Here is a 288358-nt window from a genome sequence, read left to right on the forward strand (position 1 = left end):
AACGACTTCAAAATTAGCCTCTTCGAGGGGGAAACCTCCTTTACATTTCACAAATGAATAATTCTTGGATGGTTTAAATTACAAAACCTCATTTCTATATATAGGAGTCTAAGGGTTCACAATATAATCAGAGCCGACATAACAATAATAATGTAAGGGCACAACAATAACAATAGTGGGGTTCTATGGGCACACTAATAGCAATATGGGGACAATATGGGTACACTAATAACAATTAGAGAGCTACGCTACCAATACTAATGAGAGAATACACTAGCATTATAGGGACCTAACACTTATACTCAAATTAAACAATTTAACATTAGTTAGGATGTGTACCTCTTTTTAAATTTAAAAGATTTTGATTGGTTTACATATTATGACATGGAAATTACGTGAAAGTTTTATGGAAACTTTTAGGCTAAAATTTCCTCTAATGACTTGTGATTGTCTCTTGATGCATGACATGATGTGCATTAGCATTGTAATGTGAGTCCTATGCTGCAGAGAGCTCAACATTGATATGCTAATGTTTTGTATGGCTGAGTGAAGTATGGTATCTGTGAGAGGAGATGTTGCTGTGTATATTTGAGTCAAGTATTGACACTGCTGAGCAAGTAGGGTTAGTAAATTTGTGTGCACACTATTGCTTGTGTCGTGTATGGTTATATGCTTCTAAGATTTGTCATTATTGTGTCAAAGTATTGTATGAGTAAGCCAAACATTATGGATCAAACCTTCATAAACTCGCTTAATAAACTAGCAACAACCATCAACAAATCTTTTTCTAAGGGTATACTCACTTTGCTACAAGAAGAGCAGTCACAAAAAGAGCATGAGTTGGGACACAAAATATTTAAACTTGGGAAAAATTTGAAACACATGAGGGTCATGGTGAAATATATTTTTAAAATAGAAGAACTAGACACACTCCTTTTTGAGATATACCAGTTAAAAGGAAAGAAGTTGATGTGGGCTTTGAAACCCACCATGCTAGCTTTAATACAACCCGAGTTTTTGGAGTACGCTTGTGAAGGGGTCACACTTATAGTTTCCTCTTTTCTTAGTAGCATCATGATGCTGACCTCCCCTATTGCTCCTTACAATGATAATGTTATGAAGACAGTCTTCAAGCTGATGGTAGAAAACTTATAAGACTTGAATAACTCTGTAGGTGCTATGTTTGGGAAGAAGCTTCAGGTTTTGGAAATTATGGCCATGACTAGGACATATGAAATCATGTTTGATCTTGAGTGTGAAGACTTGATTGTAAAAATGTTCTAATGTTTTTTAAACATTAGGATACATCATCCCGTCTTAGACAAAACACACATGCAGTCCATCTTGTCATCATGTATGAGAGGACATGATGCCATTTGTCGGGAGTTGCATTCTCAATTGTTATTCGTTTGGAGGAGAAAACAGTTGGTCTCACCCACTGCTTATGAGCTAGTTGAAAGGTTGGTTGAGCATAACATAAGATGATGGTAGAAACATTACAAGGCTTGGATAACTATATGGGTCCTACATTTGGGAAGAAGCTTTAAGTTTTGGAAATTATGGCCATGACTAGGACATATGAAATCATGTTTGATCTTGAGTGTGAAGACTTGATTCTGCAATTGTTCTAATGTTTTTTCAGCATTACGAGACATCATCCCGTCTCAATCAAAACACACATGCAATCCATCTTATCTTCATGTATGAGAGGACGTGATGCCATTTGTCGGGAGTTGTAGTCTCGATTGTTATCTGTTTGGAGGAGAAAATAGTTGGTCTCACTAGCTGCTTATGAGCTAGCTAAAAGGTTGGTTGAGCATAACATGAATCTGCTGAGGAGGTAGTTGACCAGGGAGGAGAAACTAAGAATTGGGGGGACATGTAGCAGGAACGAGTTAAGGAGAAAGGGTCTTTGCTTCATGTGAAAGGAACCTTAGGGACTTGCCCACTCATGCTTGAGTGACACATAGGGTATGATAGGGGTAGATCAGGGGAAAACTCATTCCGACCTTCCAGATGAGGATTCTTCTGAAGAGTATCAATAGGCACATGGGGATGATGGTAGCGACCGTGATATACATAACTATTATATATTTGATGGGAAAAAAATTATTCCCATGCAAGGAGCAAACCAAGGAGATGAGCTATCGGTGGCGATCCATCATGGTGAGCGCATAAAGGATCTTGCGTAGGCCCATAGAGATGTCGAGAACAACCCAGATCCACATCCATGCTGGATGAGTAAGCACATGCAACAAACAATAGAGCACAATATGAGTGATGGGCCATTGTTGGAGAGTCAGTTCATGGCTTATATTGAGCATGTGATGGAGGAGGATGAGAAATAGTCCTTGGGGCTAACCATTGATGAGGGGCATACAAATGTGCATGCTTCCAGTAGGGAGGTAGTATTTCCAGACATTGGTCATTAAGAGGTGTTGGGACCTGACATGACAATTTTGCAGGTGACGAGTAGATCCTTAGAGCATGAAGTTTTCGGTCAGATGAGGGGGGCCCTTTTTGGGATAGTGATGCATCCATATTTGGGTCTACCTATTGATGAGGTGTAGGTATATGTAGTGGCATCTAGCAAAGTTGCAGTATTTCCAGGTAGCATCCCTCTCCGGGAGTACATAGACAGAGCGTGTAACACAGGTTTCCCACTTATAGGGAGAGAGGTAGGGATTCCTAGACATATCTGGTTGATTGGTTGGGAAGAGATACATGAGTTGAGCATGGTACACCACAATGTACTCATACCCTATATAGGTGCTCATGCATCTGATCCTTCCCAAAGGATGGATAGGCGGGAGATCATGAGCTAGTATCCTATTGATGGTGTGTCATTCTTAGTAAGGAGTGTGGTACAACAGGGGCCCTTAGAGATAGGGTGCACTACATGGGCCAAATGGAAACAAAGCATAGGTTGGTCGTCCATCAAAATTCCATCACAACATCATCATAGTGTGGTTGATCTTGGTTTATGCCAGATGTTGGATTGGAGAGAGGTGATGAGTTGGTACGCGGTTGATGGAGCAACATTCATAGTTGGAGCTATATCACAACAGGATCCATGGAGCATTGATACTTTTTCTTAGTGGCATTGGGATCCAGGAGGATTTGTTGATGATAGGTTCAGTTAGAGATTGGTCAGGGATCTGAGCATTGAGGGGTCCATTCATGGTGGGTTGACATAGAGAAATAGCATCATCCAGTGGTTTTTATGGGATCTAGACATTGGGTCTTAGTTGCATTGGGCCACCAAACTAGTCCACAGTTTTGGATTTCTTGAGGGAAGAAATCTTAGGGTGGGAGGATTTGTCATGTTCCTTTTTTTGGTTTCCCTTACAACATGGTTAGGATGGAATTCCAGGGTTGGAAGCATCTAGGTCATAGGAGTTGGTTTCCTCTATCAACAATCTTAGGGGGTTTTGGAGGGGTTTCTACAAGGTCCGATGGCATTCTCTTGGTATATTCCATCCACATAGTTTTCCTTTTGTTCCAGTGCATTCTGTCAATTTTAAAAAAATAGAGTTATTAATGGTCCTGATTCAATTAATTACACTTAAGGTGGAATTCTAGGAGGAATAATTGACATAAAACCTTAGTGTAATAGATCATTGGAACCAGAACAAGAAGATCTATTGGATGGGGTGGTTAGAAATGAGTTTCAGTGGCCTGAGGAGGCTGCTGGCCAATTTACCATTTTCCCACATTAAAAACATATTTTAATTGAATTAAAAAGAGGGAAATGTGCTTAATGATTAAAATAATAATAAAATATGAGGTTCTAGAGGGATCCATTAGATATATAAAAGAGGAGGAGGAGGCCATTAGAGGACATATTGGATTTGATATTTTTCTTGTATGAGAGGTTTGAGAACACATTTCTCTACTTCATTGGTAGCCCCAAGATGAAAACTCTCGTGTGATTTAGTAAGATTGGGTGAGTACCCATGTCCCCTTGTTGAATTCATCCATAATTCACAAGAGATATTATAAGTGGCATTTCAGTTCAGTTTTGAAGGGCCAACATTGCATCGGAGCATATTTCTTGAGGCTAGTTTCCCATCTCATCTATTTTGTTGTATCAGCATGTAAACCCTAGTTTTCTATTATAATAAAAGTCATGATTATTTTTTCTCATCATATTATTTAATTTCATGCACTCTATTTGTTATATTTTACATCGTAGTCTTCTGTAAATTGAATGGTAATTTTATGGAGAAATTTTGGTTGAGTTAGATTTATGCAAAATTAGCCAAATATCCCATTTGGGATATTACACCCCACACTCCCAACATAAAATATTATCTTTATTAGAGTTATATCCCTCTTGTTGGATGTAGAATATCATTTGAAGAGTCTTACAAGAATGTACCTCAAAGGGGAACATTACCTCATCTAAGTCTAGTTACAAAAAATGGATATTAATCCTTCAACAAGCTTAAACAAATGCTTGTTAGAACACAATAGAAGCTTAAATCTCCCTTTCAAGTGAAGAGAAGCCTATTAAAAGAAGTCACAAGGAGGAAACTCTCCCTAAATGATCTCTTCTAAAAAAATCAACCTTGAGAAAACCAAATATAACAATGATGAGGGCTAAAGACCTTTAAAGTGTTGGTTAATGATAAATGCAAGTGGGTTTGCAAACTGCTTGCAAATTGTGTCAATAAATATACCTTAAAAAATAGTGAGGTATACCTCAAGGGGAAAACCAAATAACTCTACCCAAGGGGCCTAAATTTTGGCCACATATTTTAGAAATTTCATGTTCAAATTGAGGTACAATCTGCCCACAAAAGATGAAGGAAAGGTCACCCTTAGGAGATCCTTGATGCCTGCAAATTTTGAAATCCCTAAATACTGTCAGAGATGTCCCTTTTGATGCTCATTGTTTTCCTTGATGAAACTTCAAATATCAGCCCCAAAAGGTTAGTTTGAAGCCCTCAAATTTTGCCACAAAACAAAGAATTTTTAGCTTATTGGTTAATTAATAGAAAACCAAAGTTTAGTATGAAACACGGGCATTAAACCCAAAAAATATTAAGTTAACTTAGATAGGATAAACATTGTTTCTAATCCCTACTCTAAGGGAACAAGCAAATTGGTTCCTCTTAGAGCTAGGATGGCCACTGTTGAAATAATGGTCTAGTCTTGAGTTTAATACTTTGATTTTCAATAGAAAAGCCAAACAAGTTAGCAAAGTTTTGTTTAGAAATTTATTTTATTGAAGAGAGCCAAATAGGGGCCAATGGAGCCATCTCGAATATTCCTCTAAGATCAAAATATCGTAGCCCTTTGGAAGTGGTTCGAATGAATACTCCTAGTCTGGTTGTATATTGGGGCTAACCTGCAATTGCACACCAAAACTTCTACACATACTTGTTAACAATAGTTAGATACTTTGCAAGAGAATAAGATCATGGTAAGCTTTTCACAAGTACCCACACTAATTAGATCAAATGCAAAAGTTCGCTAAATGAAAAGTAAACACTTACTAATCACTTCCATGTGATAACAATATGCCTCCAGGGATCTAAGCATACATGATATGAAGAAAAATAAAACATCAACATGTTACATTCATCACCAAGCAAGAAAAAACTCCTTCTGACCTACAAAGTCTTTGATATTATTTAGAGAGAAAAAAGTACAAATTCCAACAACATTTTCCCAAGCACAGACTTTCAACCCATCTCATTCATATAGCCGAATGGGTCTCTTTATACAAAAGTAGGAGAATATCCCAAGAAAAATTAATGTAACAAGTGGTAAGGCAGGTGAGAATCCCAAAGACAAGTTGAATTCCAAGTGGAGAAAGGAATGACTGTACATGCTGATAAGTGACACCAAAAAGCTCTGGATATGAGTGACTAGGTAGCACATATTTCCTTCTATCTATGCATATAGGATTGTTTCTTCCTAAGTAGGAATTAAATCAAGTGAAGGGGAGACAAAATCCCACAAAAAATTGTCTGCTAACTCAACTAAATTCCACCTCAAGACTGATTTTTGACTGCTATAGAAGACCACAAATCTAGGCTTGGGTGTGAACTCTTGGAGGAATGCTACCATTGAAGTGCTAACTGAGGTGTAGGTGGCTGCCATGCATCGAGAGGAGTAGAGTTTTAGGGGGAGGAACACTCCAAAAATATTTGAGCAGAATGATCTCAAATTGATCCATCAAATCTATGCTGATTGACTAGAGTTTTTGTCTTGCTGACAAGGCAACTCGACCCTCTAACTAAAAGTGAACTTAGCCCCTTTTAGGCCCACCATTTGGGTGATGAGATGACTTCCTAATCAACCATTCAGATAAAATATTACTTGGGTTTGATATTCCACCTCATTTCCTTCGTCCCTTTTGAATTTTGAGAGCATATTTAATATGTCTCTATATTTGTTTTTTATTTTATTTTTTGCCACTTAATGCCACTAAACTTAGGGAAAATGGATTTTGAGGGAGGATCTTTGATTTTTTAACCCTCAAAGTGGACCTAAGAATAATTTTTGGATGGAGAGCATGATTTTTAAGTACTTAGACACCCCCAACATATTCTACTGTCACTTATGTATAATTTTACATGGAAATTAATTAAAAATCATGTCCTGCAGGAATTTTTAATAATTTAAAAATCCTATAAAAACCTAATAAAATTTCATGACGATTTATATATGTCCTATCAATGTAATATACATCGAATCTAAATATTAGGATAGACCAAAGGCCCAATCATCAAGCCATACTCTAGCTTTGGAGGTGTGTAAGTGAAAAAACTCAACTAGTTATTCATCTTTTAAAAGCGAGAATAATTAGCTCAGTGAAAAAGAACACTCTAGAGTGTACTCAATTGATGATTGAGTCCCAAGTTTCCTAAGACTATTGCAAAAATTCATCATATTAGCGAAATTTAATACAATTCCCCGCAGGGTTGCAAAATTTGAGAGACAGAAATGTAGAGAGAGGAGAGAGAAATGGTCCACAGGTGCCTATTGGTTTTTGGACTTTTGAAGAATTTGATGAGTGCCATATACATTGGGCCATGGGCTATTCAAGTTCTTCTTGGTATAACCTAGCAGATAACACTCCCCAATATGCATCTATATAAGCTGTCATAGTCAATGTATTCCCTTTCAAATACCATAATCCAAAATATGCTATTCCTTTAAGGTATATGAATATCCTCTTCACTACTACAACATGCTATTCTTTTGGTGTTTCTTGAGATCTTTCCACTTGACCAACTACCTGAATTACATCCGATATTGAAGCTGTCACATAAAATAGACTATCATTCATTAATCTATATAATCTTTAGCTTGCCTCCATGGATTCATCATCCTTTCTCAATTTACAATCGCTCATCATGGGAGTACTAACTAGTTTACATTCTTCCATTTGTAACCTCTTTAGCATTTCTCTAATGTACTTGGTTTGAGAAATGAATATACCATCATCATCTTGAGATATTTGGAGTCCCAAGAGAAAAGTCAACTCACCATGTAAGGACATCTCAAACTCATTTTGCATATCATTGGAAATTTTTTTACTCAATATACCATCATCAATTCCAAATATGATACCATCCATATGTACTTCAATGATGGTCAACCTGTCTCGTTCAATCTTTATATATAGGTTTCTATCGAAACTTCTTCTTTTGAATCCTTGTTGTTATAAATACCTATCAAGATGTGCATACCATGCTTTAGGAGCTTGCTTGAGACTGTACAAATATTTCTTTAACCTATGCACATAATATTTCTTTTCTGGAAGAAGAAATTATTTTGTCTGTTCTATGCAGAATTCTTCTTCTAGTTCTCCATTTAGAAATAATGAATTTATTTCCATCTCGTATACCTTAATCTTTCTCGAGTAAGCATAGGCCAAGAATATCTTAATTTCTTCCATCCGACAATAAGTGAAAATGTTTCTTCGAAATATATCCCTTCAACTTGCATATATCCTTTACATAGCAATATTTCTTTGTTCTTGGTCACTTGTCCATCTTCATTCAGCTTGTTCCTGAAGAACCAGCTTGTCCCAATGACATTTTTGTCCCTAAGTCTTGGAACTAATTCCCATTTTTCATTATTTTCAATCTGATCCAATTCTTATTCCATGGCTTTGATCCATTGTTCGTCATGGTTGGCTTCTTCAAATTTACTAAGCTCAACTGTGGATAACAAATCAAGATGTCCTTGTCCCGACATGCTATTTGTTGGGTTCTTCTGGTTCCTATTCTTGCATTCATATCATCGATGAATTATTCTAATTGTTGTAGTGTTTTTGGAGTAAAAGTGTACCAAAAGACAACCCCTTAGTAGTGGATTGTTCCCTGCAAAGGATCACAGTGAAAATTGGTGCTGTTAGTGGACAAACTTAAATAAACACAACATTTTAAATAGTGGAAACAATGTGTACTAAACATAAACTAAACAAATAGGAACATAAACAAAACAATGCTCAAATGGAGTAAACACATCAATAATATATGGAAAAATATCCCTTTATTGATTGTTGGTGGTAGAGGTTGAATACAATAGATGAATCTTAGACACTTGAAGAGAATTCTTTGAGATATGGAGCTCAAAAATCCTCAACAATGAGTTTCTTTCCTCAATCTCTTTGCAAGTTTCTCCTCTCTCTCAAAGAAGTGTGAAGACTCTCCAATGGTGGATTCCTCTTTTCTCACTAAGATGATGGGTTGCTTAGAAGCAATATGACCAACATGCTAGTGCTCTTCACTTATTTGGCTTCAATAATGCAATGGTGGTTTGCTCAAACAACAATTTGACCAGCATAACAATATCTCATATTTTGGTTCTCCCATGGCCTGTTTATATGGAAAATGTTTGAATCCTTCTTCCCTCTCTTGGTACATGTATGATAAAGACACATGAGTAGGAAAATATGATTCCATTGACGGCTGCATATCTCCAAGGTGACTCAAATTCAGCTGTAGTGGGTTGAAATCATGTCAGAGAATCGACCCCAAGTGTGTAAAGTGGTCCTAGATCGCTGAGTCATCATTTTCTGTAACCGCGCTGCTTTTGGAGGTTATTCCGCACGTGCGTTTATCAAATAAATAGACACATGACCTTAATTGTTTTTCCTTTATAAACTTTGGACTTTAGGAGAACTTTGATTTTTTAAACTTTATAATGTATTCGACTAAAAAATGTCCACTTGTGCATTCTGTTGGACACTTTTAGTTGTTGGAAATAATACTGAGAGGGGGGTGAATCAGTATTATCATATCAATGCCTTTATTTCCCAAACATATTTATATACGCTACTTCAGTGAAGTGAACTAGCGTGTACACGCAACTGTGATTAAAGAAACCAGCGTATATCCCGAGAACTTGTGATTTAAACAATTTATCATGTGTTAATCTTAAACCAGTACATCAATAACTTATTAGATAGTGTGGTAAAAGTAGAATAAAGAATCACACATAAGAAATACACATGAACACCAAGATTTAAGGTGGAAACCCAATTTTGGTGAAAACCACCTGCTGTTGTCATCTCTGTCTTCTTTTAATAATAAGAAAATCTATTTACAATCTTGTACTGGTGCAGATTCATACCAGTACACAGGCACCCACCCGCAGAAGGCTACAACCTTCTCTCGTTTTCCAGCTTCTATTGGAAGGGAGCTGCAACCCCCTAGCTCTTGTACTAGCCAATATGTTTACTAGTACGTAGGCACCGACCTACAGAAGGCTACGACCTTCATTCTTCTTCCAGGGACCACGTTTCATGAATTTTCAGACTGGATACTCCTGGATCACAACACCAAAATATGAAGGCCATGTTTCATCCAATTATCATACTGGACCCATCAAAAACTTTTTAAACTTAAACTGCATCAACCAACATTCAGTTAATCTGAACAATCAGATCACTGACACCAGAAAACTGTGTTGAACCCAGAAACTTGTGTCATCATTCAAAACCAGCTGTAACCTCAAAAATCATGCATTAGAGTGTATATGCTACTTGGCTAAACCCAAAGTGCGTGTATACGCTACTTTCGTTAATAAAAACTACTGCAAACATAAACTTTTGAATCAAGTCTGCACTAACCAACAATATACTGAATATCTACTATCAACTTACAGATCTTTACACAAGCAGGGACAGAGATCACTTCTTCTCACTTATGCAATCAATCAATCAATGCCAGCCTCCTTATGCATTTAGTTTTACATTCAGATCTAAGAAGACTTCATTGACAGACAACAGTAAAACAACAGAATTTGATCAGATAGATCAGTCAGATCTGAAAAAGAAGCTTTTCTTTTGTATATGCTACTTGAAAGAACAGAACTTGCGTGTATATGCTCCTTGGCTAAGATGAACCTGTGTACAGATCTACAAATATTGACTCAGAACTTTGCTGCAAATCCAGACTTCAGGCAAACCCAGATCATGATAGATAACGAATAAAATAGGCGCAAACATCATATCTAGTCTCAACCAATATCAGATCATTCAAGAATAATTCATTTCAGGTCTCATGATCCTGATCCAATATTGAACTCAAGGTGCACATGAATATTTCAGATCTAGTCCCAAACATAACCCCACAACATAAAATATACTTCAGATAAAAGTATTCCTTAGAATCTTATTGCTTGCACACATGGCCTTATGATCTTCTCCTCTTTATATAGCTTTGGGCCCTTTGTTAATACCTTGGACCAAAACCACTTAGGACCAATACCTTGGACCAAATACCTTGGAACAAATACCTAGGGTCAATACCACAAACCAAATACTTTGGACCAATACCTTGGACCAAAACCTTGATTTTCCATCCATACGCGCTTTTCCTTATATGAAAGTGCATGTATACATATACACTCTTTTTGATCTGTGTTCCCACGTGTATACGCTACTTTGACAAAGTGAACCAGCATATACCTCTCTTTCTTCAATCTCTGGAGTCTGATCTATAATCCTTTGTTGTTAACCTGTTGCACTATGAATTGTCATCTATGTGAGTTGCCATCAAGGAAAACACCTGTATCATAATGCCAACAATCTCCCCCTTTGGACTTGATGGAAATAACAACACCAAGACGCAACAACAACACCAAGACACTCTCCCCCTTTGACATCAAGGGCAAAGGGTGGACCAAGATATTCTCCCCTTTTGATATACATTATGCTATCCATGCTCCCCCTGAGTACATGTTGAATTCTCTGATTAAGCTCCCCCTTTGTACATGCTAAGATGCACTAAACCGTCCATGCAAGGTCCATGCTCCCCCTGAGCATATGCAGAGTCTGCAAAAAAATATTTTTCAAAAGAATAACATGACTCTATAACTCAACTAAGTGAGTATGACCTTCCTATCACCAATGACTCATACATACATCAATCTCCCAACCAAGTGGGGATACACCAAATTTGAATCATCCACCCAACCAAGTGGGGATATACCAATTGTTTATACATGACAGAAATACAATAAATATTACATCATCCATCCCATGCAAAGTGGGGATACAAATTACATCATTTGTCCAATAGGACTCATTCAAATGTATGAGAAGTCATATCACACCCTAGACTTTTACATTACTTAAGAAACAAATGGTATAAATATCTGAAGCCATAGCTAGACTCAACAACCATAATGCCAACAATGCAAAATGCTAGTGAAGGCTAATGCTCCCCCTAAACCTGTGCAACCTGTGAATTTTTAATAAGTCATTAATAAAGGCATCTTTGTCAGTCAGATAAAAATTAATGAACAAAGCATATCGTTAGACTGTAATCATCAACATCAGACAGAGCACCCATATTAGAGTTTGACCCACTGTTTTTCCTATCAGAAAAACATATACGCTTCTTTAACCACCGAAACCTGCGTGTATATGCGAATATAATTCATGAAACATGCGTATAATAACCTTCTTCTGAAAAACATGATTTAACAGCAGGATGATGCAACAACTACTCCCAGCTTTTGTCTGAGATATTCAAATGTTTCTCTGGGCAGTGGTTTAGTGAATATATCAACAACCTGTTCTTTGCAGGGAACATACTCCAATTTGACCATTTGTTCAAGCACTTGTTCTCATAGAAAATTGTACTTGATGGGTATATGCTTGGTCTTGGAGTGCGTGACTGGATTCTTTGAAATACTGATAGCACTTGTATTATCACATAGAATGGAGATGGGTGGAGTACATGTGATTTGAATGTCTTGCAAAGTTTTCATCATCCAAAGTAGTTGTGTGCAACAAGATGCAACAACCACATATTCTGCTTCAGCTGTAGATAAAGCAATTGAACTTTGTTTCTTGCTGAACCAAGACACTAACCTGGGACCCATATAGAATGCACCACCACTAGTGATTTTTCTATCATCAACACTTCTTGCCCAATCTCCATTTGTATATGCATGAAGAGTAAGATCTGCATCTCTAGGATACCATAGTCCAAAGTCCTGAGTTCCTTGAAGATATTTGAAAATTATTTTGATTGCCTAAAGGTGTGATTCCTTTGTATTTGCTTGGAATCTTCCAACTACTCCTACTGCATGCATGATGTCAGGTCGGGTACTTGTTAGATAAAGCAGACTGCCAATCATGGATCTGTAAGTTGGTTGATGTATTGCTGTTGATTCATCATTTGAGCTAAGACTGCATCCTGTTACCATTGGGGTACATATAGGTTTAGAATCTTCCATTCCGTACCTTCTCAAGATTTGTTTGAGAAATTTGGTTTGTGAAAGAAAAACACCATCTTTAGTTTGTTGAACTTGTAGACCAAGAAAACGGGTAAGTTCACCAAGCAAGGACATTTCAAATTCTTGCTACATTACTGAAGCAAAATTCTGACTCATGGATTCTTCATTGCTACCAAAAATGATATCATCAACATAAACAATAATAATTATCAAATTATCAGTTTCAATCTTTGTATATAGATTGCTATCTGCAGAACCTTTTGTAAAACCTTGTTGGTGTAGATATTTGTCAAGGAGGTAATACTAGGCCCTTGGAGCCTATTTTCGACCATAGGGAACCTTTTTGAGTCTTCATACAAGTTTTGCATCATTTCCAAGAATGAATCCTTCTGGCTATTCAATATAAACTTCTTCTTCTAAATCTCCATTAAGGAAGGATGATTTTACATCCATTTGGTATACTTTGAATTTCTGAAAGCTGGAAAGAGCCAGAAACATCCTTATGGCTTCAAGTCTGGCATCAGGTGCAAAAGTTTCTTCAAAATCTATACCTTATTGTTAAGCACACCCTTTACAAACAAGTATGGCCTTGTTTCTAATGACTTCTCCATTTTCATTCAGCTTGTTCTTGAATATCCATTTAGTTCCTATAATATTTTTATCATGAGGTATAGGAACTAATTCCCAAGTATCATTCTTTTCAATTTGTTCAAGTTCTTCATCCATGGCCTTGACCCAACATTCATCTTTGCATGCTTCATTTACATTTTTAGGTTCGGTGGAGGATAGTAGAGCTAGATAGCTTGAGGTCCCTGTAATAGTTCTTCTTGTCTGTACCCCTGCCTCCTTTTCCCCTAAAATTTGAGTTTCTGGATGATTTTTTTGAACATACTTGGATGGAGTCTTTTCTTCTACCATTATATCTTCTTCTGGTGCTTCATTGGTTTCTTCTTCAATATAATTTGATTTTATGTGGGAAAGTAATCCCCATCGTCCTAATTGTCATAATCTTCTGTTGATTTTATCTATTTTGGATTTCTGCATGCTTCATCCACTACAACATCAATGCTTTCAACAATTTTCCCAAGTCTTTTATTATAACATTTATATCCTTTACTTTTGGAAGAATAGCCAAGAAGAATACCTTCATCTTCTTTAGGTTCAAACATACCAAGTTTTTCATCAGTCCTTTTGATAAAACATTTGCTTCCAAAAACTTTAGAGTATTTTACAGTAGGAGTCTTACCATGCCAAAGTTAATGTGGAGTTTGAGTGCTATTTACCCGAACATTTGCTTTGTTGAGAATAGTCATGGTAGCGAATGCAGCTTCAACCCAGAAGGTTGCAGGAGTTCCAGATTCATCTAGCATAGCTTGAGCCATTTGTTGAACTGTTCTGTTCATCCTTTCTACGACACCATTTTGTTGAGGAGTTCTTGTGGTGGAGAATTGCCTTTTTATTCCATGTTGTTCACAAAAGTCAAAGAATTCATCCGATATAAATTCCCCACCTCTATCAGATCTGAGGCATTTGATTTTTCGATCTGATTCATTTTGAACCAAAGCTTTGAAGGCTTGGAACTTTTCAAATGCTTCATCTTTATGCTTTAGAAGACCTATCCAAAACATTTTGGAAAAATCATCAATGAACAAAATAAAGTATTATTCTCCACGAGGTGACTTTTTCCTTGTTGGTCCACATAAATCAGTATGGACAAGTTCAAGAGGCTTACTATCTGACCCTTCTTTTTCCATGAAGTGAACTCTGGTTTGCGTACTGATTTGACATGGTTTTCATATTGTATTTTCTGGGATGCTAATATCCAGAAGATCACGAACAACCTTGAGTCTGCATTCTTTTCTTATTTGAGAAAAGCTTAGATGTCCCAATCTTCTATGCCACAACCAGTTTTCATCATTTTTGCTTAGATAGCATTGTTGTTGTCCTCCTTTGAGTATGTATAAGTTTTGTGGAGTTCTTGTACCTTTGATCACGGTCTCTCCTGTATCAATCTCACGAACAACACATCCGTTTGATCGAAACACCACTTCATTTCAGTGATCACACCTTTTACTGAAACTCAACAGGTTATGCTTTAAACCATCTACATACATAACATTTCCAGCTTTAACCTTTTCTTTCAAGAAAATAGAACCTTTACCTTTTATGATAGCTAGAGTGTCATTTCCAAATGAGACATTCTTTTCCTTTTCTAAGGCATTATATGAGTGAAGTTTCTCTTTGTCACTTGTCATGTGTTTGGAGCATCCATTGTCGATGTACCACTGATTTTCTTGTCCTTCTATATACAAGGCAATACCACATCTTTTTGTTTGAGATTCTTTCCTTCTCCATATCTTGGGATTTAATGGTGTTTGCTTCTTTTGAGGTGTTTGCCAAAATTTGCTCCTGCATTTAGATTCTTCATGACCAAAGTTGTTACGGATTGAACATCCTATTTCATTTTCAATAGGAGAAAAGTTATTATAGGAACTTTTCTTGATCCTTGTTATATTCCTTTGATTCCGTGCTTCTCTAATCATGATGGTTTTGTAAGCAACACATTGAGCAGCTTTGTGCCCAAAATTATGACATGAAAAAGATTTCCCATTAAAGAAGTTTCTACGACTATCGAATCTATTTACCTGTTGATTGTAGTTTATATTGATATCCATCTTTGGATCAAATTGAGTATGATTTTCCTGAGGTTGATTGTGGCTTCTATTGATATTCATCCTTGGAGCAAATCGAGTATGATTTACCTGGTGATTAGCTTTATGCCTTTGCTGACGATTGTCATACTGTTCACTGGTCTTTGCTGCATCAAGATAGATTTTGGTGGAGGTTGACAACTTCTGTGATTGAGATGTTTCTTCAGTATATCCAAGACTTGTCTTTATTAGAGGAAAACGATGAACTTTGATAATTTCATTTAAAGTTTTTGATCCTTTAGCAAATATAATATTGAGAGATTTTGTTTTCTCAAGATATTTTCTTGGACCCACAATTTCACATTCTAGTTTTTCATTGTGTTTTTCGTTTTCAACAAGTTGGTATGTCAAGGTATCTATGATCATATTCTTTTCTTCTAAACAGATTTTGAGTTTAGAGATTTCTTCATGAAAGTTTTCCTCTTCTAAAGCACCCCAAAAATCATCATCGTCATAAGCCATGAGAAGTATATAATCATCACTATTAGATAAACCATCACTATCCTCTTCTAAACTATCCCAAAAATTATTGCTATCATAAGCCATGAGAAGTTTGTAATCTTGTCCAGTTTCATCTTCATCACTATTAGATAAACCATCGCTATCTTCATGAGTATAATAACTCCTTCTATTCACAACTTGTTTCCTATTCCCTTTTGCATATTTATGTTTATGAGGACATCTGGCAGTATAATGACCGACTTTGCCACAAGCAAAGCATTTGAAAGGTAGCTTACCTCTGAACCTTCCAGAACCCTGTTGAAGCTTCTTGACAAAATTTACATCATCTTCTTCTTCTGAAATGTGTCTTGATTCATTGTGTTCTTCCTTTTCTTTTCCTTTTCCTGAAGCTTTAAATGCGGCTTCTCTCATATCTGATGGACCTCCTTTTCTCATCTCAAAAGCAGTTAGGATTTCGTGAAGCTGTGTCATAGTGATATTCTGCAGATCCTGTTTTTCTTCTATGGTAGACACTTTTGATTCAAATTTAGTAGAAAAGGATCTCAAAATTTTCTCAAATAAGTTAAATTCCTTTATTTCTTCACTCAGATTCTTCATACAATTAACAACCTCATCTATACATAAGAAGTAACTAGCTATACTCTCATCACTATGCATCATAAGAGTTTCATACTGAATTCTAAGAGTTTGAAGCTTGGCACATTTTACCTGAGAGTCTCCTTCGTAGCTCTGAACGATTTTGTCCCATATCTCTTTCGCTGATTTGAGCTGCATGACTTTGACAAACTCTGATTGTGACAAACTTCCCAATAAAGTATTGACATCTTTGGCATTGGTTTCATATTGCTTTTTACCTACCGTGTCTATAGGAATTGCTGTTGGAAATGTATATCCTCCTTCCAAAATTTCCCAGACATCTCTTCCAAGAGATTGTAGATAGGCTTTGGTTCTTATTTTCCAATAAACAAAGTTGCTCCCATCGAAGATTGGTAGTCTGATGGATCCCATGCTTTCGTGATTATTCGTCTTGATGGATCTCCCTTCAAATGATCAAACTTCTTCTGAAGGACCTGCTCCGATACCAATTGTTGGAAATAATACTGAGAGGGGGGTGAATCAGTATTATCAGATCAATACCTTTATTTCCCAAACAGATTTATATACGCTACTTCAATGAAGTGAACTAGCATGTACATGCAACTATGATTAAAGAAACCAGTGTATATCCAGAGAACTTGCGATTTAGACAATTTATCATGTGTTGATCTTAAACCAGTACATCAATAACTTATTAGACAATGCAGTAAAAGAAGAATAAAGCATCACACATAAGCAACACACATGAAAACCAAGATTTAAGGTGGAAACCTAATGTGGGTGAAAACCACCTGCTGCTATCGTCTCTGTCTTCTTTTAATAATAAGAAAATATGTTTACAATATTGTACTGGTGCAGACTCATACCAGTACGTAGGCACCCACCTACAGAAGGCTACAACCTTCTCTCGTTTTCCAGCTTCTACTGGAAGGGAGCTATAACCCCCTAGCTCTTGTACTAGCCAATATGTTTACTAGTACGTAGGCGTCGACCTACAGAAGGCTACAACCTTATTTCTTATTCCAGGGACCACGTTTCATGAATTTTCAGACTGGATACTCTTGGATCACAACACCAAAATCCAAAGGCCACGTTTCATCCAATTTTCATACTGGACCCATAAAAAACTATTTAAACTTAAACTGCATCAACCAACATTCAGTTAATCTGAACAATCAGATCACTGACACCAGAACACTGTGCTGAACCCATAACCCTACATCATCATTCAGAACCAGCTGTAACCTCAAAAATCATGCATTAGAGTGTATACACTACTTGGATGAACCCAAACTATGTGTATACGCTACTTCCGTTAATCAAACCTGCGTATACCTTCAAAACTACTGCAAACATAAACTTTTGAATCAAGTCTGTACTAACCCGTAATATACTGAATATCTACTGTCAACTTACAGAGCTTTACATAGGCAAGGACAAAGATCACTTCTTCTCACTTATACAATCAATCAATCAAATTCCAGCCTCCTTATGCATTCAGTTTTGCATTCAGATCTAAGAAGAATTCATTGACAGACAACAATAAAACAACAGAATTTGATCAGATAGATCAGTTAGATCTGAGAAAGAAGCTTTTCTTTTGTATACGCTACTTGAAAGAACAGTACCTGCGTGTATACAACCCTTGGCTGAGATGAACCTGCGTATAGATCTACAAATATTGACTCAAAACTTTTCTGCAATTCCAGGCTTCAGATAAACCCAGATCATGATAGATAACACATAAAACAGGTGCAAAACATCATATCTAGTCTCAACCAATATCAGATCATTCAAGAATAAGTCATTTCAGGTCTCATGATCCTGATCCAATATTGAACTCAAGGTGCACATGAATTTTGCAAATCTAGTCCCAAACATAACCCTGCAACATAAAATGTACTTCAGATAGAAGTATTCCTTAGAATCTTATTGCTTGCACACATGGCCTTATGATCTTCTCCTCTTTATATAGCTTTAGGCCCTTTGTCAATACCTTGGACCAAAACCACTTAGGACCAATACCACAGACCAAATACCTTGGACCAATACCTTGGACCAAAACCTTGATTTTCCATCCCATATGCACTTTTCCTTCTGTTAAAGTGCAGGTATACCTATACGCTCTTTTTGATCTGTGTTCTCGCGCGTATACCCTACTTTGATAAGTGAACCAGCGTATACCTCTCTTTCTTCAATCTCTGGAGTTTGATCTATAATCCTTTGTTGTTAACATGTTGCATTGTGAATTATCATCTGTGTGAGTTGCCATCAAGGACAACACCTGTATCATATTGCCAACATTAGTGTCTTATGGATTGTACTAATAGGTGTATGATTTTTTGGTGTTAACAATTTCCCCCTAATGTATGAGGTTAGGAGAAACCATATAGATGAAATACATCACATTTTATTTTCTGATGGAGAGTCTGATTGACTTTTTGAGAGAGAAGATAGCTTGTTGCAGAGATGAGTAGAGAAAAACCCCTTGATTGAGTATCAATGGTAACCATGCTATGGTGAAAACCTACAATAGAAAATGTGTCTATACGAGGCGAGCATGTCCCATGCTCGTTATGATGGCTAATTAGACTTGATTACATTATGGGAAAATGCCAATTGTGGTCTAGTCAACATTGGGGTTGTGGACATGTTGATATCTGATGATGATAATTGTTGACACCCTTAAGTGCGTTTTCTGGTCCAATATGCGTAATATGGTTCCCTTATGCATAGCCAAGGTGAAGGACTGTTGACTTGGGTGTTGTGATATGCATAGGTCTTTGGAAGCAGGTAGCTCCCTCGTATCATAATGTAAGAATTGTTAAATGAGGTGCTTAGTAATGCGGGGGTCTTCGACTAAATGCATGAAACTGCAACAGTAACTAAGTACAACACCACCTTGACATGAATGCTTGAGTTGGTGTCGAATGTCAAGGGGACATCAATGGGCAATAATGGTTTCCATTGTGCCACCCGGGGATATCCCCTTTGATGGGGGGGAGTATCCAAGGTACTACCTCTTTCCTAGAATACATTTGTTGAAGTTGACAGGAAAAGGGGCATTAACCGCCCGACATGGTGAGTCAGGAAATCAATGTGAGATATGAACATGTTGTAATAACTTGGGTCAAATAGGTATGATAATGAGGGTTTTCGATATAGGAGGATATGGATAGCTATCCTGAGGTTGGAGCTTGATGTGCCAATGGCGGCGGTCAAAACATGTTTACTGATGGTGATGGTCCTGGAGTCAATGGGAGTTCTAGGATGGGTGTGAGCAGGTTTTGACAGGCGTGCAAAAATGTAATGTGTTTTGTTGGTGAGATGTAAGATGCAACCAAAGGTGACTAGAGACTGCTGCCAGGCATGCAAAAATGTAAATTTTTTTGCTGGTGAGATGTAAGATGCGACCAAAGGTGACTAGAGACTATTGCCAGGCGTAGGTCGTGAATTGTAAACACAAAATGTGGATGAGAGATTTTTTTTGTTTGAAAAACTATTTGTACACTTGCCAAAAGAATATGAGGGTGGTTTGGATGTACATCCATGGAGACGGGTGCCCCATGATGACAGTGACTTGCATAGAGGTGTGGTGTATCAGCTGAGGGTGGGGTCCCCCATTGGTTGGTGTCCGTGTTAGGTTGGTGAGGCAAGTGATGTGACACAAATGGGCTATGCAATATAGATGAATGGTAGGCCAAATGTAGGATGTCAGAGTGCATCCGTTCAGTACTCGTGATGGCCCGAGAAATGGGACGTATGGAAAATGAGTTTAGCATAATGAGGCTAAACTTCAAGATATGTACATGAGATGGTTCTTGGGCTGGAGTGATGGGGTTATGGATCCTCTTAGTGAAGAAGGGTCTACTAAGATGAAGGGAGCCATGAAGGGGGGTTCTATCGACTAGCGTGAATGTTTATCATATGTGATAGGACCCTATACCAATAGGCGTCATATATCATGATTGACTTGATGAGCTATGTAATGTGTTCATGCCTTTTCTTGTTGCAAAGGTTTTCCATATTTTCAAAAAATAAAAAAATTTAAAAAATGTAAAGAGGGTATACCCTAAAATAAAAATCAAAGGGTAAAAAGAATAAAAGATGGTCAAAAAATGAAAGAAAATGAACCCCAAACAAAAGATAGACCAGGAAAGTGTGCAAGTCTAAATGCCACTACTTTTTCACTTTGTGTAATAAAAAATTGTGTGCAGCTTGTCACTTATGCCACAATTCATGAATAGTCAAACTGTTTAAACTTGGCTAATTCATTTTCAATTTCATGTTGTAGAAATAGAGAATAAATATCTGACCAAACAGTGTAATCTTGGCAGATAAGTAGATAGGTAGAGTAAATAAAAAGGAGCTCAACAGTTTAATCTGAGCCCTTGGATGTAATAAGTGCAGACTTAGATAGGCTTTGCCATGTAAAAGAAAAGGAAAATTTGATAAGGGTTTGCCAGTCTAAGTGCACCCTAATAAAGAAGAAAAAATGCTAGGTTAAAGTAGGTAGGGTAGGTAGATGATGTTGCAGAATTATATGTGATGAATGATGACTCTAAGTATGTTAATATTTTACTTTCATCACAAGGCCAAGGCATACAGTACATTGAAAACATCTCAAGCAAGGCAAAGTCAGAATAATTAACTCCCCTTCTTATTTTCCCTAATTATTCACTAATTTCCCCTAAGTACTAAGGTATTTGCTAAATTGGAGGGGCTCAGAGCATTTCTCTAACTTCCGGAGGGACCGAACCCTCAGCCCAAGAATTTAAAAGCCTAAGTACTTAAAACCATTCATAAATCAATCATTCACCTTCATAAGTCTTTTCCTAAGTAAAATCTTATTTTACTTAGGAAAATTACATAATTTCTCATAAAAACCCTTTTTCACTTAAGCCTAAGTTAAATACACAAATCAACTGTTTTATACTTAGCACTTTTCATTTAAATGTCATATTAATTTTTAACTTATATTACATAAATTCCTAATAATGTTTACCCTTTCCCGTATTATATAAATATAAAAAACCCTGAATTTCTATATATCCCGCCCTTGGTTAATAATAGCCGTAATACGTCCTAACCAGGATTAATTAGTTAATCCGTAACTAATTAACAGCCCATAAATCCCCTGCGCATCAATATGGGATTAATTAACCCTTATGGTTAACTAATAACCTTCCCCGACCTATCCCGCCACTCCCGGTACCTTTAAATTAACCTTTAATCATATTGGGCCTGCCCTGTTAAACTCCCTCATATCGCACCTTCCATCAACTGTCCGATCAGGTCCTCCAGATCTAACGACCTTTATGAATATCACGCGACGCTTTGTGACCGTGCGTTAGCGCGTGATCACAAAGTGGTTTTTGCACAGTGAGTCGCCACACATCTAAAGATCTACGGAATCGCTGGCTCTCAGCTTATTACCGCCTGTCCCCAAAATTGGTATGATATGAAACCACTTATCACCTTCCCGCATACGAAAAAAAGGTCATATCACTCCCCACTGACGTCATCCGTCCAGAAACCAAAAAACCCCGCCAACCCTTGACTTTGTAAATAAGACAAACAAGTTAGGTTCGCTGCTTTGTACTCTAAACCTGCGCACCCATGCAAAAGAATGTCGAGGTCAACAGTTCGAAGTTATCAGCCACCACCCTGCTCAAAAAACTCTCAGTCGACACAGCCAAGAGCATTTTAGCCACTACCAGTACCTGTTATTTCACTGTTCATTCCCCGAACACAGGTATTTATCCAATTCCCAAAAAAACCTGCAAGTTCTATTTTTCCATTTAAAATTGATGGAAAAGGACCAAATTTATAATAATTCAGTTATTAAGTCCCCCATAGCCTATGTGTTCCCTATTTCACAAAAAAAAAACCTAAATTCCATTTCTGAATCCACAAGAACCAGATATGGAAACCCCGGTGGACTTGAATGTTGTACCCATAAATGCTCCTCATCAAGATTTAGACTATCTACCTCTTGCGGATAAAGACTTCTAGATAAAAGATTTAGCCACTGATAAAAATCACCTCAAAATATTTTTCCAAAGTAGAGATAACTACGTGAATGGCTCTGATGTCCTAGGACTGTGGGAATCTAACCTTCCCATGTATTTTCTCCCCTCAATCCATGTTTTCCCTGATATAAATCATCAATGCCAGGCCAATTATGACCCTAACTGCAGAGAAGTTATGTCTCCAAGCTAAATAGTCCTCTTCCCAATAACTGCTGAATCCATCAATGAAATGTTGCAATTTCACCACAGTCAAGCTCTCACTCCCATTTCCATTGGATATTTACTTGAGAAATCAACTAAACTATCCCAATCAGAACTTAATCACATTTGTCAGACTTTCATGTTACAGAAACATCAACCTAAGGGCCCATCTCCTTATCTGCAAACTTTCTTCATAGAAATGGGAAGACTCATTATTGATATGATATCTTTAATTATGGGATTCAACACTAGTGAGTTTTTTGATGAGATAACCCTACTGTTGTTGTCAATTTTTACTCCTGGACAACCCCCTGCTGTTAGGTATGATTATGCCTCCTATATTGCTAATAAGATTCATGACTAGTTCTTGAGACTAGAAAATGAAGGAGTTTTCAAGAATACTACCTTCATATATCATCTCATGCTGTATTCTCAGTCAAAAAACTTCCCTTTTCCTGTCATGAAACTTGACACCAAAGGTAATCCAAGGTCCGTTATTTTTTGGAGTTCCATCTTCCACGATTCCCTTGATTCCCATTACTCCTACAATGAGTTCATTGATCAGTTTGTTCATCCAGCAACCACCTTATTGACAGGGATTTCCCCTCCTAGGATCAGTAGTGACATTAAGAGGATCCTTCAGCTCTCCAATCAATACATAATAGGTGATTGGTATTTATACAAGAACCATACAGAAATTAGGATATATGGGTGTGAGCTCTGCCCTTTCAAGTTACCAAAATATGTTCCAATGAGACTGTTTGCATTGGAATATTTCAGACAAATGATAAATTTAGACATGGTTCATTTTTGTAAAGCCAAAAATAAATCACATCTCAGAATCAAGAATCAATTAGGCCCTTTTGTCTGCAACACTAGGGAAGCATGGAAAGAAGCTGAAGAATTTTAGAAGATCACCTTAAGTTACACAAGAGTTTTGGTTAGATTCCATATGACCCTCATAGCTTCATATGTGATAGAAGAATGAAGAATAGATTGTCACCATATATACACCATAGAATCCCAGAGATTGAACAATTTTCCAATATGGATGAATGGAGGGAGGGGACCCTAGTAGAAACTGATAGTGAACAGGTCAATATAGAAAATGTTATGAGGGATCTTGAGAAAACACTTGACCTGGATTCTTTTGGGCAGGTACGATTTGAGTCTTCTCGGAGATCAGGGATTAGTGCTTCTATAGCTGAAACCTCTTAGCAGCACTCATAGGATACTAGCACACCATTTACAAGAACATCCAAGGGAAAGGGGCCAGAGACTAGCACTCAAGCCATAGAGCAATCTACAATATCTAAATAGCCTGAAGCTTCTAAGGAACAGGCCCAAATGCACACTCCTCCAACTCAAAGCAGTGTGGGAGAACCTCCAATCTTGTAGACTCCTCTGAAGACAGGGAAGTAGCTACCCCTACCAGTAGACCCTCAAAGTAGCTTGGTGCTAAAAGGCATAGGCTAAATCCCATTTCAGAGGAGGAATTTTTTGAAGAGACTACTGATAGTCAAAGAAACGAAGGTGTAGATAGTCATCAAACATTCCCAGTAGGTGGGATATCTACTAGCTCACAGAGACAAGAGCTGGAGAGATAACAAAGTGGAGAGGTATCATCTTTCAAGCCACCAGGAAAAGACACTCCAGATATCAAAAAGAATTTTATAGAAATAAAAGCCAAAAATGATCCATTGAGGATTCAGGTTTACAATCAGTATTTGAAAATGGCTCCCACTAATCAAAACAGATTGATGTCAGCCTATGACATCAAAGAAGGAAAAATGATAATGAGTTATTTCAAACCTAAAGTGCAACAACCTCAATCAGCAGCAGATTACCTCAGAACCAATTTTGAGGTCATGGCAAAGGACATTCATCCTTTGGACCAAATTGAATTGCATAAACAGACAGGGGAGATGATCTATTCTACATTGACTGGTAAGGCTATGATGGCCCAAAGACTGGAAAATTCTTTGAATAATACAACTACCTAATTACAGCTGGAGAAAGCCTCCTCACAGGCTAAAGATAATAGAATAAAATCTTTAGAAGAATTGATCATTGGGTTGGGTCATGATCCAAAAGATGTGAAGGCTGCAGAATCCTTAATCAAAAAGAAAGATGAAGATATAGCTGCCTTAAGGAAACAGCTAAAGCTGCCTCCTTAAAGGCATCCATAGACTGCTGAGGTCATACAACAAAGGTTTGAAGAAAAGCTTATGGACTTTCTCCTAAAGCTTAATGAACAACTGAACGAGACCGAGCAAGAGCTAGAAAAATCATTGAAGAATAGGTAGGGAGAGTCGACCTCTCAACCTCCCAATGTGATACAGCAACAGAAGGAACAACAGGAACAACACAGGAAAGTACTTCAAATTTGAGCACAGAGGAACTAATAAGATCAATGGAGGAGATGAAACTTCAAGTTTTAGAGTTACAAAAGGTAAAAGAACAATATGTTACCTTAGAACAGAGGTATGATCTTTCAAAGATAAATGTTGCAGAAAAGACAAGGGAAATTAAAGGATTAGAAAACAAGGTAAAATCATTAGAAAAAGACCTTACATTTGACAAGCCCTTGGCAGATATTAGAAAGATTCTTTGGGCCAACATCACTCAGTCAATAAATGATGTTTGGCCATCAATACAAATAATTTTTGAGCAAATTGATTTGGTAAAGGCAGCCCTAGAAGAAATTCAATGAACAAAAGCAAAATTAGGAAGGATGCCTGAGGAAGCCACCAGGCTCATAATTTTTTTGAATACCAAGAATAAGTACCAACTTGAAGAACCAGGCCTTGAAGATAGAACATGGAAAATTCTGGAACTTAAGAAGGTATTAACTAAAAAGTCTCTGATGCAAAATCTAGAAAGAAGATGCCAAAACATGCATGAGGAAATTAATGCTTTTATGGAAAAATTTGGTATTTTGTAGAACAAAGGGCTACCTAGTCCTTTAGTTATTAATGAAAAATTAATGAGGCATATAGATTATGTGGAGAAATTGAATCAATATGCAGCCAATCAGGCAAGTTCATCAACGTCAAAGGCACTGCATACAGGCAGAGTTCTCTATGACAGCCTAGAGAACCTGTCCTATGTCGAGCATGAACTAAAGCACTTGTTTCCAATTCAACCTACCTTTTTCAGGTACACCGAGACTGATGAAATCCTCAGAAAACTTCAAAGGACCAAAATACCACAGCCAAAATGGTGGGAAGAAATGCTAGAAATTTTGTAATTTATCCTTGGTAAAAGGTAAATTTTGGTTATTTACTACAGTCAATGATGGTAAAGAGGATAAACAGAGATCAAACAGGTAAAGAGTATCAGAGCAGGTTAAAGTGTATCAGTAAGAAGATGAAAAACAGAGCAGCCAACACAGAATTACATCAAAGACAACAGGATGCCAAATTATAGGACCTGACTCCAGCACACTCTCAAGAATAGGGACAACAAACCATCAGTTTGCCTCTATCTGCTACCTACGAGACCATCTGTCTCTATTTTCATGTAACATATAGTTAGTCATCCTAGAATATATCTCACTTTGTTATGAGATATTTTATTGTAAATTTTTTGTATAAATACTCCCTCATTTAGAGTATTGAGGGTGGATCCTTAGACATTGCTGTAAAACTGATTATTTTGGAATAAAGTGTTGTTGGACCAAATCTTACATGTTTGGCTAGATGTAGAATTGATACAAAGGACTTTTCATAGGATTCAAGTGCAAAACATCAGACAAATAAGTATCTTAAAACTCATGTGTTATTTTTTTCCATGTTTAAATATTTCAATTATGTTCCATATCTGAATATTAAAACGAAAAATCTTAATTCAGAAAGTGCTTTAGTGCAATCTGTTTCCAATCATTTTTATTCTCAATGTTTTCCTCTAAACTACGATAAGCAGTGAATTCTTAGCTGCTCCTGTTTCCTAGTTTACTCATTTTGATCATTTAGTAAAGAATTCTTAATTGCTCTTTATTGGTGATCAGTCAAGTTCTTGTCTCTCAAGACATGTGGAAGGATTCTTAATTTCCCTTCTTCACTGTTGAGCCCATCTCACACTTTTGAATCATCATTTGTTCCCTATTTAGCTATATTGCCCTGTGAAGCCATCCTTTGCAAAGAAACCAAATCCAGTTGAGCCATCTTCCTTTGACTCCATTAGCCCAATGGCCCGAAGTGCTCAGTGATACCCCTTTATTATTGAATTTCACCAACAAACTCAATCAAAATACCAAAGCTCCAATAAGTAGCCTAAAACCTTATAAAACAAAGCTAAATCTTAAAGAGAGAGCCCTCTCTAGGTACAGATTGGCTAGATTCTGTGCCCAAAAGTTGGTTTGTGGTTACCTTGGACCCCTTTCCTCTTCTTACAACTTCTAGGAAAATATGAGTGTTAACATAGTGGTGACTCTGCTGGGGAACGAAAATTTGTTGTTATTACTGTTCACTTTATAAACTACAGATGGAGCCTGAAGTTATCTAGGTAGTTTTCGAACTGCTCTTGCTCTGCAAGTGCATAAGTAGATGAATGCTGCTTCAGTCTATCTCTGGTCTAGTTTATGAACTAAACATGAACCAATTCCTCAGTCAAACAAATCTTTAAGAATGTTTTAAATTCAAATTGAAACATCTTAAATAAATCACAGAAGTTGTTGTTGATATTAATTTAGAAAATCAAAACCAAGAAATCTGGCTTCAGAAATAACTTGTTACACTAGGTCAAATCCTGATCCAAATCCACCACCTGTGTTTGAGAACCCCAATTTTATCCCCAGAAATCTTAGGAGACAGGAAAGTCAAGAAAGTACTGCTAGCTCTCGAGCCATCTACAGATCAAGATCCTGTCCTTTTAGGTGGATTTATCTCGAGGATGAACCCTTTGATGAGCAATTTGAGACCTCTTTGTTTGTAACATTTTCTAACTCTGAATTGGTTCGCTTGGTTCCATACCCAGTATTTATTGAAGAGTTACAATTTGAAGCTGTCAGTTCCTCAATTGACAGACATTTACAAAGTTCAATACAATCTGAGCTTACTTTTGAAGGAACACCTGATCCCTCTACAATCACTACTGCTTCTGCAAGTTCCTCACCATTCCCTCATACATCTCAACCCCAAACTACTCCACCACAGACCCCTCCTTCTACCCCTCCATCCACAACCCAAATCCCCATTGTTACCCCTACCCCAGTTGTTGTTCCATCACTACCTGCAGCCATGGCAAACATGTATACCCCTCTGGTTTTACCAGCCAATTTAGGTGCCATGCCTCAAGACTATCAAAGTAAAATCACTCCATTTGATGGTACTGGTACCTACACAGCTCAGCAACATACCAAAAAAATGACTGACTACTTTGAAATATATGAGATTGATACTGATGATGTAAGAATGAGGATATTTGTTCAAAGTCTAACTGGGGAAGTCAGAACCTGGTTTAGGGCTCTAAGAGAAAACAACATAGATAGCCTAGAAACCCTTTATACACAATTCTTGAATCGTTGGGAGAAAAAGAAAGATCCTCTGTAGATCTTATCCGAGTATGAAAACCTCAAGAGAGGAACCCAAGAAACTGTGCAAGATTACTACACTAGGTTTAATACTGTTTACAATGCCATCCCTCAAAACCTCAGACCCCCACCTGATTTGGCCCTAATCAAATTCCCAGATGGATTTGATTCAGATATGGATTTTCAGCTAAGGGAAAGAGCCCCTAGAACTTTAGAAGAAATGCAAAGTATAGCTGTCAGTGTGGAAGCTAACTTGATGTCTAAACGTGCCAAGGTTAGAAGTGAAAGAAGGATACCACTGAAAGAAGAAGCTTCACCTGTTGAACAGAAACTGGATGCTATAATCAAAGGGATGGAAAGACTGGGAGATAGAGTGGAAACAATAGAAAGAAAATCTCCTTGGGATGGTCAGCCAACCAACACAGGGAGGAATCCAAATTTCCGAAAAAACCAAAACTAGAACCTTGGAAAGACTAGCCCAGATCAAAACATTAGACCCCCTTTCTAGGAAAATTATGTAGAAACTTCCAGCTCCGAATATCCACAAGAAGAAACTTAGATAAATCTAATGGGACTTAAAAATGAAGGAGAAGTCTTCCTAACTCAAGATGATCAAGAGGCCCACATTCTCAAACAATTTCAAACTCAGTCAGGAGAATCGTTTGACTTCAGGGAGGGATATGACACAACCATCTACGAAGTGCACAAGCAGTATAACTTAAGGAGTAGAAGAATTGATGTTCCTGAAAGCAACAAACAGAAAGCTCCAAAACAGCCTATCAAAGGTAAAGCAGTCCCTCCACATGTACAAATTTTGTCTAGATCAAATAATAACCCATCTAACCCTATAATTGAAGATGTTTCTGACAGTCAACAAAATAATAGACATTCCTCCACTCCTCCTCCTCCCAAAGGAAATGTGGAAGAACCCCCAGAAGTTGATTTAGGAGAAACAACTAATCATAACCCTACTCCTGAAAAGGAGAAAAACACAGAAAATATAGAAAACAAAGAGAATCCCACTGTTCGAAACACCAAAGCCCAAACAGAAAAACCTTTCAATCTGGAAACTGAAGTAGGCAAGTTAAAGATTGTTGTTCCATTGTCAGAATTAGCTAAACATGATGCCTACTGAAGTCAAATCAATAGATCACTGAACATCACTGGGACTGAAGATTCTGTTAATGTTTTTGATGACCAACCAGAATTAATCTTTGGCCCTGAAGTAAATGGGAAACATTTAGAAGGAAGTGTTCCTCCCTTCTATGTGAGCTTGAATATTCATGATAAAATCCTTCACAATGCCATGTTTGATTCTGGGGCATCTCACAACCTAATGCCCAAGTCAGTAATGGAGAAATTAGATCTTGACATCACTAGACCATATAAAGATCTCTTTTCTTTTGATTCAAGTCAAGTGAGATGTTTAGGATTAATAAAATACTTGTGTGTTTCTTTAGTTCAATACCCTGCCAAAACAATCCTAATGGATATAGTAGTAGTAGATATACCTCCAAAATATGGAATGTTATTATCCAGGTCTTGGGGTGCTAAGCTTCAAGGATCGCTTCAATTGGACATGTCTTATGCTACTATCTCTTTTTTCAACCAAACTTAGAAGCTATACAGAGAGACATTAATGAAATATGTAGTAAGTAGTTAGGAAAAACCACAAAATTTCCCTATCTACTCAGTACACTCTGATATGGATTCATTTATTCTGTACAATGCCGAAACCAATCTTGCCAACAATGAACAAATTTTTGCAACAGAACCAAAAGAAATTAAAAAAGGAAAAACAAGTGTTCAGATTCAGGAAATCTCAGATACCAATGATGATTCAGATAGCAAAGAAAAATCAGATCAAAACAAAAAACTAAATCCCCCTGCTAAACAAATTCCCACCACCCCTGACACTGATTATGTCCATGAAATTCTTTGGCATTTAGAATTTGATGGCTCAGTCAATAAATTAGGGGTTGGAGTAGGAATTTGGGTGCATAACTTAGAAAATGACCATGCTGAAGGCCATGCCTATAGATTAAATTTTAAGTGCACCAATAATATGGCAGAGTATGAAGCTCTTTTGCTAGGACTTAAACTTGTAAAAAGATTAGGAGAAATTAGGGTATCTGTCATAGGGGATTCAGAGTTAATCATAAAACAGATCAATGGGAAGTATTTAACTAGGGATCCTAGATTAGGATACTATAGAGGAACAATTATAGAGATTCTTAATACTTTTTTGGAAACTAAGCTTGCTGTAGTACCTAGGAAACACAACTTACATGCTCACAGTCTGGCCATGTTTTCCAGCACCTGTAAATTACCTTTCGAACCTAATCATCAGTTCACTGCTAAAATTAGGCATAGGCTAGCCATCCCTGACAATTTGAAGAATTGGCAAGTTTTCGAAAGTGATGAACAGATTAATAACTTTCTAACTTTAGACAAAGAATTTTCTCACAGTCACATAGATGTTGATACAGACAGTAACACTAAACAAATAGATGAGGTAGATGCCAACATTTTAGAAGAAAGTTCAATTCAAATGCTTCACCCCACAACTTTCACCAAGCAGGAAGTTCAAGACTTAAAACAGATGGACCTTGATGAGATAAATGAAGAAGAAACAGAGGTCATTGATCTAAAAGACAATCATCTGCCTAAGGGATTAACCCCTCTAGAGGACCTCTTTGATTCCAATGACATTCCTAAGAAACCAAAGATGGAACCATTGAAGGAAGACATTGAAGAATATAACTTAGGGACAAAAGAAAATCCAAAAATGATAAAACTATCAAAGTCTTTACCTCCTGACCAAAAGTTAAAATATGTTGAACTCATGAGAGAATTCCAGGATGTTTTTGCCTGGAGTTATGAGGATTTGAAATCATATGATACCTCAATAATTCAACATACAATACCTTTGAAAGAAGACCAGAAACCATTCAAACAAAAACTCAGAAGAATCAACCCTGTATTACTACCACTAATTGAAAAAGAAATTAAACGTATGTATGAGGCAGGGATAATTGCACCTATAATATTTTCAAAGTGGGTATCAAACTTAGTACCGACTAGGAAGAAAACTGGGGAAATCAGATTATGTGTAGATCTGAGAAATGTGAACAAGGTTTCTTTGAAGGATAATTACCCTTTACCCAAGATGGACCATATTTTTCAAAGGGTAGTAGGTTCTTCTAGAATTTCTTTGTTAGATGGATTTTCAGGGTATAACCAGATTCTAGTTCATCCTGATGACCAAGAAAAAACTTCCTTTACCACACCATGGGGCACATTTATGTATATCAAAATGCCATTTGGACTTAAAAATGCAGGAGCTACTTTCCAGAGAGCAATGGATATTGCATTTGCTAAAGAAATTCATGATTTTCTTGTCATATATTTGGATGACCTAACTGTTTTTTCTAAGTTAGATAAGCAGCATTTGGACCATCTCAGACAGGTATTTCTCAAATGCAGAAAATATGGTATCTCTTTAAATCCTAAGAAATCCTTGTTTGGCCTGGAAGAAGGTAAACTCTTAGGTCACATCATTTCAAAGGATGGCATTCGAATTGACCCTGCTAGAATAGATGCAATTTTACAAATACCTCATCCTAGAAGTATCAAAGAACTTCAAGCTTTCTTAGGAAAGATAAATTTTTTGAGAAGATTCATATCTAATTTAGCAGAACTAATTAGGTTACTTAATAACATGTTAAAAAAGGATTCAAGTATAAAATGGACAGTAGAAGCCAAACAAGCATTTGAAGAAATTAAAATGGCTTTAACCAGAACACTGGTCCTTACAAGTCCCCAATTTGATAGAGATTTCATAATTTTTTCTTTTGCCTCAGAGCACACTATAGCAGTTGTTTTACTACAAAAGGACGACCAAGGATGTGAAAAACCTATAGCCTTTTTTAGTAAAGCACTCAGAGATGCATCACTGAAATACAAGATCATGGAAAAACAAGCATTTGCACTTGTTAAAGCAATTAAAGACTTCAGAGTTTACATATTATATTCTCATGTGATAGCCTATGTACCAAATGCTATTGTCAAGGACATCCTGACTTAGGATGGAATTGAGGGCAAAAGGGGAAAATGGATTGCTACCATATTAGAATATGATATTGAAATAAAACCTACAAAATTGATAAAAGGACAGGGATTGGCCAAACTCATGGCAGAAACAAATTGTCAAGCCTTGGATATAAATGAACTGGATAATGAACAGGAGATGGTGACTCCACAAATCAGCGAGGCATTTTCAGATTCACCTTGGTATGATGACATAATTTATGTGTTACAAAACCTGCAGGCTCCTCCAGGGTTATCCAGAACAAAAAGTAGGTTTTTAAAGATGAAAGCTTTAAAGTTTTGTATTTTAGATAATGCTCTTTTTTGGAAGAATCATGAAGGAATCTTATTAAATTGTTTGTTAAAAAATGAAGCTGACAAGGCTCTCCAAGAGTTTCATGCAGGAGATTGTGGTGGACACCTCTATTGGAAATCAACTACAGATAAGATCTTAAGGGCTGGTTTCTACTGGCCAACCTTGTTTGCTGATGCGAAGAAATTTGTCACTTCATGCCATAAATGCCAAATTTTTGAGGGCAAGAGAAAATTATTACCTTTACCCTTGAAACCCATCTCTATTGAGAAACCCTTCCAACAATGGGGTCTTGACTTCATTGGAGAAATCCATCCTCCCTCCTCTGGCCAGCATAAATGGATTCTCACTGCCACTGATTATTTTACCAAATGGATAGAGGCTATCCCCTCCAGACAGGCCAATGACACTGTAATCATAGGTTTCCTAGAAACCAACATATTGTCCAGGTTTGGCTACCCTACTAAAATCATAACTGATAATGTTGCAGCTTTTAAATCAAGAAAGATGATCAGTTTCTGCAACAAGTACCACATTACCCTAGGCCATTCCACAACCTATTATCCACAAGGGAATGGTTTAGCTGAATCTTCCAACAAAAGCCTTATTAATATCATTAAAAAACTATTGGAAGAAAATAAAAAGACTTGGCATAAGAAACTAATAAATGCAATACGGGGAGACATGTTGACAACCAAAAAATTCCATTGGCACCAATCCCTATGAGTTAGTATATGGTATGGAGGCTATATTTCCTTCATCATTAGGAGTTCCTGTTATGAAATTACTTCAAGAGGCTCAAGTTTAGCCTAATGATATTCAAAGAAGGATAAATCAAACCATCAATTTACAACAGACTATAGAGGAAGTGTACCAAAGATCCCAAATATGGCAGGAAAAGCTCAAGAAGATATTTGACAGAAGAACCAAGGCAGAAGATTTCCACCTTGGAGATAAAGTGCTAAGATGGGATTCCAGAAGAGAAGATAAGGGGAAACATGGGAAGTTTGACTTCCTATGGAAAGGACCATACATTATCCATGCCCTACAAGGAAAAAATACATATTTTCTAAAAAAATTGGATGGCATAAAAGCAGAAGAAGGACTAGTCAATGGTCGAATGTTAAAAAATTAATTTGATCCTACTTATTAGGATTTATCATGATGATTAACATGTACATACTATATCCTTTGTAATGTTACAGTTTTGATTGGATAGTAACTTTTGGAGTTGAAGCCTGAAGAGAAGGCCCTAAGCTTCAGAAGTACCATTGTCATACATATAATAAAGCAACAGGAAAAAGAAGATTGCAGAATACAATCAAAGTCATTCAGAGGCCATCTGATCTATTGTTCTTGACTTTCCACCAGGGAAAGCCATCCCCAAGTGGAGCCACTGTTAGGCCCCTATACCAATAGGTGTCATATGTCATGATTGACTTGATGAGCTATGTAATATGTTCATACCTTTTCTTGTTGCAAAGGTTTTCCATATTTTCAAAAAATCAAAAAATTTAAAAAATGTAAAGAGGGTATACCCTAAAAGAAAAATCAAAGGGTAAAAAGAATAAAAGATGGTCAAAAAATGAAAGAAAATGAACCCCAAACAAAAGATAGACCAGGAAAGTGTGCAAGTCTAAATGCCACTACTTTTTCATTTTGTGTAATAAACAATTGTGTGCAGCTTGTCACTTATGCCACAACTCATAAATAGTCAAACTATTTAAACTTGGCTAATTCATTTTCAATTTCATGTCGTAGAAATAGAGAATAAATATATGACCAAACAGTGTAATCTTGGTAGATAAGTAGATAGGTAGAGTAAATAAAAAGGAGCTCAACAATTTAATTTGAGCCCTTGGATGTAATAAGTGCAGAATTAGATAGGCTTTGCCATGTAAAAGAAAAGGAAAATTTGATAAAGGTTTTCCAGTCTAAGTGCACCCTAATAAAGAAGAAAAAATGCTAGGTTAAAGTAGGTAGGGCAGGTAGATGATGTTGCAAAATCATATGTGATGAATGCCGACTATAAGTATGTTAATGTTTTACTTTCATCACAAGGCCAAGGCATACAGTACATTGAAAGCATCTCAGGCAAAGAAAAGTCAGAATAATTAACTCCCCTTCTTATTTTCCCTAATTATTCACTAATGTCCCCTAAGTACTAAGGTATTTGCTAAATTGGAGGGGCTCAGAGCATTTCTCTGACTTTTGAAGGGACCGGACCCTCAGCCCAATAATTTAAAAGCCTAAGTACTTAAAACCATTCATAAATCATTCATTCACCTTCATAAGTCTTTTCCTAAGTGAAATCTTATTTTACTTAGGAAAATCACATAATTCCTCATAAAAACCCTTTTTCACTTAAACCTAAGTTAAATACACAAATCAACTGTTTTATACTTAGCGCTTTTCATTTCATTGTCATATTAATTTTTAGCTTATATTATATAAAGCCTTGATAATGTTTACCCTTTTCCGTATTATATAAATATAAAAAACCCAGAATTTCTATATATCCTGCCCTTGTTTAATTATAGCCATAATACGTCCTAATCATGATTAATTAGTTAATCCTTAACTACTTAACAACCCATAAATCCCCTGCCGCATCAGTATGGGATTAATTAACCCTTATGGTTAACTAATAACCTTCCCCGACCTATCTCGCCACTCCCAGTATGATTAAATTAACCCTTAATCATATCGGGCCCGCCTTGTTAAACTCCCTCATGTCACACCTTCCGTCAACCGTCTGATCAGGTCCTCCAGATCTGACGGCCTTTATGAATATCACGTGACCCTTTGTGACCACGCATTAGCACGCGATCACAAAGTGGTTTTTGCACAGTGAGTCACCACACGTCAAAAGATCTACGAAATCGCTGGCTCTCGGCTTATTACCGCCTGTCCCCAAAAGTGGTGCGATATGAAACCACTTACCGCCTTCCCGCATACGACACAAATTTCATATCATTCCCCGTTGACGTCATTCATCTAGAAACCAGAAAACCCTGCCAACCCTTGACTTTGTAAATAAAACAAACAAGTCATTTTCGCTGCTTTGTACTGTAAACCTGCGCGCCCATGCAAAAGAATGTCGAGGTCAACAGTTCAAAGTTATCAGCTGCCAACTTGCTCAAAAAACTCTCAACCAACGCATATCAGAGCCTTTTAGCCACTACCAGTACCTGTTATTTCACTTTTCATTCCCCGAACAGACATATTTATCCAATTCCCAAAAAAAACTTGCAATTTCTAGTTTTCCATTGAAAATTGAAGGAAAAGGACCAAATTTATAATAATTCAGTTATTATTTTTGTCAATTAAGTCCCCCATAGCCTCTGTGTTCCCTATTTCACAAAAAAAACCTAAATTCCCTTTTTGAATCAACAAGAACCAGAGATGGAAACCGTGGTAGCCTTGAATGTTGCACCCATAAATGCTCCTCATCGAGATTTAGACTATCTTCCTCTTGCAGATAAAGACTTCCAGATAAAAGACTTAGCCACTGATAAAAATCACCTCAAAGTCTTTTGCCAAAGTAGAGATAACTACCTGAATGGCTCTGATGTCCTAGGACTGTGGGAATCTAACCTTCCCATGTATTTTCTCCCCTCAGTCCATGTTTTCCCTGATATAATTCATCAATGCCAGGCCAATTATGACCCTAACTGCAGAGCAGTTATGTCTCCAAGCCAAACAATCCTCTTCCCAATAATGGCTGAATCCATTAATGAAATGTTGCAATTTCACCACAGTCAAGCTCTCACTCCCATTTCCATTGGATATTTACTTGAGAAATCAAATAAACTATCCCAATCAAAACTTAATCGTATCTGTCAGACTTTCATGTTACAGAAACATCAGCCTAAGGGCCCACCTCCTTATCTGCAAATTTTCTTCACAAAAATGGGAAGATTCATTGTTCATATGATATCTTTAATTATGGGATTCAACACTTGTGCATTTGTTGATGAGATAACCCTACTGTTGTTGTCAATTTTTACTCTTGGACAACCCCCTGCTGTTAAGTATGATTATGCCTCCTATATTGCTAATAAAATTCATGGCCAGTTCATGAGACTAGAAAATGAAGGAGTTTTCAAGTATACCGCCTTCATATATCATCTCATGTTGTATTATCAGTTAGAAAACTTCCCTTTTCTTGTCATGAAACTTGACACCAAAGGTAATCCAAGGTCCATTATTTTTTGGAGTTCCATCTTCCATGATTCCCCTTACTCCTACAATGAGTTCATTGATTAGTTTTTTCATCCAACAACCACCTTATTGACAGGGATTTCCCTTCCTAGGATCAGTAGTGACATTAAGAGGATCCTTCAGCTCTCCAAGTAGTACATAATAGGTGATTGGTATTTATAGAAGAACCATGCAGAAATCAAGATATATGGGTGTGAGCTCCGCCCTTTCAAGTTACCAAAATAAGTTCCAATGAGACTGTTTGCATTGGAATATTTCAGACAAATGATAAATTCAGACATGGTTCATTTTTGTAAAGCCAAAAAGAAAGCACAACTCAGAATCAAGAATCAATTAGGCCCTTTTGTCTGCAACACTAGGGAAGCATGGAAAGAAGTTGAAAGAATTTTAGAAGATCACCTTTTGTTACACAAGAGTTTTGGTTGGATGCCATATGACGCTCATAACTTCATATGTGATAGAAGAATGAAGAATAGACTGTCACCATATATACACCATAGAATCCTAGAGATTGAACAATTTGCCAATATGGATGAATGGAGGGAGGGGACCCTAGTAGAAACTGATAGTGAACAGGTCAATATAGAAAACGTTATGAGGGATCTTGAGAAAACACTTGACCCAGATTCTTTTGGGCAGGTACGATTTGAGTCTTCTCAGAGGTCAGAGATTAGTGCTTCTATGGTTGAAACCTCTCAGGAGCACTCACAGGATACCAGCACACCATTTACAGGAACATCCAAGGGAAAGGGGCTAGAGACTAGCACTCAAGCCACAGAGCAATCTACAATGTCTAAACAGCCTGAAACTTCTAAGGAACAGGCCCAAATGCACACTCCTCCAACTCAAAGCAATGTGGGAGAACCTCCAATCTTGTAGACTCCTCTGAATGAGGAAAAGAATAAAAAGAGAGATAGGGAAGTAGCTACCCCTACTAGTGGACCCTCAGAGCAGCCTGGTGCTAAAAGGCATAGGCTAAATCCCCTTTCAGAGGAGGAATTTTTTGAAGAGACTACTGATAGTCAAAGAAAAGAAGGTGTAGATAGTCATCAAACTTTCCTAGTAGGTGGGACATCTACTAGCTCACAGAGATAGGAGCTGGAGAGACAACAAAGTGCAGAGGTATCATCTTTCAGGCCACCAGGAAAAGACACTCCAGATATCAAAAAGAAGTTTATAGAAATAAAAGCCAGAAATGATCCATTGAGGATTCAGGTTTACAATCAGTATTTGAAAATGGCTCCCACTAATCAAAACAGATTGATGTCAGCCTATGACATCAAAGAAGGAAAAATGATAATGAGTTATTTCAAATCTAAAGTGAAACAACCTCAATTAACAGTAGATTACCTCAGAACCAATTTTGATGTCATGGCAAAGGACATTCTTCCTTTGGACCAAATTGAATTGCACAAACAGGCAGGGGAGATGATCTATTCTACATTGACTAGTAAGGCTATGGTGGCCCAAAGATTGGAAAATTCTTTGAATAATAAAACTGCCCAATTACAGCTGGAGAAAGCCTCCTCATAGGCTAAAGATAATAGAATAAAATCTTTAGAAGAATTGATCATTGGGTTGGGTCATGATCCAAAAGATGTGAAGGCTGCAAAAGCCTTAATCAAAAATAAAGATGAAGATATAGCTGCCTTAAGGAAACATCTAAAGCTGCCACCTTCAAGGCATCCATAGACTACTGAGGTCATACAACAAAGGTCTGAAGAAGAGCTTATGGGCTTGCTCCTAATGCTTAATGAACGACTGAACGAGACCGAGCAAGAGCTAGAAAAATCATTGAAGAACAGGCAGGGAGAGTCGACCTCTCAGCCTCCCAATGTGATACTAGTAGTCTCAACTATAGTCCCTTCAACCCTTGGAATAGCTTTGGCTCCAAATGCCCCCTTAGTGCAATCTGTTTCCAATCGTTTTTATTCTCAATGTTTTCCTCTAAACTACGATAAGCAGTGAATTCTTAATTGCTCATGTTTCCTAGTTTACTCATTTTGAGCATTTAGTAAAGAATTCTTAATTTCTCTTTATTGGTGATCAGTCAAGTTCTTTTCTCTCAAGACATGTGGAAGGATTCTTAATTTCCCTTCTTCACTATTGAGCCCATCTCACCCTTTTGAATCATCATTTGTTCCCTATTTAGATATATTGCCCTGTGAAGCCATCCTTTGTAAAGAAACCAAATCCAATTGAGCCATCTTCCTTTGACTCCATTAGCCCAATGGCTCGAAGTGCTCACTGATACCCCTCTGTTATTGAATTTCACCAACAAACTCAATCAAAATCCCAAAGCTCTAATAACTAGCCTAAAATCTTATAAACAAAGCTAAATCTTAAAGAGAGAGCCCTCTCTAGGTACAGGTTGGCTAGATTCTATGCCCAAAAGTTGGTTTGTGGTTACCTCGAACCCCTTTCCTCTTCTTACAACTTCTAGGAAAATCTGAGTGTTAACAATATGCAAGGATGAGATGGTGATAAACATGGTTGAGATGATGGACCTTATGGTGCATTTTGGAGAAATAATGTTAGGATAAGAAAAGCTTTAGGGAAGCCTATAATTTTGAGTGAAGAATGATACATGCTCTGTTGTTTGCTTAACAGGTTGTTGGTTGAAGTGGATCATGTGTGATGTTCCTGTAATGGATACAACCAATACCCAAGTGAAAGAATTTTTCAAGACATACATATCTAATCAATACTATAGATTTAGAGAGTTGGAGAAGTACCTGACATGAGTTTTTAAGTGTGCGACAAGCCAAAAAATGATTTTTTGCATTTACCAAAAAAGAGGTTTCCATGATGAAGATGGGGTGGTATTGACCTTTGCGTCTCTTCCAGTTTTATCAATGGATGTCCCAGGCTTATGTAATGGACCCCAAGAGATGGAGAAAAGAGGGATAGATAGGGTGAAGAGGCCCAAATATCACTCATTTGCATTGTTGAGCTGTGGAGGTCAGAGAGCATCCTTGGAGATTTTCTTGCCATTGTGGTAAGCTTGAGTACCCGGGATTCATGCGGAGAGATACAGGTAAGAGATTGTGCCCTAGCCTTTGTGAATTTGGTAGTTTCTAGGTTAGGTAGGCCATACATGGGTACCTTGTATGACCTTTTAGGGTTAACCTATGATGACTGTGCAGGCGAATCATCAAGCATTACATGGTCCCCGTGCAATTCTTGGGGTTTTGATGTGTGTATCGTGCGTCTGATGGAGGTAATTCCATGACGAACCCCTGTGGGGTTCGCTGCAACTTACCTAGTGTTTTGTGTGCTAGGCGCATGACTATTTTGAAAATAGGTGCGTGCACTGTGTGTCTATTTTTGAAACAGGCACGCGCACCGTGTGCCTGTTTTGGAAACAAACACGTGAATCGTGCACATGTTTTTGAAACAGGTGCATGGTGGGGGAAAATTAATGATTTTTGCCCCTTTTGTTTTTTGAGAACTTGGGGGGGTTTATTTTTTGAATTGTGGTATCTTGGGTGGCAGGATGATCTGGCGGGAGAGAGATTGGGTGACATTCTAGATTGCCATGACGCAGGATCCTGCAGCGAGTCAACTATTAGTTAAGTGGGGTCTTCTGAAGTTCCTTGAGAACCCTCTGATGAGGTTGCAAGATTGGTTCCTACAGTTTTTAGTGCGATTTTGGGATCTAGATTGTCAGATGATGGTCATCCGACTAACTGACCCATAGATATTAGTTCATACTGATATCTACTTTGTCATAGGTTTGATGTTCGCGACCCCACATAGTAGTGTTACAACAACTACAAGTGGTACACTTTTTTGATTGGGTCTGTTTACTGCATCAGGGGATACTGTCGCAACTCACACAAGTGCGACTTGGGACCCTAAGGAGCTTCTTCTATGGAAGTGTGCTCTGCAACATACTCTATGAGTGGGTGGTTATGCTTTGCTCGATTCTTGCAGTACCGGCGCGACCTACTAGGGACCCAAACATGTGCCGGTGGGGAGGGGAAATACTGAGAGCTGGTGGCGGAGCAGTGGGGTGCTATTGGAGTGCCATGGTAGAGGATTGGTTTAACTCCAATCCTCAATTGATTCTGGAGTTTCCATATCATGGGGTAGACTTCAAAGGAGATCTAGATATGGGGCTTCCTCAGGGTGCTGCCTGGGGAGCAGCAGGTATATTTTGTTTTCTTCATTTGTATACATATATGTGCTTTCATGTATTTTTTTATGGTTTTTTTATGATGATGTTGACACTATGATTTGTTTACTTGCAGATGTGGGGCGGCAGGGGTGTCCACTGGCCTAGTTGGTCAGCCATGATCTGAGGTACTTGGGTGTTGTAGGGGTTACCCTTGTTCCACAAGGATCGAGGGTAGAGAGGCCATCGATTTTTCCTTGGAGTGGTGTAGAGCACTCGATGGAGCGACACCGGTTTGATATTGGTGGGCCTTCTGGAGGGGTAGCGGAAAATGAGGATACCTTGCACGTGCTGATGATGCAGAGGCATGATTAGCAATTGATGACTTAGAGTTATGGGGTTATCATGACACCTGGGGATAGATTGAGTCCCTGGTTAGAGGTTTGCCTGTTAATGGATGGGCTAGCTTGGCAGATATCGTTGTTTAGACGATGATTTCATTGGAGCGGGTACACCGACCAGTTTTGCACCCTATTTCTATGGCGATGGCTACGACTGGTTCGATTTTGGCTCCAAATGCAGATACTGGGCTGCGTGAGCCCTAGACTTGATGGTTTTTTTCTTTTATGAGATGATGTATGTATGAGGGAAAGCACCCATTTATGAGGATGCTCCCCTATATTTTTTTTGACTTATTCTTCCTGGTCGTGGGCCAGTGATTTTTTGTACTCATATATTTTTTATGTATATACAAGATCAGTTATGGCGGCTCTCATGATGTGTTTATACTTTTGGTGTATTTGTGCATTTTTTCTTAAGATGTATCTAATGTTTATGTTTTATGTATCTTGATGGTTATATATATGTGATGCATGCTAGTCTAGGATTTGATTAGCGAGGCGATCAATTGTATAATTTTGATTTCTTGGTATATGTGTAAATGTGATTTGATCAAAATATCTAGCTAACCTTTATGCATGTAAATACTTCTGAAAAAGACATGGATCTCAGACTTGAAAGGTCCTGTTTAGTTGTGATACGACTAGCGAGGAATCAAGGAATACATGTAGGTGATGGATAACTAGGTGGTGGGCATTGACCAAGAGGTCTATGACACGTTGTATTCTGCTTGATTATTGGTGGCTAACCTGATACAAAGTCCATTAAAGAGACGAGGTGTCTGGTTAGGACAGTGTATCGCCCAGGCAGCAACGATGAGATTTTACAACCATCGAGATGCACCGTCAGTGAACCTGTGGTGATATGCTGGTGGAAGATCCATCTGTTGGCACATGATGAGAGAATGTTTTTTAGAGTGAATCTATGATGAGGAGATCATCATAAAAAATAATTCATGGTACATTCATGTCTACTCTAGCATTTTATGGGTGAAATTTCTTGAGATAGAGACCATTGAAGGGATTTTTTAGGCAAGTCCCATCGGTATCTGATAGTATGTATGCCCCATTGAGGAGTAAATTCTTGATGATGTATGGGCTCTTCCAAAGGGTTTCAAACTTTCTAGGTCCTACTGCTTCCTTGGGACATCATAGCGAAGGACTTACTCCCCCTTGGTGAATGTCCGAGGGGTGATGTGGTGATTGAATGAGGCCGTTATCCTCTTTTTGTGGGCTTCATTATTATGAAGGGATTATCGTTGGAATTCATCAACGAGGTCTATTTGTACCATCCTTTGTTCCAAAGGTTTGGTGTCAGCTAAAATCTCAATGGCTACGTGCAAAGTGGGGATCTCACACTCGATGGGAAGCACTGCATCTATACCATATACAAGGTGAAATGGTGTAAACCCTATGGATGCTTTGACAGTTGTACGGTATTCCCATAAGGTGGAGAACACCATGTGGTGCCAATTGGTTTTGTGAGTGTTCACCATACGTTGTAACATGATTTTGGGTACTTTTTTGATGACCTCTACTTTCCAATTGTACTGGGGGTAGTATGGTAATGCAAGCTCATGAGAGAAACCAAGATGTTGGGATATTTCTTGACAGATTTCATTTTCAAAATGTTTACCATGATCTGAAACAAATTCCTTGGGAACACAAACCGAATTATGACATGGTTGAAGAAAAATCATGCAGCGGTTTTGGCTGTGTTATTATATGTGGGCATTTCTTCTGCCCATTTAGTAAAATATTCCACTGCGACCACAATGTATTTGTGGTTTCCGGATGATGGGGGATTAAAGGTCATGAAGTTGATGCCCCATTTATAGAAGGGGTCAACCACTACGACTAGATTTAAGCCAGCAGGTGGTGCTTGTGCCTTATGAGCGTATCATTGGCATCACTCGCATCGTTTGACTGCCTGTATGAAATCATGGAAGATGGTGGGCCAAAAATAACCAGCACGAAGGATTTTTTGGGTAGTGGCCATCCTAATAGATGGCCACCACATGCCTTGCTATGATAGTCATTTAAGGCTTTCTCATCTTGATGGTGATCGAGGCATCGACATAGGATGGTTTCGATACCTCGTCGATAGAGTACATTCCCTAATAGGAAGTATCGGGGGGCCTATTGGTGTTCGATTGTCATGCGTAAGTTTAGCTTTAAAATTTTGAGTTCGTAAAAAGAGGAGGATATCACCATACTAGGGGTCATCTGTGGACACCAGAAATATATGTTTGTCGGGGAGGGCCTCATTAATGGGAGAGCCTTGGGTCTCTGTTGGGAGGTCCATGATGAATTCAACAAGAATGAGTGCTTTTTTTCTCTTTGGGGTGTTAAAATGAAGGTCAAACTCTTGTAGGATAACCATCCACCTAACATATTTTTGGTTCATCATACAACGAGTCAGAGGGTACCTCATGGGGTTGATGGCTGTTATCACAATCATGGTTCAAAGGATGATATAGTGCCAAATTTTTTGTACATAATGTACAAGGGCTAAGGCCATTTTTTCTTTAGGTTCATACTTCAATGTAGGCCCAGATAAGTTCTTGCTAACATAATAAATTACATGCTCCTTATTGTCTGGTCCATCTTGGACTAATACCCCAGCAATGGCTACTTCTGATGTAGACATGTACAGGGTATAGTCTTTGTTGTGATCAGGGGGGCTAATCAAAGGCACTTGAGATAATGTATCTTTCAAAGCGTCGAATGATTTTTGGGCTTGATCATCCCATTGGAAGGGGATGTCTTGATGAAGGAGGCGCAGGAAACCTTGCACACAAGTGGCGTAATCAGGTACAAAGTAGCGTAAGAAGTTGGCCTTACCCTGCAAGCTTTGTAATTTCTTTAAGGTTTTTGGTGGAGGTACCTCTTTAATGGCTTGGACCTTAAGGGGGTCTACTCTAATCCCTTGCTGGGAAATGATGAAACCTAGAAGTCTTCTAGTGTTGACACAAAATACACACTTGAGGGGGTTCAAGCATAGGTTATACTTTTGACATCTTTGAAACACTAGGCGAAGGTCCTCTAAATGGTTGGCGTGTTTTTTGGAACACACTATGAGATCACCTAGATATGCAAGGATGAGATGAGCTAGCTCATGGAAGATGTAGTTCATGGCCTGCTCGAAAGTGGTGCTAACATTTTTAAGACCGAAAGGCATGACTTGGTATGAAATTTCCCCCAAGGGGTGGTGAATGTTGTTTTGTACTGACCCATTGGAAACCCAAGACATGTAATCAATTGGGTAGATAAATTCAAATTTGTGAAGTTGATCAATTTTTTGTTTAATTATTGCTTCCTTTTATGGATGCAATTGACATTGTTTTTTCGTATAGGGTGGGCATCTGGCCATGTGTCAACGTGATGTTTCACTATGGTGGGACTAAGGCCTGATATCTCAGAGTAGTCCCACACAAAAATATCTCTATATTCTTGGAATAGGGATGTATATGTAATTTTTTCTTCGGGGGAGCATGCTACCCCTAGGGAAAACTCTTTGGTTTTTCCATGTTTATTTGAAATATTCACCTTTATGGTAGGTGAAATATTGGACTTGTTCCCTTCCTCGAATGCATCAGGTGCTGGGATGGAATTTTTGAATGAATCTACTTTTCCTGGTGAGATAAGTCTTTTGATCCAATGATGCAAATGTTGTGGGTTTGTGCATTGCTGGGAACAATTTTTTTTCAGCTAGAAAAAATGACTGATGGTGCATTGTGTCCCAAGGATATTTAGGTTTTGTCATGGCTTTGAGAATATCTTCATCTAAATCAAAAATATTATCCAAAGTTTGCTTGGCGTGTGCCAGGTCTTGTATTTGAGATGTGGTCTTAGTTGTGCTAGTGGATAAGCAAGAATATGATTCGTCACTTGAGGTTGTAGAGCCCAAAGAGGCTGATAAAATGCAGATTGGGTGGTTCTGCACTGTTGGAGTTGGTACCACCATTGGGGTGGATTTTGTGTCTTGAGATTAAAAAATGATGAGCAGATAGTTTGGATCATGGTTCCTATGGATGAGGAAATAAATCGTATATAGTTTTGCATGTCGTCAGCATTAGGTGGTGGCAATGTAGATTTCCCTGTAGATTCACAACTCATGTAATTTCCTAAAACACAAGTCAATAATCTACTCTACTCTCAAACAACAAAAACCAATGATTGATGAAAACAATAACCAACAAGAGGAAGAACATCAATGGAACATAACACATTATTTATACGAAGAAAGCCACAACTCAAAACCCCTACTATGTATATTGCATTAATCAGAAATATGAGTGAAAATACAAAACTTGTTCTCACTAGAACAATTCTTGCACAAGTATGATCAACTCTCTACTCACAAGCTAGCTCAAACCAAACCTTAGCCTATTCTGATGCTCTCTAAGCCCCTATTTCCTTGCACAATTCCTAGAGGAATTAGTATCTATTTAATGAGGAAATCCTTCTTCCATAACTGCGCAATCCAAACTTAGGTCCTTCTTTGATTGCATGCATGACTTGTACAACTCGGATCATCATACAACTGATAGTATACTGTCCCTGCACTCTAATCTCAACTGGGTCTTCCTTTGAACTCACATGCATGAGTTTCTCTTGAGTGAATCTTCAGTTTGCTGGAGTAGCACTGAGAATGCACCTGTGTGTAGAAAAGCCTGTAGATTCACAAGCTCATGCAATGTACTAAAGCACATGACAAGAATCAACTTCTACTTTCAACCAGCGGGATCCAATAGATTGATGAAAAAGATATGAACAAGAAGAAGATAAATCAATGGCACATAACACAAGATGTATATGGGGAAAGCCACTACTCAAAACCCCACTATCTGTATTGCATATATCATAAATATGAGTGAAGATACAAAGCTTGTTCTCACTAGAACAATTCCAAACAAGTATGCTCAACTCTCTCAACTCATAAGCTAGATCTTGGCCAACACTTAGCGAATTCTACAGCTCTCCAAGCCCCTAAACTCTAGTGTAATTCCTAGGATGAATAACCTCTATTTAAAGGGAATTCATGCTTCCAAAACTGCACAATCCAACATAGGATCAATCTCTAATGCATGCATGATATTTACTCTCCATAAATAATACAACTAATAGTATACTTTCCTGACACTCTAGCCTCAACTAAGTCTTTCTCAGAATCGACATGCATGAGTTTCTGATGAGGGAATCTTCAATTAACTAGAGTGACACTTGTGGATGCACTAGTGCACCAAATGACTATTAACTCTCTATTAGTTCATCAAATAGTTTGGAACTAATTTATCTGAACTTAACTCAATAAACTGATTCATCTAATTTACAACTCAATTTAAACTCATACTGGACCCCTAAAACTTAGGGAGACCATATACATGACTACAGAAAGACTTCCAACTCGAAATTCCATAGGTAATTAAGTTAATTAAACTTAATTAAATATTTACAAGTTTCTATGAGAATATAAATCAATTTTTATTCTTAGTTTAATTCAAGGACAAATTAAACTAGAATTTCGTGTTGCCATTTCTCAACACAGTGCACCAACTCACTGCTAGACCTCTACTAGTTCCACAAATAGTTAGAACTAGTTTAAATGTCTATAACTTAGTCAAACTTAGTTATCTAATTACAACTCCAATAAACTCAATCCGGACCCCTAAAACTTAGGGATCACATTTACATGATTCCAGATAAACTTCCAAATCGAAATTCCTAAGCTAACTAAGCCAACTTAGCTTAGTTAACTATTACAAGTTGCTATGAGAAAAGAATTATAATTTAATTCTCAATTTAATTCAAGGACAAATTAAATTGGAATTTATAGATGCTATTTTTAACATTTCTTGTTTCTATTTTCAACACTCCCTCTCAACAAGAAAAGAATTCAACTCTATCATGATCCCGAACCTTTGGAATGTTTTGCATGCAACACATCTCTCTAGTGTTGTTGCTACAACAACTCCTGAAACAAAAAAAAGAAACATCCAAATTGAATCAGTATGACGCATCTGTCATCAAAGTCACTGACTACTACTGCCCATGTCAATTGAAAACTTTTTGCTTCTGCTGATTCTACCTTTCTGCTGACTCTTCCTTTCTTAGCTTAATTCAAGGACAAATTAAACTGGAAATTCTTGTTTCCATTTCTCAGCACTCCCTCTCAACAAGAAAGGGATTATCAGGTAACCTAATCCTATCTCTATGAAACTCAAATTTACATCTTGATAATGCATTTGTCAAATGTCAACATTTTTCTCCTCTGTGGGAATGTACTCTGACAACATAATCCGCCTAAATACACAATCTCTGAGATGACGATATCAAATATCAATATGCTTGGACCGATCGTGAAAAACTGGATTTTTAGAGAGTTTGATACAACTATGATTATCATAGTAAATCATAGTTGGATCCATCTACTAACCAAACAAACCAACCAAGATCTTCCTCATCCACATGGCCTCACGTGCCTCCTGACTTGCAACCATGTACTCTGCCTCTACTAAACTGAGTGTAATCGATCTTTGTTTCCTGCTATACCAAGAAATTGTCGCTCACCCAATATTGAAGATCCCTCCTGATGTGTTCTTCATGTTGGATGGACTCCCTGCCCAATCTGCATTGGTGAAGCCTTGAAGCTTCACTACCTCCGTTTGTACCATAATCCATACTGAGAAGTGCCCTTGAGGTATCTCAACACATGATTTTCCACCTTCCAATACACTTTGGTAGGCCTAACCATCACTTGACTAAGATGGTTAACTACATAACACATATCTGGTCGTGTGTTCACCAAGTACATGAGTGAACCCAAAAGTTGCATGTAAACAGTAGCTTCCACTACTTCCCTTGAAGTAGCATCCTCCTTCCTCCAATTACCTTCTAGATGATTCTCCATGGGTTTGCTACTCTCCATGTGGAATCTCCTGAGCATCTCGTTGGCATACTTTCCCTTAGACACAAACAACTCCCCATCTCCCTCGCATACCTCCATGCAAAGAAAGTAATGCATGAGCCCCTTGTCCTTCATCTTTATCAGCTAATCATCACCTATTAATATGATATCATCAACATAAAGTTTAATGATCAACAATTTACCTTCCACCACTATGTAGTATAGGTTTGCATTCACTTCACTCTTCGTGAAGCCCAAACCGGTGAAGTAGCTATCTATCCTGGCGTACCAAGCATGGGGTGCCTTCTTTAGCCCATATAACGCTCTCTTGAGCCGACACACATGCAACTCATAGTCAAAGGTCTCAAAATCTTCAGGCTGCTCTATGTACACTTCTTCCTTAATCATGCCATTAAGGAAGGTTGTCTTCACATCCATCTGATTTATCTTCCAACCCATCTGTGCTAATAGTGCCAATATATATCTGATTGACAAGTGCCTTTCAATAGGAGCAAAGGTCTCATCATAGTCAATCCCCTCTACCTGCGAAAATCGACAGGTCACAGATCTAGCCTTATGCTTCTCCACACTACCATCTGCAACTTTCTTTACCTTATAAATCCAAAGGGATCTCACCACTGACTTGTTCTCTAGTCTCGGGACCACATCCCAAACACTGTTACAAACTATGGAGTCATACTCCTCCACCATGGCATCAACCCAAATCGGCTGCTGCACTGCTTCCTTAAAGGAAGATGGATCTATCAAAATGCATTCACCCTTAAGAGTCATGTATCCAGTGTACCTTTCAGATGACCACCTCTGCCTGCATTGAGAAGTGGGTGCTCCAACATTCTCCACTGCTTTAGAGATTGATCCTATGTTTGGATTGTGCAGTTTTGGAAGCATGAATTCCCTTTAAATAGAGGTTATTCATCCTAGGAATTACACTAGAGATTAGGGGCTTGGAGAGCTGTAGAATTGACTAAGTGTTGGCCAAGAGCTAGCTTATGAGTTGAGAGAGTTGAGCATACTTGTGTGGAATTTTTCTAGTGAAAACAAGCTTTGTATCTTCACTCATATTTATGATATATGCAATACAGATAGTGGGGTTTTGAGTAGTGGCTTTCCGCATATACATCTTGTGTTATGTGCCATTGATTTATCTTCTTCTTGTTCATATTTTTTTCATCGATCTATTAGATCCCGCTGGTTGAAAGTAGAAGTTGATTCTTGTCATGTGCTTTAGTACATTGCATGAGCTTGTGAATCTACAGGCTTTTCTACACACAGGTGCATTCTCAGTGCTACTCCAGCAAACTAAAGATTCACTCAAGATAAACTCATGCATGTGAAGAAAGAGGGAAGAAAGTGCCAGAGAGGTTGACAGATCTCCACCTTGTATATGTTCTCAATAATAGTTTGGAACTAATTTAACTAAACTTAACTCAGTAAATCGAGTTATATAATTTACAACTCAAGTTAAACTCATACTGGACACCTAAAACTTAGGGAGAACATATACATGACTACAAAAACACTTCCAACTCAAAATTCCTAAGCTAATTAAGTTAATTAAACTTAATTAACTATTTAAAACTTTTTATGAGAATATAATTCGATTTTTATTCTCAGTTTAATTCAAGGACAAACTAAACTGGAATTTCTTGTTGCCATTTCTCAACACAGTGCACCAACTCACTACTAGACCTCTACTAGTTCCACAAATAGTTAGAACTAGTTTAATTATCTATAACTCAGTCAAACTGAGTTATCTGATTACAACTCCAATAAACTCAATCCGGACCCCTAAAACTTAGGGATCACACTTACATGACTCCAGATAAACTTCCAACTCGAAATTCCTAAGCTAACTAAGCAAACTTAACTTAGTTAACTATTACAAGTTGCTATAAGAAAAGAGTTATAATATAATTCTCAATTTAATTCAAGGAAAAATTGAATTGGAATTTCTAGATGCTATTTTTAACATTTCTTGTTGCTATTTTCAACACTCCCTCTCAACAGAAAGGAATTCAGCTCTATCCTGATCCTGAACCTTTGGAATGTTCTTCATGCAACACATCTCTCTGGTTTTGTTGCTACAACAACTCCTGAAAAAAAAAAAAAAAAAAAAAAAAAAACATCCAACCTAAATCAGCGTGATGCATCTGTCATCAAAGTCACCGAATGCTACTGCCTATGTCAATTGAAAACTCTGCACTTCTGCTGACTCTGCCTTTCTACATTGTTTTCAACTCTTATCTACGCTGTTCAGTATCTGACTGCTCTAGCCTTTATCACTCTAGTCTCTGACTACATCAACCGCTACTGATTTCTCCTGCTAATATGTCCTTTGGGATCCCATAGCAAGGTACAATCCATGAGATAAAACCTCTCAATGGACCTTTCCCAGTTTCAACCCACTTGGGACTATCACTTCACCTCGCCCCACCTCACACCTGGAGGTATGGCTTCATGTGATCCCTCAACGCACTTGGCTTGAAATTACCCCCTACTAGAGGTCTTTGCATGAGTGGGTGCCTCCACTCAGTCTCCTCTCTGTTTCTCCAATTGTGGCTGCTCCACAATTGCCTAAGACTGCTTCTGAGGCATTTTCTGGGTCTGCATGTTGATCGGTAATTCACTCTCCCTCTCAAACACCAAGTCTCTAACCTTTACCTTGATCCTCAAGGCTTTGAGTGCATCTTGTACCTCAAGAGCATACAGGTTCTTGGCTCACAAACCAATTTGTTTTATTTGTCCCATCATCAAAAAAAAATTTGAAGAAAAAAAGAGTTGATTTTAAATTGTTGATATCTCCCTCATTCGACCTATAATTTAGATGATTTTTTTTTTTGGGGTATTTTTTTGCAAGGAATCTAGATCTTCTACTTGATTTTGAAAATTTTTAACAAAATTTTTTAGATCTGATCTACAAACTGACCGCCAAAAAAAAATCCTACTCCTTAATTTGCCCACTAGCAACCTTCTAGCTCCATTAAGAAGTTTGCACATAGGGTCTTCTCGATCTACCTTGAACTAGAGATCCACCAATTTGTAAGGAAAATTTTGAATTATTCTCTTCTATATTGTCTTCAACTCTGATACCATGTATAATTTCCTGTAGATTCACAATTCATGTAATTTCCTAAAACACAAGACAAGAATCTACTCTACTCTCAAACAACAGAAACCAATGATCGATGAAAACAATAATCAACAAGAGGAAGAACATCAATGTCACATAACACAATATTTATCTGGGGAAAGCCACAACTCAAAACCCCTACTCTCTCTCTCTCTATCTCTCTCTATATATATATATATATATATATATATATCGCATTAATCATAAATCTGAGTGAAAATACAAAGCTTGTTCTCACTAGAATAATTCTTGCATAAGTATGATCAACTCTTTGCTCACAAGCTATCTCAAGCCAAACCTTAGCCTATTCTACTTCTCTCCAAGCCCTTATTTCCTTGCGCAATTCCTAGAGGAATTAGCCTCTATTTAATAAGGAAATCCTTCTTCCATAATTGCACATTCCAAACTTAGGTCCTTCTCTGATTGCATGCATTACTTGTAAAAATTGGATCATCATACAATTAATAGTATATTGTCCCTGCACTCTAATCTCAACTGGTTCTTCCTCTAAACTCACATGCATGAGTTTCTCTTGATTGAATCTTCAGTTAGATGGAGTAGCACTAAGGATGCACCAGTGCACCAACTCACTAGTAGACCTTTACTAGTTCCACAAATAGTTAGAACTAGTTTAACTGTCTATAACTCAATCAAACTGAGTTATCTAATTACAACTCCAATAAACTCAATATAGACCCCTAAAAATTAGGGATCACACTTACATGACTCCAAATAAACTTCCAACTCGAAATTCCTAAGCTAACTCAGTCAACTTAACTTACTTAACTATTACAAGTTGTTATGAGAAAAGAATTAAAATTTAATTCTCAATTTCATTCAAGGAAAAATTAAATTGGAATTTCTAGGTGTTATTTTTAACATTTCTTGTTTCTATTTTCAATAGGCAGAATCTCAGTTATGGGTGATTGCGGTTGTCTAGGAGGAATCTCTTTCATTCTTGTTGGTGTACAAGTGGCAATAATGGATTCTTCCATAGGATACTAGTTTTGAATCCTAAGATGTCGAAATGTATGTAACATGGGGTATGCCTCATTTCTATGAGTAGTATTAGTACAGATTCTACATTCCTGCCTCATAGTACGGGGTGTTGATGCTTGACTACCCTATGGAAAGTATGATTTGTATTGGTGGGAGTGAGGGGGGATAAGATGACACAAACCCTGCTTTGTTGTTGGTTGTTGTTTCTCCTCAAACACACACAGAACGAACCCAAATGCTTCATTCCCAGTGGGTGGCGATTGATGTGGCAGTTCAGCCTCTACTCTGGCCAAATCTTAATTTTCTGCGATAAATCATCGCATGAATCCTAATAATGGAAAAAAGTGAGAAATATGGGGACAGTGTCTCATGTGATGGTTTCCATAAAAAATTTGGCAAGTGTGACACTTGTACCTTGATCTCGTTGGTTGGGTGACGTGGGGAATTGGATATAATCGGTTGAATTCCCATAATTCAGGGCATTGGTTGATTAAATATTCTGTTGTATCGCACAAACCACAAGTAGGTGACAGTGTGGTATGTGTCTGTTGAGATCACCTCTGATCATGGGTGGAGGTTGATGGACCTGTCGAAGGAGAGGAGCAAGAAGCTTCTTCTCTTATGATGTAAAAAATATTTTTGGAACCATCCTCTATGGAGAGTAATGGGGAATTGGATTGGGTGAGCACCACTAACATATCCTAGTATCAAGGAACTTCGGGGCAATTATGGGTATAATTCTCATACTCTGCACAGATGACACATGTGTGATTGGTACGTAATTCTTGAATATGCGTGGGTGTGTTCTTCTTCTCGATAGGGGTTGGAGGGTTTACAGGCTCTTTTGGGGCATGTAGTAGAGCTTTGAGCTCTTTTAATTTGGGGCACTTATTGGTGGGGTGCCCTATGGTTTCACACAAGGCACAGGGTTGAGGGACCCTAGAGGAGGGAGCATTTGGGGCTTCTGCCTTTTTACCTTTTTTATTATCCTTTGGTTTTTCCTCAACTAGTGTTGGTATCAACACTTCTTGTGGCATAGGCGCTACTGGGGTATTCGATATATGGGGTGCCATATTGTCCTCGGGAGGAATAGGGACTACCCGTATTACAATGTAACTTGTGCTAGATGGCATGGCCCTGGTGGCCAAATACCAATCTGGTATTGCGAGGGCTATGTCAGGCAATGTGAGTGTTGCGATGACTTGGTGTGAGACAAAACATGGTGGTGGACATAAGAAGGGAGTATTTGTGATAGAGTTAGGCAAGAGATTTGGATTGGTAACGTTGTTGTTCTTGTCCAAAACCGGTTCTTGCTTTTGGGTGGTGTTTGACGAAGACATCATGCACACCAATGCTCTGATATTTGGGACAAGCTCTTGTCTTATCAGAGGGTCTCCTTGGAATTTTCCTAGGAGAGTTGATGGCTTAAACTGGCCCGAGATTAGCTCAGTGTAAGTAGTGATCATCTCATGGGAGGACGAGACTAAGGGAAATATTCCATCTGGTGTGGGTAAGGTTTTCTTCTCGTAGTATGTGAGTTGATCAATGGTAATGATCTTTTCCTCATGGGGAAACATCATTATTCTGAACATCGATGAGGTGGCTACGAGAATTTCGTACATATAGCTTTAGCCCAATAGGATGTTGTAATCCAATATGGCATCTAGTACTTCAATGTCTATTAACACAGTTTTTACAACCAACTTAACTAGCATGCTAGGGTATAAACCGATAGGGGTTGAAGAGCGTCCATCTTATGACCTGAGCGTTATGTTAGAAGGCTTGATTTCAGGGGATCCTAATTTTTGCCAAATGGATTTGGACATGATAAATGTGGAAGCCCCATCATTGAAGATGCAATGATGGATGTTGATATTTTGGAATGATACAGGTATTTGGAAAGTGACGACTGAGGGTAGTTATGGAGTATCTTTGTCCAAGTCAAAGACCATTAGGAGGGAATCATATGGGTTGATTGTGCCTAGAGTGGAAAGTAAGGCTTTCTGCTGGGTTGGGCATGTTTGCAGGACCTCTAGTCCTGTAAGGCTTTCTGCTGGGTTGGGCATGTTTGCAGGACCTCTAGTCCTAACATAAATGATGGTGACTGTGCTAACTCATCGACTATGATGTAGCTATGAGATGCTTTCATGTTGTGTCATGCACGTTGTAAGGTTCCTTTGACCATTTTAGGCATGGCTTCTATAGAAGGTCGAGCGATGGTCAATGATGTTGTAGGTGTTTCCCTGGATGAGGTGGACGACTTGGGCTCTAGGGGAGCTTCATAACTTCGATTCCTTTTTGTAATATTATATCTTCCCCCATCATGAAAATATCATTATTAGGAGTGTTATGGAGGTTCCCTCGAGATGGATGAGTTTGGGGAGTTTGTTGTTGGGTTTTAACAACTCCCTGATGGGAGAAGGGGTCCAACATCACTGGAAATTGTTGATTGCCTTGCCCCCTACTATCTTGTATCCTTTTTAAATTAGGTAGGGTAGGACAGTGGTGGGTATAATGACCATACTCCCCACATATAGCGCATGCATGATTAGTCTGAAGACTTTTGTTCTTTTCTTGTTTCTATGGGCTATTGTTGGTTGTTCCCTGGTTTTGATTTGGGTTGGGATTGTCCCTTCCCAGTGCCCTTTGGGATTGTTGCTGATTTCTACTCCCCCAGTTGGGTTCTCCCTTTGGTTTACTTTTTAGTTTTTTCTCATTTGTGTTGGAAGGATTAACTAAATTCAGTTGTTCCTCTGATTGTTGTTGTGAAGCGAGAGAAGGTTGCATAGATTCACCCGTGAATTATTTGGCGTTGGTAGGATGTTTTGTTGTTGTGTTGGGAAAGGAGAATACTAGTTTCCTTGTCCCTGATTAATGTACTGACTCAGGGGAGCGAACATCGTGCCCGTATTCCTAGAGTAGTATTGTTTCCCCTGAGGGGAAGATACGAGCCTCCTTGCAGGGGTTAGTATTGGTTAATCTGGTTCACTATGTTCTGCATAGGCGCGGGTTGACCATTATAGTACCATGTATGTTGCAATGGTGGTGTGTTGTGCATATCATCATATGCTTGGCCATTGAATGACTACCTAGGGTTTTTGTAGTTGTTGCCATGGAGATTTTGGGATAGGTACCCAATTAATCTGTCAGCATCATTAGATGTGCTTGGGATCTCTTTATAAGTTTGAAGGGGCGGGGCATCTGGAAGCACATGATAAATGCACCCAGATTGGGTATAGATAAGCTCTAGCTATTGGGCTTTACTAATGGCTTCTTCCTCGGTTTGCAGGGATTAATTTTCCATGTCCTTAGAGATTTTAGATGTGAGGGATCTCAGGAATATGTCTAGGATGACTTTATCTTCAAATTGGTTTTTGCATAGGCTACAAAATTTTCACCATTCATGGAGATGGTCTGAGATGTGAGTAGTGGGTGTTTGTTTGAAGTTGGTGAGGAGTTATAGACCTAAATCATGGTGGACCCGGAGCTGGAAGAAGGTGAGGAAAGTAGTAGCTAATGAGCTAAATTTCCTATGCGACATAGAGGGCTGATCCACATACCATTTCACGAAGGGTTCAGTTAGGGTGCGTTGAAATAGTCGTAATCTAATAGTATCTTCTATGATTCTATTAGATGAACACCACATGTGAAATGTCATGACATGGTTTCCTTGGTCTTTTCCTTGTTTTCCCTCGAATTTTGGAATTTCCGAAGGGAGGTTGCCAGGCATAGCTGACCAATTTTGGCCATGGGCAATGAGGTCATTGGTTAGATTGCTTAAGTCTGGTAGGTTTAGTGAAGCTAAAAATGGGATCTATGCATTACCTGTCATTGTAAAATGATTATCAACAACTATATTAAATAAAGTCATGTGTGGGGATGTCATAGGAGAATTAGTTCGATAGGTATCTCGGGGACTGTGTGAAGGAGAGGTGTGTGCACTCCCAAAGGGGGTAGCGTGTGGGGATCCTTATGGAGTGGTGAAGGGTGTACTTTTCCGAGGAGGTGTTTTGAGCAAAGATGCACCAATAATGGAAGACCCAATAATGGTGGCTGAATGACATCCTATTTGCCTAAATGGTGGGAGTCCTAGCACACCTCCCGGTAATGGGGGGAGGTTTAAAAAACGTCTAGATTGACGGGGAGTTGTGGGGTCCGCTATTGTGTCGATTTAAAATGTGTGCTACTTTATGTATGGTGAGGAAAGGAGATAAATATCAATGAACTTGGATCACATACATAAAACAAAGCGAAAATAAATGGTTTATTTTCCTTTAATTTAAACTATGTGATCAAGCAAACAAAGAAAAGTTTTTATTTGTTGTGTATGATGAAAAGTCTTATGTACACTTAATCATCTTGTCCACTCTCAAAGTAATTGGGCCTTGCATAGATATCTTCTGATGGGTATTGGGAGAACATCTGGAAATAGTTGGCGACGCCTTCCAGCAGCTGAAAAATAAACCAAGGTAATGGTAATGAGGCTCGTGTCCTGCTTGCACCGTCACCTATAGGGAAATGATGCCCTAGATTTTGTCACTAAGTGCCTTCATCCCACGTGAGAAATCAAATATTTAGATTCTAGGTATTCACTTACCAGTACTGAGCACTAGATGGGTTAGGTAGACCTAAAGAGTACTGCATGCACTAGACCTAAGCCAAGCCCCCTTTGAATCGGGTCTCTGCCATGCTCAAGTATTCTTTTCCATGGGATGCGTTGGCTTGTTGGGGCTTGACCCAAGTTTAGAGTTAATTAGACAAACAAATCCCTGTACTACTAGCCTTTCGGCAATAGTCTATGGAGTGTGGACTGAGGTCTCACCGGAAGTAGTATGGGGGGGTGTTGGAACCAGGTTTTTGCACCTTTGAGATGTTTGAGAGGTTGATTTGGTCCAACTATTAATCCCTTCGCATAGGTTACTTTGTGCATTTCCTTATCCCTCACACCCTGGTATAGTTTCCTTCACGTAGCCCTAACCAAGGGCTGTGGTGTTTCTGCGTTGCTAGAGCAGTGCTCTGCACTATGTCCCTAAGTCACACCTGAGATCTTACTTATCTTCCTACCCCAGTTAGTTATCTTCCTGTAAATGGATGCCCTATGTTGTATTTATTTATACAGCACATTGATATGAGTTCGCGCAACAAATACACAGTAAACTTGTAATTTATACCCAATAATACATAAAATAGAAAAAGATACACAAAAATATGATAAAACTTCTCTTTATTGATGTTTCCAATGGTTACAGACTCGACCTGGCCTGCGCACTCAGCTGCAGGGGTCTGCGCACTTAGCTGCGGACTCCTAGGCCTCTGCGCACTCAGTTGCAAACCCTTCTCCTACTCTACGACCCAAGACACGTAGAACGTATAGCGTCTCCCACAGGAGTGCAACCATGTTGATCTCGATACCCTTCAGTGCCTAATCGTAGGCCTGTCGGCCTCATTTGTTGTCACAAGTGCTCCTTCCGGCAGCACTATTGTATTTTTTGTCCAAGTGCACAACATCTGCTCCACTGCAGTTGTACCTACTACAAGGCTGGTCGAAAGGTTATGAGCCTAAGGAGTGCACACTTGCAACTCCTGCAGCTACGCTCTGAGGGCCCCCAACACAATCTGGTTCTCTTGCGCAAAGTTCTAGAGGGCCTCAGAGGTGACATCGCGCATCATCTCACTGATGTCATGTAGATCACCCTCAGTAAGGGTGATCGGGTCAATAGACAACTTTGATGCCTTGACCTTCTTGTGCAACCTCTTCCGCTCGCTCGAGCGTTGGCGCCTCAGTTGTGTTGACGCGGTTTGTGGGTCCGCACTACCCTCCTCTTCCTCTTCCTGCCCATGCAAAGGCAAATTTTGTCCCTCGCTCGCCTTCTCAGCTGCCTCCTGTGCTGTTGTTGCTGCTGCAGCCCTTTTCTGTTTTGCTGCTATCTGTGTAGCGTCCTGCACCTCCTGCGCTTTTGCTGCCACTACCACTACCTCTTGCCTTCTCTTTTCCGCCAACTGTGCCATGCGCAGTTTGGCCTCCTCTTTCTTCTTCTGTGCCGCAGACTTCTCCATTGTCGCGATGTCTGGGGCGTGCCACTCCGGCAGCCATGTCTCTAGTACATTAAAGATTATATCATCCGTGGCTACAAAGGGTAGCTCTATCCAATTCTTGGTCGGGTCCTTGCGTGCTCTGATATAGATGCTATGGAGGTCCACTTTAAATTCTACAAAGCTTTGTAGTCTATTGTAGACAGTGGGTGATAACGACGGCTTGTGGTTAATCCCCATTCTGATGTTCATTTCCATGAACACCCAGAATAGCTTACTGTCATGAATCTGGGTTGCATCCTTCGTGGCCTAGAGTGAAGCGTACTTTGCGGCCTCTAGCAGATCCCTGTCAATCATGGGGAACTGACTGTCCTCTGGCAATTCCCCTGCCACAAGCACTATTGACAACAGAAGCCATGCATAGTGGAATGTTTTTCCTTGTTCCTGAGCCTCATGATAATTTTCTAGGAACTCCTTGCAGAGGAACTCGGACCAGTTAAACTGGACCCCCTCCACGCATTGCTTAGCAAGTGCTACCACCGGTGCGGGTACCTCGTCCGCGTGACACTTGCGCATAACTTTACTCACCAATATTTGGGTTGCCACTTTAACTGCTTTGTTGTTGATGCTAGATATGGCATAACCCCTTTTCTTCTTCTCTAGCCTGTACTTCTTCTTCATGGCCTCCGCAATGGCCAAGTCATTCTCTTCCCCTATGAGATGTCTCTGGGGTCCTCTCCTTTGCATGGGAGTTGGGTAATGTGGTGGATTAAGTGGTCCGTGATGGGGATGGGCTCCTCTAGCCACAAAAACCCACCATGCACCAGGTAAAGTAGTTGCCTGATGACAAATATTGTTATTAGGGTGCGGTGGAAATGCGACACCTAGAGCAGGTTTAGTAACCCTGCCTTTTCCACTTCGTGTAACCACTTTCGCAACTCCAATTTGATAACCCCCACCGCGGTGTTCTGCTTGGGCTGCATGAGCTGTGCAGTCTCTAGATGAGGGAACTTCTTGTGGTCAACGAGATCCCAATCTTCAAATTTCAATCTCGGCACCCGTCCCAGGTGTGTGCCCTAAAAAATGATGTCGTCTGGGAGGAGCGGGGTCTAGAGAGAGCTCTTGCTCTCGTCGAGATCCTTGGGCACTTTTTCCTTCCCCTTCCGCGAGGGGATATAGGCAGGCATCTTTTTTGGAGGGTGAGCAAGCTCATTTTCTTCCTCCATTCCTTCATCCTCATCTTCTTTAATGATAAGGTCCTCTAGGTCTTCCTCCTCCTCGTCGGTTTCCAAGTTAACAGCTGTCACTTTCTCCTCCATCATTAACCTGGTGCGTAGCGGGGTTTGAGGGGACACACATATAGGAACCATCAGATGTTTGTCTTTCTTCAGCCTCGGCATGCGCGGTGATTTGGGGATTTCCACCACAATCTTGGTGCCTTCAGGGGCATCCCCCACAGTCAAGGCCTACGCGGCCTCTTCAACAGTCATTTCTGTAATTTCCCTAACTTCTTGTGACATTGCCATCTTGCTGGTCCAGAAAGCTTTCAATCACGTACTTAGGGGCTCAATCAACACTCGGCACAGGGTAAACAGATCTTGGATCGGGATATGTGGGGCATACAACAGCTCAATTCGCAAATGAACAAGTCTTGTTTGCTGGGCAACCATTTTTAATTTATAGCGCCTTTTGAATTTGAATTCGACCGTTCCCCCCAAATCTGATTCGTTAATGCTCCCTTGGTAGCAGATTTTCCCAAACCTTAACCATAAAGCACGTCTTAAGTGCCTACCGCCCACTCCATTTGACCTCACGTCGAGCATCACATCGTGAATAGTGACTCCAACGGTCACTTTCAAGCCAATCCACACGGCAACGCAACCCCCCTTGTGCGGTCGCTGACCTTGTGACTCTTTGCTTCTGTGCGTAGCTCCAACATTGCACAGCTCCTGGGCAGAATAGTTTATAGTCCCGCGCCTCCTTTCAACTTCCTGGAGTGCTAAGACTATACTTCCCACAGTTAGTTAGGTGTCCACGCCACCTGTATAGGGTTTCATTTGGTCATCGATCCATTTTATTGTTATTGGCTGCATTGTGCACATTATTATTGACATCGCGCCACCATGGTTGATCCATTTGGTAATATGTGGTCCAATCTAAGGCATCAGGCTAATCAATTCTCGACGATAGTTTTCAAATTCATTGATGTGATCGTGCACACCTTGCTTTGTCATCCTAGGTTCTTTATCAAGAAAATCCTTCTTGATCCTGTCCTCCAGCTTTTTAGCTTCCGCTTCCAGTAGAGCGCTTTTCTCCCTTAACCACACATTATCGTTCATAAGTTCTTGGAGCTTAAGGTCACCCTATCAGATTTCCTCGTTAGGTCCCAAGTGTTATGCTTCGTTCAGCTACGCTACCCCTTCTTCCAAGATTCCGCGAACCGTCATATCTTCTAGTGCTGCCATGCATGGAATAGGAATTTTATGCTCTATGGGGATTATAGCGTTCACTCCATAATCCAGCCTCGGAGGCGCTTGTGCCATCAATTTCTTGTACATGGTCCTATAAGCCCATAGAACTATTGGTACGCGTAGGTCCCAATCAGTTCGCTGCACATTGTGTATCTTGTTCAGCACTTCACATACTTTGTTAAAGGCTTCTGCACCTTCTGCGCACTTGGTCTTTCCATACTCTGTGGTTCTAACCGGAGGTGTTGTTTGCGCCATTGCCTCGCCTGCACATGCTTACTGACCGTGTCTCCTAACGCAAAGACTGTGTGAATCCACGCAGGTTTCATACCATATGCATGTATCCATCTGGATAGGTGAGAATGCAGACCGTTTCGTTCGACAATCTTGTCTGTTAATCACATCTAAGGCTTCCCAAACTGCATACATATCATCCTCCTGCATTCATGCCAGTCCTCAAAGCTTCTTTGGTGTGTACCCCACCACCTCGTGGGCGTAGTTCGTAGTACCCATTTCAAAGCTTCGAAATGTTTTTGTTTCGACACTTCTCTTTCAAATCTGTTCAGGAAGTCATCCACCTCACTTAACCCATCATACGTAGGAAGATCCCTTACCTTCATTGATACGCAGTGCAACAATCTCGTCATCATGTTACAGTTCAGCGTGGTTACCTCATGTAGCCGATTCTGTCATAGTTCTATCTCCTCATCATAATCTGAGGTGCAGCAGCTTTCACGCTCCCATGAGATTCGTCCATCAGCAGTTGGATTCACCCAGTCTTGTTCTCGCGCAGTTATCTTGTAGATGCAGTTCAAATCATCATTGATGTCATAGTTGCGCACTGGCTCCGTGTAGCACGATCCTTATGCAAGGTCCAAAGGTACAACTACACATAGATACTTTTTCTCAAAAAACATCTTGCGCTTCTTCAGATTTATCACCCCATTCATGTCAGTGGCCCAATCTATTCCTAAAAGCGCGGGGCAGGGATTGTTGTCATCAACAATCTCTATTACTTTGAAGTCTACTAGCGTGCTTGCTCCTTCGATATCCACTATGATTCCCTGCAATCTCCCCATAGGTAGGATCTTTTTCTGGTTCACCATTCATATTTGGATAGGAGACCATTGCAGCGCAGGCCTTCCCATGCGCTCCCATTTTTTCTTCAGCAGAATGTTTGCGTCCGATCCTAGATCCAAAATCACTTGGTCCATCTCATATTCTCCAATATGTGCAGTCAATCTCATCTCCCTTCTTGTCCTCTTCGTGTGCTTTCCAAACTTCCGGACTACATGCAGTTCTCCTGGCGTGGTCCTATCGCATCTATTTATGAGTTCCTGTAGCCCCTTTACAGCATTGCTGACGCCCAACAACTTCATTCATGTTTCTAGGAATGTTATGAGCATCGATGGGTCCATCTCCGACTCTAGTCTGTCTTTACTTTCTGAAGTGGAGGCATCATCGAAGCTCTTCTTGGCTTCCATGAAGGTTTCCTTAGTGCACTCCAAATCAAACTTTGGTTCCTTTGTTGGAGCCTTGCGAACCAAAGTACTTTCTTCAGGTTTCTTGCTTTTGTCATCCCTTGTCGTAATTCCACTTCGGAGCACAATATTCACTCTAGGGTCTTCCTCGCATGGATTAGACCTAATCATTTGTAGGTTCTGAGTTGGGGGAGGTTGGAGTGCTCCTTTATTGTGTAGGCACACTATTATTGTGGGACAATCCAAGTCTCATGATCAAACAATGTACAATACAAGCATTATGGCCGCATTGGATTTGTACAATCGCAAGCGTAATGTCCTGGCCCTCCGCAATTGTAACATATCAGCTGTCCACGACCTCTTCTAGGTCCTCCTCCACCTCAGCCTCGTTCGCGCCCCTGAAATCGGGTTCGTGTCATCCCTGCGTTCTGGTCAAGGGGTCGCATTTCGACCTGGACTCTGTAGGTAGGAGTCGATCCATCATCAACTCATAACTTCTACAAGTGCGCTCATCATGTCCCACTGATCTAAAAAAATTACAGAGCAATTGTTGTGAATTCTGCATGTACTTCTGTAATAAATGGCAGTTATCTATAGCATGCTTTCCTCCTATCTAGAAAATCACGCACCATAATGGAGGTGTCGGGCTCGGTTTTGGTTGTGCCTCCAGTCTCAATGGCATTAGTCCTCCTCTCGTGAGGTAATTCACGAACACTGGGTGGTGGTTCTTGTCATGTCCCTGACCCTTGCACTTTATGCACCATACCTCGTCATGCACTTCTGGGCGAGCTATCCTGTCTTGCTTCAGACTGTGCATCTCAAGGCACAAGTTTTTCAATTGCATGTGAATCTGCTGAACTCCCAGGTTAGGATCCTATATCGGGGTCTCGTGCAGTCTCATCGCGACCTCCAAGGCCTTAGTCGAAGTTGTTAACCTCTATTGTGACAACACATTCCTTAGATGCGGCTTTAACGAGGCTACAAACCATTCATAGTGTTTTCCATTCATCAACGTCATGTTAGCTTCGCGAATTGTGCACTTCAGTCTCTGATCCAACTCCCAATGGGTCTCGCCTGGTAGCATTGTGATTTCCTTAAACCCAATGATCGACTGTGCCTCTAACTTCGACTTGCTAAATTCTTTGTTTAATGCAGTTTAGATATCCACGATCCCCTCATTTGGATTGTCGTTGGAATGCTTAATGTACCAGGTCAGCGCGCGATCCTATAGAGAGCTGACCTGTAGGTTTTAACCCCATACAGAAATTACCTGCATACGAATTCTAAATCACAGAAAAATAAACAATGCGAGAGTGATGAGCCCCAATTTTTGGTATAATTTGGGCTCATTTGGCCTACTTGCTTTGCTCAAACCATTCACTTTTTATTGCTTATGCATGCATTTCTTAGTTTATTCGTGTTGTTTGTAGGAAGAAGGGTAGACATTTTATCTACGTGACTAATGCATTATGATTTCAGGTTTTTGGCATTAAAAGGGAGAAAAAGACCACGAAAAAGGAGACAAGGAGACAATGAGGTGGCACTGCTGGTTTTTAGGAGAGGATGTCCACAGTCTTGGGACCCTCCTCGTGATTCCCACCTTAGCTCCGAGCTCCAATCCATCTCCCCACCGAGCTTAGAAGCAGCCAGCTGTTCTACAGGAACAGCAGTTATAATTGTTCTACAGGAACAACAATTATGACTGTCCTACAGGATCAGCAGTTTAAACTTCAGTTGGACAGCCGAGCTCCTAAAATCAAGGACACCTGTTGGATGATCGTTTTTGCATAAGTATGGAGGCCGTAGCCTTTGATAGGTTGTTGAAACTTTCGCATTACTATTGTAATTTTTGAGCACAGCTCGGTCTTTGTTCCTTTTTGTAAGCCAATTTGGCATGACATCAGATTATGAATAAAGAAGGCAGATTTTGATCTAGTTCTGAGTTTTCTCAAGGAGCTATAGCTCTCAGGTTAGGGCCCAACCTGAGAGCAATAGATCTCCTCAGTGTTGTAATGTGTTTGCATTTCGTTCCAGCACTTTGAGTTTTTTTATTTTCACATGCAATTCGAATTCACAGTTTGGTAATTTAGTCGTTTTCATGAGCATAGATAGGACTAGTTTATGGTGATTTGCTTTCAGTTGCTTAAGTTCGATAGGAGGATAGATATAATCTCTTGGAGCTCCAGCAAAAAGGTTGAGGAAGTCTCCACTGCCATCTCTGTTTGGAGATTGGAGTGCAGCCTATACCAGCCACAAAAATACGCAGTTCTTCACTTTATACATGCTGCAACATAGTCTCGTTTATGATAGATCTTTCCATGCACTTCACTCTTGCACCGTACACCTTCATCACCGCTTCATGCACATTCCTCTACACGCTTTATATTGTTGTTCATTGAGTTTAGGTAGCTCAGGTTAATGAATTTTCATCTTGGTGACAATCATAAGCCATTTGTTTCATTTACACTGCTTTTCATCATTCTATTACCTCCTTCTTCGTCTTGATCACGCATACAACCACATCCTTGACCTCTGCTCTGCTCTGTTATCTCCCAAACTCCTCCACTCCTCACGTAACTTCATTCTTTAGACATTTCGTTGTTATAACCTTCCATCCATCAACCCACTTCATACACTCGTTCTCCATCCTACTTCTCCACTCCTGAGCCATCACCAGCTTTATTCCTACCTTGCACATCTCCCCCTACCATTCCATCACTCCACCATCACTTCAAACACCCACGGTAGGTCATCCTGTAGCAATTTGTAGACTTCCTGTAGAAACCCCTGCGTTTCCTGTAGAATCCCCTGCAGACATCCTGTAGGAGGCCACTCACTCGGTTGCTGAGCCTCTGAACGTGAGGAACCTCTGTGGACTGATGCTAAGGATCTCTGGGGACCTCTCCTAGCCTCCCCAACCTTTCCCAAGCTTTCCTTCCTTCCGCATCACATCTGCACAACCAAACCCTAATAAGCACAAAATCACAATCACTCCATCCACTTAAAGAAAAAATACGAAAACATGTCTTTTAAGATGCAAGTAGATTAGATTCATGCATTCTCACTTATTAGAAGTAATGGCACCATTGGTAGAAGTTTCCTTCACATTCTTTGCATCATAGAGGTTAGACTAGTTAAATTAGGGTTTCCTAGGGTTTCCATGTTTTGATTTGCTTTCAGTTCATTTTCGCCAAGTAGATTAGTCTTCTTTGAGCTAGCTTTCGTCCATCATTTACCAAGCTTCTTCTGAGAGCCTATAGAAGTTGGCTTGAGCCCTAGCGGACTTGTGCCAGCTGACCAAGTGACAGCTGCGACAAGAGCTAGTACTTGTGCATACAGCACCGTCGCTTCCAAGTTTGTACGAACTACCGGGTTGATAAAATTAAGAGACAGGAAGCCCCAGGAGTTGTAGCATTATTGCTACAATACTGGAGCTCACCATCCTTTTTTGGCGCCGTTGCCGGGGAAGCGTCAGAGTATTAGTAATTGTTGCTTTTCTTCTACTTTCTTACTCTTGCCTTCTGCTAGTAGTTTACTTCATTTCCATTCTGCAAAAGTAGCATAGACATTTCCTGCTTTCATAGCTTAGCATTTCCTGCTTTCATAGACTAGCATTTCCTGCTTTCATAGCTTAGCATTTCCTGCTTTCATAGACTAGCATTTCCTGCTTTCATAGACTAGCATTTCCTTTCTGTAATTTCATTTGAGCAAAGTATATTAGTTCTTTCCTGCTTTCAGTTAATTTTGCATCTTTCATAGTTAGTTGTAGATCAATCTGTCTCAGTTTTGCAGGTACCAAAAGAAAAGAAAAGCAAAAGCAAGCAAAAAGAAAAAAAGAAAGTCTTTTCCATTTCATGCCTCGTAGGAACCGAGATAGATCAGGCAAATTCCTACCAAACACCCCCACCACATCACTGAGTCACCCTTCTCTCTTCTTTGGTGACAGTGACCCAGAGGAACCTATAGGTGAACAACCTGAGATATCCAAAGACCCTATAGTAGAAGAAGAGTTAGAGACCAATCCATCTGAAGCTATGGCTGACAATAGAAGAGAAGATGAGAGAATAGAAGGTGCCTTCCCCATCCGAGAGACCAATGGAGAGATGAAAATGAAAAACATTAGCCCCTCCGCCTTACCTCACTTCCATGGGTTGACCACTGAAGATCCAGATACCTTCCTGTTTGAGTTTGCTGTCCTTTGTAGAACCTATGACTATACTGAAGATGAGCAAAAGTTGAAACTTTTCCCTTCCACTCTCAAGGATGCAGCACTACGCTGGTTCATGGGTTTACCTGGGAATAGTATCACTACTTGGGCTCAGATGCAGCAAGCTTTCAACACCAAGTACCGGGATTACTGTAGGTCCAAGGAAACAAAGGGGGAAATCTTTCGGATGTCCATGGGAAATGATGAGTCCTTAGAGGATTATGAGGAGAGGTTCCAACTAAGCTATAAGCGGTCCAGGTGCACACTTGACCCTGAATCCCTCAAGTTGGTCTTACTCCGAGGAGTCCCTGAAGACCTCTTAGATACCCTTCACATGTTAGCTGGGGGGGACATTTACCAACTGCCTTATGAGGACATCAAGACTGTATTTAGAAACCACTCCAGGGCAGCTCGGAAACGAGGTAGAGGAAACCACCTCTCAACTAGTGTCCCTTTCTCCAAACATGAGCTTGCAAACCAATTAGAAGATCTTAAGAGTGAGGTGAGACAAACCATTGCCATGCAGCTTGATACATTCAGGATTCAGCAAAAGAAAGAAGAGGCTGAGAGAGCCTTGGCTGTCTTCTGTCCTAGGTGCACAAGGAGGCACCCTAAGAACGAATGTCCATTGCATTCGGTTGAAGTGTGTTTCGTTTGTGAGGAGGACCATCCCACAAATCAGTGTCCAACCTTACCTGGGTTTAAAGCCATGTACCAAGGGACCGAAGCTCCCACAGAGCCTCTCTATTACCTCAACCAAAGGAGGCCACAAGGATCTAGACCTTATCAGCAGGGGATGCAAGGGGCATCTCAAGCTTATTACAACCCCAACCAGTCAACTCCTATGCCTTCCTGGGGTCCCCCTGCTCATCCTTCATGGTCCATGCCTCCTCCATGGTCTTATCCACCTCAGTACCCCACTCAAACTACTACTCATCCATATCACTCACATACCCAGCCACAGCCTCAATGGAATGCACCTCAGTCGGGGTGGAGGCCCCAATACAACACTCCTCCTGCCATTTTGCCTCCACCACCAGTTCAACCTCAACCATTACCTCCTGCTCCTCCAAGGCAACCTCAAATGCCTGCTCAACCGAACCCGAACCCCAACAATAGACAGGCCCAGCAGGTATACACTGGGGAAACCTCATGCCCTACCTATGCTGTGGAGATCCAGGAGATCAACCTTCGATCTGGAAAGACTCTACCAGATCGCCAACCTCCTCCCCCAGAGGATGAGGAAGATAAACAGGAAAGTGGACCAAAGGCTATTCCACCCTTTCCTGAGAGACTAACAGCCACCACACAACCTAACCCAGAAGAAGATGAGCTTTTGGGTGAGCTCAAGCAGTTGTGTGTAAAAATCCCACTTCTCCAAGCCATCAAGGATGTGCCAATATATAACAAGCTGGTTAAGGAGAAGTGTTTCAAACACCCAAGCAGACGGAAGAAAGATGCTTCAACTATCAATGTCATAGGACAACTGTCTGACCTTATGCTAGGACGAGTCATCTGCCCAAAGTACCTAGATCCTGGAAGTCCTGTAGTAGATGTTCACATCAATGGCACCATCATACCTCACACCTTGATTGATCTGGGGGCTGCCATTAATGTGATGACCAGGGACACCATGCTCAAACTCAATCTTCAAGGTTCCTTGAGGAAGACCTCGACAGTACTGCAATTAGCAGATCGCTCCACCGTGACTCCCGAAGGGATTGTGGAGGATGTCTTGGTCTCCATTGATTCTTGGGAGTACCCTGCAGACTTCCTGGTTCTGCAACCAAAGGCCAAGCTTACTGGATATCCTCTCATTCTGGGAAGGCCTTGGTTAGCTACTGCAAATGCTTACATAAGTTGTCGGGCAGGAAACCTGACCATCAAAAATGGTCCCATGTCCAAGCAGCTAATCCTATACCCTCCTGCCCAACCTTCTTTAGAGCATGATTTACCACTCTGGTTGGAGGAAGGAGAAGAAGACGAGGTGTATTCAGCACCTCTGTGTACCCTAGATACCACTAGAAGAAACCCCCCAACCGAGGATGACTTGATCGAGAACTTGATCCAAAACCCACCTACCAGTGCACTACCCTTAGAAAAATTGGTGGAGGATGCCCAAGCTAGCACCTTAGTGGATCTTTGTACAACCAACCCTGTCACTCCCAGAGTTAAGAATGTGGAGTTCGGCCCTGAGAGAGCATTGAAAATCAGCTCCTCCCTATCTCCTTCTCAGGAAAAGGAGCTGTGTAGCCTGTTGGCCAGCCACCTAGATGCTTTTGCTTGGAGCTATAAGGAGATGAAAGGAGTCCATCCTTCGGTCTGTACCCATCATATATACATCAAAGAGGATTGTAAACTGGTTAGGCAACCTCAGAGGAGAATGAATCCAGCCCTTAAAGACATTGTCAAGGAAGAATTGCAAAAACTGTTGGATGCCGGATTCATCTACCCCATCTCCGATAGTGAATGGGTGTCCCCTCTAGTGTTGGTTCCCAAGAAGAATGGGAAGTGGAGAATCTGTGTGGATTACCGTGAGCTGAACAAAGCTACCAAGAAAGACCATTTCCCTCTACCTTTCATAGATCAAGTGTTGGATGGACTGGCAGGAAAGAAGTTCTTCTCTTTCCTGGATGGGTTTAGCGGGTACAATCAAATCCAAATCAGCCCGGAAGACCAAGATAAGACCACCTTCACTTGTCCTTGGGGTACCTTTGCCTACCGAGTCCTTCCCTTTGGGCTATGCAATGCTCCTGCTACTTTCCAGAGAGCTGTCTTAAGCATCTTCTCGGAGCTGGTCCATGATGCAGTGGAAATCTATATGGATGACTTTACTCCTTATGGGGCCAACTTCCAGGAAGCATTGTCCAATCTGGGAAAAGTCCTAGCCAAATGCATTGAGATGAACCTGTCCCTCAGTCCTGAAAAATGTGAATTCCTGATGACTGAAGGGACCGTGCTAGGCCATACCATTTCTTCCCAAGGATTGCAGGTGGATCCTAACAAAATTGCTCTCATCAAGAGGGTTCCACCTCCTCAAAAGGTAAAGGATGTCCGGAGTTTCTTGGGATTAGCAGGATACTACCGGAGATTCATTAAAGATTTCAGCAAGCTAGCCTCGCCATTGTTTGGTCTGTTGGCAAAAGATGTGGAGTTTAAGTGGACTGACGATTGTCAGAAGAGTTTGAATGAGTTAAAGGACAAGTTGGTGTCAGCACCAATCTTGAGAGGTCCAAACTGGGCCCTACCTTTCCACATCCACACTGATGCCTCGAACAAAGCCATAGGTGCAGCTTTAGGACAAGTTGAGCAGAAACTTCCATATGCCATTTACTTTGTTAGCAAAAACTTGTCCAAAGCTGAGCTGAATTACACTGTAACCGAGAAGGAATTCTTGGCTGTGGTCCATGCATTGAACAAGTTCCGACATTATATTACTGGTTACCAGACCTTTGTACATACTGACCATGCTGCTATTAGATATTTGATGAATAAACCAGATGTGAATGCTCGTATTATTAGATGGTTACTTTTATTGCAGCAGTTTGATCTAACCATTGTTGATAAACCAGGTAGAGAAAATGTTGTTGCTGACTTTTTATCTAGATTGGATTTGTCTGCAGATGAGGATGGAACAGTGGACGATCAGATGCCTGACGAACATCTGTTTGCTATTTCAGTACTCTCTCCATGGTTTGCTGATATAGCAAACTATCTTGTTTCAGCACAGTTCCCTCCACACCTATCTTCCAGAGAGAAGAGCAGAATCATCAGAAAAAGTGCCTCATTCACTTGGATCGGGGGCAATCTGTTCAAGCTTGGCCCCGATCAGATCTTAAGGCGTTGTGTAAGGGAGGAGGAAGTCTTTGATATCCTCCTCACTTGTCATGATGGGCCTTGTGGAGGGCATTTCGCAGCAAAGAGAACTGCCTTCAAGATCCTGCAGGCAGGCTACTATTGGCCCACACTTCATCAAGATGTCAGAAGATATGTCAGTCAGTGTGACCAATGCCAAAGAATGGGGAAACCGACCCAAAGGGATGAGATGCCTCTCCAACCTCAAGTGACTCTTGAGCCATTTGGGAAGTGGGGCATGGACTTTGTGGGCCCAATCAACCCCTCTTCGAGGCAAAGGACTTACATCATTGTGTGTACTGACTATTTGACAAAGTGGGCAGAGACCAAAGCAATCAAAGCAGCAACAGAAGAGAAGGTGGCCGAGTTCCTAAGAGAGAACATCTTCTATAAGTTTGGCTATCCAAGAGAGCTGGTCACCGATCAAGGGAGCCAGTTCACCTCCAACCTGGTTGAAGATCTCCTAGCTCATCACAAGATCAAGCACAGGACTTCCACCCCTTATCATCCTCAAGCAAATGGGCAGGTGGAAGTCACCAATAGAGCATTAGAAGGGATCTTGACCAAAGTGGTGAGCAGTAGCAGAAAATATTGGGCAGATCGCCTGGTAGAAGCCACATGGGCCTACAACACCACTTGGAAGACCACCACCGGTTTCACACCATATGAGTTGGTCTATGGGAAGAAAGCTTTGCTGTCCATTGAGTTTGAATACAACACCTTGAGGATGGCAGCTCAGCTGGACCTACATCTCAGCCATGCACAACAAGAAAGGCTGCTGCAGCTGAATGGCCTGGACGAGCACCGCATGCAGGCCCTCCTTCACTCAGAAGTGGTTCAACTTCAGAGGAAGGTGTGGCATGATCAACATCTCCATGACAAGCAATTTCAGCCGGGAGATTGGGCTTTGTTGTATGATTCCAGATACAAAGATTTCAAGGGGAAGTTGAGAACCAGATGGCTAGGACCATATACAGTGGAGAAATGCCATGACAATGGATCTGTCCTCATTCGAACCATTGATGAGGAAGCCATTCCCATGCTTGTCAATGGGCATCGATTGAAGATCTACAGGAGACCTCTCTCAAGACAAGAGTTTATCAAAACTATGGAGAAATCTGTATTGGTCATAGAGAAGGGTTCTGCCTCTGCCTCTGGCACACCCTGAAAGAAGATCTGAAAAAAAAAAAAAAAAAAAAAGATCCTTGGGTGAAAACCTCTTTGAGGCGCCCAAGGCAGGTAGTAGGGGTGAAAACCTCATTGAGGCGCTCCTATTACTTTTTCAAAAAAAAAAGAGAAAAGGTTGAAAAAGATCCTTGAGTGAAAACCTCTATGAGGCGCTCAGGGCAGATGGCACGGGTGAAAACCTCCTTGAGGCGCCCCTGTTATCTTTCAAAAAAAAAAAAAAAAAAGAAGAAAAAAAGAGAAAAAAAAAGAAAACACAATAAGCAAAATATGGTAAAAATTGCAGGTTGCAGATGCTCTATGGAGAAGAGGAAGCCCTTCAACTCACAACCAAGGGTCCTTATCATGCTGTCAAGGAACCTCATCAGTACCTCCACCAAGAGCACCCATGTTTTTCAAGGTATGTGCAATTTTATCATGGTTTGAATCTTCTATAGGAAGCTGCTGTCTTTCTACAGGAAGGCGCAGTCTTTCTACAGGAAGGCGCAGTCTTTCTACAGGAAGGCGCGGATTTTCTACAGGAAAGTGCAGACTTTCTACAGGAAGGCCGAACTTTCTACAGGAAGCTCTGTGTCTACAGGAAACTTCCTGTAGAAGTTTGGGACGGCCAAAAATTTGTTTCAAACGGAGATCTAGTGACTAAGGAATGGGTTGGATGCATGCATGCCACTGTTGGCACCCCTGAACATTGCTGTTACCTTGCTCCACCATCCTCGTCGCCATGCAACCAAGATCCCTGCACCAGTAAACCAGATCAATGAGTTCTCGTGGTAAAGCCATTTGTCAAAGAAAAACAAGCACCGAGAGCTCATACCACATCCATGTCGAGCATCAGAAGCTCCGGGAGCGTGATCAGAAGATTCTATCCATCGTCATGCAACATGCACCCAAGGAGGCGAGACTGTTACAAGGCACCCCGCGGGAATCCTGTAACAGTCAAACTTGCATGAGTGGATACCATTCACAGCACCGCCCTCTGCAAGCAACACACGGGCGCAGGCAACCAGAGCATCCACTCCATCGCCAGCATCCTGTAACCATGAGCCTCCGGGACTGTGTAAGCCGCATGCAGCGGGTAGATCCGCTCCCCGTCGTCCAAAAACCGAAAAATCGTGTGCAACCGCGCGCAGGTAAGTGTCTCAACCCTTCCTTCCACCAAATCGCATGAGTATTACTTTGATTTGTTTGCATGGCGTAGAAATGAATGGTTGAGCGGCCGTATGGCCAGTTGACTGGCCACGTCGGCTAGTTATGGTATAGTCGGATGCTTGGGTGGCAGCCATGACAAAGAAAATACGCAACACGCACGTGAGGATAGTCCCGTCAACCGAGAAACGAGTTTAACCGAAAAGGGCGGCGGCAGATCTGTGGGAATGAATGCGGCAGCGAGTGAATATGCAGGCGAATGATGGGTGACGTCGCCCAACGGTCCGGCGGGGACAGCTCACCCCCCGCGCCACGAGCTGCGCCGATTCAAAATCTAATCGGCTAGATTATGCGCATGTATTCATCAACCTCCACTTCAAAACTCGAGTGGCTCTTCTGATTTCCTCTGCACGTTGATACGCCGAGCTTTCGGCTACCAGAACGCCGGTGAAGCACATCTCGACCGCTGGCCAACTACAGTCCTCCCTGAAGTTTGCACACTGCTCCTACAGGAACAGTTTCTACAGGAAGGCAGTCCTACAGGAAGCAGTCTCTACAGGAACGCAGTTCTACAGGAAGGTGAATTCCTCACGTGAGAAAAGGTGGCAGAAAAAAGGTAACCCTGAAACTCCTTCCGCAATTGGCTTTCAAAGGTGGCAAGATCATTATTCACAGTCTGGTCATAAAAATATCGGATTGCTGTGCCTATACTATCGCTTCTACAGGATAGCAGTATAATTAGATTGTGTTCTGTGAATTGTATGCATGCTCTGCCCAAAATAGACCGAATCTCCTTTGCATTTGTCACCTTTAGTCAAAACCCCCGTGTTCATCATGCCGGGTGGGTTTATAAGACGAGAGCCCACTGATTCAATTAACTTAAGGAGAAACCCAGCAGTGGTAGAGCTCTTTACCAGAGCACAATGGATGCCTTTTTGTGATAAGCTGCAGGGCTACGATGATGAAGTAGCCGAGGAATTCTTGCAGGCTTTGAAGCCTAAATCCCAGACACTGGCTACAGTAAACTTCAGAGGTCTAAGCCTCAAACTCACCCCAGAACATATCAGTCGGATCACAGAACTTCCTATGGGTCTGCCGTGGGATAAAGAAGAGAGAAAGCTGAGTCAGCAGGCAAAGAAGGAATTCTTTCCACCTGAGGAAGAATTCTCGGAGGATAAAAACGGGGTGAGAAGAACGAGTTTATCACCACCTTGGAATGAAGTCAGTTTGCAAATCATGAAATATATTACTTGTGAAGGCCGGTTCAGCATCGTGTATGCATATCACTTTCGGCTACTCACTGAGCTGAGGCACCGAATTGACCTTCCTGTAGAGCAAAAACTGAGCATCCCTTATTATCTCCTGCAATCCCTAATGGAGTGTGCTACAAAGCTAAGAGAGGGCATACCTGATCAGATAGCCCACCATGGGTTAATAAAGCTGCTTGTGGAAGATGCATTGCACTCATATAAGGTCCCCCTCTCATGGGAATCCTTCCGCAATTTGACCAAAGATGGGGATATTAAAATGTTGATCGAAGAAACGGGTTCCTCTAGCAGTGAGGAACACGAAGCAGTGGCCGAAGAACAAAGGAAGAAGCATGAGGAAAAGAAGGACCAAGAAAAAGGTGGCACACCTATCCTGTCAGCAAGGGAAAAGAGGATGAAAGGCAGAATGGACAAAGCAGAGGTGGCCCACGTCAGCCCAAGTACCTCAACAGCACCTGCAACCAAAGAAAAAAGCAAAACTCAAGCAGGCAAGCAAGCGGAAGTGGAGACACCTGTGTCTACAGGAAAGCAAAAACAGGCTTCTACAGGAAGCCCGAAAACACAAACTCAGGCTTCTACAGGAAGCCCAAAAATCATTGAAAAACAGGCTTCTACAGGAAGCCCGAAAACAAAGACAAAGGCTTCTACAGGAAGCCCGAAGATCAGTGAGGAGCAGGCTTCTACAGGAAGCCCAAGAGCAAAGACCAAGGCTTCTACAGGAAGCGCGAAAATCGTTGGAGAACAGGCTTCTACAGGAAGCCCAAAAACGGAGACAAAGGCTTCTACAGGAAGCCCGAAAGTGCAACCACAGGCTTCTACAGGAAGCCCGAAGACAGAGACAAGGGCTTCTACAGGAAGCCCGAAATTGGAAAAAGGGGCTTCTACGAGAGGCCCGAAAGTCATTGAGAAACAGCCTCTTACAGAGAGTCTGAAGGCAGAGAGAGGGCCTTCTTCAGGAAGCCCAACAGCGGGAAAGAAAGAATCTTCTACCGGAGGCCCGGAAGTGGGCAAAGCAGGGTCTTCCACAGGAAGCCCGAAATTTGAAAAGGAGGGGCCCTCTACAAGGAGCTCTGAGAGAGCAAAACGCAAGAAAGAGAAGGCTGGCATTCTCGAAAAGGAGGCAGCAGCGGCACTGGCTGCCCTCAGGACACCTCCACAACCGAAGGAGAAAAGGGAGAGGGAGACCCCTCTACCATCTGAAGCCAGGAGAAGCAAGAGGATGACCATGGGCAAGCCACAGCCTCCACCCAGCAGCCAAACCACTTCAGGGGACGTCCCTACTTCACCCAGTGCAAGAACCCCCTCTAAAACATCAGCCACCCCCGAAAAGGGGAGCCCAAAAATAACTTCTTGGACACAAAAGATAGGCCAGTCGCCTTCCGAAGCCCGGCTCAAGGAAATAGGAAAGGGGAAGGAAGCATCACCTTCGTCACCACCAGGGGCAGCAAAGGCAGGGCCGCCAAAAACGGAAAAGGAAGAAGCGCCACCCTCGGCAGAAAAGGCAGAACCACCAAAATCAAGGGAGGAAAAGCATGTTCTGGGCTCTAGTTCTCAGCCAAAGACGAGGAGCCAGGGCAAACTTGCTCAAGGATGAGCAATTAGTTTAGCTGGGGGGTGATGATGAGCCCCAATTTTTGGTATAATTTGGGCTCATTTGGCCTACTTGCTTTGCTCAAACCATTCACTTTTTATTGCTTATGCATGCATTTCTTAGTTTATTCGTGTTGTTTGTAGGAAGAAGGGTAGACATTTTATCTACGTGACTAATGCATTATGATTTCAGGTTTTTGGCATTAAAAGGGAGAAAAAGACAACGAAAAAGGAGACAAGGAGACAATGAGGTGGCACTGCTGGTTTTTAGGAGAGGATGTCCACAGTCTTGGGACCCTCCTCGTGATTCCCACCTTAGCTCCGAGCTCCAATCCATCTCCCCACCGAGCTTAGAAGCAGCCAGCTGTTCTACAGGAACAGCAGTTATAACTGTTCTACAGGAACAACAATTATGACTGTCCTACAGGATCAGCAGTTTAAACTTCAGTTGGACAGCCGAGCTCCTAAAATCAAGGACACCTGTTGGATGATCGTTTTTGCATAAGTATGGAGGCCGTAGCCTTTGATAGGTTGTTGAAACTTTCGCATTACTATTGTAATTTTTGAGCACAGCTCGGTCTTTGTTCCTTTTTGTAAGCCAATTTGGCATGACATCAGATTATGAATAAAGAAGGCAGATTTTGATCTAGTTCTGAGTTTTCTCAAGGAGCTATAGCTCTCAGGTTAGGGCCCAACCTGAGAGCAATAGATCTCCTCAGTGTTGTAATGTGTTTGCATTTCGTTCCAGCACTTTGAGTTTGTTTATTTTCACATGCAATTCGAATTCACAGTTTGGTAATTTAGTCGTTTTCATGAGCATAGATAGGACTAGTTTATGGTGATTTGCTTTCAGTTGCTTAAGTTCGATAGGAGGATAGATATAATCTCTTGGAGCTCCAGCAAAAAGGTTGAGGAAGTCTCCACTGCCATCTCTGTTTGGAGATTGGAGTGCAGCCTATACCAGCCACAAAAATACGCAGTTCTTCACTTTATACATGCTGCAACATAGTCTCGTTTATGATAGATCTTTCCATGCACTTCACTCTTGCACCGTACACCTTCATCACCGCTTCATGCACATTCCTCTACACGCTTTATATTGTTGTTCATTGAGTTTAGGTAGCTCAGGTTAATGAATTTTCATCTTGGTGACAGTCATAAGCCATTTGTTTCATTTACACTGCTTTTCATCATTCTATTACCTCCTTCTTCGTCTTGATCACGCATACAACCACATCCTTGACCTCTGCTCCGCTCTGTTATCTCCCAAACTCCTCCACTCCTCACGTAACTTCATTCTTTAGACATTTCGTTGTTATAACCTTCCATCCATCAACCCACTTCATACACTCGTTCTCCATCCTACTTCTCCACTCCTGAGCCATCACCAGCTTTATTCCTACCTTGCACATCTCCCCCTACCATTCCATCACTCCACCATCACTTCAAACACCCACGGTAGGTCATCCTGTAGCAATTTGTAGACTTCCTGTAGAAACCCCTGCGTTTCCTGTAGAATCCCCTGCAGACATCCTGTAGGAGGCCACTCACTCGGTTGCTGAGCCTCTGAACGTGAGGAACCTCTGTGGACTGATGCTAAGGATCTCTGGGGACCTCTCCTAGCCTCCCCAACCTTTCCCAAGCTTTCCTTCCTTCCGCATCACATCTGAACAACCAAACCCTAATAAGCACAAAATCACAATCACTCCATCCACTTAAAGAAAAAATACGAAAACATGTCTTTTAAGATGCAAGTAGATTAGATTCATGCATTCTCACTTATTAGAAGTAATGGCACCATTGGTAGAAGTTTCCTTCACATTCTTTGCATCATAAAGGTTAGACTAGTTAAATTAGGGTTTCCTAGGGTTTCCATGTTTTGATTTGCTTTCAGTTCATTTTCGCCAAGTAGATTAGTCTTCTTTGAGCTAGCTTTCGTCCATCATTTACCAAGCTTCTTCTGAGAGCCTATAGAAGTTGGCTTGAGCCCTAGCAGACTTGTGCCAGCTGACCAAGTGACAGCTGCGACAAGAGCTAGTACTTGTGCATACAGCACCGTCGCTTCCAAGTTTGTACGAACTACCGGGTTGATAAAATTAAGAGACAGGAAGCCCCAGGAGTTGTAGCGTTATTGCTACAATACTGGAGCTCACCAGAGAGCATAACACATAAAACACATATACACAGAGATTTTCCCCTGGATCCCAAAACCGGGACTACCAGCTTGATTTTTCATTATATTCCTTTCAATGTTACAATACATATTTATACATGCTGAAGCATCCAATACCATGGAGTGAAAACCATCGCGTCCAAAACCAAGGACCGAAAACCATAGGTAGGTTTGCCCAACCTAATATAGGGTCCAAAAAATGTTTTCCCGGGGCAGCGCCCACCCCCCTCAAACCCCCCGGACAGGGGGCACTGCCGCCCCCCCACTACGCAATCAGTGCAACAAAGGGGAGGCTCCGCCCTCCCTCTAACCCCCCCGGTTCACTACGTAGGTTAGTCGTGGAAAGAATATAACACAACCCAACAATCTCCCACTTGTTGTTTTCTTTCCAAAGGGGGCCACAGGAGAGCTTAGTCATTTTTCCAGCCCTGAAATGCCCATTATTTCTCTACACCAAGAGAACTTCTCAAAGCTCACAGATTTTGTCAATGCATCTGCAGTATTCTTCAAAGTATCCACCTTTACCAGCAACACCTTTTTGTCTTCTATCATATCCCTCACAAAGTGATACTAAACATCAATTTGCTTTGTCTTTGAATGATAAGCAGGGTTCTTTACCAAGAAAATTGCACTTTGGTTGTCACAGTCTATTCTTATAGCTCCCTGTACTAACCCCATACTTAAACACAATCTCTGCAACCAAACTGCTTCCTTGCTTGCATGAGTGGCTGCCATGTATTCTGCCTCTGTAGTTGATAGTGCCACTATAGATTGTTTCTTACTCATCCAACTGACTGCACCTCCAAATAGGTTAAACACATACCCACTTGTAGATCTTCTCTAATCCAGATCTCCAGCCCAGTCTGCATCAACAAAGCCACGAATATCCAACACTCTGTCCAATCCTGGTCTTCCTTGGTAGCACAAACCATAATCACTAGTGCCACGCAAATACCTGAAAACCCACTTCATTGTTGTCCAGTGCTCCTTCCCTAGTTTTGACATAAACCTGCTCAATACTCTCATTGCATGCACAATGTCTAGTCTAGTACAGACCATTGCATACATCAGGCTACTGATTGCACTCACATATGGAACATGGGACATTTCCTCTTCCTCTTCTTGTGTCTTGGGACACTGTTCAGCAGATAAACTCACACCTACAGGAATAGGAACCTTCACCGATTTACTATCCTGCATATTAAACCTCTGCAGTATTGTCTCGACATACTTCCTCTGGTTTAACCAGAGCTTCCTCTTTGCCCGATCTCTTTTAATTTCCATGCACAAAATATAGTTTGCAGCACCAAGATCTTTCATGTCGAATTTGGAGGAAAATTGGGTCTTCAAGTCCTGGATAATTTCTTTGTCATTTCCAACCAGCAACATATCATCCACATACAAGACCAGATAAATAACACGGTCACCAATTAATTTAAAATACACACAGTGATATGCTTTGCTTCTGGTGAAGCCAAGTCCCCGTATAAATGTATCAAATTTCTGATACCACATCCTTGGTGACTGTTTTAACCCATACAGAGACTTCTTTAACTTTCATACCAGTTCTTTCTTACCCTTCACCGCAAAGCCTTCAGGTTGCTTCATGTAGATTTCCTCTTCCAAATCCCCATGAAGAAATTTTGTCTTCACATCCATCTGTTCTACCTCAAAATCAAAAGAAGCAGCAACAGATAAAAGTAACCTAATAGAAGTTACCTTGGCAATAGGAGAAAAAATATCACCAAAATCATTTCCCGGCACCTGGGAATAACCTTTTGCTACCAACCGAGCTTTGTATTTCTCCACCTTCCCTTCTGCATTTGTCTTCTTTTTAAACACCCATTTGCTGCCAATGGGTTTCCTTCCAGCCGCAACTCCACCAGATCCCAAGCCTCATTTTTGTGCAAAGATGCCATTTCATCAACCATGGCCTCTTTCTAGAGTTTTCCATCCTCTGAATCTACTGCTTCCTTCACATTTCTGGGATCATCATCAGTAACAGACAAAGAAAAAATTGAACAGAAAGCAGAAGGACTATACCTTTATGGCTGCCTTCTTTCTCGAACTTATCTTCTCACAGCCAGAGTTTGTGGCTCTTCATCTTCTGATTCCTCCTTTGTTGCAGAGTCTGATTCTTCCTCCTTTAGCTCAAACTCTATCTTCTCAGGTTCCTTTGGTTGGACTTCATGTTTAATTACATCTTTTACCTCTCTAAACACCACATCTCGGCTGTACACAACCTTCCGTGTGACTGGGTTCCAAAGCTTATAACCCTTTAAACCATCCTTATACCCAATAAAGATGCACTTTTCAGATTTACTATCCAACTTGGTTCGTTTCTCCTTTGGAACATGTACATATGCATCACATCCAAATACCCTCAGATGTGAAAGAGAGGGTTTCTTACCAGTCCATACTTCTTGTGGAGTCTTATCCTCCAACGCTGATGAAGGTGACCTGTTGACCAAGTAACATGCAGTATCCACCGCCTCTGCCCAGAAATCCTGTCCTAATCGACACCACTAAGCATGCTTCTTGCCCTTTCCATCAATGTCTTGTTCATCCTTTTTGCGACTCCATTTTGCTGAGGTGTATATGGAGTAGTCTTCTGTTGTGCTATACCACACTTCTTACATAATTATTCAAATTCCTTGCTACAAAACTCTCCACCATTATCTGTCGTCAACACCTTTATCTTCTTCTCTGTCTAATTTTCCACCAGAGCTTTAAATTCTTTAAACCTGTCAAAGACTTCAGATTTCTTCTTAAGGAAATATATCCATGTATTCCTTGAGAAGTCATCTATAAATGATACATAGTACATAGACTTACCCAGTGATGGAACCTTCACAGGTCCAAACACATCACTGTGCACAAGCTCTAATATTTGTTTCGCCCTCTTACCACCAGAGGGGAAACTCACCCGATTCTGCTTCCCATATACACAATTTTCACAGAAATCAAAATCTAGAGAGCTATTACTCATACCTTCTACCATACCTTTACCATGAAGTATTCGAAGGCCCTTCTCTCCAATATGTCCAAGCCTTTGATGCCACAGCATGGTCTTCTCTCCAATATGTCCAAGCCTTTGATGCCACAGCATGGTCTTCTCTCCAGGGACCACTAGATTTTCAGCTCCAATTTCAGGAACCACAGAACTGTTGCATCCATCAACAACAGTGCTACCTTGCAGCTTGTACAGAGTTCCAGCCCGAACTCCCCGCATCAATACTAGTGCTCCCTGAACCATCTTGCAAGTATCCTTCTCGAACACTGTTTTTACACCTGCATCATCCAACTTGCTTACAGAAATTAGATTTCTGGCCAATGCAGGAATATGCAAAACACCCGGAAGTGTTCTAACCCTTCCACCTTGCAACTTCAACTTTACTTTTCCGCGACCAATGGTTCTAGCCTTCCTATCATCTCCTAAGAAGACATCACCACCATCGTATTTCTCATACTCGCAGAACCACTCTCTATGGGGAGTGAAGTGAAAGGACGCACCTGAGTCAATCAACCATGCCTCATGATCTACATGTGTACTTGAAGAAGCCAAGTTCACATCCCCACCTTCATCTGAGGTGGTTTTCGCCTTTGTAGAAGGAGCATCATCAGATCCCTTTCCTTTATCAGGAGCTTAGATTTACAGTCCCTTTTTAAGTGCCCTTCCTTTCCGCATTTCCAGCACACCACCTTTACAGGTTTTCCTGGAGATTTAGATCTCCCTCTAGATTTAGATCTCCCACTCAATGACTTATTTTTGTTTCTATTCTGGGACCGTCCTCATACAGACAAGGCATCACCATTCTAGCTCTCCATATTTTTCCATCTCATCTCCTCCGTCAGCAAGGCTGAGACTATTTCATCAAACTGCAAAGTAGTTGCATCGCTACCTATTGCAATAACTAGACTATCCACGAATCTGGTAGAGAACACAACAAACTGATGCACTTATCTTCATCTGAAATTTTAATATCAACAGATGCTAACTGACTTACCACAATATTAAATGCGTTCGAGTGCTTTGTCACCGAGTCTCCATCTTTCATCCTCAGGTTATACAGCTTTTTCCGCAGGAACAGTTTATTCACCAGAGACTTAGATTGGTACAAAGTCCCTAACTTGTCCCACAAAGCCTTCGTCGTAGCTTCCCCTGATACATTCAACAATACTGAATCTGAGACACATAATCGTATTGTGCCCTTTGCCTTCTGATCCATCTTCTTCCATTCTTCATCGGTCACTCCCGTTGGTTTAGTATCTGGATCTACCGTGATCCACTGATCTTTATCCACCAACAGATCCTCCATCTTGAGTTTCCACAACTCAAAACTCTGACCATTGAACTTCTCGATCTCTATCTTTCCGTTGCTCGCCATCTTATTTCACCACCAGAATCGATCTCGCAGATCTCCCACTGAACAAGGTCTACCATAGGCCCGAGCGAAACCCCTCAGCAACAAAGGCGTCCCCTTGAAGCCAAAACAGCTCTGATACCAAATGTAGGTTTTAACCCCATACATAAATTACCTGCATACGAATTCTAAATCACAGAAAAATAAACAATGCGAGAGCACAACACATAAAAAACATATACACAGAGATTTTCCCCTGGATCCCAAAACCAGGACTACCAGCTTGATTTTTCATTATATTCCTTTCAATGTTACAATACATATTTATACATGACGAAGCATCCAATACCATGGACCGAAAACCATCGCGTCCAAAACCAAGGACCGAAAACCATAGGTAGGTTCGCCCAACCTAATATAGGGTCCAAAAATTTTTTTCCCGAGGCGCTGCCCCAGACCCTATAGAGGGGGGCTACCCGCCCCCCATGTGACCCCCACGCTACGCAATCGGCGCAACGAAGGGGAGGCTCCACCCCCCCTCTAACCCCCCGGTTCACTACGTAGGTTAGTCGTGGAAAGGATATAACACAACCCAACATGACCAATATCACTTTCTTTATATTATCATCCGTAACTCCCTACGCTTCCCATACATCTTTTATCACGAACCAAAATTGGTCCGGATCTTCATTCCCTACTCCCTTGAACACTGGCAACTTTATCGCACTCACCATATTGACTCGTGGTGGTGGTGGAGGTGGTATGGGCAAAGATTGGGGTGAAGACGGTGAAACCGACGGTGGTGTGGGTGGGGGTGGTATGCACGGAATTCTCTGTCTTATTAAATTTATTGCACTTCTTGGTGAGACCTTCGCGAGCTCTTCCTCATTCCCTCGCAGGGGTGAAATCAAGGGGCTAGTTTCTAGTTCTGCACTACCTTAATTTCTATAGATTCTCCCACTTCGTGTAGCCCCAAATATCAATTTATTCGCATAACCCTCTTTTCACACAGTAGAATTTTAATCCAAGTGTTCAAAGACTTAACGTACTTACCTCACGGTCCTTTGAGGAAGCATCGCTCTACTTTGCTATAGCTGACTGAAGTATCTACCGCGAACTCAGTGATGAATCCTTCTATAATCCAATCGATCCAGTGATCAACAGTGCACATGATATTATCCTCCGATGCTTCCAATCTATGTACCAACTCTGGAGTCCACACAATAGGTCTGTCAAGCTTGCACCTTCCTTCGCTATCTGATAGCTTCGTGATCCACTAGTATAGCTTAGTAGGGAAGGATGCGAAGAAAATTTCATGGATCTTTGTGTATAAGTAGCAGTCTAACCACTCTTCTTTTAATAGTCACGGATTCCTATTCTCCTGTGCCGCAAACTCATGAATCTTCCTATCCAACCAATCCTCAATTCCTTTCTTAGTTGGATTCTAGTGATACGACATCGGAAATCTCTATACAGATCCCGGTCTCGACAACGGAACCATTTGTTGGCTTGTTGGGGCCTGATCCAGGTTTAGAGTTAATTAGTTAATAAAATCCCTATACTACTGGCCCTTTCGCCAATAGTTCGCAGAGTGCAGACTGAGCTCTCACCCGAAGTAGTATGGGGGGGTGCCTGGAACTAGGTTTCCGCACCCTTGAGATGTCTAAGAGGTTGATTTGGTCCAACTATTAATCCCTTCATGTAGGTTACTTCACACACTTCCCTGTCCCTTGCACCTTGATATAATTTCCTTCGCGTAGCCCTAACTAGGGGCTGTGGGGCTTCCACACTACTGGAGCAGTACTCTGTACTATGTCCCTAAGTCACACCTGAGATCTTACTTATCTTCCTACCCCAGTTAGTTATCTTCACGTAAATGGATGCCTTATGTTATATTTATTTATACAACACATTCATATGAGTCTGTGCAACAAATACACAATAAACTTGTAATTTATACTGAATAATACATAAAACAGGAAAAGATACACAAAAATATGATAAAACTTATCTTTATTAATGTTTCCAATGGTTACAGACTCGACATACCCTATGCACTCAGCTGCAAGGGTCCGCGCACTCAGTTGTGGACTACTAGGCCTCTGCGCACTCAGCTGCAGAGCCTTCTCCTACTCTATGACCCAAGACACACTTTACACTTTGACTCAATCTCTTAGACTCATCATGCTTCTAGTCTATTCATTCATTAGCTATCTTCTACACTTAGAGCCTCGCTCTATTTATACAATCCCATGGTCCGCGGACCATGGGTAGGTTTATCAAGCAGACATTACATTGCAAAAACAAGGGCGTGCAACCCTGTGACTCTATTATGACTTCATGGTCCGCACCCACAAATCGCGGAGCCTTTACAATGGACTTGGTCAAAACTTGGGCTTTAAGCCCCAAAACATGCCTTGGGGGGATTCCATGCCCAACAGGATGATTGAAGGATCTTGAGCTTTGTAAAAAGTCAACAACTATGTTTCAATGGTGTAATATGACCATGGTGGCTTATGGGATGCTTACCCCCAATGGTCTTAACCTAAACTATGAATTTTTTGGTGGCCCCTGTGGGGAAATTTAATTAGTTCAAGTTATGGTTTCTTTTTAAGGAGTCTTAATTCACTTATGAAGTCATTTTGTAAGCCAAAATAGACTAAGTACCCAAAGCACCAAAAATCTAGAGGCTTCTTTAGTACAAAGCATATGAAGGCTTAGAGTGTGAAGCAAGTGAACATACAAAGTGTGATAAAATGTGGATATGTGATGATCCTTTTCAATATCCTTCTAATTATGCTAAGTGTTGATTTCTCCTTGCATGGAAAAAAGAAATATATTTGTGGATTATGGGAAACTTACTTTTTTCTTCTTAAACTGTGGAGTTTAATAAGGGAGATGGAAATTCAAATGTTTTTTAGAAGGTTTTCATATGCAATCCCAGGTTCATCTAAGAGACGCAAGGGAAGAAAATATTACTTAATTTTTCTAGTAACATTTGCTCCCAGTCCCAAAAAATGCTTTTGTTAGTAGAAAGAATTGTGGATAATGGGCCACTTACTTCTCACTAATTAAGCTATGTGATTTGCAGAAAATTTAAGCAAAATAGTTTGAAAAACATGTGTGGAATTTTTCCACTTACTTTCCTCCCTAATTAATCTATGTGGTTATTTGAAAATACATAATGAAAAATAATCTAATTGCTTCACCAATTATGGTTCGTAAAGTGACTAGAGGTATTAAATAAAAAATATTGAATGTAGAGGTGAAGGCAATTCACTAAAGGCTCCCAACCACCTGAGAAAAGAGGAAAAATACAAGGCTTTTTGTGCTTTCTAATGACTGCATGATTTTTTGCAGACACAGACGTACGCTCACGTCTGTTAGAGAAAAAGGCACGCACGCTGTGCTTATCAGAGAAAAAGGCGCGCGAGAGATAAAGAACATTAAACATATTAATTCCATGGGCTCAGAACAGGTCTCGGGGGACTGTAAAAAATCTAGAGAGGTGTAGAGTGCCTTGTAGGAAGGTTGTGTAGGGAGGAGGTCCTGCAAAAACAATCTCTAGATTAATGAAAAGGGAGTAGTATGGTCGTCATTCCTGTTGTAGTGTTTTTGGAGCACAAGTGTACCAAAATACACCCCCTTAGCAGGGGATTCTTCCCTGCAATGGATCATAGTCAAAATTGGTGTTGTTAATGGACAAAATTAAATAAACACAACATTGTAAATAGTGGAAATAATGCATACATAAACATAAACTAAACAAAGAGGTACATAAACAAAACAATGCTCAAATGGAGAAAACACATCAATAATATATGGAAAAATATCCCTTTATTGATTGTTGGTGGTAGAGGTTGAATACAATAGATGAATCTTAGACACTTGAAGAGAATTATTTGAGCTATGGAGCTCAAAAATCCTCAGCAAGGGGGTTTCTTTCCTCAATCTCTTTGCAAGTTTCTCCTCTCTCTCAAAGAAGTGTGAAGACTCTCCAATGGTGGATTCCTCTTCTCTCACTAAGATGATGGGTTTCTTAGAAGAAATATGACCAACATGCTAGTGCTCTTCACTTCTTTGGCTTCAACAATGCAATGGTGGTTTGCTCAAACAAAAATTTGGCCAACATAACAATGTCTCATATTTTGGTTCTCCCATGGCCTGTTTATATAGAAAAATTTTGAATCCTTCTTCCCTCTCTTGGTACATGTATGATAAATACACGAGTAGGAAAATATGATTCCATTGAGCGCTACATATCTCCAAGGCAACTTGAATTTGGATGTATTGGGCTGAAATCATGTTAGGGAATCGACCCTATGTGTGTAAAGTGGTCCCGGATCACCGGGCCATCCTTTTCTGCAACCACACGACTTTTGGAGGTTATTCTGCACACGTGTGTTTATCAAAGAAATAGACACGCGACCTTAATTGTTTTTCCTTTATAAACTTTGGACCTTATGATAACTCTGATTTTTTAAACTTCATAATGTATTCGACTGGAAAATGTCCACCTGTGCATTCTGCTGGACACTATTTATTTTGGATTGTGCTAATGGGTGTATGATTTTTTGGTGTTAACACTAATGTATGATTCTTTTGATACCATCATTTAGGAATTTTTGAAGGTTCCTGCGAGTTATCTTTTATTTGTTCTTGGTTGACAATTGGCTCTTTTCCTAATTATTCTTCTTTTACTCTTCCTTCTTGCTTTGGTTCTTCTATTTCTTGCTTCTTTGAAGATGAGCATCCTTGCTTGGACTTTAGCCAATTAATTTAATCAAATATTACAACTTTCCACTGCCTTGTTGAGTCTTAGACTATGACATTTGTATGCCTTACTTCTGTTCAAGTACCCAGCAAATATACCTTCATCTACCTGAGAATCAAATTTTCCAATCTTCTCATCTTCCCTTTTTTTGTAGCATTTGCTTCTGAAGACTCTAAATTTCTTGACATTTTCCGATCTCCCCTTCCATAGTTCATATGGGGTCTTGTCACTGTTGCTTCTAAGAATTCCTCTGTTTAGAATATTCACAACTGTCTCCACTTCTTGAACCCTAAAGATATCACTTAATTTGGAATCATTCAACATTGTCCTCACCATTTCTTCTACCATTATGTTCTTTCTTTCAATGAATCCATTCCATTGTGGTGTCTTGGCTTTTGAGAATTATATTTTTATTCCTTGTTCTGCATATAATTCTTGGAATTGCTTGGATGTGGATTCTCCTCCATTATCTGCTCTAAAACACTTGATTCTCAAATTAGTTTCACTTTCAACTATCTCTTTGTAAATTCTGAAACATTCAAATGCTTCTAACTTTTTCTTCAGAAAACTTACTGTTGTAATTATGATGTAATCGTCTATAAATAACATGAAGTATTGTTCTCCTTCAAATACTTTGGTTCTCATTAGTCCACATAGGTTTGTGTGTACCAAATCTAATGGTTTTCAAGTAGACTGTCCCTTGGTCTTGAATTCAACCCTTGTCTATTTTCTATGTCGGCAGTGCTTACATATGGTGCTTGCTAGTTTTGAAATTTTAGGCATCTGTCTTACTGCTTCCCTTTTACTAATTTTAACCAAATTATCAAGATGCATGAGACCCATTCTCCTGTGCCAAATCCAATTTTCATCCTCATTTTCCAAGAAACAACCTTCCTTCCTAATTTCATCCAAGGTGAATATATCTTTTGGGGTCTTTGCTGTTGTCGCCACTAATCTACCAAATTTCTCCTATCTTATTTCACATTTCTTTGAGTTGAACAAAGGCATGTGTCCTTGATCACACATTTGAATCGCACTCTTCAGGTTATGGTTCATATTTTCAATGAGAAAAACACCTTCTTCCATGACATCCTTACTTCTGAGCTTAACTGTACCCTTTCCTATAAACTTAATTGAACCATCATTTCCAAATGAGAATGTTCCATGTTTTCTTCTTGTAGAGATACACATTTGTTTTTATCCCCTATCACATGTTTTAAGAAACCACTTTGAACATACCATATACTTTTATTGTTTTGGGATTTTACAGCAATCACACAACTTTCATCCTTCTTCTTCCGAAATTTTGAAGGTTATTTTGGAGGACATTTGATTCATCCTTTGGCTATCTTTGAGGAGTGTTCAACCTGTAATATTCTTATACATGTCCAAAATTCTTGCATTTGTATCACTATACTTCATACTTAAAGATCCAAACATGTTATACTTTCGATTGTAACCTTCCCAATATTTTCTAAGACAATCATTCCTAGAATAGTTTCCAATGTTGCTTCTATTCCTAGCATAAGCTTTACAATTCACAGTCTTGTGCCAAAAAATGTTGCAAGAATAAAACACACCAAGGAAGATAGTTTGATACTTAAGGCTAGGAGATCTTCTCCATGGTGAAGTTCTTTAGAGACCTTCCTCTTGAGGTTTCTTTATTGTAGGTTGCTGATTTCACATCTTTTGATCTTGAACCTTCTCTTTTGTGAGTATGATTTTCTCCTTCTTGATAATGTCCTTGATTATATATGCATAAGTTTTTTGTTCAACCTCTTTTACTGTTGTCGTGGAACTTGAACCTTTAGTGAAGGTAGACTTGTATCCTAATCTTGATTTGTCATTGCATGACCTTTGACTATTGATAATTTCATCCAACACTTTGGTGTTGTTCACAAAATTTTATTGGATATTCCTCTTCTACACTTCTTTTCGTAGAGAAACTATCTCTACTTCCAAAATTTCCTTTGTCTTGGTGTTTTCTTCCAACTCCATTTTTAGTGTTTCTTCAAGTTCTATGGCCTCCTCTAACTTCACTTTTAGATTGATGGTAATATTCTCTGATTCTTAAGTCTTCTTGTTGAGACTTTTATCATGTTCCTTTAGTTCACTCAACTCGGCTTCCGAATCCTTAATGTTTTTCCTTTCTACCTTTATATCCTTCAAAGCACTTACCAATTTTGTTTCAATCTCTACTTCATCTTCTTCATCATCTTCAAGGGATTCCTTCTAGTTGTCCATTTCCATAAATAATACTCTTCCTAAATTATTGTTGCTATCACTATCACTTTCTTCCTCAAATGAAGATTTATCTTCTTTTGAGTAGAGACTTTTCTCGAGGACCTTCTTTTTGCCTTGTTTCTTATATCTTTTCTGATTCTTCTTTACCTTCCTAGGAACTTCTTCTTCTTCACCATTATCTGAACACTTTGCATTAGGAAATTTTAAAGCAAAATGACCATTTTCACCATAATTGAAACACTTCGAGGGGAGCTTACCTTTGTACTTGTCGGTTCCTCTTTTCAACTTCCATACAAAGTTTTCTATTTCTTCATCTCAGATCTCACTACAACTGTAACTGGTGCTTGGATTTGAATGTTTCTTGTTCTTCCTTATTTGATTAGATTCTATAAAGGTTGCTTCTCTTTTGGATGGGTTCTCCTATTCCGTTCTCATTTTGTAGGCTGTAAGTATTCCATGTAGCTCATCCATGTTTGAATTTTCTAAGTCTGATATTTCTTCTAGCACTAAGACTTTAGAGTCAAATATCATTAGAAGAGATCTTTGTACCTTTCAGAAAATTACCTTATTTTCTATTGGTTCTCCCAATCCTTGCATGGCATTTACTATTTCATCAACCCAGAGAAAATAGGCTGCAATATTTTCATCTTCATTCATTTTTAGCTACTCAAATTGTCCTCTAAAGATTTGAAGCTTGGCCTCCTTAAATTTCTTATCCCCTTCATATTTACTTTCAAGAATGTACCAAACTTATTTTGGAGATGTGCAATGCATTACTTTAACATAAAATGAACCTGTTAAACCACTTAAAATAGAATTTTTGGCTTTTACATTACTTTCATAGAGCTTCTTGCTAGTATCATCTATTGGAGGAGTAGATATTTCTTTGTATCCACTTATTACAAAGTTCCAGACGTCAAATCCTTATGCTTGCACATATTATTTCATCCTTCCATTCCAAAATTCATAGTTATTTCCATAAAACAATGGAATTCCATTTTTGGTGCAATCCATGATCTTTCTTCCAATGGTCAGACTGCTTATGAAGGAACCTGCTCTGATACCAATTGTTGGAAATACTAAGAGGGGGTGAATCAACATTTCAATTCAATTAGTTAATTATTAAATTTCATAGCATTAACATCATATAAAAACACAAATCATCAAAACATCATAAGAGTAATACACAAGAAATTTTTAGGTGGAAACCGTTCTGGGAGAAAAACCACCGAATTCGTTTCTAATATGATTTATGAGTATAATGTTTCTTGGCTCTAATTGAAAGGGAAGCTCAAACTTTATAGTACTATAGAAAAACATTCAATTTATTAGGAAACTCCAACTCCTAAAAGGATGCTTCAACACCCTAGTTTTACCAGCTCCAATGTTCTGGTGTTATCAGATCCAACTGAAAGGATGCTACAACACCCTGCAAGCTTGAACTTTGCCTAACACCACCTTTCCATGCTGGAAATATAGAAAAATAGTTGTTGGCTCCTGTACCAGGGAAACTAATATGCTTACAATGATATCAAATGTATACTTTAGATGTACACTGATGAGACAAACTATGCCAACTTTCAAACTACATGGCTGCCCCTTATATACTGTCAACTCTTATATCAACAATAACTCAATAATAAAATGGGAAATTATAAATCTTGTTTCAAAACTTAGTTAAGCTTGTTGATGAAATATGTGCCACTTGATTTGCTTCATATTTCTATCATGTGTTCTTCCAGGATATCTACTTTTAAGGTTCCTTTTCCAAGTTGTTGAATTCTTCAACTGTGGTCAACAGAAAAATTCTTGTAACTGCTTCATATTATACTATCAATCAACTCTTCAAAGCAAATATTCCTTTATAGACTTATATTATCCCTTAATGATGACTTAATGAAACTTCAAATAGGCCTATATATACTTTATTTTTCTTCCATCATAAATTTCTGCTCTCCACAAGATGACAGCACAATTTAGCACACAAGCCCTTTAGATTTGAAACAAATTATAGATCTTATAAAATGTTCAAGAGGTGTGGATAAAGCTTCAGATAATATGCCTCAGAGGGATTTTGAATAGAGATAGATTTCTTTTATAAGAGACCAAAAAAGAGGCTTAAATGAGCATGAAATCTGTCTTGAAACCCCAGAGATATAAAACTGTAATTTCCACCAACTTTAACTTAGGAGAATCCATAATGTTTTCCACATAGATGCCACCAAAAATTCTTAGGAAAAATTCTATTGAGGTCTTCCAAGAAGGGGGCCCATATAGTCTTCAGAACATGCCTGAATAGAACCCTGAAAGTAATGCAAAAGTGCCTCAGACAGGGCAGGGGATGAGAAAGACCAAGAAGTGCCTCAGGAAGAGGCTAGTTTGTGCTTTAAATAAGTCCTAAAACAAGCCAAAATGAAATGTAAGATAGATACGAATGAACCTCAGAAATTAATCATAAAATCACTTCACAATGACCCAAAACCATTTCAAACTGATTCAAAAGATAATAATTTTTTCCCTATCTACAATGGGGACGAAATAGGTCACAAGAAAGAGGAAAAATATTGCCTTATAAGGAGGTCATAATTCACTTTGAAGTGTGTCCAAAAGATCTCAACCCAAGACTTCGAATTAACTGCAAATGTACCGAAATATGCCTTAGTAAAATGTTTGTTGAAGTCAGCATTTCGATGCCACACTAGCCAAAGTAATTTGTGTCAAGAAGGATGAATTTCAAGCCTCAAGATGTTTGCATTAGAGGGACAAAAATCTACTAGGAATAGGGATGAAATAATGCACAAAAACCCTGCTAAAATCACTCCATAAAACCAACAAAAAAAACATTAACCAAAGGATAAAAATTAAGCCCAATCTATCTCTGAAACTCAACCTACTCCTTTAGGTTTGACAAGGTTGTAGGAAATCATAGATAGCTTTCCAAAATATGTGCATGAGTTTATGTCTTTGGAGGGTAATCGAGTCCTCATTTAGCTAGACGAAGATAATTCTAGAGGGGGAGGTCGTTCTATTCAAAAGGTTGTTATATATATATATATATATATATATATATATATGGTACAATAAGAGAGTATAATTTCCATTATTGATGAAATAAGGAATACACTCATTGATGCAATAAATAAAAAAATTTAAGCATATAAATATGAGACACACATTGAGGGAAACAAGGATGATCAAATTTAGGTCAATAAGTGCCTCTCTAATAGAGTAAGTGAATATGAAGGTAAAGATAATGTTGATGCTAAAGCTAAGACTCTAATTTCGTTTTTGAATCCAATTGGGAATGTGAATGAGAAGATGAAGAATATGTGTCTCTTGGGAAGTTGACATTGTTTGAATGGTTGGTGGCATCTTGTGTGTTGGCATTGATTTCAACCAAGCTAGCATTGACTAGCTCATGGGGAGTCTTATGGTTGCTGCAGTTTTCAAGTAGAGAATCATCATAGTATCAGGATATGCAAAGAAGATATAAAATATTATAGCTATGATGGTTTGTTGGTCTAGACTTTGAAGATTTGCCTTACGAATTTAGCTCAAATGCTCCTAGAAGTGGCATAGTTGTATAGCTCTCATAAAGAGCTTTCCAATGGTATGTTGAAGTCTAAAAATGGCCTTCTGGATCGGGATTTATTGTTAGTCATAGTTAAGTCCCTCCAAATTCCAAGTTGTAGAGCTAAGTGTGGAGAAGGGTCATAGTGGTGACCAATTTGGTGCATTTTTCTAAATGTGGAGAAGTTTCAAGAAAGGCTCTAAAGGAGAGCTAGGCAGATGTGGGCAGAAAGAAAAACAATAGGGAGATTTTTTATTGGTTGGTGTGGAGCCCCCTTTACACACAAACCCATAAGGATGACCTTGAAATATTTCCTAAGGTGCACAATTTTTTTTGGCTTGGATACAAAGCTCCAGAACACATCGACATATAAAATGCACAAAGCGACAACTAATGTGAGTGGGGAAAAGTTAAAGAAATGACCGGGAACCTTGTAAAAAAATTATCAAAGGAATTTGCCGCTAAACACAAGGCTTATGACTGTTCTCTCTCTCCTCATGGTAGGAACGTGGCAACATTATATTGGCTGGTGATGACATTAGTACAGGGGACACATGGCATGAAGATTTAGGGTTTTCAGGTGCCCAAGTGGGCCATTTCCGGGTGACATGTGGACGACTACAGAAGGGACACGTGGAATGTGTAACGTCAGCATTGAAACATCCTGCTGGTAGGACCACAAAAGGTTTTGGAGCAAGGCACAAAGGAACCAGTGGGCTAACTGGTCGTAGGGATGACATGAATGTTGTCAAAGCCAAATTAGCCTGAGAAGAAGTTGATTGGCTCACATGGTCGCAACAATGGACCCATGAGACACATCATACCTATGGGTTTACCCCGGAAGGTCTGAGCAGTGCACAGATAAAAGAGATGGGTTGACTAGGCATCGAGTTCACGTGTAGTACAATTGATCCCTTCTGATCATTGATTGGTTGATGCATGCGTAAGTGGACCCACTAAACATGTAAGTTCGTAAGGCTTACCTTGAAGAAAAGCAAAGGTGTGTTAAGGTTTCTGCTGGGATAATCGAGTCGAGAGATGAAGATTAGGTTGACAATTAATAGTCTCATCAAAAGAGGGAAGGCGCACCTAAGTCTTGGTTTTGTGTGTTAAGAAACCATGGGCCTTCAGGCCAAAAAAAAATAAGGAGTTGTCTATAATGCGATTTTTTGGAGATTCCGATGACAGAATCCGGCGGAAGAAATTGAGGTTAAATCTTGATTTGTTGCAGTTAAAATGGTTTTTTAACTGCATATTTGGATTCAGCACCCTGAAAAACCCCTGGGACGCTTTGATTGTGCAAAAACTAGCTATCAAACTTGCGATTCCAATAAATTGCTGCCGGATTTTGACCGGAAAAACCCACCGGAAAGGCTTCCAAAAAGTCTCATTATAGACAACTGCAAAAAATAAAAGGAGCCAGGACAGAAAGACATTGGAGTGGTGTTACATGTCAACCTGACAGGCCTTTAATTGGCCAGTGCACACAACGGGAAGATCCCACACTACACGTAATCCTAGAGGGAAGGCTGAAGGCTAAGGTTGTGCCAAAGACTTTGTTCTTTCTAGCTATATGACCGAGGGCAAAAAATTCTTATTGCATGGTGTTTACGCCCTCTGGGCTATAGTTCAAAGAAGTTTCTAGGTATCAGTTTTGCAACGGTTTCACATGTTTGCGACCATAAGCCTTTGGGCTGATAACAAATAAAATGACACTGCAAGGATATGGTTCAAGGATTGATGATTCAACAACTCTTTGGTATCATGGGCCAATATTGGCACTTACGCCATATTTTGGGTCCAATACATATCAAAGGCAAAGGTGTGAAATGGGTTGGAAACTAGATCTACAAAGTAGTAACAATGGTAAAATCAATGTTAATGAGAAGTAATGGGAAATGTCCACATCAAGAAAATTATGCTGCAAGGACCACGATGTGCAGACTAATTTAATAAGCCTACTTCAAACTAAACAGGCCACACCTAGTCTTCCTTGCATGACATGAAAATTTAAATGAAAAATGCTCAGGTGCCCATTCTTGAATTAATATAGCTATGGTGGTCGAGAAGGTGTGTAGAGCGGAGTGAGAATGTTGCCCATACACATTTCGACTAAGAGTTAATTCTCAGTGTGGAAGGACATTATGTCAAACACGTAATTAATTCAGCTACAGAAGTAAGTATTCAGATGTTTAAGCTGCAATGGAGACCATGATTGTTTGTGATGGCTGAGTAAATGTTGCTCATACTCATGTTTTTGGTATATAACAAGTGTGTGAGTTCAACAAGCAATGCAATTATGAGATTGAACAAGCCATACATTCTCAAGTAAATTGAACCCATACTCATGTTTTTAATTGATTATTAGTGTGTCACAGTAAGCATTAATTTGGTGGTTAATGAGATGACAAAGAGTGTTGAGCATTGTGTCCATAGTGAATAAAAAGTCTCAAAAAACATTTTGATGAGTGGGTGAAGCTGTATTGAATGTGGAGTGAAGAATGTGAGGTGCAGTATGTGTGTGAGTGAGTAGAAGGGAGATTGGTGCAGAGATATGACTGTCATGCATAACAACTAAGGGGTGGTACCAAAGATGATTGAACAGTGATATATATATATCTATATATATATATATATATATATATATATCTATATATATATATATATATATATATATATATATATATATATATATACAATACAAAGATATTTAATAAGTATTTAAAAAAAAATTATCAGTGATTTTAATTGCGTAGTTTTTTTTCTAGAACGAAAATTTTTATATTGTAATGAGAAATACATACAAAATGGTTTAGCAGATCCGAAGATCTAACAAGCAGGTCCGAAGATCTGAATGAGCGTCATATAAGACAAAAACAGCGGGGATAAACTTACAATGCGGCTTGCATACAACAGATCGGTAATCTGGAAAACATCTCCGTTAAAAAACTGATGGAAAGATCGACCATATTGGCTTAACCAGTATGTGCAGAATGTGCATCTATGACAAAAAGAGCAGGCCCCATGGGGAACGATCATCCGTCCGGGGAGAACAGAGCAGATACAGATTGCAAGACGAAATTTGCGGAGAGAGAGGAATCTTCAAAAATCAACCGATTTCGCCAACGCCATAAAGACCAGATGGTAATGGGGAGAATGGGGCGGAGGGATTTTTGACGCCCCCACCAGGCAAATGCTGCATCCACAGAGATGAAACATAGGTGATGAAAAGAGAAATAATTTGCAAGGACATACCAGATGTGCTGGGCGACAGAGCATTTGAAGAAGAGGTGAAAGTTTGTTTCCTCGTCCATTTTGCAGAGAGCACATCTGCTGGGACCATGCCAAGATTTTAATTGCGTAGTTATGATGGCTACGTTGCACAAATGCACTCATTTTCCTTAGTTTCACATGCAATTTTCTATGAAATGTGTTGTAAATCCAATCTAAAATGATTAAAAAAAATAAAATTCGTATGAAAATGTATTCTTTGCATAAATTTTCACATACCCACCCATTTATCATCATTAAAAGGATGATGAAAAATAAATACATTAAAAAAAATCTTGTAAGTATCATCATTAATGATTATCGACTAATTGTCGTAACATGTACCATCATTAAATTATTCACCAGTTATCGTAACTTGCACCATCACTTTAAGTACACATTACAGTTTGCCTTAGATTAATGAATGCTCGTTTTATTATCAATAAAGAATAATGTAATATTTTAAATATATTTCAGTGTTTCATTCGATTTTTGGTGGATACATTTTGAATAAAAGGCAAAAGGAAAAATTAGGAGATCATTATCGTTGAGAGGAAATACTCTAAACGGAATAGCGAGAAGTCATAGGTTTCATACTGCATGCTATCTAAACAACCTGAAAATCAAGAGAAAGACCAAAAGACTTTAATTGACTAATATCTTTACAGAAATTATAAACCAGAAAAACCTGAAATTATCCATTCATTAAAAAAATCTATCTTTACAGAAATTATAACCCACAAAAAACCTAAAATTATCCTTGCATTAAAGAATGTTGTGATTCAACCAGTAATTGAGCACAATTTATAGAAAATAAAACAAAAATTCACCAAACCAGTAACAATTAGTTAAAATACAGGGCATCTAGATGTTTGAATCGAACTGCTGATTTTTTTTTCAGAGAGAAACACCATAATAGTTATATTAAGAAAATATAGAGTTCAGTATACATGATCGAAATCTATGTGAAACAGCTGGAAAACATGCAGCTGTTCCATTTGTGTGACTGTTGAGGCAGCATATAACATGTTGTCACTGATTTTTATGTGAAAACCCAACGAAAATCACTGAGCCCCGCATGTGCAAAAAATGCGCAGCATATAGGCATGAGGAAACCATGAAACAAAAACACAGTGGCGCTTCATGAGAGAAGCAGACCTTCCAAAAAAAGATTGAGAAGGAGAGAAATATAAGCCTCCACATTTAGGGAAGGATCAGGATCGCCATCAGAATCGAACTGCTGATCTCACTCTTGGGCTTATACAGTTTACAAAGCCAATCAAAACGTTCATGATCTGGAACATTCACTCAGGCTTCGTTGGGTTCAATCGTGCAACGGGGAAAATTGGGCATTGAAATTGTTGGTTTTTTCATTTCAACAATTTTTCTTTTGGAATAAACAAGATAAAGTTATGAACAAATTGGGCATTGACATTGTTGGTTTTTCCATTTCAACAATTCTTCTCTTGGAATAACTCTGAGTTATGAGAAAATTGGGCATTAACATTGTTGGTTTTTCTATTCCAACAATTTTTCTTTTGGAATAAATGAGATAGAGTTATGAGCAAATTGGACATTGAGATAGTTGGTTTTTCCATTCCAACAATTCTTCTCTTGCAATAAACTAAATAGAGTTATGAGCAAATTGGGCATTGAGATTGTTGGTTTTTCCATTCCAACAATTCTTCTCTTGGAATAATCTAGATAGAGTTAGGAACAAATTGGGCATTGACATTGTTGGTTTTTCCATTCCAACCATTCTTCTCTTGGAATAAACTAGATAGAGTTATGAGCAAATTGTGCATTGACATTATTGGCTTTTCCATTCCAATAATTCTTCTCTTGAAATAAAGGAGATAGAGTTATGAGCAAATTGGGCATTGACATTGACATTGTTGGTTTTTCCATTCCAACAATTCTTCTCTCAAAATAAAGGAGATAAAATTATGAAAAAATTGGGCATTGACATTGTTGATTTTTCCATTCCAACAATTCTTCTCTTGGAATAAACTAGATAGAGTTATGAGCAAATTGGGCATTGAAATTATTGGTTTTTCCATTCCAACAATTCTTCTCTTGGAATAAACGAGATAGAGTTATGAGCAAATTGGGCATTGTCATTGTCAGTTTTTCATTCCAAACAATTTTTCTCTGGGAATAAACGAGATAGAGTTATGAGCAAATTGGGCATTGACATTTTTGGTACCCAATCTTCATTTTTTCTGCTTTGACGTGAAGACCTCAGGCGACCAAGGAAAATGCGGTGAAGTCGTGCAGGTTCTCTGTGCACTGAAGATAATTAAGTCTAATCACATGCTCGCACGTTGGTTCTGATAGCTCGCTTCCACTCAATTCTGCGATGTGCAAATATATGACCATTGTGCCTCTGCAATGTTTAACACGTGCATGATCTGATGATAGCTAACAATAAAAATAAAACCAACACGGTAGTGAAACCTTGTAAGCCAATCATAGTTCACATAAATACAATTAAGATATTAAAAAAAAATTATAATGTCAACCTTATGCATTGACATTTGATTTTTAGTCAAATGAGAGATTAATTGATGGTGAACGCTCGACAGGATGCGTTATCAGTTGCCTGCAGTAATGATACTAATAAAATTTTATAAGGATAAATAAAGTAATTGAATGTTGTTTTTTTTTTTATTTATAATTAATCATAAATCAGATTTTAGATTTATTGATTTTGATTTCACTTATTTGAAAATTAAAAATATTATTTAGTATATTTTAAATATAAAAACTGAAATTTAAAATATGTTGTATAAGTGAAAAATGGTTTAAATTATATATATAAAGAGAGAGTTGAAATTGGAATTCAACATGGAAATCGTCATGAATATGCATAACATAATGTTAACTGAAATGAAGAAGATAATCATCAGAATATGTATAAATGTGGTAACATATAATGAAACCATCATCATGATTACACACAATCATCAAATAGGTACATCATAGTTATCATCACAACCAATAACAACATCAATTTGTTACATCATAATCATTATCACATCCACTAATAATAATAGTAAAAATAATCAAAGTCCTTGACCTGAGCTTCTCAAAGAATATTGTATGTGCCATAAGACGATATTAATATTAAGAAAATGTAAAAGCTAGCAAACTAGAGTAGGGCACTACACACCAATATTTGTATTGTCTATATATATATATATAGATAGATAGATAGATATCTTGCATTTGTACAAGCCTATGTTTTTAGTTTGAAAATTATATGAAAAACATAATTGTTGGCTAGAGAAGGTGGTGGTCTGCATTCATAAGAGGTTGATGTCTGTTGGAAAGTAGTGGATTGTTACCTTAAGGCAGTTTGGGGCCTCATGTGAGTGGGTTCTCACAAAAAACTTGATGTAATTAAGTAGGAGGATAAATTATACCATAATAACAAACAAATTGGTGGTTTTCTCCCTTTGAATTTCCACGTAAAAATACTTGTGTCAATATGCACATGTTTCTCAATTGATGGAATGTATGTCTATGTGAATGGTTTACATTGTCGTACATGTATTGTAATAATACTTCTCACATAAGTAATTTCAAATAGTGAAAGGTTAGTAAGAATTGAGCTTAAAGTTTAAGAACCTCATTAATTACTGATTCACCCCCCCTCATTAATTCCTTATTCCAACATAGTCCAATTGGGAATATAAAAATAATGATGAATAAAACCTAAGGCCTAACACGAAATATACACTCTAAAGAAGCCATAAAATATTTCCAAAAGGAAAGGATGTTGCAGTAGAATCTATAGTTGGTATTAAGGCAACACCCATTTCTAGTTCTTAGAGATCCACCCATTTTCACAAATATGCAAGGAAATTTAATAAGCACTCAATGTTTTTAACAATATATAATACAAGTTTTCCCTATATGAATAATATTGGGAATCCCACAGAAGCTTTTCAGTGCTCAAGGATTCCTCTTTATTCAACTACGAAGGTGATAGATCGACCATACTATGATCATGCCAAGGAAACCATATCATTGTGTAGAATAATCCTCTACATGCTTAGACCGAGTTGTCGCTTTTTCAATGATAACTTGGGGGTATTAAGTAGGAAAATGCATAAGAAAGACTTAATTGATCATTCATAACCTTGCACATTTACCCATTTCCAAATTTGTATAAAAATGGAAATGAAAGACATAATGCTAAAAACAACTTTGATTGATGCATGATGGAACAAAATGTTTGAGGATTATAATAAATCATTGCATCATACAAATTGTAATGATGTCACCCACTTGGAGGTTTTGAATGTTTTGGTTGAAGTTAGAATTAAAAAAAGTAAGAATAAAAAAAATCCATCTACAATATCTTCATGGACCTAGCTTTGAGGACAAATCAATTATCTTCATGGCCCTTTGAGGAAAAATCAATTTTGAAGAGAAAGGCAATGCGACATAAATAACAATATGGAAATTTTAAATGGGTTCCATCATATACAATGGAATATCAAACTCATGGGTCTATAAAGGTCTAACAACAAAACATCGTAAAAATGATAAATCAAAATACAATAATAAAAGAACAATAATAATAAGTCAAGACTCTTCCTTAAAAGGTACCTTAAGCCATATTTATACTTGGGGCCCTCACAATGTATCTCGTGACATAAATTCAATCACTATCAAATATATAAAATTATTTTAGAGCATAATTTCAATTATTATCCAAGAAAGAAGAGATATTTTAAGGACAGTTCAAGAAGGCAAAAAAATATAATTCGAAGTTAAAGGAGGGTTATTGGTAAAGGATCTTGAACAATCTTGTCCTCCAAAGAGTATACATGTGGTGGATTGTAATATGAAATAATAAATCCACCTATCCTGTTGGAGAAAAAGGAAATCTCACAAATAAGAAATAGTAGAAAGATTGTTTATCGGGCTTGAAAATTAACCAATTAATCTAATTTTCACTAATTACTAAAAGGGAATCAAAGATATCAAGAAAAATTAGATAAGAAGAAAGTGTCAAGGAAGGGGAGGCATAGTGGAAATGTTATTAGAAGAGATAGTTTGCAAGTTGGCATGGTTCCTTGATTGACTTAATACCTTGAAAGTTCAAGTTTTATGATAGATAATATTCTTTGGTTTTATGTTTGTTTATTTTTTTGTTTTTATTTGGTATATCAATGTCTTTTAGTATTTATTGCCTATAAGTATGGGAGTTTTTTATTTCATAAACATCTTAATTTACATATATGTGTAGAATGTTGGTCTCAATTATAAGCTTGATTTCTAGTAATAACCTTTTTCGGACATAAGAGTGTCCAAAATGTTTAAAAGTATATTCAAAAATCTTAAATATTATATACATAATTATAATATGTATCTAGGCATAATTAATATAACAATATCCTTTGGTTTATAAAAAAATTATGTAGCTTCATTATTAATGCCAAATGCATGTTGTAGAAATTTTGAATAATAAACACATATTCAACAGAGATTATCCTGATTATACACTTACAAGCAGAACATGCATAATACATAACCTCCTCTATGTTGATCATCAATTTACAGAAGCAGAAACATTCACAAGCGTACATAGAAGCATCAATCACACATATCAACACAGTATTTTCCCGGGGAAAGCATCTCGCTAAAAACCCCAACTATCTGTATATTATAGTGATTGAATCATGTAACAATACATAGTACAATACTCCTCACAAGTACTCAGTACTATCTCCACATGCTACACACAATACAGCTCAGATCTGATCTCCAAATCTCCCCTGCTGCTTGCCTGCCTCCACAGCTCAATACCTGCTCAAGAACTGATGAGAATGGCTTACCAAACTCGTATTTGACCTGCAAATAATCACTCACACTCTGTTGGACGTGAGCACAGGCTACAATTCTTGATATTGGCCAATTCATTGGCATACTCAATCCCTCTGATTGTGCAAATCATCATGCACAGCTATAGTCACAACTGATAGCAATCTGATCCTCTAACACCTGTCCCTGCTGAACTGAACATGCACTGACATGCAACTAAGTTAACTGATGTATTCTATAGTTGCATTATGAGTTAATAACTTGTGAATTAATTAATAACTAATTCACCCAACTCATCTCTAGTCTATTGATCAGTTAGACTAAACACAACTAGTTTAACAAGGCTAAACTGAACACAACTCCATCAATTGCACCTCCAGTCCACTAAACTCAACTCACTTGAGTTATAACAGAAGTCTTGCATGCAAATATTAGTCATCCCATAGGTAACCATGTATTTCCCTCTGGGATCTGCATGTACCACATCCGTAGCTCATCCTGAAGTGCTCCAAGAGAATAAGATCAAGTTTATAGTCCAAATATTATTATGAGACAATAATATTTGACTTTTCTATTTTTGGCAGCCAGTCTAAAAATAGACTTTGATCACTCACACTGTGATCACTCACACTGTGGTCACCCACACTGTGGTCACCCACACTGTGATCACCCACACTGTGATCATCCCTGCTGGGATCAAAAATAGAACTTGTGCCATAATTTCCCTGCGGGCCCACTTAGTGAAGGCGACTCTTTTCACTAAGCTCCATCATCTTGTTGCAATCTCAAAAAGCATTTCTTGTTGCACACTTTTCAACACTCCCTCTCAACAAGAAAGGCTTCCTCTCAAACCGATCCTGTAACTCAGGAATGTTCTCCATGCAACACATCTGGCCGGTCCACTTGCTCTGTCATCAAAGTCTCTGACTGCTATTGCCTCTTGTCGACTAAAGACTCTGCATCTCTGTGCTCTTCAGTATCTAACTGCTCTAGCCTCTGTCACTTTGATCTCTGACTGCATCTATGCTGATGTTGGTTCTATCTCCCAGCATTGCATCCGCACTGCACCTCCCAACTGACCTCCCTGTTGGGCTAGAAACACCCTCTGATGCTGAAGCACTACCTGCTGCTGACAAGTGCTCTCTCTCTGACATCTGCGCTACTGCAACATCTCCATGCATCTCGCACCATTGCACACCTCTCTGTGCCACCTAGCACTGTGCAAAACACTTGTGCCTCTCGCATTGCTGCAGCCTGCTAGCTATGCGCTGTCCTGGGATTCCCTGCACTGTCGTTCTCTCTGCCACTCCATCTGCATCTGTCTCTACCCAATCAGTCAGTTCCTGCTACTACACATATGGGGCTCCCGTAGCAAGGTCTCATCCAAGAGGTTGGGTACCTCAATGATCCTGCCCCTCCTCCTTGGGACAATCAATCCACATCACCCCACCTCCTACCTGGAGGTATGGCTGCATGCGATCCCTCAGCCCACCTGGCTTGAAGTTTCGCCCTACTGGAGGTCTCTGGATGAGTAGATGTCTCTACTCGATCTCCTCTCAGCTTCCCTTGTTGTGGCTGCTCCACAACCTCCTGAAGTTGCTGCACCAATCGTGGCTCCTCCATAATCATCTAAGACTTCTTCTGACTCTGCATGTTGAAAGGTAATGTATGCTCCCTCTCGACCACCAAGTCTCCATCAGTTGCCTCGCTGCTCAAGGCTTTGCATGCATCTTGAACCTCAAGATCATACAGGTTCCTGAACCATGAACCAATCTCATGACAACGAAAGCATCTCACCTTCGACTTGTCGACCTTCTTCCCATCACTGGAAGAATTAGATTCGGAAAGAGAAACCTTCCCCTTCCCCTTCTTTGCCTTACTCGCTAAGGCACAGTTCTCCTCATCCTGCATGGATGAAGAACCGTCTCTGGTGCTCCGTCTAATCTCCTCCTGCACAAGATCCGACCAAATTCTCTCCCATCCTGGCAGTTTCTCCCTTCCATTCACCGAGTCCTGGTAGCTATGCCAACCCTTAGGAAGGTCAAGGAGTGCTAGACTCACCATCCTCATCCGACAGTCACCCCCACACTTCCCAGCTCATCCCGGCATTGGGTGAACTTCGTGAGATATTGGGGCATACTGTCTCCATTCTCACACTTAATGTTTCTGAGTTTTATCTCTTGCTTTGGAATTAAATTCGAATTCCACTAGCTCAAAACTCAACCGCTTCCGATCTAGAATTCGTGAGAACAAAGTATTTCTTGTACAGAGATCGATTGTATAGGCATTCACCGGATATCTCACCTTCCAAAAGAAGGATGAATCCAGAGGCTACCTGGCCCGATTACAGACTCTTCCTGAAGAAATAAATTGTAAACACTTTCTGAATAGTAGATCTGATGATCAATACAGCATTGATATCATGTAGAAATTCTTCTACAAATCAGCTCGCTCCGATACCATTTAGAAACTTTTTCTACAAATCATCTAGCTTTGATACCATGTAGAAATTTTGAATAATAAAAACATATTCAACAGAGATTATCCTAATTATACACTTATAAGCGAAACATGCATAATACATAACCTCCTCTACGTTGATCATCAATTTACAGAAGCAGAAACATTCACAGGCGTACATAGAAGAATCAATCACACATATCAACGCAGTATTTTCCCGGGGAAAGCATCTCGCTAAAAAGCCCAACTATCTGTATATTATAGTGATTGAATCATGTAACAATTCATAGTACAATACTCCTCACAAGTACTCAGTACTATCTCCACATGCTACACACAATACAGCTCAGATCTGATCTCCAAATCTCCCCTGCTGCTTGCCTACCTCCACAGCTCAATACTTGCTCAAGAATTGATGAGAATGGCTTACCAAACTCGTATTTGACCTGCAAATAATCACTCACACTCTGTTGGACGTGAGCACAGGCTACAATTCTTGATATTGGCCAATTCATTGGCATACTCAATCCCTCTGATTGTGCAAATCATCATGCATAGCTATAGTCACAACTGATAGCAATCTGATCCTCTAACACCTGACCCTGCTGAACTGAACATGCACTGACATGCAACTAAGTTAACTGATGTATTCTATAGTTGCATTATGAGTTAATAACTTGTGAATTAATTAATAACTAATTCACCCAACTCATCTCTAGTCTATTGATCAGTTAGACTAAATACAACTAGTTTAACAAGGCTAAACTGAACACAACTCCATCAACTGCACCTCCAGTCCACTAAACTCAACTCACTTGAGTTCTAACTGAAGTCCTGCATGCAAATATTAGTCATCCCATAGGTAACCATGTATTTCCCTCTGGGATCTCCATGTACCACATCCGTAGCTCATCCTGAAGTGCTCCAAGAGAATAAGATCAAGTTTATAGTCCAAATATTATTATGAGACAATAATATTTGACTTTTCTATTTTTGACAGCCAGTCTAAAAATAGACTTTGATCACTCACACTGTGATCACTCACACTGTGGTCACCCACACTGTGATCACCCACACTATGATCACCCACACTGTGATCATCCCTACTGGGATAAAAAATAGAACTTGCGCCATAATTTGCCTGCGAACCCACTTAGTGAAGGCGACTCTTTTCACTAAGCTCCATCATCTTGTTGCAATCTCAACAAGCATTTCTTGTTGCACACTTTTCAACACTCCCTCTCAACAAGAAAGGCTTCCTCTCAAACCCGATCTTGTAACTCTGGAATGTTCTCCATGCAACACATCTGGCCGGTCCACTTGCTCTGTCATCAAAGTCTTTGACTGCTATTGCCTCTTGTCGACTGAAGACTCTGCATCTCTGTGCTCTTCAGTATCTGACTGCTCTAGCCTCTGTCACTTTGAACTCTAACTGCATCTGTGCTGCTGTTGGTTCTATCTCCCAGCATTGCATCCGCACTGCACCTCCCAACTGACCTCCCTGTTGGGCTAGAAACACCCTCTGATGCTGAAGCTCTACCTGCTGCTGACAAGTGCTCTCTCTCTGACATCTACGCTACTGCAACATCTCCATGCATCTCGCACCATTGCACACCTCTCTGTGCCACCTAGCACTGTGCAAAACACTTGTGCCTCTCGCATTGCTGCAACCTGCTAGCTATGCGCTGTCGCTCTCTCTGCCACTCCATCCGCATCTGTCTCTACCCAATCAGTCAGTTCCTGCTACTACACATCTGGGGCTCCCGTAGCAAGGTCTCATCCAAGAGGTTGGGTACCTCAAGGATCCTGCCCCTCCTCCTTGGGACAATCAATCCACATCACCCCACCTCCTACCTGGAGGTATGGATGCATGTGATCCCTCAGCCCACTTGGCTTGAAGTTTCCCCCTACTGGAGGTCTCTGGATGAGTAGATGTCTCTACTCAATCTCCTCTCAGCTTCCCTTGTTGTGGCTGCTCCACAACCTCTTGAAGTTGCTGCACCAATCGTGGCTCCTCCACAATCATCTGAGACTTCTTCTGACTTTGCATGTTGAAAGGTAATGTATGCTCCCTCTCAACCACCAAGTCTCCATCAGTTGCCTCGTTGCTCAAGGCTTTGCATGCATCTTGAACCTCAAGAGCATACAGGTTCCTGAACCATGAACCAATCTCATGACAACGAAAGAATCTCACCTTCGACTTTCCAACCTTCTTCCCATCATTGGAAGAACTAGATTCGGAAAGAGAAACCTTCCCCTTCCCCTTCTTTGCCTTACTCGCTAAGGCACAGTTCTCCTCATCCTGCATGGATGAAGAACCGTCTCTGGTGCTCCGTCTAATCTCCTCTTGCACAAGATCCGACCAAAGTCTCTCCCATCCTGGCAGTTTCTCCCTTCCATTCACCGAGTCCTGGTAGCTATGCCAACTCTTAGGAAGGTCAAGGAGCTAGACTCACCATCCTCATCCGACAGTCACCCCCACACTTCCCAGCTCATCCCGGCATTGGGTGAACTTCGTGAGATACTGGGGCATACTGTCTCCATTCTCACACTTAATGTTTCTGAGTTTTATCTCTTGCTTTGGAATTAAATTCGAATTCCACCAGCTCAAAACTCAACCGCTTCTGATCTAGAATTCGTGAGAACAAAGTATTTCTTGTACAGAGATCGACTGTATGGGCATTCACCAGATATCTCACCTTCCAAAAGAAGGATGAATCCAGAGGCTACCTGGCCCGATTATAGACTCTGCCTGAAGAAATAAATTGTAAACACTTTCTGAATAGTAGATCTGATGATCAATACAGCACTGATATCTTGTAGAAATTCTTCTACAAATCAGCTCGCTCCGATACCATTTAGAAACTTTTTCTACAAATCATCTAGCTCTGATACCATGTAGAAATTTTGAATAATAAACACATATTCAACATAGATTATCCTGATTATACACTTATAATCGGAACATGCATAATACATAACCTCCTCTACGTTGATCATCAATTTACAGAAGCAGAAACATTCACAGGCGTACATAGAAGCATCAATCACACATATCAACACAGTATTTTCCCGGGGAAAGCATCTCGCTAAAAACCCCAACTATCTGTGTATTATAGTGATTGAATCATGTAACAATACATAGTACAATACTCCTCACAAGTACTCAGTACTATCTCCACATGCTACACACAATACAACTCAGATCTGATCTCGAAATCTCCCCCGCTGCTTGCCTGCCTCCACAGCTCAATACCTGCTCAAGAACTGATGAGAATGGCTTACCAAACTCGTATTTGACCTGCAAATAATCACTCACACTCTGTTGGATGTGAGCACAGGCTACAATTCTTGATATTGGCCAATTCATTGGCATACTCAATCCCTCTGATTTTGCAAATCATCATGCACAGCTATAGTCACAACTGATAGCAATCTGATCCTCTAACACCTGTCCCTGCTGAACTGAACATGCACTGACATGCAACTAAGTTAACTGATGTATTCTATAGTTGCATTATGAGTTAATAACTTGTGAATTAATTAATAACTAATTCACCCAACTCATCTCTAGTCTATTGATCAGTTAGACTAAATACAACTAGTTTAACAAGGCTAAACTGAACACAACTCCATCAACTGCACCTCCAGTCCACTAAACTCAACTCACTTGAGTTCTAACTGAAGTCCTGCATGCAAATATTAGTCATCCCATAGGTAACCACGTATTTCCCTCTGGGATCTGCATGTACCACATCCGTAGCTCATCCTGAAGTGCTCCAAGAGAATAAGATCAAGTTTATAGTCCAAATATTATTATGAGACAATAATATTTGACTTTTCTATTTTTGACAGCCAGTCTAAAAATAGATTTTGATCACTCACACTGTGATCACTCACATTGTGGTCACCCACACTGTGATCACCCACATTCTGATCATCCCTGCTGGGATCAAAAATAGAACTTGCGCCATAATTTGCCTGCGGGCCCACTTAGTGAAGGCGACTCTTTTCACTAAGCTCCATCATCTTGTTGCAATCTCAACAAGCATTTCTTGTTGCACACGTTTCAACACATGTTGCTAGGATATTCCTTCCAAATGATAGAATGTTTCTCCTATCCTTTTTGGATTTCTCTTAGTAATTGCATCAAACATTGTGATTTTTAACTTGTATCAATTTTCATGATGACCTTTGTATCATTGTCTCTTAACATTTTAACAATAATACATGAAAAGTTGATTAATTTATGTTAATTTGAGGATGGAAAATGCCATATAACATTTAATGGTTATGGTATGATAGTGCATTTATTTATTGGTATATTATTTACTACCTTTAAATATGTAATGGTCATGATATTATTATCTTTTTTTAGTATTCATTCATTGATCAATAATATATGTCATAATTTAATGGCATAATAGGTGTATTAATTAATAACATTTATTATAATTTAATGGACTAATAGGTATACTACTCAATAGGATCCCAAACAATATATTATAGTTCATATATCAATCAATAATATTTATTATTGTTTAAAGGGATATAGATGTATGTTCAATAACATCTATTATAGTTCAATGGAGTATTAATTGTATTATTCAATAACATCTATTATAATTCATAGGATCCCAAACAATCTTGTCTTTTAAAGAGTATATATGTAGTGGATTTTAATGTGAAATAAGAAATCCATATATCCTTAGTTTGAGAATTCACTTGGAGAAAAAGGAATGCGACAATTAAGAAATAGTAGAAAATTGGTCTATTGTTCTTGAAACTACAAACCCTTAACCTATTTGTCATTAATCACTTAAATGACATCACAAATAAGAGAAACTAGATAATAATAAAAAAGTGGCAAGGAAGGAAGGAAAAGTGGACAAGTTATTGGATGAGATAGTTTGCAAGTTGGCATGGTTCCTTGATTGACTCAAAATCTTGAAATTTCCAAGGTTTTCTGTAAGATACTATTCTTTGGTTTTATGACTATTTATTCTTTTGATTCTATTTGGTATGCCAATGTTTTCTATTATTTAGTGCCTATAAGTATGGTCATTTCGTACTTCATAAACACCTTAGTTTACATAAATATGTATAGCAATTTGATCTTCATTGTAAGCTTGCTTTATAACAAAACCTTTGTAAGACATGAGACTATCTAAAATGTTTAAAATTCCATCTAAAAGCCTCAAATTTTATATATATAGTTGTAATATGAACCAATTTGGGCACAACTAATATAACAACATCCTTTCATTTATCAAAAATTATGTAGCTTCATTGTTAATGCCACATGCATGCTGCTAGAACATTACTTCCAAATCATAGACTCTCCCTCCTATATTTCTTGGATTTCTCTTAGTAATTGAATCAAACATTGTTATTTTTAACTTGTATCAAGTTTGATGAGGAACGTGTGTCATGATCTCTTAACATTTGATAATAATACTTGAAAATTTGATTAATTTATGTTAATTTGAGGATGTAAAATGCCATATAACATTTCATGGTTGTGGTTTGATAATGAATTTATTTGTTAATATATTATTTATTACCTTTTAATATGTAATGGTGATGATATTATAATATTTTTTAGTGTTAATTTATTCATTAGTAACATTTGTTATAGTTTAATGGCATAATAGGTGTTAATAAATAACATCTATTATAGTTAATTGGAGTAATAGGAGCATGAGCATGACTCTTGTTTGACTTAATGATTGACATCTTGGGAAATATTTGTAGATGAAGACATAACAATATGGATCTTTATCATGATTTCACTTATGGGTCCACTTAGGTCATGGTTTATTAATGGTTTCACAATGTGCCAAATGGTTTTTGGGTCTTAAATTTGGGGTAAAGGGTTTTAGGTCTCTTTGAATCACCTAAGAGCATTAAACCACCACGAAACACATCAAATTGATTGAAACCATGCATTTTGTTTGTTATATTTTGGTGAGGGAGGTTAGAAAAGGAGTAGTTTTCTAACATTAAAAGTTCCACCATGTCCTTTGGATTATTAAAACTTCAAAGAAATGAAATTAACATTGATATTTTCCTATACAAAGAGGACAATTATATTGAAGGGAACTTGGAAAATCAATTATTAATTCTAGAGTCAAGTATATTCATAAAGGAATATATTTAGCAAATGACCAATTTTAAATTCAAGGCATTATGAAAGTCCAACAACTATGACAAGTTGGAGAGGTCACAAAAAAATATCGGGAATTGAAGGAAAGGAAATTATGCAACAATCAATTATCAAGTATTAAGAGAGAAGAATTGAGTTTGGATGGATTGATCCATGTTTTATGTGCCAATATTTTTCAAGGATTTAAATGTTATATCACTTCATGTCCTCAACCTTATTTAATTAATGGCAATCACAAAATATTGATCCATTTTTTATGTGCCAATATTGTTCAAGGCTTTGAATGTTATATCATTTCATGTCCTCAACCTTATCTAATCAACAGAATGATCTATAATGAGGGCTTGAACAACTTGTCATGCTTACAAGAACCTCCCACTCCAAATCTTAAAAAACTGATCTAGCTTATGTTGACAATTGCAGAATTATGTACTTGAAACAGGTGCATGTGTTTGTTTGTTTTCATCTGTTTAAGTGCCTTCACTCGATTTGTTTCTTATGATATTAAACACATATATCAAGCATATAATGCAGCAAATAAACATCACACATAACAAAAAATTTAATAAGGAGTTCACCCCAATCTCGTGGTCTACACCTCCGTGAGCTCTTGTCAACTTGACTTGGCTCTTTGGGATTATGGCTTGAATTATTTTACAAGTTCCACACTCAACTCCACAGGTTACTGAACTAAACCAATGGTCTTAGAAAACCATCTACAACCCTATCATGGCGGTCCTCATTGTGCAAGCAGATCTAGGCTCCCTTGGACTTGATTCCTTCAGCAGGTGCACTAAGCTTCCCTGAGCTTCTTAATGGCACAAACTCCTTTAGAATGCTTCAAATGTTTCTGAAACCTATGTTACTATCTCCAGCACATATCTGACATCAACAAATGACTATTCATTTGCTCAAAAAAAGCACTGCATCAACTATCTAGGCCTTCCTCCATGGTTGGCTCTAGGCTGCCTGAAACTTCCCTTCAGCATCTCGGCCTTTAGAAGTCTCAAAATTATTCTGAAAACACCTGAATTTGATTCATAAGGTTCATTACAGTTAGGAATGACTATTTTTTTGCCAAGAATGGATACTGGTAGCTCCTGCAACAACCTCCAACCCCTAGTATCCCTGAGCTCCAAAATCTCCCTAGACGAAAATATCCTTGAAGATGGCTTCTTCAGCTTCTCTGGACTATTCCAATGGCTTCAGAAGGCCCAAATTAGTCTAGGTAAACTCTTCTTTCACTCTCCTAGGTTGAAAATTTCATCTTTAGTTCATTAAAAGAATTTCTCCTGGTATTCATCCACCAAATCTAGAACTGGCAGTTTAACTGGAGTTAAAGTTGGCACTTGGCGGGGGCACTTGGCGCTAAATTTGGCAGTCCCGCCAACCTGACCATTAGCTGACCATAATTGTCGGAGGTAATTCTGCATGTGACCACAATCCTCGAGCGGTTAACGTTTGGCTAGCGGTGGAGTAACCATTGGTGGAGGCGGCAGCATGTGGCCAGGTCAGAACCACTGGCAGGTAGATCGCTGGCGGTTACCCCCAAACCTAAAATTGTTACATAACAAATATTACCGGTGACCAATGATTTTTAAGAAACGAAGCATAGGCGAGACGGTCAGAGCATTGGGTTTGCCCGCGGGAGGTCACGGGTTTGATCCCGCTTGACCCCAAAATTTTAATATGCCAATTCAGGGCCACGTGGTGGCCTCTAGGCTTGCCACGTGTCGGCCTCTGATTGCTCAACCAAATAGAATATTCTAGCGAATATTTTGAAGAATATTCTAGGGAATATTCTAAGGAATATTCCTCGAAATATTCTTTTTTTTAGTATTTCCAAAAATAAAATTATTCTTGAAAATTGTTGTTTACTGAACGTTTTCAAAATGTGATAACTCCATACGGTGTCGGTTTTTCGAGCCGTTCATGGTGCCAGAATCAGGAAGACGAGATCTATGCAGTCGTTTAGGTTCAACACTCTTTCAAACACTTTAAATTTTGAGCTATCACTGAAGTCCTGGATCGATATCTGATCACTCCTCCCCATTGGGAATCTTTTGGACCCCAAAAGACTGATATATTGATCTGAACAGTAGATGAGAGTACAACACCCTCTTCTTTCAGCGTCCATACACTTTCTCTGCATAGCTAGTGCCTTTCAACAAAAACTCAAAGGTAGTTGACACTTCCCTTCCTAGATGCGCTTTTCCTCTTGTCAAGAACTGTCTTCCTTGAACTCATTTAGAATTTACAAAAGTTAGCTGATCATCGCTTCCAAGCCACTTCCATGAAAAAGTCACAAATGTAACCATGGCGATTTTTGCTGCTACAAATCTTCTTCTGTAGACGATGTCAAAAGAAGATAAGAACTTGCTGAAATAAATTTTTGTTTCAACCAAAAAAACAATTTTCACATCATGTGAATCATCATCATGTCTTTACATCTCATTTACAAATGATCGACCAAATCACAAGTCGACAAAAATCATGCCTTTCAAACATTTGACCCTTCAAGTCAAGCATGTAGAAAAAGGATTTTAACGATTCTTTTACAAAGATGAAACACTTCATCATTATCTCCCTTTTACAATTTTGGAGATCAAATCAACTTTTCCCAGTCAATATTACATTACATGCATGTTTAAAACAAAGTAATCATTAACATCCCTGGGTTCATACATTCCATTCTCATGCATGTATTCGATTCTTCAACTTTTTCTTAAGCACAATCATAAGTACAAGGTCCTCGATCACATGTACATGTACTTTCAAAGCTGAAATGAATATAATTTTGTTGCAATAAAGCGAGTCTACATACTCAACTTTTCCATCCTGCAACTTGCATTCCATTAACAAAGAAATGCAAATAGATGTGACACATTTCTTTTCTCATCAAAAGACATGTAATGTTAATTGGATAAGAACTCTAACCATTTCTTACCAATCCACATCAAAGGTGCTTCATTTAACTGCACATCAACATCGATATGTGGATCATCCTGACACACGTCATTTATGGAAACTTCATTTCCATTCTTTCCATACTCTTTCTCCACTTTCTTCAGATTTCATGGAAGGTGTTAGCACTTGAAATTTCACCTCAGGCTGAAAAGGCAAACCTCAAAGCTACATCAAACCATTCAGCCTCGTAGCTAGCCCTACGGGGCAGGAGAAGGCTCTCTCTGGTCAATCTCGGCAGATCTTCAATGGGATGAGATGACCAACTAGGTAACACTGATATTAGGCTAGTAAACTGATTGAAACGGTTGATTTGGGGTTTTTTGGGTTTTTGGTGGCAAATTGAGGAATTGCAATTTTGGGTGCGGGGATTTGACACAGTTTCTGCAGGGGGTTCTTTGGGGCGAGGTAGGAGCCTGTATTGATGTCTTTAGCTGAAGTGGATGATTAGGAAGAAAGATAAGAAGGCTAAAGAGAGCAAACAATGGATTTGAATTCTCTTTAGACAGCAGAAAACATAGAAATTAAACAAATTTAAAAGTAGAGCATGGCAAGCATGAATTCTAACTTTATCACTTCATTTGTTTAATATGCAGCAGTATAGAAAGGAAATGAATCACATAAAAAGATTAAAATAACATGAAGAAACACACCATCAACACATGAGTCCACAAGAATCCCAAAGATGACTGCAAAACCCTGGTCTTCCTTAGCCAAAAATTGCAGAGATACAAGTGATAATACAATGATAGCTTCTCCCTCAAGAGTCCAACCATGAAAATGAGCAAGAAAGTACATAATATAGATGATCTAACCTCTTTCCCTGCCTCCATGGGTCGAGCTCACTATCCTAGGAGCTGTTTGAACCACTTCTAAACTAAGCACTACAAAATAGGCAGTCAAAACAACTTGCCTCTATAAACTTGGAAACCAGTTCATACAGTCAATTTTTACCCTTTACATGAAAGAAACTTCTAGAAGAGTTAAACAAGAGTAAAAGTATCCAAAAAGTGTCATAATTACATCCAAGAGGACCCCCATCCACCTCAAAAAGTCAAACTGGAGCTAAACTGCGTTTTCAGGGCTGAACTGGTCAAATCTGGCACAATTTCCTCAACGGGTCGCGCACATTTCCTCAACGGGTTGCGCACTTTGGAGCCCTGTTTGGAGGCCTTCCCGGTGTCAGAATGAGGTGCAGGATAGCTCGTTGGAAAGGTCTCTGAGTCTACTTTCCAACACAACTAGAATTTTTGGATTTGGAGGTCATTTGCCCAGTCAAAAGTCAATTCCCCCAAGACTGCTTCTGCAACTCAAAAAAGGGGCAGAAAGTCAAATTTTGCCTGTATTTTGACCTTTTGGAGGCCCAAAACTCCATAAAAACTCAAGTCCATCCATAGGCATGTGTAACTTTGCATGAAAAATCCAGAAATGTTGAGTTTTTGCAAAACGGAGCTACGATGACAAAGGGTCTCACTGGGGGTGAGACCCGTTGAGAAGCCAAAACCTGTAAATTTCCCAAAATTACCAAAATTACCCAAAATTCTCAAAAAATTTGGGATTTGTGCTGTAGCTGATGCTAGTGAGTGGCATGATCTTTGAGGGATGCCTCAGCCAAGATACGGAGTGGATTGGTTTTCTTCCTCCGCCTAAGAGTCTCGGACAACCTCCTTTGGAACATTTTCATTTTAGCCTTGCAGACATGCATCCTTGCCCAATAGTGATTTTTCATGTTTCTCAACAGCTTCTTCTCTTGGTTGGCCTTAGCCAACAGCCTCTCTAAATGTGCATTGACCTGGATAAGCATAGACTCACGGTCAGCAGGCAATGGATCACCGGGTCTTCTACGGTTCAAGACTCGGTTGCTACGAATCCTCCATAGCTCATCAAGTGCTTTCTCCTCCTCCAATTGTTTGTTCCGTTGCTCCAGGTAAGTGATATTCCATTGGGCACCATCAAGTCTCCTCTGCAAAACATCATTTTCAGCCCTGAGATGCTGAATGATCTCCTTCGCCTCTTGGCTAAGAGAACTGGCCTCAAGATCAATCACCGGATCCTCATGAATCATGGGCTCTTTGCCCCTCTGCAGTACCTGTGCTGATGAAGAAAGCGAGGCCCCTTCCACCTGATGTGGAGATAACACTCGCTGATCTGAAGATGAAGGCGAGACCCCTTCCACCTGCTGTGGAGATAGTACTCGCCTAGCTGCTGCAAATAAGGCCCTTGGGCCTTTCTGATAGGTGACCAAAGGAGTGGAGCTGACATGTCGGGTGATGAGATCATCAGGCTGCTGAGATGGTCCTCCCTCCTCATGAATGGCCTCCTGATGTGGCTGAGGTGGCACTGTGAAAAACTCACGGGAGATGAACTCCTCCCATGAGATGCCCTGCTGAGACAACTGATGTGAGACTATGAGCTGAATCAAACCATAATGGCAAAGGCTCATGTACTGCTGAGCCGGGGTCTTCCTTTGCAACATGGGCACCATCCTCTGAATGTTATGAAACAAGAAGACCGGGAGGTTCATCATCCTTACTCGGGTGAAATGCATCAAGAGGCGAATGTGATATGAATACACCTGTGAAAATCTGCCTTCACAGGTAAAATAATGCATAATAAGCCTCATGAGGGGAGCATACTCGCTCTGGAGAAATCTGAATGGGAAAACACCTGTCAACAGTCTCACAAATGATGGCCGGACATAGGGCTCAAAGTGAACAAAATCAAGTAATCTGCGCTTAGGCCACACCTCACCCACATTTGGTATCCCTGTAGCCTGTGAGATCACCTCAAGTGTCAATGTGAAGTTCACCCCTGCAAGAGTGACATGTCCATCATGGAGGTGTAAGACAAACAAGCGGGCCAACTCTCTATGATGCTGAATCTGAGAGATCCTCTCACAAAACTGATAGCAAGACATGTACTGGAAGCAATTCACTGCCAAAGGACAGGCCTGTAATTCTGCCAAAGAAATAGGCTCCTCCCGCTTATGATGTCCTCCCTTACCTCCTCTACGAGGCCTCCTCTGTTCCTCAACCTCTGTAGATGATGAATGGTCATCACTTTGCTCATAAGTTTCGGTTTCTGACATGGTTTTGGAGCAAAGTGGACAAACTGAACTGCTGTCTCTGCCTGCAAAAGGTGCTGAAATCTATGCTGTTTCAAGGGGAACCAAACATGAGGGAAATGTTAGGGGAGGGAACTTTTTAACCAGGAATGGGAATATATAAGATAACAGGGAATTTTTAAGGGAAATTTTGCAAATCATATTCATAAAGGAACACATATTTGTGGTAGGGAAATCATTTGCAAAGAGTATTACATATGGGAAAAAACATGCATACAAGTGAACATGAGCACAAATGCATACATGTATCAATAGGGAAATAGGGAAACCATATACAAAATTTGCTGATATATTCACCAACATTTGCTACTGTTTTCACATGAATCTTTTCTTTGTTTTTTACATGTATATGGTAGAGGGAAATTAGGGTTTTGTATGCTTTGGGAGAGGGGTAGGGTTTACATTTTAGTGATTTAGGGATGGGAAGGGGATTTGTATGTCATTTATAAAATAATCATGGGAAAAGGAAATGTACATATGAGTGTGGGCAAAAGGAAAGGGAAAGGAAATCAACCGAAGGGAAAAAACAACTTGAAACATCATAAACCCTAACACAATTTGGGCATGAACATTGCAGCCATATAAATCCATTCATTTGCAAGTTTTGAGGTTAAAATCATAGCATGAAGACTTGCATCCATCACCAATCTCAAAAACCATGCATAAAGAGCCTACCTCGACCGATTGAGATGAGTTGAAGGGAGATGGAGAAATTTGTTTGAAGTTTTGGAGGCAAACAGCTCAACGGGTCGCGCAGGCCTCCCAACGGGTCGCGCACCTCCCAACGGGTCGCGCCCGTAGTAATTTTGCACTGTGGAAAGGTTCTGGACGGGTCGCGCACCGCCCAACAGGTCGCGCACCACCTTCAACGGGTCGCGCACCACCTTGCTGCCCGAAATCACTGCGATTTTGCTCCTTTCGCCTATCACTCTCTCAAAACCTCTCTTGCAAGCTTTAGAATGCACAATGAGAGTGAAAGGAGGGAATATGACCTTTTATAAACTTCATTTGAAAAAATTTCATCCATAAACCCACTTTATAAAGTTTATTTTTGACACTTTTTAAAACACTGATTTCTTGGTTTCCTTTACTCTGAATTTGACTTTTTGAGTGCTTTGCTTTGACTCTTTTTGTAGGTAGATCATCTGAAGGACTGTGGCAAGGGGACCAGGGTTATTGCTGCCTTTTTGAAGACTTTTTGGAATTTCATTCTTTTTACAAAAATTTAACATGACCTTGGCTTTAAAAACAGAGTTTTTAAATCCAAGGTTAGAAATGAATTGTACATGATGAAAATATCAAAGAAACATGTTTACAAACCTCCCTCTGGCTTGCTGGGCACTCAAGGACTTTCAAAGACATGACCTTGCTGAGACAAATGACCAAAACCCTAGACCTAGGACTTTTGACCTTAAGACAAAACAAGACAAGCTTGAAAAGCTCAATAACTGATATGACCTGATCCAGCAAAGCCAAGAGGGGTATAAATAGACCAGCTCCTCCATCAGGGTTATGGCATGCCTAACGGGATGCAAACTTTGACACTGATGAGACACCTACTAATGCAAATGCAAAGAGCTTTGATCACTGATGGAGGGCTTTCAAGACCGACACTAACAGAAGGATTGCTGGATTCAGAGTCCAACACCTTTCAGCAGTGTGTCCTTGCTGATGGCAATAATTACAACACATGTGCATCTTATTGATAGCATGATTTGCATTGTTCAATGGACCTTTGGCTTCTTTCCTTCTTTCCTTCAAAAGTTTCATGTATGTGGCGATTCTGTTCCAACATCTAGAAACACTATGGTTAAACAAACCACAAAAAGAACATGCAATTATTTTCCAATGCTTATGTGGAAATTCACCATGCTTTACATGATCAAAGGAAATATGATTAAAATCAGATTTATACCTTTCCCTTTCACCTTTATTACCTTCATGAGGAGGTGATTTGAATGAAGAAGAAGCTCCCTTTGGAACACCATCAATCCCTTCAATGGTTTTAGAGCTTTTAGAACTGTCTTGTTCAAGTGCATGCTTATGAACACCTTCTTCTTGCAAAGTATGTTTCAAACTATTGCATTCCCCTAGAATACAATCTTTACAACCTTGAGGTAGAGAACCTGAAATGAAACTTCTTCTAGAAATTGTTTCAATTGCCTTCATGGCTGCTCTGGAACTTTCTCCATAAGATTTCCCATAGCCAAGACCCAAATACTTAGGCCTTTCCTCAACCATTATTAGCTTAACAATACCCTATGCATGTTTTCCCAATCATTTTCCTACATATCCCATTTTGGACATCAACTTGGACCCTATGCCTCTTGTATGTTTTTCAAAAGAACCAACATAAACATTCTTATAAGAATTTGAATACAAACTAGAATTGTTTACCTCTTCTTCGAGATGATACTTGGCTAAGGCATCTTTGGCAACAAGGAGTGGTGTCTCCAACTCATGCATCCTTTCCAGATTCATGTTTGCAATATGAAGTTGGCTTTCCATTTCTTGCAATTGGTCAGAAAGCAACTGTTTCTCTTCCCTCATGGAATTCAACTGCTCTCGAAGTTTAGTGCTCTTCCTTTCATCCTCATACATTTCTCTCACCATATTCATCATGATGAAAAATTCTTGCTTCAAGCCTTCATCAAAGAATCTTGTGAAGGAAGAAGATTTTGAGGACTCACTTGTGGAAGTTGTCATTATAAAAATGAACAAAAGAACTTCAACAAAATTCAGAATCTATTAACAAATTCCTGAGTCAAATGACTGCATAATCAAACTCTTATTCAAACAACCATTTTGCATCAAAACATCTTGTGCTTCAAGGATTGCCTTGAGGTCCTTGGGGTAAGGAGAATGCCTTCAGCCCTTCTTCCTTCTTGTCCTCTCCTGGACTTAGCTATCAGTAGCTTTCCCTTCACCTTTGCAAACTCAAACAATAGTCAGTTTACAAATAATCAAACAGTGAAATCCTTTGTACTGTTTAAACACCTTTCAAGTCAAACAAGCAAATATATTGCTCTGTCAATCAAGCATCCTACTCTGATACCATCTGATCTGAAATGAGGGCTTGAACAACTTGTCATGCTTACAATAACCTCCCACTCCAAAGCTTAAACAAACATGATCTAGCTTATGTTGACAATTGTGGAAGTATGTACTTGAAACAGGTGCATGTGTTTGTTTGTTTTCATCTGTTTAAGTGCTTTCACTCGATTTGTTTCTTCTGATATTAAACACATATATCAGGCATATAACGCAGCAAATAAACATCACACATAACAACATATTTAATAAGGAGTTCACCGCGATCTCGTGGGCTACGTCTCTGTGAGCTCTTGTCAACTTGACTTGGCTCTTTGGGATTATGGCTTGAATTCTTTTACAAGTTCCACACTCAACTCCAGAGGTTACTGAACTAAACCAATGGGCTTAGAAAACCATCTACACCCCTGTCATGGCGGTCCTCATTGTGCAATCAAATCTAGGCTCCCTTGGACTTGATTCGTTCAGCAGGTGCACTAAGCTTCCCTGAGCTTCTTAATGGCACAAACTCCTTTAGAATGCTTCAAATGTCTCTGAAACCTATGTTACTATCTCTAGCACATATCTGACATCAACAAATGACTATTCATTTGCTCAAAACGAGCATTGCATGCCCGATCTAGGCCTTCCTCCATGGTTGGCTCTAGGCTACCTGAAACTTCCCTTCAGCATCTCGGCATTTAGAAGTCTCAAAATGCTTCTGAAAACACCTTAATTGGATTCATAAGGTTCATTACAGTTAGGAATGACTATTTTTTTGCTGAGAATGGATACTGGTAGCTCCTGCAATAGCCTCCAACCCCTGGTGGCCCTGAGCTCCAAAATCTCCCTAGACGAAAATATCCTTGAAGATGGCTTCTTCAGCTTCTCTGTACTATTCCAATGGCTTCAGAAGGCCAAAATTAGTCCAGGTAAACTCTTCTTTCACTCTCCTAGGTCGAAAATTTCATCTTCAGTTCATTAAATGAATTTCTCCTAGTATTCCTCCACCAAATCTAGAACTGGCAGTTTAACTGGAGTTAAATTTGGCACTTGGCGCTAAATTTGGCAGTCCCGCCAACCTGACCGTCAGCTGACCATAATTTTCGGCAGTAATTCCGCATGTGACCACAATCCTTGGGCAGTTAACATTTGGCTGGCGGTGGAGTAACCATTGGTGAAGGCGGCAGCATGTGGCCGGGTCAGAACCACTGGCAGTTAGACCGCTGGCGGTTACCCCCAAACCTGAAATTGTTACATAACAAATATTACCAGCGACCAATGATTTTTAAGAAACAAAGCATAGGCGAGATGGTCGGAGCATTGGGTTTTCCCGCGGGAGGTCACGGGTTTGATTCCACTTGACCCCAAAATTTTAATATGCCAATTCAGGGCCACGTGGTGGCCTTCGGGCTTGCCACGTGTCGGCCTCTGATTGGTCAACCAAACAGGATATTCCAGCAAATATTTTGAAGAATATTCTAGGGAATACTCCAAGGAATATTCCTCGAAATATTCTTTTTTTAGTATTTCCAAAAATAAAATTATTCTTGAAAATTGTTGTTTATTGAACGTTTTCAAAATGTGATAACTCCTCCATACGGTGTCAGTTTTTCGAACTGTTCATGGTGCTAGAATTAGGAAGAGGATATCTATCCAGTCATTTAGGTTCAACACTCTTTCAAACACTTTAAATTTTGAGCTATCACTGAAGTCCTGGATCGATATCTGATCACTCCTCCCCATTGGGAATCTTTTGGACCCCAAAAAACTGATATATTGATCTAAACAGTAGATGACAGTACGACACCCTCTTCTTTCAGCATCCATACACTTGCTCTGCATAGCTAGTGCCTTTCAAAAAAACTCGAAGGTAGTTGACACTTCCCTTCCTGGATGCGCTTTTCCTCTTGTCAAGAACTGTCTTCCTTGAACTCATTTAGAATTTACAAAAGTTAGCTGATCATCGCTTCCAAGCCACTTCCCTTGAAAAAATCACAAATGTAACCATGGCGATTTTTGTTGCTACAAATCTTCTTCTGTAGACGATGTCGAAAGAAGATAAGAACTTGATGAAATAAATTTTTGTTTCAACCAAAAAAATAATTTTCACATCATGTGAATCATCATCATGTCTTTACATCTCGTTTACAAATTATCGACTAAATCACAAATCGACAAAAATCATTCCTTTCAAACATTTGACCCTTCAAGTAAAGCATGTAAAAAAAGAATTTTAATGATTCTTTTACAAAGATGAAACACTTCATCATTATCTCCCTTTTACAATTTTGGAGATCAAATCAACTTTTCCAGTCAATATTACATTACATGCATGTTTAAAACAAAGTAATCATTAACATCCCTGGGTTCATACATTCCATTCTCATGCATGTATTCGATTCTTCAACTTTTTCTTAAGCACAATCATAAGTACAAGATCCTCGATCACATGTACATGTACTTTCAAAGCTAAAATGAATATAATTTTGCTGCAATAAAGCGAGTCTACATACTCAACTTTTCCATCCTGCAACTTGCATTCCATTAACAAAGAAATGCAATTAGACGTGACACATTTCTTTTCTCATCAAAAGACATGTAACGTTAATTGGATAAGAACTCTAACCATTTCTTACCAATCCACACCAAAGGTGCTTCCTTTAACTGCACATCAACATCGATATGTGGATCATCCTGAAATACGCCATTTATGGAAACTTCCTTTCCATTCTTGCCATACTCTTTCTCCACTTTCTTCAGATTTCGTGGAAGCATTGCTGGAATCAGAGTCCAACACCTTTCAGCAGTATGTCCTTGCTTATGGCAATAACTACAACACATGTGCATCTTCTTGACAGCATGATTTGCATTGTTCAATGGACCTTTGGCTTCTTGCCTTCTTTCCTTCAAAAGTTTCCTGTATGTGGCGATTCTGTTCCAACATCTAGAAACACTATGGTTAAACAAACCACAAAAAGAACATGCAATTGTTTTCCAATGCTTATGTGGAAATTCACCATGCTTTACATGATCAAAGGAAATATGATTAAAATCAGATTTATACCTTTCCCTTTCACCTTTATTACATTCATGAGTAGGTGATTTGAATGAAGAAGAAGCTCCCTTTGGAACACCATCAATCCCTTCAATGGTTTTAGAGCTTTTAGAACTGTCTTGTTCAAGTGCATGCTTATGAACACCTTCTTCTTGCAAAGTATGTTTCAAACTATTGCATTCCTCTAGAATACAATCTTTACAACCTTGAGGTAGAGAACCTGAAATGAAACTTCTTCTAGAAATTGTTTTAGTTGCCTTCATGGCTGCCCTGGAACTTTCTCCATAAGATTTCCCATAGCCAAGACCCAAATAATTAGGCCTTTCCTCAACCATTATTGGCTTAACAATACCTTATGCATGTTTGCCCAATCCTTTTCCTTCATATCCCATTTTGGACATCAACTTGGACCCTATGCCTCTTGTATGTTTTTCAAAAGAACCAACATAAACATTCTTATAAGAATTTGAAGACAAACTAGAATTGTTTACCTCTTCTTCAAGATGATACTTGGCTAAGGCTTCTTTGGCAATAAGGAGTTGTCTCTCCAACTCATGCATCCTTTCTAGATTCATGTTTGCAATATGAAGTTGGCTTTCCATTTCTTGCAATTGGTCAGAAAGCAATTGTTTCTCTTCCCTCATGGAATTCAACTGCTCTCGAAGTTTAGTGCTCTTCCTTTCGTCCTCATACATTTCTCTCACCATATTCATCATGATGAAAAATTCTTGCTTCAAGCCTTCATCAAAGAATCTTGTGAAGGAAGAATATTTTGAGGACTCACTTGTGGAAGTTGTCATTATAAAAATGAACAAAATAACTTCAACAAAATTCAGAATCTATTAATAAATTCCTGAATCAAATGACTGCATAGTCAAACTCTTATTCAAACAACCATTTTGCATCAAAACATCTTGTGCTTCAAGGATTGCATTGAGGTCCTTGGGGTAAGGAGAATTCCTTCAACCTTTCTTCCTTCTTGTCCTCTCCTAGACTTAGCTATCGGTAGCTTTCCCTTCACATTTGCAAACTCAAACAATAGTTAGTTTACAAATAATCAAACAGTGAAATCCTTTGTACTGTTTAAACACCTTTCAAGTCAAACAAGCAAATAGATTTATCTGTCAATCAAGCATCCTACTCTGATACCATTTGATCTGAAATGAGGGCTTGAACAACTTTTCATGCTTACAAGAACCTCCCACTCCAAAGCTTAAACAGACATGATCTAGCTTATGTTGACAATTGTGGAATTATGTACTTGAAACAGGTGCATGTGTTTGTTTGTTTTCATCTGTTTATGTGCTTTCACTTGATTTGTTTCTTCTGATAGTAAACACATATATCAGGCATATAACGCAGCAAATAAACATCACACATAACAACAAATTTAATAAGGAGTTCACCTCGATCTCGTGGGCTACATCTCTGTGAGCTCTTGTCAACTTGACTTGGCTCTTTGGGATTATGGCTTGAATTATTTTACAAGTTCCACACTCAACACCAGAGGTTACTGAATTGAACCAATGGTCTTAGAAAACCATCTACACCCCTGTCATGGTGGTCCTCATTGTGCAAGCAGATCTAGGCTCCCTTGGACTTGATTCCTTCAGCAGGTGCACTAAGCTTCCCTGAGCTTCTTAATGGCACAAAATCATTTATAATGATTCAAATGTCTCTGAAACCTATGTTACTATCTCCAGCACATATCTGACATCAACAAATGACTATTCATTTGCTCAAAACGAGCACTGCATCCCCGATCTAGGCCTTCCTCCATGGTTGGCTCTAGGCTACCTGAAACTTCCCTTCAGCATCTCAGCCTTTAGAAGTCTCAAAATGCTTCTAAAAATGACTTCATTGGATTCATAAGGTTCATTACAGTTAGGAACAACTATTTTTTTGCTGAGAATGGATACTGGTAGCTCCTGCAATAGCCTCCAACCCCTGGTGGCCCTAAGCTCCAAAATCTCCCTAGACGAAAATATCCTTGAAGATGGCTTCTTCAGCTTCTCTAGACTGTTCCAATGGCTTCAGAATGCCCAAAGTAGTCCAGGTAAATTCTTCTTTCACTCTCCTAGGTCGAAAATTTCATCTTCAGTTCATTAAATGAATTTCTCCTAGTATTTTTCCACCAAATCTAGAACTCGTAGTTTAACTAGAGTTAAATTTGGCACTTGGTGCTAAATTTGGCAGTCTCGCCAACTTGATCGTCAACTGACCATAACTGTTGGCGGTAATTCCACATGTGACCATGATCCCCAGGCGGTTAACGTTTGGCTAGCAGTGGAGTAACCATTGGCGGAGGCGGCGGCATGTGGCCAGGTCGGAACCGCTAGCGGTTACCCCCAAACCCGAAATTGTTACATAAAAAATATTATCGGTGACCAATGATTGTTAAGAAATGAAGCATAGGTGAGATGGTCGGAGCATTGGGTTTTCCTGTGGGAGGTCACGGGTTTGATTCCCCTTGACCCCAAAATTTTAATATGCCAATTCAGGGCCACGTGGTGGCCTTCGGGCTTGCCACGTGTCGGCCTCTAATTGATCAACCAAATAGAATATTCCAGCAAATATTTTGGAGAATATTTTAGGGAATATTCCAAGGAATATTCTTCAAAATATTCTTTTTTTTAATATTTCCAAAAATCAAATTATTCTTGAAAATTACAGTTTACTGAACTTTTTCAAAATGTGATAACTCCTCCATACGATGTCGGTTTTTCGAATCATTCATGGCGCCGGAATCAGGAAGACGAGATCTATCTGGTCGTTCAGGTTCGACACTCTTTTGAACACTTTGAATTTTGAGCTATCACTGAAGTATTGGATCAATATCTGATCATGGAAGTTACAAAGATTATTCATTTTAAAAGGGAGAAGTTTTTTATTGCCTACGCTTTCAGCACAAAACATTTTTAAAATGGGAAACTTAAAGGTATATTATATTTATTACTATAATGTAATAAATAGTTATCATATCATAATAGTTATAAGGCAAATTATCATGTAATAATAATAGGATAATTATTATATAATGTATGATTAATATTTAATTATGATAAGTCTCGTCCTTTTCCAAGGACATGACTTATCACCCCTGCATGTAGTTAAATGCACTCTTATTGTATCCCAAGATATGTCAATGAATAATGAATAATAATTATTTATCTTGAGAGGAATACATGGATTCATTTGTGTTATAACATATGCTTATGTGAAGCGACCAAGAGGTTCACTTGGTAGAAGGTGATGCCTAAATCCTGCAAACATAACATTCATAGGAGGACACCATTGTTTTCCTCATACACATACAAACCATGTTTTGTTGGTGGTATATAAGGGACCCTTTGTTATTTCATTTTTTTAGTGGATATAAATATTTTACGTAGATGGGTGAGTGTTTATTTGATATTTTTGATATGCAAAATAGGTGTTATATTTATTTGTATTTCATTGGTAGTTGACAAATAAACCCAATGGTGCAAAGAAGATAATGTTTAAAAAATTTCATTTGGTGATTTTGGTGAGACAACGCCTATGCCATCACTGTTTGATGGTGGAGAAAACACAATGTGAGCATGAAAGCTATTGTTGGAATGCAGTGGTCAAACAAAGGTGTGTGGAGGAAATTTTTTTGTTCTAGGTTTATGACAAGTTTAAATCACAATGGCATCAGGCTTGTTAACCATAAACTTAATGGACACAATTTTAATGTATGGGAGAAATATATGGTTTCAATTTTATATCAAATGAGTTTTTTAGTGGTGGTTTTAGCCAAGGAAGAGAGTGATTGAAAGGAAATGGGTCCACAAAAATATTTTTATGCAAAAAATACAAAAGTGGTTATGATAATAATCTTGTCCACATCATGTGACATGATCAATAAGTGTAGGATATGGTGGATCCTTGCAGAATGTGGACTACGCTGAAATTGATGTAGATAACTTTTGACAAAGTTGGGACTTTTCACCTATTGACGATGTTGGACCTACTAATAGTCAGGGGATCTCCCCAATATGAAGTCCCAACTAGACCTCACACCATTTGGTGTAGGAGTCCCATCCGGTACGATGGCCCAGTTACCATTATCATAAAGATATGCCTTAGTTCTTGCTTGTTAGCACATGAGAGTGATTTACTTTGTTTTCAAACATCGAGGCTCGCATGCCTGGTGAGTGCTTAGTGTTGTTTGTGTCAAATTTATTTCACTGTAGAGGGAGAGGGTGGAAATGAGTCTCAGGTTGAAAGGGAATAATTCCAAATCTGCTAGAGACACACAACACAACAGGACATGCGCAGCTTCCGATGGAGTAGTCCACATGGATGTTGTAGTAAAAAACACAAGGTGAATAGATAGCATGTACAACACCCATTAGAATACTCCACACGAGTGCAACGAGCGTTATAACAAGTTTACAAGAATGAATCTGTCGAGTGTCTAGCAAGATAGCCCACATGGGCAAGACAACATTAAAAACTAATGCAAAACATTTCCAATAGCATATGTACTAAAACAACCAAAATAGTTCAACTGCCTTAATACAGGTTAAAGCAACATGCATTACAAGCATCCAAAGAATAGTCTTACAAACGAATACAATACATGTATGAAAACGTGTTGGCCTGTCAACAGGCTTATGAATTAAGTGAAAGTTCCAAGACACATTCGTACACCATTATATCACTAACCTCGATAGCGGGCCGTTGGAGCCACTGCTCACTCCTCAAAGAAAAGATTACAGACTCTCAAGGCTATGTGGGAGGAGCCAGGGTGAAAGTTATTTTTCATGTACAAATGAGGGGTATATATAGCCAAGGGTGAAACTGACCCTTGTGACTATTCAACTTCCCTCATTACTCTTTGACATACATGACTCTTCAAATTTACATGACTCTTCAACTTTACATGTGGGTCTCTTGGACTTACATGTTACATTACATTGATTACAATAATATGGCCCATAGTAGTGATGTGGCTGAGATGACTCATGACATGAATCGACACGACAGAGATGGTATGTTCATGTTGTTGGTGGTGTTCAAGTCGAGTTGTAGTGTTGCTGAGTGATGAATGTGCTCTTGGTATATCATAGCTTCACCTCCGCATGAAAAGGTGTGTGGAGTCTTTGATGGTCTTGGTGGTTTCTTGATGTTTCACGTGCATGTATCTCCTTCGTGTGTACTTGGCATGCTCCATGTGTTTGTCCGTTCGAGAACAAGTCTCCTAGCATGCGCTCCTTGTTCATCCTGTTCATCATCACACCATGTCTCATCCATGTACCTGCATCTATAATCACTCATGACAAGATGACATCAAATCTAGAAATCTCCTAGTCTACCATGATGCATTATATTTCATTTTTGGATGCCGATGACTAGGAGAGAGGACAAGGCTCTGAAACTGCGCAAAGAACATTTCAGGTCGAGATGCGAGCTCCGGAAACTGTTAATGAAAATTATGAAGAGGTCACTTGGAGGCTGAGATGGGCAGTCCGAATTAGCAGTGACTCTCTGCGAGATCTAGCTTGGCTGGAGGGAAGATTTGTGCAATTTTTCCAGGGAGAGAGTGCAGTCAGTAGGGGACACCAGAAGTGAAAACTATGCATATTCTCTGGGGAGGCTGGCAGCAGGCTGCAGGAGCTTTCTAGCCAAAACTGCACAAAGCTGAGAGGTTGGCCTGCAGGACATACCTGCATAGTTTCTGGGCTGAGTGCGATGTTGGGCATCTAGGAGATAGCCCATGAAAACTATGCAGTTTTCAGGAGGAGCAGTAGGTCAGCTGATGGGGTGATTGACTGACTTAACTGCACATATTTCGAGGATAGTGCAATGACAGGCAGTGAGTGTTTGTTCAACATGTATGCATAATTTATTCATTCAGTAAAGAAGGGTATGCTTGGTAGCTTCTATATAATTTTTTTGAGTGAGGCCTGGGGTCACTGCCCAGTCAAACTCTCTGGTTGACTAGTTGGAGGCTTGATAGATTTGCTTGCGAACAACACACATTGAGATGGCTTGCTGAGAAACTTCACGTTGTTCTGGGTGAAAGTCAACCTAGTTGACTCCAGAATTGCATAGTGTAGACAGCTTGGGAGGTAGCCTCAATCTCTGCGCAATTCTGGTTAGTAATACATGATCACTGAGGGCTAAGACTACACAATGCAACTCAATGGAGGTCTGGTTATTGGGGGGTGGTTCGGTCACAGAGTTTCAAAAAAATTACTAAGTGTGTGATCCATTGAACTTATGCATGCATGACCTTACAAATGCACACTCAACATGACTCGACGATAAGACACCGTGAACCATACCGATAACATACACTCAGTCTGACTGAATGATGGGTGCGAGCGACAAGTGCAACACTTGAGATAGACATTTAGATGACTATGTTGAAACTTGCACGATAGTTCTTACAACATCATGTGTGAGTGCGATAGATGTTTACTTAGCAAACACAACCTTCAACATCACCAGAATGAGGTCGCAAACATGACATAGAAATCAACATGCTGAAGACGATAGTTGGTCAAACAAGTGAAAAGGAAGCAAGACATGTAGAAGAAACACATAAAATGACTTTTCATGTTTGCGCACATGCATGTTACTAAGGATAGGATGATATGACAATGAAAAGCACAAACTCAACTAAGAGTTTTACTTCGAAAGGTGTTCTTTACTTACCATACTTACCCTCAAGATGATCATGCATCCAACGAAGTTTGCATGCAGTCCTAATCTTTTCAATTACTTGGTTGCTTGGTCCTTCTCCTCAACTCCTTGGAAGAGATTTCAACATGTCACCTTTTCTTGTAATCACTGAGAGGTAGATTTGTGCAATTTTAGTGGATAGTGAGTGCTTTTAGAATAAGGCCCTAGGAAGCTCGTCTGCGTAGTTTTTGCATGCAAGACAGACAAGGCAGCTTGGACAATACACCTTAATTTTGAGGCACAAGACGCTACTGCGAGATGTGGGTACTGAGAGGACACCTCTATGCAATTTTTGAGTGTGGTGCAATCGGATTACTCTACGCATTTCTAGAGAGCAATGCTGGCTGCCTGACTGCTCTGCACATTTTTTGAGAGCAGTGCTAGCTAGGGTCTTTGCGGGTTGCGGGGTTTCAACAAGCAAGGGAGGTTGGTGTCTCTACGCACTATGGGATTTTAGTAGGCAAGGGAGTAAGCTTGAAGGTTGCAGAAGCAAAGCGCACAATTCTGGGAAGCTGGATGAGGCTAGGTTGCTCAGGAAAATGGCTAAGTGTGAGATCAGTGAAACATATGTAAACATTGAAAAGACTTGACTGTGATCACACACGGACACACAGTGACACAACGTAGACGATTCAAAATGCATAAGACATACTTTTCTTAATGCAACAACCTTCATGACAAGAGTGCGTGAAGTGAGAGCGAAACATGTTTATGTGATGATGACCACTCATACGCACACAATTCCCTTAAAGAAAAACAACATTCCCTTTGCATGACAAAAAACAACCCTTATGTCCGAAAAATGACACATTCTACATAAAGATGAGAATGCGGAAAACTCATAGGATCAAGGAGGGGAGCTTGAAATCATCAGCTTACCAATAAGTGACCAAGGATTATCGATGACGGGATCCAAGGTAGGCTTCAAAATTCGCATGCGAGCCAAAATTTTGGAGGGTGGTTGTTTCCGCTACAACACATGGCGACACACTGGTAGAATTCCATCTCTCTGAATGGACCTTGTTTCATGGAAATAAAATCTAACTGGTATTGCTCAATTCTTCGATTATGATGGCTTCTGCACTAGCTTGTGTGAAAGATGTAGTCCCCACCATTCTCTTGATTGGTCAGCACACATTCCAAGCCAGGTCAACTTAGTTATTCAATTGGGGATGAGGGGTATATTTATGCACAAGTAATAATACCCTGGCGGAGTCACGCAGGAACACAAGCATCGCTCTGCTACCAACGAGCCTGGTTAGTACCCCAGCGGAGTTACTTGCATCACCTCTCTACGTAGGAAGCCTTTCTCTTCTTTTGCCTTATTCATTTTTCATTTTTTTTTGCCATTTTTTTCAAGGAATGTGCATATGCACTTATTTATTATAGAGCCAGAAGAGGGATCCTGACTTATTGAGAGAGGGAGAGTTTATTCCTTTAGAGAAGTATGTTATGTCCACCTCTGACATACTTGCTAAGGTTTCCCCCCTCACCTTACTCTACTTGTCTGGGTTAACAAAGGTTAACCCAAAACAACCGACTAGAGTAGGTGGTAATAGTTAGAGCACAAGCATTGTGTTTTCACCAAGACTCATGTTGAACAGAACATATTTTCCATCAAGACATCATTGACTGAAGACAACAAGTTCTTCATAAAGAGAGACAACAACAAATAACTAGATGTTGATAGTTTTACAAGTCCTCTTAGATTTTCCTAACTTGTCTCAAGATACAAACACAGTTTCACGAGAGGCTAGCCTACAAGTACAAGCAAGCAAAGAAAAAAACAGAAGTAAAGTGAGAGTGAAACAAGTAAGAAAAGAAAGAAAGCAAGCAAACCAAACCAAGTAAGCAAGAAAACAAACATGCAAACTAGAAAGAAAAGCAAAGACTACTCCTACTCCTACGCTAAACAATGCATGGGCCTACTCACATGAAGTGATATTCCCAATGCAGCCACCGACGCATTGGCTGGCCCATGTTGGTGAAGGCATGGTTCACGAAAAGCGTAGTCAAGCAAACCAACAAACATGAAAGATATAACAATGAAGACCAACTGTGTCCACAGAAAAGAAAAGAGTGAAAGCACAAGACAAACACTTTGTGGACTTACCATGGTGTTGTGACACACTGTGTATAGATGATAAGAATATGAATTCTATTAACTATGATAGACAAGCAAACATGAGAAAAAGAGAAAACTTACGCCTTGCAAGTGTGCTTGCTGTGAATGATTCCTCTAGTGCATAAGCGATGGGAACATGTGATTTTGGTGGAGGAAGAAAAATCTGTGTGTTGGATTGATCTTTAGTGCATACAGATGAGCGATGAGGATCCTTGGGTGTTTTTAAAATTTTCTAATCAGAAGTGGAACTAACCTCAGGACAACGAGGGCCTGACATAACCATCAGCTCAGGCTAAAGTGCCTTGACAGTCTACGGGGTTTCCACTTCGTCAATAGATAGATCATCAGAGACCAATGGCTTAGACATATTAACAACGATTGAATCAAAATCATGATCAAATGAGGAAGTACAAAGATCATGACAACCATGATCAGAAAATTTAAGATGTTTTTCAGTATCCTCATGATTTGATGAATCATATAAATGGGTAGATGAGAAGCAATAATTTTCACCCTTTGCGTTTTCGGAAAGAGTAGATGAAAAGTCAAGTGGATTCTCAATGACATATTTGTCCTCTCCACTATAAAAGGGTGGAATGACATCAGGTGTGTTTTGTGAATGATCAGAAGTAGATGCATCTGTGGATGGATTTACGCAAGGAAAATCAGAGATACCAAAATCATCAAAGATGTCAGGAAAAATAGGAGGAGGTGTGGAAAGAAGGAGGTTATCCTTCACTGCGGGTTCATGCCTAGATGCTCGATCATACTCTTCGTAAATGACAACACATGTTAGTTGTGCAGCATCAACTCTATCAATAGATTGATCCTCATTTACAACAAGTGTAGAATCCAGAAAGGAAGAACACAAGACATTGCAATGTAGAGGATCAACAGAACGCAAAGACGGAGGTTGAGGTAACAAATTCATGTGACAACCCATGGGCTTCCTAACCAAATTTGTGCAGAAATTAGGAGTAGTGAGGGTGGGAGGATGTGACAGTTGAACATACATGTGTTCATGTTATCCCACATCACTCTTTGTGGGTGGAGCTATTTGATGAGGGGGAGACGGACAATCACTTGTGACAACAACTATGTGCGCTTGTGCTTGTGCAGCTCTGTCACCGAAGTATGCTGAGTAGGGTTTGAACTTTATCTTCATTTTTGGATAGAGTGATTTGGTAAGGAAATATTCAAATCTGTCCATGAGATATTGGAATTTCATCTGACTTTTCGGAGCTTCAAACATGACTATATGAAAGCATTGCCAAAAATCCATAGGTGATTCATGTGGGGCCTTCCATTGTTTTAACATTTTTTTGGTCAAGAGCTTCAGGATGAAAATGATGGAAAACAAATTCGATTAGATCACTGAAGTGCTTAAATGAGTGAATGAAATTGTGAGGCAGGTTGTGGCAACATTGTTCCAGGGATTCAGATATCTATATATATATATATATATATATATATATATATATATATATGCAATTTTGGTGAGTCATAGTAAAGAATAGGGAAGCCATTGACATTGAGAGGAGATCAAGTAATCTAAATAGAGATGACGGGTGGAAAATTGGTAGATGTTGGATCCATGCCCTTTCCTCTTAGTTTTTCTCCTCTTGGTCTAGTGTTTTTGTCAGTTTCTAAGTTTTTTTTTCCCTTTTCCTTGATTTTGGTTTCCTTTGTTTTCTCTCCCCCTGGGTTTATTCATTCCTCTTTGTCCCATTTTCCTTTTTATTTTATATTTTTATATATCATCTTTGGATCTTAATTTACTTTATATTCTCCCTTTTACTTAGGTATTTATATTTTAGTGGATTTTCTTAATCTTTGTTATAAGGATTAGTTTCCCTCTTTTTTATTATTATCCCTAGCCTTTTTATGAAAAATGTTTTCCTTCTTCACCCTTTATATCTATATCTATCTATCTATATATATATATATATATATATATATATATATATATATATATATATATATATATATATATATATATATGTCGCCCTTTTTTCTTTACCTAAGGAAATTTATTTCTCCTTATTCTTAGTCTAAGTCCATAGTTAGTTTGGGATTCTAGGATTGTAATTTTATTTGTTCTTATATAGGTTTTTAATTATTTAACTTTTAATTAATTATTAAACTAGGGTTTTGATTTTATACATATTTATATTTTTTCCAAGGAAAAAACGTAATTTTCATTATAAATATGAAGATTACATGTTGTAGATGCTTCATAAAAAAACATATCTCACTATTTGTAACCAAGACTTGCCTCATTAAAAGAGTTGCATATTACAATTGTATGACAATAATGATAGTAGAAAAATATGCATCAGTATCAAATACAGAACCCCACACTATCGTGATAGTAGTCCGATATATCATATATACTATTGTTGAATTTCACTAAATGGCCTATGATAGTATTAAAAAAATTCAAGTGACCTATGCTACCGTATCAACCAAGTACAATAATGTTGTATCGTGCAACTTCTTTGGACAAAACGTCGGTGATATAATTCCTTTCCTTGAAGATATGATTGCATGTTACAGAAACAAAATGGGTTTTTAATATCATAATTTCATCCAGAAAATTTCTGAGAGTATGCACATGAAAAATAGCTACTTGATTGAACCACTTTACAACTATTTTTGAATCACTAAAAATATGTAGATGACAACATCTTTTTTCAATAGAAAAAATAAGTAGAACTCTAAGGCTATTCAGTTCAGAGTAATTGTTTGTTCCTTGCCCTAATCCCATCTTTAGTTTAAAATAATGATCATATGTTAGAAACAATATCACACCTCCTCTGCAACTATCATCTTGTGTTGATCTTTCAAAGTAAACTCACGGGCTTGATTTATCAATGTTTTCTTCAATGATATTCATGATCTTAGGAATTTTTACATTTTCAGGGATAAGATTGACTGTAGCAACTATATGGGAAGCTGAAAAGGACCAATTATATTCTTTATCTTGAAATAATTTGTTGTTCCTACCCAACCAAATTTCCCAACATACCAGCATGGGAAGATTCTTGAGTTTTTTTTTATTGAAAACTAGTCCACCACATTTCCCATGCTGCCAACACATATTTCCCCTGCCACCGATTAGTAATATTTAAAATTTGACAAATCAATTTCCATAGTTGTAAAGTGATGGGACACTCCAAAAACAAATGAACAATATATTTTGTGTTTTGTTTACATAATACACACCAGATTGGGCCCTAGAAGGATTTTCACTAGAGAATATCACCTGTGGGTACCTTATTCCGTAGCAAGCACCACATAAATAGCTTGGTTCTTGGAGGGCCCTTTAGCCTCCAAATGGATCTCCACCACCAATCTAAGTTAATTGGTTCCCTCCTAGCACAAATGAAAGGATATCCCTCTTTCGGAGAATAACTTCCATGGTTGGAACAAGACCATATGAGCTCATCCTCTCGATTTTGGATTCTAATATGTGCTTCATCAAGTGCATCAATAAAGGAATTCCATACATGTTGTGAGTGGACCTATAAATGCATGTCGCGTGCTGAAATCCAACCTTGATGAAGCAGAGTGGAGTTGTTATCTACAACAATATGATTTAATGTATTATAACCAGAAGCTCGCAGGAATTGCAACATATATGGTGGTAGTTTATGTGCATTTCCACTCCCAACCCACCCATCAACACCAATGCGCACTCTCGTGCCTATGCCAATTCTCCAAGCAAGACCTGCCCTTATGAAATTGAAAGAATTTAATACAACCCTCCACATCGTAGATATTTCCACTCTGTTCCAATGAGGCAACCTAATCCAATCCTCTAACTGAAACGAAAAAAATACATTTTTGCACTACCACTTGCTTCCATAATCTATTTGTTGTGATGAGATGGCATCCCATTTTTGCTACCAAGGCTTTTGAAAAATTGATCAAATTTTTCATGCCCCAGCCACCCCATTTTTTCAGCTTTGCAATATGCTCCCACCTGACCCAAGCAAATATTTTTCCTTATTTCTTTCCACGCCATAGAAATCTGCAACATATCTACTGTATTTTTTGCAGAATTCCAATAGGAATCCATGCTATTGACATCCAGTAAACTGGGGTAGCTTCCAACATAGATTTAATCAATACCAATCTCCCAACCCTTGAAAGCCATCTATGATGCCAGGAATTTATCCTACTCTCAATTTTTGCAACCAACCAAGACCAATCTGCAATTTTATATTTATTTGGTTTCAACTTGAATCCTAGATATTTCAACCCTTCTTCAATATTCAACTTCCTGAAAGGAAATCTCTTTTTAGCAAATGATAATTCATTTGGAGAGAATTTTGCTACTGCTAATGTGGATTTCTCATGATTAGTCATCATGCGAGTGGCTTTGAAAAATACTTTGAGGATGTCATCCATAACAGTGGAATCACTAATTGCCCCACTCATAAAAATGAGTACATCATCAACGAATAGGAGATGGGTCAATGATATATTTGAAGAAATCTTAACCCCTTTGAATAGCCCTCTATTCTTATCCTCAATGATCAACCTACTCAATCCTTCCATCACCAATAAATAGAGTAGCGGAGATAATGGGCACCCTTTCCTGAGACCATGTTCTGGATGAAAGAAATTGGTCGTTGAGCCATTGATCAGTAAACTATATGACACAGATGAAACACAACACATTATCCAATTTATAAGATTATTATGAAATCCTACATGAGTCAAAATCATTCGTAGGTACAACAAGCTCATCCTATCATATGCTTTGGATAAATCAATTTTCATAATCATTCCTTTTATCTTCTTAACTTTCATGGAATGGAGTCCCTCCTGAGCTATTCCTATGGCTTCATGGATCTATCTATTTTCCAAGAAAGCAAATTGTTCCATAGAAATATGATGAGATAAAATAGGCTTGATCTTATTTGCTATGATTTTAGCAATGATCTTGTAAGTGCAATTGCATAATGATATAGGCCTAAAGTCATTGTAATTAATGGCCAAATCAGTCTTAGGGATTAATGCTATAAAAGTAGCATTGAAGGCCTCAAACATTTTCCCTTCCATCCTACAATCTTCGATTATTCTAAGGAGGTCAGAACCAATGAGTTCAAAAAAGGTGAGATAAAATTCAATTGACCAACTATTTGGACCAGGACTCTTGTCCCTCTTAAACCATTTAAGAACAACTTCCAATTATGCCATCATTACAGGTGAGAATAGATCATCATTTTCCTCTTCATTTACAAAATGAGGGAAGGAGTTGGCCACCTTGATCACCTATTCCAAGGATGCCTCCTGTTGTGCTTTAAAAATATTAGTAAAATGTTGTATACCTTGATTTATGAGCCTACGAAAAGACTGAACTACATTTCTTTCCTCATCTTGAATACACCAAATAGTGTTAATGGATTTTTTCCCCTTGGCAAATTGCTGGAAAAATCTAGTATTGTCATCTCCTGACTTTAACCATAAAGCTTTGCTTCTGAGCCTCCAAGTCTCTTCTTTCTCCTTTAGCAACTTAATTTTTCAGCCTCTAATTGAATGACATGTTGCTTTGCTTCCAGAGGTGAAAAAACTCCGTTTACTGGATCTTCAAGCTTAATTAATTCTTCTTCAATATTGCAGAGTGCTTCATCATCCCTTTTCCTTTTGATCTTAGCCCAATCAATAGATCTCCTTTTGATACGTTGTAGATTCTGCATAAATTTCTCAGCAACTGATACGTGTTTTGATCAAGACTATATTCTGCATTCGAGTTTAACCATGTTGTGATATCCCTCATCACCTAACTAGGTCGAGTTGAATTTGAAAGGCGCATGAGGTTTTGACGACAACTCAGAGATCTCTAAAAATATGGGAGAATGATGAGAGATTCCCCCCGATCCTGTAACATGGTTTTGTTTTAGTGACAAATTGATTGCTTGGATAGATTCACAAATACAAAATCATTTCAAGAATTTGATAATCAGATTCCACATCTTGAAGGGGGGATTCCTATACTGGATCAATCCGTGGAATCTTCTTCTGAAACACTCTCTCCCCCACATGAAACTCCAACCACTGATGATACTTTGAGTGATGTGATTGACATAGTTTGGAGACTCAATCTTGATTCAGTCCCAAGTCAATCAACTAAGTAGACTGGACCATCTCAGAAATGTCCCCCAAAGTGGCTAACAAAGACACTTGAAAGTGTTCATCATGATGAAGTTGGAAAGATAGGAACAAGAAATTCAACTAGGAAAAATGGAGGTGATGTAGATGATTTTGATTCACCTGTTGATATGGATGTTTCTTATGATTGTGAATTGAATTTGTCTATAGATTTTGAACCAACTTCCTTCAAAGAAGCCGCTTATCATGATGAATGGAAAGAAGTGATGCAAAAGGAGTATTATGTCTTGAGAAAGAATGGCACTTGGAATTTGGTTGATCCTCCATGAGGAACCAAACCAATTGGCTGCAAGTAGGTCTACAAGAACAAGTATAAAGTTGATGGTTCACTTGAAAAGAACAAAGCCAATCTTGTGGCAAAACGTTTTGCACAAAAGGAAGGGGTCGATTATGAGGAGAATTTTTCCCCCACAGCAAAATGGGCTACCATCCAGACACTCTTTGCCCTAGCAGCTTAGAATGGTTGGAAAGTCCATCAAATGTATGTAAAAACTGCTTTCTTGAATGGAGATCTAAAAGAGAATGTTTTTATGTCCCAGCATGAAGGATTTGCTATAAAAGGACATGAACATAAAGTATGCAAACTTGTGAAATCATTGTATCGATTCAAGCAAGCACTGCGAGCCTAGTATGAAAAGTTAACTGAGCATCTTTTGAAACTCAACTTTGAACATTATGATCTTGATGATGCAACTTTGTTTGTCAAGAAAGTTGGGAAAATAGTTGTATATCTTGTGGTATATGTAGATGATCTTTTGATGACGGGGAACAATAAGAGCTACATTGCATCCATAAAGAAGGAATTGAGGAAAGGTTTTGAAATGACAGATTTGGGCTATGTTCATTACTATCTTGGTATTGAAGTAACTCAACATCTGAAGTCTATATTCCTTTCTCAAAAGAACTACATTGGAGATCTGTTGAACAGGTTTGGCATGGCTAGGTGCAATCCTCTAACTACTACAATGGAACAAAACTTAAAGCTCACATCCATTGAAGGAAAATAATTTGAGGATCCAACAAAGTATAGACATCTTGTAGGAAGTCTCAACTACTTGAATACTACCAGACCAGACATTTCGTTTTTGTTGGAATCCTCTCCAGGTTTATGCAAAAGCTTGTGAAGGACATTGGTCTACTGCAAAAAGAGTTCTAAAGTACTTGAAGGGAACTCAAGACTTTGGACTCAAGTATACACAGGTGGGCGACTTCAGCTTGATTGGATACTTTGATTCAGACTTCAGTGGATATAAAGAAACTGGGGTATCTACTTTTGGTTATGCTATGAGTCTTGGATCAGGAGTTGTCTCCTAGAGATCACATAAACAATTAGTTCCAGCAGATTCCACAACAGAGGCAGAATATGTGGCAGCAGCTGAGGCAACAAAAGAAATTGTGTGGCTCAGGAAAATTATGGAAGATTTGCAAGTAAAACAAGTACATTCAACTCCACTCATGATTGACAACACCTCTGCAATAAAGTTGGCCAAGAACCCAAAGTTCCATGATCAAACGAAGCACATCAATACAAAATACCATCTGATTCGACATCATGTTGAGGCCAAGACAATCCATCTATGCCATTGTTCCACTAATGAACAGATTGCAGGCATCTTCACCAAAGCGCTTGGAAGAGAAAAGCTTGAAAGATTCAGAACGATGCTTGGACTCACCAACATCCCTTCAGATTAAGGGGGGAATGTTGACACCTAATCATGGGGATTGGGTGAACATTTGTAAATAATGTAAATAATAAATAATGGAAAAGGAAGAGTCATCATGAGGTGAAACCCAAGAGTCACTCCCTCATGTATATAACTATGAACAATCTAAATGAATAAACACAGTTCATTTGAGGAGTTACCTCCTGGCCTGACATATTCCTTGATAAGAAATTGATCTAATCTTCTTGCCAACATGGCAGAACAAGTCCTACGATTCCTCCATGTAGGCTAAACGCACATGGATTCAATATCAATTAGCTTATTGGATTCCATGATCTGTTAAAAAAAAATCGTAAGAGAATCTACTTGAGCATTATGTCCCCATGACTCAGCTAGACCCAAAGAATAATTCAAGTTTCCCCCCATAATGATATTATCCTCCTCCATGAATGAAGCATTCATAATTGTCTCCCAAAATGTTGTTATGTTTTGGCATGGACCATATACATTTAATATCCTAATTTCGATGCCTAACTCCTTAGAAAATACTTCTGCTCCAATCACACCTTCCCGACACCATACATTAAGTAATTTCATTGTTTTTCCATTGATACCCAGTGCCAAACCACCAGATCTTCCTTTAACATCCAATGCATGAAAGGACCAACTTGGAACCATAGCTTCAAGACCAGGAATGACATGCTCATAGATCCCCAAAGTCTCCTGTAGAAAAATCATGTCCAACTTCTCAGATCCAAATAATCTTCTGAGGGCTAATTTTTTAGCAGGGCTAGCCAACCCTCGACAGTTATAGGATAGCCACTTCATCGGGTAACCATACCTAGGTTGCAATTTTCTCTAAGAACCCTGTCAATAGACATCTAACGACCTTCTGCTACATCCACATTGGCCTTATGAATGGATTTATACAAGTGAGATTTCCTACCCCGACTCAATTTAACCGGCATAGGATGTGACGAAATACCAATACCCCCTACTAGGCTAGAGGCATGAATTGCAAGTGATCGAAGATTATACCTGTGATTGGCATAAGACTCTGAGGAGGGTTCCATACTCATGGATTCGGAAACAATAGGTAAATCCGATTTAAATGGTACAAGATCCGGGCTGCATTTGGGAACCGATGCCATAGGGCATGTAACAACAGGTAAAGCATAATCCATGAAAGTCCCCGAATTCATCGAGTCATTAACATGACTAACTCGATTAATGCTAGATGGCACTGATGGTCCCGAACCAGTAGTCACATTCTATAGGTTTTGATCCATTTTTTTGCTTTTACTATCCTTCTCTTGAGTAGGCACCTGCATATTGAGATTTGTGGTTCCTTCTTTGCCAACCTCCCTGAACTCCTCCTTCTTTCCCTGATCCAATAATGGACATTCCTTGTATAAATTCCCGACTACTTGGCGTCTTCTACCTCGAAAAGGAACCCCCTCGTAGTCCAGCTTCTCCATTCTAATGTACCCTCGCCACTGGAGTAACAAACTTTCGACTAAACCTTCCCTTGTATCCAGTTGGACCAGTATCCGGGTAAAGGCCATCTTGTCTGTCTCAGTAAATGATTTGTCATAATCTAGAAAGGTCCCAAGATCATCCCCAATGCTTTTAAAAACATCCTCAGACCAAAATTGCAATGGTAAACCCGAAACCTTGACCCAAATCGAGCTTGTTCCCAACTATTCGTGATCAGGGTAAAATAATGGTGAGCATCTTTTCAACAGGATGGGAGCCATTTCAATGTGCCAGATATTCGAAAGCACCCATTTTGTCTGTTTCAACGAAGAGAAACTAAGGGAAAACCATCCTCGAGTCATTGTCATAACCAAAGGCAAGTTGACCAACACTTGACCCCACACCTCCTCCACCCACTTCTTGAGTCTGGCCAAAGAGTATTTTCGACCTCGAACCCTACCCACTAGGACTCAATCAGTTGTACCCATAACATCACTCATTTTGATGCCTTCTCCCAGAACCAGTTGCCTGCCTCTTTCCTTCACTTTGGTAGCTTTGGATTCCAGCCCCCCCTTCCCTTTAACCTATCTTCACCTACCTCTCCATCTTTTGACTATTGATCATCTTCTCCCTTTTCCTTATCCTCTGTTTGTCATGGATTAGAGACACAAGTAAAGGACCAGCAAAGCATCCATATGATTGAGCCAGTGAAGAAACCCTTATGCTAGCTAGATTATTTGCACTGGCCACCTTCGATGTTTTCTCATGCCCTCCACAAGATGTCAATGCCCTCTTGTTACCTTGAATGTTCACCAATACATCATCTTTTTCTTGCACTGTGTTAAGGTTTATGCACATAGTGTCCATTTTATCTATAGACTGTGTATTGCCATAACAATGCCTCTATCACTGCGCCACTCTGTTTTGATCGGGATCGAGTTGGAACGCACTGAATATACATACTCATAACCTGCTTATACTTTCTCGAGATGCATTGAACATGATCCTTCCACTGTTTGCTCAATCCGAGGAATCCATGTTCGGCTCCTCGCAGAGTCGCTCTCTATCAATTTCAAAATATTCTTCCCGCCTTCCGAAACCAATGATATACATATTTATATTATTTAACTTATTATTAAATATTAATTTTCTTAGTCTAATCTAAACTATTTTCAGATTTACTATAAAAAAATAGGAAAAATTAATATTAATATATTTCATATACATTTGACTTTATTATTTAAATCATGTTGAAATTGTGTCTTATAGCCGTTGGAAAAATCTGTCCATCCATTTAACCCACTGCCATGATCTGAGTTTTGATCTCGTCTTCTTCACCATGAACCACACGGTTCCAAACTAGTTGACAATTATTTTCTTTGAGGAATGGAAGCGCATGTGAAACTAAGGAGGCGTACGAACAATTTAAGGTCTTCTGCTGCTGTTCATTGATGTATCATTCACTGTAAATTTTCGTGCCTCCTGCCGTCAATCAACAGATGGAAGCCTTTACCGACGATTTGTTGCGTTCGATTTTAGCAAGGCTTCCTGTTCGGGATGTTGCCAGAATGAGGATTGTCTGCAAGCGATGGAAAGATCTGTTACCTCCTGGCGATGCCCTGCAAAGAATTGATCCAAACTTTTCAGTGAATTCAATCCCTGCGTTTCTCATTCAACTCTATTGGGGTCCCCAATATCAGGAGGCGTGGGTCATAGAATTAGCACACGGTGGTGGTTCGGATATAAACATTTACAAATCCCCTTGTCCAGAGGGCCGAATCATTGTAGATGCATGCCGGAGCATCTGCTTCTGTATGAGAAACGAAGACAGATTGGATCTTTCCCTATGCAATCCTGCTACCAGAACCTGGAGACAACTCCCTCGCCCTGCCCATAATGACCCAAATTGGGATTTCAGTGCAATGACTTTCGACCCTACCCTGAGGCGTTGCACTGTCTTGCTCGGTTATAATAATGTTCATGAACGAGGTGGGAATTTAATGGTGTTGGAAATTTATGATTCAGAGTCCAATGCATGGACTAGGGTTTCCATGGAAGCACCTCGCTTCATTCAACCTCGTGGCAAGGGTCTCTATTCCAATGGAAAGTTTTACTGGATAATCAAATGGAATGCAATGTATTTCATGGTAGCATTAGGTATTGCAGAGAGGAGTTGGACAGAAATTACATTGCCAGAGGTTTGCAGAAGTATCTGCGATTACCCAGCATCTCTTTATTTAAGTGGCTACGATGGGGGAGTGGTGTTAATACGCCATGGAGAGGAAGGTGGCGATATCCGCATGTGGAGACGGTTAAATGGTGGAGAATGGTGTGAAGATGAGATATGGAGGCCAGAAGGCCATGAGAATTTGTCTGTGGTAGCAAACAAGGGGTGGGTAATGATGAACACGATTGTTGACAGCCAAATGGTCGTATATTTGTGCAATTTAGAGCAAAAAACAACCTACAAAATTCCATTCAGGTACATAGGATACTCTCGATTTTTTCATTCAGCGTTCGAATCCAACAACGTTTGGTGGCCTTAGGCAGTGAAAGGTTTCAATCGTGTAATTGCTCTCTTATGAAGCAAAGGTCCCTCCTTTTCACACCGAGCCTTCAATTTTACTTTTGATTGGAATTTTCAATAAGATCTAAATATCAGGAAGCAGATTTTAGTTTGAATAAGTTCGAATAGTCAGAATGCGGATTTTTGCAGCAGAGCATATTCTTTGTATGAATTTTTAGTGTCAGACTTTTGTGCCCAATGCTTTTATATATAATTTTGTTTTCTAGTGTAAGAATTTTATATGATTTTAATATTTTATATGCTTAGATTAATTTATTCTGAATTAGAGTATTGTTTGAGAAACTTGCTGCATAATCTATAAAATATAAATTATTTAAAAAATTACTTTAAATCTATATATGTAAGGTAAGGTTGTAATAAAGTCAATAATTTCTGTTGTTGTTATTTGTTTTCATCAAAAACTTTTTAGAAAGAGAATTTTTGATGGTAAAAAGTCCACTGAAAATATTGAGTTTAGAAAATAATATTAGTTAGTGAAATATAAACATAGACCATAATCTTAGTTTATTCATGTATGGTGCAATTTGAAAAAATGATGTTCCATAGCAGAAAACTATAAAATATAAATTATTTTTAAAAATGTTTAATAAATTTTAATTACTTTCTTGAACTCTCTGTTGAAGATAACAATTTTCATTCAGGTTCTCATGATGGATTCCATTTTCTTGAAGACTTGATGAATGGTATACTGGTTCTGCTTCTTGAACATTGATTTTAGCATTATTCAAACACTTTTCACTAAATCAATGCGAGGTGGATGTGTGTGTGTGTTTTGGAGGCTTTAAAAGTTTAACCTTAATTTCAACAAATGGTTTTTTGGCTATAGCCTAAATGACTATAAGATATTAGGCTAAGAATTCTAGCACAACTCTAATGTTTTTATGATCACCATACAACTAGCAATTCTAACCCTAATTTTTTAACAAGGTCATCCATCTAATTTTTGAACCGGTCATCCATCTCTATGGATTATTGGGTGGGATATCAAGCAATTACATTTTACAATAAATTCATAAATATCCTCAAATTATTAATATGCATTTAAACATTTTTATATTCAAAATATTAGCAGAGACTATGGTAAATACAACACTTATTTTAAATGAAATGTTAATTTTGCATTCAATACATTCACATATAATCAAAATCTAACCATAATCGAAATTTAACCTCTTCCTAGTGAGTGTTCCCTTCCCCTCATTCCCTTTTCTAGCTTTTAGGGTATGCTAGGTATATTCTATAAATTATATGTTTGGTCACCATTATAGAATATTGATACCATTCATTTGTAAAGTATGAGAAAAGATTTTGTATCTTGAGTAATAACAAATTATATTTCCCATCTCAACCAAATACAAAGTATAAAATAATACAATATGATGTTTTTACTTACAACACATATTCCCCTCAATCATATTTATGGCTTACAAGTTAACTAGAATTTTTATGACATAAAGGCTATTATTACAACATGTACAATTCACAAGTTGCTCTCTAAGCTTATTATCCAATGGTCACTTAACAAATTTATCTAGTACATTCATTTGCACACCATGCAAAGCTCATATAATTTAATAACTTGTTTCCTAGGGTTTAATCATCAACATCATTCTTAATCTCTATTGTAGATTCCATATCCAATTTGTGGGCCATGATGATTTTTTTTTTTTCATTTTTTGGCAAGCACTGCTGCTTTATAATCAAATTTTCCCTTGTTTTTGCATAACATATCAGGGTAAAGGTCATGAGAACAAGTGCCTATGGATCATGTTAATTCTTCATCAAAAAAATGGGCTTTCTTTTGTTCTATACTCTAAACTCTAGCACCAAGAGAGGTGCACCATGGGACTGGATGACCTATTTACTCTTGGCTACTAGGTGGATACTTGGGAAAATTTCAACTTGGTTGAATGGTATGGTCACGGGATAGAAGTCTTAGAAGAAATATCTTGGGACTTGATTAACATGCATGGACTAGATGTAAGGTTTCATTATAGTTTTTAAACCCAAAATGAAAAGAGAAGTGCATCAACTATGGTGGATGGTTTACTTGGAGCAACATTAAGCAAGGAAATAAGTTGATTTAGGTGAGACTAGAGAACTTTTATGGATCTTAGGATGGTATCTTCACCTAGTAAACTTTGGATTGTGGATACAATGTTGATGGTGATTATAAAATTATATCATCCCCCAATGTCTCAAGGGGATAGAGTTTAGATAATATGGTGGGTTGTTGCTATATGTTGAATGGTGAAATTTATGAGGGGATGGGGTAGCGAGTGGCTCTAAGGAGGAAGGGGGTGAAGGATGTGAGGAGATAACTTAAGGAGGTTTGAACATTTTTATAAAAACAATCTTCACAATACAATTATTTAGAAAGAAGTAACACACCTAGAATTGAAGGTCTGAGGAGAGGATATATGCATTGTTAGGGGAGCTCAAGTTTGAGCCAAACTTCAACATATTGATGAAAGGGATGAAGATTCCAAGTTCTACTTTGATTTTTTGAAGAAGAAAACTTTGTTGGAGTGTGTTCATGGTTCACATAGTGATGATGGAACTTTGGAGGACAATTCCTCCAAGATCGAGGATATGTTTTGGCTTCACTTTTAAAAAATATTCTCTCCTTTTTCCCTATTTGAAAAAGCAGTAGAAGCTAGACATGTACATTTTAAAGAAACCTATATAAGGTTTAAGTGGTTGATAGGGATAGGATGGATAGTGAATTTTCAAAAGAAATCACTACTATTGTTACATCGATGAAGATTAATAAGTCCCCTAATGTAACATCCCCTACATTGACTATTGAATTTATAAACATTTTATGTAACTATGAATCTAACATGGATAACTACTCCTCGCAAGATCTTTGTTTTAGCAATTGGAATTTATTAATTAAATTAAATTGAACTTGTTGGATTAAAGGGATGACCAACTAATTAGATCCCGAGGGAATATTGTTGGATTCATTTGCATAAACTAAAAAGGGTCATACCCATGTCCTGTTGAATTTAATGCTAGAATCTTTGCAGTTAGGAAAAGCCATTTTTATCAACTGATTTTTTCTAATGAGATGAGATTAGGCCGATATGGAGTTGGAAAACCCATCGATGGTTATGTTGTGAAAAAACAGGTTGTCTAGGTGGACCCCATCTTGATTTCCCCCTATCGTGGCCTATAGAGACAACACTTGGGAGCAGATTCATCAAGGATCCAAGTGATGCCCTCTCAGTGGTGCCAAGGGATGCAGAAGGGAAACTTATATAAATGCAACCCAATATTGGATTAGATTTATATGATCTCTAGGATTTTTATGTTGGAGTTTTTGAATTGGTGGAGGTGGATGCTCTAGGAGTTCTTTTCTTGTCTTAAAACCACATATTGTTTCCTTTTTTAAGATCATGTCACTAGCGAGGAGATCAGAGATAAAATTCAATTACTAGAGGCTTGTGGTGGGCTATGAAACAACTAGTACTTTGCCACATTCAGTTAAACCACCTGATCATTGGGTGCTTGTGGTGGGCTATGAAACAACTAGTACTTGTCAATATTCAGTTAAACCACTTAATCATTGGGTGCTTGCGGTGGGCTATGGAAGTACCAGTACTTTCTCATATATTATCAAACCACGTGATCACTCAGTGCTTGCTGTCGACTTCGAAATTACTACTGCTTTCCAATTTGTTGTTAAACCACTAGTTTATTGCATGCTTTCCTATTTTTTGTCAAATCACTCAACCATTGGGTGTTTGTTGTATGTTGTGAAACCACTAGAGCTTGTCTACTTGTTAAGTAACCTAATTACTGGGTGATTTTTGTTGGTTGTAAAACAACTAGTGCTTGTCAATCTATTGTTAAAGCACCTACAAAAGTGAATCAATCCTTCAAAGTTGAGTAACACACTCCTATGAAATTTGGTTGACGTACTGTGTTTTAAAACTCCTCAAAGCTTCACCAATCCATTGGTGTGTATCACCTGTGCAATCAATTCCTTAGAATCTAGAGTTGGCTCGAGACATATTTCAGTGTAACTAACCTTTGGTTGGGTGGAGAGTGGGAGTCCCTTCTCCAATTGCAAACCGAATTCAACTCATTCAAATATGTTGAATGGTTTATTCCCATTTGATTTATGAATGATTCACTAAGATGTGATAACAAGATGATACATATTTTTGTGTGATTCATGAATGAGTGCTTAAATATGTATATATTCATGGTTGAAAACTCCCTGACATGTCCATGGCTATCTAAATGTATAGTGTTATTGATTTTTTTGTAGAGCTCAATACTTACAAATTATGTTATATGTTGAGTGATAAATAAATATTTGGACCGTGTTGTACCTATTGTGTACTGAAATTATGGAGTTTGTGTTCTATGTATGAATTGCATATGTATGGCATGCATTCAATTGAATGAACTATAATTATCTTGCATCAAGTATGCAACCCTATGTTTTTAATTACGAATAGCTAATTGGTCAATTGATGGCCTTGATCTTGTTGAAAATAGCAACAAGAAATGTTAAATATAGAAGTGCTAAATTTAGTACTACTATAAATAGCATTTCGAGATACCTTCCTATTTTAGATAGTCCCTGAACTAAAATAGAGAAGTAAAGATTCAAATTTGATCTTAGCAGTTGTTTGTAAAATAATTAATTAATTCACCATGAGTTAATTAGTTAAGGAAAATCAAACAGGAAGTCTATGTCGGGACATGCAATAGTTTATCCATTAATTGAGGAATTTATACATCAGTTAAAGAGATAAGGATGAGTTGTAATATTGAGTTGTAATTAGTTGGCTCAATTAACTGAGTCAAGTCCAGTTAGCTTAATTCAAACAGTTTTTTGAATTAATATGATTTCAGTTAGTTAATGCATGCATGCATGTAACTACTGCACTTCCGATAACTGAATATTCTCTCATAAATAACTCATGCATGTCAGTTCAGACAGAGACCCAGTTGAGATCATATGGAGGGGAAGTGTACTATCAGTTGCTAGAATATTCCATTGTGAATATTCCTTGCATGCAGAAGGAATTCTTTCCTTGAGGATTGCGCAGTTACTTCTTCAGGTTTTGTGAGTGTGATTAGGCTAATTCACACATGTGACTTCACTAGACCCCAAGAAAAACTGCGCAAGGAAATAGGAGGCTTGGAGGGCTTAAGGAGGACATATATAGTGTCTATTCAGTCTGTGATTTGTATTGTTTGATTTCAGAGAGAGCGGTATAGCTTGAGAGCTGATTATTTTTGTAACTTGAACAAGATTTCCACTTGTATAATAATACAGAGATTGGGGTTTTAGGCTGAGGCTTTACCTGGGTTATTTCTTCTGTGTTATGTGTGATTGATTTCTGATTCTCAATTATATGGTTTCTCTAGATCTTGCTCAATTCGATTAAGCTTCCATAAAGTGTTGTAGAAGTAGATCTTGTATTGTGTTTTAGTATATTGCATAATCTGTTGATCTACAATGGGAATTTCTACAAATCTTGTATGCTAGACTGCATAAGTTCATTGGAATTTCTATCAGACCGTTTTTAATCAGCTTACAATCTATGTGGATTGTGTTTTGGAATCATGTCCCTTTTATTAAATTTATGAATTAAGAGTGATTCAGACCACTATTTATCACCACATTGGTGAAGCATTGTGAAGGCCATTATTTGGGCCATATGTAATGTTGAATTATGAATTGGGGATAAATACCTTCCCGCTCTCATCATTCTCACTTATTGTAATTCGAGATCTAAAGTTCCACGGCCTTTAACCCTAAAAGACCAAGATCTAGGTCTTTAGTGCTCTACCTTAGAGCCTATGGGGTATTGCTATGAATCTGGATAACAACATCCACTAGAACTTGAGGTTAAAATATGTTGAGGGTTATCCAATTTGGTGCTCGACCTTCGTGATTTTGGAGGAATAAAATAGTTAAAAAATAGTTGTGTTTGATCATCCCCTAGTTTGAAATGGCTTCAACCAGAGTAGCTCACGCCTAACTTTGAACCTCCTCGCCTTTGGAACATTGGAGTGAGGCATGCAAAGATGGCAGTGGAAGACCCTGATGTCAAAATTTGTCAATAGTGGGAAAATGGGCCATGAAGCCAAAAATAATTCATACAGAGATAAATGGGGGGGGCGGGGGTTGGTTTGTTGGTGGAACTCTGTCTAGTGACTAGACCATCGAGCTCCCACAAAGATACAAGTGAAGCCAACGAGTAGTAGAATAGTTCTTATGTGACGTGTGTCTCATGGAACCATTAATCTTATGGGCCTTTAGGCCACTAGGATAACGTGAAGTTAAGCATGAGAGTAACCATGATACTCGAGGTCGATATGGCATATGGCTTGGGCTCCACGTTGACCAATGGGTCTCGAACTTTGGTTAGACCCCATGTTAACAATTCAATACTCAAGAGCACCCAACCCATGACCTCATGGATTCTTTGTGAACTCCAAGCTGATGACTTGGCTATGCCACATATTCTAGATGGAGGCCACATGGGTGCACATGGAAACCCAATGCTGACTTAGCACTTTTTAAATGATAAAAATTTTCATAGGTGTAACTTTCAATCCGTAAATCAGATTGAGGTGAAATTTGTATCAACTGAGCTAGGTGTGATAATGATACCATATTTGTATTCCATAAAATTTGAAAAAATATCATTTTTTCGAAACCCCATCTTCATGACATACTATGGAGGTCAGGTGAATTTGTAAAGTAACACTTTCCACAGCCTGAGATAGTCGAAAGGGGTGGGAGAGATGTTAAAAAGTGGTATTAGAGCCCAAGTTCAACACTTAGACTAAAAAGGTCTTGAATAATAAGGTTTATAACCTTGACACAGAGTGATCAGAGCTAAGGCCCAATATTGAACCTCAAGAAACCCACATAAAGAATTTAGAATGACATTTTAGCCATTTCATGTGTAGACTTTCTTTAGATTTATAGTTGATATGAGTACTACCCTTACAAGCATGCTTCCATGTAAGCTATTTTTACTAACTTGAAATCTAATTTAGTGAATAACTTCAGCAAGCAAATAAACCAAGGTAATGAATACTTATTCCATATGTATGTGTGTGTAATGACACATAATATAGTGCAAGATCTAGTGAAAAAGACAAGAATGAGTAACAGGATGGTGCAGTACAACATAAATAGATTCCAACATAATTAGGAAGAAGAATCAATTGGGAAAAGGTTGGAGGAAAATTCCCTTGAGTGGGTGGACACCCTCAAGAGTTTAAAGGTTGAATTAAGAAGCTGATAAGTAGACAATGCGAGGATTGTTGGAGAACAAGAGAAGCAAGTAGAGGTGAATGTTATGATTTTGTAACTCATCTATCAGACTTAGAAAGGTATAAATGATATGAAATTGGAGGAGAAATTCTCCTTCCTAAAAATTTATCGTCCTTTGATGCTTTCCAAGTAAAAATGGGTCTTACACAAAAACAAGTTTTTAAGGTCTCTTCAAGGTTAATTAGTTAGTTTTACATGTGAACATTAAACAAGTAACATATCATCATCTAACTCATAAAGGCTTTATAGAAGAGCGACAACACAAAATTTGGTGATTGAGTTCACTCCTCCTAGGCTACATCTTCGGGCCTGCTAACACAGCTAGACCACTCTATATATTTCAGTGATGAAGAGTATATAAATTTTGTTGACAATATGAGTGGTTAGTTTCCCCTTCAAGGAAACATTCTCCTGTAAAGAACTCTCACTCTAAAAAGCATGACAATCTATGGTCAGTCATGAAACAGTCAACAAGAAAAGGGCTCTCACATCAAGACCCTATACTCTATTTGAAAATGAGCAAACAAGTACAACAATTACACATTGAAGTAGAAAAAGAGAGCTTTCCTCAATAAGACATAGTGATAAAAGACAAACATGAGTTGTACCAAATAAGTCACAGTTGCTGCAGTTAACATCTGAAGGCTAGAAAACCCCTACTAGGTCCTCTCCATGCTCAAACTTCTTCAATAACTACTCCACAACATTGATTGATTTTGTCACCCATAGACACAAACCTGCAAATATTCTCTTCAGGTTTGATCCAATTAGTGAATAGGGCCTCCCGCAGATCTAGAATGTCCAAAAACCCCTATTTGGACTGTTCTTGAGCTCCAAAAGGCAAAAAACTCTCTAGTTATGGATCTCCCAACCTTCTTCTATTATTCGTCCTACAAACTGGATAAACTCGCATTCAAAGCAATAATTCTACCCTGAAATCCACTCGGGATGCAACAATTTCGCTTGCCAAAGGTACAAATTGTCAGATCTTTTAAATGTCCATTAACCCCCGTGACCACAAAACTAGGGCCACATGGGCCATAAGTTCGAGGGTTGGGCTAACTGCTCACTCCTGACAGCCTTGGTACATATTTCTCCTGGTTGTTGGTCGCATGGTAGCAGATATGGTTGGGGGCCAGGGCTAACCGCCTGCCCTCGCTGCCGGAGCTCCTGGTGGTGGTCACATTGAGCAATGAGAATCGAGGGTCGGTGCTACCCACCCTCACCCTCTGACATAACTCCTCCTCTTTAGTTGCATGAGTGGAAATGGGACTCAGGGCTAGCGCCTACGGTCCACCCCCTCTGTTAAGCGCCTCAACTCCTTCGCATTGAGTGATGTGGGAGGTCCTGTCACCAAGGGTTTGGGCTTAATACTTAACCCTCTCTGCCAAGCGCCCTTTCCACTTTCTGATGGTCTTATGGACATACCCTGTGATTGGGGGCTAGTCCCACTCTTTTCCTTCGACGTCAGCGGTTGTGGTCATATGACAATTACCATGACCAAGGAATGTGCTGGTGTCCATCCCACTCCGCTACGCTCCTCCACCAGGTCTCATGGAGAGTGACATGGATGAGGGTTAGGGCTAACACCTGGCCACTTCCCCCCAAATGCAAAATCATATGACTTCAAATATATGCAGAGAATTATATGGGTAAGAAATAACCCATAGGCGAGATGGTGGAGGTCTAGACTATGTTGCAACAGGTCATGCATTCAATTCCAGCCAAGACCTCTAAGCCCATAATTTTTTTTTTACCAGCATGGAGGCACCACATGGTAGCCTCCCATTGGGCCACATGGCAGCTTCCCTTTGAGCCACCAAAACACATTTCAACTATTTAAATTCGACCAACTCACACCTATATAATCATGAAACTTTGAAAGTTGTGATTGGTCCCATATGCCTAGTTGGCATGCTCACATCATCATGACAACAGAAGTACAAACTACCAAGTCAGCAGCCCAGTAAGCCCACCTGCAAATTTTTTAGTTATTGAGCCAAACAATCATAGCATCATAAATTTTTCATATGACATCAAATTGAAGCAAAAAAAGTGTCATTGGAATAAGAATGGCGAACAATACACCTTGATTCTAGTTTCAAAATATTCTACGCACTTTCATTTTTGGGTAAAATTTTGATCTCCATATCATACCTCCCCACTAGGAACTTTTAGACTCCAAAAGTTAGCTTCTCCTAGTACACAAAATGAGGCAAAAACTAAAAAGTTTCCCAAACTCAATCCTTAATGCTATGTTTTCAATTTGTTTTTTCAAGCTCGAATCAAGGTACTCCACCTATCCTCTACATGAAGACCTTACTGTCCTATCAAGGATCGAGCCGCAATTCTTATTACCATGCAAGAACAAAAACATCAATGGATAGAATATGAACATTCTCTTTAAACCCATGTTTCATGGCTTAGTCAACTTCATATTGAAGTTCCATTGTTGAAGACAAACTTGACTTTCCATCTTGGAAATCAGAAGCAATTCAATTCTTGTCATGCACTAATTCAAAATTTTCTTTACTTTTCTCAAATGGCGCGTGTACACAAAATTACTCTGGATTCAATAATTCAATGACACATTTGGCTTTGTCCAAAGAAACATAGTCATTTCTTGTACAATATTTATCAAATATTTCATTCACAACAAGTTTCATCTTGAACACCTGTATTGGTGAGTACATGATGCAACTATAGACAAACTAGACTACAAACACTGTTCATTCCAAAATCCCTCAAACATTTGGACTTATAAACAAGCCAACAACATAACATGTCAAAGAAAAACACACTTGTTTCAAATAGTGATTATTCTTGTTCACTTTACAAAGTATCCAAAATAAGTAACAACAACAACAAGCATTTAAAATTTACAAAGAAACAAACTATACAAACTATCTACCCAATCTTTGCTTCTCCTAGGCTTATGGTTTCTATTTATGCATCTATTTTATTTTGAAGGTTTCATTAGGAATTATGCCAGTCTCATTTTTGCCACCTATTGTGCTCCTTGCATTGGTTTGCATAAACTCTTTATCCTTCTTGGGATGAAGTTTTGGATGTAGTTTCCAACATATTTCATTCCCATGCCCATGCATGTTGCAATGGGCACAAAAGTATTGTCGATTTCCCATTAACAAGGAAGTATTCAAATTTGAAGGAGGTATTTCATGATTGATGGGAAGAATCTGTTCCATTCTTTTGACCATCACCTTTCATTACTTACAATCAACCACACAATGGTCAACTTCATCAGAAAAAGTGCAAGGATACATGTCCCACAAATAATCAAAATTACCAATATTTGGAAAATTCTCATGACATTTATACCTATCCCTTGGGTTGTAACTTTGACGATGTGGATTGGACGATGACATGAAAATTCCTTTGCAACATTCATTAAAGCATTCATCTCCTTTAGGATACAAATTAAGATTATCACTACCATCTTGGTGTGACATATCATCCTCTGATAATTTCTTTACCTCAAATAGTTTAGAACAATCTCCAAACTCTCTATTACCATATCCCAATCCTTGAAATCTTGGTCTATCTTTCACCATGACAGGATTATTGATTCCTTGGCCATTTATTTTGAGGCCTCCTTCTTCATAACCCATTTAAGCTATCAGCTTCATACCATGCCTTTAGTATGTTGTTCAAATGTTGCAAAAGATGTGTTATTAACATAAACTAAAGGTTTGAACTTGAGGTGTTGATTACCTCCTTGGACTTTCCACCCATCTTTTCTGCTTCAGATGTAGATGACGAATTTGAAGATGACTCAAGCCACCCACTTTTACCAACAAACATATAATGAGAATCTTTGAGATGTTGAGAAAATGCACATGCATAATTCTCCACATAAATTCCACAACCAGTGTTTGGACCATGCCCACATACTGGCTTTACTTTGGAGGTATCCTTTTCTGTCACTGTAGTGGAACTCTCACCAAATTGTTCCTTAATCACTGCAACTGAAGGTGCATATGCCTTTTCTCCTCTTCAACAATTTCAAGAATTCTTCTCAATTCAAGATTCTCCATTCAAAGAGACAATTTCATCTCCTCTAGCTCTTGGAGACTTTCCATCTTCTTTCCCATTCCTGCAACTTGGTCAGAACCAGCTCTGATACCAATTGATCTGAAATTGGTGGAGAACTTCTCTTTCTTAAAAATTGATCATCCTCTGATGCTTTGCAAGTAAAAATGGGTCTTACACAAACACAAGTTTTTAAGGTCTCTTTAAGGTTAATGAGTTAGTTTTACATGTGAAATTTAAACAAGTAACATATCATCATCTAACTCATAAAGGAATTCAAGAAGAGAGAAGACAAAAAATTTGGTGCTGGATTTCACCCCTCCTAGGCTACATCTCTTGGTCTGCTAACATAGCAAGACCGCTCCATATATTTCTATGATGAAGAGTACATAAAATTTATTGACAATATGAGTGGCTAGTTTCCCCTTCAAGGAAACACTCTCAAGAACTCTCACTCTAAAAAGAATGACAACCTATAGTCAAGCATGAAAAAGTAAACAAGAAAAGGGCTCTCACATTAAGACCCTGTACTCCATCTGAAAATGAGAAAGCAAGTACATCAATTCCACATTGAAGTACAAAAATAGAGCTTTCCTCAACAAGACATAGTGAGAAAAGACAAACATGAGTTATCCCGAATAAGTCACAGCTACTGCAATTAACATCTGAAGGCTATAAAACCCCTACAAGGTCCTGTCCACGCTCAAAAGCCTTCAATAAATGCTCCAAAACACTGATTCATCCTGGCACCCATGGACTCAAACCTGCAAAAAGTCTCTTCAAATGTGCTCCAATCAGTGAACAAAGGATTCCATTAGATCAAGAATGTCCAAAAAACCCTATCTAGACTCTTCTTGAGCTCCAAAATGCCAAAAAATCCTCTAGTTATGGCTCTCCCAACCTTCTTCTGTTATATGTCCTACAAACTGGATAAAACTGCAAAGAAAGCAATAATTCCACCCTGAAATCTTCTCGGGAGGCAACAATTTTTCCCACCAAAGGTGCAAATTGTCGAATCTTTTAAATGCCCAGTAACCCTTGTGAGCATAAAACCACAACCACATGGGCCATAAGGTCGAGGGTTGGGCTTATTTCCCGCCCCTACCGACCTTAGCGCCTCTTTCTTTGGGTTGTTGGTCACATGGCAGCTGATATGGTTGGGGGTCGGGGCTAATTGCTCGCCCCCATTATCAGAGCTCCTAATGGTGGTCACATTGAGCACCGAGAACCGAGGGCCGATGCTATCCGTCGTCACCCTCCGGTGTAACTCCTCTGCTTTGTTCACATGGGTGGCAATGGGACTTGGGCCTAGGGCCTACAAGTTGCCCCCTTCGCTAAGTGCCTCAACACCTTTGCGCTCGGTCCTATGGGAGGTCCTATGCCCAAGGGCTAGGGCAGGTCCCCAAGCCCTCCTCCAACTGCACTCACAAATTGTATCGTGGGAGTAAACATGAACAAGTATTGGTGCTTAATGCCTATCCCTCTCCATTGATCACCCTTTCCACTTGATAATGGTCCTATGCACATACCTTATGACCAGGGCCTAGTCTCGACTCTTCATCTCTGATGCTATGTGATGTGGTCATACAGCCATTACCATGACTAGGGGCTAGGTCTGGTCCCCGCCCCTCTTCGCTACGCTCCTATGCTAAGTCTCATGGAGACTAACACGATCGGGGGCCAGGGCTAACACCTGACCCCTTCCCCCCCCAAATGAAAAATCATATGCCTTCTGTAACAGCCCTCAAAAGTAAATACATGAAAAATAAGACCACGGGTAAGGGACATGTATTCCAAGCTAAATTTTGGGCAAATATATCCTAGTGGACATCACTCGATGTGTGTTTTGGCTAAGGAAAATTGGAAAGGGCTAAGTCAAATGCATTAAAAGGAAAAAGGCATTTTTGGCACATTTATTTATGAAAACGAAGGAGATTAGGAGAAAAGGAAGGTAAAAGGTCACAGGTTGCAAGTGAGGAGGAAAATGAAGGAAAATAATGGAAAATGAAAAAATTAGTGGCCTCATTGATAACAAGGCTTCTTAGGATCAGTTGACAGGTTGCTCAGTGTTAGGATTGCTGATTATTAAGCTCTTAGTTAGATCAAGTTTGGAGCTCTCTCATTATTCTATCTCTCTCTCACTCTTGGTCACTTAGAGTTTTCTTGGAGCACTCTAGCTTTGGATCAAGGAAGGAAAAGCAGGATCAAGAAGCTTCAGCAAGAATACTTGCAGGAAACCTCATGCATGTGTGATTTCCTATTTGGTTTGGACATGCATGGCTTTTCATGTTGGTGTATGGTTCTCTTGTTGTTGGTGGCATGGTTTTGGTGGGTTATGATAGTAGTTTTCAGCCTAGCCTTTCCTTTTTCCGGATGCCATTGTGTTGGGATTTTTATTTCGGTTTTGAGATTTGGTTTGCTGGATGGATTTCAAAATTCAGGGTGGAGGTGGTCTCAAGATTCATTCCCAAAGGCCTAGGAATCCCTTGACCGGTTCGGCAGGATACATGGTAAAGCCTGAAGGAGAAGTCTCAATTTAGGGCCTAGTGATCTGGGTTTGGATTGCGATAAATCCTAAGAGACAAGGAAATGGAAAATTCCTCAAGGATAGTGATGGATTTTGGATCGAATTCCAAGTTAATTCTGATTGTGATCGGAGCACCAATTTTGGTGTGATCATGGTTTGATGAGTGTGGATGTGGTTTAAACTCTGGATTCCCTTTGTTATTCTTGGATTGGTTTTTCTATGAGATCCCATATTCATGCTTGGAATATGGCATGAGGGTGACTAGTTGAAAGAGAGATTTGGTTTAGCCATTTCTATGGTCAGGTGGTACGTGGAAGTCATGAACCTGGTCAGATTTTCCTATAAATAATACAATCTAAGTTCTCTTACTTTTGCACTGATTTATATGTGGATTCAATGGCTATCTTATCTCTAATATTTACATGGTTTTATGTTGGTTATAAGTATGGTTAAATGACTGGTTCATGTCATGGTTATTTCATGCATTTACTTGTAACTGTTAAATGGATGGATGGAATACCTAATTGATGATGTAGTAGTTAAATGGAGAAGGAGGTGATCTTTTAAGTTATGTTTCATAAGTTGTTTCAATCATTTATGCTTTGTCTTGTATCCTAGACCTGTAGGTTGAATTGATGTCAAGTGTTTGACATAATGTCAATCTCGGTTGGGGATGCTCAGGCCTAATCCTGAGGGTGATTTTTGATTGATCATCATTGTTATCATGTTTTTAATGAAGTATAGAAGTTACAAGAAGTTTTGGGAAGAGGTCAGGATTCTGGGCTAGAAAAGTGGCTTAAATCTCGGGGTCGCTAGCACAGAACTAGCAATTTTGGTCCACAGTTGCTGTAAAGCAGGCCTGTGAGAGTGACTTTGGGTTTCTTTTCACTTCCTTTCCCATAGCATGAGAGTGACTTTGGCCTAAGAGATACAACATAACAGTGCGACCGAGGGAAAGGTTGCCTTTGTGGTTGACTTGTCTCTTGAGGGTTCTATTGATGATGTTGGATAACTGTATGTGATGTCCTGTCGATTCCACTTCTTTAAGGTGACATAGGAGGTCGAATCGGATCATAGTAGCATCTCTCCTCATGTTTGCCCCGGTTGGCATGGTTACTTTGGGTAGACTTGGGAGGGGGTGTTACAACTTCAAATATATGCGAAGAAGTATATGGGTAAGAAACAACTCGTAGGGGAGATGGTGGAGGTCCGGAATATGTTGCGGTATGTCATGATTTTGATTCCCGCCAAGACCTATGAGCCCATAAACAAATTTTTGACCAGTGAGGAGGCACCACATGGTGGCCTCTGGTAGGGACACATGGTAGTTTCCTATTGGGCCACCAAAACACACTACAACAAATCAAATTTGACCAACTCACACATGTACGATCACGACACTTGGAAAGTTGTGATTTGTCCTGTACACATAATTGGCATGTTGACATCATCATGACATCAGCAGTACAGACTTCCCACTCAGTAGCCCAGTCAACCCACCTGCATTTTTTTAGCTATTGAGCCAAACAATCAAAATATCATAACTTTGTCATACGACATCGGATTGAAGTGAAATAAGTGTTGTTGGAATAAAAAAATGAACACTACGAATTGACGATGGCTTCAAAAGGTTTTGGGCAGTTTCATTTTTGAGAAAAATTTTGATCTCCAGATTAATAAACAACATGACCTTGGTGTCAACTACTTGGGAAAATAAAAATCCAATAAAATCCTATCTAAGAGAGGGAAGAATTTATTTGAAGCTAATGAAGAAGAAGGAAACAATTCAATAAAAGGAAAAAGCAAAGAGGAGAAACTCCACTCAATAGTTCAAAAAGACAATCAAGCAACCATAACAGGTTGTTTGGTTCTGAATCTAAAATACGCTATTATAAAAGGTGTGATAAAGGTGTAAGGCTATAGGAGTTTAAGAAATAAACACCCCCCACTTTTGACAAAGAAAATAAGAAAGTTGAAGAGGTAGAAGCCTAACTGTTGGGGATGAAGAAATACTTCAAAGTACAACTAATCTGAAAAATGAAGGCTAGGGTAGCCATTTTCATATTAAAAGGAAAATTTGATGTATGGTGGGATGATTTGAAGATGTCAAGAGCATTAGAGAGGAGAATTTGTCATGGAAAAAGTTTGAGAAATATTTATGGGAGAAGTGCATGTCAGAAAGGTACTATGACAACCAAATTAAGGAATTTTGTGAGTATAAGCTGGGAAACTTATTGCTTATGAATAAACAAATAGAATTTTGGAACTAATAAGGTATATGTTGTATATTAAGGATGAAAAGGTAAATATTAAAAGGTACGTCAGTGGGCTACCACAAGCATACAAAGATAGGATTGATTTTGATGAACCCAAAACATTAAAAGACATTATCTAGAAAGCTAAGTAATACTATGATCAATCGAAGCATAAGGCTAAGACCTAGTTTTATTGTGATCCATATTTATGAAGGAATGAATGAAATATATATTTAAACAAATAAACAAAGATGCAACAAAAGAAAACTTCAATTAACAAATAACGATTGTTGAAAAAAATTTACATGTAGGAAGGAAATAAATTAGCTTGGATGATGGTAGCATATCTTTGAGAAGAGATGTGATGGCTACATGCCTTTTGAAAGGTTTTAAAATGAATCTCTCAGGCATTTTTATCTTCAAGAAACAAAACCATAAACATCCAAAAGCATAACCCTAAGAGATAAAGCACCAAAAGTGGGTCACACTAGTGTTAGTTGGAACATCAACTTCACGGGGTTGTAACTTTGGCATACGATATTTGCTTTTCATGCACCATAGCCCATTAGAAAGTTCTATCTGAGGACAACAAATTTTGACTACAAACATATTTTTTTAGGGCCTAAAAATGGCTTTGAAATTTTAGGACTTGAAAAACTACCAAAAACAGAAAACTGTTGAAATAGGAAATTGTGTTGGAAATTAGGAAATTGAAAGGAAAGAAGGTTTTGGGTCCAAGTGGAATAGGTGGGTGGCCACCAATATCTGCCTTGATCAATTCTCCCACCTTAGGAAGTAATTTTCCCCATTGTGTTGAGTGCGTCCCTGATATGGGGAAAATTTTGCTGAATTTGGTCCTTGGAGAGCCACTTGCCTTGGTGCGGGAGCTAGCCAACTTTGACAACTTGATATAGTTGGATCCTCTATTGGTGAGTGTTTTTAACTTGTTTTTCCATGATACAATTAGTTGTGGCTTGTTCGATGCAATCTATATTGACATCTATTGGTGTTAGCTCCTAAACAATGTTTGAAGTGTCTAATAATGGTGGGAAGTATGGCTGAAGGTGGTCCACATTGAATATGCGTTGCAGACCAAGTAATGGAGGCATACTTAGCTCGAAAGCATTGTTACCCACAACCTTAGTGATGGTGTAAGACCCATATTGAAGTGGTTGAAGCTTTCGATTGGATATGGTAAGGTATTCCTTATGTAGATGTAACTACACCTTATCTCCCTCTTGAAACTTATGTCACACCCAATCTTGATCATGATGTTGTTTATACTTGGCATTGCCTTATCTAGTATATCATGAACTTTCTAGTGGATGTGTTGGATGCATGTAATAAAACTAGTGATTTTATCAGCTTCAGATTGTACATGTGTAGATTCTACCCATCTAGCCACAGGAGGCATGCCAACATCAATCGGGCACAATGGTTGAAATCCCAGGACCACTTGAAAGGAGTTGTGTCCAATCGAGCTATGGAGAGATCTAGTATAGTTGTGTTGCACATAGGCAAGACTCTCATCCCATGTACATGGATTCTTGGAGTTGTACATGCACAATATGTGCATTGTCATCTTATTGATGACCTTTATCTAGCCATAAGTCTAAGGGTGGAATATCGCCGACTTGGTGAGCCTAGTGTCCAAAAACGACCAGAGGCCTGACCGAAATGTGCTAAGAATTTTATTGTCTTAATCTTATATAATGGTCATCGGGATCCCAAAATTCATCCACATTCATTCGAAGAAGAGTTTGCCAATGTATTTTGTTGTGATATTATTCTTGTAAGTAGCCAACATAGTCATCTTAGAAAATCTATTAATGACCACAAATACATAGTCATTACCATGCTTGGTAGAAGGAAGGATATACATATAATCCATGTAGATGGATTCCAAAGGCTATCTAAGACTAGGAAGAGGAGTGTACAGGCCTTACTTCTTACTAGTTGGCTTGGAAATGACACAAGTAGAGAAACATCTGATATATTTTCCAACATCCTATCAGATTTTTTGCCAATAAAAATACTTCTGCAATACTACCACTGTTTTTTCTAGACCCAAATGTCTTGCACGCTCAATTGAAGGAACATATAGGTGTCCTAGGTAGAATAACAACATGTCCTGGATGTGGAAGTTTGGTACTTGCTTTCCATCCATAAACATCTGGTGTGTGTTAGTGAAATCTAGATCATTTTTGTACAATTGTAGCCATCCAAAACTCTCATGCCCACAAGAGTTCAAAATAGTGGTCGGTGCCACAACCAAGAGATGACTAAGGAAATTTGCAATGTTATTGGTGCTACCCTTCTTGTATTTAGTGTTCAAATGAGATTGTTGTAGATATGTGGACCAATTATAATGGTGATCGTTTTGCAACTTCCCTTGTGTCTATATAAGTTGAAGAGGTTAGTGATTAGTGTGGATGATGATCTCCTTCCCCAGAATGTAATGTTTCCACTGCTACCAAGTCTGCATGATGGAATACATCTCCTTATCATATTTGGGGTATTTCTTAATCGTATTAAAGACCATCGAATGCCCTTGCTAGGTTAGAACTGCACCAATAACATAGTTGGAGACATCTATTTCAATTTCAAGTGGTTGTTGTAAGTATGGCAATGTGATTACTAGTGCAGAGGAAAGTTGGTCTTCATCTCAATGAATTCCTTCCATTGGGACTTAGACCAGAAAAAAATTTCTTTTGCTCCACCCTTGGTAACTTGACTCAAAGGCTAAGTGATATGAGAGAATCCCAACATAAACCTTCAATAGGAATTAGCAAGGCCCAGAAAACTATGAAGCTCTATTATATTTGTCAGGGTTGGCCATTCCTGAATGACTTGGATCTTAGCCAGATCCACATGTGTGCCTTTCAAATCAATGATGTAGCCTAGATATTGGACCTGGTTCATTTCAAAGCAACATTTATCCAATTTTGCACATAATTTGTGTTTCCACAAGTTTTGTTTGACCCATCGAATATGTTGCAAGTATGTTTCGTAACTCTTGTTGCAGATGAGTATTTCATCAAAATATACAACCATGAATGAGTTGGTGAAAGGCCACAAGATGTCATCCATTAGCCTCATAAAAGTTGTGGGGGTATTTTTCAATCCGAAGGGCATGAAAAACCACTCAAAAAGTACCTCCTTGGATTTGAATGTGGTCTTCCATTCATCTATTGGTTCTATTGGAACTTGGCGATAGCCAAACTTCAAATCAACCTTGTTGTTGGGACAGGGTCCCCTAGGGTAAATTTTGTAACCAATTTTTGTTAATTATGTAAAGTATCCGCATTTTGAGGAGCGGAGGATGAAGGTCATAGGAGTCAAAAGGGACTTTAGTCCCTTAGTTTGTTAGAAGATAGGATGTTTTGTGACGCCCATGGTTCACGAACCATGGTACTGTCATGGAAGAAACTATATAAAGGAGTCATAGTGAGTCATAGGAAGTAAGAAGATAATAGAAGATCATTGTATGGACAAGTAGTTTGAGGCAGAAAAGTATGTTTTATGTACTTAGGTGAAGGGAAAGGCTCATGTAGCCATGTGCGCAAAGACCGTGGTAAGTCCGCAAGCTCAGTTCGTGGGCCCCTGCAGCTATGTGCATGGGGAAGAAGAGTCTATAACAAAAAGATTATATCAATAAAGACTATTTTTGGTGCTATAATTGTGTATGTGTGCCTTTATATTTACTTGTGAAATTTATGTGTATTTGTTCTGTTTTCTACATTTATTGAAGAAACGCTTAATTGGTGTGCGAAAGTGGTAGATCTACATATTTACTTAATGTTATGAATATTTAAAGTGTTTCGCTAAGGGTTAGATTATGTTTTCTGTAAGTTACTGTGATTTCCACACTTTAAGGGTTATGGTTTGTGAAGGTCGGGATAAAGCCTTAGAAGTAACAGAAACCCATCACACAGACCTTTGGATGCAGAAAATTGGTTTAGTCATCCCCCAATACTGCTTTAGGTGAGACTGCAGCCTGTACTATGTGGGTTGTTGCTGAAAGGGCTAGCAATTTAGGGTTTTTTTGGTTGGCACGGCTAAATCTAAACTTGGGTCAGGACACCTCTAGGTGCGCTATAGGTAGTAAGGCAGGGTATCACAGGGATACATAATCCATCCACTCCACCTCCACCATCACCTCCGCCTCACACACCTACACCTTAACCTCCACCACCACCTCCACTATTCAACATGTCCAATGCGATGAAGATGCACATATTCATAGGTCTAGTGAAAGAAGGCCCTAAATAGTTTTGGTTTGTAGCATATGCTATTTGGAAGTCACAACAGGTTACAGATAATGATTTGAAGAAAGCCCAGATGGTTACAACACTGCAAGATAGAGCAGCATGTTTGTATATTAAGTATTGCTTGACTCATCCAAATGTAACAATAGATGAAACAAAGAAGGTGCTAAATAGCTAATTTAAGAAGCCTAATTCACAAGCCCAGTTAGTGACAGAGGTTAAAGACATCTAGCATAAGGTGAATGAGTCTGCATGGAACTTTGATCAAAGACTAAAATCTTTGTTGCAACAAGCTAATATGTAGATTGTGACTAATAAACATAGGGATTGGTACATTTCTTCATTGTTACCCCATCTAAGATTGCCTCTACCACAACAGAAAATTGGCACACAGGTTGAAGCGTTGGAAATTTCTATGAGATTGGAAGCTTCGCCTATTCAGGATACGAATATGGGAGTGTAGTAGATTCAGTCACAACTGGATAACTTGCATATTGAGTTGCAAATCCTGAAGAAGGGAAAGGAAGTCTCTAAGGTTCACGTATAAGTTTGGTGCTCGAAATGCAAAGGCCATGGTCACAATAAGGACCATTGCCCGGTCTATCAAAATTATCTTATTGAGGGAGCCCTAGTCCCCTTGAAGCTAGAAAATACCGTTGGGCCGAGCATAGGAGTAGCACTGTGGTGCGCTATTTTTCAGGTTACAGGACAACATGTGACAGATAATTTTCATCTACTATAGTAGTTTGTACAAACCCCCTAGTAGTTGTTTTGCAATTTCTACAAATTTGTAGGTCATGATGAGCTCCATTAGCGAAGTTATGAATTGATGATGGATAGAACCCCTACGTATAGAATGCAGGAAGAGACTCATCCTCAATAAGATCAGGGCACAATTGCAGTGTGTGGAGGATTCCAAATATGAGGATGAGGGCGAGGAGGAGGAGCTGGAAGGGGTCGTGGTCAGATCATCTGTTACAATTGTGGGGAAGCGGGTCATTTTGCATGTGATTTTTAGAATCCAACACACCCTTCATGTCAATATTGTCGATAGTTTAACCATGTTATAGAAGATTTCCCAATTCTTATCGCAAAGATGCAAGAAAATAAGACTCAGACCCAGCAACCTACACAGAACATCCAAATGATGAGGTCGGAGCCTCGCGAAGATGGGCCTAGTGTCAATATTGTTACGCGAAGTGGTATGGCTATTGGAGAAGATCGGGGGAAACAACCAGAAGCCGATATGTGGGCTTGCAAGGTTATTGATAAGGAGACATGATTCAATGTAGATAAGGTGAAGGAAATATTTATGGAAGGAAATGGAAACTTCGTGGATGAAGGAGCTTCTACATCAAGGGCCCAAAATGTGGGAATGTTTGAAGACATCAATATTGCGCAGGAGACAGACCTATCATTATTAGCATCATTTTTAAAAACCTGTATGAAAATCCTCAGGGATAAGAAGGTAGTAGAAGGATTTCAAGAATTGATAGATAATTTCACTAGTAATAACAAGCCTCTACCAGAACAGTGCGCAGTACATGGTGGGAAAAAGAAAGAAGATAACTGGTCATGAAATGAGGTTGACTGAAAAAATTTGAGAATATGAAATGGACTAGGTAATTATTGATTTACGGTCTGATGCAAATGTTCTGTCGAAGAAAACTTGGGAAAGAATGGGAACACCAATGCTACAGTGGTCCCTGATCTAGTTAAGGATGCCCAATCAACCGAAAATTATTCCTATGGGGTGCCTACATGGAGTTACTGTGGATATTACCATAGCTGACTTTGAAGTTATCGATATCATGGATGATAATAACCCATATCTAGCACTGCTTGGAATTGATTGGGAATTTGATATGAATGCAATCATCAATCTGAAGAAGTGCAGTATGACATTTGAAAAGAAAGAAATAAGGGTGATTGTGTCGTTGGATCCAGCCGAAGTTGTGTGATATACTGAACCAGACTGCGATTATGAGGAGGATGATGACATTGAGAATATTTATAAGCTGACTGCGCAGGATGAATATTGGATCAACCCTACGGCGGATGGGAGAATCACGTGGGAGAATGACAACTCTTGTAATTTAGATTTAGATGAGGTGCTTGAACACTCGTAGAACCGATTGCATGAAGTATCATTGATGTGCTACAACAGGATTACCAAATTGTTACGATGTATATCTACCAAGGTATGCAATTTACCCTATTATGATGGTTTAGAGGATGTCAATTTATTTCGGGATAACTTTGAAAGGGATGTACTAGAGGAACGTCGGTTCCAAGCACTAGACATTGCGCTGCGAGCTGCACTTTCCCGTTGGTGGGGCACCCATAAGAACAATTTCGTAGATTGGAAGAAGTATAGAAGAATGATGAAGTTGAGGCTTGTGTACATTAATACACGCATTGCGGAGAAATACACAGGGAAGGACCATCCGCGCAAGAACTTAGCTCATTGGACAAAGGCATGGGGAGAAGAACTGCAACCAGAGTGGGTTCATATCTTCTACCACACTTTGGATACAATCCCGATGAACTGGTATCTGGAAATGGAGTTGCGACATGGAACCACAAAATGGGATGTTTTTAAAGAAATTTTCCTGCTAAATTTTATCTTTGAATATGGATTTGAATATATTGATGAGGCGCCATAGGAAATCAAAGTTGCTATATTCAAAATTCTTGAAGAAATGGTTGAATGGGTACAGCCAAATTGGGGTACGCAGCTGCACCATGCACTTGAATGCTACAATGTGACCGTGAAGGATGGTGAGGAAGATCCCAGAAACAACCACATTCTTGAGTTTGAAGGACAGTGCGAAATCGAGGAACCTAAGTTAGAAATAATTGATATATCAGATCCTTTAAAGACCAAGAAGGTGAATATTAGATCAAATGTGCAACCAAACTTCATGAACATAGGAGACTATTGGGACGAAGATACAATAGATAAAGTTGCGAAGCTATTGCAAGAGTATCAATACTTGTTTCCCACCAATTTATCTGATCTAAAAGGGATAGTAGGGGATTTTGGAGTCATGAAGATCACTTTGAAGCAAGATGAAAATCCAGTGATATAGCACCCCTACCGATTGAATCCTAAGTATAAGCAAAGAGTGCACACGGAATTGGATAAAATGCTTGAAGCCGGGATCATTGAACCTGTCAAGGAATTAGACTGGGTTAGTCCCATGGTGATTCAAGAAAATAAAACACAGGGTGAAATTCAGATATGTGTAGACTTAAGGAAGTTGAATGATGCATGTGTCCATGATCCATTCCCTGTGCCATTCACGGAAGAGGTACTGGAGAATGTTGGAGGACAGGAAGCCTATTCATTCACGGATGGATTTTCAAGGTACCATTAGATTAAGATTGCACTAGAGGACTGGAGTAATACCACCTTCACGACTGAATGGGGCTATTTTCAGAATACAGTGATGCCTTTCGGGCTTAAGAATTCCTCTGCAATTTTCTCTAGGGTGGTAATTGCGGCCTTCAAGGAATTTATCCATAAATGTTTGGAGGTCTACTTCGATGACTGGATAATGTTTAGGTTAGTAAAGAGACATGTTGCTGGTTTGCGCCTCATGTTGGATACTTGTCGAAAGCATCAAATAGCTATTAATTTGACGAAATGCATATTCTACGCACCCTACGAGATACTCTTGGGCCATGTTGTTTGCAAGCAGGGATTGATGGTAGATCCTTCTAGAATTGCAGTAATCATCAATTTGGAAGCCCTGAATAATGTTAAACAATTGCATGCAACATTGGGCCATACTAGATATTATAGGAATTTCATCAAAGCGTATACGCAAATGACTACGCCTATGGAAAATTTATTGAAGAAGGATGCGATGTTTTGCTGGGATGAGGATTTCCAGACAAGTTTGGATGTTTTGAAGGATAAAATGGTCATTGTTCCCATTTTAGTGTTCCCCGACTGGAAGAAGAAGTTGCACGTCCATGTAGATGCTTCCTGCATTGCACTAGGAGTTGTGCTGACCCAACCAGGTGAAGGAGACATTGACCATCCAATAGCATTTTCCAGTAGAAAGTTGATAAAGGTGGAAAAGAAATCTTCAACCACCGAGCGCAAAGGTTTAGCAATGGTGTATGTGCTGCAAAAAATCTAGCATTATCTGTTGGGTACGCACTTCAAGATGTATACAGATCATTTTTCTCTGAAATACTTGGTCAACAAGCCTGTGTTAGGGGGGAAGATTTACAAATGCTTTCTACTTTTTCAAGAATATTATTTTGAAGTAATTGTGAAGCCAGGGCACCTAAATGCTAGCACATATCACCTATTGAGAATTGAGAATGGGGATGAGCCTACGATCTTGGAGGAAGGGTTGCTTTATGCGTAGCTCTTCGCAGTCCACATCGCAGATGATCATTTTCACCGATATAATCCAAATCTTGTCTACAGGTACATCTACTGAAGGGTATTTGACACAATAGAAAAAGGAATTAGTGGTCTGAGTTGTTGATTTGTTTGTTATCGTTGGGATCTGATGAAATATTGTGTAGGTATGTTCCAGAGTATGAGAGGAAAAGTATCCATGTAGAAGCGCATGGAGGAATAATGGGAGGACATTATGCAGGAAGAGTAACTACACAGAAGATCCTATGCGCAGGGCTTTGGTGGCTGATTGTGCATAGGGACTCCAAAATATATTGTAGGGCCTATGATGTTTTCCAAAGGACTAGGAGACTGTCTTGAAGAGATGAATTGTCACTAAATCCGCAAGTGACGTTTCAGGTGTTTGATAAGTGGGCAATATATTTTGTGGGACCAATACAGCCACTAGCAAAAAAGACAGGGGCCAAATATATCATTACCCTAACTAAATACTTAATCAGGTGGGCAGAGGCACAACTTGTAAACGATTGTAGCATTGTTACTACCACGAAGTTTATTTTTGAGTATATATTGTATTGGTTCAGATGCCCTAATATTTTGATGAGTGATAGGGGCACACACTTCTTGAATGAGACAATTGTTGCATTGCTTGAGGAATTCCAGATATATCATCATAATAGTATGCCTTATCACCCTCAAGTGAATGGCATAGTAGAAGCATTCAACAAAATTCTGGAAAGTTCTTTGATGAAGATTTGCAACACGAAGTGGAATGATTAGGAAGTGTGCATACTAGTAGTCCTTTGGGCGTACAGGACTACCTGCAAAAATTTGATAGGACAAACACCGTTCACTCTAGTATATGGGCAAGAGGTTGTAATGCCCATGGAGTACATAGTGCCTAGCTTATGGATTGCAGCAGTTCCTGACATGGCTCATCACGATACCATGGAATAATGGATCGTGCAGCTCGTTGAATTGGAGGAGGATCACTTCTTGGCTAGATTTCATCAGCAGGTGCAGATGTACTATGAAAAGGCATGGCATAGTCACCATATCAAACATCACACCTTTAAGATCAAATATTTAGTATTTCTATATGACAGTAAGTTCACAAAGTTCCTGGGCAAATTTTAGATGCATTGGTTGGGGCCATATGTTGTGAAGGAAATTACAAATGGAGGCGCAATTCAGCTCGTGAAGCTGAATGGGGAATTATTTCTGGGAAAAGTCAATGGGAGTCGATTGAAGTTGTACAAGGGTGATCCCACCCCTGCGCAATGACTATATGATTGTGGGATAGTCTTAGTACTCTAGGAAACTGCAAGGAAGTACAAGACTATAAAATACACTACAAAAAAGTTAAAAAGGAAAAGTGAAGGGATTGCATGACAATTTGAAGGATGGTGCCGAGTAGAGCTACACTAAAGGAGTTGCACTAGGTGGGTGGGACCTACTCAGCCTCGCCAAAAAGTGACCGTTGGAAGCACTACAGTTGATTAGATGGAGAATTTTCCATTGAAAGGAGTGGGGGGAAAGAAATATGGAGAATATCTTTGGAAATCTACCGCCAAATGTGCATTAATGACCAGGAATTGGAGGGAATAGTTGGATTTGAATTCAAATTGGTCTATAAATATGGCATATTGCTCTGCATTCAAACACTTTGCTTCTTAAGAATTTCCCTTAAGTTTTTTCGCATTGTTTTGTACCAAGTAAAGGGTTGTATGTCTAAGCTAGAGTGGGAGGAACTTCTTTCACGGTTAGCATTCATAAACTTGCCTAATTACTATCATAAGAGCTTCCTTGAGAGAATGACTGCAACACACCCTGAGATGAAGCCAGCCCCATCTGAGTCAAAGGAGGCCCAACCTATACCTATAGGATTGCCTATTACCATGTCTAGGTTGTCAAGGCCTAAGCCATCTACTTCTATGAAGCAGAAGAAGCCTCAACAAGCGCTGGTGTGGAAATCATCGCGAAAAAATCCGATAGAAATTTGCAAGAATGAAAAAATGGATAACTCCAAATAGTTGACAGAGCCACTGAATCTGGATGAGAAAGAACTGCATGGAGCAATAGAGGAGGTTGATGCAAAAGAGGTTGAATTGATAACTTAGCTACCAAAGTTTATCCCACTCCAAAAATCCATTGCTTAAGTGCCGAAAGACCCAGACAATGCTAAGTTAATGGTTTCCACACCATTATTGCCGAAGAGTGTGTTGTTTGAGGGCCACTTGTTGCACTGTATACCAAATCTAAAAATGGAGGATTGGGACCTTGGGAACCATGAGAAATTTCCACAATTGGTGGCAAACAAGTACCTCAAGAAGGTCTACTATGAGGAGTCGGGCGTCACCGCCTTGAACCAATGACCTAGGTGGCTGGAGTTTGGGGTGTGAGGCTCCTAAACATTTTGGGTGCTACACTTCAGTTGCACCAATATTAACATTATATTTATGCACGAACTATTGACACTGGTGCATGATGGGTGTCTCTGGCTAGCAGAACCCATCCTGATCACCGATATCTTATCCACCATATAACGTTGCTACCATCCCAAGGAGTGGACCCTACAGAGGCTTTCATAGGAAAGTCACAGGAAAATAAGTTGGCAGACCAGATGAAAGGTGAATTTGGTCTGATCAAGAAGTTGCGTGGATACTCTATTCAATCCATATCTGATGGCATGGTGCAGTTTTCTGTGCAGATCTTGCCTAGAAATATCATGTGAAAGTTTCATGCCGATGAAGTACCGACACCAGTCATTTCTTTGGCTGCATAGTGCGTGAAAGGGGTCCAGTTTAACTGGGCTCAATATCTATGTAATGAGTTTATGTGTTAGGTCCTTATAATACTAGTGATTCCCCCATTACTATTTTCATTGTAGCCCTTATTGTTAGTATTGTGCCCCAATTGTCCCCATGTTGTTATTATTGTGCCCCATAGAAACCCACTATTGTTATTGTTGTGCCCTTATATTATTATTGTTATGTCGGCTTTGATTATATTGTGACCCATTAGACTCCTATACATAGAATTGAGGTTTTTTCATTTGTATCATCAAATAATTTTTCATTTTTGTAATACAAAGGAGGTTTTCCCCTCGAAGAGACTAATTTTGAAGTCATTGATCTATCTTTTCTATCTTTTTGTACGCTAGTTTCATAACATTTCGTATCAGAGTGCTTTGGATTCTAGGATTCCGTAGCTCCAAAACAGGTCATCGTGGTATTTTCACTATAACTATTTTTATGCGATGTGTTAGAAGCTAAAAAAAACCCATTCGAGCCGAACTCTCGATGATCCTCGAGTCCAAATTTTAGATCTTGTCTCACTATATTTTTGGATATATGATCCAAGGAAGTTAGGGTTTTTGCAAGCTCCCGAATTACATCCCGAAACCGTGACCTTGGGAAAATCATCATAACGTTCTCTCTGAGTATCAGATTGAAATTTTGTAAGAATTCATAGAAAAAGGGCAGACTTTAGTTCTATGTGCATCGTTTTTAGGTCCGAAGGTTGAAACAGTGACACGTGGCACTTCTTACAAGTTTTCTCTACTGAAAAAGTTTATAAGAAGGCCATCTTGGTAGATTGGGCATAATGCTTTCTTGGATAATCCAATTTCAATCAGACTGGTGGCATTGGAAATAGGATTCAGAGGGATACCACAGTTCATAATTTTAGACCTTGGAGATCCGAAATTTTAGAGATACATCAGATTCAATATTGAGCTCCTACAAAGTGAGAAAATGTGTGTAGTTTTTTTTAATGTTTCGTAAGTTTGGTTTGAAAAATTAGTTTAAAGGAATTCAAAGGGCATAGTGAAGAATAATTTTCATTAATTGATGCCTCGAAGAAAGAAAATGGAAACACCTAGTAAGCAACCTGAAATGATCTGATAAATGATCTTTAAACCAATTACAAAGTTATTACAAACTCATGTGCATGAATACCTATATTACTTAGTGCAATGGATCGAAAATACTGCGAATAATACAGGAATTTAACAATTGGAAAACATAACAATTCAACACATCAACATATCAAATAATCAAGGAGTTCACCAGACCCCCTAGCTATGTCTCCTAGTCTAAGATTTCAGTATCAACCTCTATATTTTGTCTTCAAGAACAGAGTTTACAGGTGTGAGCTCAATTGGACCCATAATACAACAAACAATGATATTACATAGGGATTTCACTCGAAGACCTCGAGTCTAAAGAGTGCACAAACTCTCTCTCTTAGTGCCTCTAATCAATTGTTCATAGCTGTGTGTTTTCTCTAACTCTCTATCTCCCCTCTGTCTCTAACCTCCTCCTGTGTTTTCTGTGTTAATCATCGCTTTTAACACTATTTCGTTACCCTTCGTAAAAAAACTATAACGGTTTACCAACAAAGGGACCGACGGGCGTGGGTGGACCCGACCATCCGCCTTCCTCTAACACGAATTCCGAAACGAATGGATCGGATGGCTATCATGCCTCGTCCGCTAATGCCCTTTGACATTCCACACCGTTTGATCTGCCTACATCCAACAGTTTGCATCCAACCTGATCGTCAAACAACTCTTTCCCTCTTTACTGTCCGATCTGCGATTGCTAATCCAACAGCTGATGGCCATTTCAAGTGGCCCACTTGCACAGAGATTACCCGCCAGAAAAAGTAGTTTTCTCTCTCCTGCGGCGTACTACATGTCGGCTAGTGTATGGAATCGGGTGAATCCCTTCCAATACCACTTACCGCCTGAAGCCCGTCCGAAATATCATTTACCACAGAACTCAAAAGGTTCGTTGTTCTATTCATAAATCCGTTGGGTCTGCTGCCTAATAAGGTTTAGCAGTAAACAATGTTTAACCTCATTAATCATGTTTTCCGCTTTTAACATTGTTCCACATCTGTGATGCCATGAGCCAATCTCCAACTGCCACCTCATCCACTGCGTTGACATCACCAGAAACCTGTGACTCTATCCCGGGTTGCCACATGTCCTGTTGACGTAGCCATTGATTCTTTGGACCGAAGTTTGACTTGGTTCTATTCTCATATTTACATGCGATTCAATCTTGTCCATTGATCCCGTAGATCCAACGGCTCTGGGGCATTGAGGCTGAGCTTCTTCGCTCCTCACTGCATTTGGGTTTTCCACCATTCTATCATTGTTTCTCCACCATACCCTGTTTGCATTTTTTTTAAGATATTTGAAGAATTAGACTTAGAGGTTCTATTCAATATCCATTTTGGATCACGCCTTCCCACTGAAAAGCTTTTGGACCACCAAAAGTTGGTTTTAGGCATCGATCAAGTGAGGATACATTTCCCTCAATTGTCCAATTTCTATCCATCACACCTTGCTTGGATTTGAACCTTTGAGTCCTACTCTCAGGTACTCAACATCCCCTTGACGCGTAGTTCTTACCTTCCTATCTAGAACTGTATCCTCCTATAAATCATTGAGATATTCAGGAAAAATCCCCAATAGAAGAAAACTGACTTTTCTCTTCAGGATCTTCAATCAATGAAGGTTCATACAATCTCAAGTTTTCTACATTGACGACTAAATAGATCTGCATATAAGCTTGTAGATCAAGGCGAAAATCATTTTCACCAACCTTATCAAGTATCTTGAAAGGAACATACCTTATTGGTTTTAGCTTCTTACCTTCACCCTGCATTTTGTCTTTGCTAATGTACATCCAGACTTGATCACCAACTTGGAAGCTATGTTCAACTTGATGATTTTCATGTCTTGCCTTGTACTTGGCTTGACTTCTTTCCAGTTGTTCCTGTACTACCTGGTGAATTTCCTAGATTTGTTCAATGAACTTGGTTACTTTGTCCACATCACTGTGTCCATCAACTGCTATGTCTTTACCAAAGACAAAATCCAAGGGAGACTTTGGTATAAAACTAAAAAAAGTCTCAAAAGGAGATTTCTGAGTAGAAGAGTGTTTGGCACGGTTGTAAGCATGTTGCACATAACACAAATGTTCATCCCAAAGCTTGGGATGCTTGCTGCAATAGCCTCTAAGCAACTAGATCACTGTCTTGTTGACCACTTCTTTCTGACCATCTGTTTGTGGATGAAATGTTGTGCTCTTCTTCAACCTGATGTCCATCAACTCCCATAAACTTGACCAAAACTTCCTAACAATTCGAGAATCTCAATCAGATACAATAGAAGTGGGTAACCCAAATTGAACCCATACATTCTGAAAGAACAACTTTTTTGTTTGTTCAGTTGTAATTTGCTTGTTACATGGTATCAAAGTACACATTTTACTGAACCTATCCACAACTACATACAAATAATCATGACCTTTTCTAGACTTTGGAAATCCCCCAACAAAATCCATGGAAATACTTTCCCAAGGACGAGAAGGAATTGGAAGTGGAGTGTACAAGCCTAATTTCCTATTACTTGGTTTTCTTGTAGCACACATTGTACATCCTTTGATATATCTAGAAACTATCTCATGCATTCTTGGCCAATAATAGAACCTTTGCAATTGTGCAACTGTTTTACTTACACCAAAATGACTTGATATGAGAGAAGTATGTGCTTCTTGAATTATGTTAACTCTTTCAGTTTGTGGAATGCATAACTTTCCCAAATGATATAAGAGTTGGTCCTTTACATAATAATCCAATTCTTCTACTTGCTTGCCATGACTTAAAGTTGCATATACATCTTTAAAATCTACATCTTGAGCATATTGTTCAATGTAACTTTCATGCATTACTGAGTTATGCTTAAGTATAGTAGATGCATTTATGATTGGTCTTGATAACATGTCTGCAACCTTATTGTGTATGCCCTTCTTATATCTGATGACAAGATGAAATTGTTTTAGAAAACCCATCCACCTATAATGTCTTGATGGCTGCAATTTAGTTTGTGAGTGCAAATATTGAAGTGGTTGATGCTTTGTATATATGGTTGTTTCTTTACCCATTAGGTAATGTTTCCACTTTTTCACACTTTGTACTAATGCATACAATTCTTTATCATATGCAGGATAATTAACTACTACAGAAGTAAATGTCTCATAATGATAGCATATAGTTTTTCTGTGTTGCATCAACACTTCTCCCATGGCATAGTCACTGGCATCCATCTCAATCTCAAATGGATGTTGAAGATCTGGCAGTGCTAGTACTGGTGATGTACTGATTTTTTATTTTAAGGTGTCGAAGGCTTTCTGTTGTTTGCCTCCCCACTTAAACACCTGTTTCAATCCCGTTAAAGCATGTAATGGAGCTGCAATCAAAGAAAATTTAGCAATAAAATTTCTCCAGTATCATGCTACCCCTAGGAAACTCCTAACCTCTATAGTAGATTTGGGTTTAGGCCAGCTCACAACGACTTCAACCTTAGAGGGATCTATCTTCAATTCACCACCCCCTACAATATAACCCAAATAATTTAAAGATGTTATGCCAAATTCACATTTTGACAGTTTTACATAGAGATTTTCTCTTTTTAAAACGTCTAAAGTCTTCTTTACATGCTTTACATGGTCTTCCCATGTCTTACTAAAAACAAGAATGTCATCTAAATAAACAATTACAAAATCATCAATAAATGGTCTGAGTACATCATTCATGACTCTCATAAATGTAGCAAGAGCATTAGTTAAGCCAAAAGGCATAACCAATCATTCATACAGTCCTTGCTTTGTCTTGAAAGCAGTCTTCCATGCATCTTGTTCTGCAACTTTGACCTAATGATAACCACTTCGCAAATCTAACTTAGAAAAGTAAATTGCTTCTTTTAATTGATCTAATAAATCATCAATACGAGGAAGAGGCTAACGATTCTTGATCGTTATTTTATTTAGTGCTCTACAATCAATGCACTGATTTGAAAATGAGATCTTAGATTAATATTAAGGTATTATAGACTCGTGTGTAGGATTTGCCTATATTACTTAGTGCAACGAATCGAAAAGATTATGAATAATATAGACAATGAGTAGTTAGAGAAACATAACAGACATACACACATAACACAAAAAATAATCAAGGAGTTCACCCAAAAATCTTGGGATACGTCTCCTGGTCCAGATTTCAGTGGTGACCTCTCTATTATGTCTTTCAAGAGTAGAGTTTTTACAAATGTGAGCCCAAATTGAGTCTCAACACAACAGGAACAAACAACAGGGTTTTGCTTGAATCTCTCAAGTCTCTCTAAGTACACAGACTCTCCCTCTCGTTCTCTGTCAAAGCACCACTTGTCCCTGTCTCCGTCATTCAGTGGCTTTTAAGCCAATCGACACTTATCTATTCATTTTCCCTTTCGAGCTCTCTGGATCCCAGACTCTGTCCGCTCAAATCCCCTCTGAGCGTTAAACAATCATTGTTAAACATCTTCAAGGATGGTGGCCACCTGTGTTGTAATGGAAGGGACCATCGGTGCGTTAAAATCTCAAAGATATTGTTCCTCTATTTACATAGATAAATACACATAAAATGTTGTAAAATCCGCAAAAATTCCTTTTATCGGACTTGAAATATTATGGAATCTACCCTAAACTCCATCGGGTCCACCTTTAAATCGCTATCGCAAATTGCTTAGTCGTGGTTTTCTTCGTATTTGGGTTTATAGTGAAAAACCCCAAATACAAAGGAAAACCTGACAAAATGCTCCATATCAGACTTCAAATATTATAATATCGCATTCATAACCCTTTCGGGTCCGGCTATATATCGCTATCGCATATCCCTTTTGGCTTCTGATCGCCGATTGTGTTGATTGGCCTTATTGGCTATCGGCGCATCGCATGGTTGCTGGCCTCCTTGGCATCACCCCTTACAAAGTTGCAATGCAATATTGCGATGCGATAAATCGCAATCGCATATTGCCAATCCTTCTAACCGTAGGCTAAGTCCTACTGCATATGAGCGTTGCAATAGCACGGGTAAATCTGGATTGTTGATCTGCGCGCTTGATTGATGGTCCTCGTTTAATCGCACTGATCGTCATCACGATTTCCATAAGGCTGCCTCCAATGGACTCTGCCTGTTGCTTCCGATTGCAATATGCCGATTAGATTTGGGCTGTTGATCGGCCAGATCCGATGGCTCCTGTACAATGTTGTTTTAGCCTTCGATAGGCTCTGTTCTCACCATTTCTTCATGTTTTTCTCGTGCGATAGTGTTTTCTGCCTTTTGTGAAGGTTTTTCCCATGTGATAGAGTTTAAGTAATCGAAGACTTAGAGAGTTTTTTGGATCCTTTTTGGATCACGCCTTCCCACTGAAAAGTTTTGGACCACCAAAAGTTGGTTTCTAAGCATCGATCAAGTGAGGATACAGCTTCCTCACTTGCCCAATTTCTATCCATCATGCATTGCTTGGTTTTGAACCTTTGAGTCCGATTCTCAGGTACTCAACATCCCCTCTACACGTAGTTCTCACCTTCTTTTCCAGAACTGTGTCTTCCTACAACTCATTGAGATATTCAGGCAACAGATCATTAATAGAAGGCAACTGGCTTTGCTCTTCGGGATCCTCAATCAATGAAGGTTCATACAGTCTCAAGTTCTCTACATTAATGACTGAATAGATATGCATATAAGCTAGCAAATCAAGGCGAAAAGCATTTTCACCAATTTTCTCAAGTATCTTGAAAGGCCCATACCTTATTGGCTTCAACTTCTTACCTTCACCTTGCATTCTGTCTTTACTGATGTACAGCCAAACTTGATCACCAACTTGGAAGCTATGCTTAATTCGATGCTTGTCATGCCTTGCGTTATACTTGGCTGGCTTCTTTCCAGTTGTTCTTGCACTGCCTAGTGAATTTCTTGGATCTGTTCAATGAACTTGGTTGCTTTGTCCACATCACTGTGTCCATCAACTGCTATGTCTTTTCCAAAGACAAAATCCAAGGGAGAATTTGGTGTAAAACCAAAACAAGTCTCAAAAGGAGATCTCTTAGTAGAAGAGTGCTTGGCACGGTTGTAAGCATGTTGAACATAACACAAATGTTCATCCCAAAGCTTGGGATGCTTGCTGCAATAGCCTCTAAGAAATTGGATCACTGTCCCGTTGACCACCTCTTTTTGACCATCTGTTTGTGGATGAAATGTTGTGCTCTTCTTCAATCTGGTGTCCATCAACTCCCATATACTTGACGAAAACTTCCCAACAAATCAGGAATCTCGATCAGATACAATCATTGACATCTTTTTCAATCTCAAATGGATGTTGAAGATCTGGCAGTGCTAGTACTAGTTTTGTACTAATTTTTTCTTTTAAGATGTCGAAGGCTTTCTGTTGTTTGCCTCCCCACTGAAACACCTTGTCCAATCCTGTTAAAGCATGTAATGGAGCTGCAATCAAGGAAAAGTTAGCAATAAAATTTCTCCAATATTGTGCTACTCCTACGAAACTCCTAACTTCTGTAGCAGATTTGGGTTTAGGCCAGTTCACAATGACTTCAACCTTAGAGGGATCTATCTTCAATTCACCACCCCATACAATATGACCCAAATAATTTAAATATGTTTTGCCAAATTCACATTTTGATAACTTCACATAGATATTTTCTCTTTTCAAAACATCTAAAGTCTGCTTTACATGCTTCAAATGTTCTTCCCATGTTTTACTGAAAACAAGAATGTCATCTAAATATACAATTACAAAATTATCAATAAAAGGTCTAAGTACATCATTCATAACTCTCATGAAAGTGGCAGGAGAATTAGTTAAGCCAAAAGGCATAACCATCCATTCATACAGCACTTGCGTTGTCTTGAAAGTATTCTTCCATGCATCTTATTTTGCAACTCTAACTTGATGATAGCCACTACGCAAGTCTAACTTGGAAAAGTAAACTGCTTCTTTCAATTGATCTAATAGATCATCAATGCGAGGAAGATGTTACAGGGAAAAGTGTCTACACAGAACTGCTTATCCCACTAAGGTGTGATAGCTACCTTAGAAACAAATAAAGTAAAGCTACTTCCATTTTTCCTTTATGAAGTATAGATGAGAGAAGAACAAAGAAGACCAACCTCTGTCTTGCGCTAATCTTCTAGTTCGATTCCTCTCTCTCTTGATAGTATTTCGCTACTTGTTCCCTTGCACGCCCATCTTCACAGAGTACCTGTAAGATCACAGTAGCATAGCACTATACAAGAACATGGATCTATAATCATAAACAATCTAGGATCAGATGTAAAATGACCACACAAATGCAACAAACATAAAGACACAAGAGTATGGAGGAAAACTTGAATAGCTTTTATTGATAAACAAGAAAGAGCCAAGGGAGTTACAACCAGTTGTTCTGACCCAGCATCATCCTCTCAGCAAGGAAGCCCCTCTTCACCTCATACAAAGCTTAGATCACCCAACAATCTGATGTTGTCTCAAGAAACCAACAAAAATTCCTTACAATATGCAAAATTCCAGCCTCTGGATCTCTGGGATGAGGGATCCATATATAGATATCTGTAAGGGAGATGAGTCAGCTTGTGATTTGATTAGTGTCTTCCCTCTGATAGTTCTTGCTTCCACTTGGAGATTGATGATCTCTTACTCATCCTTGGTCGAATTCAGAGAGGCAAGTGTCACGGGAGAAGTTTCTGGAAGTTTCCATGCCTCTCCACCTCACGGAATGACACTGCCATATGTCACTTCTCGCCCATCGCACCCCATAGAAGGGATTTTTGAAATGCAACGCACCCAAACAGTGTGTTTAGGTGAGATGCAATGCACTTTGCCTATGGAGCAGCTGAAATGATCCTGTTTTGACCAGTTCTGAGCAGTTTTTCATGGCGAACTTCTGGGAGAAGCTGTAATCAGTTGACCTTGTTCCTTTAGGGGTTAGAACAACACTTTTAGGGACTTAGGAGCCCTTGGTTTATGGACATTTCATGCTTGGGGTTGTAGTGTCCAAAAATGTCTATAACAGTTGCCCCCTAAAGCATGAGGTCATTAATCTTTTGATGTCGGGTGAAATGCTTTATTATGAGGATCCGAAGTTCTTTCAAGCTGTGAGGAGACCTGTAATAAGATACAATACAATACATTATCTTCATAATATTTTCATGATCTAACTGAGGTGGGCATTCCCATGCTCAGCTTTATAAATTCATTTTCATGTACATAGGACAGACAATCGTCTGATTGTAGATTGATGATTCTGGTAGAGCCATCATCCCTTTGATTGGATGATTATCTGTGCAACAATGATGTACATTTGATGTCTTTATTTCCCTGAATATATATCGCAGCCCGGATGGATGAAACTAGATCTGGGGTCTTCAATCTCATTCGATCTTCACTCGAAGTACAAGTCTATCCATGTGAGAGATGTTCTGGAGTTGAACATGGGAAGACATCGCCTGATTACCAGCCAATGATGTAAGCTGTTAACAGGCGCAAGAGGAATCACCGATAATGATAATGACCCTCAAGGTACTGCAATACAATTCACATGGTGTGAATAAAGGACTTGGCGTCGAACACCACACAAAATCTTTCGGTCGAAGGCCATTGATGTAAACCTATCGTCGGAAGTGAGAAACTTGCCATTGAGGCATGCAAGCTTTAAAGTACTGAACGGGGTGTTCCTAGATCGACTTCTTGGATAATGAGTTGATGTCAACAAGAAGCGATCTGTCACAGGAGGGCCTTAATGAATCCCACATCAATGACACGGAATGGAGCAAATGATTTTAATGGAGGTGAAAATGATCTGATGACATACGGTTCAGGGTGGCGATCATGAAAGAATGGAGTGTAAATGTATTGTAGCGGGTGAGACACAGGTGAATTCTCTGAATGACTTCTCTTGAACATATCGGTGACACTGACATGATGGATTGGTAGCATTAGCCCAAATGTGGATGGTGTGATGGGACCATGGTGATGTGATCGGTGAATGAAACAACCCAACCCGACTTGGATGCGGAGTGAAAGTGTCATTTTCAAGAGCGACTTGCTACCAACAAAGTTTCTTCAAGTTTTCTTCCCAATTTTCCCCAGTCATTGCTGACCAGTACCTCTTTATTTTTGTCAATCTTGAGGAGGATAACATATGCTTGTTCTATAATTTGCCCTTCGGGCAAACCCATCACTATGTTTTAACGAGCCTAGCGATAGTGAAACTCGTTCTTGTCTGCTATGGACAAGTTTGTCGCTATTAATTTTTAATGAGTTTAACGACAAAGATAACTCGGTCCTTTTCAATTTTAGAGAGTCTGAAAAGGAACGTAAAGGAAACTCCAAAATTCCTTTTTCGTCATCTAATCCCTTAAGTCCGAAAGTATAAAACAATACAGAAGGGATGAATTTTCGATACTTTTAACGAGCTGAACAAAACAAGCGCTTGATCTTTTTGTGTAATAATCCCTCAGGTCCAAAAAGATTAAAATTTAGAGGAGGGATAGCACTTCCAGTCCCTTTAACGATCTGGAGAGGCCAATGGCTCGGAAATCTTTTCATATTTTACGAGTCAGTTGAAAAGAGCTTAAAGGAGACTCATCTTTTGAGGAACAAGTGATAAAATTGGGTAGCGGCTGATTCCAGGTAAGGTTTGGAATGTTCCAATCACGACAGTGTTACAAGGATGGCTAGTGAGATCACTCTTCGCAGCTGTTGCTCAAAAGGGGTAAACAAGCAAATGGAGGTGAATGATCAGCCAATATAGAGTGGAGGTGATGATGAGAACACGACCAAGGCTTTTAAAGGCTGAAGTACTACATTCACGATGGTTATTTACCGGGAAATAGTTCATTTTCTAATGAGCTTAAACGTGGGGGGAAACATTTGCTCATGGTTTATGTTTATTTTTTAACGAGCTTGAACTATGCGCTAAAACTGCTCGATACAACGGTCACTTCTTGACTTTACCATAAATAGCTTTGTTCTTTCAAAGATTGTACTGCATTTTCAATTGCTTCATCAAACTAGTCAGAAACGAACAATATATGTTTGAAAAATGAGTTAGAACACTAATATTTTACTTCGAACTACGTAAAAAGTAATGTGAAAGTGTTTTTACCTCTCATTTTACCATTTCATTTGAACTTTGGTTTGTTGGAGCTTTGGAGGTGCTTTTACCCCTTGATTTTCATCAGCTGATTTTGGGAGATTCTGTGGACGATTCTCGGTGCCGTCTGGACCAGGTAGGAGCTAAACTTGAGCTCTTTCATTTCATGCTTTCCATTTTGCATTCTGAGCTTGATTCCTGGTTTTTCTGAGCCTCTGGGGTTTGAAAAACTCGCCCTGTCTTCAGCGCACCCTTTGTGTATCGAAAGGTGCATTGGATGTTGGCCTGTCTACTGGCCATCTGACATGCAACGCACCCAGAGCACTATTGTAGGTGCAATGGGCTCAAGGAAGGAATTTTATGCACAGTTTTTGATGGAAATTTTGCCTGTTTCTTACCAAAATCAGGATCTAACTCTTCTCTTGTTTGTTTTCAGAGATCTTTGGAGCAAGATGACTATTACATGGCGAGAACGTGAGCATGAAGAAGAGGACATGCTTGCTTTACGTGATCCAATTACAGTAAACGCACTGTGGAACTGTGGTTTGCTGAAGTTTTTCCGCATTTCTAGCATGAGACAACAGATCGACTTGCTGCAGTATTTGCTCGATGCTTGGGATCCTACCAACCAGGTGTTCCAGATTAGGGGCAAATCCATCCCCTTGACCGTGGTGGACATCTATTTCTTGACTGGCTTGTCGAGGCGGGGTGCCCCCATCTCTTTATCAGGTTCAGCCCGAGGAGGTGAATCTGTGAGAGATTATGTTCGCCGGTATTGCAGAGAGGGATCTCAGCCGAGTAAGGATGGCAAGATCATCATCCTTGATGTCACTGACAGGTCTCTCAGGACTATTCTGTTCACTTTTGGTAGGATGGCTGGTGGTGCGGCTCTTCATGTAGCCAACCGATCTTATATGCAGTATGCCTTGGAATGTCTCCAACTGAAGGTGTTCAACTGGTGCGACGCAATACTTCTTGTGATGAAAGAACAGTTGACCAAGGTGAAGAGTGGGAGGTTGAAGAACTTTGGTTATGGTTCTATCTTGACCGCCTTTGCCTTGGAAAAGATACCACAGATGCAGCCGCAGTATATTGCACTTGATTTACCTTCACCGACTGAACCATGTATGCAGAGATGGGTTGACCATATGTCTAGGCATGCTGGTCAGTCTCAGATTTCCTTTTCAGATACCTTCTTCGGGTGGTTGGATCGTTAGGAGATGGTTTATTTCGAGTATCCATATGTTGGTATGGACTTCCGGGGTGATCCAGATTTAGTACTGCCAGCTGGCGAACAGTGGGGCGCCATTGGTAAATTCTTTGACCATATCCCTGTTTATCGTTTTTATTTTATAATGTCCTTGTGCTTTATTCTATCAAGACTTAACCAAACTCATGTGTTCATGCAGATGTTGGTCCCGTTCGGCCAGTAGTACGCCTGAGAGTGCCAGCTGCCGCCCTAGCAGGAGAGGCTGTTGGAAGGGCTATCCTTCGCGACCTCGATGTGGCCGAGACTCTCACAGCATTATAGGAACAGGTTAAGGGCCTCACTCTTGGTATTCCAGATGTGAGGACTGACGAGCTGCCCTTGAGGTTGCAGCGGCATACTACTGGTGTGCCAAGATGATGGACTTGACTCTTACGTATGATCGCACAGGCTGTGACTTGCTATCATGAGCATCATTAGACTAGGGTGCCCCCTAGCGTTTTGAGTTTTTGGTCATTTGACCAATTTTGTATTGGTTACAGAACATTATGTGTAAACCATAAACAGTTATATATATATATTTTTGATTTTCGAAGCTTTATTTTGGTTAAGTTACATGATCCAAATGCAAATATTGATGGTATGCTTCTTTTTATAAATGTTGCAAATGTCTATCTAACACATAATTTTCCAATGAGTCAGTTAATGTGTTTAAGGTTCTCGAAATATGCTGATATTGAATAAAATCAAATTTTCTTTCCAAAATCTTAACCCTTAGGAACATGCGATAAATAGCTTGATTTCAGACAGAGTAGATACCGGTGAGTTGTAGTATGACGAGTTGTGAGTCTAGCCTGACAATCAGTCGATGTATACTATGTGTGATGGCATCAGAGAGAAGTTCTATCAACGCGCTATATTCAGCGATGTTATTCGTTGATTGACCAATACATACCCCTCTGAAACTTACTAACTCGTCGCTTGGATCAAAAATGGCCCAGGCCACGGAAGATAGGTTCTGCGAACTACGACTCGCTCCGTCGGCATATCCAACACATGACTCTAATAGCTTTGACATCTGCAATAAATGTCAAAAGTGGATTACTTGACCAAAACAAACACTTTAGCGAAAACAAAAACATAACAAAAGCATACAAGTTACTATACTGAATCACGCATAGTAACGCTTGAGGTACAACCCGTTACGAGGTTGTGCCAGTGGAATTCCGTCATAATCCATTAACTCGTAGGCTCCTTTTGCTAACACTCGCTTAACAATATAGGGGCCCATCCATAAAGACTTGAATTTACCTGCCCCCAATTTATCGGATTCTTGGTCATAAAGCAAGACCAAGTCACCTTCTGAGAAGACATGGGGTTTGACATTCTTGTCGAACTGCGCTTTGACTCATTTCTTATGGGCTTCGTTAGCCAAAGCGGCATCACGACGGGTTTCATCCAATTGGATTAGTTCCAAGAAACGAGCCTCCTCTTCTGAAGTTCTGGGGAGAAGGTCAATTGCGAGTTTGAGGGACGAGATTTCACACTGGATTAGTAAGACTGCTTCCAGGCCATATACCAGTTGGAAAGGTGTAAACCCGGTCACATTCCTTACCGATGTTCGGTAAGCCCACAAGGCTGAGTACAGGATTAGGTGCCAACTTCTTTTGTGAACTCCAATCATCCTTTGCAGCATGCGCTTCAGGACCTTGTTGATTTCTTCAACTTGTCCGTTGGCTTGTGGGTAATATGGAGTAGAGCTGTCGTGAGACAATCCTAGTTTGGCAGCTAATTCGACCATCATGTGATTGCGAAAATGTGATCCATGATCTGTGACTATAGCTTGTGGGACGTCGAATCTGGCGACTACATGATTGAAAAAGAAGAGGGCAGCTGTTTCACCAGTATTATCTAATGTAGGCATCGCCTCGGCCCATTTGGTAAAATAGTCAACTGCGACTATGATATACCCATGCCACCTGGTCGAGGTGGGGTTACATGTCATGAAATCGATGCCCCATTTGGTGAATGGCCCGACAGCAACTATTGGCTGCAAAGGTGCGGGTGGTCTTCTGGTTTTTATATCGAAAATTTGACAAGCATGGAAACTTCTGACTGCAGTTATGCAATCTTTGAACATTGTTGGCCAGAAGTATCCTGCTCGTAAAGATTTTTGCGTTGTAGCATAACCGGATTGATGCCCCCCACACCCACCTGAATGGCAATCATTCAGGACTTTTTCGGCCTCCTCATGGGCGAGGCACCTTCTCAGAACATCGATACCACGAAGGTAAAGTGTATCACCGACGATCATGTAGTCTTTTGCTTGGTATCGAATACGTTTTTGTTCGGAGCGAGAGTTATTTGGCCTATATTTTTGGGTTTGGAGATAAATGATTATATCCCCATACCACAGATTGCTTGAAGATATCATAAACAAATTTTCGTCCACGATTGTTTCTTCGGATGTTTCATCGTTGGACGACGATGGGAGATCGCATAATAATTCCACGAAAACCAGAGCTTTCTTTGACTTGGATTTTACAAATTCTAGATCAAACTCTTGTAGAATTGCTATCCATTTTGAATATTTGCCCCCCAGCAACTGTCGCGACAATATATAGGTCATGGGGTTGCAATCTGACAGAATGGTAGTTTTTTGAAAGAGAACATAGTGTCGAAATCTCTGTATCGCTTGAACAGCTACGAGCGCTAGCTTTTCAACATAAGAATATCTACTTTCTGTATCATTTAATTTATTACTTAAATAATATATAGGATGTTCAATTCTGTTGTCTTCTTGAACTAAAACCATTGCGATGGTTGTATCCGCTGCAGCCAGATACAGGTTAAAGTCTTTTTGATAATCAGGAGCGTACATTAATGATGCTTTCATTAGGGATTATTTTAAAGCATCAAAGGAAGCTTGTGCAACCTGATCCCAGACAAAGGGTACTTCCTTTTTCAAAAGACGCGTATAACCTTTAGCAAGTTCAGTGTAATTTGGAATGAACCTCCTCAGAAAGTTTGCTTTCCCTTGGAGTTTCTGAATCTGAAGCAAATTTGAAGGTGGAGGCAAATTTATGATTGCCTGAACCTTACATGGGTTGAGACGAATCCCGTCTTTCAAGACTACAAAGCCAAGTAAACGACCAGGACTGACACAAAATACACATTTGTGTGAATTGAGTCGTATTTTGTAGTGTCGGCAACATAGAAATATCGCTCTTAAATTCTGCGGATGATCAGTCCACTTTCGCGAATGAGCCGGAAGGTCATCGAGGTATGGTTGAATGATGTTTTTGATGTCATGGAAGGAATAATCCATTTCCCTCTGAAATGTTGCCCCTGCTTTCTTTAAACCAAAGGGTAATTTTCGATATGCGAACATGCCCCACGGATAGATAAATGCAGTCTTTGACTGGTCCTGTGGGCGGATATTTATTTGATTATACCCGGAGAATCCATCCATGAATGAAAAGATTTCACATCCAGCGCATTCATCAGTTATCTGGTCGATGAAGGGTGTAGGGTAGTTGTCTTTTGGACAAGCTTGATTTACATCCCTATAATCAACACACACTCTAATTGTTCCTTGTTTTTTCATAACAGGGACAATATTCGATACCTGATCGGTCAGAGGAACCGGGTAAATGAAACCAGCATGGAGAAGTTTTTCAACTTCTACCTTAATGGCAACGGCTTTCTTGGAGTGCACCTGCCGTAGTCGTTGTCGTACTGGTTTGACATCTGGATACATCTTGATTTCATGTTCAACGATACTCGATTCAATGCCTGGCATTTCACTATATGACCAAGCAAAGACATCTCTAAATTCGCGAAAAAGAGCGTTATATATTTCCAGTTCTGAAGGAGAACAACATTTGCCAACATAAATATTCTCTACAACATTTGTTTTGGTCGAGATATTTATGGCGATAGTCTCTTCAATGTTGGACAAGTTTCGCTCGGAATCCACCGTGTTTACAGTATTTGATAGGAAATCAAAAACTGAAGGATGATAAAGGTCATCAGGAGTATTTTCTTCACAATCCAGAAGAAGGGAACGATGGTGGTAATCATCCCATGGTGCCCCTTCAACTACCATTGATTGAACAATTCCTTCGTCGGTGACATGCACTCGTGACCAAGGATCTGAAGGGGTACCATATTCCTCAGACCTATCTATCCAAATGCTTGATGAGCGTTGATTTGGGTTTGCCTCCCATGCTAGGAACATTGATTGCTACAATATTTATGTTGGGCTTGGAGGCAAAACCTGCGCATGATCCATGTCGATATCGTTTTCTGAGATCTTTTTAGAAGATATCATGTTGCAGGTTCCTACCGACGTTACTTCCGCCAAATTGATTGGAGGTGGAAGGGTGAAAGTTCCCATTAATATAGGATCTTTTAGTAGGCCTACTCCGATATTTTGAAGCGAATGGGGGCTTCCATGGATCATTGGAATGATTCCCGTAACTTGAGAACCATTGGGGAGGAAGTTTTGTTGATCGACGATTGTAATCCCTCCTTGAAAGGGAAATGCAATCTTCCTAAAATAGGTCGACACAACAACAGCCATGGCATATATCAATGGTCTTCCCAGTAGGATTTTGTAATCGAGATTTCCGTCGATTACCTCAACATCTATTTTTATTGTTTTCCCTCCTAGTTCAACCTTCAAGTTACTTAGAATACCATATGGGGTATATGTTCGTCCGTCAAATGCTTTTAATGTCGTCGAAGATCGCGACAGGGTTGGAGATCCTAAAGTTTTCCAGCAACTCATCGACATAATACATGTAGATGCCCCCTCATCAATAATTGTTCTATGAACAGTTTTGTTGAGGGCTTTCACTTGAACGAGGAAAGCTAGTTGAGCTGGTAACTGAGGATCGTATCCTTTATGATCGAAGGATACAAGATTGGAATCCTTTGGGTCTATCCCACCAATGGCTGATAATAAAGCCTGCTTTTGGGATGGGCAATTTTGCAGTACCTCAAGAGTCGACATAGCGGATGGCAATTGGGCCAAATCTTCCACTATATTATAATGTTGTGCCGCTCTAGCGCGGGGATTAAACTCGGGAATGATGGGTGGCGCAAATTCTGTCGACGTTGTTGTCGAACTACTAGGTTCATGTTTATCCTTGTTTTTTGACAGCTGTGGATTCCCATAATCTTTGTTTCTTATCGATATCAAAGCATCCTTTTGTTGTTTGGAAACCGAAAACATCAGCACTTGACATTGGGAAGCATTTTCACTGTCAACCAGATTTGTTCCTGGATTTGGAAATGGATCAGTTAATACTGCCGAGGTTTTTGAATTCTTGAAGAATTTTTTAAGCTCAGCTCTGTGTGGACAATCTGCGGTCCAATGATCCTCATCGCATATAAAGCATGGATTTTTTGGTTTCCTATTTCTAGGAGGGTTTGCAGAAGATTTTTCAGGTGATGATTCTTCCTGTTTCTTCTTCTTCCCTTTGCCTTTATTCTTGCCCCCTGGTTGCTTGGTTTCTTTGCCTTTATTTGTCGATACGGCATTTACTTCCGAGGCAAGAATTTCTTCATTTGCATTTTGACTGGAAATATTACGGGCCTTTTTAGATGTAGCCTTTGTCGATTTCGTGCCTGTTGCGCCAATCACGCCATCGTCGACATGAGAGTCATTGTTTGATTTAGGAGGAGGAGGAATTGAGAATTCTGGTCTAGGAGCGTTAGGTATTTTATCATAGAGCGTGCCGGACTGAGTGTAAATCAAGTCCAAATATTGCGCACAAGCGATAACCTGCTCTTTGGTGATGACTCCCCCTTTTGCCACATCTTCTGTGATGGAAGGCAGTAATGACTTGATAAACCATTCAGCTAAGAGTTGATTGGGAACATACGTTTTCACCATTCTACGACGACGTCGCCACTCATGTATATGATCAGATATGTGAGTGGTTGTCATTTGTTTGAAGTTGGTAAGAAGTTCCATTCCCGTTTCGTACCTTATTGGTAACTGAAAATGGGTTAAAAAGGTTGTGGCTAGGGTACTGAAGTTGTCGAATGAAGCTCTAGGCAATTCGATATACCATTTTGTTGTCGGACCAGTTAACGTCCTCTGAAAAAGGCGAAGCCTAATCGAATCATCATTTAGGGTGTTTGATGAACACCACAGATGAAAGGTCATCACATGATTCGATGGCTCTTCACCCGAATTTCCATTAAATTTAGGAATATCTGATGGAAGTTTATGTGGAATCGCTGGCCACCAAGGGGCGTAAGCGATTGGATCGTTTATTAACCGATTTAAATCAGGTAACTCTAAAGTTGCCATGAATGGTAACTGTTGATTCAGGTTAGGTGAAGCATACCCAGGATAAGATGGGATTTCCTGAGCAGTTGGTCTTTGCATACCAGCATAATGCATTTGATGCTGGTAACTTTGGTAAGGTTGGTGGGCATGACCATTGTAAAATGGCTGATTTTGACCGTTTTGAATATACGGTTGCCCACTATTCGCAAACATTTGCTATTAAGAACCTTGGTATACTTGTTGGAACTGCGGTTGTTGGTATTGCACTAGCCATGGTTGTGAAGCCATGTGTTGTTGCCCGATACTAACTGTTTTACCAAGATGAGGGGTAATTGTACCCGTTTGAACCTGTGTCATTCCACCAGTCGGCGATTGTGGTTGAGTTGCAGGGTCAAGGGGCTGTTGCATTACAACCTGAGAAACCTGAGGTTGGCATACAACAGGCAGCGCTTGAACTTGCGACACCGTCACAATAGCTGGCATAGTTGGTATACTTGACATAGGTAAGCATTGTTGCATCGAATATACAACTCTTGGTTGTTGAGGTAGTATCAGTACCCAACCGCTTGAAGTAATTCCAGCATAACCCGAATTTTGTTGTGAACTCCCATATGGCTGTCCTCCCGGAGGGGATAATGAAAGGGCATACTGCCCCCCATACGGTGGTAATCCGGTACTTAAGGGAATGGTTTGCCCTTGAGGGCCGGACTGCCCAAATTGACCTCCAAATGGATCAATTTGTTGAGACTCAACATAAGAGTTTCTGGATATTATTCCAGATGAACAAATAGGAACAGACCATACCGTCGAAATGGCCCCTGAGTGGGCTCCTTCTATCGATTGAGAGCTAGTTGGGACAAATGGTATACCGGCAAACATTGTTGGAGTGATAGCAGGGATTTCTGTCGTCGCTGTGTCAGACGACACAGTCCTACATGTTGACGGTTGTTCAGACATTTCTAGTCTATCCAAAAGATTACCTAGCGTTTCTACAACAGCTTCCACTGGCGGTAGACTAACTTCTGATGAAGAAGGATACAGAGTGATCCCGACTCCAAATTGCGATGGAGTACTAGATGGAGGATATTCCACAATCTCTTCTATAGCAATCAGACCAGGTGGAAGGGGTAGACCATTAGGTCCATAAAATATTTCTGGTGCCGAAGAAGGTATGGAATCTGCAGCGACGGATGTTTGGGGGGCAACACTCTCCGAACCAGTTGTAGATGGAACTGGTTCAGTGATACAAGTGTTTACCCTCAGACGAGGATCAGTACCACTGTCCTTCTATGGTTGTTGAACTTCTTCTGTAAAGGCAGGGATACCAAAAATGTTTGGAGTAACCAGAATCTCTGATGTTGTTGGAACACTTGTTCTAACTTTAACAGGGGATTTGGAACCGGTTAAATGAGTTCGCTTTGTCCGTACTAGCTTCAATTCCGGAGACAAAGACGGTTGACTCGTAAGCCTCCGCGAACGATGGGGTTTCAATTGACTTTCTTCCATGATTGCGGATTACTCGATCAACTAAAAATAAAGGGGAAGTATGTTTCTGAATTAGATGAATTTTAGACGCTTTGACACAACTTGTTTTTTCAATTTTTAAGAGTCGAGAAAAAACAAAAGATGACTCTAGTCGCCTTCGATTTTTAATGAGCCTTAAGTGACAAGTGCTCAGATGGACCTTTTCCGTTAAGGAGTCTGAAAAGGAATGAAAGGGACTGCTCTGGAAATCTGGGTAGAGGGATTACCAAACCAATCGCAAAACTGCAGAATACTTTTTACGGTATGGCAGTCAATCTTCCCGAATGCTGTGTTCAGTGCATTGCGATCGATAGGGCGGCAGACACGGCTTCCTATGGATAAAGGATTAAGCCTATTGTGGTCTCCCAAAATAAACTCGACGGTACGTGGGAGCACAAGTCCGTACTGGCACTTATCGTCTCAAAGTGGAGGAATCACCCAACCATCAGTGAGAACAATAGTTACCAGGCTTTACGATGCCGGAATACGTCTCTAGCCTAGACTTCTAAATGTTGTGAGTTAGGTTCCAAAGCGTTGTTAGATTCATTGAATTTATTTTATAGTTGATCTTGTTTATGAAGTTTGCCTTTCAGGTTCACCACGAGATGTAGATGTGTAATTCCTAAAATGCAATCTAAGATGATAAACAATCTTTTATCTTCTTTGTGCAATGAAAATCCTAGCTACTAAGGAAAGAGAGACAGTATTCTTTCACAAAGATCAAAGAGCACACTCTAAATGCACTTTCCTAAATCAAACCAATCAAACAGTCTAAATGCAAATGCACATACATGTATTTGTTTTCGGCTTTCTTAGTATGTGAATGGAGAAAAGAAAGCTAATGCACAAATCTAAATTACTTTTCAAGCGACAATTACCAACAAGTTTCTTTTCGAAATCAAAAATGGAGACAATCACAACACTTTACGATTTGGAAATGAATACTTGCTTTCGACACTAGAAAAATTACAAATTCAGACCAAATACAATAGTAACAGGATAATCGACTATCTACAGCAACCAAACTCTTTCCTATGACTGAAAACGACACTTGCGACACTTTCAAATCAAAGGACGGCAATATGATTACGTTACTTTTGCAAAGGAGAACTGAAAATGACTCAACAAACACACAAAAACATTTACAGTTCTTTTGTACAAAGGATGCGGAATAACAGTAAGGAAAAGGGGTTTCAAATAGAGATATACTGATCACAGCAAAATTCATGAATAGAACTGAAATAATGAATCACAGAAACCAAAATTGAACAATGCCTAGTCTGATCAGCGCACCTGTAACACAGGTAATTTGAAATGTAGCGCACCTACTCCACTTGGGAAGTACGCTGAATTTCAGATTCACAGAACAGTACTTGCGCTGGGCCAGAGACGAGACTTTGCTTGGGTTCCGGGTCACAGTTTGCAGTTCAGTTCATGGGATTTGGCCGAGAAAATGGTAATCAGTAATGCAACAATCAAGGGTAGATCTAAGGAGGATCTAAGAGCTATCACCAAGGGAAATCAGAGAGTTTGTAAATCATTTGTTTAATTTATAAACAAATCCCAGAGATTGACTGAAGCGGCATTTATCTACTTTGCATCTGCATAGCAAATGCAGTTTGAAAGCTACCTGGCTCGACTTCAGGTTCCGTCTATAAGATTATTAAATAGAAAACAAGGAAGATAAACAAACAAACTAATTCGTCCCCAGCAGAGTCGCCATTTTGTTACAGGGAAAAGTGTCTACACAGAACTGCTTATCCCACTAAGGTGTGATAGCTACCTTAGAAACAAACAAAGTAAAGCTACTTTCATTTTTCCTTTATGAAGTATAGATGAGAGAATAACAAAGAAGACCAACCTCTGTCTTGCGCTAATCTCCTAGTTCGATTCCTCTCTCTCTTGATAGTCTTTCGCTACTTGTTCCCTTGCACACCCAGCTTCACAGAGTACCTGTAAGATCATAGTAGCATAGCACTATATAAGAACATGGATCTATAATCATAAACAATCTAGGATCAGATGTAAATTGACCACACAAATGCAGCAAACATAAATGACACAAGAGTATGGAGGAAAACTTTCATAGCTTTTATTGATAAAAAAGAAAGAGCCAAGGGAGTTACAACTAGTTGTTCTGACCCAGCATCATCCTCTCAGCAAGAAAGCCCCTCTTCACCTCATACAAAGCTTAGATCACCCAAAAATCTGATGTTGTCTCAAGAAACCAACAACAATTCCTTACAATATGCAAAATTCCAGCCTCTGGATCTCTGGGATGAGGGATCCATATATATATATATATGTAAGGGAGATGAGTCAGCTTGTGATTTGATTAGTGTCTTCCCTCTGATAGTTCTTGCTTCCACTTGGAGATTGATGATCTCTTACTCATCCTTGGTCGAATTCAGAGAGGCAAGTGTCACAGGAGAAGTTTCTGGAAGTTTCCATGCCTCTCCACCTCACAGAATGACACTGCCATTTGTCACTTCTCGCCCATCGCACCCCATAGAAGGGCTTTTTGAAATGCAACGCACCCACACAGTGTTTTTAGGTGAGATGCAACGCACTTTGCCTATGGAGCAGCTGAAATGATCCTGTTTTGACCAGATCTGAGTAGTTTTTCATGGAGAACTTCTGGGAGAAGCTGTAATCAGTTGACCTTGTTCCTTTAGGGGTTAGAACAACACTTTTAGGGACTTAGGAGCCCTTGGTTTATGGAAATTTCATGCTTGGGGTTGTAGTGTCCAAAAATGTCTATAACAGAAGAGGATAATGATTCTTGATCATTATTTTATTCAGTGCTCTATAATCAATGCACATCCTCCACGAACCATCTTTCTTTCTCACCAGTACAATTGGAGATCCACATGGTGATGTGCTTGCTCTTATGAACCCTTTATCGAGTAGCTCCTGTATCTGCTTCTTGATCTCTGCATTCTCTAAAGTGGTTAACCTGTACATTTCGATGTTAGGCAATGGAGCATCTTGCTACAAATGAATATCATGTACTATTTCCCTTTTGGGTGGAAGACCTTTAGGTTCTTGAAATAGGATATCATATTCTGAAACAACTTTAACTAAATCAGCTTTTTGTCTAGCATCAGAACCTTCAAATACATTGGTTTTATCAGGGTTCTTTTCCTTTACAACCATTAGTAAAAATTTCTTGCATGAATTTACAATTCTTTTCATCTACCCTGAGTTTATGAGAGAATAGTTATTTTTGAGTTTATGAGCTCTTACAATATATTCTATTCAATATTTAGTGAGTTGATACTTATTTTAGCTCTATAGAAAATGGCTTTTCTATCATACAAGGACTTCGTAAAACAATACCACATATATCCAAGGGAACTATATCTAACTCAACCCTCATCTAAAAATGTTGACCCAATAGAAAACCTAAGTTTACATTGTCTAGTCACTTGTAGCTTTGCTTTATCACATACCCAACCTAATGGATATGGATTCTTGTGAGGTGTTGTTAGTAATCCCAACTTCTTTATAATTGTTTCATAAATAAAGTTTACTTGTGATCCACTATCAAATAAAGTATCAATCTTTTGGTGCTTGGAAATAACTCTAATATGAAAAAGCTCATGTCTTTTCCTCTCATTATCTTCATTATCAATAGATTGTGCAGAATTACTTGTAGATGCTTCAGAATTTTTACCTTTTATACCTATGGCTGTGACTATTGTTTCATCACCTGATTCTGACCCCATGTCTTTCTTAATAGTAGCAACAATCTTCTTCTTCTTACCACCGAAATTTTTGGGTTTCAACTCCGGATGCAAAGGCCAACAATGTTCATCATCATATCCATCCTTCTTGCAGTGACTGCATGAAGGTTTGTCCTTCTGTACAGCGTTTGTCTTCCTCTCCTTCCATTTCAGCTTCTTCTTTTCCTTGTTCTTGCTTGCAGAGGGTTTTAATGATCCCCCAATCTATTGGTTCACATTCTTTCCTCTAGCTTCTAGATGTGTAGCCTGAACTGATACATCATGTAGGCTAGTGGGATTAAACATGAGAATGGTGTGCTTCAAATAGCTATGCAGACCACCTATATACTTCAACAAAGTTTCAAGTTTGTCTAGAGATATGCCTAGAGTTAAAGCTCTTTTTCTAAATTCCTGGGTATAACTTTGTACACTTTGGCCCTTTAATTGGCGAAGAGTTTTCCAACTCATAATTGCTTGCTTCATATAAGCTAGAGGATAGAATTGTTTTTTGATGGCAGAAACAAATTCATTCTAGGTAGAAAGAATTTTACCATGTCTGTTTAGATCAGCTTGTGTCTTTCCTTCCCACCGCACTAGTGTAGTTCCTCCAAGGCAAAGGCTAGCTAGCTGAATCTTTCTCCTTTCTGAATCAATGTTCTGCACCCTACAATATACATCAATCTGTCTGATCTAGTTATCTAGCTTTTTTGCATTTAATTCTCCATCATAAATTAGTAAATCAAACTTTACATCTAATTTAATCAAAGAAGTTTTCTTCTTTTTCTTTTCAGGGCTAGGAGATGAGGATGATGAAGGTGATGGTGGAGGAAATGATGGAGGAGGCTTTTCCCCTTTCCCTTTGCCCTCTGGAGGGTTAACAAGAGAAGGTTCTTCTGTTCCTTTGTCTTATTTGGGTGTTGAAGTGCTTTCATCGCGACCCTTCTTAAATTCCCGATACATCTCTTCCACCATGGCTCGCATGGCCATAAAACTGTTCATGAACTAGGATTCTAATTCCAATGGAGTTTCTTCTGCCATTCTCCTCCTAGGATAGACTCTTCCAATCTCTAGATTAGCCTCAACAAGTTCTCCTTCTCCTAGATTGAGCTTTGACCTAGTTAGCATTCAAAATCCAGCACAAGCTTGTCTAACCTTAGCAAACCTAAAGCTCTGATACCACTTGATCTAAAAATGAGATCTTAGATTAATATTAAGGTATTACAGACTCATGTGTAGGATTTTCCTATATTACTTAGTGCAACGGATTGAAAAGATTGCAAATAATATAGACAATGAGCAGTTAGAGAAACATAACATACACACACACATAACACAGTGAATAATCAAGGAGTTCACCCAAAACTCTTGGGCTACATCTCTTGGTCTAGCTTTTAGTGGTGATCTCTCTATTATGTCTTTCAAGAGCAGAGTTTTTACAAATGTGAGCCCAAATTGAGTCTCAACACAATAGGAACAAAAAACAAGGTTTTGCTTGAATCCCTCAAGTCTCTCTGAGGACATAGACTCTTCCTCTCGTTCTCTATCTCTGTTTTCTCTCTATCTCAGCACCGTTTGTCCCTGTCTCTGTCATTCAGTGGCTTTTAAGCCAATTGGCACTTGTCTATTCATTTTCCCTTTCAGGCTCTCTGGCTTCTGGCCTCTGTCTGCTCAAATCCCCTCTGAGCATTAAACAATCATTGTTAAATGTCTTCAGGAATGGTGGCCACCTGTTTTGTAATGGAAGGGACCATCGACGCATTAAAATCCCAAAAATATTGTTCCTCTATTTACACTGAGAAATACACATAAAACGCTATAAAATCTGTAAAAATTCCTTTTATTGGACTTGAAATATTATGGAATCCGCCCTAAACTCCATCGCGTCTACCTTTAAATTGCTATCGCAAATCGCTTAGTCATGGTTTCCTTTGTATTTGGGTTTATAGCAAAAAACCCCAAATACAAAGGAAAACCCGACAAAATGCTCCATATCGGACTTCAAATATTATAATATTGCATTCATAACCCTTTCGGGTCTGGCTATATATTTCTATCACATATCCCTTTTGGCTTTCGATCGTTGATTGCGCCGATCGGCCTTATTGACTATCGGCGCATCGCATGGTTACTGGCATCCTTGGCATCACCCCTTACAAAGCTGCGATGCGATAAATCACAATCGCATATCGCCAATCCTTCTAACCACGGGCTAAGTCCTTCTGCATATGAGCGATGCGATAGCGCGGGTAAATCTGGACCATTGATTTGTGCACTTGATCGACGGTCCTTGTTTAATCGAGATGATCGCCATTGTGATTTCCATAAGGCCACCTTTGATAGACTCTACCTGCTGCCTCCGATTGTGATATGCCAATTAGATCTAGACCGTTGATCGGCTAGATCTGACATCTCCTGTGTAATGTTTTTTTAGCCTCTAATAAGCTCTGTTTTCACCATTTCTTCATGTTTTTCTCATGCGATAGTGTTTTCCACCTTTTGTGAAGGTTTTTCCCATGTGATAGAGTTTAAGTATTTGAAGACTTAGAGGGTTTTTTTGGATCCTTTTTGGATCATGCACATTCTCCACAAACCATCTTTCTTTCTCACCAGCACAATTGGAGATCCACATGGTGATGTGCTTGGTTGAATAAACCCTTTATTGAGCAACTCATGTACCTACTTCTTTATCTCTGCATTCTCTAAAGCTGACAACCTGTACATTCCAATGTTAGGTAATGGAGCATCTTGCTGCAAATAAATATCATGTACTATTTCCCGCTTGGGTGGCAGACCTTTAGGTTCTTGAAATAGAACATCATACTCTGAAACAAATTTAACTAAATCAGCTTTTTGTTTAGAATCACAGCCTTCAAATGCATTGGATTTTTTAGGATCCTTTGCCTTTACAACCATTAGTAAAAATTGCTTACTTGAATTAATAATTCTTTTCATCTATCCTAAGTTTATGAGAGAATAGTTACCTTTGAGTTTATGAGCTCTTACAATATATTATATTCCATCTTTAATGAGTTAGTACTTATTCTCAGCTCTATAGAAAATAGATTTTCTATCATACAAGTATGGACTTCCCAAAACAATATCACATATATCCAATTGAACTATATCTTACTCAACCTCATCTACAAATGTTGATCCAATAGCAAACCTAAGTTTGCATTGTCTCGTTACTTGTAGCTTTGTTTTATCACACACCCAACCTAATGGATATGGCTTCTCATGAGCTTTTGTTTGTAATCCCAACTTCTTTACAATTGTTTCAGAAATCAAATTTACTTGTGATCCACTACCAAATAAAGTATCAATCTTATTATGCTTGGAAATTACTCTAATACGAAAAAGCTCATTTCTTTCCCTCTCATTATTTTCATTATCAACAGATTGTGTAGAATTACTTGTAGATGCTTTAGAATCTTTACCTTTAATACCTGTGGCTGTAACTATTTTCTCATCGCCTGAATCTGATCCCAAGTCTTGCTGAATAGCAGCATCATTCTTCTTCTCCTTTCCATTGAACTTCTTAGGTTTCATTTTTGGATGCAAAAACCAGCAGTGTGCCTCATCGTGTCCTTCTTTCTTGCAATAAGTGCATGAAGGCTTATCATTCTTTATAATGTTTTCTTTCCTCTCCTTCCATTTCATTTTATTCTTTTCCTTATTCTTGTTTACAAAAGATTTAGATGGCTTCCTAACCTCTGGGTTTACATTCTTACCTCTAGCTTCTAGATGTGTTTCTTGAATTGACACATCATCTAAGCTAGTGGGATTAAACATGAGAATAGTATGCTTTAAATAGCTACGAAGACCACCTATATACTTCAATAAAGTCTCAGGTGAGTCTAATGATATTCCTAGAGTTAAAGCTCTCTTTCTGAATTCCTGAGTATAACTTTGTACACTTTGACCCTTCAATTGCCGAAGAGTTTTCCAACTCATCATTGCCTGCTTCATGTAAGCTAAAGGATAGAATTTCTTTTTGATAGTAGAAACAAATTCATTCCAAGTAGAAATGATTTTACCATGTTTTCGCAGATCAGCTTGTGTCTTGCCTTCCCACCATACTAGTGTAGTTCCTCCAAGTCGAAGGCTAGCCAGATGAATCTTCTTCCTTTCTGAATCAACGTTCTGTACCCTGCAATATACATCAATTTGTCTTATCCAATTATCTAGATTTTCTGCATTGAGTTCTCCATCATAAATTGGCAAATAAAACTTCACATATAATTTGATTAAGGAAGTTTTCTTCTTCTTCTTAGAAGATATAGAAGATGATGATGACGAGGATGATGATGGAGGAGATGGTGGAGGAGATGGTGGAGGAGTCATTCCTTCTTTTCCTTTGCCTCCTAGGGGGGAAACTAGAAAAGGTTCCTCTGCTCCTGTGTCTAGTTTACGTGTTGAAGTGCTTTCACCTCGACCCTTCTTAAATTCCAGATACATCTCTTCCACCATGGCTTGGAGTGTCTTAAAACTTTCTATAAATGGAGATTTTGATCCCAATGGAGCTTCTTCTTCCATTCTCCTCTGAGAATAGACTCTTCCAATCTCTGGATTAGTGTTATAGACATTTTTGTGCCTTACAACTCTAAGCATGAAATGTCCATAAACCAAGGGATCCTAAGTCCCTAAAAGTGTTGTTTCGGCCCCTAAAGGAACAAGGTCAACAAGTTACAGCTTCTCCCAGAAGTTCTCCACCAGAAACTGCTCAGAATCAGTCAAATCAGGATCATTTCAGCTGCTCCACTAGCTAGCTGCGTTGCATAGCACCCAAGTACACTAGCTAGGTGTGTTGCAACGCACCTAAATGCACTACCAGGGTGCGTTGAGTGGGAAATGACAAATGGCAGTGACATTCCGCGAGGTGGACAGACAATGGAAGCTTCTAGAATCTTCCCCAATGACACTTGCCTCACTGAGTTCGACCAAGGATGAGTAAGAGGCTCTCAGTCTCCAAGTGGAAGCAAGAACTGACAGAGAGAAGACACTAGTCAGATCATAAGCTGACTCATCCTCTTTGCATACATCTATATATGGATCCCTCATCCCAGAGATCCAGAGGCTGGAATTTTTTACATTGCATAGAATTGTTGTTGGTTTTGAGATAGATATCAGAGTATTGGGTGATTTGTGCTTTGTTGGAGGTGAAGAGGGGATTCCTTTGCTGGGAGGTTGATGCTGGATCAGGAATCATCGGTTGTAACTCCTCCTGGACCTTCTTGTTATATCAATAAAACTATTTGAGTTTCTCCTACATGCTTGTGTATCATTGATGTTTGTTACATTTGTATGTTTAGCTTAAATCTTATCCTAAGCTATTTATGAATATAAATCCATGTCTTTGTGTAGCTTTCTTCTTCTGTGATCTTACAGGAACTTGGTGAAGCTGGGCAAGTAAGGGAGCAGGTAGCTGGAAGCTGTCAAAGAGAAGAGAGATTGGATCAAAGGACTAGCGCAAGACACAGGTTGGTTCATCCTATTCCTCTTCGTTTATAGTTCATAAAGAAGAATACGAAAGTAGTTTTCCCTGTTTGTTTCTAAGGTCACTGTCACACCTTAGTGGGATAGGGTCGTTCTGAGTAGACACTTTTCCCGTTAACAAAATGGCGACTCCACTGGGGATCGTGTCTAATTAGTTTGTTTGTGTTTCTCTTGTTGTTTGTTTCATAAACATAGAAGTAGCAATCGAACTGCATTTGCCATTAACAAATGCAAAGTAGACATCTGCTACTTCAATCCATTCACTGGATCTGTTTATGATTTGAACAGCTGATTCACAAATGATCTGGTTGCCCTTTGTGATAGCTCTTAGACCTCCTTTAAATCTACCCTCTGATTGTGCATCACTGATTGCTTTTACTCGGCCAAAAACCATAGATTAAACTGCAAACTATGACCCAGAACCCCGATAGAATTCTCGTTTCTGCCCCAGCGCAGGTTCAGTGAAGAGATTCTGTATTTCAATGCAGTTCCCGAGAGGGCTACCTGCGCTTCAATCCAGTTTCTCTGTGTAACAGGTGCGCTGATCAACCTAGCCTTGTGCAGCTGAGGTTCTTTGCTTCATTTTTTTCAGTTTTGTCTCTAATTTTTGCAGCCTGTGATCAGTGTATGTGTTTGTTTAAAAATCCCTTTTCTTTGCCTTAATTCCGCCTCCTTTGTACAAAAATACTGTAAATGTTTTTGTGTGTTTGTTACATCATTTACAGTTTTCCATTGAAAAAGTAGAATAGTCATACTGTCATCCTTTGATTTAGATCTGTCGTAAGTGTCGATTTTGATCTTAGGAGAAATTTTATTTGCTGTTGACAGTCGATTATGCTTTTACTTTTGCCTTTGGTTTGAATTTATGACTTTCTAGTCTCGAAACGAGTATTTATTTCAAAATCATAAAGTGTCGTAATCATCTCTACCTTTTGATTTCGAAAAGAAGCTTGTTTGTGTTTGTCACTTGAAAGCAAATTCAGATTTGTACATCAACTTTCTTTTTAGGCATCAATATTAAGAAAGTGAAAAACAAATACATGCACATGTGCATTTGCATATTGATAATCTGTTTGGCTTGATTTAGGAAAAGTGCATTTACAGTGTGCTCTTTGCTCTTTGAGAAAAGATTGTGTCTTTCTTTTCCCCTTGTAGCTAGGATTTTCATTGCTGAAAAGAGATAAAAGTTTGCTTATCATCTTTAGATTGCATTTTAGGAATTACATCTACATCTCGTGGTGAACCCAAAAGGCAAACTTCATAAGAAAGATCAACTTAAAATAAATTGAATGAATCTAACAACGCTTTGGAACTTAACGCACAACATTTAGAAGTCTAGGCTAGAGACGTATTCCGGCGTCGTAAAGCCTGGTAACTGTTGTCCTCAGTGATGGTTGGGTGATTCCTCCACTTTGAGACGATAAGTGCCAGTACGGACTTGTGCTCCCACGTACCGTCGAGTATATATTGGGAGACCCCTATAGGCTTAAAACCTTTTATCCATAGGAAGCCATGTCGGCCACCCTACTGATTGCAATGCACCGAACACAACATTCGGGAAGATTGACTGCCATACCGTAAAAAGTATTCTGCAGTTTTGCGATTGGTTTGGTACTCCCTCTACCTAGATCTCCAGAGCAGTCCCTTTCGTTCCTTTTTAGACTCCTTAATGGAAAAGGTCCATCTGAGCACTTGTCACTTCAGGCTCATTAAAAATCGAAGGAGACTAGAGTCATCTTTTGTTTTTTCTCGACTCTTAAAAATTGAAAAAACAAGTTGTGTCAAAGCGTCTAAAAGTTTATTTTAAATGGAATATTCATACCCTTTTCCTACGTTGATCTTAGTTTGAGAAAATGGAGTCTACCAACCAAGGAATTCCCCTTGGTGGAAATCCTAGTCCCTTCTCCTCTTGGGGAGATGTTGGTGCACCCCATATGGCCACATTGTCGCTTCCAGGACTGACAATTGGCTTTCCAGTATGGCTCTTCTCAACCAATTTCGTTCAGAACACCGCCATTCCTGAACAATCGAATCAGCAATTAGACGAGTCCAGAGTTTCCCACCAACCTTCTACTTCCTCTAATTCTTCCTCTCTTCCTTCCTCTTCGCTTGATAGGGCTGGCAAAGCCAAAAGTCAAGTTCCTAAGGAGAAGAAGGAGAAGAAGAAGAAGGAGCCAAAGGCGAATGGGGGAAAACGAGTGTCGTCTAAAGAAAATCCACACACTGCACCGACCAGGCCTAAATCGCCATGTGTCATTTGCAAAGGAGACCACTTTCACAGAGATTTTCCTTGCATCCCTCGGATACTAAGGGACTGGTCTCCTCGTTTGCACAATCCGGTGTCATCAACCTCTGGTGATCATGTTGAAAGCACACCGTCAACTAGCGAAAGTGAAGCCCCAGGACAAAAAGGGAAAGCTAGATTTCCTTGTAAACTGTGCGAAGGCAATCATGCCATCCACCGTTGTCCCTTCTTAGACGAAGCGAAAAGAGTTTTGGATGATCATCCGGTTTCACCATTACGACTTCCTCCTGGATATAAAAAACTCTTGCCGAGTCCGTCGCTAGTTGAGAATCCAGCTGACACGCTCAAGTGGTCAGCTGAAGCACCTATCATTGAAGATAAACCATCTGAATCCATACCAGACGAAAGTCAAAGGGTCGAGGCGGCAGTTGACCCGGTTTTGCCTTCAGAGGTTTTATCTTCGGATGATACAGTCACTGAAGAGAACAAGGATGACACCGTCCAAATTCTCTTCATCAACACAGACTCCGATGAACATGGGGGCAATCTACCCATTCCCTTACCGCAGGAGGGAAGTTCGTCAGAGCCATACCCGGCCGTCTACTCGGTCCCACCTCCAAGCAACCTAGTTGTCTCCTTCGACTGGAATCAACTAGGCAGACCCCGTTTACCAGCAAGTGTACCATTCCAAATTATCGTTCAAATATGTAGAATGGTCATGGCTGGTACCATCATAGATGAAGGGGCTTCTGTGAGTATCCTTTCCTCTATTTCTTGGAAAGCGCTTGGTTCGCCATCACTTTTGCCTGAGATGAGAAATCTGACAGGCTTTGATAAAGGAACCAGTCGACCTTTAGGGATCCTTCCTGATGTGCCCATAACATTGAGAAGGAAGACAGTTCAAATGAACGTAATGGTTGTTCAAGGACCCTTGGATTATAACCTACTCCTTGGACGAGACTATATTTATTGCATGGGAGCCATCATCTCCTCACTCTTTAGAGTAATGTGTTTTCCGCATGAAGGAAGAGTGGTCAAGCTCGTGGACCAGCTTTCATTTCCCGGATCACGCATAGCAAATAGTCATATACCATCCCTAAATGGTCTCTTCACGCAAGAAATGTCTCAATCCCCAGTCTGTCCTCCCGATGAGCGCGAGTAATTCGGAGGGATATGACTGAAACCTAGGGGGCATGCGTCCTGGTCTGCTTCGGCAGGGAAACTTCGGGTATAGGGTAGGTTTCCACGGGAGAATATGACTAGTCTGTACCCCGTCCGTCGGTGGAAGAGGGATTATTCTAGAATAAGATTCTCTTGTCAAAGTTATGTGAGTTGGCGGACGTCGTCACTCACCTTTGTTTATCTCGGTAGACACCGCTGAAGAAGTGTTTTGTTTGCACCGCGAATAGAACAATCTTTGGGTAACTTGTAAGAGGTAGGCCTTTCCCGATAGAACAAATGTTTTGTCTGCAAATTGAGAGGTAACCTTGAAACCATATTTTATACCTGGGGGCATGCAAACCTTTTGGAGTGCAAGCGAGGGGCGGCTATTTATTTTTTAAATTTTTAGGACCTCTAACCCTTTAAACTCGTAGGATTAGTCGTCAGCATAAAGAAAGGATGTGGGGCAAAAATCTAAAAGTTGTCGTTTTATATGAGACATTCTTATCATATGACTGGATTAATCGAGCAGTTTTAGTGCATAGTTCAAGCTCGTTAAAAAATAAACATAAGACATGAGCAGATGTTTCCACCCGCATTTAAGCTCGTTAAAAAATGAACTTTTCACCAGTAAATAACCACCGTGAATGAAGCATTTCAGCCATTAAAGCCTTGGTCGTGTTTGCACCGTCACCTCCACTTTTCCATTGGCCGATCATTCACCTCCATTTGATTGTTTACCCATTTTGAGGAACAGCTGTGAAGAGTGATTTCACTAGCCATCCTTGTGACACTGCCGTGATTGGAAAATTACAAGCCTTACCTGGAATCAGCTGCTACCCATTTTATCACTCGTTCCTCAAAAGACGAGTCTTCTTTAAGCTCTTTTCAACTGACTCGTAAAATATGAAAAGATTGCCGAGTTTTGGCCTTCCATCTCGTTAAAGCGACCGGAAGTGCTATCCCTCCTCTAGATTTTAATCTTTTTGGACCAAAGGGATTATTGCACAAAAAGATTGAGCGCTTGTTTTGTTCGGCTCGTTAAAACTATCGAAAATTCATCCCTTCTGTATTGTTTTATACTTTTTCGGACTTAAGGGATTAGATGACGAAAAAGGAATTTTGGAGTTAACTTTACGTACCTTTTCAGACTCTCTAAAAATGAAAAGGACCGAGTTATCTTTGTCGTTAGACTCGTTAAAAAGATTAATAGAGACAAACTTGTCTTTAGACGAGAACGAGTTTCACTATCGCTAGGCTCGTTAAAACATAGCGATGGGTTTGCCCGAAGGGCAAATTATAGAACAAGCATATGTTATCCTCCTCAAGCTTGACAAAAATAAAGAGGTACTGGTCAGCAATGACTGGGGAAAAATTGGGAAGAAAACTCAAAGAATCTTTATTGGTAGCAAGTCGCTCTTGAACATGACACTTCCACTCCGTGCCTGAGTCAGGTTGGGTTGTTTCATTCACTGGTCACATCACCATGGTCACGCCATACCATCCACATTTAGGGTAAATGCTACCAATCCATCACATAAGTGTCGACGACATGTTCAAGAGAAGTCATCCAGAGAAGTCACCCGTGTCCCATCCACTACCATACATTATACTTCATTCTTTCATGACCGCCATCCTGAACCATATATCATCAGATCGTTTTCACCTCCATCAAAATCATTTGCTCTGTTCCGTGTCATTGATGTGGGATTCATTAAGGCCCTCCTTTGACGGGTCACTTCTTGTCGACATCAGCTCATTATCCAAGAAGTTGATCTAGGAACACCCCCTTCAGTACTTTGAAGCTTGCATGCCTCAATGGCAAGTTTCTCACTTCCCGTGACAGGTATACATCAATGACCTTCGACCGAAAGATTTTGCATGGTGTTCGACGCCAAGTCCTTTATTCACACCACGTGAATTGTACTGCAGTACCTTGAGGGTCATCATCATTATCGGTGATTCCTCTCGCGCTTGTTAACAGTTTACATCATTGACTGGTAATCAAGCGATGTCTTTCCATGTTCGACTTCAAAACATTTCTCACATGGATCGACTTGTACTTCGAGTGAAGATCGGACGAGATTGAAGACCCCGGATCTAGTTTCATCCATCCGGGTTGCGATATATATTCAGGAAAAATAAAGACATTGAAATGTACAGCATTGCAGCACAGATAATCATCCTACCAAAAGGATGATGGCTCTATCAGAATCATCAGTCTACCATCAGACGATTGTCTGTCCTATGTACGTGAAAATGAATTTATAAAGCTGAGCATGGGAATGCCCGCCTCAGCCAGATCATGAAAACAGTATGAAGATAATGTATTGTATTGTATCTTATTACAGGTCTCTTCCCAGCATTGAAACAACTTCGGATCCTCCTAATAAAGCATTTCACCCGATAAACGGCCTCATACTTTAGGGGGCAACTGTTATAGACATTTTTGTGCCTTACAACTCTAAGCATGAAATGTCCATAAACTAAGGGATCCTAAGTCCCTAAAAGTGTTGTTCCGGCCCCTAAAGGAACAAGGTCAACAAATTATAGCTTCTCCCAGAAGTTCTCCACCAGAAACTGCTCAGAATCAGTCAAATCAGGATCATTTCAGCTGCTCCACTAGCTAGCTGCGTTGCATAGCACCCAAGTACACTAGCTAGGTGCGTTGTAACGCACCTAAATGCACTACCAGGGTGCGTTGAGCGGGAAATGACAAATGGTAGTGTCATTCCGCGAGGTGGACAGATAATGGAAGCTTCCAGAATCTTCCCCAATGACACTTGCCTCACTGAGTTCGACCAAGGATGAGTAAGAGGCTCTCAGTGTCCAAGTGGAAGCAAGAACTGACAGAGAGAAGACACTAGTCAGATCATAAGCTGACTCATCCTCTTTGCATACATCTATATATGGATCCCTCATCCCAGAGATCCAGAGGCTGGAATTTTTTACATTGCATAGAATTGTTGTTGGTTTTGAGATAGATATCAGAGTATTGGGTGATTTGTGCTTTGTTGGAGGTGAAGAGGGGATTCCTTTGCTGGGAGGTTGATGCTGGATCAGGAATCATCGGTTGTAACTCCTCCTGGACCGTCTTGTTATATCAATAAAACTATTTGAGTTTCTCCTACATGCTTGTGTATCATTGATGTTTGTTACATTTGTATGTTTAGCTTAAATCTTATCCTAAGCTATTTATGAATATAAATCCATGTCTTTGTGTAGCTTTCTTCTTCTGTGATCTTACAGGAACTTGGTGAAGCTGGGCAAGTAAGGGAGCAGGTAGCTGGAAGCTGTCAAAGAGAAGAGAGATTGGATCAAAGGACTAGCGCAAGACACAGGTTGGTTCATCCTATTCCTCTTCGTTTATAGTTCATAAAGAAGAATACGAAAGTAGTTTTCCCTGTTTGTTTCTAAGGTCACTGTCACACCTTAGTGGGATAGGGTAGTTCTGAGTAGACACTTTTCCCGTTAACAATTAGCCTCAACAAGTTCTCCTTCTCCTAGTCTGAGCTTTAATCTAGTTAGCATTCAAAATCTAGCACAAGCTTGTCTAACCTTAATAAAACCAAAACCAAATGCTCTGATACCACTTGATCTGATAAATGATATTTAAACCAATGACAAAGGTATTACAGACTCATGTGCAGGAATACCTATATTACTTAGTGCAATGGATCGAAAATATTGCGAATAATATAGGCATTTAACAATTGGAAAACATAAAAATTCAACACAACAAATAATCAAGGAATTCACTAGACCCCCTGGCTACGTCTCCTGGTCCAAGCTTTCAGTGTCGGCCTCTATATTATGTCTTCAAGAACAGATTTTATAGGTGTGAGCTCAATTAAAGCTATAACACAACAAACGGTGATATTACACAGGGATTTCACTCGAAAACCTCGAGTCTAAAGAGTGCATAGACTCTCCCTCTTAGTGATTCAAATCAACTGTTCGTAGCTGTGTGTTTTCTTTGACTCTCTATCTCCCCTATGTCTCTGACCTCCTCTTTCGTTTTTTGTGTTAATTATCATTTTTAACACCATTTCATTACCCTCCGTAAAACTTGGAAACTGTAATGGTTTACCAATGAAGGGACCAGCGGCCACGGGTGGACCCAACTGTCGGCCTTCCTCTGACACGAATCTCGGAATGGATGGATCAAATGGATTTCATGCCTCATCCGCCAACACCCTTTGACATTCCACACCATTTGATCTACCTTCATCCGACAATTCACATCCAACCCAATCATCAAACAGCTCATGCCTTCTTTACCATTTGATCCGTGATCGCTAATCCAACGGCCGACAACCATTTCAGGTGGTCCACTTGCATGGAGATTACCCGCCCGAAAAAGCAGTTTTCTCTCTCCTACAGCGTGATATGTGTTGGATGGTGTATGGAATTGGGTGAAGCCCTTCCAATACCACTTACCGCCTGAAGCCCACTCGAAATATCATTTACCACGGAACTCAAAAGGTTCGCTGTTTTATTCATAAATGCGTCGGGTCCGCTACCTAATGAGGTTTAGTGGTAAAGAACATTTAACCTCATTAATCACGTTTTCCGCTTTTAACCCTGTTCCACATCTTTTATGTCGTGAGCCAATCTCCAACTGCCACCTCATCTGTTGCGCTAACATAACCAGAAACTTGTGACTCTATCCCAGGTTGCCACATGTCCTGCTGACGTAGCCATTGATTCTCTGGCCCGGAAGTTTGACTTGGTTCTATTCTCGGATTTACATGCGATTCAATCTTGTCCATTGATCTTGTAGATCCAATGGCTCTGGGGCATTAAGGCTGTGCTTCTTCACTCCTCACTGCATTTGGGTTTTCTGCCATTCTGTCATTGTTTCTCTGCCATACTCTGTTGGCTTATGGGGGCCTGACCCAGGTTCAGAAGAGTTATTTAGCGAAACAAATCCTGTAGCTATCGGCCCGTTCGGCAACAGCCCACAAAGCGTGGATTGAGGTCTCACCCGAGGTAGTAGGGGAGGGTGCTGGAACCAAGTTTTTGCACCCTTGGGATGTCTTGATGTCGTCTGGAAGGTTCAAACACCATTATGTGGCTTCGCGCCACTCTGATCTGCATAGATCCAGACCCAGGAAAATCCTTAATTCTTATTAATGCATTGTTATAGATTAGATCTACTTTTTATGGTCTTTAAGCAAAAATTTAACAGAAATAACCAATTCGCGCACCCAGAAAGATATAGATTTGCATAAACTCATAACATAAGCATATGCACATAGTTTAAAAATTTATATCAACCATAAATTAGCCAGATCCACAATAATTCAAATTTAACAAAGAATTTCATAATCAACTTATCTTTATTCAATTCTTCCACCAATACATCCAGTTCTGCCTTGCGCACTCAGCTGCAGGGGTCTATGCACATAGCTGCAGACTCTACTAGGCCTTTGCGCACAAAGTTGCAGAGCCTCCATCTACCTACCAACACCCTTGACTTGGACTTAGAGATGCTTAAAGACTTTGTTCCTCAAAAACCCATTACATTCCAGATTCAAAAGTACGTACCAAAAGCTACCTTCTACCCTTAGAGCCTCACTCTATTTATACATTCCCATGGTTCTCGGACCATGGACAAGCCGACTTACTTCCTATTATTCTATATTATTTCTTGGGCAGACAACCCTTTGACTCGATCTATTACATTTCACGCTCCGCATATTTCGAAGTTTTTACAATATTTTCATCTTCATTTATAGGCTCTAAGCCCCAAAACTGTTATGCGGGACCTCCGCTACCCAACAAGCCCCCAACACAATCATCATGACTCATCCCGAGTCACTCGTTGGTGCAGTGAGACGTGCTGCCTAGGCTCCGTGGTTCACCTCCCTATAAGTGACGTCCTTCATTCTGTTGCTCCTTCGTCTCCTGCAACGCTTCTTCCAGCTCTTACTTCATTGTTTCTACCAATTCTTGCAATCGATAATGCTCATTCTGCTCTGCTCGGTTAACACAGAACACCCCCCATAGGATTTTAGCTCTAGCTGGGGTGTCGCATACGGGACCTCCTCGTACCAACGCAGCCAATTTCTAAGTTTGTATCTTCTCTTCGCACTGTCTACTGCAGCTTGTGTTGCAATTTTTCAAGACCATTATTGCTGTCTAAGAGATCCCAATCTTCAAGATACACCAGACATGACTTGTTAAATGCAATTCCACCATTTTTCTCTATATTTATAGCTTTTCCTTTATCCTTTATGGTTCGCTGACTAGCCCATGGTAAGGCCACGACATTTGGACCAGTTCTTCTTCGTGTCTAAAAATTTCTAGCACATCGCCTCCCATTGATGCTGAACTCTATGTGGTGCCCACAACTATCCACACTGTATTCTTCAGAAATCCCTGCATCTTTGGCCATATCACAACTCTCGGCCTTACTCCTTGAGCGCAGATAATGAAGAGTTCCATAGTGGCGGGAAACCATAACATCTTATGGTTCTCAGAAGCGCAGCTTGTTCGGTGGAGGCTCCCCTATGATTTATAAGTGTGTTGAGATTCAAATTCGCTGGCTCCCACCTTTTCTGGTGCCCTCATGTTAAGCCTGCGACAGATCGTTCCAGATCCGGCTTGTACCTTGTCTCTTAATTACCCGCTGCCTGCTCACTTTTGCCATAACTCAAACATCTTGTCATGAATAGTGACAGAAATGGTCACCTCTATGCTTTTCAATGTAGTAGGGCATCCCTTTCCGTGCAACCGTGACCCTTGTGATAGCCCATATCCACGCGCACCCTGGTGGTCATGTAGCTTCCCCCCAGATTGCTTTATCATCCCGCGCTCTCTTTCAACTAGCTGGAGTGGTGAGACTGTCCTTTGGTCAGTTAGTCAGGCAGTCAGCCCACCCGTGTAGAGCTTCAGGCGACTGTCGTTTACTCTTCCTGGGAAGGGCTCTCCATTGAGCTTGGCTAGCTGGAATGCACCTCCATATGTAACTTCTTTGACTACATAGGGACCCAACCAATGCATTCGGAGCTTCACAGGGAATTTCTCGAACTTGCTATCATATAGTAATAATAGATCATTCTCCTTGAAAGTACCCACCTTGATATGGCGATCATGCCACGCTTTCTCTCACCGTTTTTGTACTTGCTGATGCAATCCAGCCAAAAACTGTTCCTCCTCAAGTTCCTCCAGTTGCGCAAGCCATTCCTCCAAAGCCCTGCGGTCAGCCATGCCTGTCATTGCCACGATTCGCAAACTGGGTACAATATATTCCATGGGCATGACGGCTTCCTTACCATAGACAAACTGGAAAGGTGTCTGGCCTGTCAACTTCTTGGATGTGGTTCGGTAAGCCCATAGAATAGCAGGGATGCGCAAGTCCCAATAGTTTCATTGTGCGTTACAGACCTTAGTCAACGCAGTCTCCAAAGTTTTGTTGAACGCTTCGACAGTCCCATTCGCTTGTAGATGGTATGGCATGCTTTGTTGATGATATATCTGGAATTCCTCAGTAATCGCATTGATCGTTTCATTCAGAAAGTGCATTCCCCGGTCGCTCATTAGAATTTTGGGACATCCAAACCGTGTCAACATGTTCTTGAACAAAAATTTTGCCACTGTAGCAGCCGTGTAATCCTTAATCAGCTGTGCTTCGGCCCACCGGGTCAAATATTTTTTCGCGGTGATGATATAGCATGCACCCGTCTTCCCTTGAGGTGCGATAGGTCCCACGAAGTCAATTTCCCACTTCTCGAATAGTTGCAGTGTCATCTGTGGATTGAGTGGCATTTCATCCCTTCGCGATGGTTTCCCAGTCTATTGAAATACGTCGCAAGCTTGACAGTATGCTTTTGAGTCTTGATGTAGAGTTGTCCACGATAATATTGTGCGAAGAATCTTCTATGCTATGGCGCGACCCGCATAATGTCCTCCAGCAACCCCCCCATGTGCTTCGGCCAGGATCTGTCCTCGCCCGAATTCAGGTACATATCTGCATAATATTTCGTCATTGCCCATCTTGTAGAGGTGTCTTGCAATAGAGGTATCATCAATTCTTTCTTTTACTGAATGGAATATCCCTACGACGTGGTTCCTGTGGTTAAGAAATGGATTATATCCTCAAAATGGCCATCCGCGATGTGCACTGCATACAACTGTGCATCCAGTAGTCCTTCCTCTGAGTTTGTGGGCTCTTCGTCGTTCTCAATTCGAGATAGGTGGTATGGGCCTGTGTTCAGACATCCTAGCTTTACGACGACTTCGAAGTCTTATTCTTGAAATAATAACAGCCACCTACAAATGCACCCCCGCAACACAGGCTTATTCACTAGGTATTTTAGCGCACAGTGGTCAGTATACATCTTAAAGTGTCCTTCGAGTAGATAATGGTGGTATTTCTAGAGCGCGTATACCATCGCCAATCCTTCTTGCTCAGTAGTGGAGTATTTCTTCTCAGATTTTACAATCATCGACTTGCGAACGTGATCGGATGATCAATTCCCTCCGCTCCTTCTTGAGTGAGTACCATGCCCAACGCGATACACGACACGTCAACGTGCACATGAAATTCGATGTCCCATTTTGAAAAGACCAATATAGGGGTTGATGCCATATTTTCCTTAAGCGTTTCCAGACTTTTGTTGCATTCCTTATTCCAACAATAAGTAGCATCCTTCTTCAACAAATGTTCCATTGGTGTCGTGATTTACGTGTAGCTTTGTATGAACTTTCGATAGTAACCAGTGTGTCCCAGTGTGGTACATAGTTTTTTGACACTTCGCGGCACTTGCAGATTGAGTATGACAACGATCTTTGCTGGATCCACCATCAGACCTTGCTTACAAACCACGTGGCCGATCAGGTTCCCAAAGGGGATGAGGAAAGTACACTTCTTTAGATTTAGCACAATCTGGTGTCATTGGCAAGTATCCAGCATTAATCGTCAGCTTGCGGTATGTTTCTTATCTAGCCCAAATATAGTCCAATTGTCAAGATATACCTCTAAGAACTTGTGTATAGATTCCTTAATTTCAGCTACCACAACGCAGGAGAATATCGTCGGCGCGTTCTTTAGTCCAAAGGGAATCACCATATACTGAAAACAGCCCCATTTGGTGGCAAAATTTGTCTTACTCCTATCCTTTGGCATGATCTTGATTTGGTGGTAACCCAAGAAACCGTCCGTGAAGGAGTAGGCTTCCTATCCTCCCACATTTTCCAGTACCTCGTCTATAAATGGTGTCAGAAAGGGATCTTGACACATGCATCATTGAGCTTTCTGAGATCGACGCAGATGCGAATTTCACCCTTTTGTTTCTTCTCCCACACGACCATAGGACTTACCCAGTCGGACTCTCCTATCGGTTCAATTATTCTTACTGCAAGAATCTTGTCCAACTCTTCACGGACCTTTGCTTTGTATTTTGGATTCAACCGGTAAGGCCGCTGCTTAACTAGCTTTGCATCCAGGTTGAGGGTTATCTTCATCATTCCCAGGTCACCAAGAATCCCTTTTAACTTCATGATTTTTGTAGGGAATAAATCTTGATATTCTTGAAGCAACTCGAACACCTTTTCCACCATGGCATCGTCCCAATAGTCTTCCAGCGTTGCATACTTCGGCTCTTCCTCTGTTCCGATGTTTACTTGTTTCGTTTTCAGTGGCGTGGTGATGCCTAGATCCTCGATTGCTGGTCCGCACACCTCGCAACTCCCATCTATTTCTAGAATATTGATGTTTCTAGGGTCATCCTCATCATCTTCTACCTACACATTGTAACATTCTAGGGCCTAGCTCAATTGTCGCAACCAGTCTAGATGCACGATTTCTTCTAGTTCTGATGGTATTTTAAAAATAGTGGCCTTTACCACCTGCAACACGTCATCCACAGTATCCATCCATTGATCCTCAAAGAGGAAAGTTGACAAAAACCCTTCGCGCAGGATATCCCATTTGCCTGTGCCATGTTGGAGCTTTGTTTCAGTATACCAATTCCTTGGGATGACGTAAGTGTACCCACTCCGGTTGAGGCTCTTCTCCATAGCTTGGACCCATCTGGTCAAGTGCATGCGCGGATCATCATGTCCATCTATTTCTACATTATGCGTAGTTCTGGCCTCCCAAATCTTATCTACATCATGTGCCTACAGCCGCACCAATTTTTGAAGGTTCCTTCATGTGTGCCCCACCAACGCGCAGGCATTGCGTGTAATGCCCATTTCAACGCATCGAACCATTGGTGCTCTAGTACTGTGCTTTCAAATTTGATCAAGAATTAATCTACTACTGTTAGCCCATCATACATCGATAGTTCACGATCCTGAGCTTTAACACAACACAACGATTTAGTCACCATATTGTATTTTAACATGGTTAAGCCATTCAGTGGTTATGCCATCGTTCATATTCTTCATCTGAATCTTTGGTGCAGGATTCTGCATTCTCCCACGATATTCTCCCTTCTACCATCGGATTGTCCCACACTTGATGTCGTGCAGTGATTTTGTAAATATAATCTAATTCATCATCACTTCCTTCGTCGCGTATGGGTTCAATGTAATGCAGTCCTTCAGCCGGGTCTAGTGGAATGACTACACAGGGCGACTTCTTCTCAAAGATCATTTTCCACTTCTTTAAATTAAGAACTTCATTCATGTCAATGGCCCAGTCTATTCCTAATAACACAAGGTAAGGGCTACTTTCATCCACAATTTCGATTACCTCGAAGTTCGTTCGGGTGCTCGTGCCTTCTATATCTATCGTAATCCCTTGCAGTCTTCCCATGGGAAGGATCTTCTATTGATTCGCCATCCTCAATTGAATAGGAGACCATTACAGTGTGGGCTTGCCCATGCACTCCCACGTCTATTTAGGTAGTACATTTGCATCTGAGCCCAAGTCCAGAATGATCTGATCCATCTCATAGTCACCAATTTGCGTTGTTAACCGCATTTCCCGCCCAGTCCGTGACACATGTTTTCCCAATTTTCAGATCACGCGAGGTTCACTTGACCCTATGCACCTATTTATCAATTCTTGCAAACCCTTAACCGCTCTATTGTCATGAAGCAATTTCATGCATGTCTCTCAAAAGGTATTTAGCATCGAGGGATCCCTTTCTAGCTCAAATTGATCCCTACTACCTGGGGTAGAGACCTCCGCGAAGCTCTCCCTAGCTTCCAGACCTATCTCCTTGTGAACTCCTGCGTCCTACTTGGTTAGTTTCCCTTCTCCTCTCCTGTGACCGTGCCACTTCTAAGCACCATATTTACATTGGGATCTTCTTCACGCAGTTTGGACCTCATCATCTAAACGTCCTGTGTCATTGTAGGTTGTGCTGCCTTTTTCTCATGAATCTGCGCTATCAGTGTGGGGCAATCTATCAGTTCATAATCGAATTGTTTGGAGTAAGGGCACAATATTGTAGTTGGATTGGTATAGTCCCATGCGTAGTGACCTGGTCCTCTGCAGTTGTAACAAATGAGCTGCCCGCGACCCCTTCCTAGCCCCATTCCTCCCCGTCCTCGTCCACGTCCTTGGAACCCACCGCGTGCTATCACCACGGTTGGATCTTGACCTCGCACTTTAGTTTGCATTCTGTAGGCAGGTGACTGGTCCATCAATAATTGATAACTACGACAGTCTCATTCCTCGTGGCCCACTGATCTGCAAAAGTTGCAAAATATCTGCTTGGGGGCGGGGGGGTTGTCTCATGTTCTGTAATAGATGACAGTTGTCTGTGGCATGCTTTCCTCCCTCCTGACATATCACGCACCAGAGTGCGGGCGCCGCGCTTGGCCTTGCCTATGCCTCTGGTCACAATGGCGTTAGTCCCCCCAACACCACGTAGTTCACAAAGACTGGACAGTGATCTTTATCATGACCTTGGCTTCTACACTTTATACACCATACTTCCTCCTAGGCTCCTGGGCGGGGTGCCTGTTCTTGTTTTAACTTCTGCATTTCTAAACACAAGTTTTGTATTTGCGCGTGGATTTGCTGAACTCCCAACCCCGGATCCTGTATCAGAGTTTCGTGCAACCTCATCGCTGTCTCTAATGCTTCAGCCTGGGTTGAGATCTTTCACTGTGACAGAGTCATCCTCAGATGTGGCGTCAGTGACGCCACAAACCACGTGCAGTGCTGCACATTCGACAACATCATGTTCACCTCACAGATTTTACTTTTCAATCTCTGATCTAGATCCCACGGAGTTTGACCAGGCATTATCGTGATTTCCTTGAACCCTATGATCAACTGCGTTTCTGATTTTGGCTGGCTAAATTCTTTTTTTAATTCAGTCAAGATCTTCGCTGTTCCCGCATTCGGGTTATTTCTTGAGTACTTTATATACCATTTCAGCACTCGGTCCTACAATGCACTAACTAAGGTATCCTTTTTGATGTTATCATCCATAACTCCATGCGCTTCCCATACCGCCATTACCACGAACCAAAATTGTTTTGGATCTTCACTTCCTACTCCTTTGAATATCGGAAGTTGAATCATGCTCGTCATTCTTAACCTTTGGCTTGCGCATTGATGTTCTATAAACTCGTACTGCTCCTGTTCCAACCAATCTTCAAGCTTTTTCTTTGTAGGATTCCAGTGTTCCGTCATTAGACACCCTTTAGGCAAATCTCGGTCCCGGCAACGGAACCATTTGTTGGCTTACAGGGGCCTGACCCAAGTTTGAAAGAGTTATTTAGCCAAGCAAATCACGCTGCTACCGACCCTTTTAGCAACAGCCCATGGAGCGCGGACTGAGGTCTCACCCGAGGTACCAGGGGAGGGTGTTGGAACTAGGTTTTCGCACCCTTGGGATGTCTTGATGTCGTCTGGAAGGTTCACACACCGTTATGTGGCTTCACAACACTCTGCTCCGCATAGATCTGGACAGAGGAAAATGCTTAATTCTTATTAATATGCTGTTATAGATTAGATCTACTTTTTATGGTCTTTAACCAAACATTTAACAGAAATAACTAGTTAGTGCACCCAGAAAGATATAGATTTGCATAAACTCATAACATAAGCATACGCGCATAGATCAAACAGTTATATCAACCATAAATTACCTAGATCCACAATAATTCAAATTTAACACAGAATTTTAGAATCAACTTATCTTTATTCAATTCTTCCACCAATACATCCAGATCCGCCCTACGCACTCAGCTGCAGGGGTATGTGCGCACTGTTGTAGACTCTACTAGGCCTCTGCGCACACAACTGCAAAGCCTCTATCTACCTACCAACACCCTTGACTCGGACTTACAGATGCTTCAAGACTTTGTTCCTCAAAAACCCATTACATTCCAGATTCAAAAGTACATACCAAAAGCTACCTTCTACCCTTAGCGCCTCGCTCTATTTCTACATTCCCATGGTCCGCAGACCATGGGCAAGCCGAATTACTTCCTATTATTCTATATTATTTCTTGGGCAGACAACCCTTTGACTCGATCTATTACATTTCACGCTCCGCATATTTAAGAGTTTTTACAATATTTTCTGCCTATTTATAGGCTCTAAGCCCCAAAACTGTTACGCGGGACCTTCGCTACCCAACATACTCTGTTTGCATTTTTTTTAACATATTTGAAGACTTAGACTTAGAGGTTCTATTCAAGATCCATTTTGCATCATGAAATCTCTAGCATGACTCATGAAGAAGAGGAAGAAATGCAACATAATATATCAAAATTACGAGACCAAGTGCAACAAATTTCACTCTCACAAAAAGTAATAGAAGATAATATGGATGGTTTAAAGAAAGGAGTGGAAGATAAGATGGATGGTTTAAAGAAAGGCATGGAAGCTAAGATGGATGGTATGAAAGACAACATTGAAGATTGGAAGAAGGACATGGAAGGTTGGAAGGAAGGTTTGACAAATTTTCTACAAGAAAGGCTTCCTAATGGCAGAAAGGTAGTAGAACAAACTTAGAATGAGAATAAAATAAATGTTAATCATGACTCAAAGAATGAAAAAAAATGAAGATTTGAAGAAAGACGTGGAAGGTTTGAAGGAATGTTTGACAAAGTTGCTACAATAAAGGCTTCCTAATGGCAAAAAGGTAGTAGAGAAAAATCATGATGAGAACAAAATAAATGTTAATCATGATTTCATAGACTCTCACGTTGGAATAAAGACCCACCAAGTTCCAAAAATCAATATGAGGAAGCTTGATGGCAAGGATCCCGTAACATGGATACTACAAATGGAACAATATTTCGATCTCCCTAATGTGTAAAACACACAAAAGGTACACATTGCAACTTTATATTTGGAACACAATCAGTTTGTATGGTATTGATGGCTTTGCTCCCGTAAACAAATTGTCACTTGGTCAATTTTTACGGATGAAATGATAGCACATTATGAGGATACAAAGAGCAACACCTTCTTTAGCCAATTGATAAATCTCAAACAAAAGGGTCCAATGGTGGAGCATGTTGAGTACTTCCCAAAATTGAATATAAGGGTAAAACATATCCCTGAGGAGCATAGGATTGATGTGTTCATAGGGACTTTAAAGGATAACATTAAACATGAGGTTCACGTTTGGGAACGTGATTCATTGGAGAAGGCATTCAAGTTGGCAAGAAAAATTGAAAGCAAAATTATGGCAACAAGGAAGCCTACCAATCACAACTATAAAGAAGGAATTGTTGTTTCCCCTAGCCTTACACAACCCACAAGGTTGACACCACAACAATTGGAAGAAAATGGAGCAAAAGGGCTTTTTTACAGTTGTGATGGAAAATAGAGTAAAGGTCATAAGTGTGATGAGAAGAGATTATTTTACATAGATTTTGAAGAGGAAGAAGAAAAGGAACAAGAAACATCAAAAGAAGAGAATACACACTAGGAACAAACCCTAGAGAAAGAAGAATTGAATCTGATGATATCTTGTAATGCATTGGCCGGAATAACCACTCCTCAAACTATCAAGATAGAAGGACATATCAAGAAGAAAAAGGCAATAGTGTTGATTGATTTAAGAAGTATCCATAATTTTATTTATTGTAAGATAGCGAACAAATTGAATTGCTTCCTCTATCCAGCACCAGAGTGTCAAGTGATGGTTTCAAGTGGAGGAACCATAAATTTCTATGGTAAGTTCCATAATATCAAGCTATCCATGGGAGAATATGTATTGAATAGCCCAATTCTTTCCATTCCAATGGGTGGTGTTGATGTTGTACTAGGAGTCCAATGGCTACCATCCTTGGGTACAATATCTTTTAATTTTCAAGAACATTTCATGAATTTTTTTCAGAAGGAAAGGAAGTTGAATTAAGGGGTATCATAGGGAAACCAAAAAAGATAATTAGCTCTAATGGAATGAAAAAACTTCTAAATAAAGAACAATGAGGCATAATTGCACAATTATGTTCGCTAGAAGTTCCCACATCAAAATCATCTATTCTCCAGATCTCCAAAAAGTCTTGGACAAACATTCCAAGGTATTTGAGACTCCCAAAGACCTCCCACCTATTTGTGATCATGATCATGTTATTCATTTGATTCCATGAAGTGTTCCTCCAAACATCAGGCCTTACAGATATCCCTATGCCCAAAAGAGTGAAATTGAACGCATGGTTGTAGAAATGCTAGAGGCTGGTATAATTCAACATAGTCAAAGTTCTTTCTCTACTCGAGTAGTATTGGTCCACAAGAAGGATGGATCATGACACATGTGTTCGGATTATAGGGAGCTCAACAAGCTCACTATTAAAGATCAATTTCCCATTCCTATCATTGATGAATTATTGGATGAATTGCATGGATCAGTTTACTTCACCAAGTTGGATCTTCATTCAGGATATCATCAAATCAAAATGAAGACTGAAGACATTCTACAAAAATCATTTAAAACTCATGAGGGTCATTATGAATTTTTGGTCGTGCCTTTTGGCCTTACCAATGAACCTTCTATATTTCAAGGTTTGATGAATTCCATTTTCAAACCCTTCCTTAGAAAATGTGTGTTAGTATTTTTTTATGATATATTAACCTACAACAATTCTTGGAAGGATCATGTTCAACATGTTGACAAGGGTGCTCAAACTATTAGAGGAGAAACAATTATATGCAAAAAGCTCCAAATGTTTCTTTGGAGTACAAGAGGTGGAATATCTGGGTCATACTGTATCTCATGAAGGTGTTAAGGTAGATCCTAGCAAAATTAAATCCATTAAGGAATGGAAAATCCCCACATCCATAAATCATCTGTGAGGATTTCTCGGGTTGACAGGGTATTATCGCAAGTTTGTTAAGAATTATGGCAGAATAGCAGCACCTCTAACAACATTATTGAAGAAATATGCATTTTCATGGACTCCAGAAGCAACGAAGGCCTTTGAACATCTTAAAGAGGCAATGTGCCAAGCACCAGTCTTAGCTATGCTGGACTTCACAAAAACTTTTATTGTGGAATGTGATGCCCGGGAAATGGAATTGGTGTTGTTTTAATGCAAGAAGAAAGACCCATTGCTTTCGAAAGTCATCCAATCAAAGGTAAATATTTACATAAAGCTATTTATGAGAAGGAAATGTTGGCAATACTACATGCACTTAAGAAATGGTAACCCTACCTAATGGGAAGACACTTCAAGGTAAAAACGGATCTTGATAGCCTTAAATACTTTTTAGAACAAAGATTATCTTCAAAAGAGTAGCAAAAATGGGTCACAAAGATGTTGGGTTATGAATTTCAAATCATCTACAAAAAAGGGAAGTGAAATGTTGTGGCAGATTCACTCTCAAGAAAAGATGAGGATGTGGAAGCATTTCTTTCTGCCATTTCTGTTATCCAACCAAATTGGATAAACGAAGCAAGGGATGAATGAAAGAATAACGAAGAAGTGTGGTCACTCATTCAAAAGATACAACAATATCCCAGTACATATGATACATTTAGCTGGAAAAATGATTCGTTATGGTACAAAGATTGCTTATACCTAGGTAAGAATTCCCAACTCAAACAAAATATTCTTATGGAATTGCACACTTCTCCCTTAGGAGGGCACTTAGGATTTTTAAAAACTTACCGCAGGGTTAAGAAGGAATTTTTTTGGGATGGCCTTAAATCGGATATTCAAAATTTTGTGGCGGCATGTTTGGTTTGTCAACAAAATAAAGTTGAAACAATTAAGACCCCGGGTCTATTACAAACTTTATCCATTCCAAGCCAATGTTGGGAGGAGGTTTCAATGGATTTTATCACAGGTTTACCCAAGTCCGAAGGAAAGAGTGTCATCATGGTGGTAGTTGACAGAATTCCCAAGTATGCATACTTTTGTGCATTATCTCATACATTTAAAGCTAATACATTTTTTTACTACATTTATGGAAAAAATTCAAAAGATACATGGAAACCCAAAGATTATTGTAAGCGACAGAGATCCCATTTTCACTGGAAATTTTTGGACTAATTATTTTCCTATCTTGGTACTTAGTTAGCTCATAACTCATCTTATCATCCTTAATCTAATGGGAAAACTGAGATAGTAAACAAATGTTTGGAAGGATATCTTCGTTGCTTTGTCTCTAATAAACAGACATAATGGGTCAAATGGTTGCCTCTGGCTGAATGGTGGTATAAGACTTCCTTCCATACTGTAGCAAAAATGAACCCATTTATGGCACTTTATGGATATCATAAACCATCCATCACATCATATTTAAGAGAAGATTCTAAGGTTCAAGCAGTGGAAGATCACATCGAGGATCAACAACAAGTTCTCCAACTCTTAAAGGATAACCTCACTTTAGCACAAAATAGATTGAAACAACAAGCAGATCAACATCGCAACGAAAGAAGTTTTGATGTAGATGATTGGGTATCCTACGACTAAGAAGGATAATAAATTATCACCAAAGTATTATGGTCCATACAAGGTGTTGCAAAAGATTGGTACTATGCAGGCATACAAATTGGAGCTTCCTACAACTTCCCATGTGCACCCAATTTTCCATGTTACATGCTTAAATAAGGTTATAAGTGACAACCTCCCAGTTCAAACAATATTTCGAGAACTTGCCGAGGAAGGAAAAATCATATTGGAACCTAAAGTAGTCACAGAAACAAGAAATCGACAGCTATGCAATCGATCAATTTCGGAGTATCTCATCAAGTGGAAGAACTTACCTGCTGAAGATTCCACATGGGAGGATGAGAATTTTATACAAAAGCATTCATAACTACTCAAGCATTGAGGACAACACTTTTTTGAAGGAGAGGGGCATGTTAGGTCCCTATAATACTAGTGATTCCCCCATTACTATTGTCATTGTAGCCCTTATTGTTATTATTGTGCCCCTATTGTCCCCATATTGTTATTATTGTGCCCCATAGAATCCCACTATTGTTATTGTTGTTCCCTTATATTATTATTGTTATGTCAACTTTGATTATATTGTGACCCCTTAGACTCCTATATATAGAAAGAAGGTTTTTATCATTTGTATCATCCAAGAATTGTTCATTTGTGTAATGTAAAGGAGGTTGCCCCCTCGAAGAGGCTGATTTTGAAGTCGTTGATCTATCTTTTCTATCTTTTTGTGAGCCGGTTTCAATACATTCTGGAGGACTGCAGGGAGGCCCAGCATGAGGGAAAGGCATTTCACTATGCCTAGTTTTTTTTTTTGATCTCTTTAGTGGCATGGAGGATGCTTGAAGAGAGTCAATTTCCTCAGCTCGACTCAGACCTACCAGAGGCAATGAAGTTCGCTTCGCTGTGGGCTACTAAAGACCCCGCACACGTAATGGAGACCAAGATATTTTGGGTGTTGTTTGAGACAAACATAATAATGGTGATCAACCAACGGCCAAGGTTATCACCCACCTTGCATGAGCATTATGAAAATATCGTTGATTTTAAGGTATCTTTCCATAATCTACATATTCATGCAAAGAAGGATGCCCAGGGCATATGGAACAAGTTGCCTTACTTGGTTGCCGAGGAGGATATAATAGGGGTCATTAGCAAGTGGCCAAGTAACTGGTGCACCCCTTCTGATGCCGAAGAAAATACCAGCACGGTTGCTGTAGGTTCATTTGTTGTTGGAATCCTTTCCAAGTTTATGAAAAAGAATTATGAAGGACATTGGTATATTGTAAAAAGGGCTCTAGATTACTTGAAAGGAACTCAATAAATTGGACTCAAATATTCGCAGGTCGATGAATTCAAATTGATTTGTTATTCTAATTTAGGATTTTGATGGAGATCAAAAGAATGGAGTGTCTAATTTAGGATATGTTATGAGTCTTGGATAAGGAGTTGTCTCCCAAATGTCATGCAAACAATCAGTTCCAACAGAGTCCACAAAAGAGGTAATACATGTGGCAGATGTACAAGCAACCAAGTAGATTGTGCGGTTCAGGAAATTTCTTGAATATTTAGAAGAGAAACAAGTGAAATCTACTCCTCTTTTGATTGACAATACTTATGCAATTAAATTTTCCAAGCATCCTGAATTCCATCACCAAACCAAACATATCAACACAAAGTATCATTTTATTCAACATCATGTAGAGGCTAAGACTATTCACCTACGACATTGTTCTACAAATGAGCAAATTGTCGACATCTTCACCAAAGCACTAGGAAGAGAAAAGTTTGAAAGTTTCAAAATGATTCTTGGACTCATAAACACCCCTTAAGATTTAATATTAAGGGGGGGGGGGGGGGGGGGGGGGGGGGTGGGGGGGCAGGGAATGTTAGACACCTAATCCTCAAGGATTGGTTGAAAACATGTAAATATGAAAATAGAGAAATTTAAAAAGTTGGATTAGGAAAAGACATTGGAATTGGAATTTCGCCACTCTTTTTTTATATATAATGATGCTCATATGAATAGAAATCACACACTAGGAATTACTTACCTAGCTTGATGGTTATGAAGAATAAAAACTAATGGTAGAAGTGTCCTCAGACACGTAATTTTATTAATCAGAAAAAAACAATTACATAATTGATTTGCAAGAGCTTACACCCGAACAACCAAACACTCTTGCAATGAGCTATTTATAAGCTCCATGTCCTAACTACCTCTAATTATGGAGCACTTATTAAATAACAAGTGTCCATTTACAATAAATGTTATTCAAACCAACTAGCTAACTAATCTCCTATAATAGAGCCTAAGATACGACACATTTGGAGAGTCATATCTTGTTACAACAATATACTAATTCTAATTGTCTCTAAAATAATTAATCATTCTAGAATAATTATTAATTTAATTTCTTAAATTAATAATTATTTTATTTCAATTTTATAACCTATGATAATAAAGTATTTTTGGATCATCTAACATTCCCCCTATGATCCAAAGATACATTACAACAGATACCAAGTTCATCCCTGAACTTAGTAAATTTTATTCTGCCAAGCGGTTTTGTGAAAATGTCAGAGATCTGATCTTCGGAAGGACAATAAACTGGTTTGAGGACATCTTTGGCAATGAGCGACCTGATATGATGATACTTGGTGTCCACATGCTTTGTCTTTGAATGAAAAACTGGGTTCTTGGCAAGTTTGATGGCTGACTGGCTGTCAATCAACAATGATGTAGCTTCTCCCTGAGAAATGCCCAAGTCCTGCAAAATTCGGCGCAACCAAACAATTTCACATGTTGCTTCCCATGCTGAAATGTACTCTGCTTCTGCTGAAGAAGTGGCCACAGTAGCGTGTTTCTTACAACTCCAAGATACTGCTGTTGACCCCATATTCATTAAATAACCTGATGTTGATGCTCGATCATCAATACTCCCAGCAAAGTCAGCATCAGAATATCCACCAAGTACAAAATTTTTAGTCTTTGTGTAAAGAAGACCAAAATCTTTTGTTCCTTGGATATATCGAAGAACTCTTTTGGCTGCATTCCAGTGGCTGTCTCGTGGTTCCTGCATAAAACGTGAAAGAATACTAACTGCATAAGATAGATCAGGACGAGTATTTGTCAAATAAATCAAGCTGCCAATCAACTGTCTGTAAGTTGTACTGTCCACCTTTTCCCCCCCTTCAAATTTTGAAAGTTTCAAGTTTTGCTCCATGGGGGTGAGAACGGGCTTGCAATCTTGCATGCCAAATTGCTGAAGAACCTCTGCGGCATACTTACTCTGAGAAATGAAAATATGATGTGGACGTTGGAAGACTTCAACTCCAAGATAGTAGTGAAGTAATCCCAAATCTGTCATCTTAAAACCTGCATGTAACTCCTTTTTTACCTGTGCAAGATGATCATCATGATTGCCAGTGATGATCAAATCATCGACATACATAACAAGAATTACCAGATATTTTCCTTGTTGTCACACATACAAAGTATCATCAGATTCACTTCGTTGAAAACCAACTTTCTTAAGGTAATCATCCATCTTTGCATACCAGGCTCGGGGAGCTTGTTTTAATCCATATAAAGCCTTGATCAATTTGCAGACTTTATGTTCTTGTCCTTCCACTTCAAAACCTGGTGGTTGGTTCATATACACGTCCTCCTGTAAATCCCCATTGAGAAAAGCACTTTTCACATCCATTTGATGAACTTTCCATCCTTTTTGAGTGGCCAATGCAAGTGTTAATCAGATGGTGTTCCATTTAGCTGTTGGAGCAAAGGTTTCTTCATAATCAATGCCTTCCTGCTGCGCAAAACCTTTTGCGACAAGTCGTGCTTTATACTTGTCAAGTTCACCCTTCTGATTATACTTAATTCTGTAAACCCATTTGCATCCTATGGGTTTAATATTTGCTGGACAATCAACAAGTTTCCAAGTGTTGTTATCAATTACTGCTTTATATTCTTCAACCATAGCCTGTTGCCATTCTTTATGTTTTACTGCCTCTTTGTATGTGGAAGGTTTACTAAAATCATTTGATATCAAGGAAAAATTGCCTTCACTTCTATGTGCCCTTCTGGTGCCAGTTTTATTTTGTTCATCAGGCTTTACATCTTTCAAAAGTTGAACTGCCCATTTCGGAAGTTGGTGCTCACTTGTTTGGGCTTTCGTAAAGTCCCCATCATTGTAAAGAGGATTAATATAAACTGATGTACGTCGTTCAGGTGAAGAATGTGGAGACTCACTGTCTGAAGAACTGCTGCTGCTTGGAGATGCGGATGAACTGCTAGAATACCCAGATGATGTTGTTGATGTAGATGGACTGGATGACTCATCTTCAGAGGAAGGAAAATCAAGTTCATACCAATTTGGTGAAGCTGGTTGACTTTGCATTTTTCCATTTATTTTACTTCCCTTAGTTTCTAATTTGTGAAGAAGATTTTCAATTTCTTCAGCACTCTTACTCTCTGTTTCATCAAAAATGACATCCCTGCTCACAATGAATTTTCCATTGGTCAAAAGACGATACCCTTTCTTCTCATCAGAATAGCCAATCATTGTGCATTTTAAACTTCTTGAGTCAAGCTTGGTTCGTTTTTCTTTCGGAACTAAGGCATAACACACAGACCCAAAAACTCTAAGATGTTTAACTCGAGGTTTGAAACCAAACCAAGCTTCATAAGGTGTGATTCCGTCTAAAGAAGTAGTTGGAGATCTGTTTCTTAAGTAGATAGCTGTATGTATTGCTTCTTCCCAATATGTTGGACTTAACCTCTTGAATGTTAACATGGATCTCGCCATTCCTAACAAAGTGTGATTCATTCTTTCGACTACTCCATTTTGCTGTGCAGTGTAAACATTAGTGAGATGTCGTCTTATGCCATTTTCACTGCAATAAGTTTTGAATTCATTTGAAGTGAATTCTCCCCCATTATCCGTCCTGAGAGTACCTATCTTTTCTTTGACTTCATTTTCAACAAGTTGGCGAAAAAGTTTAAACTTATCAAATGCTTCTGACTTGTTCTTCAAGAAGTAAACCCAAGTCATTCTGCTGAAATCATCAATGAATAGTAAGAAATATTTGCAACCACCAAAGGAAGTTTGTAGTGGACCACAAACATCACTGTGAATTAGTTGTAGCCGCCTGTTTGCACGCCATGAACTTGTTGGAAAACTTTCTCGATTTTGTTTGCCATAAATGCAAGCTTCAAATTTTGCATTTTCCCTTTTGAATGTGGGAAGTCCTTTAACCATTCCTTGTTTCTGTAATTGAGAAAGACTCTCAAAATTAAAATGTCCATATCTTACATGCCATAGTCTGATAGGTGAAATACTTGTAGTCACTGCCCCTGCAAAATCAAAATGCCTTGGAATAACTGTCCCTTTCATCCGTAACAGTTTTCCATCTTCATAACCTGTCATAACTGTTTTCAAGTTCTGTTTCACTGAATTAATCTTCACTAAACCATCTTCCATAATCACATGATGTCCTGCTTGTCAAATCGTGACTAAAGAGAGCAAATTTTTCTTGAAACTAGGTACATACCATACATTGGAAATCAAATTTTCTCCAATGTCAGGGAGAAAAACTTTTACGACTCCTTTTCCATAAGGAGTGTGTTTTGTATCATCAGCAAGAAAAATTGAATTAATTTGGCATTCTTGAAAATTCCAGAAAAAATCACGTCGACATGTCATGTGCTGAGTTGCCCCGGAATCCAAGATCCAGGCATCTTCATAGTCACTTCTAAGATGAGATGAAATTTGTGATGCTGGTGAGGAAGTAAAAACATATTCTGAGCTGTCTTCATCTTGATCATTTGCAAATTGTGATGAATGCTGCTGAAACTTGGGAATTTTATTAAGTGAAGTTCGACAATCTTCAGCATAATGTCCAACTTTGTTACATCTTCGACACACAATTTGACTTAAGTCTCTTCCTCGTCCTGAAGATTGTCCTCTGCCTCTGCTTTGACCTCTATTTGGATATTGTCCTCTACCTTGACTATTATATCCTTGTCCTTGAAAATTGCCTCTTCCTTGGTTGTTTCCTCTACCTTAAAAATTATTTCTTCCTCCTCAGTTAAAATTGTTGCCTCTGCTTTGGCTTCGACCTCGATTATGTGCTGCTTGATTCGGATTCCATCTACCTCTTCCTCGAGAACTATCTGCTGATGACTTACTTGTGCTGGCTTCTGTGAGAAAAACATCTTCAACAACTTTCTTCTTCTTCCCAAAAGTTTTATCATGTTGACTTAACATTTCACAAAGTTCATCAAACTTTAGTTTTTCTAATTTCCCAGTTACTTGTAAAGTTTCTAAAAAATGCGTATAGGAAGAAGGAAGCCCAGCAATTACAATTGTGACCATAAAGCTATCATCAATTGCGGGAAAACCAGCATTAATAATTTCCTGCTTAATATTCTTAAGTCTGGAGAGATATTCAAGAATATCACCATCTTCAGTTAATTTTTGTTGCAACAATTTTAACTGTAGATCAACCTTCTTTGATTCTGGCTGAGTATCAAAGAGGTCTTTAAAAGTTTTCAAGGCAGTCCATGCATCTGTGGCATTCTCTATATGTACATACATTTCATCATTCACAGATGATTTAATAAGAGCTAAGGCTTTAGCATTCTTGATTTCCCATTTTGCCAGTGGATCTGCATCTGTGGGTTTATCCGGTTTTACATCTCCATCACATATTCCTTGCCATAATTCATTGTAAATGAGTGTGCTTTCAATAAGACGATGCCACGTTTTATAAGATTTGGTGCCCTCAAGTTTGTCGGAATCGGAAAATAAGTTAATCAACTTAGACATTTTTAGCGATGAAGAGACGCACCAAGAAGCAGAACAGAAAGGACAAGATAGTCAACACAACACACCACGCAAAAAACACGATATATCGAGGCTTGGCCTTGACCCTCGAATAGTCGTCAAAACAGGAGAATATTGACTGAGCTTTGCACTTGGCTCTAGTCAATTTCTCAAATTTTTACAGGGCAACTTTCCAAATTTGACTTTTTACAATGGTGCTTTGCACAATCTGGTAAAAAAAAAATTTACCCCCCCTCAAAGTAAAATTACTTTGAGTTACATTTATCTTCTTCAAAAAAAATTAAAAAAATAAAAAACACCTTATTGCTCCAAAAAAATTACAATCACCTTAACAAATGTTACAAGACCCTTATTACTCCAAATACAAAATAAAACACTTATATCTCCACAAAATATTCTTCAAATTGACAAAATGTGCTTGCCCCTGGCTTCTGGGCATTTTTTTGTTTTGAACAGTAGGCATGGGACTGGCTGAGGCTGATCCCAAAACACTCCTTATTCTTCGGCACCTGAATACCAACATTAATAATTTCCAGCACAATGCAATTAGGAGATAGTATAGACTAGTTTCCTCTATATGGCAAGATAAGAAGTGCAAGAACTGATTGCGTAAAGAACTGATTTTAGACTGCAACATAAGGCCAGCAATTCAATGTATGTTGCAATATAATGTTTAGAGACCGATCAATATTAACCCTCATTATTTCTTGAAACAGCTAAATAGCTAGTGCAATTCCATCTATGTTGCAATATATTCTTTAGAGGAGTTGGATATTGAATAGCGGTTAACGTATTCTGGGAAATATATTCTGTCCCGAAGCCAGGATACCTTTTGGATCGAAAAATCTCTTTCTGTTTACAAATCGCTTCCACCTCTGTTTGCCTAATTTTCATGACGACCAACGTATTTTATATACACCGTTTAGCTGAAAATACCATCTCCTCCTTTAGTTGATCTCCATCGATGGATACGGTTCCAGACGAGATATGGGATCGCATATTCGAAATTGGTATTGAGCAGAACATCTTGAGTTACAAGGATTTATCATCCGTTGCAATTTCTTCGCGGCGCCTTTGCAGATTAAGCGGCCAAAACGGTGTGTGGAAATTGTTGTTCCATATGTAGGAGGCCCATACGCAGAGCGTCCAAAGCTACAGCCGGAGCAACTAAGATCTCAGATCTCAAACAGTTTGCAGCGTGGTTTGCTGCTCTCCACGCTGTCCCAACCAGTCAAAGTGATCAAATCACGCTTAAAAAGACTCGTTTTCCATCAAACTGAAACTAATTCGCCAATATTTCTTATGAGCAGACCTTCCACGGCTTATAATGGAGATATTTGATCAAATTGAAACAGATTTATAGCAAAAAAAAATGTGGCAATTTGCAGATTTATAAATAAAACAACGCCAGAAACAATGTGCAACAAAGACTACTCGCTTACTGGTTTTTAAAAATCCACACTGGTTTGCTCACGCTGGCTCTTTGCAGTGAAATTTGATTTGAGTGCTGGTCTCCAATTTCGAATCCTCCTGCTTTGTTCAATTCCGTGGCCCTGGACAATCTTTTCCTGATCACTTCAATGGAGTTGAGTTTTCCATGATCTCATAGAGCTGGAATCTCCTCCTCAGATCAACTGCAGCATTACTGGAGCTCTGATACCACAATAATGGCAGAAGTGTCCTCAGACACGTAATTTTATTAATCAGAAAAAAACAATTACATAATTGATTTGCAAGAGCTTACACCCGAACAACCAAACACTCTTGCAATGAGCTATTTATAAGCTCCATGTCCTAACTACCTCTAATTATGGAGCACTTATTAAATAACAAGTGTCCATTTACAATAAATGCTATTCAAACCAACTAGCTAACTAATCTCCTATAATAGAGCCTAAGATACGACACATTTGGAGAGTCATATCTTGTTACAACAATATACTAATTCTAATTGTCTCTAAAATAATTAATCATTCTAGAATAATTAATAATTTAATTTCTTAAATTAATAATTATTTTATTTCAATTTTATAACCTATGATAATAAAATATTTTTGGATCATCTAACAAAAACATTGGAAACCTTTACAAGATAGAAGGAAGTACATAGATAAATAAAGTAGCAGTGGTATGTAAGGAGGCAAATGAATCTACTCATTTATGTCTTCAATGATTGGGCCATATGAGAGAGAAAGGGACCAATATTAATAAACCACACATTACTTCCAAATTTAAAATCTATGAATTAAAAATTCTACGAACATTGTATATTTAGAAAGCAACGTAGAACAAAGGTTTAAAGTAGGTTGTCATATCAATAGAGGTATTAATGATTATATCAATTCAGATGTTTGGGGGTCATCCCCTACAATCTCTTTTTGATGATTGTCATATACCCCATATTGAAGAAATATGTATTTCTTAGTTACGAGGATGTAGCTAAGGGATATAGAATGTGGGTTCCTACTACCCATGATATCATCATTAGCAAAGATGTAATTTATAATGAATTCCCTCTAATTAAATTAGATAGTGTAAAAGTTGATTTCAATCAGGAACATGAATCATTAAACTAACTAATTCAATTAGAGACTCCACCACCTGCAGGCCTAAGGAGAAAAAACAAAAAACAAAAAACAAAAAACTTTTGGCGATAAAGAAGTTGTAGATACTACATATATTTAGGAAAATGTGAAAATTTCACAATCAACATTGAGAAGATCTAGATGGAAGAGAAATATTTCTAAAAGGTATACCTGTTTTATTCCATCTATGTTTTGGTTACTCGTGATGGGGAACCTTATTATTATTAGAAAGCAACATATGGTATCAACAATACCAAATGGAAGATAGCAATAAAAAAATAGATGGATGCCTTGTAGAAAAACAAAACTTGGGACCTTCCTAAAGATAGAAGGTTGTTAGGTGTAAGGGGGTCTACAAACTGAAGAAATGGGTTGATTGTAATATTGAAACATATAAATCCAGACTAGTCGCAAAGGGATACTATCATATGGAAGTTAATGATTTCCATGATCTTTTACTTTTTTAAGATTTTAAGCTAGTATCTATTCATATTATGTTGGCACGTGTTTCTTTATTTTATTTAGAGTTAGAGAAATTATATGTTAAACCAACATTTTTTACATGGATATTTGGATGAGGAGATATACATGAAATAGTCAGAAAGTTTTGTTCAACATCGCAAAATAATATTAGTTTGCAAGCTCAAGAAATCATTGTATGGCCTAAAGTAGTCTCTTAGGCATTGGTACAACAAATTTGATTACTTCAGGACGAGCCAAAATTATATTATAAGTGAGTATGGCCATTATGTTTACTTCAAAAGTTTGAATGTTGTATTCATTATCTTGGTGTTATATGTTGATGATATACTTGTTGCAAACAAAAGGATGGATGAGATCAATAGGTTGAAGGCTGAGATGGCTGGGACCTTTTATATGAAGTATCTATGAGTAGCAAAACAAATCTTAGTAATTGAAATATATACATATATAGAAAAAACAGTCAGCTCAGATTTTCACAACAGAATTATGTTAAGAAAATATTTGTGAAATTCGTGGTGAATAAGGTGAAACTTGTGAATATCGATTTTTCTTCTCATTTTAAGCTTTCTTTAGGTTTATGTCCTATTAGTGAGGAAGAAAAGGATGATATGTCTAATGTACCATATGCTAATGTAGTAGTAACTTTGATGTATGTGATGGTATGTACTAGCCCAAATATTTCATGGAAAATCCAAGAAGAGAATATTAAAATGCAACGAAATGAGTGTTTCAATATCTTAGAGGCACAAGTGGTTATCATATTACCTTTAATTGTTGTATTGATTTAGTGTGCAATTATGTTGATTAATATTTTGCAAGTAATTTAGATAAGAGGATATCTACTTTAGTTTATGTCTTTACTCTTGTAAGAGGATTTATCAGTTGGATGTCAAAGCTTCAAGAAACGGTTGCTTTATCCACTATAGAGGTAGAATGCATCGTTGTATCACATGTCTGCAGTGAGGCAATTTGGTTGAAGGGTCTTCTAGTGGAGCTTGGAAGATGACATGACAATGCAACTATATTTTGTGATAGTCAAAGTGTTATTCATTTAGCTACAAATCCAACTTTACATAGTAAGACTAAGCATATTATATTAAGTACCATTTTGTAAGATAGCTCATTGATGGAGGTGGAATAGGTCTCAAAAGGGTCCACACTCAAGAAAATTGTCATTTCATGTTTGCAAAATTAGTGTTGTTAGAGAAGTTACAATGGTGTCTGGATTTCTTGGCTTGTAGAAAAAGTGACGAATGAGCTTGGAGAAGGTATCAAGTAAATTGTTTTCAAGGTAGAAATTGTTAAAATGTAACACCAATTAGTTAAAATAAAATGTCAAAACCCACATTTACTGAGATAAATATTTGATGGTTTCTTTAATGATATTAGTTAACAAATATAACAATGGTATATATATATATATAGTTGTAAGCCTAATTTTCTTCTTGGTAATAAAATACCTTACCTTCTCTCATGGATGTTTCTTCAACATACTAACAAAATTTTACCTCGCAAACTTTATGTTATCTTAACATTTTTTATTATCTATATGTCACTATTTTATATTTTCTTGTATTTTATATTAATTTGAACTTCAAATACCAACAAAATTCTTACCATTTTTCAAAAGAGATTGGAGATTGCAAACTTCAAAAGCGCCCACTGACTTTATACCGGCAAATCTCACATTACATAAGGGAAATAATCCAATTACATTGATTCCAAAAACCTACCATCAAAGTTGTACATGTATATAGGAAGAAAGAAGTGACATAATAAAAATAATAAATATCCAATAAGAAGTTTAATAATGTTATTATTAACAATTAATATAATATATATTGCACTTAGAGGTGTTTTCCAATTTAGTATGGTAGAAATGTTGTCTTTATATTATATAAACATTTTGATTTAGTCAAATTACACACACTATATATATATTAAAAAAATTAATATAATGTAATGTAAATATTTTAACTCAGTTGTTATTAATTATTAATTATTAATTAAAAATAAAAATAAATCTATAAAAATAAAATAAAATAAAAATAACTCATAGTATTGTGAACCCATGGTATTCATGTGGAATATAACCTATTTAAAGGGGAGGAATGAAACCAGCCTAAATCCATCTTAACTTTGAACCTACCAAGTGTTGAAAGGGATCAAATCTCAAGAAATTTTATCTCTCTTGGTGCTTGGTAGATCGGATCAGGTTAGTGTATTTTGAAAAATACCCACAAGAATATGATGTAGAAATTGTTCAAAATGCAACAAGAAAATCCTAATTTAACTTTTTCCTTGAATTAAATTAGGAATTAAATTGTAATTATAATTTTGATAGCAACTTTTGATAGTTAACTAAGTTAATTTGACTTAGTTGGCTCGTTAATTTGAGTTGGGAGTCTATATAGAGTCATGTAGAGTGGTTCCTAAATTTTAGGGGTTGGGTTGAGTTTATTTTGAGTTGTAATTATTTAATTCAGTTTAACTGAGTTAAATTCAGTTAAACTAGTTCCAACTGATGGAGGAATTAGTGGGAGATCCAGTAGTGGGGTGTAACCTGTAGGAGTGGTGTGTAACCTGCAGTAGTGGGGTGTAACTAGCACTACTCAACCAGTAAACTAAAGATTCACTCATATTTAACTCATGCATGGCAGATCAGAGAAAGACACGGTTGATATTAGAGTTCAGGGACAATGTACTATCAGTTGTATAATCATCTGAATTGTACAGGTGTTGCATGCAATCAGAGGAAGGCCTATGAGGATTGCGTAGCTCATTATTGAGGAATTTCCCAATTAAAGATGGGATAATTCCCTAGGAAATTGCGCATTATTGAGGAATTTCCGAATTAAAGATGGGATAATTCCCTAGGAAACTACGCAAGGAAATAGGGGCTTGGCTGGCATCAGATTTGGCTAAGTGTTGGCTTGAGCTGGTTCGTGAAGTAATGAGATAGATTGAGATAGTGCAGAGGTTGCTCGATCTTGAGAAAAGCATTGTAATCTTCTCATATTTTCTGATTGATGAAATATACAGATGGTATGGCTTTTTAGCTGTGGATTTCCCAAAAAGTTATTGTGTTATGTGTGATTGAATTCTTTCTCTTTTATGCTTCGTGATTTCATCGATCAGTTAATGTTTCCCCTAATGAGTAGAGTAGATTCAATTCAATTGTTTTTTCATATTACAATTTGCAATTTGAATCTACAAGAAACTTCTACATGGTATTAGAGCTTAAATCACTATAGAAGAGGAGAATATGAGTTTGTCTTCTGCAAGAGAAATCAAATCTGTAGTATCATACTTCAGAGCCAACAGGATTTCGTTCTACGGACTAAGACTCGAATATGCCCTTGAAGGTAGTTTGAAATATATTGCTTGGAAGGATAGGATGGAGGCAATGTTGGAAGAGAGCGAGCTTAAGGAATTCATAGACAAAGATATTCCTAAGCCAACTGACGCTCAGGATCTGGAAAAGTGGAGAAAGTGTGTGGCAAAGGCGAGAATGATGATCCTACAAGGAGTTCGAGATCATATTGTCTCAAATATCCATGGTATGGAAACTCCATTTGCAATGTGGAAGGCCTTGACGACCCTTTTTTAAAACAACAGTGACCATAGGAAGCTGGCACTAAAGGACAAGCTCAAAAAGATCAAGATGGAGAAGGGAAACACAATACCAAAGTACTTGACCACGTTCACCCAATTTAGGGATGAGATTGAAGTGTTGGTGTTATAGTTGTTAAAGACGATCTGGAGAGCCTAACACTTCTAGGAATTCCCAAGAGCTGGCACAGATACCAAGACTTAATTAATGGGAGGGAGAAGCTACCATAGTGGGAGTGATTGTGGTTTGACTTGGTATAACAAGAGATTCAGTGGAACACCAGAGATGGATCCTCATCCAAGCATGGTGATGAGGAGAAATTTTCCTTAGCTAGAAAGGAAAATAAAGGGAAGGGGTAGTGATCCCATTCCAAATCGGATTCCAGTCAAGATGACAAGAAGGACATGTCGAAGATTAAATGTTTTAAATGTCACGAGCTAGGCCACTATTCCACAAAGTGTCCGCATAAGAAGGCCGATAAGAAGCCCCCAGGAGGAACGACAGGCGAATCTATTGCTTCACAATTCAAGTTGGATTTCACCCTCATCGCTTGCATGGTGACATCGGTGATTGGTAGTGTGTGGTACCTGGATAGTGGAGCCTCATTCCATATGACCAGCAACAAAGAGTTCTTCAGTGACTTGGAGGAGAAGGACCTCCATATGCACATCGAGATGGAAGATGATGGGAGGTATAGTATGATTGACATTAATATTGTTACCTTTAAGAGGGAGCCTGGTACTCCTCTCACATTAAAATATGTCATGTATGTTCCAGGTTTGAAGAAGAATTTGATTTCAGTTTCCATGTTGGAGGTCTGTGGCTATGATGTGATATTTGGCAACGAAAAGGATTTCCTTTGTCACATAGCCTTAGGACAGGTGAAGTAGATTGGGGTTCGGGTGAAGAACCTCTACAAATGGATGTAGAAGATTGCGCTGCTTTTAGTACAAAAGCACAAGAGGTGCAGAGCCAAGACATCAGTGAGTTGTGGCATAGAGGATTGGTTCAATTGCGCCATGGAGCTTTGAATATCATGCAGCAAATTTCTACAAGAGTTCCCAAGGGTACACTAGAGAAGAGAGACACATGCAAAGGATGTACATTAAGAAAGTACACCAAATATTCCTTTCATGATAAAGACAGTCGAGTGCAAGTGATCCTTGATCGAGTTCACTCAAATGTGTGTGGATCATTCTTGACAACATCCACGGCCAAGCATAGGTATTATGTAATACTTGTTGATTATTTTTCTCTTAAGTGATGGATTTTCTTCATCCAGAAGAAAGAACAAACATTTGCTAAATTTTGTGAATTTAAAGCACTTGTCGAGAAAGATACTGGTAGGAAAGTTAAAGCTCTCAGAAGAGATAATTGTGGAGAATATGTATCGAATGAATTCAAGAAATTTTGTGCATCAGAAGGAATTTGACGGGAGTTAATAGCACCTCATAACCCACAACATAATGGGGTGGATGAAAGGAAGAACAAAAGTGATGTGGGAGCGGCACGAGCGATGTTACATGATCAGGGCCTATCGTTGCACTTATGGGATGAAGCATGCAATACAACAGTTTATTTGTAGAGCACAAGCTCTCATTGAATTCTCGAGATGAGTACACCAGCAGAAACCTTTTTAGGTAAGAAACTAGATGTGGCACACTTCAAGATCTTTGGTTCATCAGTTTACTATCATTTTAGCAAGGATGCATGGAAAAATCTAGACCCAATAACTGAGTTGGGCATATTTGTAGGGTACATTGATATACCTCACAACTATCGAGTGTACTTGCCATCCAACAAGAGGAAAGTGGTTCAAAGATGTGAATTTCAATGAAGAGAAGGCCATGAGATGTTCCCTTGAGAGGGAGCTTCAGTTACGTACAGAATAGGAGCTTTTAGCTCCAAAGGAGGAAACTTAGGATGATGTGGAGCAACCACAAGCAGAGGAGCAGAGAGTGAAAGCACCCAGTCATGTAGAGACTTCTAGAGATGGAAGGAAGCACACCAGAGAGGCTAACAAATTGATGCATGATGCTATAGAGAATGTGGGAGCACCCACAACACAGCATAGGCAAAGGGTGTCACCAAATCATTAGACTAGGTACATGGCTCTAATGAGCGAGAGTGTAGAAGTTGAGTGATCCTCATTCGAGGAAGCAGTGCAACAACCAGTATGGGTTGATACCATGGTTGAGGAGTATGCCTCCATTATCAAAAACAATGTTTGGGAAGTAGTCCTAAGACCAACAGATAAGTCAGTGGCGAGTTCCAGATGGATTTACAAGGTAAAGCAAGCAACAAATGGGAGTGTGGAGAAATAAAAGGCCAGATTTGTGGCCAAAGGGTTCTCTCAGGTGGAGGGAATTGATTACGAGGATACCTTTGCTCCAATAGCAAGGTACTCTTCAATCATATATATTCTAGCATTTTCAGCACAGATGGGATGGAATATACATCAGACGGATGTGAAGACAACATTCCTCAATGGTATGATTGAGGAAGAGGTAGATATTGAGCAACCAGAAGTATTTGAGACCTTCAACAAAGATTTGCATGCATGCAGACTCAAGCAACCACTGTATGGACTAAAACAAGCACCTCATGCTTGGTACACTAGGATTGACAACTATTTCACAGGGTTGGGCTTCACCAAAAGTGAAGCAAATGCGAACCTTTACCATATTTTGGTTGAAGCTAAATTGTTGATTATAGTATTATATGTCGATGATTTGATTCTAACAGGTAATGAGAAGCTGATAAAATCTTGCAAAGAGGATATTGCAAGAGAATTCGAGATGAAGGACCTAGGGCTCATGCATTACTTTCTTGGTATGGAAGTATAACAAGGAGATAAGGAATTATTTGTCTCTCAGGGAAAGTATTCCAATGAGACATTGAAGGAGTTCCACATGGAGAGAAACAAACCCATGGAGACTCCTCTAGCAGGTAATTGGAGGAAGGAAGATGCTACATCAGGTGAAATAGTGGAGGCTACTATTTATAGATAGCTTGTGGGTTCACTTATGTATTTGGTGAACACATGACTAGACATGTGTTTTGCAGTTAACCAACTTAGTCAAGTCATGGTTAAGCCAACCAAACTTTATTGGAAGGCAGCTAAACATGTGTTGAGATACCTTAGAGGCACCACTCAGTTTGGTCTTTAGTACATACGGATAGAGGGAGTGAAGCTTCAAGGCTTCACAGATGCTGATTAGGCAGGGAGTCCATCCGATAAGAAAAGCACATCAAGGGGAATATTCATTATTGGGTCAGCAACAGTTTCTTGGTACACCAGGAAGCAATGATCAGTTGCACTCAGTTCATCTGAAGCAGAGTACATGGCTACTAGCCAAGCAACTTGTGAGGCTATCTAGATGAGGAAGATCCTTGTTGGGTTATTTGATCAGTAGATAGATCCTATAATGATTTAATGTGACTATCAGAGTTGTATCAAACTCTTTGAGAATTCATTTTTTAATGATTGGTCCAAGCATATCGACCTCCGATATCACCATCTATGGGATTGTGTGCAGATGAGAATCATGTTGCTGAAATACATTCCCACAGAGAAGCAAGATACAAATATTTTGACAAAGGCATTGTAAAGATGAAAATTCGAGTTTCATAGAGTCAGGATTGGGGTAGCAGATAATCCCTTTCTTGTTGAGAGGGAGTGTTGAAAATGCAACAATAAAATCCTAATTTAATTTTGTCCTTGAATTAAATTAGAAATTAAATTCTAATTCTAATTCTCATAGCAAATCGTAATAGTAAACTAAGTTAATTTGACTTAGTTGGCTCAGTTAATTCGAGTTGGGAGTTTATTTAGAGTCATGTAGAGTCCCAGTAAATTGAAGATTCACTCATATTTAACTCATTCATGTCAGATCAGATAAAGACCTAATTGAGATTAGAGTTTAGTGACATTGTATTATCAGTTGTATAATCATCTGAATTGTACAGGTGGTGCATGCAATCAAAGGAATGCCTATGAGGATTGCACAGTTCATTATTGAGGAATTTCCCAATTAAATATGGGCTAATTCCCTAGGGAATTTTACAAGGAAATAGGAGGTTGGCATGCAACATATTTGGTTAAGTATTGGCTTGAGTTGGTTTGTGAAGTAGTGAGATGGATTGAGATAGTGCAGAGATTGCTCGGACTTGAGAAAATCATTGTAATCTTCTCATATTTTCTTACTGATGCAATATACAGATAGTAGGGGTTTTTAGTTGTGGCTTTCCCCAAAAAATTATTGTGTTATGTGTGATTGAATTCTTTCTCTTTTATGCTTCAAGATTTCATCAATCAATTATTGTTTCTGTTGATGAGTAGAGTAGATTCAAGTCAATTGTTTTAATATATTACAATCTGCAGTTTGAATCTACAAGAAATTCTACAAAAATAATATGATAATTTTAATTTAAGTTTTAAAAGAATGTATAAAAATTATTATATTGAGTTTTAATATTATAATTGAATTAGATATTAAAGTAGTTAAGCTAGATACTAAATTGGTTTATGAATTTTTTTATTTGTGGGATAAGGAACCTTTTCTATATAATGATTTGTAGATTTATTAATTCTCATAATTAAAAATAAAAATAAAAACCTATGAAGGTGATCCTCTACGACCATGTAATATTCTCATAAAGTGAGATGTTGATCCATTATAATAAAGCTAGAAGGGTAGATGTCTCATTCTCCTAAAGTGACATGTTAATCCATTATAATAAAGTTAGAAGGGTAGATGTCTCATTCTCCTAAAGTGACATGTTGATCCATTATAATAAAGTTAGAAGGGTAGATGTCTGAGATGGGATGTTTCTTCTTACTATGTCATAATTTTCCTACCAAACATTAACTTGTGGGTTGTTTAGGGATTATAGTAATAATTGAATTTGAATGTAGTTTTTTTCTCTAGTAACCAATTCTTTTAAATTAATAAAATAGAAATAAAAATAAAAATTTAATAAAATTGAATACAAAAGAGTAATTATAAATATATAAAAAACTATTATTAATTAGTTTGATATGCATGTATATTTTGGAATAGGGTTTCCATAATTTTAATTTAATTATAAATAATTATTAGGTGGATGGTAGAGATTTAACCTCCATGGATTATTCTAGAATATTCATAGTAATATACATGAATCAAAAGTTCAGATTTATCTCCAAGTAATTTGCTCTTTTTGTCTTTTTAATTAAGTTAATTAATTAAAAAATGTCATATAAACCAAGTTAGATTCATCTTAACTCCTGATCTACCAAACTCCTTTTCACTCTAAAAGAGGTTTGCATCTCAAGAGATTTGATCCTCTCGACGCTTGGTAGATCGGGAGTTAACATATTCTTTGGGCACATGGTATTGGTAATGCATCGTATTGGCCCATGGAATTCTAACAAAGTCTCTTTAGAGATTACATATCTCCATGGTGGGGATAAATCTTCATGGTTAATAATCTAGTTCCATGTTTTTTTTTCAAATCTAGGTTTTCTATTAACTAATGTCAACGATACATCATGAGTAGCTGGGAAACAAAAAAATTCCAACATCATTCCTACCAGACATATTGGCCAAAAGTGTTATAGACATTTTTGTGCCTAACAGCATGAAGCATGAAATGTCAATAATCTGAGGGATCCAAAGTCCCTAAACATGTTGTTCCTACCCCTAGAGGAACAAGGTCAGCAAACCACAGCACTGAAAATCAGTTCTCCACCTGAAAACACTCAAAAACAAGCTATTTCTGGATCATGTCAACTGCTCCACTGAGCATCTGCGCTGAATGTCAACAGCTCCACTCTGTACCGGCGCTGAATGTCAAAAGCAATGAAGGCTACCTGCGCTGGGCGAGATTGGCCAAGTGGCACAGTCATTCTGCAAGGTGTCAAATGCCCAGGAAGCTTCCAAAATGACACTTGGATCAGGGAATTCGCCTTGTGATGAGTAAGAGGATCTAGATCTCCAAGTGGAAGCAAGAAACTCCAAGTGGACTCAAGAACTGAAGTATAACTGAAGTGGGAGAGGACACTAGTCAGCTTCATGCCAACCTCAAGCTGACTCATCCTTTCTCCAAATCTCCTATATATAGAGCTCTCTCATGAGGTCTAAGGAGGCAGGAATTTTGTGCAAGTAAGGAAGTGCTGTTGGTTTGAGTATAGAACTATTGGGTGATTGCTTTGAAGCAGGTGAAGAGGAGATTTCTTTTTGCTGGGAGGTGTTGTTGGATTGGACCTATTATGGTTGTAACACTCTCAGAACTTTAATTCTTCTATTAATAAAGTATTTGAGGTTCTTCTATATGCATGTATCTCTATGGTGAATTGATGCTTGTATATTTGATTTATTCTAATCCTTGAATCAGTTATGGATGTATGCTTCTTGTAGTTTCCTTTCCTTGTGCTTTTACAGGATCTTTGTGTAGCTGGGCCGGTGAAAGAGCAAGGAGCTAGGAGCAAGCAGCAAAGAGGGAAGATTGGATCAACCATTAGCGGAAGATAACGGTTAGTGGATCCCTTTTCTCTTCTCTCTCTCATCTCATAAAGAAGTAATCTTGAATAGCTTTGCATTCAGTTGTTGCTGAGGTACTATCACCCTTAGAGTGGGATAGGGTCATTCCGTATTGGATACTTTTCCCAACAACAAATTTGCGACTCCACTGGGGATCGTATCTTGTTGGTTGTTTGTGTTTTTGCTATTCATTTCATAAACAAAGGGAGTACCGAATCGAACTGTGTTTGAATCATTCAAATACAAAGTAGAGGGCAGCTACTCTAGCTCACTTTCTGGGCAAGTTTATGATTTGAAGAGCTGATCCACAAGGACTCTAATAAGCTCTTAGTGATAGCTTTTCATCCTCCTTGTCATCCCTTAGTGTGTCCTTGACTGATAGCTTCTGATTTGAGCAAAAACTGTGAATTTTTGAGCAATCTGTGACCCGGAAACCACCAGAAATGAAAGTTTCGTTCTTCAGTGCAGGCTGTACAAAGGCTGTTTGCATTTCAGCGCAGTTCCCGAAGGGGCTACCTGCGCTGAAGGTCAAACAGGCAGTGTTCCACCTGCGCTGGACCAGTCCTGCCTTGTGCTGCTGGGGTTTCCTGGTGTTTCTTGCCCTGTTTTCACTCTTGTTTTTGTTGTTTGTTACCAGTCAGTGGGCCTATCTGAAACCAACTTTCCTTGTCACTATTCCACCTCGGTTGTATAAAGAAACTGTGTTTGTTCTTTGTGTATTTCTTGTACATTTACAGTTTCCCATAACGAAAGTGAACTAGTCTTGCTGTGACCTCTTAGATCTAGACCTGTTATAAAGTGTCGTATTGATCTTAAGAGTTAGTTTGTTTGTTGTTCATAGCTGATTGGGTTTTTGCTTTCGTCATTTGGTTTGAGTTTATATATTTCTAGTGTCGAAACAAGTAAATCTTAAGGTGTCTTTTGATTTTGGACAAGCTTGTTTGCTTTCACTTGAAATTGAATTCAAAATTATACAACAGCTTTCTTTTTGCATTACACCAACATTAAGAAAGAGAAAAGAAATACTTGCATTGTGCATATACATTATGACAGTCTGCATGTTGATTTAGGGAAAAATGCATTAGTGTGTGCTCTATGATCTGTGTGAAAAGGTGTTATCTTTCTTTTCCCTCAGTAGTTAAGGTTTTCAAAGTTGAAAGATTGAAAAGCTTGCTTATCATCTTAGGCTGCATTTAGGAGTGTTATCATACATCTCGTGGTGATCCATAAAGGCAAACTGCTAAACAAGATCAACCTTAAAATAAATTGAATTTACATAACAACGCATTGAAACATAACGCAAACACATAGAGGTCTAAGCTAGAGACGTGTTTCGGCGTCGTTAAACGTGATATCTTAGCGTTGAGTGGTTGGGTGATTCCTCCACGGTGAAGCGATAAGTATCAATACGGACTTGTGCTCCCACGTACCGTCGCGTATATATTGGGGGACCCCTATAGGAATAAAGCCTTTATCCAATAGGAAACCGTGTCGGCCACCCTACTGATCGCAATGCAGTGAACACAGCATTCACGAAGATCGACCACTCGTACCGTAAAACGTATTCTGTGGTTTTGCGAAAAGTTTGGCACACCCTCTGCCTAGAACTCCAGAGCAGTTTCTTTTGGCCTTTTTCAAACTCTATAACTGAAAAAGTCCATCCGAGCATTTGTCACTTCGGGCTCGTTAAAACATCGAAGGAGACTAGAGTCATCTTTAGCTTTTTCTCGACTCTTAAAAAGTGAAAAAGCAAGTTGTGTCTAAGCGTCGTTATAAAATTTATTTTAAACGGAACATAATCACCTCCTATTCCCGCGTTGATCTTAAGTTGATGACATGGAACGCCCCAACCAAGGAACTCCACATGATGGAAATCCTAGTCCATTCTCCTCTTGGGGAGAATTTGGTGCGCCCCACATGGCCACATTGTCGCTTCCAGGACTGACAATTGGCCTGCCTATTTGGCTTTTCTCAACTAATGTAGTTCAAACCACCATAGTTCCTGAACAGTCGAGTCAATAGTTAGATCAGTCTAGAGCTGCCCACCAGCCTTCCACTTCTTATAACTCTTCCTCTAATCCTTCATCTTCGCAGGGTAGAGCTGGCAAAAGCCAAGCTCCCATGGAGAAGAAGGAGAAGAAGAAGAAGGAGCCTAAGGCGACTGGGGGCAAGCAAAAGACATCTGACAAAAATCCACACACAGCACAGACCGGGCCTAAATCGCCATGTGTCATATGTAGAGGAGACCACTTCCATAGAGATTGTACCAGTATTCCCCGGATACTAAGGGACTGGTCCCCTCGGTTGCACAATTCGGGAGCATCAACCTCTGATAGCCAGGTTGAGTGCTTACCGTCAACCAGTGAAAGTGAAGGTTCAAGACAAAGAGGGGGAGCAAGATCCCCCTGCAGACTGTGTGAAGGCGATCACGCCATCCACCGTTGTCCCTTCTTAGATGAAGCGAAGAGAGTTTTGGAAGATCGCCCGGTTTCACCGTTGGGGCTTCCTCCTGGATACAAAAAACTCGTGCCAAGTCCTTCGTTGGTTGAAAATACAGCTGGCCCCCTCAAGTGGTCAGCTGAAGCGTCAGTCATTGAAAATGAACCTACTGAATCCAGACCAGACGAAAGTCTAAAGGTCGATACGGCAGTTGACCCGGTTCTTCCTTCAGAGGTTTCATCCTCAAATGACACCGTCACTGAAGATTCATCTTCAAATGACACCCTCACTGAAGAGAATAAGGATGACACCATCCAGATTCTTTTCGTCAACACCGACTCTGATGAGCATCAGGGCAATGCGCCCATTCCTTTATCGCAGGAAGGAACATCATCAGGATCGTATCCGGCCGTGTATTCGGTCCCACCACCAAGCAACCTGGTTGTGTCTTTTGATTGGAACCAACTAGGCAGACCCCGGTTACCAGCCAGTATACCATTCAGAATCATAGTCCAAATCTACAGAATGGTAATGGCTGGAACTATCGTTGATGAAGGGGCATCTGTGAGTATCCTTTCCTCTATTGCTTGGAAAGCACTAGGTTCCCCAGAGCTTTTACCTGAGATAAGAAATCTCTCGGGTTTTGATAAAGGAACCAGTCGACCGTTAGGGATCCTCCCCAATGTACCTGTTACATTGAAAGGGAAGACCGTTCAAATGAACGTGATGGTCGTTCAAGGACCCTTGGATTATAACCTACTCCTTGGATGACACTATATATATTGCATGGGAGCTATAGTCTCCTCACTCTTTAGAGTAATGTGTTTTCCACACGAAGGAAGAATGGTCAAGCTCGTAGGCCAACTTTCATTTCCGAGATCACGCATCGCAAATAGTCAAATACCAACCCTGAATGGTCTATTCACCCAAGAAATGTCTCCACCCCCAGTCCTCCTTCCCGATGAATGCGAGTAATTCGGAAAGATGGGACTGGAACCCAGGGGGCATGCATCCTGGTCTGCTTCGGGTAGAGGAAACCCTGGGTATAAGGTAGAATTTCCGCGAAAAAATATGACTAGTCCATACCCTGTCCGAAAAAGGAAGAGAGGGTTGTTCTAGAATAAGATTCTTTTGTCAAAGTTATGTGTTTGATGATTTCTAGTCATTCACCTTTGTCTAAATAGGTAGGCAATACCAAAGAAAGAGATTCCTTTGCGGCAGGAAATTGTAACCATCTTTGGGTAAAAAGGCAAGCCTCACCCATTAAAACAAATGTTTTGAAGGATAAGTAGGGGCAGCCTCCAAAGAAAGAGATTCCTTTGCTGCAACAAATTGTAACCATCTTTGAGTAACCTAATGATAGACATCGCCGAAGAAAGAGTTTCATTTGCGGCAGCAAATAAAACCATTTTTTGGATAACCTGAAAGAGGCAAGCCTCACCCATCAAAACAAATGTTTTGAAGGATAAGTAGGGGCAGCCTTGAAATTGTACTTTATACCTGGGGGCATGCGAACCTTTTGGAGTGCAAGCAAAGAGCGGTTATTTATCTGTTTTTTGGATTAGTCGTTTCCGAACTTGCATAAAGAAAGGATGTGGGGCAAAGGTCAAAATTTGCCAAATGAGGAGCATAGCTTCGTGAGATAAAGCTCCATAAAAATAGCTATCTCACAGGAGACATTTCTTATCTTATGACTGGTATATCGAGCTGTTTTACCGCGGAATTTATGCTCGTTAAAAAATAGAAAAGCGAGATCCGAGCAGTTTTAGCATCATAGTTCATGCTCGTTAAAAAATAAACATAAGCTTTTGAGCAGTGTTTTGGCGCATTCAAGCTCTTTAAAAAATGAACCCAGTACCGGTAAATAACCATTGTGATCGTAAATTTATTAGCCATAAAAGCCTTGGTCGTGTTTGCACCCGCCACCTCCATTTCATTTGGCCAATCGTTCACCTCCATATGATTGTTTACCCATTTTGAGGAACAGCTGCGAAGAGTGATTTCACTTAGCCATCCTTGTGACACTGCCGTGATTGGAAAATTCCAACCTGTACCTGGAATCCGCTGCTATCCCTGTTTATCACTCGTTCCTCAAAAGATGAGTCTTCTTTGAGCTCTTTTCATCTGACTCGTAAAATATGAAAAGTTTGCCGAGTTTTGGCCTTCCAGCTCGTTAAAATGACCGGAAGAGCTATCCCTCCTCTAGATTTTAATCTTTTTGGCCCTGAGGGATTATTGCACAAAAAGGTCGAGCGCTTGTTTTATTCGGCTCGTTAAAGTAATCGAAAACTCATCCCTTCTGTATTGTTTTATACTTTTTCGGACTTAAGGGATTAGATGACGAAAAAGGAATTTTGGAGTTAACTTTCTGTACCTTTTCAGACTCTCTAAAAATGAAAAGGACCGAGTTTTCCTTGTCGTTAGACTCATTAAAATAATTAAATAAGCGACAAACTTGTCTTTAGATGAGAACGAGTTTCCCTATCGCTAAGCTCGTTAAAACATAGCGATGGGCTTGCCCGAAGGGCAGGTTATAGAACAAGCATATGTTATCCTCCTCAAGCTTGACAAAAATAAAGAGGTACTGGTCAGAAATGACTGGGGAAAAATTGGGAGAACCTCAAAGCTTTAATGGTAGCAAGTCGCTCTTGAACATGACACTTTGTCCTCCGTATCACATCGGGTTGGGTTGTTTCATTCACCGATCTCATCACCATGGTCTTCGCCAAACCATCCACATTTGGGGTAATGCTACCGATCCATCACATCAGTGTCGTTATATGTTCAAGAGATGTTGTTCAGAAAGAGTCAACCGTGTCCCACCCACTGCCATACATTATCCTTCATCCACCCATGATCGCCACCCGGAATCATATTTCACAGATTGTTTTCACGTCCACTAAAATCATTAGCTCCGTTCCATGTCATTGATGTGGGATTCATTAAGGCCCTCCTTTGACGGATCGCTTCTTGTCGACTTCAGCTCATTATCCAAGAAGTTGATCTAGGAACAAACCCCCCAGTACTTTGAAGCTTGCATGCCTCAATGGCAAGTTTCTCACTTCCGGCGACAGGTATACATCAATGACCTTCAACCAGAAGATTTTGCGTGGTGTTCGACGCCAAGTCCTTTATTCACACCACGTGAATTGTACTGCAGTACCTTGAGGGTCATTGTCATTATTGGTGATTCCTCTCGCGCTTGTTAACGGTTTACATTATTGACCGGTAATCAAGCGATGTCTTTCCATGTTCGACTTCAGCGCAATTCTCACATGGATCGACTTGTACTTAGAGTGAAGATCGAACGAGTTTGAAGACCCCGGATCTAGTTTCATCCATCCGGGCTGCGATATATATTCAGGATATAAAGACATTTGTTATGTACATCATTGCGGCAGATGATCATCCTACTCAAAGGATGATAATTTCAGCAGAGAATTATCAGTCTACCATCAGACGATCGTCTGTTCTATGTACCAAAATGAATTTATAAAGTTGAGCATGGGAATGCCCGCCTCAGCTAGATCATGAAAGCAGAATGAAAAATAATGTATTGTATTGTATTTTATTACAGGGCACCTCTCAGCGATTGAATGAACTTCGGATCCTCCTGATAAAGCATTTCACCCGATAAACGACCTCATACTTTAGGGGGCAACTGTTATAGACATTTTTGTGCCTAACAGCATGAAGCATGAAATGTCAATAATCTGAGGGATCCAAAGTCCCTAAACATGTTGTTCCTACCCCTAGAGGAACAAGGTCAGCAAACCACAGCACTGAAAATCAGTTCTCCACCTGAAAACACTCAAAAACAAGCTATTTCTGGATCATGTCAACTGCTCCACTGAGCATCTGCGCTGAATGTCAACTGCTCCACTCTGTACCTGCACTGAATTTCAAAAGCAATGAAGGCTACCTGCGCTGGGCGAGATTGGCCAAGTGGCACAGTCATTCTGCAAGGTGTCAAATGCCCAGGAAGCTTCCAAAATGACACTTGGATCAGGGAATTCGCCTTGTGATGAGTAAGAGGATCTAGATCTCCAAGTGGAAGCAAGAAACTCCAAGTGGACTCAAGAACTGAAGTATAACTGAAGTGGGAGAGGACACTAGTCAGCTTCATGCCAACCTCAAGCTGACTCATCCTTTCTCCAAATCTCCTATATATAGAGCTCTCTCATGAGGTCTAAGGAGGCGGGAATTTTGTGCAAGTAAGGAAGTGTTGTTGGTTTGAGTATAGAACTATTGGGTGATTGCTTTGAAGGAGGTGAAGAGGAGATTTCTTTCTGCTGGGAGGTGTTGCTGGATTGGGCCTATTATGGTTGTAACACTCTCAGAACTTTACTTCTTCTATTAATAAAGTATTTGAGGTTCTTCTATATGCATGTATCTCTATGGTGAATTGATGTTTGTATATTTGATTTATTCTAATCCTTGAATCAGTTATGGATGTATGCTTCTTGTAGTTTCCTTTCCTTGTGCTTTTACAAGATCTTTGTGTAGCTGGGCCGGTGAAAGAGCAAGGAGCTAGGAGCAAGCAGCAAAGAGGGAAGATTGGATCAACCATTAGCGGAAGATAACGGTTAGTGGATCCCTTTTCTCTTCTCTCTCTCATCTCATAAAGAAGTAATCTTGAATAGCTTTGCATTCAGTTGTTGCTGAGGTACTATCACCCTTAGAGTGGGATAGGGTCATTCTGTATTGGATAATTTTCCCAACAACAAAAAGATAATAGTAGAAACATATTATCAGTAGCAAAAAAACAAAGAGACCACATACACATAGCCCAAAAATACCAGAAGATCTCAAGAACTAGAATACATATAACTTTCATCCATGATCTAAGAAGTTGTTTCCCAGAGCTGGGTTGTTTGGATCATTGCCTGGTGGTGGAGGAGGATGAAAATCCTTGTGAACATGTCCCTCCATATGTTCCATCCCTCCTTCCAATTAATCCAGCCTCTCTTGAATTATTTTTTTGCCACGATGCAAAGCTACCAACCGATCCATCATGTGCCACTGATTATGCTAAATATCATTCATAAAACCTGTTGGGTGTGTGTTATATTCATTCCACCACTATCCCCACGCGTGAAGTGGGGGGTTTGAGGGGGGGCGCTAGCCCCCCCTTCGTTGTGCCGAGCGCAATGCCCTGAGAATTTTTTTTTGGACCCCATATTAGGTGGGCAGACTTACCTATGGTTTTGTGCATGGGTTTCACACATGGTTTTGGGCATGAAGGTTTTCTACGCATGGTATTTTGTAGATCCAGTCAAGGGAACTACGATTATGTTCTAATCCAAGATTAATGGATTAGGGTTTATGAATGCTTCAACATGTATATATATGTATTGTAACATTGAAAGGAATATAATGAAAAATCAATCTAGTAGTCCCAGTTTTGGGATCTAGGGGAAAATCTCTATGTATATCTGTTTATGTTTTATGCTCTCGCCATTGTTTTTCAGTTTTTTAGAATTCGTATGCGGGTAATTTCTGTACAGGGTTAAAACCTAAAAAACCATTATTTTCATTATTATCCTCATGTCAATCTTGTGCGAGTTGTTCTAGGAGTAGACTGACCTATTGAAGTTGATTTTCTAGAGAATCAAGTGGATGGGGTAGTTCTATTCTTCCTGGAGAATGGATAGCTTGTTGATCCAATTCCTCACCTAAAACTTGGATCTCCACTCAATTTTCTGCTCCATGGCCTTGTGGCCCTAAACCTATATGTGTGCAACCATGTTGGCACTGCATGGGCCCAGAAATATCAAACTTACACCACCAAACCAAAGCCCAACACGTTGTGTTCCAATTCCTCTTAATTCCCCAAGTCTTGTCAGTGTTTTCAAATCCAATGTAGATATAACAATGAGAGTTATAAGTAGACCAACTATTTGGGACTCGCCCCCCCTCCACTAGCTTTCCAGAGCTATAATAACTACCACCTACACCAAGATCGTAAGGAAACATGAGGTCAGGCCTACTCACCACCCCCCTAAGCTCTAGAGAGCTAGCAAACCCAACCTTCCACTAGAATTGTATTCCTAAGCGGAGAGGGGGGAGAAACAATACAAAAAATAGCTTGAAGTACTTGTTATAGCTCTAACACAGTAGCTAAAATTTATTAAAGGAGACAGGCCCCCAAGAAGGTCACCACCCAAACCATTAATCTTGACCACAAACTCTGACAACAATGCACATAAGGGTTCTAGGCCTCTCTTCGCCAAAATTTCACCAATACCATCTACAACTTCAAGTGCAAATGTTAGGAACCACACTTAGTTCCATGTTTTTTAAAATGTATATAGGTTAGCAATTTAATTTATATGGCTATGCGACTTGCACCAAGAGGTGCTCTCCATCCCAGTATGGTAGAGGTGTTGTAATTTCATGTCCTATAAACATTTTGATTGGGTTAAATTACATAAACAATAAAAATAAAATAAAAAATAATAATTAATAATTAAAATAAAATGGAGGTAAAATAGCCAATTTATTGTTCATGGTTGCTTGGTTCTAGGTTTTGACAACCAATGGTTTTACCCATGGTATTGTTATATAAGAATATATATAAAATAAAAAATAGAATTAATAATTAAAATAAAATAAAGGTAAAACAATCAATTTGTCGTTCATGGCTTCTTGGCTTAGGTTTTGGCAACGCATGGTTTTGTTATTATATAAAAATAAATAAATAATAACCTGAGAAAATGTTTAATCCGTGAACATAAAATAAAATAAAATAAATAATAAAAAAATATTGTTAAAGTAAAAATAACTTCATGGTATTCACCCATGGTATGAGAACACATGGTATTCTTGTGGAATATAGCCTATTTAAAAGACTTCATGGTATTCACCCATGGTATGAGAACATATGGTATTCATGTGGAATATAACATATTTAAATGGGGAAATTAAACCAGTCCACATCCACCTTAAATCCGGATCTAATATCTTGAGGTGCAAACCTCTTTTAGAGTGAAAAGAGTTTTGATCCCTCTTGACTCTTGGTAGATCTGAAGTTAAAATGGATCTAGGCTAGTGGTAACCATAAATTAAAGTTTGAATATTTATCTCAAAAGTAGTTATGTAATTTCCACTTTTTAATTAAATTGATTAATTAAAAACACCCCATAACAACCCGAATTATGTTTTTTAGGACATGTATTATTAGTAAGTCATAATATTGTAACAAAACTCATTTACAAGTTTGTTGAATTTTCATAATTAAGAATATATATAATTCATCTATTATTTTATTTAATAATAATAATAATAATAGTAAATTTATAATTTAATTATTTTTTTAATTTTGGTAACATAAAACTATAAAATAAATATTTGATATTTATCAACATTTACTTTATATATATATATATATATATATATATATATATATATATATAATCAAAAGGTTGGGAATCTTATAATTTTTTAAATGAATGATATTTTAATGTCCAAGAGACTAAAAATAGTCTATGGGACCACCATTCTCCCTACTTTTTGTCTTTGCAATTCAATCATTTTCTTACTCAAATTAATGATGAGCTGACCCAACCTTCTAACAAGCCCCTCACTGAAAAGACAATGCCAATGAATTGATGTTAACATATTTTTGTAATTGTCTCTTATGTCTCTAGAAGCATCACGTTCCAAAATGAAATGTTTTTCCGATTCCACTACCCCAGAAGTGCAACAAGTACACACCCGTTCTTCTTGAGCTTCTTTAGGTCTTATCCACCGACCAGTTTCTGTTGGTCGGATAAATCGTTTTTGCAGACAAGACCGATCTCCCTAGTATCAACAGATATCTAGCAACAAGCAGGACAAGCAAATCTACCTTTCTCTAAATATATTGTGATTCATTAATAAAAACTAAGAGGTGTTTTAGACCCTACCTTAAGTCCAATGCTAGTTTGTGGCAGCCACGCTTCGACCATCCAAAAGAGTTTCCTTTTGAGAACCTGCAATCACAAACAAGCACACATCAAATAACACCTGCATAGCCAATATAATAAATCATATTCATCATGGTGATCAAGGAATCCATGAAATAAACCATAAAACACAGCTTATTGAGAAAAATAAACTTGATTGTATTAACTATGAAAATAGAAGAACTTTACAACCTTTGTTGCCTTGATGTTGTACAAGCTCCTCCCAGAGTCCGAAACAGGAATCTCCTCTACTTTGACAAGCCTCACACTCTTCCAAATGAGATCAACAAGGTATGTAATCTTTCCTCACAAAAGCTCAATTAGTGTTAACGGGAAAAGTGTCTATTCAGAACGACCCTATCCCACTAAGGTGTGACATTGACCTTAGAAACAAACAGAGAAAACTACTTTCGTATTCTTCTTTATGAACTATAAACGAAGAGGAATAGGATGAACCAACCTGTGTCTTGCGCTAGTCCTTTGATCCAATCTCTCTCCTCTTTGACAGCTTCTAGCTACCTGCTCCCTTACTTGACCAGCTTCACCAAGTTCCTGTAAGATCACAGAAGAAGAAAACTACTCAAAGACATGGATTTATATTCATAAATAGCTTAGGATCATATTTAAGCTAAACATACAAATGTAACAAACATCAATGATACACAAGCATGTAGGAGAAACTCAAATAGTTTTATTGATATAACAAGAAGATCCAGGAGGAGTTACAACCGATGATTCCTGATCCAGCATCAACCTCCCAGCATAGAATCCCCTCTTCACCTCCAACAAATCATAAATCACCCAATACTCTGATATCTATCTCTAAACCAACAACAATTCTCTGCAATGTACAAAATTCCAGCCCCTAGATCTCTGGGATGAGGGATCCATATATAGATGTATGCAAGGAATATGAGTCAGCTTATGATTTGACTAGTGGCTTCTCTCTATCAGTTCTTGCTTCCACTTGGAGACTGAGAGCCTCTTACTCATCCTTGGTCGAACTCAGTGAGGCAAGTGTCATTTGGGAAGATTCTGGAAGCTTCCATTGCCTTTCCACCTTGCGGAATGGCACTGCCATTTGTCATTTCCCGCTCAACGCACCCTGGTAGTGCATTTAGGTGCGTTGCAACGCACCTAGCTAGTGTACTTGGGTGCTATGCAACGCAGCTAGCTAGTGGAGCAGCTCAAATAATCCTGATTTGACTGATTCTGAGTAGTTTCTGGTGGAGAACTTTTGGGAGAAGCTGTAATTTGTTGACCTTGTTCCTTTAGGGGTCGGAACAACACTTTTAGGGACTTAGGATCCCTTGGTTTATGGACATTTCATGCTTATAGTTGTAAGGCACAAAAATGTCTATAACAGTTGCCCCCTAAAGTATGAGGCCGTTTATCGGGTGAAATGCTTTATTAGGAGGATCCGAAGTTCTTTCAATGCTGGGAGGAGACCTGTAATAAGATACAATACAATACATTATCTTCATACTGTTTTCATGATCTAGTTGAGGTGGGCATTCCCATGCTCAGCTTTATAAATTCATTTTCATGTACATAGGACAGACAATCGTCTGATGGTAGACTGATGATTCTGATAGAGCCATCATCCTTTTGGTAGGATGATTATCTGTGCTGCAATGCTGTACATTTCAATGTCTTTATTTTCCTGAATATATATCGCAGCCCAGATGGATGAAACTAGATCCGGGGTCTTCAATCTCGTCCGATCTTCACTCGAAGTACAAGTCGATCCATGTGAGAAATGTTTTGAAGTCGAACATGGAAAGACATCGCTTGATTACCAGTCAATGATGTAAACCATTAACAAGCGCGAGAGGAATCACCGATAATGATGATGACCCTCAAGGTACTGCAGTACAATTCACGTGGTGTGAATAAAGGACTTGGCATCGAACACCACACAAAATCTTTCGGTCGAAGGTCATTGATGTATACCTGTCGCCGGAAGTGAGAAACTTGCCATTGAGGCATGCAAGATTCAAAGTACTGAAGGGGGTGTTCCTAGATCAACTTCTTGGATAATGAGCTGATGTCGACAAGAAGCGATCCGTCAAAGGAGGGCCTTAATGAATCCCACATCAATGACACGGAACAGAGCAAATGATTTTGATGGAGGTGAAAACGATCTGATGATATATGGTTCAGGATGGCGGTCATGAAAGAATGAAGTATAATGTATGGTAGTGGATGCGACACAGGTGACTTCTCTGGATGACTTCTCTTGAACATGTCGGCGACACTTATGTGATGGATTGGTAGCATTTACCCCAAATGTGGATGGTATGGCGTGACCATGGTGATGCGGCCGGTGAATGAAACAACCCAACCCGACTCGGACACGGAGTGGAAGTGTCATGTTCAAGAGCAACTTGCTACCAACAAAGATTCTTTGAGTTTTCTTCCCAATTTTTCCCCAGTCATTGCTGACCAGTACCTCTTTATTTTTGTCAAGCTTGAGGAGGATAACATATGCTTGTTCTATAATTTGCCCTTCGGGCAAACCCATCGCTATGTTTTAACGAGCCTAGCGATAGTGAAACTCGTTCTCGTCTAAAGACAAGTTTGTCGCTATTAATCTTTTTAATGAGTCTAACGACAAAGATAACTCGGTCCTTTTCATTTTTAGAGAGTCTGAAAAGGTATGTAAAGTTAACTCCAAAATTTCTTTTTTGTCATCTAATCCCTTAAGTCCGAAAAAGTATAAAACAATACAGAAGGGATGAATTTTCGATAGTTTTAACGAGCCGAACAAAACAAGCGCTCGATCCTTTTGTGCAATAATCCCTTAGGTCCAAAAAGATTAAAATCTAGAGGAGCGATAGCACTTCCGGTCACTTTAACGAGCTGGAAGGCCAAAACTCGGCAATCTTTTCATATTTTACGAGTCAGTTGAAAAGAGCTTAAAGAAGACTCGTCTTTTGAGGAACGAGTGATAAAATGGGTAGCAGCTGATTCCAGGTAAGGTTTGGAATTTTCCAATCACGGCAGTGTCACAAGGATGGCTAGTGAAATCACTCTTCGCAGTTGTTCCTCAAAATGGGTAAACAATCAAATGGAGGTGAATGATCGGTCAATGGAAAAGTGGAGGTGACGGTGCAAACACGACCAAGGCTTTAATGGCTGATATGCTACATTCACGGTGGTTATTTACCGGGGAATAGTTCATTTTTTAACGAGCTTAAACGTGGGTGGAAACATTTGCTCATGTCTTATGTTTATTTTTTAACGAGCTTGAACTATGTGCTAAAACTGCTCGATTAGATGGTCTTGTTTTGATTTTTTACCATAAATAGCTTTGTCCTTCCAAAGATAGTACTGTATTTTCAACTGCTTCATCAAACTAGTCAGAATATGAACAATATTTGCTTGAAAACGAGATTAAAACACTAATATTTTACTTTGAACTACGTAAAAGTAATTAAAAAGTGTTTTTACCTCTCATTTTACCATTTCATTCGAACTTGGTTTGTTGGAGCTTTGGAGGTGCTTTTCCCCCTCGATTTTCATCAGTTGATTTCGGGAGATCCTGTGGACAATTCTCGGCGCCATCTGGACCAGGTAGGAGCTAAACCTGAGCTCTTTCATTTCATGGTTTCCATTTGCTTTTTGACTGTGATTCCCTGCTTTTCTGAGCCCCTGGGGTTTGAGGGGTTTGTTCTGCCATCAACGCACCCCCAGTGTATCGAAACCTGCATTGAATGCTGGCTTGTATGAAGGCAGTTTGACATTCAACGCACCTAGAACACTGCTGCAGGTGTGTTTGGTGCAGAAAGGGAATTTGTTGCACAATTTTTGATGGAATTTTTGCCTATTTCTCACCAAAATCAGGATCTGACTCCTCTCTTGTTTATTTTTTCAGAGATTTGGGAGCAAGATGACCCTTACATGGCGAGAACGTGAGCATGAAGAGGAGGACATGATTGCCCTACATGATCCAGTTACAGTGAACGCGCTGCGGAATTGTGGCTTGCTGAAGTTCTTCCGCATTTCTAGCATGAGACAGCAGATCAACCTACTGCAGTATTTGCTCGATGCTTTGGATCCTATCAATCAAGTTTTCCAGATTAGGGGAAAATCTATCCCCTTGACTGCAGTAGACATCTATTTCTTGACTGGCTTGTCGAGGCGGGGTGCCCCCATATCTTTGTCAGGTTCGGCTCGAGGAGGCGATTCTGTGAGAGATTATGTCCGTCGGTATTGCAGGGAAGGATCTCAACCGAGTAAAGACGGCAAGATCATCATCCGTGATGTCACTGACAGGTCCCTTAGGACTATCCCGTTTACTTTTGGTAGGATGGCCGGTAGTGCGTCTCTTCATGTAGCCAACAGATCCTATATGCAACATGCCTTGGAATGCATGTAGGAGAAACTCAAATAGTTTTATTGATATAACAAGAAGATCCAGGAGGAGTTACAACCGATGATTTCTGATCCAGCATCAACCTCCCAACATAGCCGATGATTCCTGATCCAACATCAACCTCCTAGCAAAGAATCCCCTCTTCACCTCCAACAAAGCATGAATCACCCAATACTCTGATATCTATCTCAAAACCAACAGCAATTCTCTGCAATGTACAAAATTCCCGCCTCAGGATCTCTGGAATGAGGGATCCATATATAGATGTATGCAAGGAATATGAGTCAGCTTATGATTTGACTAGTGGCTTCTCTCTGTCAGTTCTTGCTTCCACTTGGAGACTGAGAGCCTCTTACTCATCCTTGGTCGAACTCAGTGAGGCAAGTGTCATTGGGGAAGATTCTGGAAGCTTCCATTATCTTTCCACCTCGCGGAATGGCACTGCCATTTTTCATTTCCCGCTCAACGCACCCTGGTAGTGCATTTAGGTGCGTTGCAACGCACCTAGCTAGTGTACTTGGGTGCTATGCAATGCAGCTAGCTAGTGGAGCAGCTGAAATGATCCTGATTTGACTGATTCTGAGCAGTTTCTGGTGGAGAACTTCTGGGAGAAGCTGTAATTTGTTGACCTTGTTCCTTTAGGGGTCGGAACAACACTTTTAGGGACTTAGGATCCCTTGGTTTATGGACATTTCATGCTTATAGCTGTAAGGCACAAAAATGTCTATAACAATTAGGAAGACTAAGTTCTAGCAGCATTTCACCTCAAAAATCTTCAGCTTTCAACCCCCTCAGTAACCAGCCCAATGCTTCATTTTATAGTGCAAAGGAAGGAGGTTACAGATCCACCTGTGAAGGGATAAAGTCCTCCTTCAAAGGGATAAGCTCCTCACATCAAGGGGTTAGCTCCTTAAGGTATGGGATATATGAACCTTAAAGGAGCGAACTTTCCACCTCAAGATTCCTTCTAGAAGCTTCCAAAAATGACTCAAAGTGAGTTTTTAAGAATGTACTTGCGCCTTTTTGCTTTTACAGGGGTCTGCACCCATTACACAGAGACAAAGCGGTCAGGTACACATGGGACATGACCAGTAGGTGCGGGACCGCATGTAATGCTAAGAGAAAGTGTAGAACCAGAGTTTTAGAGACTTTTAAGGGCTTTCTCTTATTTTCAAGGGTTGACATGAAGAACTGAGGTTTAAGACTTGAAAAGGAGGAAAGTATGAGTGGTGATAGACTCACACCGATTGCAGAATGTCATGGTGACAATATTTTGTGCAACAGATTTCCCCCTAAAGTGTGAAGTCTGTAATAGATGAGGATAGCATTTGTCATCTAAGAAGAGTGAAGTAATTTATCATTTCAAGGATCATCCTGTAGACACCCTGGTCGAAACTCGTAAAAACATTCAATACAAAATATATATATGTGAATATATCATCACTGAGGTAGGCATTCCCATACTCAGATCAAAACTGACTAGAAAACTAACTAAACTGCTCTGATACAGGAATGATTTTGTAATACATCACAAGTATAGACATATGTAGACAAAATATGGGCACATCCATCTGTTTATGAATAGTCCAATGTATAATGAATAACAAAACTCCTCGCAGCCTGGATGGTGGAAACTAGATCCAGGGTCTTGATTTCTACTTCCCAAACTAGTACGATTCTATCCATGTGAATGAATGTGTCAAAGTCGAACATGGTAGAAACCACTTGATTACCAGTCAATGATGTGAGTTGTTAACAAGTGTGAGAGAAACCACCAGTAATGTCAATGGCTCTCAAAGTACCAGTACAATCCATGAAATGTGAATAGATGAGCTGATGTCGAACATGTCATAGAATCCTTTGATGGAAGGTCAATGATGCAACCTGTCATCGAAGGCGAGAAACCTACCATTAGAGCATGCAAATTCCAAGGTACTGATGATATCTAGATCATCTTTCTAGATAATGAGCTGAAGTCGATAAAAAGTGATCCGTTGTAGACAAGCCCACAACACGAAATCATAGATCAATTTTGAAGAAATATATTTGGCAAGGACTAACTCAGGGATGGTCAAGATGGATGACAGATATTTTGTAGATGAATGGTTTATCTGAACTGACCTCTTGAACACATAACGACACTGCAAATGGTTTGGTGACAATTGACCCAAAGCTAATACCCAGAAACCAACTGAAGACTTTCAATATGGTTTGATTAACTGTTAGGCAAAGGATTGCCCAACCCAAGTGAACAAAAAGTGTCGTGTTCAAGAGTGGTTAAATTCTTTTCTAAAACACAAAGTATAACAAACAGGTTCATTTTTCTCTCTTTTCCCCCACCATTTCTGGCAAGTACCTCTATTTTTGACAAGCTTGAGGAGGATAACATTTGCTTGGTTTTAAGCTCATCCTTCGGATGAGTCCAACTTAGTTTAAAATTCGAACCCTAAGAAGGAGTGGTTCGTTCCTGTTTAAAATTGAACAGGTCCTTTACTGTTAAATTTTAACGAGTCCAGTATAGGAAAAACTCGGTGTTTTTCAATTTTAGGGAGTCAGAAGAAAAACTTAAGAAAACTCCATGGTTGTCCTTTTTCGTAAATTTGTGTCCCCCAAGTCCGAAAAAGTATAAAATAATACTTGAGAGAACCGCTTGACCATTACGATCAAGGATTACCTTTCATAATTAGATTCCCTGATCCGAAAAAGTAAAAAAGCGATCAAAGACATGTCATTTTATAACCAATATCGAACTTGAAATGACAAAAATCCGGCAATCTTTTCATGTTTATGCGGTTAGAAAAGAGTTATAAGTGGATCGGCCTTTTAATTCCATTTTAACGAGTTTAAAAAGAAAAAACTTGGCAATCTTTTCATATTTTACGAGTCAGAAAAGAGCTTAAAGAGGACTCCTCCTAGAGGAACGAGTGGTATAAAGGGTAGCAACTGGTTCCGGTAATGGAGGAACTGTTCAAAACATGTAACGGTTAAGAGGCTGGCTAATAAAACCACTCATAGATGCGGTCCCTTAGGAAGGGTAAACAACCAAGTGAAAGTATATGATTAGCCAAAGAGATAGTAGCAATGGAATGAAAACAACCAAGGCTCATCTAACAAAATTTAGCGCATAAAAACGGCAATCATGAGATGTAAATCGGGTATAGGTTCATTTTTACACAAGCTTGAACCATAGAGAACTCTGCTTGGATTCAGTTTCATGTTTACACAAGCTTCAAATGAAAAACTATGCTTGTTATAAGTTTGCATGCCCCCAGCATTATGACGCAAAATGAGGTACATGCCCCCCAAGCTTCATTGCATTCAACCAGGTGGATAGAATGAAGGTTCACTTTCGAAATCTTGTAAAGACTCGTGGGAGTTGTTTCATTTTTTAATGAGGTTGACATAGGAAAATAACTATCCTCAAAACCCTTGTTTCATTTTTAAACGAGCTTGACACAAGACAAGGAACTATGCTTGAAAACCCTTGATTCATTTTTTTAACGAGCTTGACACAAGACAAGAAACTATGCTCAAGACACCCTGTTTCATTTTTTAACAAGGTTGACACAAGAACAAAACTATCCTCGTTGACTCCTTATTTCATTTTTTAATGAGCTTGACACAAGACAAGGAACTATGCTCATGACTCCTAGTTTCATTTTTTAACGAGGTTGAGACAGGAACAAACTATCCTCGTGATGTCCAGTTTCATTTTTTAACGAGGTTGAGACAGGAAAAAACTATCCTCATGACAGCCTGTTTCATTTTTTAACGAGGTTGATACAGGGAAAAACTATCCTCACGACAGCCTGTTTCATTTTTTAACGAGGTTGATACAGGAAAAACTGTCCTCGCGGTAGCCTATTTCATTTTTTAATGAGGTTGATACAGGAAAAAACTATCCTCGCGTCTACTCTCTACAATCTACCTATATAACCTACTGATTCATATTTTTTTTAATGAGGTTGACACAGGAAAAGAACTGTCCTCATACCTGATTCATTTTTTAACGAGGTTGACTCAGTAACAGGAACTATCCTCTGACCAACTGATTCATTTTTTAACGAGGTTGACACAGGAAAAGAACTGTCCTCATACTCACTGATTCATTTTTTAACGAGGTCAACACAGTAAAAGGAACTTTCCTCGAACTCATTGATTATGGCTTCCAACTGGAAGAAAGACATGTCAATGGACACACCTTGATCATGGCTTCCAAGAGGTCTTCATCAGAAGGAAGAATATTTCTATGGAAGGAACACATGTTTAGGGACTCAAAAGGGATAAGAACATCGCGTTCAAGTAATCCCATAGAGTTTTCCATGTCAATTACCCGATCTAAATCAAAGGAAGATGAGCAAACAATGAGAGGCTCACTTACATCAGTAACTGAAAACATGGGACCAGTTGCCACATAATTAACCCGTAGCGGGGTAGATACCACTTTAGAGTCAGGAACATTTAGGGGTGTCATATTATTGGTAGTTGAAACAAGACTAGGGAACGAAAGCTGGTCTACAGTCACAATATTTCCATTATGAGGGAAAGACATCACACGAAAGAGTGTCGATACGACAACTTTCATTGCATAAACATAGTCTTGCCCAAGGAGTAAATTCAAATCCAAGGGAACTCGAACTACCATAAGATCATTACAGACAGTTTAACCTTACAAGGTAATAGAAAACTTAGGAAGGATCCCTAAAGGTTCACTAATGGTTCTGTTAAAAGCTTTCAGATTCTGCATAATAGGCACAAGCTGAGAGGAACCCTGTTATGAAACCAGCTCAAGAAAAGATAGAAAAGAAAGATCAACGCCTTAGAATTCAGCCTCTTCGAGGGGGCAACCTCCTTTACATTACATAAATGAACAATTCTTGGATGATACAAATGACAAAACCTCCTTTCTATATATAGGAGTCTAAGGAGTCACAATATAATCCAGCCGACCTAACAATAATAATATAAAGCCACAAAAATAATAATAGAGGGATTCTATGGGGCACAGAAATAACAATATGTGGGTAATAGGGGCACTACAATATAAGTAAGGGTTATAACTACAATAGTAATGGGGTAATCACTAGTATTATAGGGACCCAACATGCCCCTCTCCTTCAAAAAAGTGTTGTCCTCAACGCTTGAGCAGTTCTGGATACTTCTGCATAAAATTCTCATCCTCCCATGTGGAATCTTCAGCGGATAAGTTCTTCCACTTGATAAGATACTCTGAAATTGATCGATTTCGTAGCTGTCGAGTTCTTGTTTCTGTGACTGCTTCCGGTTCCAATATAATTTTTCCTTCCTTGTCAAGTTCTGGCAATATTGTTTGAACTGGGAGCTTGTCGCCTATAACCTTCTTTAAACATGAAACATGGAAAACTGGGTGCAATCGAGAAGCTGCAGGAAGCTCCAATTTGTATGCCATAGTACCAATCTTTTCCAACACCTTGTACAGACCATAATACTTTGGTGATAATTTATTATCCTTCTTAGCTTGCTTTAGGGACATTTTCTTATATGGTTGTAGCCGTAGGAATACCCAATCACCTACATCAAAACTTCTTTCACTGCGATGTTGATCTGCCTGTTGTTTCATTCTATTTTGTGCCAACACGAGGTTATCCTTTAAGAGTTGGAGGACTTGTTGTTGATGTTCGATGTGATGTTCCACTGCCTGAACCTTAGAATTTTCTCTTAAATATGATGTGATTGATGGTGGTTGATACCCATAAAGTGCCATAAATGGGGTCATTTTTGTTGCTGTATGGAAGGAAGTGTTATACCACCATTCAGCCAGAGGCAACCATTTGACCCATTGTGTCTGTTTATCAGATACAAAGCAACGAAGATATCCTTCCAAACATTTGTTTACTATCTCAGTTTGCCCATCAGATTGAGGATGATAAGATGAGCTATGAGCTAACTGAGTACCAAGACAAGAAAATAATTCTGTCCAAAAATTTCCAGTGAAAATGGGATCTCTGTCACTTACAATAATCTTTGGGTTTCCATGTAGCTTTTGAACTGTTTCCATAAATGCAGTAGAAACTGTACTGGCTTTAAATGGATGTGATAATGCACAAAAGTGTGCATACTTGGTAAGTCTGTCAACTACCACCATGATGACACTCTTTCCCTCAGACTTGGGTAAACCTGTGATAAAATCCATTGAAACCTCCTCCCAACGTTGGCTTGGAATGGATAAAGGTTGTAATAGACCCAGTGTCTTAATTGTTTCAACTTTATTTTGTTGGAAAACCAAACATTCCGCCACAAACTTTTGAATATCTGATTTAAGGCCATCCCAAAAAAATTCCTTCTTAACCCTGTGGTAAGTTTTTAAAAATCCTGAGTGCCCTCCTAAGGGAGAAGTGTGCAATTCCATAAGAATCTTTTGTTTTAGCTGGGAATTCTTACAGAGGTATAAGCGATCTTTGTACCATAACGAATCATTTTTCCAGCTAAATGTATCAGAAGTACTTGAATCTTGTTGTAGCTTTCGAATAAGTGCCCACACTTCTTCGTCATTCTTCCATTCCTCCTTTGCTTCATTTATCCAATCTGGTTGGATAATAGAAATGGCACACAACAATGCTTCCATATCCTCATCCTTTCTTGAGAGTGCATCTGCCACCACATTTTGCTTCCCTTTTTTGTAGATGATTTCAAAGTCATAACCCAACATCTTTGTGACCCACTTTTGTTGCTCTTCAGAGGATAATCTTTGTTCTAAAAAGTATTTAAGGCTATCATGATCCGTTTTTACCTTGAAGTGTCTTCCCATTAGGTAGGGTCGCCATTTCTTAAGTGCATGGAGTATTGCCAACATTTCCTTCTCATAAATAGCTTTGCTTAAAAACTTTCCCTTGATTGGACGACTTTCAAAAGCAATGGGTCTTTCATCTTGCATTAGAACAACACCAATTCCATTTCCTGAAGCATCACATTCCACAATAAAGGTTTTTGTGAAGTCCGGTGTAGCTAAGACTGGTGCTTGGCACATTGCCTCTTTAAGATGTTTAAAGGCCTTTGTTGCTTCCGGAGTCCATGAAAATGAATCTTTCTTCAATAATGTTGTTAGAGGTGCTGCTATTCTCCCATAATTCTTAACAAACTTGCGATAATACCCTGTCAACCCAAGAAATCCTCGCAGATGCTTTATGGATGTGGGGATTTTCCATTCCTTAATGGCTTTAATTTTGCTAGGGTCTACCTTAACTCCTTCATGAGATACAATATGACCCAAATATTCCACCTCCTGGACTCCAAAGAAACATTTGGATCTTTTTGCATATAATTGTTTCTCCTCCAATAGTTGTAGCACCTTGTCAACATGTTCAACATGATCCTTCCAAGACTTGCTGTAGATTAGTATATCATCAAAAAATACTAACACAAATTTTCTAAGGAATGGTTTGAAAATTGAATTCATCAAACCTTGAAATGTTGAAGGTGCATTGGTAAGGCCAAAAGGCATGACCAAAAATTCATAATGACCCTCATGAGTTCTAAATGCCGTTTTCGGAATGTCTTCAATCTTCATTCTGATTTGATGATATCCCGAACGAAGATCCAACTTGGTGAAGTAAATTGATCCATGCAATTCATCCAGTAATTCATCAATGACAGGAATGGGGAACTTATCTTTAATAGTGAGCTTGTTGAGCTCCCTATAATCTAGACACATGCGCCATGATCCATCCTTCTTGTGCACCAATACTACTGGAGCTGAGAAAGAACTTTGACTCGGTTGAATTATACCAGCCTCTAGCATTTCTGCAACCATACGTTCAATTTCACTTTTTTGGACATATGGATATCTGTACGGCCTGATGTTTGGAGGAACACTTCCTGGAATCAGATGAATAGCATGATCATGATCACGCATAGGTGGGAGACCTTTGGGAGTCTCAAATACCTTGGAATGATTGTCCAGGACTTTTTGGAGATCTGGAGAAATAGATGATTCCAATGTGGAAACATCTAGCGAACATAATTGTGCAATTACACCTCTTTTCTCCTTTTTTAGAAGCTTTGTCATGCCATTAGAGCTGATTATCTTTCCTGGTTTCCCTGCAATACCCCTTAATTCAACTTCCTTTCCTTCCACAGAAAATTTCATGAAAAGTTCTTGAAAATTAAAAGCTATTGTACCCAAGGATTGTAGCCATTGGACTCCTAGTACAACATCAGCACCTCCCATTGGAATGGAAAGCATTGGGCTAGTCAATACATATTCTCCCATGGATAGCTTGATATTATGGCACTTTCCAGAACAATTTATTGTTCCTCCATTTGCAATCATCACTTGACACTCTGGTGCTGGATATAGGAAGCAATTCAATTCTTTTGCTACCCTACAATGAATAAAATTGTGGGTGCTTCCTGAATCAATCAACACTATTACCTTTTTCTTCTTGATTTGTCCTTCTATCTTGATGGTTTGAGGAGTGGTAATTCCCGCCAATGCATTACAAGATATGGTCGGATTTATTTGTTCTTCATCTAGGCTTTGTTCCTGGAATATATCCTCTTCTTTTGACCTTTCTTGCTCCTTTTCTTCTTCCTCTTCACAATCTATGTAGAATAATTTCTTCTCAGCACACTTATGACCTTTTGTGTATTTGCTATCACAATTGTAACAAAGCCCTTTTGCTCTTTTTTCTTCCAATTGTTGTGGTGTCAACCTTGTAGGTTGTGGAAGACTATGGGCAACAACACTTCCGTCTTTATAGTTGTGAATGGTATGCTTCCTAGTTGCCATAATTTTGCTTTCCATTTTTCTTGCTAACCTGAATGCCTTTTCTAATGAATCAGGTTCCCAAAGGCGCACATCATGTTGGATATTATCCTTTAAAGACCCTATGAACACATCAATCCTATGCTCCTCTGGAATATCTTTTACCCTTATGTTCAATTTTTGGAACTCCTCAATGTGCTCCATTATTGAACCCTTTTGTTTGAGACTTATCAATTGGCTAAAAAAAGTGTTGCTTTTTGTATCCTCATAATGTGCTATCAATTCTTCCGTAAAAATTGCCCAAGTGATAAATTGTTTACGAGAACAAAGCCATTGATACCATACAAACTGATTTGGTTCCAAATATAAAGTTGCCATACGTACCTTTTGTGTGTTTTGCACATTATTGAGATCGAAGAATTGCTCCATCTGTAATATCCATGTGGCGGGATCCTTGCCATCAAACTTCCTCATATCGATTTTTGGAACATGGTGAGTCTTTGATCCAACATTAGAGTCTATGGAATCATGATTAACATTTCTTTTGTTCTCATCATGAGTTTCCTTTAGTACTCTTTCACCCTTAGTGACTATTTCTTGTAGCAACTTATCCATCTTATCATCCATGCCATCAATTTTAGCGTCCATGCCATTCACCTTAGCTTCCATGCCATCCATCTTAGCTTCTACACCTTTCTTTAAACCATCCATCTTAGCTTCTACATCTTTCCTTAAACCATCCATTTTAGATTCTGTTGCTTTTTGTGCAAGTGACACTCGTTGCACTTGTTCTTGTAATTTTGATATATCATATAGCATTTCTTCTTCTTCTTCATGAGTCATGCTAGAGCTTTCAGGCTCCTTACTAGGTGTTTGCATTTTCTTTCCTCGGGGCATAAGTTACCGATAATAATTCTCTAATATGCCCTTTGAATTCCTTCAAAATAAATTTTCAAACCAAGCTTAAGCAAAAATTAAAGAAAATCTACACACCTTTTTTCACTTTATAGGAGCTCAATATTGCCTCGGATGTATCTCTGTACTTTCTGATTATCTAGTTTTGAATTTGTGACCTGTAGTAGCCCTCTGTGTCCTCTTTCCAATTCCACAAGTCTGACCCAAATTGGATTCTCCAAGGAAGAGTTATGCGAAATCTCCCACAGTGACTTGATTATAGACTAGTTCAGTAGAGTGAACTTGTACGACGTGCCACGTGTCACTGTTTCAACCTTTGACTCTGAAAAATATATAAAAGAAAACTACAGTCCGTCCTCTTTCTGTACCTTCTTACGAAATTTCAATCCGATGCTCAGAAAGAAAGTTATGACGATTTTCCCCAGGTCACCTGTTTTGAGTGTAATTCAGGAGTCTGCAAAAAGACCAACTTCCTCAGATCATATCTCCGAACATATCGCGCAAAAAACTCTGAAATTCGGACCCAATGTTCAGCGCGATTTCTTCTCAAATGGGTTTTTTTTGCGACTTCTGAAACGTCATAGAAAAAAAGTTATAGCGAAAATGCCACGATGACCTGTTTGGAGCAGCGAAACCCTAGAATCCAAAGCTCCGATACCAAATGTTATGAAACCAGCTCAAGAAAAGATAGAAAAGAAATATCAACGCCTTAGAATTCAGCCTCTTCGAGGGGGCAACCTCCTTTACATTACATAAATGAACAATTCTTGGATGATACAAATGACAAAACCTCCTTTCTATATATAGGAGTCTAAGGAGTCACAATATAATCCAGCCGACCTAACAATAATAATATAAAGCCACAAAAATAATAATAGAGGAATTCTATGGGGCACAGAAATAACAATATGTGGGTAATAGGGGCACAAGAATATAAATAAGGGTTATAACTACAATAGTAATGGGGTAATCACTAGTATTATAGGGACCCAACAAACCCAAAGCTTTCCAAGCAGTTGAGGATAAAATACTAATAGAAGCACCTTCATCTACCTGTGTGCGGTGTATGTCCCTACCACCAGCCTTGACAATGATTTGGAAAGGGATGGAGAAAGGAAGATGAGGTTCTGTCAATCTATTCCAATCAAAGGAAAAGACCTCAGTACTTGGAGGGGGTTCTGTAGAAATAGGTGAAATGCCCCTCAACGTAGAAGAATCTGATGTAACAAGAAGAACCTGAGTAGTATGAAGTTCAGTCTCTAAAGGGTGAGTGGGATCAACCGAATGTGAAATTGAATCAACCACTTGATCAACTAATGGATCATCAACCTGAGTGATATGCGTTTCACTCTCCAATGGAAGAGTGGGATCGACTGTACTTGAAATTAGATCAATCACTCTGTCAGTTGACGGTAGGTTGGGAGAAAGTTTACGGTAACCAGTTGGAAATTCTTGCTGTGGAATAGTAAGGTTTTCCAACAATTTTGAGGCTTCATCCATGTGAGGGCAAATGTGAGTTTGATGACTCCCTTTGCATAACTTACAAGGAAACCTAACTTTACCCTTTTTCCCAGGAACCTGACTATCACTGGTTGATGGATCAATGGAAAGTTGATGAGATTTTTCTGACCATACTTCCAAGACCTTTGGAATACCAGGACAATTGATAAGGAAGTGGTCACCCTTAGAAAGCCTGCAAGGGTATTTGGGTTTACGATGCATGTTGGAGGTTTCCTCAACACAACTAACACTTATAGCCGTGGTTGGTCGGTTGACTTCTTTCTTATCTTGCTTCTTCTTCTTCTTCTTCTTCTTCTTCCCTTTCTTCTTCTTCTTAGCCACCTAGTTACTAGCGTCAAGGCTTTTACCAAGCGAAGAGGAAGAAATGGAAGAAGAAATATTAAGCGAAAAAGGTAAAGGGTCAATAGAAGGTTGGTGATGTTGAGATGGTGAACTCTGTTGAGGTGAAGCATTTGGTTGAGGTGGAACAATTGGAGTATTTGGGGCCAACAAAGTTGAAAATAACCATATCGGTAAACCTATTGTAAATGCAGGTAATGACAAAGTAGCCATATAAGGAGGATCAACATTTCCAAAGCAAGGAAAAGTACTAGGATTATCGTTAAGAGGGGTTCCTTGGTTGGTAAATTCCATAACAGTTGCCATTATAGTCAACTTCAGTGAATTTTATTAACAATTTAAAATTAAAATTCACAATTCACACCTAATAATGAAAATTCACAATTCACACCCATGGTCTCTAAAAGTAAAAACAAACAAATTAGCATGCCCTATCAAATCTAGGAGTCAAACCACACACAAACAATAACTTCCCGTACTAAAAACACTAGTTGGTAATGAAATCCAACTTAGTAGAAATTTAATACAGAAAGGGCGGTTGGAACAGTTACCCGACAACTTGCTTAATGAAACAGACTAGCACAAGTTTCTTCACAAAACCATCTCGAGTGAAGAGAACCCCCCAGAGAGTCGAAGTGAGTCTAGTCAACGTCTGCTCCAGGTACAGTGGGATCTTCCCTCCACCGTCACCTTAGGAAAGAATCCTATAGATTATGGTCACTAAGGTTACCAACAGAAACAAATATACCTGGGGGAATAGTCTATGATCCGATACACACGCAAGGGCAGAGTAATAAAGCTCAATCCCCTTGAAGGCTCCTTGACATAACCCAAGGTTTACCAATAAGTGACCCCAGGCTCCTCGACAATGGTCAATCCGAGGTTTACCGTTTTTAATACGTATATATCTGCTATCGTTCCCAATGAGGAAGGATTGATTACCTCACTGGTTCAGATATGATCTCGTGCTTGACTCCTTTAGGAGGAGCTTCCTAGAGCATACATGCAACAATTTGAATTTTTCCTACTACAAGATCAACTACTTGTTTGTTTCACTATCTTGGAGAGTTAACTAAAACCTATTCCAAGACACTAGCCTAAGCTAGATTGGTGGAAAGAGCCCTAAAAATGTAAAAATTACTAGATGAATTTTAATTAAGCGTTGTGTTATTTAGGTTGTTATTACTCAAAAGGGTAAATAGATATGAAACCAATGGTGTTATGACCCGACCCAAAACTAAATGCAATCGAATATGATAATGTAATCTTTTCAATTCGATGAATCCTAACTAAAGTAAGGAGAGAGTTTCCATTTACTTCCAACAATGCAAAAAATTGATCACTAAGAGAAAATATAACGAATTCTCTAATGCACTAATTTCATAAAAAAAAACTAATGCAAATCAATTCCAAAACAGTTTTTTTATGTTTATTTTTGTGTGTTAAAACAAGCATAAAAATATGTAAATTCAAATCAAAGAAAACTGATCTAAATCTACGATTGATTTTTCAGAATGTAAACTATGCAATTGTAATATATGCACAATTCACTTGAAAAGTATGCAAATGTAATCTATGCACATTTTTCATTCATATTCTAAAAATGAGAATTCTAATTATGCAAATGTGATCTATGCAAGAGAATTCTCAAACACAAGATGATTCTAATGTAATCTAAGAACCAATCAAGTGCAAGTCAAGAAAAATTGGGTGAGATTTCCAAATATCAAAAAATAAAAACACTCAAAGGCGATTAACACTCATACACAATTTAGCCCCCTCCCCCCCCCCGGCAAATGAGGGGGAATTTTTTTTTTGCAAAAACGAAAGAAAAAAGATGCAAAATTGTGAAAAGACTGAGACAAACCTCCAAGTAATGACCAAAGGAAATAAAATTAAGAATTTCTCAAAAAAGAGACTCAAAACACCCAATTAACTTAATGGAGATTGATGAGATGAATAATTTGATGAAAGAAACTCATAAACAAAGCTTTTTGACAGAAAAATACAGATTTGGGTAGACTAAAAGCCGTAAATAAAACCTAAACCTAACTGGACAAAAACATTTTAGGTTTCTCAAAAATGTTGACAGGGTCCGTAGGCTTCCAGTAGAACCAGATGCGGTACTGCTCTGTGTACTAAAGGAACAGTGCGGAGATGTCCTCACTGTCTTGTAAAAAGAAAGTGCGGTTCCCTATAAACTTCGTAAAAAACAAAAAAAATCCAGATCCTAAAAACTACCCAATCCCACACACATTAAGCAAAAACCAGAAACAAGGATAAGTTTCTCAATTCAAAGAAAAAGGAAAAGCAAAAAACCAAATTCAAGTCCCCAATGGAGTCGCTAATTTGTTGGCTGGATAAATCGTTCTTGCGGACAAGACCGATCTCCCTAGTATCAATAGATATCTAGCAAAAAGCAGGACAAGCAAATCTACCTTTCTCTAAATATATTGTGATTCATTAATAAAAACTAAGAGGTGTTTTAGACCCTACCTTAAGTCCAATGCTAGTTTGTGGCAACCATGCTTCGACCATCTGAAAGAGTTTCCTTTTGAGAACCTGCAATCACAAACAAGCACACATCAAATAACACCTGCATAGCCAATATAATAAATCATATTCATCATGGTGATCAAGGAATCCATGAAATAAACCATAAAACACAACTTATTGAGAAAAATAAACTTGATTGTATTAACTTTGAAAATAGAAGAACTTTACAACCTTTGGTGCCTTGATGTTGTACAAGCTCCTCCCAGGGTCTGAAATACGAATCTCCTCTACTTTGACAAGCCTCACACTCTTCCAAATGAGATCAACAAGGTATGTAATCTTTCCTCACAAAAGCTCAATTAGGAAGACTAAGTTCCAGCAGCATTTCACCTCAATAATCTTCAGCTTTCAACCCCCTCAGTAACCAGCCCAATGCTTCATTTTATAGTGCAAAGGAAGGAGGTTACAGGTCCACCTATGAAGGGATAGAATCCTCCTTCAAAGGGATAAGCTCCTCACATCAAGGGGTTAGCTCCTTAAGGTATGGGATGCATGAACCTTAAAGGAGCAAACTTACCACCTCAAGATTCCTTCTAGAAGCTTCCAGAAATGACTCAAAGTGAGTTTTTAAGAATGTTCTTGCGCCTTTTTGACTTTTACAGGGGTCCACACCCATTACACAGAGACAGAGCGGTCAGGTACGTAGGGGACATGACTAGTAGGTGTGGGACTGCAGGTAATGCTAAGAGAAAGTGCGGAACCAGATTTTTAGAGACTTTTAAGGGCTTTCTCTTATTTTCAAGGCTTGACATGAAGAACTGAGGTTTAAGACTTGCAAAGGAGGAAAGTATGAGTGGTGATAGACTCACACCGATTGCAAAATGTCATGGTGACAATATTTTGTGCAATAATTTCTCACTGAATTTGATGCGAGTTAGTTCTTAGTTTAGCAATAAGAATCTTTTCTCTCCATGGAATGCTAGCTCCAATATATTCTTTTTGTTGGAGATCACAAGTGAGGTTGAATTCCTGAACATAGTACTTCTTTCTACCCAACTCTTTTCCCAATATACGATTGCTAAACTTCTCCATAACAAAATCCTTTAACTCCTTGTTATTTGTAGGACAAGCATTGAGGTATATATTCTATCTTTGCATCCATTTGTTGTTTTGTCCATCCATGATTTCTTTCTTTCACTCATGCCTTCATTGAAGATAAATTCAAACCATCTACCTACTCCCATTTTCTCAATTCTTTTTAGGTACCTTATGAGACGCATCACAACAATTGCTCCGATGGGAGCTGCTCTTGTTTCACTCAACATTATCTCATAAGGAACCAAACTTTTTATTTTGAACTTGTTCATGATCAAATGTTTTTGGATTTTCTCAATTTGCTTCCATTTTGAGACAGGGATGCTGCTAGCCCACAGTTCACACTCATATAATATCATTGGACACACTAGAAGCCCAAAAAGCACATTAATCATTTTCCAATCCCATAACTCTGCCACTCTACATCTGTTTGGAAGAGCATATAATGTTTTCCATCCTCCTAAAATTCTTTTTTCTACTGTTCTCTCAATTAAGCTTGTTGTTGAAATCAATCCCGAGGTACTTGTATTCATTTACTTCTTCAAGAATGTTGACTTCAAAGAATAATGTATGCTGGCTCTGCTTCCTTTTATTTGAGAAAAATCATTATTTTGGTCTTGTTGTATTGGCTTGCATCCCCACTGCGTTACAAAAATGCTCAAGGGCATATACGTTTCTATGAAATCCCTGGGCTGATTTAGCAATCAACACAAGGTCATCAACGTATAAAAGAAGCTTTATCACAAACTCCCCCAACTGAACACCATCCCCACCTTGCATATTTAGCCACTCTTCCAATTTATCAATATATAAACCAAAAAGAGTAAGGGATAAAGCGTAACCTTGCTTGACTCCGATGTCACTTATAAAACTTTCTGAAATACCTGCTGAAGTTCTAATTTTGACTTTCACCTCTTCATAAAGCATATGGACAACGACTCTATAATGCAAAGGAATTTCAAGTTCTTCCATTCTACTCCATAACTTATCTCTAGGGGCTATGTCAAATGTCTTTTTGAAGTCAACAAAGCAACAAAATACTTTTTCTTTGTCCCCCCAAACCTTTTCAATAATGTGCCTTAATGTGGTACCATGATCTACTGTAGAATGTTTCAGCCTAAAACATGCTTTCCCTTTTGCCCTCTTTTCTTTTACTTCTGCGCACTTACTAATGATATTGTCTACCATGCCGCTGAAGAGCTTTGCAAACAAAAGATTGATTATAATGGTTCTATAATTGAAAGGATTATTAATGTCTCCACTTTTAAGAAAGGGTATTGCTAGATTAGTTGTTCAATCTCTTGGGAATCCTTCTCGAATGATGTTGTTGAATATTTCCATGATATGTGGTGCAAGAATGTTTATTCCCCACTTTAGATATTATGCTTGAAGTTTAGTCAAGTCCTTTGTCTTTATTATTTTTAACTTCGTAATCCCTGTCTCCACTTCTTATAATGTGAAAAGCTTTGTAGTTGTGTGATCCTTGAAAGATACTCAACCTGCGATTCTTTCTCATAGAATTTTCTTGTATAGTCAAACTATTGGTTGACTTTAATATTATTTTCACTTTGCTAAAAACTTTGGGTTAAAGAGATGTATGCAGAAAAAGAGAGGTTTGAGAATGAGATGTATAAAATGCCGACCTTAAACCAATTTTTAAAATGAAACATACGGAGAGTTGACTTGATTGGAAAAAATTAAAGAATTGAGAGGTTCACTCCGTTCCATTAAGAATAATAAATTAATTAATAACATTTAATTAGACTTCAAGGGCTAAATCTACGGTGTAATCTGCACTCCTCCAACGCGCTAACAGGGTACACAACTGATTGAGAAACATTATAAATTGAAATTACCAGCATCAGTAGATCATAGATATATAACATGCCGATTTTTTCCTTCTGAAAAAGATATATCTATCTCCCCATAATCGCGTTTTTCTATTGATCCTATTGGAGAAACTGTGGGATCATTATCAGATCTGGTATTCCATTGAAACTGCTGGAGAATGACGTTGAATGTAGACGAAGAGGTGGAGCGTCTCAAAGAAGAGATCAAGCGCCTTGCTCAGCCTCGTCCAGATGGATCCTATGTTGTAAGTCTTAATTCTCTGTTCTTTTTTCTGCATAAAATGCTTCAAATCTTCTCATATTACTTTTTCCATAAAACCCCATTTTTGGGGTCAGCAATAGTGCTGTAGATATGAGGCTAGGTTGCCGGCATTGTTGTCTTAGGTTCTTTAACCTCGGATATCAATCCTTTTACAAGATTGTCTCTTTTCCTATGCATTTGCTTCACTGTAATTCTAGTTATTTGGGTTTAGTTTCAAGATCTCGTGTCTTAAGTTCTTCTATGGATCTATTGATTTATATGAAAAGGAATGAGGCGATGATCTAGAACAAGGCTTTGATATAGTCTCATTGTCACAAAAGTGTAAGTACGTCATTGTGCAGATTTGTTAATGCTTTGCATTATATTATTTTCTTTACTGATAAATTAGAGACTATTTATTGTTGTATTGCTGGTAGAGGCAATTAGATGGGCTTTTACTGTTCAACTTCTCATGGTGAAGAGAGGTGGATTGAACTATACCCAGGATCAACAGCTGGTTTGAACAATGTTTAGGTCACCAGTGTCACTGTGAATAATATAGAGAGTGTTGCTATAAGGACAATGTGGATGCTTAATTAACACAGAGTTCTGTTTCAGATCTGAGTTTATCAATCTTGAAATGAAAAAATCTATGATATCTAATGGCAGATTAAATGCAATCGGTCTTCGGATTGAAGACATGGCCAGTAGAATAGCAAGAGATCATTTCTTCAACTTTTCCCCTTCATTAATGTAGCTTCAAAATGCTATCTTCAAGTTCAATGTATGTAAGGGCAAATTGCAAATAGACTGCTTCAGTTGTAACTTTGGCATGGAGGATTAGAAGAAGGCCCTAAATGCCAATTTGAGAAGAATTGATCATGGTTGAGTAACAGGAAGATATCAATTCTTGGACGTTATATTGCTCTGAATATGAGACTGCGCATGTTCACTAAATGCCAGATTCCTATTCAAGTCAATTTGTCCATGATGTTGAACCATATTGAGACTTGCTCAACCAAGTATGAATCAAAATAACAAAAATATGCTTCATCTTTGAAACAAGATTCCAAGCCCATGTTACTTTAGTAAGAACCATCATACCCAACTAGATTTTCAGTGTTTTTTAATAATAATAATAATCTAATTTTCAAGTCACAGCAAAGCTAGACACTAAATTGGTATATGAGACCTCTTATTTCAAGACAAAGAACTCCCTCCAAACAATAATTTGACTGCTAGAGTCTATGGAAGTATATATACTATACATACACTCTACCCCTACTGAATTGAACCTATGACCTTTTAAGAAGAAATACATATTTTTAGCCATCCAGCCTGTGTTCAAAAATTTTGTTATCCAATATTCATAACTAACTTACACTTTAGCCCATTATAGTTTTAGTTTCTTTGTTGGTTTGTATAGCACACAACCATGGTTCAGTTGGTCAACCTCAAATCTGACTTTGTGGATTGATTATTGACACAGACTTTTGCATTTCTGATTATCATATTATAATGAAATTGGATGGAATCTTCAATAGAAATAGGAAATTATATGTTTTATTTGATGTTTTTTTTTTTCAAAAAATAATCACTCCAGAGGAAATAGTCTTTGAAGTTTCCTGGTCCCTAAGCTTTTGTTTTAGCAATTTATTACATTACTTCCTATAAAGATTCCAACGAAGGATGAGAAAGTTACATTTCTGAGCTTTTTATGCGTTTACACGGAAATTGGGTCTACTTGCTTGATGTGCTTTGCCAACTATTGATTCTCTTATAAAGTTGTGGTAATAGTGTCCTGAAGTTTGATGATGGGTCCTGATCCTTTGCTACTCTTTGCAGGTCAAATTCGGGGTCCTTTTTATTGATGACAGGTGTGCAAATATTTTCGAGGCTCTGGTGGGCACTCTGAGAGCAGCCAAGAAAAGGAAGGTTGTCACATTTGATGGAGAGCTTTTGCTACAGGGTGTGCATGACAATGTAGAAATTGTCCTGTTGAAACCTCCAACACAAGCTACTCGAACTGAGGAGGTTACTCAAGCTGAGGGGGTTGGAGCATGAATTGATGGATATTACGCTGCATCCTAGCATTACAATCTATATATGGATGCTTCCATTTATTGTGGAGTTGTTTTACTACTTTCAAGTTTGGATCAAGGACTTGATCTATGTACGATGGCATGCATACTGCTAAGTTTCATATATTGTGTCTCAAGTGATATTTTGCCATGGGTTAATGGTAGATGATTTGCTACCCTATAATAGTGAGGTTTTTTAATGTTCCTTTCAATGGAATAAGTATATATTTTCCATCACTTTGTTGTTACCCATTGCAGTAATATAATATATGATATTGTGTGGAGGTTTGATTTACTTGGCGATAAAGCTCTGTGAAAGGTGGCCCAACGTTAAATTTATTCTGATGACAGTTGTGTCATTTTATTAACCACAGATACTTAAATAAGTGCTTCAGTGTTTATGTCATTAAGATATGTAATCTTTTAGGCCTTCAACACATTATTTGAAAGACTGAAAGACTGGTTTGTCCTTGTCAATTCAACCATACAAGGCAGAGTCATAATAGTGGTTTTCGTTTCATATTGTAAGAAACAATTATTGTTTTGAAGAATGCGGCTATGCTAGTTCCTTGCAAGACAGGACATCCATTTTGTATTTGAAACTTTAAAGCGACTTAGAAATATGGCTGAGGGATCCTGGTCATGGAGTCAATTTTCTCAGGATTGTAGGTTTCCTGACAGTTTTCATATAAATAGTTGGTTTAAATAAGGCAGCTGTGGTATCAATGGCATTAGATCTCATTCTTGTTTAATCAATGAAATAAAAGAAAAACTATCAGTAGACAATATTCTTCAGCTAGGTAGTGAGCTAGTTTAAGTTTGCTGCAATTTAATCCAAATTTGTCATTAGTTAGTGTTGAACAGAAAAATCTTGACAGGAAGGAAACATAAAACACTTGTTAGATCCATCATTAACCTATTAAATACGAGGGCCACTTCCCACGGGTGCGTTACAGAGATGCCTTGTAAGATTCTGAATGGAATAATATTCTATTGTACCGGTATGTTAAATACTCTTCAGTACGAGGGTTAATTCCCACAGGTGGGTTAAAAAGATGTTTCTCTCTTAGAAGAATTTGAATGGCATAAAATTCCATTATGATAGTGTCTGGTATTGACCGAGTTGTCTTTATGCCTATGCCTAACAATGTCTTTGAATAATATCATGACAACGCATCTAAGAGGCTTGGATTTGCCTTAAAGTTGTGCTTTGGAATAATATCTACATTGTAAAGAAATAACTTCCAGTTGAAAATTTTAATACCCATGAATCCGTACTGCAACAAAGTAAGTTTCATTAAAAAAAAATATCTAACCGAGCGTATGAGATACTTTTGTTTATATCTATATAATATAAACCTTATTGTAAATCTAAAAGGAGAATATGCTTGCATTACAAGACCATATATGTTTAGGTGTCATAAAATAATATTTGAGTAATTGAGAGCAGGGTGGATCATAAGTGCACCGCCATGTAGGCTTAGATTTAAAACATAATCAATCTAATAATTAGCTATCACAAGATGTCATTCTTATTCGCGGATGAAACTTAAGGTTTGTTTGATTAATTTTTTACTTTGAATGTGGGGGTGGAGGTATACACTTATAATCAAATACTACATAATACAAGTGAACTATATACATGGTACAAGTGAATTATAAAGTTTGAGCAACAGCAATAATATCTTATGGCATTAGTGTGGTCATAAGAGAGGATTGGATCTCTTGTGTTATTTGATTTAATTATATATATATATTCTTGAGACACTATCTAAAATAGGGTTTTTTATATGAGGAGATCTATAAGATGAGGGTGATAGATTGTGAAAGACTCAACATAATTTTTCCTAATAATTAATATTAATTTTGATCAAACCATTCTACTCTTTAAGGTATTCAATAGTTAACTTTATTAGATATAAGCTTAATATGTTCATTCTAGTTGTTTGTTGGAATTGGATGTGGAAGTGTGATAAACCCATTTGGATCTATGAAACATTTGTAATCACATATCTCTTCAAGAGAAGTTGAATAAATGTTGAAATCTTTCATATGCATAAGAAAAATGGTTGAATAACCTTTGTATAGTGTGGCCATTTGTAGTCTTGTTTAGTCTTTCAGGGTCTACTCTTCAAGGAACATGCGTCTTGTTCAAGATTCATTGATGCATGTTCAAAGTTTGTGGTAACATGACACTTCACAATTTATTTTGGAATTGTAATTCTACATGTGAGTGTAACTTCATTTGGGATACTTGGGGACACATTTTCTTCAATAAAATTAATTGGAAAGATCCTTATTAGGTGATGATAGTTTCATTGGTTCTTTCCAAAGGGGTTTGGCATTCTATGTTAGTGGTTACTTTGTATATTGTATGGAAGATACATTGCGAATATGTTTAGTTCTAGTGCAATAATTGTTGTTTCCTTTAAAGAGTGTTTACTTAAGGATTTGTCTATGCATTTTTGAGTGAGAAGTGTTCTCATCCTAAGAGATGTGCATAATTGTTTCATTAAACTACAATTTAACTTGAAGGCCTTATTTTGGTCCTTAGGTAACTCTACGTGTTTTCATATTTGTTGTATCATGTTTTCTATTAATGCAAGAAGCATTTTCCTTAAAAAACTTCACTTTTCTTTACACAACAAGCTCATGGCCACCATATTGGACATGACCTATGACACATATTGCCAATTTAAGCTTTTCACACAACAATTGAAAAACCTTCACACCTTTGCCATGGTTGTTTTTCCCCTTAATCAACTTTTCCAGCGCTTCTTTATCTCAACATTTTGTATAAGGAATGTCTTGGATCATAATATGAGTGCCTTCTTTCATTATAAGATTATGACATCTTTTATAAAGCATTTTCTTGCATTTTGAGTAGCTTGATTGACAAAAGCATTGTATGTGCTTTCTAAGAGTGGGCCATCATTTTCAACCAAATTGATCACTACTTATGAATTGCTTGTGATGTTATTTCTATGTGAACCAATTATATAGTTTGTTTTCTTGAGGGATGGGCAACATCATAATATTGATGATGGTTTCATTGGTTCTTTCCAAAGGGATTTGACATTTTATGCGAGTGGTTACTTTGTATATTGTATGGAAGATACATTGCGAATATGTTTAGTTATAGTGCAATAATTGTTGTTTCCTTTAAAGAGTGTTTACTTAAGAATTTGTCTATGCATTTTTGAGTGAGAAGTCTTCTCATCCTAAGAGATGTGCATGATTGTTTCATTGAACTACAATTAAACTTGAAGGCATTATTTTGGTCCTTAGGTAACTCAACATGTTTTCATATTTGTTGTATCATATTTTCTATTAATGCAAGAAGCATTTTTCTTAAAAAAACTTCACTTTTTCTTTACACAACAAGCCCATGCCCATCACATTGGACATGACCTATGACACCTATTGCCAATTATAGCTTTTCACACAACAATTGAAAAAACCTTCACACCTTTTCCATGGTTATTTTTCCCCTTAATCAACTTTTCTCGCACTTCTTTACCTCAACATTTTGTATAAGGAATATGTCAAATTGGATCATAATATGAGTGCCTTATTTTATTATAAGATTATGACATATTTTATAAAGCATTTTCTTGCAATGTGAGTAGCTCGATTGACAAAAGCATTGTATGTGCTTTCTAAGAGTGGGCCATGATTTTCAACCAATTGATCTCTACCTATGAGTTGCTTGTGATGTTATTTCTATGTGAACCAATTATATAGTTTGTTTGCTTGAGGGATGGGCAACATCGTAATATTGATGATGGTTTCATTGGTTCTTTCCAAAGGGGCTTGGCATTTTATGCGAGTGGTTACTTTGTATATTGTATGGAATATACATTGCGAGTATGTTTAGTTCTAGTCCAATAATTGTTGTTTCCTTTAAAGAGTGTTTACTTAAGGATTTTTCTATGCATTTTTGAGTGAGAAGTCTTCTCATCCTAAGAGATGTGCATGATTGTTTCATTGAACTACAAGAAGGCCTTATTTTGGTCCTTAGATAGCTCTACATGTTTGCATATTTGTTGTATCATATTTTCTATTAATGCAAGAAGCATTTTTCTTTAAAAAAGCTTCACTTTTTCTTTACACAACAAGCTCAGTCCCATCATATTGGACATGACCTATGACACCTATTGCCAATTATAACTTTTCACACAACAGTTGAAAAAACCTTCACACCTTTGCCATGGTTATTTTTTCCCTTTATCAATTTTTACCGCACTACTTTATCTCAACATTTTGTATAAGGAATATGTCTTAGATCATAATATGAGTGCCTTCTTTCATTATAAGATTATGACATCTTTTATAAAGAATTTTCTTGCATTGTGAGTAGCTTGAATGACAAAAGCATTGTATGTGCTTTCTAAGAGCGGGCCATCATTTTCAACCAAATTGATCACTACTTATGAGTTGCTTGTGATGTTATTTCTAAACAATATAAACTTTGAAATGGAAACTATAAACTCAAAACGGGAACTTTGGCCAAAAACACCAAAAAAACATCAAAAACAGTGCTAAATATGAAAAGTGTGTATACTGGAACGATGGCTTTTTTTTAGGGACAATTTTGAACATGTTTTAAAAATGGCAGTGAAAACTAAATTTTCGTGCAAAATACAGCTTGAAAACGAAAAAGTGATGATACTGGAACGATGATTTTTTTTTAGGGTCAATCTTCAAAATTAAAAAAAAAAATGCTAGTAAAACCAAATTTTTAGTGTAGATAACAAAGTTGTTTATGAGAAAAAAAACACACTAATGTTTTTGGTAGAATAACATTTTTCTTTCCTATGTATAAATTCAACATGTTCTCAACCATAACATGCTAGATACAAAAGAAATTGAAATTTTTTCAACCATAAAATAAAAAAACCATGGCATTATGAAATCACTAAATGAAATCAAAAGTCATTATTTGTATATTGAATGAAACATACATTATATCTCTAATTTAATGTTTCATTGTAGATATTCTAAACAATAAAAATTATCATAATTAAGACATATAATCCAACAACATAAAAATGACTCATAACTTCTCATTTAACACCATATGGAAATCAAAAATTTTAGTTCAAGATACGATGCATACTTCAGTTATATAAACTGTCTTAAACAATTATTCAAAATCACTCATATTTTCTTGCACACCATCAGAATTCACATCTTTAGATGAGTGACCGGATGCTGACGACGATGTTCCATATTCTTCTCTTTCATCAACTAGTGCCCCATCTGAGTCCACATGCATGCCACCATTTCAAGTTTCAAAATTCTTCTAGATCTACGACTGGTTTCAGCAAACTCCCATCTCAACATTATTCCTTCTGGTAACAACCTTTTCAGAATCTCTATCGTCTTGAAGTGAAGAGTTCCTCTCTTTGTTAAATTGAAGTCATAAACAAGTATGTAAACATCCTCCAATTTTAATATGTCTGTGCGGCGACGATTTATATTCGTACCCTTTCTTTTTCTCTTTCCGCCATTTTTTTTGTCAACTACCATCTCTGGCTTATACACACCACTGAATGGGTGTGTATTTGTGGCATACCAATGTACTTCAACACATGTAACATCCTCATTTTCTGTAAAGACCTTTATAACTTTAGCAATCCAGAATGGATAACCATTGGGATCTCCATCTACTAGCACTGCGATCATGCAACCCTCCTTAATATCCTGTACTGAACCCCTATAAAGGTCTTCCATGGCTTCACGTTATGCATGAGATCTTCTGGAACCAATATACATCTATCTTTCCTCTGCTTGTGAAAAATTAATAATACCTTGAGATTGTTGCTCTTCAACAATGTTTATTTCCTCATGTTCATTCGACAATTTTGTGGCCAAATAAATGGATTTTTCAAAGGTATATCTTCATTTGTTGTTGTTGAAATGATATCACTTTGATTATTGAAAAATGACTCCCACCAAACTGAATCAGCAATGTTAAAGTACTCATATGTATATCTAATACATTTTTTAATTTCTTCTAAGCAATCAGAATAATTTAAATCTCTATTTTGTCTGCGTGCATTATGAACTTCACCAACTGATTGTAATAACAATATTTTTGATGCAAATATTGGATGATCTAGAATGAACTTCAACAATTGCAAACCTGATGACGGTGCCCATTTTACAGTAGTTGAATACTTCTTGCCCCATATTAGTGTTTTCCCATCAATTTTTTTGATACGAAATTGATGTTGGAAGCTAATGTCATTAAGTTGTTCAATGCATTTCTCCTCACCATATGATCCTAGAATAAACCTTCGCATGTCAACAGTTTCTTCCAACACAGCAAAAGTAGGCTCTGGCATGTATGATTTCTTAATACATTCAATTAATGATGGCAAGCTCCCAACTTCCTTCCTCCTCAATGTGACTGAAAAATGACTAAACATCTTATCAATATGGTCATGAGTGTGCCCAACAAGAAGGAAACTAACCTTTACCTTCTAAAAAATTCTTAATTCAACAAACATGTTTAGATATCCAAAAACAACCTAATTTTTGTTTTCATGGCAAGTGTTGTCCAACTGTAGATACAAAACTTCAAGAAGATTACCAAACCAATGAGAAAGCACATCATGAAATATGGTTATGGTCATATTTGCATCATTATGAATATTTGGAGCTGTGAAGTACACCCTTGGCAACATTTTCCCATTGAAGACCATACAATTGACCAAATGATACTGAATAAAATTTTCCTCCTGTAAATTTTTGGGTGTGCGAACAAAATATGGTAAAAGTGTTTTCTTCTGGTCCATACTATCAATTATCAAACCCAAATATTTATTTGGATTATCATAACACTTCTTTCGATGCTTGTACAACTTTTTCCTTTCATTTGTTTGTTGTTCACGATGCTCCTGAAGTTCTTTGACAATTGAATCTACACAACATAAAAGAAAGCCATTAAGAAATACATTTTCATAGTTGATGACTATACAATTTTAAAAGTTAAATTTATGAATGCTTACCTCTTTCTGACCCTTCACATTTGTCCCTTTTTTATTTAAGAGAAGCACATGTACTGCAAATCCCCATCCTTGTCTTTTTACGAATACGAACATTGTTGAATTTTTTCTTCCATACCTTCACAAAATATTGATATGTAATAAACTGGCCATGTCCCTCAGCACCTTCTGCATATTCTTTGTATAAGTTGTAGATTTCTCGTCTTGAAAAATTATCTAGAATATGTGTTGTCTCTCTATTTGGCATACACTCTCCATGCTTTGAAAAGAAATCTTTCATCCATGACATTGCAGTATTGGATAATGGCCCAAACTGTCTTTTATGATGTACTTCTGAATAAAATGTGGGATCATTTTCCAAATTTTCTTGAGTTCTCGAGAGACGAAAATTCCCAATCGAATGAAACATTTTGAAAGCTTTTCTACATATAAATAAAGTCCTAATATGATAATCATAACCTGACAATGTAGATTGCATGCACCCAACTAAATATGAATTTTGCATGCTTTTATTCATTGACAAATATCTCTTCCTGCTTTCTAATGCAAATTTGAAATCCATATGTTTCAAACAATCTTTTTGGCAACATTCACTTGAAATGAGTGTGCTGATAGAACTTCTTCTCGTTAGATATTCTGCTCTACCCCTTGTATAACTAGAACATCTTGCATTGATACGAAAAGGTTTGCTCCTACTGCACGATACAATATTTCATTGCAACATCTCCATCATTGGATCATCATTTGTATAAGGATTTTCATCATCATTAAGAGGAATGTTATCCACACTATGATCAGCTGTACTTTTCAAATACTGACTTGGAGGATATTCTTCATCTTTCCCTTCTTTAGTGCTACTGTCATAGTCCTTAGAATTCGGACTCAATGGAAAATTTGACTCGATGTTTATTGGATATTCTTCCTCATGTGCATTTTCAGTGCTGCTCTCATAGTCCATAGAATTAGGACTACGTCGAAAATGTGACTGTTTACTTACTAAAAATGCTACATCTTGTCCTTTGTCACTGCTACCTTTATACTCATTAGAATTAGGACTAAGTGCATCATCCTGTCCTTCATCACTGCTGCTCTCATAGTCCTTAGAATTAGGACTAAGAGGACATTGTGACACTCCATTCTTTTGAAATTCATCATCACGCTCTTCATCACTGTTGCTGTCATAGTCCTTAGAATTAGGACTAAGTGGACATCGTGACACTCCATTCTTTTGAAATTCATCATCTTGCTCTTCATCACTGCTGCTCTCATAGTCCTTAGAATTAAGACTAACTGGACGTCGTGACACTCCATACTTTTGAAATTCATCATCATGCTCTTCATCATTGCTGCTCTCATAGTCCTTAGAATTAGGACTAAGTGGACACTTTGAAACTCCATTCTTTTGAAATTCGTTATCACGCTCTTCATCACTGCTGCTCTCATATTCCTTAGAATTAGGACTAAGTGGACACCTTGACACTCCATTCTTTTGAAATTCGTCATCATGCTCTTCAACACTGCTGCTCTCATAGTCCTTAGAATTAGGACTAAGTGCGTGACACTCCATTCTTTTGTACTTCACCATCATGCTCTTCATCATTGTTGTTCGGTCTTGAAAATGTCATTCATTTCCATTACACTTTCAATAGTATGTCTATTATATCACCTCCATTTCACCTCCATTTCACTACTATGTCACTACATTCATCCCACTTTCATTATCATTGGGCCACATTTATGTTTTTCCAAACTCTATTAATTCTTAGCCTTTTAAAGTGAATTTGTGGCTAAAAATTAGAAAATAATGTGCATATGTTTATACCTAACAAGTGGTTTGAGATTGTTGACATGTGTAGGTCAAAAGGAGGCTTCTAGAAGACCTTTATGTGGTATTCTAAGGCCAAATTCGAATTTGAGTGGAAAGAATCATGGGATCATGAGAATATGTGTCACATCTCCTAATTATATTGAAACTCTAAAAAGACATGTGTCTTATCAGTTTCTATTTTGATTAGGACTCTAGAGGTAGAGGGAGAGATTCATGGACTCTCATTAATGAGATGGTTTCTCATCTTTTTGTATAAATAGGGGATCTCTCTCCTTCCTTAGCTTAGCTTGTTAGTCTTAGCTTAGCTTGGCTTTTAGTTCTTTAGCTTGGAGTTTGTAGTTTTTCCTTGATGACTTTGGAAAATTTTGGAGAGATTTATTGTACTTTGTAATTTTGAAGAATTTGAATAAAGCTTTGATGTTCTCAACATGGAAGGAGATGTGAAGTAGATGTCATGGAGTATATTAGAATGTAAGGTAGAGTAGATTTTTCTTTGATTTCATTATGTCATTCGATTGCTTTCAAGTTTGATAGATTAGAGTTTCCATTCATGCAATCTTAATTCATGCAAGTGTGTTCAACCGGTTGATTGTAGATTAGTTTTTCTTTACATGTTTTTGCATCAAATAGTGACATGAGATTTGCCTCTCTGTTGAACTTTTTCTTAAGCTTTTCAATTTCAATTATGCTTTGATTTCAGTCTTATTTATTTGTTATTGTTAGCTAGTTTAGATATCAAATTCTTCATGTTATTTGACGTTATCTCCAGAGCCATGGCTTAAACCCGAAAATCTACTTGGCGAGCTATCAGATTATAAGTGAAGTGATTTGATTTTACTTTCATTCTGCAAGTAGGTAGTTTAGATATCAAGTTCTTCATGTTATTTGACGTTATCTCCGGAGCCATGGCTTAACCCCGAAAAGCTACTTGGCGAGCTATTGGATTATAAGTGAAGTGATTTGATTTTACTTTCATTCCGCAAGTAGGTAGTTTAGATATCAAGTTTTTTATGTTATTTGACGTTATCTCCGGAGCCATGGCTTAACCTTGAAAAACTACTTGGCGAGCTATTAGATTATAAGTGAAGTAAATTGATCTTACTTTCATTAGTCTGCAATTTTTGGTTTGTTTGAGTGTAATAGTTTAGATTTTATTTATGTAATTAGATGGGCAACAAAGATAGTGATTTCATGATCAGTATTTCATCTTTTGTTTGATTTAAGTAGCTGCATATTTACATTCCTGTTCAAGTATTAATTTTATCAATAGCATGTTTTGAGATCTTTTGAAGTGTTAAGTTTTGGAAGTTACCATAAGGGATATAAACCTTGTCTTAAAATCTACATCCATACTTAACCTTTAAAAGTATTCTTAAGACCTTAGAATAATATTTCCATTTGCATTAAACACTTTAGGAAACTAACAAGAACAAAACCCCAAAAAACAACATAAACTATAAAACAACGAAGTAAGAAAAAGGTTAACTAAGCACATATGGTGCACCACACTTCATCAATTTATGATACCCGGATTGATAATTTATATAGAGCAATTTAAGACATTAAATTGACTAGACATTTTGGCGCCGTTGCCGGGGAAGTGTAATTAGGAAACCCTATTTCTTACATTTAAAAAAAATAATAATAATTTCTTGAGTATGCTCTCCTCCTGCATTTTGTGTGATTTGGAGGATCAGAAAAATGATTGTTATGTAAAAAAAAAAGAAAAAAAAAAGAGACAAAATAAACTTCATCATTTCATTTGATTCAAAAATAAAAAATAAAAAAAATCCAACTTCTTTGATAGGTTTAGCTGTCCAAGATTGACTGGTTATGGTTTGTGGTGTTCCTCAAAACAATGTGTGATTTTTTAATAAGATTCTGCAAATTAGCTGCGGAATGCAGTCTGATTCCACAACTAACTGTGAATTCCGCAGCTAATTTCAAGGTTTAGCAGGTTACAGGCATTCAATGAAGAAACCGACCACATGGGCATCTCCAGAATTGTGTCGACATGGATCCTATTCTAGTCACCTAACCCAGATTGATAAAAAAATCAACTTAAGACCTCAGTCAAAGTCCTGTTTTTAGCATATTTTACTTGACTTCTTTGTTGTCTGAAATTGAAAATCATTAATCCTTCTTATAAAATTTCACAATTTCAGGGGAAAAAAGAAAAAGAAAAATAATCAATGGCTATCCCCAATTCCAGTTTCCATTATGGCCTCAATAGAAAATCTGCATTCCTATTTGAGCTTTGGCCTTGAAACAAACCCGCAAAAAGCATACAAAAAATAAACATGCAATGTAAACAATTCTCCCATTTTTATTGCAGCTTGAAATATCCTCTGTTCTTTGGCTTTAACCTCAAATTTTAAAGTTGTGGGATTATTCTAAGTTGTGGAGAGCAAAAGAAATCAAATAGTAGATCATCACCTTCACAGCTTCTGCCAGACATGCACAAAAATCAACAACTGTAGATGAATTAAGGTTTAGCTAACTCCTCCTCCTACTGAGCTTCAAAATGAAGATCTCACTGTGTCTGGCACTCGAACAATCGTAATGACAAACCATGATAGACTAGTTTACTTCTCTACGCGACCTATAAAAAAATAGGTGAAATAAATGCCTAATTTGCATGATATAAAAAGAGTCTGACTGCTAGCAAACAACTAGAATAGGTAACAGATAATTAGGTCGATAGACAGGTTGAAGTAGTTTATTGTGTTGATCAGAGGGGATTGTGTCCCACGGGGTTCATCCATTGACGTTTACTTGCTACCATTGGTTACTGTAGATATTGCAAACCTGAAGAAAATTGTTGCCATTGGTTACTGTAAATATTGCAAACCTGAAGAAAACTATTGGAACCAGAAAGCGAGAACATATGCAAAATACTTGTTCAGGTGTCTTTGAAAATTTCAATACTGTTCATTTTTTATTTCCTTGTGTTCAAATTGAAAATCAAACCAAAAAAAAAAAACGAATGTAGTAATTCATAAAATGCAGAACAATAAAAACAATCATTCAGGAAAATGCAAAATAAGAAAAAATGTCAAACTTTGAATGCACGATGTGGCCAATCAGAGGCGAATTTGGAAAAAATAAAACATAGGTTTTTCAGCAATAGGGTCAATTAGATAATTTAGAAATGGTTTTAAGAAATTTGCAGCGGTTTGAGAGAATTTCTCAGTTCTTTAAAGCCTCTTTTTGCATGCCGCGTGAGGAAAAATGATTTTAATTAAATGAACAGAGTGTTGTTTTAACACGGCATGCTTGAGGAAGGGAAATCCGATTTGGGAACTAATTATACGGTGGCATTCAATCTTGATTACAACACGCCTCTTGTCTTTAATGCTAACAGTCTCATGCAACCTCCGTGACTGTATTTCAGTTTAACGGTCGACAGCAGAGACTTATCCCAATTGAATACGATACTTCTCCAAGCACCTGTTTAACGGTTAATTCCATCACTTGAATTGATTGGATATGGCTCTTTTACATCTGCATTATTTTGAGCTTTTCTCTTACACCTCCGCAGCTTTCCTATGTATACAAGCACTTCAATTTTTCATTATGTTTCCGATTTTCTCTGTTTACATGGGTAGCCACTCCATTTCACAGTATCTTATACACTATGTTTTCACGTATTTCATGCATATAG

General features: G+C 38.9%; 1 protein-coding gene across 1 annotated transcript; it reads left to right on the forward strand.

Moving 5' to 3' along the window:
- The first annotated feature begins 273560 nt into the window (after positions 1-273560).
- On the forward strand, positions 273561-276148 carry LOC149145509 (costars family protein). The gene is made up of 2 exons (XM_089449196.1): positions 273561-273776; positions 275618-276148. The coding sequence occupies exons 1-2, from the start codon at positions 273690-273692 to the stop codon at positions 275834-275836; spliced, it is 306 nt and encodes a 101-aa protein (XP_089305322.1). The 5' UTR covers positions 273561-273689; the 3' UTR covers positions 275837-276148.
- Positions 276149-288358: the final 12210 nt, after the last annotated feature.

The sequence above is a fragment of the Pinus tabuliformis genome, chromosome X, assembly GCF_031772625.1.
Source record: "Pinus tabuliformis cultivar Carrire ecotype Pingquan chromosome X, CPIR1, whole genome shotgun sequence".
NCBI lineage: Eukaryota > Viridiplantae > Streptophyta > Pinopsida > Pinales > Pinaceae > Pinus > Pinus tabuliformis.

Excerpts from the sequence above, each read along its gene's own strand:
- LOC149145509 (XM_089449196.1), top strand. The coding sequence starts at position 273,690 with ATGACGTTGAATGTAGACGAAGAGGTGGAGCGTCTCAAAGAAGAGATC. Across the intron at positions 273,777-275,617 it reads GTCCAGATGGATCCTATGTT|GTCAAATTCGGGGTCCTTTT; the intron begins GTAAGTCTTAAT and ends TACTCTTTGCAG.